Genomic DNA, 288,358 nt, shown 5'->3' with positions numbered 1-288,358 from the left:
AAGTGCAGTACTTATGACATGCTCCAATACCACCTTGTTTTTCTTCTTCACACACTTTCTTTTGATCTTTCTTTTGACATGTATCCTTGTGAATTAATATGACTTCATCTTCCTCAACACATGCATAATATGATGGATCTTTTTCAAAACTTGGATCACAATACATCTCATCAAGAATGTGCACATCTTCAAGAAAATAATTATCTCCCTCCTCATTTTGTTCAATCTCTTGCAATGCTTGAAGTAGAGAAGGATGCACTTTGTCATGATCATTTTTCTTGTTTCCATAGAAGCTTTTCAAAAACTTGATATGTGAATCATTGAGAATCTAATTTTGTTGAGAAATAGGTGTAGGAGATAAATTTCTATTGTTGTCTATCATTGATTTTGAATCTTTTTCACCTTCAAATATGTGACTTTTTTTTATAAAGATTTTTTATCATGAGCAAGAAACTAGTTCACTCTTCCATCTTTTTCCTCAATCTTTTGCAGAGTCTGGAGTAGAGAAGGATTAATTTGATGAGGATGAAGTTTCTTTCCAGTGTAGAAACTCTTCAAGAAGTTGACTTGTTCAGGTTTATCAAGACTTTGATTCTATTGAGCAACTGGTACAGGAAAAAGATCACTTTTATCTTCATCACAAGCAAGAAAACCGATCTCTTTTCCATTCTTTTCTTCAATATATTGCAACACTTGACATAAAGAGGGATGAATCTTATCAGGAGTAAATTGCATGCCACCATAAAATCTCTTCAAGAAATCAACTTGTATGGGCTCATCAGGAACTTGCTTCTTCTGATATAAATAGTCTTCATCATCACTTTCATTGTCACTTTCCAACTTTCCTTTATACCAAACCATTGTTTTGAATTTGATCTTTTAGATAGAGTCGCCAACCTTCATTCTGAATAAGGTACCTTACAATTTCTGAGGAACAAAACACACTGGTATTTAGCTCCCCAGCAGAGTCACCAAAAATCTGTTGGTAAACAGATTTGTCACTGTGGTCGTTTATTTGAAACTGACCCTGTTTGCCCGATGAGCAGTGACAAATGTTCCAACAGTTGGAGAGATTGAAGTAAAACCACAATCTTCCTCTGTGTTTGAGAGGGGAAGCTCCCTCGTACGATAAGGGTATTTAGGATTATTGTGTACTTTTAACTTGGAAGTACATAAAGGAGAAAACACAAAACTAGAAAAATATGAATAACATGAACCCCAATGATAGACATACAAAAACCAACTGAGATTCCACAACTGATAATGATTACAAAGGGGGTTTGAGCATAAAATAAGTGTAGATATGCAATGATGAAGAAATAAAGATAACAAATCTTGACATATGGAAAGAGAAGTTATCTTGACACATCTAACTCAAGATACCAGGAAGTGATTGTGTTTCATTACATTAATTGCATATATTGTTGATAATTCACGTGAGCATAAAAAGGAATTACTAATTTAACATACAAAAAATTAGTAATGACAACTTAGAAGAAAATAAAAAACATACAAACTTGAAAGTATTCTTTATTGTCTTTGTGAGATTATACAATCTCATAAACCTCTTTGTACATAGTGTAAAATAAAAATTCATTACAATATTCTTTAACAATTTCTGCAAAGTTTCCCCTCTGTCCCAAAAGTTCCCCTTACAATGCAAAAGCCTTGTATTTATAGGCTTGAGAGAATAACTTCTTGTAACCACCTATTCAAATCCATTATGCATATGCCGCAATCATTACATGCAATAGGATGACATCGTTTTGACATATTCTATTGAACAATTCACTTGCCTTGTCTAAGCTTCCACAATCTGCATTTTTCAAATGTTCCATGATATTGTCTATGCAGTTGTGACATCCTGTCAAACAATTCATGGCATTGCCTATGCTTCTAAGGTTTGTATTCATGTCTCCAAAGTAGTTGCAACGACAACATCTGGCGAAATCAATCTATCTTTTATGCTTTGATGAATGTTGATAACCTGTTTATGAGCTCTCATTTAAAGGTTGTGAAATTCGGCCTTACATCTGCCAATTGCACTTTCTTGATAATTTATATAGTGTTTAAAATCATTGCATTGCGAGATGACATTTATCCAATGCATTATGTCAGACAATTATCATGCATGCATTATATCAAACAACTCATGTGCATTGTTTGTGCTTCCATATTCTATCTTCCATGTCCATAGTGCATTGTGTGCATATCAACTTCACAAAGCAATTTATAGCTTTACCATGCATTTACAGTTTGTAATCATGTCTACTTGAGTATCTCTAACCTTTGCCATGCTTCATGATTTGCAATCATGCGGAATTTGGCTTTACACTCGCCAATTGCAACATGCATATCCTATAATCTTTTCACTTCATTCCTCGAGATTACATCTCTTTGAAGCACTATCGTAAATGCTTCATGTGCAATATCTATGCTTGGATAACTACAATTGTGGTATTCTATCAAACCTCGCATGGCGAGCTATGCCCTCATGACTTGCGATTCACGTCTACCAGAGCAGTTGCAGCTACAATATCCGATGAAATTCCTCTATCCCTTTTAATCTTTAATGAATGCCAATAACCTGTTTATGAGCTCTCATTTTTTTATGGATGGGAAGGATGGTAGAACAAATTTTAGGATCAAATTTGCATCATTAACTATATTGTCTTCACTTCCTCATTTTTCATACTATGTAATGCCATGAGATTGCATTTCATTTGAGCAATTTTGTTTTATATATCTCTTATGAAAAGGTTAAGAATGCTCCAAAACGGAGCATTTCTAACCTTTTTATGCAAAGAGGGTCCACACAAGGTTAGGAAATAAGGTTAGAGATGCTCTATTTTGGATAATTCTTAACCTTTTCTTTTTGAGGTTATAAATGTGGGTTAAGAATGCTTGAAAACGGAGCATTCTTGACTATTTTCTTCCAAAGACTATGATTTTGACCTCCAAAAACCATTGACTACGAAGGGGAACAAAGGGTAAATAAAAATAAAGATATTTTTGGATAACTTTCTCCCTCAAATGATCATAATATTAAATTATTTTTTAAAAATAATTTAAATATTTTCAATTTAATGCCCAAACTTAGGAAAGACGACCATATCTTTCAAACAGTGAGGAGTTAGGCTCTGAAATTTGAAACACATATTTATGGTAGGGAAGTTAGAAAACATCATCATTTATTCCTCATGATGATACCTAGGATGAGAGATTTTAATTATTTGCAAGCAAGGGACATCAAAATTTGAAAGTTTGAAATATGGCAAATTGTGAACTGGGTTCAGAAAAAAATTGGTCATATGGTACAAAATGATTCTTAGAACATATTCACAAAATTATTTCCCTCAATACTTTTTAATTTTAAAAAATCATCCATTTTTTATATTTTGACTGGAAACAACCTTGGATCGCGTGCTCACTCATTACGCATAGACACATATTTGAGCCTTCATTCAACATTGGGACCAATTTGAAGTTCAAATTTTGGGTATATCAAATATAGGGAAACAATGTCAAAGGGGGAGAGAGCTCTATGCGAAAAACCTATGTTGAGTTGTGTGCATGTTCTAAGGGGGATCTAATTATTTTATTTCTTTGCATTGATTATTTTTCACATCATATGTTGCCATCAATGCCAAAAGGGGAGATTGCTGGATATTGTTGATAAGTTTGTTGGAATGTGTTGTTGTCATTGATATCAACATATTCCTTTGTGTTCCAGTGTTGCAATTAGATTAAGTGAGTTGGTTTGGCCAATGTGTTGCAGATGAGTTTTTATGAAATATAGGGTTTTGAGATATGTACACTAGTACAAAAATAACAATATATGACTAAAAAAACTACTAAAAATTTCATATAAATGACTAATCTTAGTCACGTGACCATTAGTAGTTTATTCCCAGTCATTTATAATGCAATCAAATTTATGAATAAACTATTTTAGCCATTTATTGGTTGTTTTGATTGATCAATTTGGTCATTGATTTAGTCATTGATTTAGTCGTTAATTTAGTCATTGATTGTTATTATCTGGTCATTTATTTAGTCATAGTAGTGATTTATTTAGTCATATATTTAATCATTGATTTAGTCATTGATTGTTGTTATCTGGTCATATATTTAGTCATTGTATTAATTTATTTAGTCATTACTTTAGTCATATATTTAATCATTAATTTAGTCATTTATTTTTATTAAGTGGTCATTTATTTAGTCATTGTAATCACTAATTATCATCAATTGGTAGTATATTTAGTGATTTTAATTCATTGATTTCTGTCCATTGGTAGTATATTTAGTCATATTTATTTACCGGTTTCCATTAACTAATAGTAAATATAGTCATGATATGAATAATTTATTAAATACCATAAATTTTATTATAGAAAAATAACATAATATTAAACTTGAACTAAAACATAAAAGCAAATAAAAATATTACATAACGAACAAGCTACAACATGCTAGAATTAAAAAAATTGATTCAACATCAAATAAATGTAATCTACAATAAAAAATATAATGCAATATATATAAATATAATCAAAAAAGTCAAAGTTGTCTAAGAGTTTCTAGCTCTTTCAAATGCACCATGATAATTAAGACCCCTGAACAATACATTCAAAATACTGTATAAAGTAGTGAGTCAAGATGTCTAACAACTAGTACATGATCAACTATTTCATTTTTGCAAATATTTTAGTGGCCACAATGTGAAGGTTCCCTCTTTCTCTTTCAAATGAACAAATTCATCTATCTTGTCTTCATAAGCAAGGGGTATGTTACTCGTGACCTTCAAAATGTTTACATTTGCATCTCCTGTTCCTTTCAAGTTGACTCCATATACAATAGATGGGAGTGAATCTACCCATTTCCCACAACAACACCATCAATCCGATCCAACACCCTAACTTTATCCCCTTCTTTGAGTTTATCAATACATTTCTGCAAAATAAAAATAAAAATGTTATATTACATAGGTAATGATTATCCTTTTTGTATAATAAAACAACCATTTCTTACTTAAATTGTACTTGCATGTGTGTGTTAAAATAATTACATAAGGAAAATTTTAAAAATAATTGCAATGATTCTATAGCTGAAACAAAAGACATTGCAACAACTCCATAAGTTCTATAGAAATATGTTGAAGCCTTTGTAGCATCATCAAGAGGTCATTACAGGGCAGTTTTAGAGAAATGCAAGATTCATGCGTGAGAAGGGTTGTCTAGGCTTCATCAATGACCTATGTTTAATATTGAATAGGTCAAGAGGTCATATATAAGAAAAATGAGAATAGGTCAATCCATGGCTGCCAAATATGGGGATGCTAACTAGCTTGAACAAAAACCAGCAATAACTATAATCTTAAATGAGGGTTTTGAAGGTAAGGAATTCCCATTTATAAGGTGGCTAATTCAAACATTCAGGCCAGGGCTAATTTCAATGAAAGTAATCACATCAAAGGTTTGGATAATCCTCCTTCAACTTTCTAGTTTCTACTTAATACAACAATATTGTCTCATTGTCAACCCCATTAGAGTGTCTTCCACCATTAATCTCTTCTTCAAACTATGCATAGCCTCCCTCTTTCCTCACCTAAAATTTCATCTCCCTTCACTAGCCATCCAAATGTTGACCTCAAATTCACCATTTATCACCTAATCCCTCTCAAAATAATATTTTCTAGGATATGTTATGCTATAATTACAAGTATCTTGTCACCTTTCAGTTCACTACATAAGAGAATGAAGGAATCCAAATATTTATTAGATACTTCTATCTATTCCATAACATATTATCTTGGACATATATAGTAAGAGATATTACTAAGATTTGGTCAATAGAGGTAGACAATGTGCTTTATTTTAAACTACAACAATCAATTATATCTATCTTGGTATGCTGGTTGGTGCTGCACAAAATGAAGCATTTAACACTTTTCACTAATTATATGTCTAGGATCATTACCTTTACAATCCCTTATTGCATTGAATTGTATGAATTTTCTTATATTCATAGTTATGTAAATTTATTTGATCGCTAAATATTTTGTCACACTTTGTGTAGAACAATATAAAATTCTTCGACAATGTGCTTTTACAAATTTGTAGGGCTTGGTAACTTTTTTACTTCTTAAATAGTGTAATATTAGTAGATTAAACTCAATCTGTTATAATGTGATATCCCTCAATCTGTGTTCTTTTCTGGCTAGCATTGATAAATACTTGGAAAGTACTATTAAATGTAAAGATGGTATATGCATAGAGAAGGAAAAAGAGAATATGAACAACTAAGTGCTTGAGAGAATCTCACTAGAGAAGGTTGAATCTTCTACAGTTAGACAAGCTTTACTCTTGGTTGATCCTTATGATCAACCTAACAATTTTGAGCAACGATCATCTACTATATGGGATAATCCCGAGTTATCTTGTTCCATGCATCCTAACTTGTTCATTTATTTCAACAAAGAACATTATTTGAATCATATTTCTGAAGAAAAACTAAAATTTTCTCCTACATACAAGAGAATACAATATGAAACAGAGATTTCAGCTGCACACCCTACAAGCTTTGGAGAAAAAAAATTTACCATCAAAGGAGAGTTTGCTACTGAAACACAAATACATATATTTGTGGTGTTAGAACTATTTGGTGGCAAACATTTACAAACCTTTGAATGTTTCAAAGATTTAATGGATGAATTGTTGGACACAATGGATCATTGAGAGGGGGGTGAATCAGTTATTTAAACACTATTTCTTCAATAGATAGATACTGGTAATATATAAAACAACCTGAGTGCTAACTAGTAGCTCAAACATGCAAACTAGGTGTGTGAAAGGATTTGCTAAAATATTAACATAGCACATGCACAAGAATGCATCACACAACACTAGATATACGAGGAAAACCCAATGTGGGAAAAACCTCGGTGAGAATAGCTGTTGGAGATCTTCTGCTCCAATCCAGCCTCACAATGTAAAAGATATGATTACAATTTTAGGGCACCAACCCAAGGAGCATCAACCCTTGATTTATGAGCACCAACTCAAAGCAGCACCAACCCCTACACAATTTATAGACTACAACCTAAAGGAGCTATAACCCCTGCACTAAGCTCCAACTTAGTGAAAAACAATATAAAGATTTTTCAACAAAATGAGATCTTTGTTGCAAAAGAAGTTTTGCAACATTACAATATTTTGTTATGCCGATTTCAACCTTACTGATCTATGTTCTCTCCACCCACTCTACAAATTTTCTTTGTTGATAGCTTTGCTAAGTCCCCTCTCACAATGTCTTCACTCTTCAACTCACACTTGATCACTCTTTATCAAGTACAACTTTTGCTGGTTTGTCACCTCTCTATTCTATGCTCACTCCATCAGTTTATTTCTTACACCAATTTACCCTGCTTCTCCTTACCGATATAGTCTTCACTCATAAACACTTCAAGTGTTTATCTCTTCGGCTCTCAGTTAACAATTTCATACTTGCCTTCACTCGTCAACAACCACAATCGCATTCTCAAGTCATTATATTTAATCTTGAGTTTTCCTGCCAAGAATTAATTCAAACTAAGGGCGGTTTAGGGTTTCCTTCAATGATCAAATCTTCCTCAGATCCGATCAGATCCATCTTGGATCAAGCACCTGCATCTGTACGCATTTTCCAATATCCAATGCATATTTGCTAAAGATAGCAATCCCGACCATGATTTTTGGCCTTGGAATCTATCGACTCATTTATGACCTAGGCACCAACAACTCCCTGATCTTTCTCTATCATTCATTCTTCCTCGAGCCACATTAATCTCTGTATCATCCCAAGATTTGTGGTTGTTTCATTTATATCAACTAACTGTTCCAACAACCATGTCGATGGAAAATTCACCGACCTCTACATGCTTGCCACCTCAGCTCCACATGGCATCACATCAGTCATATAATCGGCTTCACCAACACAAGGTTAGTTTACACTTGAACATTCAACAAACTCATACCGGCACACACACTTACCGGTGAGACCATCTCCTTCTACTAACTGGTAGTGCACACTACACCGGCAGCACATCTTCACCTTCGGTGGTTTGTGACCATTTTAACATTCTGCCTCTTCATCATAAGCAGGCAGCCAACCTTCAAACCGGTTTATTCTCTACCAGTTATCACTCAACATGCTAACTCACACATGCATCTCACCTCATACCAGTGAGGTCACTGATAGTCTCAATACTTACTTGTCTTTCACCATACTAGTTGACAAGCCTTCATGTTAATCTTCTCAATACCTTATTTGTCTTCCACCATGCTAGTTCACTCTACTTTATACCAGATGACATACCTCTATCGGTATCCTTCCTGCAATACCGGTTGACATTAATGACAAGTCAATGCCAACAATCTCCCCCTTTGGCATTGATGTCAACATTATCATTTCCAACTTCTCTCCCCCTTTGACAACTATGGAAAAGGGAATCTTATTCTGACACCAATAATCTCTCCCTTGACTACATCCAGTTTAAAACACACTCTCCCCTTGTGTCCATGCTTCATGATTTAAGAGTAATAGGATAGTAACAATGGTTGACTCCCCTGAATCATGCATTGTCTTATGCATTTAAGTGTTTCTAGATGGTGGGATAGCTCCCATCTTTTGTCTCAAGTACTCAAATAGGCCCAAAGGAAGTGGCTTGGTAAATATGTCAGCAATCTGCTCACTAGTTGGAACATATTCTACTATGACCTCCTTGTCTTCTACCTTCTCCCTCAAGAAGTGATATTTGATTGCAATGTGCTTTGTTCTTGAGTGCATTACTATATTCTTAGAGATGTTGATTGCACTCGAGTTATCACAATGGATTGGAATAGGATCTAGGATCTCCACTTGTATGTCTTTCAATGTCTACTTCATCCATAGTACCTATGAGCAACATGTAGCAGTTGTTATATACTTTGCCTCAGCAATAGATAATGACATTGAATCTTGCTTCTTGTTGTGCCATGATACTAACCGGTCTCCTAAGTAGAAAGAACCTCCACTTGTACTTTTTCGGTCATCAATACTTCCTGCCCAATCTGCATCAGTATAAGCCTGGAAAGAGAAGTCTCCTTTCTTTGGATACCACATACCATAGCTGATAGTTCCTTGCAGATACCTAAAGATTATTCTTACTACATTTAGGTGAGACTGTTTAGGAGCATCTTGGAATCTTGCTACCATGCAAACAACTTGTACAATATCAGGTCTAGATGTTGTTAGATACAACAAACTACCAATCATAGACCTATACAATGTTTTCTTAACTTCCGGTGACTCATCTAGTTTTCTCAATTTACAACCGGTAACCATGGGAGTACTTACCGGTTTGTTGTCCTCCATTTGAAATTTCTTCAGCATGTCTTTCGCATACTTGGTTTGGGAGATGAAAATTTCTTTCTCGTGTTGTGAGATCTGCAAACCAAGAAAATAGGACAACTCACCTAGCATGGACATCTCAAATTTTGTCTTCATTTGATCTGCAAATTCTTTGCACATGATGTCCTTGTCTCCTCCAAAGATAATACCATCCACATATACAACAACTATAATCATGTGATCTCCATTTACCTTTACATGCAAGTTTTTGTCTGCATTCCCTTTTAGGAATCCTTGCTCCTTCAAGTATTTGTCTAATTAGGAATACCATGCTCTGGGAGCCTTCTTTAAGCCATATAAGACTTTCTTCAACCGACATACAAAACTCTCATCTTCATGTAACAAGTACCCATTTGGTTTTTCCATGTACACCTCTTCTTCAAGATTATCATTGATAAAACAAGATTTTACATCCATCTGATACACTTTATATCCCTTATCAACTGAGAAGGCTAAAAACATTCTTATTGCCTCTAACCTAGCAACCGGTGCAAAGGTTTCTTCAAAATCAATACCTTCCACTTGAAAATACCCTTTTCAAACTAACCTTGCTTTATGTCAGACTATCTTACCTTCTTCATTCATCTTGTTCTGGTAGACCCTTTTGGTACCTATGACATTCTTGTCTATTGGTCTAGGAACAAGCTCCCAGGTCTTATTTTTCTCATTTTGTCTTAATTCTTCATCCATGGAATCTACCCACTTCTCACTTTTACTAGCATCATCAAAAAATTTGGGCTCTACTTCAGTCATGAGGCAGAAATTTACCTGCTCACTTTCCCAGACTAATCTCCTTCTAGTCTGCACACCTTCATTCCTATCTCCTATGATTTGTTTTTCAAGATGATTCTTCTGCAGATACTAGTTGGGGATCTTATTTGGTGTGTCTTCTATCGGTCCATTGTCAGATTGTTCTTCATATTTAACATATGATTCATCAATGTAAGGTGTCGGTGTAGATTTTCCTCTATGTGAATCTTCATCTATTCTCACATGTACACTCTCAACCACCCTTCTCAATCTCTTGTTGTAGCATTTGTAGGCTTTACTGTTGGTTGAATATCCCAAGAAGATTCCTTCATCACTCTGGGAATCAATACTTCCTAATCTATCAACATCTCTCTTGATGAAACACTTACTTCCAAACACTCTAAAGAGCTTGAGTGATGGTTTCTTTTCATACCATAACTCATAAGGAGTCATTCTATTATTCACTCTTAACTGTACCTAGTTTAATGTGTAGACTACAGTATGAATTGCTTCCTTCCAGTATATATTCGGTATGTTGGCCTCATTCAACATTGTCCTAGCCATCTCCTTCACTGTCCTATTTTCCTCTCTACCAACCCATTTTGTTGAGGTGTCCTTGTAGCTGAATACTGTCTTCGGATTTCATGTCTCTCATAGTAGTCAGTAAATTCATTGGAAGAAAATTCTCCACCCTGGTCTGATCTTAAGAATTTTACTCGGTATCCACTTTCATTTTCTACCATCTTCCTAAAAATCTTGAATCTCTCAAATGCTTGTGACTTATCATGCAGGAAGGTTACCCAAGTAATTCTTGAGTATTCATCTATAAATAGCATGAAATACCTTTCACTAGCCAATTCTCTTGTCCTTGTTGGCCCACATAAGTCTGTATGTATCAACTCCAAAGGTCTTGAGGTTCTATATTCCTTTGTTTTAAAGCTGACCTTTTCTTTCTTACCTCTGACACATTCATCACAGAATGTGCTTTCCAATTTTATGATCTGAGGTATGTTTCTCACACACCATCTTGCTTATCTTAACCAAATTATCAAAGATCACATGGCCTAATCTCTGGTGCCACAACCAGCCTTCATCAACTTGTCCCATCATGCATTGGGACTTATAGCATTCCTTCAGATTGTAGACGTTTCCATCTATCATCTTTCCTTCAACCACAACCTGACCGATACTCTTCTTTCTTATCTGACATCCGGTAGAGTCAAATGTAAACTTGTACCCTTTGTCACACATTTGAATTACACTCAACATGTTATGCTTCAGTCCTTCCACATAGTACACATCATGAGCCTTGAGCTTTCCATCAATATTTAGTGTAACTCAGCCTTTGATCTTGATGGAGGAGTTGTCACCAAACCAGACTGAACCACCATTCCAATCATCAAGCTTGATGAAATTTTTCTTATCTCTGGTCATGTGATTTGGGAAACCACTATCAACTACCCATAGATTCCTCCTTTCAGCATCTAGAGCAGTCTGCACAATCAGGCTAGACTCTGTCTTGTTTTTCTCCTTCTCTACCCAAACCAGTTTTTCTTCCTTCTTTTCCTCTTTTGTCACTTTGTGTTCCGGTTTTATTTCTAACTTCTCATCTGGTACTATTTTCTTTTTCTTGTCAATTCTCAGCTTACAATACTTTTCTATGTGACCAAAATTTTGACACTTATAATATTTCACATTAGCACTATAAGATGTACTCAAGGCATTCTTGTAGGACATCAGCATATTATTCCTACATTCATAATTCTTGTGACCAAACTCATTGAAATTATAACATATGACATTTGTACTTTGTAATGCAACAAATGAGTTTCTACTCTCAAAACTAGGGTTTAAATTTGTCTTCCTACAATCTACCATTATATGACCAAACTTATTACACCAATGACAATAACCATGAAAATTTGGAACATACCAGTTAGGTTGTCTTGAACCTGCAAACGGCTGCCTCATTGGGGGTCTTCCTTTCATGTTGTTAACTCTTGTAAATCCTTTATGATCAACACTTGCATTTTACCTTGGATCTGCATATCAATACATTGAGTATGGTCTCCGGTTCATTGATTGAGAAGACCGGTTTGTGTGGCGGTTTCTAGCAGCATCTGCATATGTCTTCTTGTCAGTATCATTTCTTACAGCGAATGTCTTCTTCTCTTCACCTTCATTTGAAGAGGTGGATATTATCTCCTCACTGGATGTGTCTTTTCTATTTGAAATTTATCCTTCTTGAAACCCTAAGCCACTGGTGTCTTTAGATTGCTTATGTTTGCTCAACATCTTGTCTAGGGCTTCTACGCTACCTTCATATTTTCTTTTTGATTTTATTTCTTCCTGACTTTTCTCTAATTCCTTCCCGAGTTTCACTATTTCAGCTTCCAGATTTTGATGTTATTTTTCCTTTTCACTCAAACTAGTATTAGCAACTTCAGAGATCCTTTTGGCTTCTTCTAGTTGGAGTGTTAGAGCTGCAATAGTTTTCTTGGATTCTTCAACAGATTTCTCCAACAACTCTTGTTCTTCAACTACAACCCTTTTTACCTTCTTCAAATCTCTTCTTGTTTTCTTTAGCTCATCCAAGGCACTAATGAGTTCAGCTTCTAGATCTACTTCTCCATCCTCTTCTCCTTCTTCTTCTTATACCGGGACATCTTGGGCCATGAAAATATTTGCTTTGATTTCATCCTCACTGCATCAATCATTAGAGGCACTATTATCATCTGAGGTATCAATTTCATGAGAGTAGAGACTTCTCTGTTTCCAGTTTCCTCTTTTACCATACCAGTGATGACTCTTCTTCTTGTCTTTACCAATAGATCTACTACCACTTGATTGATCATCTGCACCATAAGGACATTTGGCAGCAAAATGTCCAATCTTCCCACAATTGAAGCATTTCAAAGGTAGTTCCCCTTTGTACTTCCTGAAACCTCTTTTCATTCTTCTCACAAAGTTGGCCATAATTTCATCAGTATTCATCGGTTGCATCATGAGCAGACTCTTCTTTTCCTTTTCTTGATGCTTTGAATGTAGCTTCTTTATTTACAACCTCAATACCAACAATCCTCATCTCATAAGTAGTTAGGGAACCATACAACTCATCCATTGTAAAGACTTTCAGATCTTTTTCTTCTTCTATTGTTGAGACTTTTGTATAATACTTAGATGTAAGAGATCTAAGTACTTTCTTCACTACCACCTCATCTTTTATGTTTTCTTCAATCCCTCTAATGGTGTTTGTTGTTTCATCAATTCTTTGGAGATAATCAGAAATCTTCTCTTCATCTCTCATCTTCAAACCTTCAAGTTGTGCTCTCAATGTTTGCAACTTGGCTTCCTTGACTTTAGCATCACTTTCAAATATCTTCTGCAACTTAATCCAAGTTTCTTTGGTAGAGGAGCAATGCATGACTTTAACAAACTCATTATCAGACAAACCACTAAGAATGACATTTTTAGCTTTAGCATTGTTCTCATATTCCTTTTTAGCATCTGTATCAGTAGGAGGATTATTAGGGACTGTGTACCCATTCACAACCGACATCCATACATCACAACCTAGAGAGGACAAATAGGTTTCCATTCTTCTACTCCAAAAAGCACAATTGACACCATCAAGCATAGGGGGTTTTGAGGAGGTCGATTCATTTCTTGCCATTGTGAACACTTGACAGGATATACCCAATCTAGAGAATGCTTTGACAAAATAGGTTACCTATGCTTTGATACTAATTGTTGGACACAGTGGATCACTAAGAGGGGGGTGAATTAGTGATTTAAACACTCTTTTCTTCAACAGATAGATATCGGTAATATATAAAACAACCTGAGTGCTAATCAATAGCTCAAATAGTGCAAACTAGGTGTGTGAAAGGATTTGCTAAAATATTAACATAACACATGCACAAGAATGCAACACACAACACCAGATATACAAGGAAAACTCAATGTGGGAAAAACCTCGGTGAGAATAGCTATTGGAGATCTTCTGCTCCAATCCAGCCTCACAATGTAAAAGATATGATTACAATTTTAGGGTGCCAACCCAAGGAGCATCAACCCCTTATTTATGAGCACCAACCCCTGCACAATTTATAGGATACAACCTAAAGGAGATAAAACCCCTGCACTAATCTCCAACTTAGTGAAAAACAATATAAAAATTTTTAAATACAAAATGAGATCTTTGTTGCAAAAGAAGTTTTGCAACCTTACAATATTCTGTTATGTCGGTTTCAACCTTACTGGTATGTGTTCTCTCCACCCACTTTGCAACTTTTCTTTGTTGATAACTTTTTTAAGTACCCTCTCACAATGTCTTCACTCTTGAACTCACACTTGATCACTCTTTATGAGGTACAACTTTTGTTGTTTTGTCACCTTTGTGTTCTATGCTCACTCCATCGGTTTGTTCCTTACACCGGTTTACCCCACTTCTCCTTACCGGTATAGTCTTCACTCATAAACACTTCAAGTGTTTATCTCTATGGCTCTTAGATAGAAATTTCACACTTGCCTTCACTCTCCAACAACCACAATTGCATTCTCAAGTCATTATATTTAATCTTGAGTTTTCCCGCCAAGAATTAATTCAAACTAAGGGTGGTTTAGGGTTTCCTTCAACAATCAAATCTTACTCAGATCCAATCTAATCTATCTTGGATTGATTACCTGCATCTATATGCATTTTCCAATATCCAATGCATATTTGCTAAATATAGCAATCCCAACCATGATTTTCAGCCTTGAAATCTGTCGACTCATTTATGACCCAACTGTTTCCTTCTTGAGGTCCTATTGCAGTCAGATTTCTTTGGTTTGATCTAGGGGCCAATAACTCCCTAATATTTCTTTGTCATTCATTCTTCCTCAAGCTGCATTAATCCGTTATCATCCCATGATTTGTGGTTATTTCATTATGTCGACTAATTGTTCCAACAACCATGACGATGGAAACTTCACCGACCTCTACATGCTTGCCACCTCAGCTCCACATGGCATCACATCAGTCATACAATCAGCTTTACCGACACAAGTTCAGTTTACACTTAATCTTCTAATTCAATAGTATGTTCAAAACCTCTATCAGGTGGGACTCTTGGAGGAATATCACTAAAAACCAAATGATGTGAATCTAATACTATTAATAAATCATCTTGATAAGATTTAGATTCAAATTCTGATACGTTGTTGGAGATTAAACATTGTGCTAATCATGCCACATCTCCATGTCTGAAAATAGCCTCCATTCTTTTAGCACTGACGATCCTGGGGCCACTGTTAGACATACCACAAAGGACTACCTTCTTATCATCAACTCAACAAACTCATACCTTAACATGACCTTACCAGTGATACCTTCTCCTTCTGCTAACCAGTAGTGCACACTACACCGACATCACATCTTCACCTTCGGTGGTTTGTGACCATTTTAACATTCTACCTCTTCATCATAAGTAGGCAACCAACCTTCAAACTGGTTTATTCTCTATCGGTTATCACTCAACATGCTAACTCACACATGCATCTCACCTCATACCAGTGAGGTCACTGATAGTCTAAATACCTACTTGCCTTTCACCATACCGGCTGACAAGCCTTCATGTTAATATTATCAATACCTTATTTGTCTTCCACCATACTGGTTCACTCTACTTTATACCAGATGACATACCTCTACCGGTAGCCTGCCTGCAATACCAATTGACATCAATGACAACTCAATGCCAACATGCAATACATGTTACTTTTGAAGAATCAATTGATCCATATGTAAAATCAGAGAGTTCTTTTCATGAACTCATTGTTGTACCTAAGCTAAACTTAACTGACAACACATTTAAATCATTACCAACACTTTCTTTTGTTGATGATAAAGAAGTTTTGATATCCCTTTCAATTACTAAATTCTTTGTAATCAATACAATCCACATTGTGCAATTACAAGTGATTATCTATATTTGGACTGACATGAATCGAAGGGAGGTGCTTGCAATAATTGTAATTGTTCTTCTATTCAGAAAAAAGATAGAAGATGAAGGGAACTGTAATTTGACAAAATTTAGAATCCCTTATGTTACAATGAATACATGTGTGTTCAGTATGATAGAATATTTTGAGTAGAACCAAGATAATTATCTTCAAAATATTGTCACTGAGCTCCCTAAAAGTGTTTCTCTATCAGGGTCTGCAAAGGTCAAGGATGCAACTGTTACAAATGGAGAACAAGACATTTATGATCTTAGCATCGAGAGTAGTCAACAAAATACATTTCAGTCAAGTTCAAAGGATTAGTCTCTTTTCATTGATTTCTCATTTTTCCTTAATGCTAGAAGATGTTCTATAAGATATCGAGACCCTCTAGCCAAAAATATAGGTGACAACAAAAGTTCCTCATGTCTAAATAACTGTAAACCAAGATGTAAATCAGATTTTTTATCCAACGATGATGTTCAAAAGGATAGACTACAAATGCATCATGTTGAAATATCTTACTTGAAATTTTTAATAGCCTTCAAGCCAAATTTGAGTCAGCTCTTGCATTGTATCATGAATTAAAAATAGTAGATACATTTCATTATATGAATAAACTTTGAACTATAAATTCCTCCCAAGCATACTTAATGAGTTTTTTCAAGAATGGTGCCTTGAAAAGGATTCCTTGGACTTTGATTATGTACTAAGAGGACTAGTCACTATGCATGTATTACATAAGACAACTTTTTACATTTGTTTCTATGGAATTCGTGTAGCAGGCTTGTATCTAAAGAAGCTAGTCCAAAGAATATACTTTTTGGAAGACTATGTACAACCACTTTATATTTTTCTTAAATATGTGTTCCATAAATCTAAAAAAATGGGCAAATTGAAGAGCATCCTATGATATCTTCTCTTGAACAAATATTGAGTTTAGATTTCAATCCTCAATGTGATTACAATATTTTGCTAGTTGCATAAAGGAAATCTTTTTTGGCTTTGCAAAAAAAGGTAACTGTTGTTGGTTCCCAAAACCACAGATTGGAAAACTTAAGGATTTGCCAAATCCTCAAGTAGTCCAATCAGCCTTGGCCAACAAACAGGGATAGTCAAGGACTAGATCCCTCTGCACTTTAGGCTCCACTGAACCTAGGTGGGTGTGCCTCTTCCTCTCAAGCACAAAAGAGGTTATTTATAGTGGATTTAAACCTTTTAGAAAGTTTACACAACTGGCAAATTATTGTTCTACAACTATGATTTATTATGTGCTTTAACTAAATGCTTTGAAAAGAAATGATTGTGAATGTATATTGAAAATGAGATTGCTTTCAAGACTTAAATGAAATCTGCATAGATCAGTTCATATAGGATTTGGGAAGAACGTTTCTCTATCAAGGACCTTGAATGCATACAGGTCAAAACCTTAAAAGATCAATAACAGACCAGTGCCTCTATCTAGGGAAATATATGACACTTTATGAAATATTTTATCAACTCAAGAGACAATTTCTCATCAACTATGAAGGTTCAGTATGCGTTACACAAACAATAACAACCCAATCTTTCACTTAATGCAGCGGCATGTGATTCACATCATAGAAAGTCTATAAACATATTTATCAAGAGGACAAAGATAATCATCAACACAAAAGTGTACACAATATTTAGAAAAAGAAATAGCGAACCTTGTATATTAATCTTTAGGAAATAATTGCATACATAAGATGCACTTGTAGATACTCCATTACAAATTTCTTGCACAAAATGATACTTCTTCTTCCTGTAGACTTCTCTAATACAAAATGATATTCAATCCTTACAGCAGTATTTTTGTTCTTATCACTCTCACCTTTACATAAAAAATGACTCCCTATAAGTATGTAAATCAAAAGGCATATATGAAAGGACACACCCTTTCATACATAGAAGGGAGTTATAGACAGTTTCCCTCCAAAGGACACACCCTTTGGTTTAATAAATAATTACAAATGAGAACCCTAAAAATACTAAATGATACTTTAATAATGTGTCTTCTATTCTCCACCTCGATAAAACTCCTCAGCAAGTATTCATTATCTTCTCATTATTTTCTGCACACCAGATAAGCCAATCAAATTCCTTGATTTGAAAATTAAACATATTCCACCTTAGATTTTAGTTTGAAAATACTTGTTTAAAATAATTCATTAAAACCAAAGTATTTCCCTTTAAAAATATTTTGCAAACATAGCATCCATTCATATAAAATAATACCTTACCCTAAAATATATATTCAAGGCACTTTATTTAGGATAGATATACATAAATTTCATCTTTAACACACATTCAAATAATAGATAAGGCAGTGTGATAAAATAAGAAACACTTCCCTTTTATTATTCTTTCGGCCAAACTTCCTCCCTCAGTGAGTTGTTCTCATGTCCTATCGATTCTGTAGTTTCATCAGTACCTTTTATTTTTGATGGGACCACTTTTGATTTCTTCGATGAACCTCATGTCGATGAAACTGTTGCTTTCAGTGAGTCCTTTTAGTGATCCATTTCAGCCTAGACTTGTTCGATAAGTCATTTTTTGATGACATGCCTCTTGACTACCACTTCAGCTACTAACTCATCTTGACCGGACCCACTGCATGTCACCTCTAAATTGGCTTTGGGGTCTTTGCCCCGCCACCTTAGCATGACCTCACTTACCGCCAAAATTTGGTCTTTGAACTTCTTCCTTAGCAAGCCCCACCACTCGGTCGCCATGTTGTGGCCAATAAACATCGCCAATCTTTTGATCGCGGTATAGTGACAATCATCGGATTGACTTGGTTGACCATCTGATCTTCCTTATTTGCTCAACCTTTAACCTTTCTTGAGTGGCTCTCACTTCTCTATATCCATCCGTGTCCCATGTCACTCTTTGGTTCGCCCACGGATCCACCTACCCACCACTTGGACCTAGGTTCTTCTTCTATGCTCCACCACGTTGTACATCTTGATACGCTTGCAGATCCACCAGGATGACACCTCATCTGCCACCTTGTCAGTCACTATGTCACTAGGATAAACCAATGTGCATCTCTATCTTGCGGTATAGCGACGACCGTCAGATCCTCCTCCCAATCGTTAGATCTATCTAACTTGCTTGATCTTTAGCCTCCATCCACACCAGTCTGTCGTAAAACTTTGGTTGCCTTGAGATACGCATCTACATGCATGGGGTCCACTGGGTTTAGCCTTCTTCACGCCAAAATCCATTTGTCTTTCGATAGTTATCATGTGGGCCGCTTTGGATTTAAGTGTTAAAAAATCCTATCCCACAAACAATGTGGGATAAAGGCTTTCCCTCTTCTGACACAGCTCCATGTTCTTCAGTTATGCTCCTCAAGCTGACCTCCTTGCAATTCACCATTCACCGTAACAATCTTATCAAGATTTAGCATATCATAAAACTCGTCCTCCTGATGTCCCGATGAGTCTTCAATCTATATTACTTTGTCGGTATAACTCATACCGATATCCCTATAGGCACTTTTATCTTCATCGGGGGTCGGAATAGCCTTCTTCTATTCCTCCTGAACTCCTGGTGTTACTCCGATGCACTTTTATGCTTTATACCTCCAAGTCTCCTTTATTGGTATAGGAAACATCGATGGTTCCGCCTTCCGATTCTCCATGTCATCGAGGATTGGCCTAACTGTTTCTGAACTATCTCGATATGGTCTTTTTCTTCGATGGACCCGCCTTAAGTTCCCTTCAGTCATCAAGTATCGAGCTAGAGTTTTTTCATTATTTCCAATCTCCTAATGCTATAAGTCCATGATCTGCACTTCCTTTTCATCGTTACAAGTTACACCAATAGCCTCATCAGCTAATGGTATAACACTTTTTACACTTTCCCGATAAGCCGATGCATGCCAATAGAAAACACCCTCCTTCTGCCTCATCAGAACAAGCTATCCCGATGGTATGACTTTCCTAAGAGTGTGCATCATGTTGAATATAATTTAAGTGCTCCAATGAATCTGCCTTTTGATTTATCGGTAAATGTAATGCTGATAATCCTTCTTTTGCTTGCCAATGATGTTTCATCAGGACTACTTATGCTAATAATTGACATTTTTGAAAAATGAGCCAGCCACCATGAATAATAGTGATCCCAGCTATCCCACAGGGTCTTGACACTCCTGAAATAGTTGATCCTTAGAGAACTTTGCCCATGCTAATAAGGTTCTTGTACATGGAAACCAACAGTAAATGCTCCATAATAGCACATCAAATTTTGAAAAAATGTGTGCTAACAACTGCAATGAATTTGAAGCTAGTGAGCTTGTTTGGACAAATAAACTTAGCAATCAATGGCTTGATTATAGAGAAAAGTCCCAACTTAATTAGGAAGTCTTGGATGCTTTAGCACAGTTTGATTGCCTCATAGTATCACACAGGTAGGCTACATATAGCTAAAGTATGTTATCATGATCTAATGTACAGATGGCTATATGCATCACTCATTTTGGGAATTTTCTTTCATTCTCAACTTGGTTTAGATATGAATCTCTTTAAGATCATATGATTATTCTGTTACTTATTTTCAGCTCTATATCTCTTATTGTCTTGATTCCTACAACATGTAAAGAGAGAACAAGATTGATGCATCAGTGTGTACTGATTGCAGCCAGTCACTCTGAGAAGGTGCCAAGCATAAAAGGAATTCTATGCAACATTAGCAAAGAGATAGAGGACTCAAAGCAGTGAATAAAGAATAAAGGCAACCACAAATCAGAGGAAGGTTAGAACATGGAAAATCATATATTACACTGAATAAAAATGTAGCCATGTGGCATATAACTGTATAAGAAAGTCATAGAGAGGAAGAAAGTCATATCAAGTATGGAAGGACAAAGCCATTAATCAATAAAACAATGAGAATTGAATGGAACTTGCAAATAGTCATGTAAGGGACCTTATAGTAACTATGAATACTATAACCAAGGTGAATTCAGAGCAATGAAAAAGAGATTTGAAATCCCTCTAAAGAGCAGCGTGAGAAAATCAAAAGCCTCAACATAGAGCATTCAAGATCCAATGAAGATGCAACTTCAAGGAAATATACAACCAAACAATGAGAGATTAGAGCAGTAAAAAGGGCAAACTTGTCAAGCCTAAAATCAATGGATAGCTACATTAGAACATTTATAAGCCCTCCAATGGACAAGATCATAATAATGCAATGAGTCAATAAGGACAGTCAGTATGATCCAAAAAGACATTCAAATTTATTATAGCAAGTTTGTGTTCAAAGGCAACAAGAATCTTGCAATTGATAAACATGAACACATTGATACAGTCCCTGGGTATTGTTGATAGTCTGAAGATCACTTAAAAACAGTCCCAACAAACTATGGTTACCATGTATAATGCAGTATATAAAGTTTTCAGTAAGTTTACAACCCATGCAAGTGCACAGAGAGATCAAGCTTTTAAGTAATCTTTTAAAGGCATCATAGATTAAACATGGGCGAATGTTACTATCAATATTTAATAAGGTAATATTTCTAAAAATTAGCCCTAAAGGTGTTGGTATTGTGTTGTCATTGATGTCAACCGGTATGGGATGTCAATCAATATGCAGATTGTTGGCATGTTGATGTCAACTGGTAAGTATGTCAACCAGTTTGCAAGAAAAGAGACAAGGTTGAAGACTACCATTGGTAAATGATGAAGGTTGTATTTTGTGGTTTGGTAAGTGTGGTCCGGGATAGCATGTCATAATTGGCAGCACAGAAAAGTGCATGATATGAAGGTTAACCAGTTAGTGTATAATGATAGCATGTTCGGTTGCTCACTAAGTTTGAACCAACACAATCAAGTGAGATGGATGCTGACAAATATGTCACATGGACTCTAGGTGGTGAACATGCAGTGGTAGGTGAATGGTGCATCAGCGAGGTAGTTGCCGACTAGTCCATATTAAATGAAGACTACGAAAATCACAGATCATTTGTAGAGGATTGCGGCTCAAAGTAGATCAAAAGGTAGAGATTTTTCTCTTTGACATTATGATCAAAGAAGGACTTTTGATCATCTTGTTGATCTGGAGAAGGAAACAACTAGAACATTTATTATGATTGACAAAATCAAGCGATGCATAGGGTCTAATTTGCTAAATATAGTAAAAATTTATAAAAAGAATAAAAAAGGACAAATGTTTTTTGTTGAACTATTGTAGGTTGTCAATTCAAGAAGATGAGATCTGATTTGATATGGATCGTGGTCGGTGAAGAAAAACCTAGGTGCGTAAAGTTTGACTATTTGTTTTAGCTGGAAAGCATGTATATAAATATGTAAATCAAAGACTTAAGTTGTGTAAGAGTATGTCAGATGAGTGATGAGAAAGTGTGATTCTACCATGTGAGAGTTGATCAGTCTAAGTGTTGATAGAAAAAATATTGAATTGGCTGAGAGTTATAAGAAGAACTAGTAAGAAGGGTTTAACCTGCAAGGCTTAAGGTAACCGATGAACAGTTACAAAGTTTAACATTCTATTAAACTAGAAGAGACTATGTTATTATGAGGATCCGGTAACTACTGAGAGGGGGGTATGAATCAGTAGTAAAACAATTCTGCAATACTTGAAAAAATTGTACCGATAACTACTCAAACAATCCAATTAGCAGATTTAACAATCCATTCACTCAAGTGTTCATCATTATGCAAACTATGTAAAGATATCAAATGCACAAATAAACAATGCAACCACCATATGAACACGAATATTTTTCGCATGGAAACCCAATTGGGAAAAACCATGGTGGGAATTAGCACCCACAAAATATTTGCACTCTTTCAGAATGCACTTGATTAAAGACCTAGCCCAGTTAAGAGCTTACAATATGTCTGGTTAAGAGAAGATCATATTAGGAGTCACCCAGTTAAGGGATTTGCCTCAGCCCTATAAGGAGCTCTACCCTGTTAGGAGTAACCTTGTTAGAGGATTTTGAACTCAATTTAATGAGCCACCCGGTGAAGGGATTTACAATGTAATACCTATTAGGATCTGCCCAGTTAAGGGATTTCAAATTGTTGTAACAGTTAGGGAACAACAAGGCAAATTATTTGATCACAACACTTCCTTTCTTGCTAGTACAGATCCTTTTCAACACAACTCTGCTACACACATGCAAACACTTCAATCTGGTTCGGTAATACCTTCTCTCAAACTACCGACACACAATCTCTTCTCCAAATAGCCCTAAATACTCTTTTCAGTTAGGTCGGCTACATAACCATAACGACATTCAAAATACAATGACTTTACATTTAACTCGGTAAAACAATCCACCAAAATACATTACAGATCATTAGAACAATTTTCTAGACAATGTCCACCATTAAATGATCACCGCACATCGATTTGATAAGAAATCAAACCCTTGTCACATTCCACTAAACATTTTGTCATTTCCCAAGATGTTTGATCCTTGTACACGCTCAAATGAAATCTTATCATTACACATGAATTTTGACACGTCATCACTAAGTTGTGATCATGATAAGATCCACCGCCAAACCTTAAATCATTACCAGTTAAAGATCTGTTACCGGTATACATTCTTCTTCACAGATTTTATGACATTCAATCATAACTGACTCAATACACTGAATTTGCTGATGTAGTTTGGAACAGAGATGCATGTTCCTATCTTCAATACTCCTCTAAAACCACAACATCTAACTCTTCACCAATTGTTTGTACCAATCACTTGATCATTGCTCTGTTCCTGTTTACTTTGTTGTGAACCGGTTAGGCTATACTGATAGGTCTAGATGACTAAGAAAACATGGTTGCCATCAATGACAACACAAATAAAGTCATCAAACAACTTACAACTATATCATCATCATCTAGCCAACAATCTCCATCAACTTTACTGGTCATCTTCATCTCATCAACATCTCCATATGCCAACAATATCTCCATCATTATCTTCATCATTTATGCCAACAATCTCCCCCTTTGGCATTGATTGCAACACCAAAATAGAAATACCAAAAGATCACCAAAAGCTCATCATGCAAAACTGGAACACTAATTGTTATAACTGTTGTACTTTTTCTTTTCTTCCTTCACCAATTCTTCTCTTTCTTCTCTTCACTGTTCTTCTCCTCCTTTACTTTTCTTCTCCCCCTTTTATTTACTTCTCCCCCTTTGCTTTACTTCTCCCCCTTTGAAAAAAATGCCAAAGGTGCAAAACTGTCAAATTCATCTTCTACTGCTAGTGTTTTCTTCATCTCTACTACTATGGATATCTCCATCTCTGCTACTCGCCCTGAGGAGTAGCCCTTTTCGCATCAATCCATAGTGAAAGATCTTCAATTAGTCCACTGGATCGATGTTGCAATAGTATCTTAGTTGACCTTCGGTAGGGGTATAACCCCTAGCTTGCCTCTGAGATACTCAAAGGTCACTTTAGGCAATGGCTTAGTGAAGATATTAGACAACTGCTCCTTAATTGACACATGATCCATCCTGATTTTCTTTTCCTGCACTCTTTCTCTCAGAAAATGATGCTTCGGTTCAATATGATTTGTTCTAGCATGCAATACCGGGTTCTTTAAAATGCTTATTGCACTTTTATTATCATAATATATGACTACCAGTTCTATCATAGTCTTTGTGAGTCCTTCTAACACATGTCTCATCCATATTGCTTGAGTACAATTCATAGATGCAACCACATACTCTGCTTCTATTGTAGACTAAGAAATGCAACTTTGTTCTTTGTTTCTTAGTAGTACAGGATAGCAGTATTCCTTCTAGAAAGAATGCACCACCAGTTGTGCTCTTCCAGTCATCTATATTACCTACCCAATCAACATCTGTGAACACCTTCAAAGAGAAGTTTCCTTTGTATGGATATCATAATCCATAATCAACAATTCCTTTAAGATACCTGAAAAATTCTCTTCACTGCCACCATATGAGTCTCTTTAGGACTTTTCTGAAATCTAGCCACTATACCAACTGCATGAGCAATGTTCGGTCTGCTATGAACAAAATAGTGTAGTTTACCAATCATTGATCTATACTCAGTTTCTTTCACTGGATCTAAATCATCTTCCTTGGATAATCTACAACCAGTAACCATAGGGGTTCCAACTGGCTTATAGTCTTCCATTCCAAAGTTTTTCAATACCTCCTTCACATATTTGGGTTGGCTGATAAAGATTCCTCCTTTCATCTGTTGGACCTGCAAACCAATGAGAAATTTGATTTCTCCTATCAAAGACATTTCAAATTCTTTTTCCATTTCTTTTGCAAAAGTTAAACTCATGTCATCATCTCCTCCAAATATGATATCATCAACAAACACTTCTACAATCAATAACTTATCTCCTTATGTCTTCAAGTAAATTTTATTGTCCTCACTGGTTCTTTGAAATTCAATCTTTATCAGGTGTGAATGGATTCTCTCATACCATTCTCTTGGAGCTTTCTTTAACCCATATAAAGCTTTATGAAGTTTTCACACCATGTCCTTGTCTTCAATCAATGCAAACCCATCTGGTTGTTCATGTAAACCTCTTCTTCTACAATTCCATTAAAAAATACAGACTTAACATCCATTTGGTAAACCTTGAATTCTTTGGATGTTGCAAATGCAAGTAGCATTCTTACTCCTTCCAGTTTAGAAATCGGTGCAAAGGTTTCTCCATAATCCTCAGCTTCTACTTGTGCATATCCTTTGCAAACTAGTCTAGCCTTGTTCCTAACCAATTCACCATCTTCATTCAATTTATTTCTAAACAACCACTTAGTACCAATCACATTTTTATCAGTTGGTTTGGGGACAAGTGACCAAGTGTTGTTCTTCTCTATTTGATGAGGCTCCTCATTCATAGTCTTTATCCAATCATCATCCTTGAGAACTTCCCTCATTGTCTTAGGTTCAACTGTGGAAATCAGACAAGCACTTTCTCTAATCTTTCTTCTTGTTTGTACTCCATCATTCCTGACTCCAATTATCTGATTTGCAAAGTGATTCAACTTTACATATCTAGGTATAACCGGTTCTTGTATAGAAGTTTCTTCTTTTCTTCTTCTTCATCTTCATCTTTTGGTTGAGTAGTATCCTCCACATTGTTCTTCTCGATATCATTTTGAACTTTGGGTTCAATAGTCACTATCTTTTGTTCATCTACTACATCAAACTTGCTGGTATCACCAGATTCTTCGCAAATAGGGTTTCCAGACTGAATGCGATTCCACAATCTTTACAATCCACTATCAACTTCACCAAAGTAGCAGTCAAAAGCTCTTCCATGTTTTTGTCACTCTCCAAATGTTCTCTCAAAAATGCTAAGTAGAAATGAGAGTATAAAACAGCTTTTTATTTGCCTTTTTCTAAACTGGTTGAACATATCCTAATCACCATTCAACCCTAGAACTAGCTACCGGTTCACATATAACATCCAATTTACCAATTATATCTCAAAATCACTTTATAACATCATATTGCATCAAAATATGCAGATTTGACTTATCGCATACCATTTAGAGGGTCTGGAAATGGATATGACAATATGCTCCCCCCTAAGCTTCATACATAGCTTAGTTTTTCGGTGAGAGATTCTCCACACCAGGTGTAGAATTGGAGTCCTCTGATGGTTTCTCCTCACTTTTCTTCCTCCATATCGTATTCATCTCATATTTGGTTTCTTCCACATCTACCTTATTCCTTCCTTTTCGGTCAATAGACTGATTAACCGATTGGTTCATTCTAACTCTACAAAACCTTGCAATGTGTCCTAGTTTGTGACAGTGGAAACATACCATTTTAGATTCTCTCTAGGGTCCAGCATTTCCTCTACCCATTCTTCTCTGGAAATTTATAGCTACATGAACAAAGTTGTGACAGATTGAACGTGTCATATTCCATCTATTCTCCATATCATATGGACTAGACCGGTTCACATAAGTTCTCTACCAAGTAGGGTTCCTCTGGTCATTGTAAGATCTCTTCCGAGTAGGTGTCCTCTAGTAATTGTAAAATCTCTGCCATTCAGCATTAGAGCTCTAACCCATGTAAGATCTCTAATTGTTCACTCTTGACCCGCACTCAACAACTCTATGCCCATACTTGTTGTAATTGAAGTAATATCCATCAAAAGTACTAGGCTTATATCCTTCATATGCATTAGGTTTATATCCATCAAAAGTATTGGATCTACTTCTACAAACATTTGTAGTATGACCTACCTTATGACAATTAAAACATACTGGTTTGTAGGTTCTCTTACCGGTGTTCTTCTTAGTCTTTGATGCATATTTGGCTTCATGCATGGTGACCTTAGTATTGGATGGCTCTCCTTGTTCAAAGGTTGTGTATCCCAAGCCATGTGTATCTTCATTCTGCCCTTGTGTTTGAATCTTCTCATCAAGCATAGCAGTGCTCTTGTTGAATTTAGCTAGTAACTCATTTGCATCAGCCAACTCCTTGGTAAGTTCCTCATTCTTCTTTGTGAAACTTTCTTTGAGAGACATAGAAGTATCTAGATCAGCTTGTATTTCCACTTTTTCCTCTTTTTCCTCTTGAAGATGTACATGTAAGGTACCAATCTCTAAGTTCATCTTTAAGATCTCATCCTCCTTATCTCTTATTTTGTCTTCAGTTGTCCTTCTGGCTTCCAACTCTTAACTCATCCTGATGGTAAGGGCTTCTATCTCTCTCCTCAAATTTATCTTATCATCATTCATCTTTTCCACCTCATTAGCCAAGGCATCAATTTTTTCTTCCTCAGATGAACTATTTTCAGTAAGTTCCAACAACTTCTTAGTCAGCTCTCTTCTCTTAGCCAATGAAGCTTTGTACTTGACCTTTAGTTCACCAAGGGATTCTTGAAATTCTGCAAGCCTATGTGAAATCTCTTTGTAACTCATTGAACCTTCCCCCATGTTAGAGTTAGAGATCCTTCCCAAGTAGTTAATCCTTTAAGATAATTAGGCTCTGATACTAATTGTTATTATGAGGATCCGGCAACTACTGAGAGGGGGGGTGAATCAATAGTAAAACAATTCAGCAATACTTTGAAAAATTATGTTGGTAACTACTCAAATAATCTAGTTAGCATATTTAACAAACCATTAATCATTATGAAAACTATGTAAAGATATCAAATGCACAAATCAACAATGCAACCACCATATGAACACAGAGATATTTCACATGGAAAACCAACTGGGAAAAACCACGGTGGGAATTAGCACCCACAAAATATTTTCACTTTTGGAATGCGTTTGGTTAAAGGCCTAGCCTGGTTAAGAGATTACAATATGCTCAATTAAGAGAAGACCCTTTTAGGAGTCACCCGGTAAAGGGATTTGTCTCAGCCCTGTTAGGAGCTCTACCCTGTTAGGAGTAACCTTGTTAGAGGATTTTAAACTCAAGTTAATGAGCCACCCGGTGAAGGGATTTGCAATGTATGACCTGTTAGGATCTACCCAGTTAAGGGATTTCAAACTGTTGTAATTGTCAAGGAACAACATGGAAAATGATCTAATCACATCACTTCCTTGCTTGATAGTATAGATCATTTTTAGCACAACTCTGCTACATGCATGCAGACACTTCAATCCAGTTCGGCAATACCTTCTCTCAAACTATCGACACACAATGTCTTCTCCAAATAGCCCTAAATACACTTTTCAGTTAGGTCAACTACATAACCCTAACCACATTCAAAATACAATAAATTTACATTTAGCATGACAACTACATTATAGATCATTACAACAAATTTCTAGTCAATTTTCACTGTTGAATGATCATCGCACATCACCGCGCATCAATTTGATAAGCAATCAAACCCTTGTCACATTCTAATAAGCACTTTGTTGTTTCCCAAGAAGTTTGATCCTTGTACGCACTCAAATGCAATCTTATCATTACACATGGATTCTGACACATCATCACTAAGTTATAATAATGATAAGATCCACCACCAAACTTTAAATCATTACCGATTAAAGATCTGTTATCGGTATACATTCTTCTTCATAGAGTTCATGACAGTCAATCATAACTCACTCAATACACCAAATCTGCTGACGCGGTTTGGAACATAGATGCATGTTCTTGTCTTCAACACTCCTGTAAAATTTCAACATGTAACTCTTCACCAATCATTCATATTAGTCACGTGATCATCGCTTTGTTCCTATTTACTTTGTTGTCAACCGGTTCCACTACCGGTTAGGCTATACCGGTAGGTATAGATAACTTAGATGACTAAGAAAACATGGTTGCCATCAATGACAACACAAATAAAGTCATCAAAAAACTTACAACTATATCATCATCATCTAGCCAACAATCTCCATCAACTTTACCGATCATCTTCATCTCATCAACATCTCCATATGCCAACAATCTCCCCATCATTATCTTCATCAGTTATGCCAACACACTGAACCGGTAAGGTAGCAATAGAGAGTAAAAGAGAGAAGAGTGAGTTTCAGAGAAGGTCTGACAAGGCAAAAATTGAGTTGTAGAGGAGTTGGATAGAAAGAACAAAGGACTGGTAGAGAAGAAGCAGTGTGACAGAAAAGATTTCAAACGTCAAAGAGAATTGGTTCTAGTGGTTACAACACTCATTTGTAACAAGGTTTTTATCATGGTATTGATTTTATCTCATTGTATTTCATTGAGTGGGTGCTCAGTACAAGGGTTGGTGCTCCTTGAGTTGGTACTCAGAATAGATTAGGGCTTGGTGCTCCTTTGGTTAGGTGCCCATAAATTGGTAGGGGTTGGTGCTCTTTCGGTTGGTTCCCTAAACACTGTAAAATTGTTATTTTATTATGAGGTTGGATTGAAGCATTAGATCTCCAACAACATTTCTCACCGAGGTTTTTCCCATATTGGTTTTTCCTCATATATCTGGTGTTATGTGATGTGCTCTTGTGTGTGGTTTCTTGTTAGTGTTTTCATTATCCTACCAGTTGCACACATTGTTTGAAATTGTTTATAATCACGGATTCACCCCCCTCTTAGTGATATCTTGTGTTCTACAATTGCTATCAGAGCATTTGGTTCCCTATTTTTCAAAGATTTCTCTAGCTTGGGTAGATTCTGGTTTAAGAACACAATGGAAAGGAATGAATCATTCTCCTCCAAAGCTCCCATGTTTGATGGTACCAACTATGCCTTCTAGAGCAAAAGAATGGAAAATTATTTGTCCTCCCAGGGTTTTGATGTTTCGATGTCTCCAAAGAATGGGTATACTATCCCTAATGCTCCTCCTATAGATCTAGATGATAAGAATGAGTATGAAAACAATGCCAAGGCCAAGCATGCTATTCTCATTGGTTTGTTTGATAATGAGTTTGTTAAGGTTATGCACTTCTCATCTACCAACGAAACTTGGTATAAGTTGAAGAGATTGTTTGAAGGAGATGTAAAGGTCAAGGAGGCTAAACTGCAAATACTAAGAGGTCAACTTGAAGGATTGAAGATGAGAGATGGAGAAAAGATTTATGATTATCTTCAAAGAGTTGATGAAATGGTGAGCACTATTAGAGGACTTGGAGAAGATATATCTGATGAAGTTATTGTCAAAAATGTACTTATATCCCTCACATCTAAGTACGATACAAAGGTCTCTACAATAGAAGAAGCCAAGGATCTGAAAACCTTTTCAATGGATGAGTTATTTGGGTCCCTAACCGCTTATGAGATGAGAACAATCGATGAAGGAACTTCAAAGAAAGAGGATGCTTTCAACTCCATCAAAAAGGGTAAGGAATAAATTACTCATGGAGAATCTAGTGAAGACTCAGATACAGTTGTAGAAAAATTTGTAAGGAATCTTAAAAGAGGATCTGGTGAGTACAAAGGAAAATTACCTCTCAAATGTTTTAATTGTGGTGTTTTAATTGTGGTAAAATAGGATACTTTGCTTCAAAATGTCCCTATGGTAATAATAATGGAGAGAAGCTACAAAGCACCAGCAGACCTTCAGGTATGGATAAAAAGAAGAAAGTATACCAACAAGAAAGAAGAAGCTATCAGAAGCAGATGAGTCTATATACTTTTGAAGATGATGCTATAGATGATGAAGAAAGTGCCTCAGAAGAGGGTTGTTGTGAGGATGAAAGAGAAATTAATCTCTTTATGGCACTAGATGAACTAGTTGATGAAGCTAATGAAGATGAAGACATTGAAGCTGAAGTGGACTTGGAAGGTGAGATCATAAGTTCTCTTCAGGAGTTGAGTAAAACAAGAAGAGAATTGAATAAGGTTAAGTATGATGTTGTAGAAGAACAAGTTTGTTTAGAGCAATCTTTGGAGGAGCCCAAGAAAATAATTTTTTATCTAAAACTCCAGTTGGAAGCAACTAAAAGGATATGTGAAGTTACATCCTCTGATTTGATAAAGAAGGAGAAGGAATATCAAAATTTGGAAGAAGAAATTGTAAGGCTCAAAAAGGAGCTTGAAAAGAGAGAATGAATTAAATATGAGGAGCAAATATGAAAGCAGCACTGAAGCCTTGGACAAGATGTTAAGTAACCAGAAGCACTCAAAAGAGACCAGAGGTATAAGATTTGAAGAGGGGCAGAGTTCAAACACCAAAGACACATTAGACAAAGAGATACAGTTTACTTCTTCAAGTGAAAGTAAAGAAAAACAAACCTTTACAGTCAAAAAAGCTACTGAGAAGAAGACCTATGTTGAAGTTACTAAAAATCAGCCTGTGAGCCAGAAGGCTCACTCATTGTACCAGAATGTAGATCCTCAAGGCAAGCCCAAGGTTGATAATGAAGGGTTCACTAAAGTCAATAATGTGAGTAGAAGACACCAAGTGAGACAAAGGTTTGTTGGTCCCAAGAGACAAGATTGGTATGTACCCAAATTTCATGGTTACTGTTACCATGTAATAAGTTTGGACATAGAATTGCTAATTGTACTTTGATGCATAAGCCCCCTACTAGTTTTGAAAGTAGAAATTTGTTTGTTGTACTCTGGGAAATGAATGTTATTTGCTATTAGTGTAATGGGTTTGGTCATAGATGTTATGAATGTAGGAGAAGTTTGTCGGTGTCCCACAATAATTTTTCAAATTAATCTTTCAATGTCAATGTGAAATGCTAACATTGTCAAAAATTTTGCCATATTGCAAAGCATTGTAAACTCAGGACATCTAAGCAAAATAAGTCAGTACCAGAATAGAGACCGGTACCAAAACTGGAGTAGAAAACTACAGCTGACAAGAAAGAAGGAATCCAACTAGGTTTGGGTTGAGAAGGATAAGAATAAAGCAGAATCACATCTAATTGTATAGACCACCCTACATGCAAAAAGAAGAAATTTATGGGTTGTAGACAGTGGTTGTTCCAATCACATGACTGAAGACAAAAAGAAGTTCATCAAGTTTGATGATTGGAATGGAGGTTCAATGAGGTTCGGAGATAACTCTTCCATCAAGATAAAAGGAAAAGGTACTCCAAACATAGATGATAAATTAAAATCACATGATGTATACTATGTGGAAGGCCTAAAACATAATTTGTTGTGTAAGTTAGATGTGTGACAAATGATAGAAGTTCACTTTTGACTCTACCGGTTGTTAGATAAGAAAGGAAGGTATCAGACATATTTTTACAGAAGGAAAAAGGACATATGGAAATGTGTACAATCTGAAGGAATGCTTTAAGTCCCAATGCTTGATGGGACAAGTAGATGAGAGTTGGATATGGCACAAAAGACTAGGACATATAAACGTTGATAATTTGGTTAAGGTGAGCAAGAAAGGCTATGTGAGACATATACCACCAATCATCAAACCGGCAAGCACCTTTTGTGATGAATGTCTAAGAGGTAAGAAGACTAAGGTAACCTTTAAGACCAAAGAACACCATACCTCAAGGTCCTTAGAAATTATGCACACAGATCTGGGTGGTCCAACCAGAATAAGAGCTTTAGCCAGTGAAATATACTTCATGCTATTCATTGATGATTTTTCAAGAATGACATGGGTCACCTTTCTACATGACAAATCACAAGCATATGAGAGGTTTAAAATATTTAAAAATATGGTTAATAAGGAAAGTGGATGCAAGCTAAAGTGTCTAAGATTAGACTGGGGTGGTGAGTTCAGTGGTGAGTTCACATCAAATGAGTTTGTAGACTACTGTGAGAGACATGGAATCAGAAGACAGTATTCAGCCCCAAGAACACCACAACAAAATGGTGTTGTAGAAAGAAAAAAATGGACTATCAAGGAGATGACGAGAACTATGTTGAATGAAGTAAACATGCCGAATACGTACTGGAAGGAAGCAGTTATTACTATTGTATATACATTGAACTAGGTTCAGCTAAGAGTAAATAGCTGAATGACTCATTATGAATTGTGGTATGACCGGAAGCCATCAGTCAAATACTTCAAAGTGTTTGGAAGTAAATTCTTCATCAAGAGAAATGAATTTTGTTTTAAGTGGTTTTGATTCTAGGAGTGATGAAGGTATTTTCTTGGGTTACTCAACTCACAACAAGGCCTAAAAATGCTACAATAAAAGACTGAGAAGAGTCATTGAGAGTGTGCATGTAAGAAATGATGAATATTTGCATAAAGGCAGACAAACACAAGTAAACCGGTATGACGATTCATGTGATGAAGATGAAGTGCAGTTAGAAAGTGAACTAGAAGAAATGCCCAGCAAGACCCCTAACAGATATGTGCAAAAAATCACCTGAAATAGCAGATTATAGGTAATAAAAATGATGGTGTACAGACCAGAAGAAGACTTGCCCGAAACAATGAACAAGTGAATTTCTGCCTCATGACTGAAATGGAACCCAAAACCTTTAATGAGGCCAACAAAAGTGAGAAATGGATGGATGCAATGAAAGAAGACTTAGGAGTTAGTTCCTATACCAGCAGATAAAAATGTCATTGGTACTAAATGGGTCTACCATAACAATATGAATGAAGAAGGTAAGATTTTTAGGCATAAACCAAGGTTAGTGTGCAAAGGGTTTTCTCAAGTAGAAGGAAATGATTTTGAAGAAACATTTGCACCAGTTGCAAGACTTGAGGCTATTAGAATGTTCTTAGCATTCTCTTCCTTTAAAGGATACAAGATATATCAAATGGACGTTAAGTTTGCCTTCTTCAATGGTAATTTGGAAGAAGAAGTCTGCATAGAACAACCGAAAGGTTTTCTGTTGCATGATGATGAAACTTTTGTGTGTCTATTGACAAAAGCATTGTATGGTTTAAAGGAGGCTCCAAGAGCATGGTATTCAAGATTGGATAAATATCTTAAGGAGCAAGGTTTCAGAAAGGGAAGTGCAAATAGTAACCTATACATCAAGGCAGATGAAAATCACTTGATTATTGTTGTTGTATATGTGGATGATATAATATCTGGAGACAACAAGGATACCTTGTGTAAAGAGTTTGTTGATAAAATGCAATCAGAGTTTGAGATGTCAATGCTTGGAGAGCTGTCATATTTTCTTCATTTCTAGATTTCACAACAAGATAAAGGAATATTTATCTCTCAAATCAAACATGTTAGAGACATATTCAAGAAGTTTCAGATGGAAGACAACAAATCAGTAAGTACCCCCATGGTGACTAGATGAAAGTTGAGTAAGGTTGATGAGTCATGGGAAGTGGATCAGACCCTATATAGATCCATGATTGGTAGTTTGTTATACCTTACTGCCTCAAGACCGGATATAGTGTAGGTAGTATGTATGGTTGCAAGATTTCAAGCTACACCTAAATAGTCACTTGTGAATGCAGTTAGAAGAATCTTCAGGTGCCTACAAGAAACACTTAATTATGGCTTATGGTATCCAAAGCAAGGATATTTCACTCTAGATGCCTACAGTGATGCAAATTGGGCAGGCTGCATTGATGACCAAAAAAGCATAAGTGGTGGAGCATTCTTCTTAGGTAACTGGTTAGTTTTATGGCATAGAAAGAAGCAAGATTTAATCTCCCTATTGCTACCATGTGTTTCTTAGGTGTTATGGATGAAGTAGACCCTCAAGGACATTCAGGTAGAAATATTTGACCCTATTCCTATCCAGTGTGATAACTCAAGTGCAATCGGCATTTCAAATAATCTGGTTATACACTCAAGGACAAAGTACATTTCCATTAAATACCATTTTCTCAAGGAGAAGGTTGCAAAGAAAGAGGTAAAGGTAGAATATTTCCCTACAAGTGAATAAGTTGTTGATATCTTCACAAAACCTCTACCGACAAAAGCATTTGAGTATCTATGACACAAGTTAGGAGTACTCCCACCAACTTTCTGCACTTAAATGTGTATGGAGGTCTATGGTTCAGGGGGAGTTCATGGCCATACATTTTTTACTCGTGGACCGTATGCTGAACATAGGGGAGATCAAGTGTTTGTGTTGCAGTTCCAACAGGTTCGAGACTTTGGGAAGTTGTCTATTCAATTTGTCTATCTACAAAAGTTAAAATTGGACTATCGAGAGAAAGAGTACAGTGGTCTGACCTACTAATGTCTGAGCTCTTTGTCATTATTTTAAAAGGGGGAGAAAGAGCCCAGATTGTGAAGAAAAGAGCCTGGTATGTGAAGAAAATGTGTGTTGACATCAATGCCAAAGGGGGAGATTATTGGCATTGTGTTTTCATTGATGTCAATTGGTATGGAATGTCAACCAGTATGCAAGTTGACATTACCAGTATGAAGATTATTGGCATGTTGATGTCAACTGGTAAGAAAGCATAGAGACAAGGTTGAATATTGCCACTGGTAAATGATGAAGACTGTGGTTTGTGGTTTGGCAAGTGTAGTCCGAAATAGCATGTCCTAACCAGGAGCACAGAAAAGTGCATGATATGAAGGTTAACCGGTTAGTGTATATAGGTAGCATGTTCGGTTGCTGACTAAGTTTGAACCAACACAATCAAGTGAGATGGATGCTGGCAAAGATGTCACATGGACTCCAGGTGGTGAACATGAAGTGGTAGGTGAATGGTGCGTTGGTGAGGTAGTTTCCAACTAGGTCCGTGTTAAATGAAGATTACAGAAATCGCATATCATTTGAAGAGGATTACGGCTCAAAGCAGATCGAAAGGCAAAAATTTTATTCTTTGATAGTATGATCAAAGTAGGATGTCTAATCATCTTTTTGATCTGGAGAAGGAAACAGCTAGATCATTTATTGTGATCAACAAAATCAAGACCGATGCACAGGGTCCAGTTTGCTAAATACAGTAAACATTTATAGGAAGAATAGAAAAGGGCAGAGATTTTTTGTTGAATTGTTGCAGGTTGTCAATTCAAGAAGATGAGATCCGATTTTATATGGATTGTGGTTAGTGAAGAAAAACCTAGGCGCATAAAGTTTGAGTTTTTATTTTGGCAGGAAAGCATGTATATAAATATGCAGCTCAAAGACTTAAGCTGTGTGAGAGTATGTCAGATGAGTGATGAGAAAGTGTGATTTTTTCATGTGAGAGTTGATCAGTCTGAGTGTTGATAGCAAAAATACCGAATATACTGAGTGTTAGAAGAAGAACCGGTAAGAAGGGTTTAACTAGCAAGGCTTAAGGTAACCAGTGAACAGTTACAGAGTTTAACAGTCTATTAAACTGGAAGAGAATGAATCGGTAAGGTAGCAATAGAGAGTGAAGGAGAGAAGAGTGAGTTTCAGAGAAGGTCCAACAAGGCAAAAACTGAGTTGTAGAGGATTCAGATAGAAAGAACAGAGGACCGGTAGAGAAGAAGCAGTGTGATAGAAAAGAGTTCAACTGGCAGAGAGAATTGGTTGCAGCGGTTACAAAAATTATTTGTAACAAGGTGTTTATCATTGTATTAATTTTATCTCATTGTATTTCACTAAGTGGGTGCTCAGTGCAGGGGTTGGTGCTCCTTTGGGTAGGTGCAGTAGATCTCCAGCAGCATTTATTATCGAGGCTTTTCCCACATTAGGTTTTCCTCGTATATCCGGTGTTATGTGATGTGCTCTTGTGTGTGGTTGTTTGTTAGTGTTTTCATTATCCTACCGGTTGCACACATTGTTTGAAATTGTTATAATCACCAATTCAACCCCCTCTCAGTGATATCTTATGTTCTACAAAAGGATGAAGGTCAGCACCATTTTCAATCAAGGCTCAAATTAGACAGTTTACACCATGCAAAAAATAGTCACAGCCATCCATTAGACCTTGATTGTATATTCCCATGATACTGCATGCTTTTCATGGAGATTTTTGTGACAGTGATATGTTAGTACTGATTTTGTGCATATTTCACTGATATTCATGACTGATACTTTTTGGAATTGGTTTCTTAGAATGTGTTCACTATTTGAAGAATTTGAATTAAAACATGGATTGTCAATTCCTTACCATTGTCTCTTCATTGATGATCTACCATTAACTATTATGACTGATAACTCAAACTTTGTGTATACATTAGAGATTATCTTTTGTGCATTGTTAGGGCTTCTTCAATATGGTTGCACTACATTCTTTAAAATTCACTGATGACTACTGAATTTTATGACAATAGTTTGGTTGTAAGGCAGTGAATGTTATAAATCTTTTAGTTTCATTGGTCAATACTTTGTAAGTTCCTCTTTGGCTCTTTGGAAGAATCTAACCTCTATCACATTTTTCCTAAGTACTAATCATACCAATTGAAAAGTATTTTCTCTCAATGAATGTAATTTTTCAAAACAAATAAGTCCCTTAAATCTTCCTTAACTATGATCTTTTGGATGCTCATTCATTGCTATTCTCAATAGGTCACTATCAATCTTTAATCACTGCATACTTTGGCTCCTTTAGTCACTATTTTTATGTTCATAGGCCTACAAACTCGGATTTTTGTACTGCTTTTGGCTCCCTGTAGCATGGTGTTATGACTATATTTTATCTCTGTGATGCCTCCTTCATGTTCACTGTTGTGAGCTTTATTCTTACAACCTTCATGCATGTTGACTGCATTCCATGGATCATTGTGGAAGATTGTATTTTTGTACACTAGTCTGTATTTGGTTATGTGATGCATAATGGTATAGCTACTCTATCCTTATAATAGTGATATGGCTTTATACTATACTTTTGACAGTTGCATCCAACAATAGACTGACCCAATGTGATAGCATCCTATGTTTATTGATTATTAAAGTTGCTCATAAATAATGCATCATTAGGTCTTCTCTAAGGATTATTATAAATCCTTTCTTTGCTGATGAGGGACTTTATTTTCATATTACAATGTGATAAAAAAAATTATACATTCCCCTCTCTTGTGATGTATAAGCTTTTGATGTTTTTCTTTCTTAAAGGAGCCTCTCCATCTCTAAGGCATGCCATTGGAGATCTTCTTTTCTTTAAGCTCACTGTATCCTTTTGGTGGTTGATTGCTCATAATTGGTGCACTGTGTATTTGTAGAAGTTTCTCTAAGTCTTTATGAGGGTTTGGATTGTGCTTTGTGTTCCTTTTTTTTTCTCTTTGGCAAGTGTTATTGGCACTATTTTATGACTACATTTGAGAGTGATTAAATGGTATCTAGTAGATTGTCATTAAGATTCTTGAAATCTCTCTGTATCATTTTTAAGGGTGACCCATGATGAATACTACTTTGTATTCAAGGTAATTTTCCCTTTGAAATATGAACATGAATTCTCTCAACCCCATGACTATTTTCCATGGTGAATCTTTCATCCATTTTTTAATTCTAACTGTGCTTGGAGTATTATGATTTGGTTTGGTTCTTTCACTACTTCTTTTGGCTACTACGACTGTTAAATACCACCATGACTATCTTCTAATTTAGCAAATCACTGTTAATTTTGCTTACAACCTCTAAAAGGTTATTTGCACTACCTTTTGAAGCCTTCAGTGTGTTATGACTATGTGAATACTTGTCCATTATTGCCATGAGTGCCATAAATGCAGACTTTTCCATATGTGTCCTATACACTGATATGAGGTATGTGATACTCTTCATAGTTCTATTCATTTGGAGGCTACTATGACTTGCTTTGGGACCCTTTTGACTGTCAGGACAATCATTTCTTTGTTTTTTCCTATAGCTTTTGTCCTCTCATCTTTGATGGACTTAGCCTTTATGTCTTGAAGTCTCAAATCCCTTTTTTGGGGTGTTATAACTATATTAATATCTAAAAGTTTATTCTCTTCTACTATCCCTTTGTAGCCCTTAATGGTGTCTAGTGTAGAAACTTTAAACTATGTTGCTATTGAGATACTCTACTTTGTAGCCCTGAGACTATTCTCTATGCTTTGATATTAAATGGCACCTTTATATTTGAATCCGCTCATTGTGACTATACTCATCATAGAATGACTACCTAACTGTGACCTATATTTGTTGTTGATGAATACTTACTATCCATATTCTGATTCAGGAACCTATAGCTTTAGCTTGACTATTCTTAAGCTTTGTTAAGGCTTGATCTGCTTTATGTTTTGTCTATACACTCTTAATCATGGCTGCTACAGTGAGGAATTTTTGGCTATCATCATGCTCTTTGATAAATATTATTATCTTTATGGTTTAATACATAGTATGCCTACTTTTTATAACCAATCTTTTAATATTCATTGATATTTGTGATTCCTTGATGTTTTTTGCCTTGAACTAAGATCTATGTTCTGAGACAAGAGATCATTCCTTAAAATTTCCTACCTTAGATAGTCCAATGACTGTTGAAACCAAAACCTTTACTTAGGGAAGTCTACATAAATCCATGTATGAAGTCATATGTCTTATGCCTATCACTGTTACTGCCTTTTAACAAAAAACTCATGACTCTATTTCTAAAGATTTTCTTTAAACATGAAACCCATCTATGGTTCATGACTGTGTCTTGCCTCTAGATCCTCTTGTAGAGGTTTGTACTGCTCACTGTCTTTCAAAATATTCCTAAGCTCATGCTTGCCAATATTTTCTTGGACTAAATTGTCTTGATGCATGCATCCATTTACCATATTTGATCATGCCATTTTTTGACAGTAAAGTCCATAGTCTTTTACTATTTCTTCAACTACTGTAGCATAATCCTACAACATATAATACTTCTCATGAGGCTCTATCAAAATCTTATATTCGCTATCTGAGGATCATCTTGAACTATTTTTTCTATGTTTAGTGTGACAGTGCCTGTGTTTGTTGATGAGATCTCTTCATCCCTATATTGCTCTTTTGGCTAATAGTTGCTCATGCCTAGCTCTTTCCTTGTCAAAGCTCTATGATATCATTTATCATTGATTGTCCTTTTAGCAGTGAACTAAATCGTTGTGCTTCCTCTGTAACTTTATCCCTGTTCTTATCTCTGCTTTGTACTATTCCTTTCACTCTTTTTTTTTTATCATGGAGTTAGACTGCTCTGAGTTGTTACTAGTTTAAAATCATGTCTCATTAAAATTTGATGGTCTTGATTTCTTTGATACCATGATCTCTTCTTGAATATATGTCCTCTCACGAGTTTATCCTTGAAGAGCTAAGATGAATATTAGTGGTGCATGCAATATGGGCAGTGGAAAAATATTCATCAACAAATGGATGAAAACTAATACTAAGAATCTCCTTTATGCATTCTTTTTGAAAACTAAACCTTAAATCTTCTAATACCATCAACTCAAATTTATTTTTATGAAAGATAAAAACATTTCTTACTAACTCAGAACCTAAAAAAATTCTTGATGTGCATGCATCTTTAACCTTGTCCACTTGAAATCAAATAAGGCATAAATATAGAAAGGAAAACCTGCTTGGGAGTGAGCTTATTATTTGCATGAGATCTATTCGAGGATTTAAAGAATACAATGACGTTCATAAATCATGAAATGAAGAGGAAGATAGAGGGGTAACTAATAAATTAATAAGAAAGGGTCTTTTTTTTTTCCCTCAAGCCATATGGTATCGAGCTAAAAAACTTCATGCAACGCTTCCCTTACACTTGTAGCTATTCAACTTGCCTTTTACTTGTAGTTTGGCCACCATTAGAGTCTGGATCTGGAGTTTTCTTCACACGATAACCATTTGAAATGCTTACTTAATTCCTTGAACTCTGCATGACTCTTATATCGAGTCTTCATTCTAAGATGGAAATGGCTTTTACTGCCATGCATTTTATGTAAGCTACTGCTCTGAAAGGTGGAACTAAAGCTCACAAACCCTAATCTATCCTTGCATTACATGGAAAGAGATCCTTGTTGACAAAACTCACTTTGTGGAAGTGAATTTGCAACTTTATTAATAAAGTTGAATATATTATTTAAAGCTCTTTTGCTTTCCCTCCAGAGTATACTTGTGAATAGAAAGCCATACTTAAGAGTCCCATTTATGAATTGGATTTACTTATTTATTTTGGCCATATAAAACAAATATATTATTAATAATGTTGAATATGCAGCTTTATTATTAAACATATATTATTCATAATGTTGAATTTGCAGCTTTATTAATAATGTTAAATATATTATTTCTTTTAAAGCTCTTTTGCTTTCCCTCCAAAGTATATTTAAGAGTTCCCTTTTGTTTTATCTTTTGAGAAATTTTGACTTGTAAAGGAGTAATTAATAATTGGAACATATCTTTAATAAATTAAAGACCTTTAATTTAATATCCATCCTTATCAACCATTAACCATAAGTTATCTTCACAAGATTTTACCATGAAGGTCTAGAGGCTATACAAGGCCATTTTTACCTAAAAGTGAAAAATAGGCAACAAACTATTTCCCATCAAATTCGGGCATACCAAAGACACTATCAAATAGTTTTATATTGTTCTACACAAAGTGTGACAAAATATTTAAACGTCAAGAAACTTTGAACACTGTGCTCTTCTCTATAATCTACTATTATTACACTGTTTAAGAAGTAAAAATGTTACCAAGCCCTACATGTCTGTAGCGGGGGAATGGATAAAGATGATATGTTTTGATTTTGGCATAATATTCATTTAGCCAGATTTAATCATTTATATTTGTGTGATTTATTATTTAGTTTTTTTTCTTACTCGATGACCAAATTAGTTGTTTATAGTTGTGTTGCAAAAAAATACTATCTAATTTGGTCATTTTTACTTGTCATGACTAAAAATTTTAGTCACCTGGTCATTTATTTGCCATATTTCTACTAGTGGTATCTCTAGTTGATTTGGTTCAAGTTTGAGTGGTTCGCATGGAGATTTGATCAAGTTATGAGATCCGGTATTGTGGTTGGTTTTTTATTTATTCGATATTGTTCAGTGTTCTGGATTTTTCTCTGCATTGCAATATATTGGTTTGCAGATTTGGCTAAGTGTTTGGGATGTTCTAGTGTGTCCTCAATTCAAATGGTTCATGATTTGGAGTTTTGTAAGTGTATCATTTAGTTTGACAGTCAGTTCAGTTAGTGTTCTTAAAGTTCTATATATTGATGATGAAGATTATAGTAAGAGGTGATGTTGCAGTTGTTGTTGTTGTAATTCAAGATTCTTGTGGATGTTTCTAGATTGTATCATACTTGTGTTGGTGGTCTGTGTTGATTGTTGTGCATGTTATTGAAGATTTTCCTTGATTTGGTGGTGTTCTTCATGTTTTTGGCCGACATGATGATTGTAGCGTGTTGTGGATGTTTGAGGCGTAATTCTTGGAGGTGTTTCATGTTTGAGGTGGTGATTTAGGTCCATACTATGTCTTAGACGACATTTTTTTTGTCTGCATGTAATATTGTAGCTTGAATGGTTATATTTTGTAATTTGTGTTGTGGGTTGAGTTGACCTTGAAAGATAGGTTGATGGGATGTATAAATTGATATAATATCATGTTGCGGATGTATTTGCAGTATTTGTGAATGTGTGTGATGTGAAATTAATGCTTTGATCTTTTGATAGTAGAGAAGAAGTGCAAAGAAGTGTGAAGAAGTTTGAAAGAGTAGTATATGAGCTTAATCAAAACTATAACCAGGCACGAGGAGATTTTATTATATCAGTTCATGATCTTCTGGATGTAATCCAAATCTTTTTGTAAGACTTGAAGTCTTTCCCAAGGTTGTAGCCTTTGTTGTTATTGTGTTTTGAGTAGTGAGCTCTAGGTAGTGTGCTTGAATGCATGTGCATTCACCATAGTAATATTTCATATACTTCTAACAGGGTATCATCATATTGTGGGTAGGTTCCCATCGTAATTTTTTCCTTAATCGGGTTTTCCACGTCAAAAATCTTGGTGTTATGTGTATTATTTATATGGTGTTGATTTATACTTTTACTATTATTTATCAAATCTGAAATTGTAATTGAGTTAAGTAATTTTTTTGAGAAAACTGATTCATCCCCGCCCCCTCTCAATTTTTTGCATTGTTGCCAACAAGATATACAATGAGAAGATTCCAATATTTATTAGATAAAGGGCAAAGATTTGTAGCCTAAGAACAATACTCCAAAAGATCATTCAAGTAGTTTTGACAAAGTAAGACCAACAGTCATGATAAGGATATAAAGAAAGCAAATTAATATGGTTGTAGCCTAAGCAGGCATTCACAGTCCTAAGCAATCCCATCAAGATGGCTGAGTGGTAGTGATAGGGTATGCACAAAACATCAAACCATGCAAATAAGACAGTCATCAGAGCCATGGAGACAATACATAAAGAGTATTGTAGCATTAGTGATCTCCATAGGTTAAAAGTCAGTTCTTTATAAAGGAAAGATAATGGGCTACACAAAGGCATTCATGTATAACACAATTAATGAAGAAGGCGTTGAGACTTACAAGCCATAGATCAACATGTAGAGAACAATCCTAGCCTATGTCAAAAGATAAAATATGTCTACAAAGAAAGCCTAAAAATATTAAAGGACACAAGAACAACCATGGAAAAGCAATGAGAAATGCAAAGATATCGCATTCACTGAAAAAATAAAAAGACATGATGACCAACAAAAGATATTAAAGATAGTTAGTCCTTTGTATGATTCAAGGATAGAGGCTTTAATGGACACTTATGGTAGTTTCGAAAGAGAAGAGTTGTTTAGGATAGAGCTTCGTAGATCAATGTCAAGAGAAATCAATCATGACATAGGATAGTGAAAGGATTTGTAACCTTTAAGTTTTAGTATCAAGAGAAGACAAAGGACGAAGAACAAAGAGGAATAGGCTTTGATGATAGCCCTATCAAGTGAAAAAAATAACACCATAATCCTTTAAAAAATAACCTATAGATTTCAAAGGACACAAAATGCATTGCAAAGAAAGATCTCACAAGGCTCTTAAAAGACCAAGAGATGGTGATAATGGAGTCCTTACAAGAAATTATGCTAAGAGAGATAGTAATCAAGATGAATTTTGTAGCCTCTATTACAAGGCATATAGCACTATCAATTACTTCTACCAGTAGTCACAAAGTGGAGGAGGAAAAAGATCATGGATATTCCTAAAGTTATAAGAAGAGCATAGTCATGGCAGTGAGCAAAAGAAAGGAGGAATAAAACCTGTGATAATTAACAAAACCCTATTAGCAATAAGGAGCTAGTCAATCACAACCCTAATATAGTCCTAGCATTCATAACATGATAGCACAACAGATTCAAAATTGGATAAGATTAATGGGGTTAAATCCTTCGCACACAAAAAATAGACCCTGATTTTTTCTGAAAAACATAACATAGTGTCTGACGTCCGCATCAAAAAAGTCATAGTTAGATTTAGTATTTTGACAAATCCTTTGGCAAAAAGATAGTTAAGAGTGAGCACTAGAAGGTTTGTATTTTTTTGTAATTTTTTGTTGAGTATTTTTTTTTATGATTTTTCCAATTGAGCACATCTTGAAAATTAGGTACATGTTCATGTGCAAAGCATAAGTTGGACTAAACAAATCAAAAATACAATTTTATTTTTTTTAAATTGTAAAGAATCAAGTGCACTACAATAATATATTTTTTTTAAAAATTTGGAAGTATGTCAAAAGTTACTAAAAAAATGGTGCACCTATGTTTGTGAGAACTATGGAGACATTGGTAAAAGAAATTCAATAATAATATTTTATTGTTGTTCAAATTGAAAAAAAAAATATATGGTTAGAAAGCTCAGAAGATGGGTGAAAATATGGTGGCAATTTTAGAAATACCCACTTGATGAAGTGTAAACCTGATGATGACAAAGTTGATAAAATAAAACACGTCAAAAATGAGAGAAATGGAGGGAAATCAAACTTCCAAACCGTAGCTTTGTCATCTAGGCCTATTTCCAAGCCTAAACAGTCAAAAGAGCGTACGGGGTACTTATGGTTTAAAAAGAGCGTATGGGGTACTTATGGTGTAAGAAGCACGTACGCGCTCTTTTTACTATAAACAACACATATGCGCTATTGTATAATATGATATTGTATATATAATATGTGTATAATATGACATTGTATATATAATATGTGTATATACATATAATATATATATATATAATTATATATAATATATTAAGTATATATATACACATATAAGTGTATTGTCTCCCCCTCTCAAATGCATACAAGGTCTCTCTCTCTCTCTCCCCTTCTCCCTTCCTCCATACCCCATCCCTCCCTCTCTCCCCTTATCCCTTCCTCCATACCCCATCCCTCTCTCTCTCCCACTCTCTCCCCTTCTCCCTTCCTCCATACCCCATCCCTCTTTCTCTTCTTCTCTCCCTCCCTCCCTCCATACCCCACTGCAACTGTGTCTGCACTTCTATATAAGTAAGTGAATTTATTTCTTGTCTGCAACTTCCTCTTTGATTTTTATCATGTATGCTCTCATAAAAAAAATTACTGATGGATTTGTGTGTGCATATTGATTAGGAGGAATAGGGTTTGAAATTGAACCATGGGTGCATTACTGTGACAAACAAGGAAACTTGCAGCAATATTCTTCTCGAATGTGTTTTTAATGAGTAGAGCAGATATGGAAAATAGTGTCAACAAAGCAACATGATGAGTCAGAGTACCTGCAATGTGTTTTTCAGAAGGAAACAACCAGTAGGAAGAAAAAGAGGGAAAGTAACACGGATGATGTCTTGGAGAATGATAGTGGTGGGTATGCGAGAGTTCCCATGTTGTTACACAACACCTATCACCTAAAGAAATTAAAGTTTGTTGTATGCATGGTAGTGGTAGTATATGATGATCATCACTTGTCAAATGGCTTGGAACGGTACATGCCCATGAAAGAAATCAAGTGTGTAATTCCTATAGTCACAATCGAGATCAGTCCTATAACCTTGAAAATTTAATAGCATCATATGTTTTAGAACTTAGGTAGTACTCTTAGGGTTAGGTCAAGCTCTTACACTTGCTTTTTAGCAAAGCCTCATTGTTTGTTCACTTGGAGTCTCTCTTATGCTGCCAATGGTCTAACTTAGTTATATCAAAACTAAACTACTAATGTTCTATTGTATGATGTTCTATTCATAACTTTAAATTTAATATATCATTTTTTTAGCCCACCATATGACCCCTTAGGTGTCATTAGAGGTCGTATTGTTTCCTAAGAGGTCATATGGTGTCATGTGACCCCTTAGGACACCATATGACCCCTTAAGACACCATACAACCCATAACAACATCATATGGTGTCCTAAGGAGTCATAGGATGCCATATGACCCCTCAGGACACCAATGACCCATAACAACACCATATGGTGTTCTAAAGGGTCATATGGTGTTCTATGACCCCTTAGGACACTATTTGGTGTTATTATAGGTCCTATGGTGTGCTAAGGGATAATATAGTTTCATATGACCCCTTAGGACACCCTATGACCCCTTATATGTTGTTAGGGGTCATATTGTGTTCTAAGGGTCATATTGTGTCCTGGATTCGATCTCTCTTCCTCTCCCTCCCCCCTCCTTCTTCTTTCCCTCTCTCCCTCTCCCTCTCTCTCTCTCTCCCCTTCTCCCTTCCTCCATACCTCATCCCTATCTCTCTCACTCTCTCCCATTTTCCCTTCCTCCATAACTCATCCCTCTTTCTCTTCTTCTCTCCCTCCCTCTTTCTCTTCTTTTGTAATTCCTATAGTCACAACCGAGATCAGTCCTATAACCTTGCAAATTTAATAGCATCATATGTTTTAGAACTTAGGCAGTACTCTTGGGGTTAGGTCAAGCTCTTACACTTTCTTTTTAGCGAAGCCTCATTGTTTGTTCACTTGGAGTCTCTCTTATGCTGACAATGGTCTAACTTAGCTATATCAAAACTAAACTACTGATGTTCTATTGTATGATGTTCTATTCATAACTTTAAATTTAATATATCATTTTATTAGCCCACCATATGACCCCTTAGGTGTTATTAAAGGTCGTATTGTTTCCTAAGAGGTCATATGGTGTTTCGTGACCCCTTAGGACACCATATGACCCCTTAAGACACCATACGACACATAACAACACCATATTGTGTCCTAAGGGGTCATAGGATGCCATATGACCCCTCGGGACACCAATGACCCATAACAACACCATATGGTGTTCTAAAGGGTCATATGGTGTTCTATGACCCCTTAGGACACTATTTGGTATCGTTATAGGTCCTATGGTGTGCTAAGGGATAATATAGTGTCATATGACCCCTTAGGATACCCTATGACCCCTTAGATGTTGTTAGGGGTCATATTGTGTCCTGGATTTGATCTCTCTTCCTCTCCCTCCCCCCTCCTTCTTCTCTCTCTCTCTCTCTCTCTCTCTCTCTCTCTCTCTCTCTCTCTCTCTCTCTCTCTCTCTCTCTCTCTCTCTCTCCATACCCATCCCTCTCTCTCTCGATCTCTCCCCTTCTCCCTTCGCCCATACCCCATCCCTCTTTCTCTTCTTCTCTCCGTCCCTTTGTCTCTTCTTCTGTAATTTCTATAGTCACAATCGAGATCAGTCCTATAACCTTGTAAATTTAATAGCATCATATGTTTTAGAACTTAGGAAGTACTCATAGGGTTAGGTCAAGCTCTTACACTTGCTTTTTAGCGAAGCTTCATTGTTTGTTCACTTGGAGTCTCTCTTATGCTGACAATGGTCTAAATTAGCTATATCAAAACTAAACTACTGATGTTCTATTGTTTGATGTTCTATTCATAACTTTAAATTTAATATATCATTTTATTAGCCTACCATATGACCCCTTAGGTGTCATTAGAGATCGTTTTGTTTCCTAAGAGGTCATATGGTGTCATGTGACCCCTTAGGACACCATATGACCTCTTGGGACACCAATGACCCATAACAACACCATATGACCCCTTAGGCTATTTGGTGTCGTTATAGGTCCCTCCCTTCTTCTCTCCCTCCCCCCCTCCTCTTCTCTCCCTCTCTCCCTCCCTCTACCTCTCTCTCTCTCTCTCTCTCTCTCTCTCTCTCTCTCTCTCTCTCTCTCTCTCTCTCTCTCTCTCTCTCTCTCTCTCTCTCTCTCTCTCTCTCCCCCCCTCTCTCTCCCTCTCCCCCTTTCCCTTCCTCCATATCCCTTCTCTCTCTCTCTCTCTCTCTCTCTCTCTCTCTCTCTCTCTCTCTCTCTCTCTCTATCTCTCTCTCTCTCTCTCTCTCTCTCTCTCTCTCTCTCTCTCTCTCTCTCTCTCTCTCTCTCTCTCTACTTCTCCCTCCCTCCCCCTCTCTCTCTCCCTCCTTCCCTCCTCTCTCCCTCCCCCTACTCCCCCTCTCCCTTCCTCCATACCTCTTCTCTCCCTCTGTCCCTCCCTCTACCTCTCTCCCTCTCTCTACCTTCCTTCCTCTCTCTCTCTCTCTCTCTCTCTCTCTCTCTCTCTCTCTCTCTCCCTCTCCCTCCTTCCCTCTCTCTCTCTCTCTCTTCCTCTCCCTCCTCCCCTCCTTTCTCTCTCCCTCTCCCTCCTTCCCTCTCTCTCTCTTCCCCTCCCTCCCCCTTCCTCCCCCCTCTCCTCTCCCTCCCCCCTCCTTCTTCTCTCCCTCTCTCCCTCCTTCCCTTCCTCCCCCTCCTCTCTCCCTCCCCCCTACTCTCCCCCCTCTCCCTCTCTCTCTCTCTCTCTCTCCCTCCCTCCCTTTTCATTCACATTTTTTCTACTACCAATAGTGCGTACGGGGTGCTGAACCTATTATTTCACTACCCTATCATAACTTTTTTAAGGCGTAGGAGCGCATTCATGGTACTTATTACTTGTAAGTGTGTACGGGGTACTAAGCCCATTATTCGCTACCCTGTGATAACATTTTTTAGGCTTAGGAGCACGTACGAGTTACTTATTAGTATAGAATGGGAAAAAAAATATCATTGGGCTTGCCAACATTTTATGGACTAACAGCGCATACGCAGTTATTAATGTAGCGCATACGTGGTACATAGACATAGTTTTAGTTTCCCAAGAGCCTCAACGGCCTCAAAAAAAAATTTTGAGGTCATTGAAGGCCCCACTGGAACTATGTCTGCACTTCTATCACTATTTTATACATAGAAGTAAGTGATTTTTTTGTTTTTGCATGATTTCAAATAATTAAATTGTTGTTCTTATTAGTTTTGTCAACAGTATTGTGATTGTTTCACAGTTTGATTCCAAAAATAGTGATAAGATGCATATTTATGGTTATTTGTTTGTTTATGAACTTTTGTTTACATATAGATGTAATATGATTCTATTTAGGACAACCGATATCAACCATGGGAAAGAACAAGCGAGGAACAATGGAACAACGAGAGGTTGAAAAGGAAAGACAAAGGCAGCATTTGAAGAAATTACGTGACATAAGAACAATGGGAGAAGAAGGTATGTCATCCTCAACATCTCAATTCGATTTACCAAATGAATATAATGCACCTATTGCAATTGAAGAAGAGACATTTGATTTACCGTATGAACCTAATGCAATTGAAGAAGATACCACATTGAATAATCAATTAAATGATGAACATACACCTTCTCTATTTGATGAATTGAATGTACATAATGCACCGATGTTAACACCTCCTAGAATCATTCGTAGGAAACCAAAGTATCTAATTGACATTGATGAGAATATATTGAAGCCAATGCCCAATAAAATGAATGAATGAACTTGTAGGAGAATGGTTAAAATAATATGGCAAAACTATTTTGAAAACTTAAATCAAACCGCAAGATGTCAATTAATTGTTCAAATGATTAAAAATTTGAATTTTAGAGAGAATGAAAATTCTAGGCCTAAGATCACCTAAAAGTAATAGTGAAAGAGCTATTGTGAGAAATCTATTTGATGCATATCAAGCTATTGGTTCAAAATCACGTACTAAAGATTCTAATGCTACTCGATGTGTCATTACATCAACCATAATGAGCAAGAAAATAAAAAAAGGTCGTTTGATAAGCAAAACAAGTAAGTCATTAAACGTTAGTAGAACAACATTAAGTAAAGAATTAAAGAGGCGGGAAAAAATAGAGGAACCTAACAATAATTCTCTTTGGGCATTCTTGGGTAGACTACCACACAAAGACAAGGTTGTTGTTGATGTACTAAGAACATTAATTGAAAAATTTTGGCATGACAACACAAGAGTTTTTCCCAACCAAAGAGATGTCGTTAGAAGGCGAAGTGGGTCTAAAAATCGTGAGCCACATGCCAAACACTATTTGGATATGACTCAAACTAAATTTTATGAAAGATTCCTTCAAAAGTTTCCTCAAATAAGAATTTCTCAAAGATTTTTTGAAATGACAAAACCTTTTTATATTAAGATTAATCATGTATGCACCACGTGTTGTTGTAGGATGCATATTGAATTTTCCATGCACTATGATCTTTTTTCATCATATTTGTTCTACTTTGCATGCTAACAATGTTTTGCAGGAATGCAATATACAATCACCTCTTAAGTCGGTAAGAGAATTTATTTCAAGTGTGCTATGCAATAGACATGATGGTTGCATTTATTATAAGATGCCTTGTTTGGAAGGTTCTTGTGCTATATGTGGTGGTTTGCAACATTTACCAAGGTGCATACATTTGGAGAGCACACATGAAATTGGTATGAAACTATTTTCTTTCAGAAAATACAAGACGGTCACATATGGAGTTAAAGATGGAAAAGATTTGAAGAGAAGTGAGCTAGTGAAAAATGATATATTTGTAGCTGAATTTATGAAAATGTTTCAAGAGAAACTATTTTATGAGTACATAATGCATACACATAAAGCTCGATGGTTAGATGAGAAATTCAAGTTATGTAAGGACACATTTCTTCTTGGCACCATTATCTCTATCGTTGATTTCGCTGAAAATTATACACTACAACCTCAAAATGAAGTGCAATCTATGTATTATCATTCTACACAAGTTTCTATTTTTGTACACATAACATTCATGCATGCAGATGATAGCACATAGGAGGATAGAAAGGTTGTAAGGGAGTATCACTTCTACATAAGTGATGATCATACTCATTCATCAAAGTTTGTACAAGGATGCTTTAAAGTTTTCTATGATAGTTTAAGGGAAAGGAACATACGATACAACCGACACTTAATATGGTCAGATAATTGCACTGCACAATTCAAGAATGCAAGGATGTTTTATTGGTTGACAAGGATGCATATGACAAGCGGTGTACAAAATTTTTGGAATTTCACTGAGGCTGGACATGGTAAGGGAGAGAATGATGGTGCAGAAACATGTGTGAAAAGAGCCCTAGCTAGAGAAGAATTGAAGTATGAAGGTGGTGTTGAGTTGATAGATGCAGAAACAATTGTGTGATGGTGTAAGTCTACGATGGGTCCAGGTAATCCAGGTACGTCAATGGCTCATAAATATTTTTGGTTGATCACTAAATTTAACATTGAAAACTATCTAGATTGTTGTACATTTGCAGGATCGAGTGACATGCACTCATTTATGAGTTCAAATTCAAGTTCACTAGTAATTTATATGAGACAGATGGTATGTTTTTTCTCTTCATGCATGTATTGTTTGTGGGAAGAATGTGAATCACAAGAGTGGGTTGACAAATGGTCTTGTAGATTGTTGGTTCCCATCGATTCATATCAAATTCCCAAAGCACTACAATTAAGCCAAATGGAGACATCAGTGGATTTTGACCATGTATCTGACCTAGTGGATTCAGGTGATTTTTTGAGTTAATTATTTTGCAAGTATTCTTTTTGGTTCATTTTATTGTACATCATACTTTATTTTTGGTATTAATTAACACTTTATAAAATGCAGGTCATGCGTATGCAGTTGTTGCAGAAGAGAACAATGAAGAAGGAATAGATTACTATTTGTGTCGTTGTGTTGAGCCAAAAAGAAAATTGACAACCGCAATCATTGACGGAGAGGGTATTGAGTACCCAATAGGGTCTGTTGTCATGACAGGAACATGGCTTTGAAGATACCCTATCAATAATTCTGATGTTTGGTTGTTTGAGGACTTTGAAACACATAGACATATTCTTCATTTCTCTAACCTTGTTGTTGCAACAAATATTCAGTTGATGAAGTATCGTGGTAGACCTCATAACAAGATTTTATGAAAATTTCATGAATCTGACCACGAGGCAATACTTGACACAATATGGGTTAGATCCAATCCTGAAGGCTCACTTGATTGATTCTATGGTTCAAAGTAGAATGATTTTGAGAATTTTGTATAAATCATCGACGAATTGTTCTATATTCATTTTTTGTATATATAAATGCCCATGAGCTGATTTTTACATGTTTAGGGGCATTATTTTGTATATTTAAATGGCAATGAGCTGATTTGTACATATGTACATGCCAAATTTTGTATATTAAAATGACGATGAGTTGAATCGCACATATTGTAATGCCAAATTTTGTATAAAAGCCCATGAGATGATTTGTATATTAAAATGGCGATGAGCTGAATCGCATATATTGTAATGCCAAATTTTGTATAAAATCCCATGAGATGATTTGCAAGACATTTTTTGTATAATCAAATAGCCAAGAGCTTATTTGACCATATTTAGAGGCAAATTTTTTAATAATATGTGACAATGTTTTGTGACTATTTTGTGTGTCAATGTTTTGTGACTATGTTTTGAGTATATGTGATGTGTCCCTGGTCAATCATGGGAATTCTTGATTCTTGTATAATCATGGAGAATTATTTGAGTCATTATCAGGTCATAGGGGTCATAGATTGAGACTAGATACAATTTGAGCAAAAATTGTCAAAAAAGTTTTCAAGCAGCTTCTACATTGCATCGGTAGGGTATGACTCTCGATGTTTTGATGCTTTGGGATGCATGATAGGGGTATGCCTAGTGTAAAACAACCCACTCGAATGCGCTCATGACATCGGTTTGTGCACATGACGAACCAAATCAATTCTAGCCAATCCTGGAACTTTGCATTGCATGCAACTGACAGGTTTTGCAGCAGGCGAAAAAATACTACCAATTGAAAATGGCTCTGAGTCATTAAAAACCAAGATAGGACATTGTAGAGGAGCCTCACGTGACCCCACAGGTTCAAATGGATTGACCATAAGTGTCCTGGATTTGAAGAAACAGTCTGTCAAATTTTGATAATTTTTTGGACTCGGGGCACTTGAGAGATCGCACCGGTATGGTATGACTCTCGATGTTTTGGCGCTTTGGGATGCACGATAGGGGCATGCCTAGCATAAAAATTCCCACCCAGACATGCTCGCAATATCGGTTTGTGCACACAACGAACCAAATCAATTGTAGCCAATCCTGCAAATTTGCATTGCATGCAATTGATGATTTTTGTAGTAGGCAAAAAATGCTACCAATTGAAAATGGCTCCGAGTTGTCAAAACCTGAGATAGGCCATTGTAGAGGAACCTCACATGACTCCACAGGTTCAAACGGATCGACCATATGTATCCTAGATTTGAAGAAATAGTCTATCAAATTTTGATAATTTTTTGGACTCATGGCACTTGAGAGATCGTCCGGTACGATATGACTCTCGATGTTTCGATGCTTTGGGATGCATGAGAGGGGCATGCCTAGCGTAAACCTACCCACCCAGATGTGCTCGTAATGTCGCTTTGTGCACACGACGAACCGAATCAATTCTAGCCAATCTTGCAACTTTGCATTGCATGCAACTGACTATTTTTGTAGCAGGCAAAAAAATGCTACCAATTGAAAATGGCTTCGAGTCATCAAAAACTGAGATAGGGCATTGTAGAGGAGCCTCACGCAACCCCACGAGTTCAAACGGATTGACCATATGTGTCCTGGATTTGAAGAAATAGTCTGTCAAATTTTGACAATTTTTTGGACTCATGGCACTTGAGAGATCGCCCCAGTACGGTATGACTCTCAACTTTCTGACGCTTTGGGATGCATGAGAGGGGAATGCCTAGCATAAACCTACCCAATCGGACGTGCTCATGACATCGGTTTGTGCACACAACAAACCGAATCAATTCTAGCCAATCTTGCAACTTTGCATTGCATGTAACTGACGGTTTTTGCAGCAGAAAAAAAAATGCTACCAATTGAAAATGGCTCTGAGTCATCAAAAACTGAGATAGGCCATTGTAGAGGAGCCTCACGCGACCCCACAGGTTCAAACAGATTGACCATGTGTATCCTGGATTTAAAGAAATAGTCCGTCAAATTTTGACAATTTTTTGGACTCAGGGCACTTGAGAGATCGCACCGGTATGGTATGACTCTCAACATTCTGACGCTTTGGGATGTATGACAGGGGCATGCCTAGTGTAAACCTGCCCACCTAGATGCGCTCGCGATGTCAGTTTGTGCACACGATGAACCGAATCAATTCTAGCCAATCTTGCAACTTTGCATTGCATGCAACTGACGTTTTTTGCAGCAGACGAAAAAATGATACCAATTGAAAATGGCTCTGACTCATCAAAAATTGAGATAGGCCATTATAGAGGAGCCTCACACAACCCTAGGGTTCAAACAGATCGACCATATGTGTCTTGGATTTGAAGAAACAGTTCATCAAATTTTGACAATTTTTTGGACTCAGGGCACTTGAGAGATTGCACCGGTATGGTATGACTCTCGACGTTCCGACGCTTTGGGATGCATGACAGGAGCATGCCTAGCATAAACCTGGCCACCCAGATGCACTCGCGACATTGGTTTGTGCACACGATGAACAAAATTTGACCATTGCGAGTGTGAGGGTGCTCTCACACCAAACACATATTGTTGTTTATATTCATATTATCAATTTTTGTTGTTTATATTCATATTGTTGATTACATATGCAAATATTCATTTTAATTTATAAAAGGGAAGCCACAAAATACAGTGAATACATAATAATGAACTGAATACAAGGAGTTTTGTAGGGTTAATTCAACATTTTAGAAATTTTATCAAATCATATTCCACAATTGCAATGTTTTATATCATATATTTTTGTTGTTTATATTCATATTGTTAATTACATAGGCAAATGATCAATTAAATTTATAAAAGGACAACCACAAAATACAGCAAATACAAAATAATGAACTCAGTACACATTTATTGGATCGAATATTGACATTTATATATATAAAAAAAGGCATGTCTGCCAAGTCAATACAAGTATTACAAAAATGTGGCATATGCCATGTCCAAATCGATATACAATAAAAATGTAGAATATATCTACATGTATTAGTCATTCTATGACCAAAACTAACACTATATGATCCTAAACTTGTGGTGGATCATCAAAATCAAGCCTCTTCGATGGAGTACGTGGCTCTGTAGATGGCTTTAAAACCACAATTCAAAAGTCAAGTTAGAATTCTTTTGTAGAAAATAGTTCACAATTAACAACATAACTTTGCATTTAACTATAATTCATTTGCAATTGAAATGTAGATTACCTCATCAGCTGATCTAGGAGCTAATGTCTTCGCTCTCCTCTCCTTGTCACTCTTAGGATTTTTCTTGAAGACATACTTAAATGGATCCACGTTATGGTCGTACCGCAAAGGGGTCTATTGTAGATTAAATGTATAATTAATAAAATGTACTAACATAAATATATCAAAAGCACTCAAAAAATATAATATAGAGAACAATGACGTACCTGTGCCTGAGATGCTTCTCTAATGGACTGAGGATGGCTCACCATCGATGGAGAAACTGCCTCTATTACCTATACAAAAAAAATTCAAAGATTAAATACAATTAATATAATGATAAGTATTGTAGGTTAAAAAAAATTAATTTTACATATCAAACAAAAGTGTATCGGATCCTGAGATGCTTCTCCAGTGCACGGAGGAGGGTTCGCCATTGATGAAATAGGTATGGATATTTCCTGTATGAAAAAATTATAAGATTATAATATATCACAAGTTCAAATGTACGCATGCATATAATCATGAAATAAAGAAAATAAAGTAGAGATACATACCTCCACCCTCTCTTGATCCACAGGCGAATCAGGTGCATTCAACAAATCCACATAGCTCAATGGTCGTTGTACATGTAAAATATACAAAATACACTAATCAATATACAAACCCCAACTAATACTTGATTTCAACATTTTCAAACAATTGTACAACTAAAAATGTGTTCAATTACCTCCTTCCCATGTTTTGGCATCTTCGAGGAATTCTTTTTCTTAGGATGAGCCCTAGACGTGGAGGGGGTGCCCTAAATAAGCAAAATTAACATGAGATATTAGTACAGATAATAAATTAAACATAATTTTAAAAATCTAAAATGAAATGACTTGCATAATCCATCAAAACAATACATAAAAAGGGTTGTAAAAATATGATATCGTATAGCCTTGTAGGCCAAAATTGATCACTAAGAGCATGATGTCATCAATCTAGGACATTTGGTCCCCTGTCAACACCTGCAAACCAAAAATTGGACCAAGAATTAAAGTAGTTAGTATATCTTGTATTTTTTTGAATTCAAAGTATACTATTCTATTTTAACATGTTACAAAATTTATACCTCAGGCATCGAAGTTGCAGCTATAGTAATTGGGGGAGGAGTATGCGATACCGCTACTATATCCTGAAATGCATATTATTTGTCTTAATTTAAATTGATGTATAAATGAAAATTCATTAATGTAATTACAAATTTAAAGTGACTGATAAATAAAATGCTATGAATTCAAATCAACACACTTGTGTTTGTCGCTCATGGGCAAACACCATGTCCATCAACTCATCTCTCAGCGCAAAATCCTCAGTCGTGCGAACTTGACATCTACTCCCACAAATCGTGCACAGATGAGATGAGGATCCATCTGCACTGGCTGCATCATCTATCCCCGAGCATGTCCCCGAGCAACTAACACACATATGTTGGATGGGCTCTCTGTTGCCACCTGGAGAAACTAATGGCTCATCATCCAATACAATAGGGTGTGCTAACGATGTCCCATGTTGGATGATGGCACCAGTCAACGTTGTGGCCGCTTGAAGAGTCTGTAGCTTCATCGACTCTTTCAGCTCTACTGGGACAACCTGATGCACCTTGGGTTTGGGTGCTAGGGGGTGGTGACTCTCCACGAGTAATCGCCTATGGGCTCCAGGTCTATCTTGGGCAGAGCCACCAACTCTACCATGGAACTCTCTCATGTCAAAATAGTTTGGGCGCACATTGAGCACAAACTCACAATATACTTTTCTCAAAAAATATAATGGCACCTCATAAATATTACAAGGTGGATCATTTTGCCAAAAAAGATTCTTCATCTGCACATTAGTACACCAATGTATGGGAAACCTCTTTGCATTAAGAGGTAATGACTGACCAATTTTGGGATCAACGAAAAGGGCACATATTTGTTGTTTACTAATATTTTTGTTTTTTACTCCCTCGTATGATAGCCCATCGGCATAGAATTGACGACACCTATCCCTAAAGCTTCCCCATTTGGTAATTTGTGTGGAAACAGCTATAGTAGGCTAGTGGTGAAGGATTGATGATGCTCAAGTTCGGATGTTTTCAATTTAACAATCAATCTATTGATTTTAGGCGTATTTTGTCCTAACTAATTAATTAATTGCTCCTGTGTTTCGGGTGTGCGGTCAAAAGGAGGAATTGGGGGTGTATCTTGTGGGTTTTTTAGGAGGTGCATTTGGTTGTTCTTATTGTGGATTAGAAGAATCTGGTTTTTGAAACAAAAAATTAAAAAACCTAATCAAAATTAATGAAATTAAATTCAAAATGTAAAAAAATTGAACAAACGGGAAAGAAAGACAAAAATAAACAAAAACTAACCTTGATCCATAGTCTTGAGGAGAAATATAGTACCCCATTCGCGGTTTAGGAGACAAAATGAAGAAAAAACAAAGTAAAAACGTGCTATCCACAAGAAAATAAGACCCAGTTTTTTTTATAAAAAAAAATTGTCAGGCACTGCGTACACGGTTCTCTTGGGATTATTAGCGGGTATGCACTCATTTTCCTATAAGTAGTGCATACACTATCATTTTCCTATAGGTAGCATGTACACGCTACTTTCCCTAAAAGTAGTGCATACGTGCCACCTTCTCTAGGCTCGGGAACAACAAACCTAAGTGCGTACGTAGTGAATTCAAATTTTAAACCGCATACGCGATGCTTGTTTTTGCATGTTTTTTTTGGGTGGTGTCCACTTTTCTGACCACCATCTTTGTGCACATACCCTCATGTTAAGATATGCTCCATCTAGAAGAGACAGTTCATAGCAATGAAGGAGATAGTTTTGATGCATGAAAGAGTACTAGAGAAAGAATGAGATATTATTGCAGCAATCGTGGCATTTCCAAAGGTCAAAGAATGTCTACACACAATTTCCCATTATCAAAGGTTTGGTGAAAGTTTCCTCTAAATGCATTACACTCATTAGTAACTAGAAAACCATAACTATCTCACAATTTTGTAACCAATACTATAGCACCTTCTTTAAGGATATGGCAGTCTTTGATCAACTTCACCCATTATTATTATTCCTTGTCTTATCATCATAGAGACTAACCTTATTACACAACAAGACTTTACCTCATTTCACGAGCACCTAGGAAAGCACTTCAACTTGACATTTCCGTAATAGATTCAATATAAAGGTTGTTATACTTGTGGGGTTAGTCCATATCTAGTAGTCATCAAGATCTTTTTTCCCCATTACCCAAATACCATTCTAGAATTATATAGCATTTCATATTATTCCATTGAGTAGGGTGGATTAAATGACATTGAAGGAATTTATTATGCCTATTGCTAGTACAATATAATTTCCTAGTAGCCACATTTTCACATACACCTTCGTACCTTCTCAATATTTATAAGTATCTAAACCTCATAGTTTATTGAATTTTAATCCACATTGGTACCAAGCCTAGGGAAGATGAGTATAGTTATTGGGCATTATTATTATTTCTAGAATAATGACATTAGAACTCCTAAATAACATTTCAGTTGATGTCAAGCTAGCTAGGAACTCTTCACAACAACTCTTTGTAACTCATAATAATAAATCCTCCCTATTGGTTCAAAACCTGCCATGGATAATCAATGCAACAGAATAGTACTATCATAAGTTAATTTTCAAAAGTCCTTCTTACATAGGAGATGGTTATTTGTAAAACCTCTAAGTAGGAAGCAAGTTCTATCATTTCCTATAGAAATGTGTGTTCCCATTTTGATTATATATATATAGTAGCCCCTTGATACCGTCTGTAACTTGAACCATGAAGATTCAATTTATGATTCATTCAATTATACTTCAAGTGGTTCAATTATGTTAACATTGAACCTATGTCTTAAGGTCACTAACTTAAAAAGTTCTACTTATGAATACCCCACTTGTTAAAGTAGTTAATTCATTTTCACCTTGTAAGGTATAAACTCACAAGTCTCCCCCTACAACATGTAATAATAGGTTTCTTGCACATTTAGTTAATATTTCAGATTTATGACTCCTCACTTAATGTATAAACATAATTGAATTGCAAGACTCAATAGATCCTATCAAGCCTCAATGTTCACACTACCAAGCTTAGAGGTACCAAACTTGATTACTACTCTCTTAATAGTGATAGTCTATTTATTAATATTTGATGAACAATTATGATATACAATATCTTACCCTTCATCATTAAAATACCGTTAGCTTTTAGAAGTGGCGACTAAGGACAAAATTGTGCCTTTTAGCATTGATGAGATAATAATATTTTGATTTGTCTCCATCTAGACGAAGACTACTTTTCCCATAAGGTAAAACTTAGTCACATATCTCATAAGTAATACCTATGGTGGGATTATAGAAATACAACAAGGTATCATTGCACTATTGACACCCACAATATGCAAAAAAATTCTCATATAATTTCATAATAAAATCAAATAAAATCAAGAGATTGTTGTTAACCACATTCTGTGGTAGGAAATGATGGAGCAATATCTGTATTGACTTCAAAGTTGTAACCATCCTCACCAAATTTCTCATAATATGCACTTTATTTACAGGTATAGCTCACTCGATTAACCTTATTTATCACACCAAATGCTTCTAGAGTAATCATGTCAATGAGGAGATTGTTGTTGGGTAAGGAAAATACTCCCAACTATGCCCAATTTATTCTCATTACCCACATACAACAAACAAATGGAAACCTCCAGTTGCCCGGCTATGCAAAACTCACATGCCAATGGTGATAATCTCAAACTGATGACCAAAAGAATGGGAGATTTTCGCAGCAGAAAATTCTTCTTATGCTCATGCTTGTAAACCCTTGCTTATCATATAAACTTTTTCCCAAGATCTCTAAACCCCTGCAAAACTAAAGTTAGAGAATTTTCTTGGCATGAAGGGTGGAGATGGAAATTGTAGCTACACCGATGCCATCCACTGGAAATACCCTACCCATGCTAATCCTTCTCGCCGTTGATAACTACATGCCAAATATGATGTTACTATCATCATGGGATTAAAGAAGACAGATGAGTTGAGGGAGAAGAAAAGAGAGGGAAAAAAATCTTATTTTACAAAAAGTGTTTTTTGTTTGTCTTAATTTGAGACAATTAACTATTAAAAAATATATGTTAAACATAAAAATATGTGTTTAAGACAAAATTATTGTTTTGTCTTAAATTAACATCTTAAACACTTCTATTGTGTAGCAGTTGGAAATAAAAAGTGAGTAACCTGAGGTAGGATTGACAATATAATAACATTATCAAGAAAGCCTCAAATGCCCATAATTCTAAAATTTATACGATATGAGTCATAGACTATGGGAAATAACTCTTAACATAGTTGAAAAACACCACACCAACAATAACTAGGACAAAGTGATATTTATCCTCCACCATTGCATGAGATTATGTCCAAGGATAACAAATCAAAAATTGAACACATCAAAACATATCAAATAGGACAAAAATTCAACAGAGGGATACATGTTGGTTGACTGGCTCTAGAGGAGCCCTCAATGGGATAATCACACCGCCTTACAAAATAATTAGGGGACAAACAATTAACAAAGACATGCCAAAAATTCGCTTCCCTCTAAAAGTTCACTTCCTGCCATTATTGAAATTATTAAAATAATTAATTATGATATATATACATATATGTGTGTGTGTGTGTGTGTATATGTATATGTATGTGTATATGTATATGTATATGTATATGTATATGTATATGTATATGTATATGTATATGTATATGTACATATATATATCATATATATATGTACATATACATATACATATACATATATATACATATATATACATATATATATATATATACATGTATGCATATATGTATATATGTATGTATGTATGTATGTATGTATATATGTATGTATATATATACATGTATATATATGTATATATATACATATATCTATATACATGTATATATATGTATATATACATGTATGTATGTATGTATGTATGTATGTATGTCCAAGCAGGAATCTTGTCCATTATGTCAATTAATCATCCATCCAAACCCCAATTTCCACCTTTGTAGTCATTATCCTACTCTTATCATAGTCACCACTCATGTCATCATAATCCAAACTTGCATCATCATAATCATGATACTAGTTCGTTGTCATTGTCCTCAAAGTCACGTTGTCATCACCTTCCTCATAGGTCAAGGTTCAATCAATTCAAACATCAATCAATCCAAACATCAAACATCCAAATTTGAACATCAACTTCAATCCAATTAGTCATACCTCAAATCCAAACGTCAAACCAATCATCTAATCTAATCAAAAAATCAAACCAAAAAAACAAAAAATAAATGAATCCTTCATTCACTCTTGGTCTCATATCACAAATTTGTTACATAGCCTACATCTTAGCAACTATCATCACTTACTCTCTAAATACATCATGTCTAGAGTTAGTTTTCACAATATTATAGCCTTATTACCTTGAGCCAGAGGTTCGGCTTGCATCAATCTACCTTGTTGCTTGAGTGCATCCTCTTGAGGAACCATTTCATCACATCATCAATTAGGCTTCTCAATCTCACAATTCAAGTACTAGGTTACCCAATCAGTCCTTTTTTATCAACTCAGTCCTTTCATCACATCAACCTTTCATCAAATCAATCAAATCCAATATCAATTTGATCCTAATTGGCATTAGCCTTGATTTCCATTATCATACATCTTCACTTCACAGTTCATGTCCATCATAACTCGATCAAAGTCTAGACATGCAATAGAACAACCACCTCCACAAGTTCAAACATTATTTCTTGACCCTCTACAAAATCTCGACTCGAGTGTTGCACCCAATATGTCAAGAAATATTCCCTTAAATTTTGACCCACTCAATCAAGTCCCTCTTGACAAGAACATGGTAAACCAGCCATACAATGGATTTACAAGTTGATCTTATAAACGACTTCCTCAAAGACCCAAACAATGCTCAAATAGTAGAGGATATTATTGAAATCCACAAGGATATTATCATTGAAAACATGGTTGCTCAAGGCATGACTATAGCACCTTTAGTTGAGCTTATGACTACTAGTGCTAATCCACATGAACCACCTCAACAAATAACACCTCAACACACATCATCGCAAACACCTCTTCCAACATCATAATTTCCATTTGAACAACAAGCCCAGTTATTGGTGTTACCATTGTAACAAGTCAACCAATTTTCATTAGTGACACTACCACCTTTTTGCACTTTGGGACGACACTACCAACCATTTTATGCAAATTCCTTAGGATTCCCACCACCTCCACCATCAAGGGGACTTGTCCACAATATGAAAATAGCTGCCCCATCCACACAACTTGTCACCTAAGTGTCCATGATGACTCAGACACAGATGATTACTAATGTGGTTCACACCATACCATTTTGTAATCCATTCATGCAACTTATGGGCTTGTGTTCTACGAAACTACAAGATATGACCACTAGAATTCTTGGCTATCCACCACCACCTATCACACAAACCATGATTGGGGACACGAGTGTTGTCGCACCGACATCATCCGTCCCACCACCTACGTAGTCTATGCCACAATCTATTATTTGATGCAGTCAGGCAACAACTAGGTGAAAACCTTCTCTCACCCACAACTACTATGTCAAAAACAAGTTCTTTTTTTTTGTTCAATGTGTGAACAACACACCTACCAAATACTCAACTCACACAACAATTTGTGTGACCGGATCCATACCGGTTTAGTATCCTCTGGGACCGGTATGATGAAAACACACTACCCTTGTGTGAACTAGTTTAGTATCTTCCGCTACTGGTGGGATAGAAACCTATTGGATTTTGTCTATTGGTGGTCCAACCAACACAAAACACCTTTAAGGTCTACCTATCAGATGTGTTAGGGAATACTTGTCTCACAACTGTCCAATTGTCTAGTATCCCTACTAGTTGAGTTTTCCAAACACAACTTAACATAATTCCAAAGGAAAAGACAAACTAAAGGTAGATTTAGATACCCTTTATCTAGTTACACAATTCCCCAAAGGCTTAGACTCTAACCACAAGTTGAAATTTTTGTACCCTTACTGTCCTTCCAAGCCTAATTAAGCCAATTAGACCTAATTTACAAAGCAAGTACCCCTTGTATTAGTCCCCTGAATAAACCAAAACTTATGAAAGGTGGGGTAAGATGTCAAACCACCAAATCCAAGGTTTTGAGACTTGATCCCATCTCCTTTATCTTCTGCAAGTGATTTCCACTTCTACAGTTCAGGCAGTCACATAAAGATGTCGGTCTAGGGTCAATTCAATCTCTTTGAGCTTGGAGCCTCCCTGAAAACCAACACCAAAATCTTATGATACAGTTGCCCTTCTAAAACTTTCCCACAGATTGTTTGGTCCTTCGGTGAAAATGTTAGATTAAGGGCATCTTTACAGTGAAACCCTAGGTGTTGGTAGGGTTTGTGACCACTCTGGTTAGATTTGGATGGATCCCTGCAACCCGGTTGTTAAAAAACCTCAAACTTGATTCAAATTAAATTTAAGAGACTTCCCTAACTCATCCAATTGGTTTTAGACATCCACCAATCTATACTGATAAGAAATGAATAGTAAAAATACAGAATTTCATAAAACTCCAAGTATATTGTATTGCTCCAAACTCCAAAACATCATCAATTTTCATCAACTTAAACAACTACGCCAACAACAACCTAGAATCGATCCAAGTGGGCATAATATAGCCTCCCTAATGGTTTACAACCACTTTTCAAACTTTGGAACCGTTGGAGGATTAATTATCCCTTTTTACAACATTTTGCAATGACAACAAAAGTTGTCAACTTGCACTTTTCAAATTTGGCGACTCCGAGGTGTATTTGACCTATTCCAAGGATTGGTCTAATGTTTCTATGATCAATATTTATTTGCCTGACTCATGCCTAGACTCCTACTGACCCACATGGTCATTTATCCATGGTGGCTTATAAAATGCAACTATGACAATACCTTACATCAATTGGGTCTTATTGACTCACAAAACTATCAACCTATTATAGATGATCATTTTCACCTCATGGGTGATATTAAGCTCTTTTAGACTTCATTTGTGTCTTTGGGTGCTCCTATACCACTGTTGCACCACAATATTAACCACAAGTGATTGTGCAGCCCACCGTATTTCAACATGTCAGTTACTTGCAAGTGTCACTTCTTCCTACATTGCAAGAAACACTTATCAACAACCAAGTCATGTTAACCATGTTAGACAATTCAGATAACCAGAAGACAACTGAGAGGGGGGGTGAATAAGTTGTCATAGATTACAGGAACATTCAACAATTAAAACTTTAATACCGGAACCCATAACAATAATACCGAAATAGCAGTTAATCAATTAAGCATAAACAATAATCATTGAATAAAAGCCATCCACACAACACCAAGATTTGTATGTAGAAAACCCGGTAAAGGGAAAAACCATGGTGGGAAGCCTACCCACGGTCAGATAATACTTTTGCAGTAAGTATGTGAATTACAATGATGGGACTTGCACTTGCAGGAAGGCCAACAGCCTAGAGCACACTACTCATCACAAAAGGAGTCTCATTGACTACATATGAATCTAGACTACAATCCGAAGAAGTGTTGAACTGCAAAAGATAGCATCTCCTATGCCTGAGTACAGTTTTAGTTAAGCTCAATACTTGAGGACTAAATCCTCTTACATAAACCCAATTCGATCTCCAATGATCAACCAACTCTTCTACCTGAATGATATTACATTTATTCACACATTACAATCCTTGACCATGACCTCTTGCATTAACCATGATGATCTACAATGAGATCTTATATCTAAATATATAAGCCCTCGACCATAAACAATCAGGTCGATCACCAGATAATAAACTGATTACATAATTACAAACAATGTCGGCTTTAGACAAAACAAGTAATATCAAAACATGAGACATCCTAGAAATACATCAATAGGTCCTATCCACATGTTACATTAAAGTCGGTCCATAATCTAGATCAACCAGGACCAAGTATAGGTCCACACGCTTTAGCAATGATCTCCATCTGCCAAGTCTCGAACATGATCACCAATAGCATCCTGAAACTACATCAAAGGCTGCACCAACACCACTTATGCAATTCATCAAAGATCTCCACTAAAAGATCTGCTGGTGAAACCCTCGCTAGAACCAGAAACCAATCTTCTAAGAAAGCATGATACTATCCAATCTCCAGACCAAAACCAGCTGACAAAATATGAGGGTAAGTATCATGAGCAAACCAATTCCATTACCAGATTATACTTAAGTTTGTCGAATCATGTCGGATCCAAGTTAACCAAAAACCACTTCACCTATCGGGACCAGAAGGGTGCTAGTAAAGCATCCAAACAACTAGTGTTGACATCAATGACAAAACATTAATGCAACACATAATCAATTCCACCAAATGGCCAACAAACCCAAGTCACCCATCTTACAATCAGAAAAGAAACACTTATCATCTTACACATGTCGGGGGTAGTTATCTTCATAGTCATACTCATAAAACAAATTCACCTCTAAATCCAAAATATCAGTAATAATATATCACTCAATAATAGAATGTTTCCAGATACTTGCAGCTCCCACAATACCAACAAGGTTCATCTATCTACCAATAACCTCTGGTCATCCAACAACACACACCCATTCATCAACAACCTCCCATCTATCAAAACATAGTAGGTTACCAACATCCACAACAACAACCCAACTACATCCATTTCCATCAAGATTTTTACCTAACACCCCCACATTATCAATCTGCCATGCCATCACTAGATCCTACCATATCAAGGATGCAAACACCTCCATTTCCAATCACTATCGAATGCGAAGATATGAAGGCGGCTCTCGAGAATCTACATGAAAATAACTGTGATTGGGTTTTTGAATTTGAAGATATTTTCCCTTATCCTTTTGATAAGTCAATAATTGCAATGACAATCTCTAAACATTTTGAAACTCCAAAATTTGATAAATATAAGAGAAAAGGTGACCCATGACATCATATTAAAGAAATTTGCATGGCTTTCCAGGAAGTAGCATATTGTGACAGCTACTTATTGCAATCATTTCCTAAGAGTCTCAACGGACCTACTCTAGAATGATTTTTAAAATTACCATTTGGTTTAGTCACTACATTTGTAGACTTCTTAGAGAAGTTTATTACACATTATCTTTACAATGTCGAAAATGATATCTCCATTCTTTCTTAGAGAAGTTTATTACACATTATCTTTACAATGTTGAAAATGATATCTCCATTCTTGATCTTTGTCAAGATAAACAAAAGGGACAAGAAAATCTTCTTGACTATATCCAGAGATGGAGAGCCCTTGTTGGTCATCTCCCATCCAAAGTTCTTGATTCTCAATTAGTTCGCATTTTAATTAATAATCTTCATCCAAATCTTGCATAGCATGTCTAATTAAATTGTACAAGTATTTTCCATGACACCATTTCCAAGGGACCATCGGTTGAAAAAGCCTCAATTGATGATGGGGTTATCAAACTTTACAAAGACAGGTTAGACAAACCAAAAAATGACAAGAAATAGTATTGGAACAAAAATAGAAATATTGTGAGAGATGGAGTAACTGACTTTAAAATTGTCCAAATGATTATGACTTCCAAGCCACCACCTCTGCAAATGTACATCAATCCCCCACAACAAGTGTATACCAATCCTTCAACACAAGTGCATGTTAATCCACCAACACAAATATATCAAAACCCTCAACAAAAACACAATATGCTCAAACAAATTAGACCAATGCTATCACAGTTTCTCAAGCTCCACCAAGAAAAATGGGTCAAACAACCCAAGACATCAATTTACACCCTTGGGAGAACCAGTAGATGCTATCTTTATATGAATAGAGAAACACAACATGGTCATATATCCACAAACACAACCATTTGAGGAATCTAAACCCAAGCCCAACTAATACAAGGAAATTGAGTATTGTGCCTATCATTGTATTAAAGGTCATAATACAAACAAGGGCATGAAACTTAAACATTTGGTTCAAGACCTTATCGATTACGGCAATATTGATGCTGACTCCACCACCAAAAAATCACCAAACACACATCTGGGAATGTATAAGAATTCTCTTCCTAAACATCAAGGAGAAGCTAGTACGTCCAATTCTAGTCAATCATAAAACTAATAACATCAATTACAATGTGGTCTCGTTTGATTATGGTAGCATGATTGGTTGCATTACCTATTTCAAATATCATGTTAACATGATTCATGTTAGAGTGGTAAATTAATCAATGTGCAGTAACTGTTATCACAAAAATTTGCACCCTTATTGAACACTAATACCCAACAACCTTGTGAAACATGGAAACAACCTTCAAGTGTGGGACTTGACAAGTGAGGTTGAGTCTTTGAAGAAGGCTAACTTCCTTTCTAGTCAAGGTGCAGTGTTGAACCAACCCAACACCTATTAAACTTACTCCTTAACTTTTTTTCTAACCACCTATAAAGGAAAATGGAGAAAGAATGATAAGAAATGAAAGAGGTGATGCACCAATATTAGAATTGGTCTTCCCCTATCTATGACTGCACAGAGCATCAATAGAAACTACTCAAAGCATACACAAATCTCTAACTTGACCAGTCTCCTAAAGATTCATAGGAAGGTTACAATTCATAAGGTGTTAAAAGGAAAGAGAATTCACAATGTAACAACACCTTTGAGTTAAATTAACAAAATCAAACAATCTAGAAACAAGGAAAAGCATTCAAATACAGAGGCAGAGAAATCTTACATAGGATATTTTAAAGAGGTAAGGTAAAGTAAGTAGCCTTATTAATGAAAGGCAAGGAAAAATTACAGATATAGAAAAACATGAATTCTATATGAGAATTGAATGGAGAAGAACCCTAAAAATATGTTACAAATTTGCTTTTATAGCTCAGACATAACTCTGATTGAGCATTGGACTTAGAAACCCTAACTGACTAGGGTTAGGTTACAACATGAATAGAAGATATAGATCAAATGGAAGACTTGATGTTGTGTGTTGGAGTAGATCATTAGGATAGGAAAAAATCATTGTTGCAGTTGAGGAGGGCATGAAACCCGTAAATCCCCAACGTTTTGCACTTAGATGGCATCAGAATAGGCTCTAACAGACTAGCACATCAATTGTGAGCAATAAATGGGCATGGGCAGCATCAAGAAGCGTTTCCAAAGTTGTGACAGAGTAATGGATATTGCCCTGCATAGGTTGGAAGTGGTTGGAACAGAATCAGATCATATTTGGTCTATCGATGATGTCAGAGAAGAATTTTGACCATCAAGTCGACAACTACCCTGGGCACCTATTTGAAATCAAGCTTTTAGATGAACTTTAAATGTGAACCCTTATATCATGCTATCACATGAAAAATGGACAATTGAGATGTATCAGACAAATCTTCATAACAGGCAAGTAAAACAATATCGTTGATCTACATCTGCATGCAAAATGTATGTCTGAGATCAGATAAGGGGACCATCGTTTTCCCTAAGTTGCTTTCACAACTCCATAGGTAAAAGAAACCCCCTGCCAATTATCCTCTCAGAAACTTATTGAGACAAGAAAAAGCCTCTCGATGAGTTCCAGGTAACTCCTCTCTCTTGTTGATCAGTCTTCCTAGACACTCGTTGAGACAAGAAAAATCCTCTTGATGAGTTCTAAGTAACTCTTCTAACTGCCTTGTTGATCGTCCTTCTCAGACACTCACCAAGGAAAATAAAATACTTGAGTGAGCCGCAAGTGCACCAAACTCTCTGCCTTTCAAAAGAACTCAAGACTCGGCAAGAGAAAAGAAATAGTTCACCGATTACTCGAGTAACAAACTATTGATACTTCACATGAAGGAAAACACAACTCAGAGCTCAGTGAAATGATTTGAAAGGTTTCAAAGAGTCCCAAGTTGTCCCCTTCATCAAGGTGCAACCCCAAATGGAATCTCAAAAGCTTGGGAACTCGCTAAGACTAAAAAGGAGACTCCAGCGAGTTTCAAGAAATAATAAAGCATAAGTCAACCTTAAAATCACCCTTGAGAACATGCACATAAATTATGTCCCTAGGACATCGTGGGGATGCGACTGGACATAAGGCACAAAAAAATAAAACAAAAAGAGGAGCAGACAACCTTGCTAGTAGCGAGTGAAACAAACCCAGTTCCAGGATGTTTGAGAGGGCTCCAGCTAATGGCATTTAAGTGAAATGACTGATTGAGAAGGTCAATAGAAGAAAAGAACGTCAGGCCAGAATGACTAAGGCAATATGCCTCAAGAGTTTAGGGTTTAAGACCTAGGCAAAAATACAGGAGGGTTTTTGCCATTAAAGATATCCTAGGTCGGTTATTTGCATGGCTAAGATTGACACAAAAATGTCAACAGTAACTACTAGAAGAGCTCGTATGGAAATTCTTGGTTCTGCAACTCCTACCCCTCCTCAAGCTCAAGTATCCATGCAATATAACATCTTAAAGCATTTAGGGAAGACTCCCACACAAATTTCCATCTTGGATTTTCTCAATTCATCACTTGTCCATCATGATATCCTCACCCGCACTTTGTAAGAAGCTCGTGTCCCAAGCAATATTGATCCTATCCAATTCCAAGCCTTGGTAGCACATTTTTACTCCACGTATCATCTCAGTTTTATCCAATCATATGCTATGATTCCTAATTCTAATCATGTCCACCCACTTAACAATGAAGTCATTATAAAGAAGTGCAAAGTAAAGCAAGTTCTAATTGATGATGGTTCTGCCTTAAATATTTGTACTTTAAAATTTGTCACTCAAGTGGGGTATATTGTTGCAAATATGCATAGTCAAAATATTACAACCAAGGCATATGACAATTTTTAAAGGAGTTCAGTTGGCCTGATAAATCTTCCTATCCAAGTGGGCCCTATAATGCAAAACACATTATGCTATGTCATTGATCTCGACCTTCCATTAAACATCCTCCTTGGTTGCCCATAGATTCATGCCATGCAATTTTCCCCTTCCACTTTCCATCAATGCCTAAAATTCTCATATAAAGGTTGTGAAATCACTATACATGGTGACTCGCAACCATTTGAAAACTATCATTCTCTTGAGGCCTCATCACCTTACTCATATCATTGTCCTAGGATTAATAACGAAAAACCTCACACAACTCCATCATCCTAATATTTTGACCCCAATCATATACTCACTGCCACCAAAGATAAAACCTTCATCTCATCGCCCTTCTCCCAACTCAAGATCAATGATGTTGGTTGTGGAGAGTATTCTCTACAAGGAACCTTTATAGTGGGCATGTTGTCGTTAGATCCTCATGCCTATGGAAAACCCACCAAAGAGTATAAAAAGAAGGAACCTACTGTTAGAGATTTTGGCCCTACCACATTCAAATCCCATGAAGAGTTTAATCACGAGGTTATTGAAGGAGATATTAATTAGTGGATCTATAAAGATCATCCGAAAGATAAGGATGCACACCTTATTGCTTCAAAAGGAAATATCCAACATCCCATAAATTGGCTACCAAACAATGGGATTACCAAGGTGGGGGAATAGGACACGAAGAAAAAAGAATTAGAAGACCTTTGGATCCAATTCCTGATGTTAATCATCAAGGGCTTGACTTTAGATGTCCCTCAAATGAAGCCTCAACTTTGGTAGGCAATTCTTGAAATGATGAGAGAAGTTTCTTTGACATCAAATATATACTTGAGGAGGTTGTTAAAAAAGTTTACAACAATATAGATAACTCCTCCACATTCAACGCTTTCAGCCCTTTCAGCACATCCATTCTTCTAATTGACCTCCCACTTTTCCATCCTGACCTCATCAATTGAGATAAAACTATTGCACACCTTGACACATTCCAAAGTGATGCAATGCTCTTCAAATTCTTGGGTGTGACTAAATGTGTGCCATACTATGACCCAATCCCAAATATAGTGTTAAAATTGAAACGAAATTAAAAAATCAAGAGTCTAATGGTGAAAGGGTGTATCTTCTAGTGAAAATCTTTCTAAGGTGCTAGAAAAAGAGAATTCCCCTCTTCCCTTCATAGACATGTAGCATCGTGTAAGATATCCCATTCTTATAGATGAAAAATAAGAAGTCAACCTAGGCACCATAGAACATCCATGCATAACTCATGTGGATGCCTCCCTATCTGAGGATCATATCCAAGTCTTCACTCAAATTATTTAAACATGACCTATCAATTTCTTATGGTCTTGTGTTGATATGCATGGTCTCAATCTAGATCTTGTGGTAGATTGTCTTGTTGTCAAACAAGATGCCAAACTGGTGCAAGAGCACCTAGCTTTTAACCAGTTTGTTGATACATTTTGCAAATTTTGGAGTGATTGTCCATATTTTGGATCAATGTTTGAATAATAGACTGTTTAGAGGTCCACATGTGTTTTTGGTAGTCATTTCAAGGGTGATTATCACCAAGCTTTGTTTTTTTCCCAGATTTGAACAATGAGCCCTTGTAAGCCTAAAATGGAATTATTTTGCATTATGTTGTAAAACATCTTGTAAAGCCTCATTAGGAATTTTGGTCATGTCATTTTTATATTAGGGAATCACCCTAGGAGGTTTAGTATGAGGAGAAATGCATAAAAGGCAAAAATGCACATTTGAGCAAAAGTTGTCAATGTTGCTTGACAACGTTTTGCAACTTTTTGAGCAACTTTGCATTTTTGAGCAAATCGGTGGTTAGGAAACTGATGAAGAATTGGTTATAACCAAGATGGAATATAAAATGCTTTTAAAATGATTGTGCATGGGCTGAAAAATCCAAGAGCAAGTTTGAATCAAATTTGAAGACAAATTCCAGATTTTGCCTTATATTTTCTCATTTTTGTAGCAACAGTCCGTACCAAATGGATTGAACTTGTTACTGTTATTTCATAAATGTTTAGTGTATGATATTGTATTGCTCAGGGGGTGTTTGTATCTTTCCTTAGTGCAGGTTTGGTGTGCATTTGCAAATAGTTTCTTACTGCATTGCACTCGGTTTGAACAAGGGTTCAAGAAGCCCAGTCATGGTTCCAACTTGAAATCCATTGAGTTTGTCTCAATGACCCTTGGTATTCAAGTCATGGAACCCTTGTACAGTGTATATACTTTTTGGAATGGCCTGGAAGTTGTTGGGAAGCAACTTCCTATCATTTCCTAGGTGAGCTCTATCATAGCCCGACTAGGAATATGATTGATAATTTTGTCTTTGCTTATAGGGATGAGCAGTTGTGAATGTACCAAGTGTTTGGCATGGAAGTGTGATGCAGGAAAGAGTCTTAGTGAAGAGGTGGAGGTGTGACAGGGTGTAGAAGCCATTAAAACCTTTTGGTGAAGATTGCTAACTCATAAACCCTCAAAAGTGCCATTTTTGGGATCCATGCCAGTACGGATAGACCAGACAACCTACCCTAGTGGATCCAAAAGTTTTCCCAAAAGGGTATTCGGATCACCAAAGGTGTTGGGGGGTCCTTTGAGTGTTTTCTGAGTAATTGCCCAAAAACCGGCAAGGTAGGGCTAAGTAGGGGCTCTAGGGCTACTAGGCCTAGAAAATAGGAAGAAGAGGGAGCGATGGGGCAATGGTGAAAACACAATTGAAGAACCAGTTAAATGGAGTTGAAAAACCTTTAAGACACCCCCAAAAACCCCTGCAAGTATATGTTGGAGGTTGGATGATCTAATGGTTGGATTTACTCTAGCGAATCCTAGCCATGCTTGAGAACAACTATAGCAAACAACTTGATAGGGAGCACTACATGAGAGTTTGATTGTTTGAATTGTTAATGGACAAGTGAAGAGTGATGGAAGCCCACTAAAACATACTTTACCCACCCATTGAGCAAGGTGTAACTCTCTTGTGAGAACCTCTCCCCATCAAAGTGGTATCAGAGCAAGCCAAGATTTGGGAAGAAGCTAGTTCATGTCAGAGACTGAGTCAGTAGAAGAAAATAGCCTCAAGATGGTGACCAATGCAGAGTTAGGCAAAAAGGTAGAAGATCAAGAGGAAGAGAATAGACTCCTTAGGGTAAGATTGCAATAGTTGGAGAGAAAACTAGACGTAGTTGAAGACAAGACTGAGAAGGTAACAATCAAAACTAATGAAGAGAAGGGTAAAGAAGTAGTAGAAGAGGATGGCACACCTGAACCAGATCTTATACTACCTAAAGAACCTTTCCTTAGAGCCATTAAAGCCTTAAGAGGGAAGTCTCTAGAAGGAGTGCCACTTTTTTTTGGAAAAATGGAACCAGAAGTGGTCATGGAATGGATTGAAGGATTGGAGAATCACTTTGAATGTAATGGGATTAGTGAACCACGAAAGGTGAAGGTAGCCAAATCTAGATTGAGAGGAGAAACCTTGACTTGGTGGAAGTTCATCCAAGAGGAGAGGCAAAAGGAGGGTAAGAATCCAATTGCCACTTGGAAAGGAATGTTAGCCAAGGTGAAAGAAGCATATATCCTTGAAGACTATGAAATTAAATTACACAAGAGGAGACAAAACTTGAGACAAAGAGAACTGGATGTGAGTAGCCAAACTGAGGAATTTATAGAAATTGTGTCTAAGATCTAAGGTGGTGGAAGATGAAAGAATCAAGGTAGCCAAGTACTTAAATGGATTGAGATGGAATATACAAGAAGAGTTGAGTTTGTTGTGTCCTAGTACTATTCATAAGTGCTATCAATTGGCACTCAAGGTGGAAGAGAAGAGTAAAAAGAAACAAGAGAAAATCAACAGAGGTAGAGGTAGGGGAAGAGATGGCAGAGGTCATAGAGGTAGCTATGGTGGAAGAAGTGTAGACCAAAGATCCCAAGGGGAATCCAAGCTGGTAGAGAAAAGTGGGGATTCCAATAGCAAGAGAAACTATAGAGGAAGGGGATCTAGCAACTCTAGTAGAGGAAGGTCTAGTGGATCAGGAAGAGGATCCTATTTCTCCACAATGAAGTGCTACAATTACCATCAACTTAGACACTCGGCCTATAGATGTCCTGAGAAGTCTTCTTCATCCCAATGAGGTGAGAGGAGAGTAAGTTATATTCAAGAAGATGCAGCAAATGTGAAGGCATAAAAAGTGAGTTTGGATTCTGAGGTTGGAGAGAATTTCATGATGAGAAGAGTCTTGATCAAAGAACCGGTTAAGGAGGAACCTAACCAAAGAAGATCCTTGTTTAGAATAAAATGCAATATTATGGGTAAAGTGTATAGAGTGGTGGTGGATTAAGTTTCCATTGATAACATAGTGTTAGAAGAAGCAGTAAGTAAGCTCAACCTACAAACAATCCCACATAGTGATCCTTATAGGGTTACTTGGATCAACAAGGGGCAGCATGTTCTAGTGAATGAACAAACTTGAGTGGAGTTCACTATAGGAGGCTATAAGGAAAAAATATTGTGTGACATCTTGCCAATGGATGCTTGCCACCTACTCCTAGGTAGGCCTTGGCAATTTGACAAGAAAGCAATACACCATGGGGAAAATAATGCCTATACTTTTCAAAAAGATGGGATTACCTATAAAATTCAGTCCATAGGGGATCAAGAAGAGTGCAAATCTAAAGGTCCCAAAGTGTTGCTAGTTGGTGAGAAGGAGTTCATTAACACTCTCAAGGAAGGAGAAGGAGTCGAGTTTGCACTTGTAGTAAAACCAAAAGAAGAAAGAAAGGATAAGAAAGTATGCATTCCCAATGAAGTGCAGTAGATTCTAAATCCGTTTAAGGACATTATTAGTGATGGAACACCTGCAACCTTGCCTCCTCAGCGTTCCATAAGTCACCAAATGGACTTCATACCCGAAGCCTCATTGCCTAATAAGGCAGCTTATAAAATGACACCGGAGCAGAATAAAGAGGTAGCTAAGAAAATACAAGAACTCTTGGATAATGGTCTGATAAGGAAGAGCATCACCCCATGTGCAGTTCCCACCATTTTGGCCCCAAAGAAGGGAGGTACTTGGAGACTTTGCACTAATTCTAGAGCTATCAACCAAATTACAATCAAGTATAGGTTTCCCATTCCAAGAATTGAAGATTTGATGGATTGTTTAGGAGGTGCTGAATACTTCACCAAGATAGACCTCAAGAGTGCTTACCACCAAATCAGAATCAAGGCAGGAGATGAATGGAAGATAGCATTCAAGACCACAGAAGGACTTTATGAATGGCTTGTTATGCCATTTGGACTCACAAATGCCCCTAACACATTCATGAGACTCATGAATGAAGTACTCAAGGATTATATTGGTAAATTTGTTGTTGTTTATTTAGATAACATCTTGATTTTTAGCAAGTTTAAAGATAAACATCTTAAGCATATAGAGATTGTATTGAAGAAATTATGTGATGAGCAGCTAACTATTAATTTGGAGAAATGTGAGTTCATGTAATAGGAGTTGATATATCTTGGGTTTGTAATCTCAAGTAGTGATTTGAAGATGGATACCTCTAAGGTGGAAGCCATAATCAGTTGGCCTACACCTAAGATAGCAAGTGAAGTGAGGAGTTTTCACGGCTTGGCACAATTTTATAGGAAGTTCATCAGAGGATTCAGTGAGACATGTGCACCTATGGTTGACACAATCAAGGGAGGTGCGAAGACTAAGTTTCAATGGACAATAGAAGCACAAAGAGGATTTTATCTCTTAAAGACAAAGGTGGCTACTCAACCGGTACTAGTTCTTCCAAGCTTTGACAAGCTCTTCACCATTGAATGTGATGCAAGCAATATAGCAGTTGGAGCAGTCTTAAGTCAAGACAATAGACCGGTTTCATTTTTCAGTGAGAAGCTCAATGATGCCAGGAAAAGGTACTCTTCTTATGATTTGGAGTTATATGCACTTGTTCAATCACTTAGGAAATGGAGGCATTATTTGCTACCTAAAGAATTTGTGGTTTATACTGATAACCAAGCTCTTAGTTTCCTCAATTCACAAGAAAATTTGAATCATAGGCATATCAAATGGGTAGAGTATTTGCAGTCATACACTTTCAACATTAAACATAAGAAAGGTCAATGCAATAGAGTTGTTGATGCATTAAGTAGAAGGTTGCTAATAGTTCAAGAAGTGCAGCTCAAGAGCATTGGAGTGGATAGTTTCAAGGGGTTATACCAAGATGATGAAGGCTTTTCTGCCATCTACAAGGTTTGTCAAGAGTTTAAAAATCATTTTCATGGAAAATATGCAGATTTTACCTTACAAGATGGTATTTTGTTTAAAGGAGGACCACTTTGTGTACCTAGAGGGTCCATGAGAGAAAATTTGATGCAAGAGAAGCACAATGGTTGCTTAAGTGAACATTTTGGATTGAATAAGACTTTGGAACTTGTCCAAAGATTCTACTATTGGTCTAAGATGCAAAGGGATATTAGAAAATATGTGGAGTAATGTGTGGTTTGTCAAAAATCCAAGGGTACTTCTTCTAATGTTGGTCTCTATTAGCCTTTACCTATCTCTAACCAGTCATGGGAGTGTGTAAGTATGGATTTTGTTGTTGGTTTGCCCAAGACCAAATCAGGATTTGATAGCATCTATGTTGTGGTAGATAGATTTAGGAAAATAGCCCATTTTATTCCATGTAAGGTGACTCATGATGCTAGTCATATTGCTCATTTGTTTTTCAATGAAGTCATTAGGATTCATGGCTTACCTATCAATATAGTATCAGATAGAGATGCAAAGTTTATTGGTCATTTTAGGAAGACTTTATGGAAAATATTGGGTACTAACTTGTCTTTCAGTTCAACCTACCATCCCCAAACGGATGGCCAAATAGAGGTGTTCAATGGAACACTTGGAAACCTTCTTATGTGTTTGAAAAAGGAGTATGGATTCAGATCATCCATCAAGCTGAGTTTACTTACAATGACAGTGTGAATAGAACAACCAGTAAGAGCCCTTTTGAGGTAGTTTATGGCCTTCATCCCAAAGGTGTGTTGGAGCTCAGAGATATTAGAAAGATGGGATAGAAGACTGGACATGCTATGGACATGGCTCAATCCATGCAAGAGATTCATGAGCGGGTTAGGAAATCCCTACTAGATACCTCTCAAAAGATCAAAGATAAAGTAGATGAAAAGAGAAAGGATATACAATTTGTTGTTGGGGATTTGGTCATGGTTCATTTGAACAAAGCAAGGCTTCAGAAAGGTGTCCCTAGTAAACTTTAGATGAAGAGGATTGGACCTTGTAAGGTCTTGGCTAAGTATGGAAACAATGCCTACAAACTTTACCTACCCAGAGACATGGCTTTATCACCTGTATTTAATGTTGAAGACTTGGTGCAATATAAGGGAACACTTCCAGAGGAATGTAGCAGAGTCTCAGAGATCTCTCAAGCACTTTCACACCTGCCCTTACCACCTGCAACCATGCCACAAGTTGAGAAAGTATTGGATTCTAGAATTCTCAAGAAGACAAGGCACACCGCCTATATGGAGCATTTGGTCAAATGGCAGAAACTTCCAGCATCTGAGGCTACTTGGGTACCTGAAGCAGACTTTTCTAAGCTTGGCATTCCCCTTTCTTTGTTGCCTCAAGGAGTCACTTGACTTCTTTCTCATTGGGGGAGTATGGTGCAGGAGCACCTAGCTTTTAACCAGTTTGTTGATACATTTTGCAAATTTTGGAGTGATTCTCCATATTTTGGATCAATGTTTGAATAATGGATTGTTTAGAGGTCCAAATGTGTGTTTGGTAGTCATTTCAAGGGTGATTATCACCAAGGTTTTTTTGTTTTCCTAGATTTGGCAATGGGCCCTTGTAAGCCTAAAATGGCATTATTTTGCATTATGATGTAAAACTTCTTGTAAAACCTCATTAGGCATTTTGGTCATGTCATTTTGATGTTAGGGAATCACCCTAGGAGGTTTTGTATGAGTAGAAATGCATAAAAGGCAAAAATGCACATTTGAGCAAAAGTTGTCAATGTTGCTTGACAACTTTTTGCAACTTTATGAGCAACTTTGCATTTTTGAGAAAATCGGTGGTAAGGCAATCGATAAAGAGTTTGTTATAACCAGGATGGCATATAAAATTCTTTTAGAATGATTGTACGTGGGTTGGAAAATCCAAGAGCAAGTTTGAATCAAATTTGAAGACAATTTCCAGATTTTGCCTTATATTTTCTCATTTTTGTAGCACCAGTCCGTACCAAATGGATTGAACTTGTTACTATTATTTCATGAAGGTTTAGTGTATGATATTGTATTGCTCAGGAGGTGTTTGTATCTTTCCTTAGTGCAGGTTTGGTGGGTGTTTTCAAATTGTTTCTTACTGCACTGCTCTCGGTCTGAGCAAGGGTTCAAGAAGTTCAGTCATGGTTCCAACTTGAAATCCCTTGAGTTTTTCTCAATGACCCTTAGGATTCAAGTCATGCAACTCTTGTACAGTTTATATAATTTTTGGAATGGCTTGGAATTTTTTGGGAAGCAACTTGCTATCATTTCCTAGGTGAGCTCTATCATATCCTGGCTAGGAATATGATTGATATTTTTGTCTTTGCTTGCAAGGATGAGCAGTTGTGAATGTGTGTGAATGTGCCAAGTGTTTGGAATGGAAGTGTGATGTTGGGAAGAGTCTCATTGAAGAGGTGGAGGTGTGGCAGGGTGTAGAAGCCATTAAAACCTTTTGGTGAAGACTGCACTCCTAAACTCTCAAAAGTGCCATTTTGAGGATCCGTACCAGTACACACAGACCAGACAACCTACCCTAGTGGATCCAAAAGTGTTCACAAAAGGGTATTCAGATCACCAAAGGTGTTGGGGGGTCCTTTGAGTTTTTTATGAGTAATTGCCCAAAAACTGGCAAGGTAGGGCTAATTGGGGGCTCTAGGGCTACTAGGCCTAGAAAATAGGAAGAAGAGGGAGCGATGGGAAAATGGTGAAAATCCAATTGAAGAACCACTTGAATGGATTTGAAACACCTTTAATATACCTCCTAAAACCCCTGCAATTATATGTTGGAGGTTGGATGATCTAATGGTTGGATTTACTCTAGTGAATCCTAGCCATGCTTGAGAACAACTATAGAAAACAACTTGATAGGGAACACTCCATGAGAGTTTGATTGTTTGACTTTTTAATGGACAAGTGAAGAGTGATTGAAGCCCACTAAAACATACTTTACCTACCTATTGAGCAAGGTGTAACTCTCTTGTGAGAACCTCTCCCCATCACAAACCTGTCAAACAGAAAATAAAAAAGATGCATCTGTAAATAGCATTATTGGTCAAGGTAGAACTAGAAAATTTATTGGAGGCCAATTTCATCCATCCAATTGATTATTCTATGTGGATCTCTAATATGGTATCTATTTCAAATCCCAATGTGGGCATCCAAATCTGCATAGTCTTTCGAGATCTTAACATGGCTTGCTTGAAGGACAATTTTATATTTCATAATATTGACATTCTTATCATTTTGTTAGTCGGACATGAAATTCTTTCCTTTATGGATGTTTTTTAGATTACCATAATTCCTTGATGAGTATGTTTAGACTATCACAGCACAATCCCCATGGAAGATCTATTTTGACGGTTCTCACACCCAGAAAGGATCAAGGGTAGGCTTTCTTTTTGTCACCCCCCAAGGGGACTTCATTCCAAAGTCATTCAAGTTGACCTTTCCATGTACAAACAATATAATTAAATATGGAGGTCTCATGATAGGTCTTAAAACAACCACCTAGTGGAACATCAAGGAACTACAAGTTTATGGAGATTGTCATATGGTTATCAACCAATGACTAACAAACCAAGGATGACAAGTTGTTACCCTATAAAAGGATGATCTTAAGAAAAAATTCATGTATATCATGTTTGATCAAATTATAAGTGTATAGAACAAATCAACTGATGCAATGCCCACCATAGGCTCTCTTCTTAATATCGAGTCAAACAACCCAAGATATGAATTCTTGGTTGAGCAGCTTATCTAGCCCATATTCAAAACATCTCACATGGAGATGGTGTGCAAGATAATTAATCACCAATCGCCCTGGTATGAAGACATTTGCACATACCTTAAATGCAGTACCCTTCCTGAAAGCCCATCCCAAACAAAAGCCAAAATCTCATCCGTTATTTTTCTCGATTCAACATTATATGAGACAATCTATATTGTCAAGGCTATCATGTCATCCTCACTATATGTTTAGATGCAAATGAGCCTAATCTTTCAATGAAAGAAGTGCATGTTGGATCCTGTGATGCCCATGTGAATGGATATGTCCTAGATAAACAACTACTGAGGGATATTATTGGCACACTATGGAGCCCAATTGTTGTGAATTTGTCAAAAAGTGTGTACCCTGTCAATGGCATGGAGAAGCAATTCATGTTCTAGCCGATTATTTGCATCCTATTGTTACACCTTGGTCTTTCTCTACATGGGGCCTTGACCTCATTTTTAAAATCCATCCTCCATCATCTGACAACCACAAATTCATTATCACCACCATTGAGTATTTCATCAAATAGGTTGAAGCCATTCCACTTACCCTTACCACTGGTCTCCAAGTCTCCAATTTCATCCTATACCACATCATTTGTCTCTATGGAGTCCCTTTCACTATCATCATTGATAATGGTACTCCCTTTAAAAACCAACATATGCATGATCTTTGCACCATATTCCACATCCAACATTACTAGTTCATACCATACTACCCACAAGGTAACAACCAATCTAAGGCACCCGATAAAACATTTTTATTTATCCTTAATAAGGATGTTAATGAAATTGGTCGTGATTAACACCTCCATCTCAATTCCACCCTTTTGGCTTATCGTACCAGTGTCCATACCCCAACTGACACCACCCCATACTCTCTTATTTATGTTGTCGAAGTCATCATACCAATCGAGATCAAGTTTCCATCTCTATGGATATCCCTGAAAGATTTCATCTCAGATGAAGATTATCATGTGGTAAGGCTCACTCAGGTAGATATTATTGATGAGTAGTGTCAAAATGTCTATGATCATCTCAATATCTATCAAAATAGGCTTAAGAAACAATATCTAAATAAGGTTCACCCTCATGAGTTTGAAGTGGGTGACTAGGTATTAAGAGAGAACTTGAGAAATCAACAAGATTGAGAAAAGGAAAGTTTGAGCCTAACCAGATTGGCCCATATGTGGTCACAACTAAATATGGTTCAGGGGCCTATCAGTTATGTACTCCAAAAGGGGAACCTCTTAATTATCCCCTCAAAATTATGCATATCAAAAATGTTTATGCCTAATCTCTGGTAGTGTACCCCACTATTTAAAAGTCAAAAAATACAAAAAAAACAAAAAAACAAAAAAAAAAGTCAAAAATGATAAAAAGTCAAAAAAATAGTAAAGAGAAATAAACTGCCCTATGGTGAAAACCACTACATGTGGTGCCTTGGACAAGTACATGTAGCGAAAACCTAGAAATAGATGCCATGTGTAAAAGGTAGTTCCATTATCCCGTAGATCATTGTTCAACTTTCTTGCATGATATCAATAGCTATTTGGCTTAGATCCATCCTCCAGTTGCATCTATATCATTGTCTTGCACTCTATATTTCCTTCCCATCATTTCCCTTGTGCCTACCATGATTGAACATTCAATCATCATAATCATTATGCATACATCCATAATCATTATCTCATATCCATGATCACACATTGGTCAATACATCTCTTATAGGCATAGTCATATCATCATATCCATGTATATAGTCATCTCATACAATCATATAGATATCCCATCTTACATCACAAACATGTTATTCCATCATATCATATGCATCCATACATACATCATAATCCATACATGCATCATAAAAACACATAACAGTATACATACACATGGTGCACCACTGAAACTCCATCATATATATATCATAAAATGTCTCCGAAAAATAGGTACAATCCATCAAATGTCCATAGTACATAATATGGTATATCAATAAATAAAAGAATCAACTCAATCAAAGAATCACGTACATCTATAATAATATATCAAAGAATAGGGTACAAAGAATTCATCAATCAATTAATAATAGTATATCATGTGTATGGTACACCAAAAATATGAATATCATCATATAGTACATAGGAAAATGCTTCGAGGGTTGCTCAGTTGGGATCTATCCTATCCCTTCTCTTGTGTTTCCTTGTCCTCCACTTGTCTCCCCTATCTATTTGGTCCCCATGCTAGCCCCATGATTGATCATGTCGAGTGCCCACTCTGATGAGAATGTGTTCTCCTATTGGAGCTATTTGTTCTACTAAATCCCTTTTGTGTGGCCCTCTGACATGCTACACATGTCTCTCTCTACTTCATTAGTACTATTACCTCATGTTGGGTTCTATACCATCTAGCCTTGTGTGTCATCTCCCTGATCTCATTAGATTGTCACCCTATCATTGCAACCAATGCCCCCTCTCCTCCTCCATTGACTCTCCTCCTCACCTCATCCCTCTCCCTCTGATGTTTTGAGGCTCTCTCTTTAATCCTATCTTCCCTTCTCTAAGTCATCCCTAGTGGCTATGACTGCATTTATCTCTTGCTGCAATTTGTCCCTCCCCCTATAGGTGATCCCATTCTGCCACCAATCCATCCCTCTCCTACCTCAACCTATCTCTCTCCTACCGCAATTGATCCATCTCTACCACCACATCTCAATACCTCTACTCATCCCATGCTAAATACTTTTTAAGAGACTATATTTGTATTGTTGGGTCTGTTGACTCTGTTGAACCCTCTCCCTACAACTCCCTCTTACCCTGTCTCCTTTGCCAACTACCTATCCTAGATGGTTGTTTTGTTGTCCCTGGATCCTATGTTGGTGCCTATGCACCCTCATCTATATCCATGGAAAATGTCTCATCCTACCCCTATCCCTTTCCTTCATCGCCTCCTCTAAGCCTCTCCCCAATAGCTTTCTCTACACCTCTCACCCTCCTCCTAGGTGCCCTCGACTCTCTCCTCTGCGGTGCCACTAGCACCCCCTTTCCCTCAAAAAAATTATGGCTGGTCTCTTGATCCTCTAAGTGTGTGGATATAGCCCCACTATACTTCCTCTAGCCTACGCCTCCCTCAGTACCCTAAGTGGTGGCAATACTGCTCTCCCCACTAGCCTTGACACACTTTGTCCCCACCATGCAGTATATGCATATGTGACTCCTGGGTTGGCTTGTCATTCTCGTGAATCCCATGTTATTGAGGTCATCTTGGTCCATGCCATAATCAATCGAACCCTTAGTAGGGTCGTTCCAAACTTTGCTACCCTCTCCTGGGTCATCCACTGAAATTTGTGCTTTGGCTCAAGCACATCCTGAATGAACCCAAAATTTCACTTGATCTTGTCTAGCCATTATCTCTCTATTACATCCTCCCAATGTCCAATGATGTAAATGGGCATGATCATGTAAGGAACATGTGTAGGATCCTCACCCAGCCTGCCATCCCCATGTGATGCCCCCTGTGTACACCCTATCCAAAGCCTCTCTCCAATGGTCCATGTCATTGAATCCCTCATATATTAGCCCCTCTCTCTATTAGTACACCACTGTCTCCTCCACCCTCCTCTTTGATCCCCTAGTCGGTCGTGTGATGGCAACATGCTCCCAAGCCCATACATGTAACAATGTCACATATCAGAAATTCTAGCCTATATATGATAGAAAATATCATGAAGCTCCTTGTATAACCCCACTAACACTAATGTGCCCCATGCCATCAATTGCTTTGCATCTGTTGCCTCAATGATTGCCCAATTCATCCCTAATATCACTAACTTCCCTCCTCTATCAAGTAAAATGAACCTACTGATCAATGCACAGACGAAGAAGAACATATGCATGTCTACAAGTGCCTATGTCAGCTCTCTCCAGGGATAGTTGGCCATGATGAAGTGGCACATTTTCTCCCACCAACCTTTGCACCACCTCCTACTATGTTGTCCTCTCAATGATCACTCATGATCCACCAATTGGTAGCTTGAGGATCATATAAACATCCTCTTCGGTCCCTTTGATCTCATTCATTGGAAGGTGAAAATTTGTTGTATCACTCCTCCATGGATCTACCGAGGTTGTGATCATGGCCATGTGTGCATGGATGTGGTGAATTTCACCAAGTACCCTAGGTCGATGGCATCTATCCGTGCCCATTCAGCTGCTCAACCCGTAGCATTGTAAACCTCTGCTCTCAACTCACCAGGATATCTACACTCCACTACATCAAACCCACAAGACGTGTCATTCATCCTCCTAACTTAAATTTCTTCTAATTACCCCCTTATCTTCTAAGTGGGATTCTCGCCATTTTTTGTGATTTCTCACCATTTCAACCCTTTATGGAATTCTCACGATTCCTTGTTGTAATCCCAGAGTCGTTTAGTCGACTATATGGGCATCGTGGGCATCGTATCCCTCCCTTGCCCGAACTTGCGAGATTTCATTCCCTCTAATTGTTCTAATATACTCGTCTACTCTCGTGGGAATTCCCTCCCACAACTTCTTGATCTGTAGCAACACATTCCATATTTTCCCTTGTGCATCCCTGCTTTTGCAAGAATGTACTTCTGAACCACCCCAAAACCCATAGTTTTTTTTACCCAAACCCATGCAATTGCACAAGAGGTGGGTCTCACAGAAAACGATCAAGCATGAATGTTATTTTTAGCCCTAAAAATAGCTAATAAATGATCAAAATAAATACAAGGCTCGAATTTTTTGGTACTCACCTATCTGTTGGGTCGTCGAGATTGTCAAACGCTCGCCACAACGTCCACTTGGTTCCTCTGGGTGTTCCTCACTACCATCTTGTCCATGCACAAATAAGCTGATTTCTCTCTTTTTCTCTCTCTAGCATGGTAAAGGTGAATAGTAAATTTTTTATTTTGCTAATATAAGGCCTTCTGAAGTTCTAATGTTTACCTTCTCAGTCCCTTCATGACCTTTTTCGCACCATTTGTTCCTACAAACTCGTTTTAGAGTGTTGTTTTCACCCGTAAGCTTCGTTTTGCATTGCCTTTCATCCTGTTTGTTGGGGCATGTTTCTTTTGAGACGTTGCATGGTCCTATGTTTCCCATGCACCCTCTTGAGAGGGCATTAATAACTTCATCCGTTGACTCTGCTTGATCGACATTTTTTTTCTTTTGCCTTGCACATTTTGTCGCTCCTTTTCCTTTGAGTCGTGCGCGTTTGTTTTCCTTTACATTGACCTTATGCTAGCGACAATGCAAAGAGAGGTAAAATGTAGACATCTATATTTGATTAATTACATTAATTGAAATTAGGCGTGTCGGTCACATTTGTCAATTGAATAATTATGTATTATTTAATTAATTAATGTTATCCTCTAGCTAAATTAATTTTAATTAATTAAGTTGTGCCCTATTAATTAATTAATGAGTCCCCTTGCTCGTTTTATTAATTAATTTCCCCTTCTATTAAATAAAATAAAATAATTTATTTATTTTATTTAATTCATTTCTTTGTCCTTTTCCTCTTGGTTTTGTAATTTGAATTAAACAATTCAAATAAATCCTATTTTGAGCACATGGCTCCTAACCTTAACCACCTGATAACCTTCCTCTAACCCCAACCCACTAAATAAACCTTGGTTCCTAACCAACCTTATCCCCCTAACCAATCTTATCCTAATATGTGCACATTCCCATTTTTTATAAACTGGAAAAAGAACCTAAAATTTGGGTTTCTTACTCCCAAATTGACACATGGCCTCTCTTCCACTTGACACCATTTTCATTGACACGTGGCCTCAAAGAGGACACTTGTCACCATTTGCATTGCCACTTGGCCTCAAGGAGGACAAGTGTTGCATTTTCACACACCTTCATCTCTTCCTTCATTTCTATAAAATGCCTCGATTTTTCTTCACAAGCCATCACTCTCATATCATAAGCAACGTTATCATGCCAGTTTGCATCCATCATCTGAATACATTTTGCATCCACAATTAGCATAAATCTTGCATTTGCATAATCATGGAGTTATTTCAATCACCCTTGGTATCAAAGTGAGCACACATCAAATCAGGGACAAATCTACATCAAAGGATGCTTGAGTTTGCATTTCTTTGCCTATCTCTTGTTTTCATAGCTTCATTTTTTAGCATCCTTATTGTGAGTGTTTGTTTGATAATTGTGTAGTTTAGGTTGTTTCATTTCATTTCAATCTGTTTAACTTGCTCACATTTATTTGCACACAAAAATTATATTATGCCTTAATATTAGATTGATCTACATTAATTTTAAGGAGAAATTAGAGTATTTTTAATAGCATTTCAATTTGGTTGTGTCATGAATGTGAGTAGTCACTACAATTGTGTGGGTAGTATTTTTTATGCATTATCAATAGCATATCAATCTATTTTTTGTGATAGCAATGCTCTAATCAACATATATTCATTTTTTTTCACCATTGTGAGCTTATATTCCCTTGTTATATATGCTTTTATGAGCCAATTCACTATGTTTCAATGGTTTTTATTTATGATCAAACTTGATATTACAATTGATAACAACCATTTATTATCTTTGTCAAATTGTAATCCACTTCCTGACTACTTGTAAACTTTAAATGGTAGTATTTGTTGGCATGTGTAGTTTGTTGGCATTTTGCATATAGATTGCATTAATGATATGTTGTCATTGATGTCAATTGAACCGGTAGTGGTATTCATGTTATTGTTGATATTGTTGTTTTTTATATTGGCTAGTAATCAATTGGAAGAACTTTGTGGAAGATGTTGTAAACCGGTATGTTAAGTTTGTGAGTTGAACCGGTAAACCGGTGTAAAAGGTTAACCTTTCTATGCATTGTAACTGGTAAACCCTATCAGTTGTTAAACCCTAACTGATCAAGTTTGTTGGTTTATTATATGATGAGCGGTAATGATGGAGACACATGTGATCATTGTATGAGGATAAGTTCAGATTGTATTGGCCCGTTTGTTTATTGTCTAGGGAAGGAGCAAAGTGGATTGCATCTAATGCATAGCGCGTGATGAGTCACAAAGTCCGATGAAGCGGTGATCATGGAGTGGTTGGAATTTTCTTGAAGAATGTGAAGAGATTGTTATGACTTCTAACGGTCAAGATTGTACCAACTTGTTTGTAATCTTGATGGTGAGAATTAGGTTTTTGTTGTGTTACCGACCTAATTGATTTGTATTTAAGGTCGATGAAGTTGTTTGTAAAATTTGTTGGCAAGATTGCCAGAAACTTATTGAGTGTGTAGTTGCCTAACCGGTGAATGGATCTGTACTTTGAGTAAAGGCGGATTGAAGCTTAAAAGGATCTGATCAAGCAAATGTAGTGTTATTCGGACAAATCAAGAAAACCTATTGTTTTCTAACAATTACAATAGAAGTGAAATCCCTTAACCGGGTAAGCTCTAACAAGCTTGGTTACTTATTAAATCCTCTAACAAGGTGGTCCATTAGCTTGGATTCTTAAATCCTCCAGCGAGGTTACTCCTAACAGGGTATTGTGCTTTTCATCAAGGCATATTTGTAAATCCCTTAACCACGTGATTCCTAACCAGAATTAGTTCTTAACAGGACTTATTGTAAAGCTTTAACAAGCTTGGCTCCTAATAGGGCGAACTTCAGAAGAGTTCAGATAGCTATCCTTGTGAGTCTCATCTCACCGTGGTTTTTACCTATTTGGGTTTTCCATGTATAAACATTTGTGTCAAGTGGTGAATGTTTTTGTGGTTATGATCTTATTTGTTGATTTGATTAACTTTTGATAAGGCATGATAACTGGAAGCATTGAGAGATGAATATGTTGAGATATGATTAAGCATTGTTGATGTTTACAAGATTGAAGTTGCTTGATGTTAAGTTGTCATAACAGTCAAACCAGTTGATGTCAAGTATTCTTATGAATATTGATCTTGACTGTGATATGTTTACTTTGTGTGATTGAATTTGAGTTGAGGAACTTTGTATCAGTTTTTCAGTATACTGATTCACCCCCCCCCCCCCCCCTCTCAGTTTTCTACCAGATACTTATTCTTTCATCATACCATCAGCATCACCAAAGGTTATCATTTGCATGTATTTTATATTATAAGGTTCATTGATATACTACCAATTATTATGGAGTTACCATATACAACCCATTTTCACATTAAAAAAAGTTAACATTATCGTCTATTTTGGTTCAAGCTTATACATTTTTCTTGTGGCTTGCATTGCATTCACATAGTTTGTCAAAGACATGTTGGGCTCAACTGGCTTCATATTCTAGTCAACTTGTTGCCATTCATCATCTCCTTACACCATAGACATCATTTGGTTGAAGTGCTCCACGCTCTCACCTTGACAACTCAAAGATTAGGTGTTTATAAATTGTGGATACATTTCATATGCATTTCCATATTACAAAAATAAGGATGCATTGTTACATCTTAGCTCTTAATTATTTTGTATTATCATTATTATATTCATATTTAGTTAATTATGTTAGCTTAAGGATTATATGTTGACAAAATTGACCTAGGTGTTATCCTAGGTATAAGTATGGTAGGGTGTATAAGTTAGTTATTATAATGTTGAGTATTGAGTTCTTATTGAAGACTATTGAAGGTACACCTCTTGAAGTGGATTAGGAGGTTTCTCCTTCAAAGTGATGTATTATTATCAATTATTTGTAGTATATTTTTGACATATTCTATTGTGCAAGATATTTTAGTATAAGTGGTATCAAAGCATGATCTTGGCATTGTAAAGGCAAGCTGGTTTTTTTTTCAAATTTTGGACATCATTTTGTGTAGCATATATCTCTCAAATTGGTATTTTTTTTATTTTTTTGAAGGGTTTGAATCAATGACATATTAAATCATCTATAGTCTAAATTTCAAAGAAAAAAACAAAACTTAGCAATTTATTACAAAATTAAAATTTCCTCTGTTTATTTGGGAAGCACATGTCTCTCACATTTTGAGAATTTTTATTTTTACTTTTTAAAGGTTGTTCAAGAGCTTAGTGAAGCGTCTAGAATCCAATTTTGTAACAAAAAATAGAGTAGAATTAAGCAACTTATTATAGAACTAACATTTTTTGTAAATTTATTTGGGAAGAACATATCTCTCTCAAATCTTGGAAAAAATTCTTATTTTTTGGAGGATTTTTTAGAACATATTTTGGTGTGTACACTCCAATTTTTTAATAAGTTCAAGAAAAATAATGTTATTTATTGATAAATTAAATTTTCTACCAAATTTTTTTGGAAAGTACATCTCTTATATCATGGTAAACTTTTTCTTAATTTTTGGAGGGTTGTTCAAGAACACGTTGAAGTTGATACAATAAAAATTTCAAAGAAATTAGAGAAAAATTATACAATTTAGTATTGAATTAGGGCTTCCAAAAAATCCATTCCCAAGATTGCAAATAAAATAATTTTTTGGAGACTTTTCTTGGAGAGTGAGATCTAGGCCTTAGAAAACTACAATCAAAATTTCACATCATTTTAATTTTATTTGTGTGATTTATTGCAAAATTATATGTCTAAAACTTGTTCACAACAAGAAGTAACAAAACAAGAAGAAAAAGAAGAACAAAAACAAGAACATGACCAAGAGAAAGAGCAAGAACAAGAAGAAGAAGAAGCAACAAAATAAGTAGAAGCATAAAAAGGAGATGAAGAAGAAGATAAAGAAAAAGATTATGAAGATGAATATTTTTCTAGAAGCATCCGTGATTAATTAGTATTGAAGGCATTGTTTTTGCAAAGGAGGGAGTGCTATGCACCTAACCCTATAGTGTGTATAGGGTTATGAGTAGTCGGCTTGTAACTACCTTAATCTTAATTAAGTCATATCACTATTATTATATTTTTAGTTTATCAATTCAACCTTAGATTAAGTGTTGTATATATAGGAGGTATAGGTTGAGTATTGTGTTCTTATTGAAGACTATTAGAGGTATCCCCCTTAAAGTGGCATATTATTATCAAATATTTACATCATATTTTTCATCATATTCTATTGTGCAAGTTATTTCATTACAATAAAGGGTTGTTGTCATGGGTCTAAGACACATATGTGATCGTAGATCTTATGTTTTGCCAACATAAATGGTCTTGTTGACCATGCATTCCTACTTGTTATTTGAATTTGTTAGTCTTCACATGTCTATAAGGACTAGAAATAATTATTGATACCTTTAGAGAGTCATTGTATTTTTAGGAGACAAATTCTTTTGGGTCAACCCAAACGAAAGACCAACTTTACAATCATGCTAATGATTAAAAAAAAGTTTCAGGTCATGCATTTGCTTTTAGAATGATAATGTAGAATTGGTTTCATTATAGTTTTTTAATAGAAGTGTTCCTAGCATGCTTCTTTCTTACACACATTCTCCCTCGCTCCATACTGGGTGACCCCTCCCTCGTGAAAGGGGTAGAGCGGGCTTTGTTTATGGAGTTATCTCCCGTGACTAGTTGTAGTTATCCCTAAGGGGCATTGCTGATGATATTCACTTGATATTTAATGACAATCAATTAACGTAATTAAATGCCTTTTAGGTAAAATGCACAAGCTACTACATACAAATTTAACCCCCAACCACTCCTCTTTAGAATAGTAGGGCTCGGTGCTAGAGGACCAGATCTTTTGCACCAACAACTACTACCAACACATCCCCTTAGAATAGTAGGGGGCCACTACTAATCTACTTCCCCCAGGTACTATTTTAAAGGCTAGTATACTAATTAATTAAGGGGGCCATGATCTGTATATATGAAATTGACTTCCATATAGAGTTTATCGGGGGAAACACCCCTTAGAATAGTAGGGGCCTCCCACCCACCCTTGCCTGTGTGACCAGAAAAATGCACTATAGATAGTCTTAAGGGTCTATTGGGTCATAAGCAATTTAGCTAGCGTCAAACCTCTTTTCGATTTCATTTAGATGTCATTTATGGGCTAGGGTTGGGTGGGGCCCTACTATTCTAAGGTAGGCCCCATAGTTAATTGTGCAAACAAATGTTTAGTTGGCTACAAGAAAGAAAGAAATAAACAAAAAATTTGAAATTTCAAGTATCAAATATGTGGGTGCAAGATTGATCTTACTCATGCAAAAATGCCTTGAGATGTGTGAATTGTAAAATCAAGGTGGATGATAAACAAATGGTGATGGGTGCATGAATAGACATAATACACATATAATCTTGGTGCATACATAAAAATGTGTGTGCATATGAACTAGGTGGAGGATTAATGTTGTCACAACTCTTTTATTCAAAATTATGGAATTAATTAAATAATCAATTTAAGTTATTAAAATATCTTTATATTAAAATATGACCATTAATTATTTAAAATAAATAATATAAATAGTTAAATATTAATGATGTTGAAAAATAAAAACTAAGACAACTTATACTTAATTATTTACATAAAAGGTGTTGTAAGTGATTAAATAAAACATCACTAGACCATAGTGCAAAAAGGTGAAATATGATTCATCTTTTCACAATTTTAAAGAGATAATAATAAAAAACAAGTGTCATATAGTGGCGAGTACTTGCCTTCATAATATTGTAATAAAAATATTAGTTGTTCTTAATTATTATAATTTTGAATTATTGTTTTTTTTAAATTATATTATTTTAATTATATTTATCTAATATTAATTATAAGTCTCACTTCAATAAATAATATTAACTATGATATGACATAAAGCTATAGCAAAAATATACATCTTTCTTAAAAACATATCCTAATTTAATTAAATTTTTTGTATAATTATAATTATAATAATAAAATTACCCACAAAAGGAAACATGATTAAAAATAATGGTGACCACACTTTAGCGAGATGGCTTGTACTCCTAAAAGGACACTTGAAGTTAAATTTTGATGGTGCCTCCATGGGGAATCCTGGGTCGTCGGGTGTTGTCTTCATCATTTATAATGAATTTGACTAGCTTGTATGGGGTGATTCCATCCAATTACCTAATGGAACCAATAATGATGCAAAATATGCTACCCTTTTGGCAAGATTAAACTTATGTGGAAAAAAAAATCTAAGATCCTTGGATATAGAAGGAGATTCACTTAATGTTGTAAGAGTTGTCATTACTAATTAGGCTTTCAATTGGAAATCAATCATATGGGTGGATGGTATTAGAGTCTCAAGGATATTGGGGATTACAAAACTAGCAATTGCACCTTCGTGTGCAATGGGGACACCGAAGGGTTGTGGAAGGTGGATCAAGAAAAAATTTGGTATATTTTTTTGCATATATTTGTATAATACATAAGGTCAATTGCTAGGCCATTAATAAATGATATTGCTTGTGCAACAAAGGTCTCAATGGAGACGTGATAGGTTTAAATTAGTTATGCATCCCCTTTAAGATTCAAAATGTGACTGAAACAAAACCTCTTAATTAAAATCAATTACCAACAAGCTAATGTTATGTTTGCAATCTAGAGAGAGAGAGGAGGGGGGTTTGACATCAGGGGAGGGCTATGGAAAGAGTGAGGGAAACAGCTAAATGTTTAGAGATAGAGGGTTAGAGAGGAAAATAGAATGAGAGAGGAAGAGGGAGACAAATGGATACAAAGAGTTACAACCTTACGGGGATATATAAAGATAGAGACATAGGGAAAGATAGGGAGCTATATAGGAATAGGGAGAGTGAGAGCGAGAGATAAAGATATAGATGGTGAGATAGTGATGGAGAGGTAGAGATATAAGAAAATATAGAGAGACTAGGGAAGAAACAGGAGAAGATAGAAAGGGAGAGAGAAGGAGGGATGGATAATAATATTATATATTATATCAATCATTTTTTGTATTTTAAAAGCATATATATTATTAATATATAAATGACTAATATATTGAAAATTTTGACACAATACTATAGATTAATAATATAATTATTTTAATAAATGATTTTAAAATATATACTATTATATTACATAATTTTATTATATAAATGATGAACATATTTAAATTTATATATTATAAAGAAAGTGACGACCGCACGAGGAGGGATTGTTAACTTTCAAGCAAATGCGATTGTCATGTGCAAAGCCAAAGTCCTCTATGTTTGCCAGCGTCCAGCCTGCCTCTGCTGCCATGGGAGATTTGGAATTTCCATCCAGGATTGCAAAACATGCTTATCTACTGCAAGACAACGTTTAGAGGATAGATTTTCTACCAAGCAAGGAGCTCAAGCTACGTTATCCACATGCTTCGTCCGATATGAGATACACCCTTTTTACAATTGTAGTGTAGAACCGCCCACCCCTGTGAGATATCCTTCAGCATAAGAATTTGTGAGATGTTTCATTGCACACATCTTTGGTAGACATGTATGCAAAATGTGGAAGCATAGACCAGGAATACGAACCATCTAAAAAGAAATGCGGTCTCACAAAATGCCATGATTGCAGGATATGCACCAATGGATTTGTTGAAAAGGCTTTTGATACTTTCAAGCAAATGCAATGCTCGATTCAGCTGCTCTTTACAACATCTCTCCTACATGCGAAGACAGTTGATTAGGGTTTAAACGGAGGCTTGTGTGATTAGACTATTGAGTGTTTGTAGAATTTCGCTGAGACAGAGAATATAATCCCTTTGTTTCTGCCAATATAATTGGATCTCATCGGAATATTATCCTTTTGTTTTTGGCAATATAATTGGATCTCATCGGTGCAGAGGCGGTGGATCAAGGCTTATTTCTATGTTCGAGCATGTCAAATCACCTGCACCTCAATCTCACCTCTAAATGTAAAAAGACAATGGTTAAAAAGGAGGCAATCTTCCATCCGACGTGCTGTTTGTGAAAAATCTATTACAGTGATTATTATCCTCCTATCTTTGATAGATTATTTGAGCAACAAATATTGGAAAATAACACAACTGTAATTTTACAAACTCATAAAAAATGTGCAACACAATGAACACAATATTTTCAGACAATTGTCCCTAGAAAAACCCCTAAGGGAAAACCAGTACTACGGATGAGAATTATATTAAAACTTCAGCAAATTAAGAGATACAAATACTGCTTGCTTGTTACTGGCAAAGCTTCGACGACCTCTCAATTTCTCTTGCTGAGATTCCACCCCGCTACTATCCCAATGCTATCACTGCGCCCTTGCTAACACTGCAAGACTACTTGCTAACACTGCAAGTTCTTCACACAATTCATTCATTCATGTTTTCCAAATGCCCCCTGACCCCCTTATATACTACTCTCATTGGAAAACCAATAGCCGAGATTAATTCTCAATCAATGGCTGAGATTAAAACAACTAAACAACCCTAACCAAATTGGTTGCTAGAAGTTTCTAAAAAGAGTCAAATAATTAATAAGAATTGTTTGAACTCTAACTACATTTGTTAGAAAACAATTATTTACTAATTATTTAGCAAATGGACAAACAGTTGTCCAAGCTAACAAACTAACACTCCCTCTTAGCGAGGAAGTTGTTTTGCATGACACCCAACTTCTCTCTAAAGAAGATGAATTTCGCCTTCCCCAATGCCTTTGTCAGAATATCTGCTACCTGCTAATCTGTAGGTATAAATTGTAGCTGAACAACTCCACGCTGTACACAATCTCTGATGAAGTGATACCTAATGTCTATATGTTTCGACCTATCATGAAACACCGAATTCTCAGTCAACTTAATGCAACTCTGATTGTCGCAATGTATCACTGTAGTCTCCGTCTTCTGACCAAACAAGGCTACTAGCAACTTCCGAAGCCATATAGCTTCACATGTCGCCATGCTAGTTACTATGTATTCCGACTCTGCAGAACTCAGAGCCATAGACTTCTACTTCCTACTGAACCAAGAGACAACTCCTGATCCTAGACTGAAACAACACCCTGAAGTGCTCCTCTTGTCTGTTGTACTGCCTGCCCAATCTGCATCAATATAGCCCATCAACCTGATTCCTTCACCTCGAGCATATCTAATCCCATACTCGATTGTACCTCGCAAATAACGTAGCACATGCTTTGTCGTTGTCCAATGCACTCCCTTTGGTTCAACCATGAACTGACTAAGAGAGTTAACTGCAAAAGCTATATCTGGCTTGGTGTTGACCAAATACATGAGAGAACCAATCAATTGCCTAAATAATGTGGGATCTACATCCTTCTCCCTGGATGTATCTACCTTCCTCCAATTCGTGATCATAGGTGTAGACATGGCTTTGCAATCTTCCATCCTGAACCTTTTCAAGATTTCAATGCAATATTTCCCTTGTCCAAGGAAAATCTCTCCATCTGTCTGCCATACCTCCATGCCTAGAAAGTAGTGCATAAGTCCCAAATCCTTCATCTTGAACTCTGCTGCAAGGTCCCTCTTGCACTCTTCTATGAGCCCTAGTGAACCTGTTAGAAACAAGTCATCCACATATAGAACAAGAATGAGAATCTCACCCCCAACCACCAAGTAGTAGAGATTAGCATCCACCTCACTCTTCACAAAGCCCATTTCCCGCAAGTAACTATCAATGCTTTCATACCACGCTCTAGGAGCCTGCTTGAGTCTGTACAAAGCTCTCTTTAATCTACACACGTGGGTCTCTTTGTTGTGTGCTACAAAGCTTTCTGGTTGTTCTATGTATACCTCCTCTTTCAACTCACCATTGAGAAACGTTGTCTTGACATCCATTTAATGGATCTGCCATCCCATTTGTGCTGAAATTGAGATTACAGCTCTTATAGAAGTATACCTAGCAACTGGAGCAAATGTCTCCTCATAGTTTATTCCCTCCTTCTGAGAGAACCCTTTTGCCACAAACCTTGCCTTGTATTTCTCGATGCTACCATCTGCACCGTGCTTGATCTTATAGATCCAATGTGATCCAACCACAAACCTATCTATTGGTCTAGGAACTACATCCCACACATCGTTCTGCATTATTGAGGTATACTCCTCAACCATTGCATCTTGCCACACCTGATGTTGTGTAGCTTCCTGATAGCTAGAAGGCTCACTATCTACCAACTGACTAACTAATGCTACGTAGTCATCATACCTAGCTGGTTGTTTCCATTGTCTACTACTCCTCCTAGGAGTACCCACTAACTCCTGAGTATTCTTTTGTGTCGGCTGAACCTCATGATTCCTATTGCCAACTGTAGAGGATGAAACATCAACCTCCATGTCTTCTTGATGCATCTCCTGCTGCACCAGTTGCTCCATACTCTGCGAACTCTCACTACCTGAGCCTATGCTTGTACTAGTAACTGTACTTGAGCTTTGCTGCCCTTGACTCGATTGAGCTATCCTTGGAGCTTCTGTCGGTTGCTCACTCTGATCATCTGTTGGCAAATCTCTGGACCTTCTAAATGCCTTGTCCTCCATGAACTTGACATCACGTCGAACAATAATCCGCCTGGACCCTGGAATGAATATCCGATATGCCTTTGAGGTTTCACTGTACCCCACAAAGTACCCTCTTTCTGCAGTCTGATCTAACTTGGTACGTGTATCCTTTGGAATGTGACAATATGTCAAACTTCCAAAGATCCTGAAGTGACTAACATCTGGCTTCTTCCCATTGAATGCTTCCTCTGGTGTCATCTTCCCTAGCACCTTATGTGGAACCCTATTTTGTATGTATACTGTCATACTACATGCTTCTGCCCATAAGCAACGGGGCAGGTCCTAATCATGTAGCATAGCCCTTGCTGCCTCCGATATGGACCGATTCTTCCTCTCAACAACCCCATTTTGTTGCGGGTTGTAAGGAACAGTCCACTCTCTCTTGATTCCTTCCCTAGTACAAAACTCTTGGAATTCATTCCCTTTGTACCCGCCTCCATTGTCTGACCGAAGAACCTTTATCTTCCTTCTCGTCGAGTTCTCCACAAGAGCCTTGAACTCTTGGAAGTGACTGAAAACCTCATCCTTGGTCTTCAAGAAGTATATCCAGGTCTTCCTGGAGAAATCATCAATAAAAGTAACAAAGTACTCATATCCTCTGAGAGATTTCGTCGACATTGGTCCACATACATCTGAATGTACTAGATCAAGAACACCCTTGGATCTAGTGTCACTCCTTGGAAAAGTTGCTTTCACAAACTTCCCCAACACACATCCCTTACATACATCATCATGCTTTGTGCTCACCTCTGGAACACCTATCACAGTCTCATGAAGCAATTTAAGTGCTCCATGATGTATATGGCCCATCCTCCTATGCCATAGCTCTCCAAGATCTCTAGGATTACTGTTGCTCATGAGTACCTTAGGAGTATCAAACTGCAACCTATAAAGTCGACCACTCCTAACTCCAATAGCTATGGGTGATTTCCAATCCTTATGCTTAATCAATACATGTGCCCCTCTAAATAGTACATTGTACCCTTTGTCCTGAAGGACAGATACAGAAATCAAATTCATCCCTAAGCCTGGAACATGCAACACATCATGAAGAGGAATCATCTTACCATTCTCCCTCTAAAACTGAACAGTCCCTTTCCTAACTGAGTTGAGTTTGGACATGTTTCCCATAGAGATCTGGATTCTAGTGCTCTCCTCCTTATAACTGGAGAAGTATTCTCTAACTCCTGTCATATGAAGTGATGCCCCACTATCTATGTACCAAACACTCTATGAGGTTGAGCTAACCATACACACTATGAGTGCAAACTCATCTTCCATTCTATTCGAGAGCTCATTTGCACTTGTTGAAGCTGCAACTTGCTTCTTGCCTTTCTTGTCATTCTTCTTCCTTTCTGGGCAATCGCTGACATAGTGGCCAAACTCGTGACAGCCGTAGCACTTGATCTTCAACAAGTCTTTCTTCTTCTTCTCACCTTGTGGATTTGATCCTTTGCTGGACCCCTTCTTTGCTTTTCCTTTACCCACTAGGGCAACGTTCTCCTCTTTTGCCTCACTTTTCCGACTCTTATTGTTGGCTCCATTGACAAGGCTTAGTCTAAGCTCCTCCTGAGTGATGTCACTCCAAAGTCGATCCCAACTTGGTAAGGTGTCTCGTCCATTCACAACTTGAACAAAGACATCCCACTGCTTAGAAAACCCATTTAGGGCTATCCGTACCAACTCATCATCACTTGGTTTATCTCCAACAGCCGCTAACTCATCCTTGACAAGTCTGAGTCTAGTGAGGTAACTCGTCACGTCTTCTCCCTTATTCATTCGGGTATTCCTCAGCTTTTCTCTGAGAATTAGCTTCCGATTAGTGGTAGCATTCTGGTACAGATTCAGAATGGCATCCCACATCTTCTTTGCAGTATCTAACTCTGCAATATGTGGAACTATATGGTCCTTGACACCATCAAGGATTAGCCTCCTCGCCTTGGAATCCTCCTTCTTGTATGCTGCAAGCTGTGTTGCATCTGAAGGTACAGTCACAACAGTGGTAACATATTCCTTGATACCATTCTCTTCTAGCAATAAAGAAATTATGGCTTTCCAGAGACCAAAATTAGAGGCTCCATCCAATCAGTCCTAATCTCTTAAACCAACTGAGGCCATCTCAAAGGTTAAAGCAAATAAAAATTGTAAAGAGGTTAAACTAGGTTTTATAAACCCTCAGTTTCCTTCGCCTAGGGTAAATCTCTTCTACCCTTAACTTAGCTCTGATACCATGTGAAAAATCTATTACAGTTACTGATTATTATCCTTCTATCTTTGATAGATTATTTGAGCAACAAATATTGGAAAATAACACAATTGCAATTTCACAAACTCATAAAAAATGTGCAACACAATGAACACAATATTTTCAAACAATTGTCCCTGGAAAAACCCCTGAGGGAAAACCAGTACTACGGATGAGAACTATATTAAAACTTCAACAAATTAAGAGATACAAATACTGCTTGCCTGTTACTGGCAGAGCTTCGACGACCTCCCAATTTCTCCTGCTGAGATTCCACCCCGCTACTATCCCAACGCTATCACTGTGCCCTTGCTAACACTGCAAGTTCTTCACACAATTCATTCATTCATGTTTTCCAAATGCCCCTTGACCCCCTTATATACTACTCTCATTGGAAAAACAACAGCCGAGATTAATTCTCAATCAACGGCTAAGATTAAAACAACTAAACAACCCTAACCAAATTGGTTGCTAGAAGTTTCTAAAAAGAGTCAAATAATTAATAAGAATTGTTTGAACTCTAACTACATTTGTTAGCAAACAATTATTTACTAATTATTTAGCAAATGGACAAACAGCTGTCCAAGCTAACAAACTAACACTGTCTAAAACGGAGCCCCTGATGATATGGTCAAAAGCCTATAACAGTGATGTCACACTAGATTTAATAGCTCAGATTTGTTGAACCTTCTTGCAACCCTCTCCATAATTATTAACCATTGGTTGTTCATTTCATATAAAGAACAACTTCGGTGTAATAAAGCACATACTCTATGAAGAAAACATCGATGCAGACTTTCTATCTAACCACATCATTGACCAAGGCAACCAATCCATCATTTTAGACGATGCATCCTCGTAGATCAAACTCCAAAGAATTGCTGACAGTTGAATTGGAATACTAGTTGGAAGAAAGCTTGGGGGAAGTACCTAAGTAGTTATAACTGCTTCGTCTTCTCGGTCAGAAGATAAGACTTATTTCAACAGTTTGAACATTGTTCCTGACCCATGAATTACCTTGCAACTTATAAATAATGGCAGAGGGCAGAAGGAAATGCTGAGTGATTCTGAAGGATCCATAGTGCGAGTAGAGGTGTATGTAAGGATCCTTGAGATTGAGTGTGATTATTAAAGGAATGTTGAGGATCAATTCAAGGAAATCTTTTAGCTCAAGGAAGGTCTAGAGGAAGATTTAGTAAGATGCATAGTAGTAGAATTGAACCTCAATCGAGCTCATACTCACACTGAAAAAATTCTACAGCAGTTTGTATACAATACAGAAAGGAAAATCGGTAACATAAATCTAACCAATAAAGCCATAAATTGGCTGGTGAAAGGGGAACATCGTGCACCAGCAATTAGGTCAGTGCAATATGTGGACATGAAACTAAGTGCGGGGATGATTACAAATGCTACATGCATTGAGGCAGTGACTGTAACCTAGTGAATCTAATGGTTCTTCTTCATGATGGCATTTGCGGAAACAATATGGAAACATATGCTTTGTCACCAACACAGATTGAGCATTTGCAAGAGGTCATTGAGGCCATCTTTCTTTTCATTCTCTTGGCTAAATCTTTGTAATGTTTTTTCTAATATAAATAAATGGGAGCTACCTCTGAAGGCTACAGGTAAACAATTTGTTTTAAAAGAAAGGTTATAATAATAAAATTAATCTTAAATTTAAATTTAATATTAATTATTAGTTTAAGATTATAAATTTTTAATTATTTATGTAAATTATAGCTGGTTTTAATAAAATAACTATTACTAATTATAAATTTGTATAATATAAACATTAGAGTTCAAATATGCATTTTTTAATGACTAAATGAAAAATATTTAAATTTATGATTAAAAATTATTAAATTATTTTGTATATATTAAAATGATAATAAAGAGAGGTCGTCATCAAAATTGGTCATCAAAATGGGAGGTGGTGCAGGTTTTTTGTGTGTAGACTAGGGCTCAAATGCCCTAGCCAACTCTTTGTCTAATCCTTTGCTACTATGTTGGGTAAGCGTGTGGGGATGTTTTGATTTTTACTAATGTTTGGCATGTGGGGATGAACTTCTTTGTTTTGGCTGCGTCGTGTGGAGTTTTCTTGTCTTTTGCGTTTGTGTTTTTTGTTGGAGTGAAGCTCGAGGGGTGTTGTTGTTCTTAAGTGGTTGGGAGGTGTGTGTTTTTTGCTCTATGGCTGGAGAATTTAGTGATTTAGTGCAAGATGTGTCTTATTGGGGGGATTTTTTCTGATTTGTGGTTTTTCATTCCCAAGGTTACTTTTTCCTGTGTGATCTCCACATGGCTTTGCATGCTAGGTCTTTATTGAGGCATGATATACCTTTCACAGAAGTGGTGTTAGGAGGGTCATCCTCTTCTAACATACATGAAAATTGTAGAACCAAAGTGGGTAATATATAGCCTTTGGAGAAAATGCTTCTCAAAATGGAGGGTTTTGACCTTTGAAAGTGAATGGATGCCTTGCACAAACTGAACATAGGCTTGTGCTTGTGATTCAATTGGCTACTGTAGAGGAGGATATCAATTAGTTGACAAATCATGTTTGGATCTGCAAATTTTTGTTCGAGTATTCCTACCCTTTTTAGAATCATGTGCTCGTCACACATGGAACGTAGAGGGCAAAATGGAGGTGATGCTAGTTGTGAATAGTTATTTCTTGGTTGTTTTTTCAAACATGTCAAACTGTAATAAGGTTTTTGAAGGTGGGCCTTATTTTTATAATCATGTCAGGTTTTTTATTAAGCCATTGCACATTGGTTTTAACCCTATTGGCAAGGGTTCTAGTTTGGGTGTGGCTCTTATCGTTCTTGCTAGAATTCCAAAGACACAATATTTTTTATTCAGTTGGTTTGTTGCTTAGTAAGCCTGTGGGTCTACCAACACAAACTGTGGACAAAAAGGTAATCACCTATGCTCGTGTTTGTATTGAAATTGATTTAAGAAATCCTTTATCAAATTTGTCAGAGTGTTGTCATCTATAGAGGATGTGTCTCAAATCTAGTCCTGCAAGGAACTCTAGTCAAGGGTCAATTCACCCACCACCTAAGCAAGACAAAGAGAAAGTACCTATTGTGGAAGATAAAGAGGGATTAATCTCGGTTAAGCCTAAGAATAATGGTAGAGTATATAAGAGAACTAAGGAACATGCATATTGATGAGTTGTGTAACAAATTTGATGTATTGGATGATCTAGATCAATTTGATGAGGCCCTTGCCAAGATGCCTACAGGTCAAGAACTTATTATTGTAGTTCAATCTAGCTATGAGAAGGACAGTAATCTTTTTGTTATTCCTTCAGCTAGAAGCCTTGATGTGCAAATGGACACCGATATTGCCCTTCCTTCTACTAGTGAGGTGGAAACAAGTGGGGGCAAGGAGGAGAAAGAGCCTCCAAATCTAGTTGATTCAGTGGCTACTCTTGAGACGAGTCCACAAGAAAATAGTAAAAGTAAGGGAGCCCAACTTGCTTTGGGGTTACAACAAAAAACTCTTAAAAGGGAGGCTCCTGAGAAGTTTCCTAGAGGTAGGAAGAAAGAGCAGGAAGAAGTGAGTCTTATTGGAAAAATGTTGGTTGAGTTTGGCTCTGTTAAAACCATTGATTCCCACTTGTCCCCAACTCAAAAATGATAGTCCTATCATGGAATGTAAGGGGTATGAATAGCATCTCTAGACAAAAGGCTATTCAAGAACTAACTTGTGTTCATTTTCCAAATATTGTTTTCATCTAGGAGACTAAGATGTTTGTGGAAGGTATGTTAGGTTTGAATTCTAGAATTTGAGCTAGAGGATAGTACCAGTGCATTGGTGCCCAAGGCAATTCTGGTGGGGTAGTTTGTCTCTGGGACCCTCGCAAGGTTGTTCCTATGTAGTGGATCTCCAGTAGATCCTCAATGTCTATGGCCACTTCAAGTTTGGAATAAGGAGAAGTTAGTCTTCTTCCCAATGTGTATATTCTAACTAATTTTGCAAAAAAATCTTTGCTTTGGTCACATATCAGGATGGTTAAATCCCTTGTCCCATAGCTTCTTTGGATCCTTGTAGGAGATTTTAACATAGTTTTATATAGATAATTTGAATTTGGTGGACATAAAGCCATCTAATGATATATTCACTTGTAATAATAGGAGGTGGGGTACTGATGCTATTTCCAAGAGGCTTGATAGGTTCCTCATGTCCACTTATTGGGTTATAGATAGTTGGACTAAAAGCTTAGATATTCTTGATTGGAAACTCTTCAATCACTTGTCAATCAAATTCTCGACAACCTTCTTTAGATCCTCCAAGAATCTTTTCTTTAAATTTCAATTAATCTGGCTTTGTGACTCTTCTCTACAAGAGTTGATTACAAACTGGAGGTCTATGGAGAAGTCGGTGTATGAGACAACAATGTATTCATTTTCCAAGTAGCTTCAATTTGTAAAGAATATGTTAAAAATATGGAATAGATAGTTCTTTGGCAATGTTTTCACGACTAAGGTTATATCCCAATCCCACCTGAATGATATCACTCATCAAATTTGAGATCATGGCCTCACAAAAGTTTATTATTAGCTTGAAGCAAAATATATGAAGGAACAGTTAAAGATAAAATGCAAGGGAATCTTATTTCTTCTCTCAATTCCACAAAAGGTAATCAACTCTCTTCTTTCAAGATGATTTCAAGAGAGATCACTCTTTACCATTCTAACTTTATTTATTAAGATACCTTGTTGGCTGAAGAGGAGGAGAATTTTATTCTAGATGGTATTCCTTCATTGGTTTCTTTCAAGATTAATGAGTCTCTACTCAAACCTGTCACCTTGGAGGAGCTTGAAAGGTTTGTGCTTTAGATGAAGAAAGGAAAGGCCCTTGGACATAATGGCTTCCCAATTGAGTTCTATTAGAAGTTCTAGGATACTCTTAAGATGGATCTTCAAGAAGTGGCTATGGAATCTCAAAGAAATAGCTAGATGATAAAGGCTATGAATGCTACTTTTCTGGGTCTCATTCCAAAAAGAGGAGCAAATTCTTTGGATCTCTTTAGGCCTATATCCTCAAGCAATGTTGTTTATAAAATTATTACTAAGTTGATTGTTGAAAGACTTAAGTCGTGGCTTAGCCTTCTTATTTCAGAGGAGCAAGGAAGCTTTGTCTGGTAGAAAAATTCTTGATGGGGTTGTTATTTCAACTGGGGTTATTCATTCCATGACTACCTCCAAGGAGAAAGTTATGTTCATTAAGCTTGACAAGGCCACAACTTATCGAGTTACTTGGACCTTCTTGACGAAGGTTTTAAAAGCTTTTGGGTTTGACAAAGATTGGATCAAATGGGTCATGAGTTGTGTTTCCTGCAACTCCTTTTCAATTCTCATCAATACTGAGCCATATGAACTCTTTGGTGCTTCTCGAGGTATTTGTTAGGGTGACCCTCTCTCCCCTTATCTTTTTATTTTGATGGTTGAAGGGTTGGAGAGATTTATAAAATCTTGCATGAGGCAAGGTCTAATTCAAGGATGGAATTAGGGGGACAGATTTGCCTTCCCATTCACACTTACAGTTTGTGGATGACACTGCCTTGATGGGCATAGCTAGATTTGAAGAGGTACTTAATTTTCAAAAGTCTTTGGCTATTATTTGGCTACCTCTAGGAAAAGGATTAATGAAGACAAGTCCTCAATCTTATTTTTCAATACTCATGAACCTTTAGATTCCAAATTGGTGCTCTCCCTTTTGTGTATCTTGGTATCCCCATTGTTACAAGTTATGTTCCTAATAAGTTTTGGTAGGACATTTTGGATATTTTTTGTCAATGAGTTACTCATTGGACTTGCAGTTGGCTCTCTTCCATGGGAAGGGTAACTCTTCTTAAATATATGATTTAGTCTCTTCCTTTATATCGATGTTTTGTGCAAGTTGCTCCTACTTTATTCATGAGTTTGATGCTCCCTCTCGTCAATTTTTATGGGCTGATAGTTTACTCTTGACGAAATCGAGTTTGGTTAAGTGGGAATCGATGTGTAGACCAAAGGAGGAAGGAAGCCTTGGCCTACATCAAACAAGCTTCGATGGCTAGGCATTGGTAGCTAAACTTAATTAGAGGTGTTGTTGTCATCAAGACCAAGATCCTTATCATGAAGTATCTGAGTGAAGTAGAGAGTAATGATGTTCCTCGATATAGCCTAGAGAGAAAAGAATCTATGATATGGAGCACTCTCAAAAGAGGTGGTAAATTGATTAAACAGCGACTATTTTGAATGAGTCTTTATTTTTGTTAGAGTCATGGGATGGATTTGCTCCTATCATATTTCTATTTTCACATCGAAGATCCTTGTGCAACACTTCTCTGGAGGCTGGTTGGACTAAAGAGGCAAACTATAAAACCTCCCAACTACTTAGTCAAGTGAAAGTGTTTAAATGGAAAGAGCCCCATGAGTGGCATTTAGAGGGTTTTGTTGAGGATCGACACGAGCTTAGAAATATTTTGTCTAGAAGAACTTGTATCTCTTTGGAGAGAGATGCTCTTGCTTGGGGCCTCGGTTCAAAAGGTAAATTTTTAGTTGCTTTAGGTCATCGAGAGCTGGATAGTTAGAGTCATGGGAGAAATGGAGTCCCTTAGTGGATACAAGTATCTTATGATTTTTTTTGGCCCAAGTGTAGCTTATTCATGTGGTTAGTAGCCCTAAATAGGTGTCTCACGTGGGATAATTTGATAAAGAGAGGGTTTCAAGATCCTTTTATGTGTTTTCTATGCAATCATTATTAGGAGAGTACCTCTCATATTTTCTTCCAATGTCTCTTCAATAGGGAAATTTGGCACTACTGGTGGGGGGTTTGAAGGAAGGCTTGTCTACATGCTTCCTCGATGAAATTTTGGGGCCTATTAGGGAGCTCTCCTACTAAGATTCCTTTTCTTCATTTGACTTGGATCATAGGTCCTTCCTTTAATCTTTGGCAAATTTGGTTGGAAAGGAATCAAAGGATTTTTTTAGGATAAATGAATGCTAAGTCATCAATTATGGATGCACATGATTAGTGGCTTCCAAGAAATATTTTTAGGTAAATGTGATTTGTCTACTCATGTGGATCCAAGTGATTTGATTGTTGTTTAGAGGTTAGGCTTGGAGGGGTGTAGGAGGAAGTCCCCCTCTTCTAGAGGTGGTTGCAATGTCAAAAGAAAGGTTCAACGTGATGGTTGTTGGCCTCCTCCAACCCATGAAGTGTTGAAGATAAATATTGATGACTCGTCTATAAGTAACCCTAGCCATGCTGGTATTGGTGGAGTGGATAGAAATAGTTCTAGATTGGTTCGATTCCTTTTCTCTGTATAAAACTTTACGGAAGTCTTATCTATCATTTATGCTTTGGAGAGATGTTGTGCCCTTGAGTGGAGAAAAATCGTTTGTGAGTTTGATTCACAAACTGTGGTGGATATGTTGAATAAACGACAACTGGAGGATGTGAGTTGGCAATTAGCCTCAATGGTCAATCAAATTGTGAGTGTAGTTCTTTGGACTTTGTCACCTTTTGTCACATTCCTCGGGAATGGAACAAAGTGTCATATTACTTAGCGAAATGGGCTTCTGAGAGGATGGGAATGTGGAGTGTTGGGGAATAGGACCACTTGTCAAAAGGTACTTGGATTCTTAAGGAGTTAGTCATGGAAGACATGAGAGGGTACTTGGGAGTGGTTGAAGAACTTTGATTGGATGGTTTTTTTATGGTTGGCATGTTGTGTGCATTCTTGGTTGCTCTGCAATGCTCTTTGTTTATTAATAATTTTTTACCCCCTTAAAAAAATGAATAAAGCAAAATTATGATTTTCAAAAATTATTAACAAATAGAATGGTCGCTAACAATTTCATCCCAAAAATGGCCAATAAATAATGGTCGCTAACAATTTCATCACAATAATGATACTAAATAATGGTTGCTAACAATTTCATCTCAAAAGAGGCCCTTACAAGATCTCCCACTCAAGAATTTTTTAAATCCTCTGTCACTATTGCCGCTTCCAACCATGTTGCATCTGATGTTGGGTCTGCCCTTCTAGCCTCCATCATGGATTATTTGCCCCCTCCCCAACCCTCTTGTGGGTGTTGGTGCCACTGTGATTGCTAACTCAGGGGGTCTTTCTACTATCAGTGGTGTTGATGTCGAGGGTGTGGATGCTTTTGGTGTTGTTGGTACCATGGTCCTCCCCAAAACTCCTTTAACTAGTGGGCAAAGTTTTGCTTGCATGGCCAAATTTGTTGATCATCCTCCTAAGGGGATTCATCCTTTTCTTTGTGCCAAATCCTCCTCTGTGGTGGTTTGTGGGTAGGATGTTGTGGATAATATTGGTTTCTATCAATGTTGTGCGTTGGTTTGCAGATTTGTTGGGTTTTGGCCTTCTCCATCGGACCTCCATCGTTGGGTGACTTACTCCTAGAAACCTTTGGTTGCTCATAGCATCAAGCTTTTTCCTTGTGCTAAATATTTTTTCATTGCTTTGTTTGCTTCTTCCTCGGATAGAGATTTGGGGTTGGGTAAGTTGTGGGCTTGGGGAGATCACTGTTTATCTATCAATCCCTAAACTTCTTTTAACCCCCTCACTAAACCACTTAATAGGCATCTAGTTTGGGTTTGCCTTCCTTATATTCCCCTCCATTTCTGGGAGCATTCTTGTTACGAGGCCATTCGTAACTCTACTGGCCATTTCTTGAAGGTAAATGATACTACATCTACTATGGGGCACTCTACCTTAGCCCACATTTTAATTGACATTGACATCTCTTCACCTCTCCCAAGGGATGTGGTTCTTATGGTTGGGGATAGGCCATGGACTCAACCGTTGGATCATGAGAGCCTCCCCTTTCACTACCAAAAATGCTTCTCAATAGGTCATCTTGCTTCGAATTGTTCTCTTCCATGTCACAAGGGTGTTGCTACTTGGTGGAAGGATGCTATTGCAAATCATTTGATTGTCAATGCCTTGAACTCTAATTTTGTTGGCTCCTCTCATGAGGATGATGTCTCCTCTCAAGATGGGGTTGTGCCTCTCACTATTGTTGAAGCTTCTATCGTTGTAGTCTTCTATGCTCCTAAGGCTCCCACACCTATTACTCTTATTTTGCAGCGCCAATCTACTCTTGCCAAACTTTCTCTTGATATTCTTTTATCACAGGAACCTATTATTGTTTTGTTGCAACAGCCTACTACTATTGCTGATAGAAACTCTGCAAGGTCCTCCCCGCTCGATTCTTCCTTTGAAGGTCCCATTGATTTGGACCATGGTTTATCGAAGGCGAAAGTAGAAGTCTTCCCCCATCCCCCAAACCCCTCTTTGTCAAGGTCTGGGTGCTTCTCCCCATCCTTGAGCTAGATTTTGTGTTGTTGCAAGTTGGACAAGTTTTCTGTTGATCTATTTAACCTTGGTTTGTTCGGTTTTTGCACCCCTGGTTTGTATTCTCTCTTTGTTGCCTACGGGTTGTGTATTAAAGGTCAACACCCTTGTTTTTTGTAATAAAAAAACAAATAAAATGATTTCAAAAAAAAAGTACAAAATTATAAATATAAAAAATACATAAATAATTCAATTTATTTTTTTAATAGAAACATTTATTGTGTAATGTTGTAATGAAATAGTTTAATTTTTTAATTTATTTTATTTAAATAGTTTGAATCAAATCCTTACAAAATAGATATTTACATTATTATTAAAAATATATATATTTAAAATAAACATTTCTTTTTAAAATATAAAGAAATAGAAAAAAACTTAAAAAATCTATTATTCCTAAAAATTTGCTCCTATAGCACCAATTTACAATTTTTATAATATATTAAATTTAAAAAATATAAATCTCAAGATTATAAAAATCTTGTTTATTTTGAAAACAAAAATAATAATCACTTTTGAATGGTGAAAACACATTGATTAATTGAACTTCACTAAATGCAAATTGAGCTTCATTGAATGCAATAAGCAAGGCAAGTACTAATAATATTATTATTTTATTTCTTCAAAATAAATTATAAATATGAGTAGTATTTTCAAAAAGACTACATTTTTTTTTCAGAAAATAAACATATGTTTTTCACAACAAAAACCCTTTGAATTTTTTAAACTTTGAAGATGAAAACTCTCATAATTTTATCTGCTTTTCCACACAAGGATTCAATTATGCTTCAATAAAAAAACTATTTTCTAATGTCCAATTATTGCTTTCAATTTGTTAGTTGTAAGATTTTGGTGAAAAAAATTAGGTTTGCAATTAATTAATTTGTTGCGATGTCTCCTGAGAATAATGAAGAATATTATATATTAAAGTTTTGATTTGAATTCAATTTGCTTTGGGTAAAATTTTTACCTTGTAGATCATAGTCTCCTGAAAAGATATTATTATTATTATTATTGTTATATAGACGTCAAATCATAATGATTGGCAGGGTTCTTTTAAAATAAAAGGGTTCGAAATAATGAATCACTACACTGATGAGGTTAGAATTGGCTGTAATTTTTAAGAAGGCAGCTGAGTTTCTTTACAAATCCATGTACGTCAGTTGGAAGGTTACATGGTTTAAGGATTAAACTTATTTAATATTTTATCCTGCCGCGATTCCCTTGTTCTGGGCATCAAGAACAAACTCACTTGTCATACTTGATGAAAATCATTGACTGGTTGTATGCAATAAATGGGAGCGTCTGAGAGGTTAATACAGTTGTTTGCTAAACAAACGTAGCCTCACTTGCTACGAATCTGAGCACGGTTTATGATTTGTTCTTTCTGACAATCAATCAACCCTTTTTGAGGCCATATTAATGAGAGACTGATCTCTTTTTTTTACAGCTTCTAGATGAAAGTACTTTTTACTGTCGGTCATTTTGGATTTGCATAATCTCTGTTAATCGGTAATTTTATAATTTTAGCAGAACACAATGACATTCTACGTTTGGGCCGCTCCTCGCACCGGGCTTCATGTTACATGTTCTGTGATTTTCAATCTATACTAGAATAATTGGAAGGTTGTACTCCCTTTCTTCAGTGGTTTATCAGACCAGCCAACATGCATTTGCTGAGTTGTTTCTATTCTGATTTTTGGTGACAAATTTCTCCAAGTTTATAATGTTCTCACCAGTTTTATCTTGGATTAATCATATCAAGCAAGGGACCCTTTATTTTCAATTTTCAGGTTTCCTATTTCAGATTCAATTTAAACTAAAAAAGATAAATCATGTTTTAAATTTGTTGCAGGAGATTTGAGTTGTTAGCCATTTTTGCATTGATCGGATTTGCATGCAATCAACCGTTTTAATTTGATTGGATTCCACTTGTAATCAATTGGCGGCTCTTACACTTATACATTGACTGTAAATTGGGTGACCAACCACCGATATGTTTCTTGTAATATTTTTCTGTCCTCGTTCTACCTCTGTATTCTCTAACTTTGCCTAACTCGAGATCTTGATGATCAAAAAAGAATTAAAATTTGAGTGATCTAACAAAATTCGTAAATTTCAGCTAAAAACCTACAAGATTTTACAAATGCAGGGGAATGTGTGTAAATAGGTGAATCCCCGGGGCACGGAGGAAGGAGCCCTACTTCACAAATCAGTGCATCATTTGTCAATAAACTTAATAAGTAAATGTATTAAGTCATTCTTTTAAAAAAGCACAAAAATAAATGTAAAATGGCATTGGCACGCGAATTTCATCATTATAATAACATACAATACATATCAAGTAATTCTAATGAAGAACAATGATTGCTTTGTTCTAAGGTAGTGCGTTCTACTATTACATGAAAAATAGAGAGGACTAGTATCATAGTAGTGGGGGATGCAACCCCTTGCGACATGTCTCCCGAGACATCTCGGAATTCAGGAATTTAACAACATATGTGCTTCTGTTTTGTGATACTAATATTTTCAGTTTTACTGTTAAAAAATTAATTAATTAATAATTTATATTAAAAAAGAAGCATCTCCAAGTACCCGTCTCTTATTTTTCAAAAATAGACGTATGTATAGCAGTACTAGTCTCTCATACTAGTACCAGTACCAATCTCCTGGCAACCTTGCTATCTATAAATTTAGATTCCATACCCAACAATTGCCATTAAAAAACAATGATTAGCAACTATTTACAACTAATTCCTAATAGCTACCGACACATTGACAAAAAATTAACACCATCGGTTACAAACATAGTAACAATAAACAAACCATAGCAATTGCAAATTAAGAGATTAGGGATTTCCCAAACATCTTCGCTCTATACAGCAAAAAAATAGGCCCTTGAATAATTTAAAATGATTGGGATGATGGTTTATTTTTACTTGAAAAATAATATACAAGTGTTATTAAAGTAAAGAACTTAGCAATTGCTTTTTAGTTTACCAATGACATTTATAAATTTTTCAAATTTGAAAATTTAATAAATGGACAGAAGATACCCGACTAAGCCTTTCTGATTTAAATCACATTCCTTGTGAGTGCATTATATCGTAGTATTTGACTACTGATGTAACAGCAGTATCAAAAACCTCGTTCCATTTCAAAACTAACCTGCAAATCAGCAAAATTATTTCCTGACATTACATTCTTTTTCAGGACATTTAACTAATTACAAAAAAGAACCAAATTGATGGTGGACAAGAACTAACTTAAATCAGTGTCTATGCACTATTCGATATTGATGAAACAAAATAACACCCATGCCACGTCAAATTGAATACACAACAAAGTTGACAGAGTTTACCAAGTCTTAATACAATTCTTGCAAAATTAATTGTGGAGACTGATTAAAGGCTATAAAGAAAATTTAATTACTCCCCCAAAATGGCAAGTGGCATTGAATAGCCTTCACCTGCAGTTGTCTATGCTGAACCATCAGATTAGTTGCAATATTCAGCGTGCCTCCCAAATTTACTAAAGCATAACCAATTACATTCGCACAGATATAAATGCATGCAGTACACCTTATATGCATTTAGCTTCTGGAAGTCCAGCATGGAAATTAAACATCATACTAAATGCTAGGTCCTGTCATTCATACACTACCGGTTAAGAAGCCACGAATTTATGGGGCTTCCTGGTTCCCAAACTCTCTCTGAATATCCTCAAATGAAACATTTGCAGAACCTCTCTTTTTGGCCTTCTGTTGTGAGGGGTGCGGTGCCCAGCCAGTCATATAAATGACCTGATTAATGTAGCAAAATTTGTGGTTACCAGCATGCTCATATTAGTGAACAAAAAGGATGTTAACAAATGTTATTGCCATTATCTGACCTGAAATGTAGCTGGGATAGTTCCATCCTCAGCTCCAAACATGGACTGATAAATAGCAGCAGTTGCTAAAGCAGTATCCCTTTTTAATATCTGGCTAAGTACAAACAATATAATTTTTGTTATCCATTAAGCCAAGCATTCAAAATTAAATGGATCTGGTTGCAGAAGGGAACCTTTAAATCAGAATAAATAGTACTAGAAGGCTAGGCTCACGTGATTTCTCTGCAGAAGGGCATTGGTTTCACCAATCGAACGAAGATGCTCAATAAGTTCCAGAGCTGTTCCCCAAGTCAAGGTAAGAACACATGTACACATAAACTTGTCAGTTCCCAGTAGAAAATCAGAAACATGTCAGCAGTTGAATATGATACTCAAAAAGTTTCTCAATAAAACAAAAAAACAAAGTATCAGTTAAAACTTCTATATGGATACCAACACCAAAGGAGTACAAATCACAACCATGTCAAGTTATAACACATCATCCTTTGCGATATCTCTCGGAGATATTTAAGATGTAAGAATAATTACCTTCCCTGATTTTGGCACATACGACAAGAAACATTATAATTTATATACATCATGCAAGTATCCAGATGAATTTTGACCAAAGTCAATATTTTAGCCAAATTGTGATCATCTTTCCTTTCCAGGTCTTCAGGTTGTTCTATATTAGTCCTTTTGTCCAGTAACGGTGTTTGCAGGATCTTTATAGGCAAATATAGCCAATGAGGAAATCAATCATAGGAGCTCCAGCACAAAAAGTGCAACAAAATTACAAAAGCTTTTGGAGTTCCTCTAGGAGAGTGGCAATGGAAGCAAGATCTGAAAGTGGTTAAAAAAGGAATAAAAAGGAATAAATGAGGTTAAGAGAAAGACTGTGGAACACAATTTGGCAGATGCTAGACAAATCTCCTTCAGAATGCATTCCTTTGGCTTTGCCACAGATTTTCTCCACTTCAACTTGAAACCAAAGACAACTTTAGACACTAAAAATCCTAAAAGGTCATTGTAACAAACACCCTAATTTTTTTTTTGAATTCTTTTTGCCAAATGAAACCACAACAAGGACCAAGCAATGAATATGCAAAATAGAGAATTTTCCGCTTTCACTGATTCTGATATAAGTTGCAATATGTTTGTTTTTTGCTGTTACAAGCCTGCTACAATTTGCAACATATCTCTTTTTTGCTGTTACAAGTTTGTTGTGTATATGCATACAAAGAAAGAGTCAACACTTCACCAAATAAACATTCAACTGAAATACATTTACAAATACCTGGAAAACTTGATAAGAAATTGGTTGCAGGTCTATTATTGCTGATTGTAGGGCATGACAGCATCATCAGTCTTCAAGAAATTCATCATTCCATCACATGAGTTGATTCCTTGCTATAGCAACCAGCTAGATGAACACCATGCTACATTCAGTGCTCAAAATGGTTGTCAAACTGTTAATATTAAGACCTGGAAATTAAACGAGAGACCTGTGTAACACTTGGCATCTCTTGCACTCAAAGGCAGCCCTGAAACAACAAACTCTATTCCCCAAAATATGCATTAAAACACCCTTCAGCTGTAGAGAAAGATGTTATATGTTTCCTGCTCCTCCAAAACAGAGTCAATGTCAATGCACAAGCAGCTACAGGACCATATATTAATTTCAGTCAATCCAGTTTATATCTGGACATTGGACATAGGCAACTTGACTAGAAAGAAATTGCTAATTCCTCATCAAACTCTGTTATCTCAATTCCCAAAGTTTGAGTAGCTTGAGCTTTGCCTAGACACCACCCCTATAGGCTCAGAAACCACCAAAAACACAAGGCGCTTACCCCTGCAACTGTCACGCCACATTCAAAGCAAACAATGCTTATGGTACAGCATTCAAGGATGCAACATGATCAAACCTCAAGTTAAAAACCAGCAATAAAGTCAAATTGCCCAAAGAGTCACTTGCACTAAGTTCCACGCCTTCACCCTCGATCCACTTCAAGCTAACCAGGTTGTACAGCCCAGCTAGGGCATCACTAGAAGAAAACACAAGTTGTACGGACTGAAATGAAAACTCAGAAAAAACCACCTTCGATCACAACAAGACTCATAATAAACACCCAAACCAAACCTCAAAGTCTCCACAGAAAACAACAAACTCCATTGAAGCTCCAATGTAATTTCTGAAGTGAAACCACCATAAACCAGCTAGGAAGGATCTGTCACCACCAAAACCAGCAAACTCAAGAAGGTTTCGTCCACAAAGGTTTTTGAGAAGAACACATATTCTCTCCAAGATGCTGAAGCAAAATCAAATTCATCAGCAACCAAACAATGAGCCCTCAACGTCCTTCTATAGCTTTTTGAAGCAATAAAATATTACTTTTTTCCTTAAATGCTCCAAAACTCCTTTTATAAAATAAATAATGAATTTCATGGGAGCGCTTTTCACCTTTTTGTGTAATAATAATGTTTTCTCATGAATAAAGTCTCTTTTCTAAAGCATCCATTAGAAATACCTTTTCAACACCTTTAAAATGAGCTGTTACACTTAGTTGTCCCTTCTAATAAATTCCAACATTAGACAACATAAGTGCAATAATAATTTAAAATTTCAATAATATAACCAAGCTGCACAAAGCACCCAAAAGATATAATTTTGAAATTTTGATCAATACCAAAGTGAAATTCAAGACTAGGGACGATGATTGGAGGCAACTAAGTGAATTTCTAAAAATAGTCTGCTACTCCAAGAAGTTTGGAGAGCACCCAAAAGGTCAAAAACCGATTTCAAAAGCATCAAAGGGCTCCATCTAACCAATTGAACTCAAACCCAAGAACAATTGCTTTGCAAAACTGATCAAATGAAATATCCCCTATGGATATTTGCTCCATTTTTTACCAAATGCTCCACAATAATTTAGACAAACGGTTTGCATGAACTGATTTCTATTCATCCAATATCTTTGCAAACGGAATATAATGTAAAATAATAAAATCACTGGCTAGAATAGAGATCAGAAATAAAATATGTATATTGTCATCAAAAAAGATATATCTTTACAACCTTCAGCAAAATAACAGAATTAACTTTCCAATCATAAACACAGAACTTACAGAAAGATTGGATGTACCGAAAACTTCCCAATCACAAATACAAGATGTAAAGAAGGATTGGAAATCCACATACCAACAGCAGATATGTCTGATATCTTCAATAAACACCAGCAAGAGTAGATCTTTCACCACCGTAGCTAGTCTTCTTCAAGAGGGATTTCGTCCTCAGGAAGGCTGATATGGACCAAGTTACAACCAAGAAATGAATAAACCCAACACGCTCAAACAATCCTCTCGATGCTCTTTTATAATTTCTTGAATGTCCCTTGGCCTTCCATTTCCTCTTGCCTTTCCATTTTCTTTTCTTTTATTTCACTTTTGAATTAAAGGTGACTTGATTTGATATTAAGTCACTTAAGTAATTATAAAATATTATCCTTATGATGTACTTTTTTTAAAGGAATAATATTAAATAATTACACTAATGGCTTATTAAATAATTAAACATGCTTTTAATTATTTAATTATATCTTAAGCCAAAAGGGGGCATTACAAGTCCTCCCGCCCAAAATTTGCTTATCCTCAAGCTATTAGCACCAAGATCCCATACCAATCTTTGAGGCTGCCATGATCTTATGCTAAACTCATTGCCTGGTACTATCATCTCTTGATTCCTTCAGAAAATCATTTGAATGATTGTTTGAAAGAATTCAGCAAAAACATTCACAACCACTATTGAATTCCCTATGATTTTAGAATTCCAAGTCAATCTCAGGGAGAAGCCACCATGTTGACGGTACACCACTCTGATTATAACAAGCTGACTTGTGTCCTCAATTTGTATCCTCAACTCTTGGAACACCGAGAAGTGCCCAACATCATAACCCAAACTGGAATATCTGGAGAAACTAAACTTGATATTAGGAAACAAACAATGAGCCAACATCTCAATGGAATCTGTCATCATCAACCAATGTAGGAATGGTATTTGGTATAATTCTCTCCACCATCAACATTAAAACCTATGAGAACTCACCATTAATCTGCCCACAATCAACCCAAACCAAACTTGATTGCTGATCAAAGGGAAATCTATTCATTCGCAAATCATAGATTGTTATTCTACGAAGAACTATGGGAACAACAACATTACTAGTATAAAGCTCACAACTCCCATTCTGTCTCAACACTATACTGTTGTGCTCGGCTTCGTCTACATCACTAGAATTGGATGGAACTCCATCATCCATCTCAAAAAAAGGATTGTTATGAATCAAATCATCATCAAAATCAAACAAAGGATTATCAAACCATTGTTCTTGCTGATCCAAATTTCTCATTTCTGATTTTGGGCAAAGTTGGTCTGAACAAAAAGTTTCAAGTATGCTATCAAGCTCTTCAATCGTCTCTTGGATCTCCTCGACCACTCCCTTATTCTTTTGCTCCCAAAATTGTTTAGTCACAATAAACTAATTTTCTGTTTGTTGTAGGGTCCTTTGAGCAATCTTCAACTTCTTTTGAGCTTCCTTGTATAAATCTACGGCCTCTTCTGCAAGCTTAGTGGCTATATCTCTATCATGAATTACATGCAAGAAAGTCGCTTTGATTTCTTCCATATTATTCTTAATTGATTGTAAATCAGCAAGGGAGATGTTAACTTTATTTTGATCTCTTGGTATATCATGAATTAAATTTTCCACATACTTGTGCGTGCCATCCACTGTCGATAAAATCTGAAATTCTTTTTCAGCCCATACCAAAAGATGTCTTTCCCAATCTTGATCACCCACGGATGATGAACCATTGTCATGCTACATGATGAAATCAGAATTCTCCTTAACCGTAGAGCTGTCCCCAATCGAATGTACCTCATCCTTTATCTTTGGAGCAAGAAGCTGAGAATCTGAAACATTAGGGACACTAGGATTTTGCTCTAAATCAGATGCAAGCAAGGGAAAATCAGATTTGCACTCAATAGAATCAACACTTTCAATATCAGTCCTACTACATGAATCATGAGGGAGAGAAATTTCATTTTGCATAGCTAAAGACTTGTTTTGGAAATCAAACAGGAAACCTCCAGTGTCTTTGAAATGAAAGCATGAATCACCAACATCTTCATTTCTAACCTTAGGTAGTGCATTTACTATTTCTGAATTTGTATCAACCTCTTGGGCAATCAAAGCTTCTGGTTTGATCACTTCATTGCTTTCATTTTCAATTTGTATCGATGCATGAACATCAAAAGAAATATTTTGAAGAATTGATACACTTCCATCTTTAGGCAAGATATTATCTTTGTTCTCTGAATTGAATCTCTCATCTTTTATTTTCTGCTCTTCTTTTTTCAAAATAGACTTCAATTTTCCCTCACAAGAACTGAACACACCTTGGACTAGTTCACATGCAGTGGAAGAGACGACCCACTCATTGTTTTGAACAGCCATTGGATAACAGGGGCTGAGATATAACTTCACTCTCATTTATACACAAGATCATAATGGTCTTCATAGCTGCAATGGCTTCTTTGTCATGTCTCCCATTGGCTATGACCAAGAAATGATGAAACATATCATAGATCAAATCATGCATTTCCAAATCTATTAAAAGATTGCTAATTCTGATTCCTGCAAATATTTTTAGAATAGCAATTCTTCTTCAATAGTGAACATTTCTGAAATCATCAAGATCTTGAAAACTATCTACAATCAAGTGCAAAATCTCTTTCATTGTCTCATCATCATATGGAACTTGAGGTGCCAAAATCCTCATGATTTCACTCAAACAACTTGCAACCATAATTCTTATATCATCATTTGAATTGCTCAACCATTTGGGCTGACTTAGTAAAGTCACTGTTGGAGCGAAAGATTTTTCCAATTGATTTGAAGGTGACTGTCCCACTATGCCTAAATATCCTTCCAATTGATTCAAAGTAATGAAAACATCTCCTGATTTAGTTTGTGAACTGAGATTGATACCAGTATCTGTTAAAGCCTTTGCTACCATTGAAGCCATACTTTAATCTAGAAAACTCTAAATTTTCAAGTTGGCAAGACTCTATCGAATCTTGCCCAATTTGTTTTACCTTTTCAATCAACTGAACAATTTGCTTACCCTTGCCTCAACAGCTGAGTGGTTTTGGTGTTTGGTTTGTTTACTAAACTCAAATTTCTATAAAAAGATAATCATTGTAAGAAGACCCCCTGTTCTAGGGCCAATTTTTCACAAACCTTTAACACACTCAATAGAGGTAATTTGTCAAACAGTTTGCTTGTAGAGGTTTGTCAATGGTTTGATGTGCAGTTTCAGTTTTGCCAATGTTCAAAAATGCAAATTTAAATATTCTAACAGAATTTCCCATCTAATTGCCAAACAATATATTTTTCTATTAATATTGCTTTGAAAAAACATGAGTAAAGGATTCTTGTACCATTATTTAGGATCCCGCCTTCTTATTACATCTGACTGCACTAGCATCACAAGCTAGAGCATTAAGAGATTTCAAGGAGCTATTGGCTTAATGACTTTGCTCATAATTTGGTCCTAAATGATTATATTGCAGACTGAGAAGCATAAGAGCTCATACAAATTGGAAGGGGCACACTCAACTCCAAATATCTCTTTTCTATTAAATTTGCACTTGTATTACTTCCCCTGAGACACAACTCTAATATTCACAATGGCAAAAATGAATGAAGCGTCCAGGAAAAATAGACCATGCTGCAACTTCCCTTAGGCTGCCAACACGGGAGGATATTTCATCACGTCTCCAACAAGATCTCCCACTTGATCCTTCTAACGGCATACCACTGTCTTAAATCTTCATGGCAACTCTTTCTTCAAGATTCATGACTTCCATAGTGATTAACTCCTCCCCTTTGGTGCTGCATTGAAGGTCTTGGGTTCGTCTAATACTCTTCAATGTTCAGCTTGCGCAAAGTTCTTTCTACAACATATGAAGCTCACACATTATACTAAAGGAAAATACAAACTCGATGATGCCACGCCAAGGGATAAAATCCATGTCTTAGACACACGACTCATAGGCCCAACTAAGGCTCACAATCCATCAATATTTTTTATCGCTATGCTTTCAAACAACGACAATATCTTTATTCTTAAATTAATTCCTCAAACTCTTCTAAAGTCTCCAATGTTTGAAAACCATAACATTGCCTTACGCCTTATTTCCTCAAAGTTTCCGATAAAAATCTCTATGGCAAATAAACTTCATGCACCAAACTTAATCAAAGGTAAGCCTGATGAAATATTATAACGAATACAAAGATGCTAGTAAATTCAGGTGCAGACCATCATACTCCCGTGAATGCAAAATATTAGTCCCGCCGTAAGTGCATGGGCTAGACTTTGTTCATATGAAAAGGAAGCAATACCACAAATTAGAGTTGCTACAAGAGGAACCATGTCCAAGTGTTAATTCCTCTACAAACTTCAGAGATGTCGATACTTAATGCTCAGACCAAGGTCGAAGATTGCACTAGGATTCCCCAATCTCTTACTTCACGATGGGATATTATTCAAACTTCACATAAAACAAAGTAGACCTTTCCCTTCTGTTCAATTATTTATTGACACATTTGATTGATGTCAGAAGAAGCAGCAATAGAGAAAGAAACCAAAAAGTCTTCTTGCAATCCATGCTTTACACAAGAAAGAGTGTTAAAGTATATTAAATTTATTTCAGACTACTGCAATTCTTACAATATGCAGATTATAATGTACTGATTTCTTCTTTTGATTTCAGGGTATATATTCAGAATTTAATCCTTAACAAATATGAATGTTAAAAATAATAATGTATTGATGAGATGCTGATGTACTTCTTTTCTTCAAGTCTGAGATTGCCGATCAAAGGGCGAGAGCATTTTTGTTTCTATATGTTTCTCTTTATGATATCGGCATGTATAAATATATATGTGGAGGGACATGTCATGAGGGGACATGTCTCCACAATGTGGAGCCATGTCTTCTCATGACATGGCCCTCTCTCAAACAAAAACAACACTTGCCAAAGGGTGCTTTCAAGAGGCCCAATCCTCGATCGGTTTAGTTAACATAAAAACCAAAAACAATATTATGAAAGCCGCCAATCTGCTGTGCATTACATTTGATCATTACTCGATCCAGGTATGTTTGATATAATAAATACGATCATTTCTTGATCTGTTATATATTGAACAATGTTGCCGTCAATGATCATTGCTCGAAACATGGCAAGAGAAGATGAAATAGAATCTGATTACACAGATTAATATACTTGTATCTGTATAGTATTTCGATCAAATACAAGGATGATGGTTTTACAAAGCATTTGAAATAATTATTCTTATAGGCACAAGAAATGTGTATGTGTGTATGTATGTCATACATACATACATACTTATATATATATATAATCAATATAAATGATAATCCTTATATCTGACAGAAGCTACTATGCATCAACACTCCCTCTTAGCTAGGCAAGATAATCAAGTATATATCAATGGAGATATCACCTAACTCGTGATATCAAAGGATGTTTCTAGAACATCAAGTCACATGACATTCTTCACATATACATCCAAGTTATGGTATGTGCACTGACATCACGTCTCATGATGTCTACCATAACAAGTCATGGCATTTCCATGGATATTATGTCACATAATATCCACCATGATTATCTCATAAGGAGCATAATGATATTCAACTGATATCAAGTCTCATGATATCTATCAATAAGTCCAAGAGATACTAACTATCATGACATGTCCATAAATAACAAGTCCCGTGATATTCATCATGGATTCATGATAGTGAACTAATCATTGTAAAGTTGTCACCTTACAATGTTAGATACGAGTGTTCATTATTTGAAAGATCGTCACCTTTCAATAAAATACACAAGGTAGGCTCACAAGTCATAGAGTCATACATATGACAAAAGAGTTTACACATTAAACATCTTTATTTATATTAATACAAATAAACAATTTTGGGATTCAATCTCAATAACTTACATTTCAACCATAACAAGTTTCTTCCTGAAGTGTTCAAATTTCACTCTGGGGAGAGGCTTGGTGAGAATGTATGTTGTTTGATCGCTTGTATTAATATACTCCAACTCGATCACATTCCTTTCTATCATGTCTCTCACATAGTGGTAAGGAATCTCTTTACAGACGTTTGATGCAGCTTTGATTGTCACAGTGGATGATAGTAGGTTTTCGAGGATCACCAAATAATCCCACAAGCAATTTTTAGAGCCATATTGCTTCTCTTGCTCCCAAAGATGCTGCAATATATTCGGCTTTTGTTGAGCTTTGAGCTATTGAAGACTGTTTTCTGCATATCCAAGAAATCATAGCTGATCCCAAACTGAAGCAACATCCTGATGTGCTTTTCCGATCAGTCACACTTCCAACCCAATCAAAATCAGGGTATCCATGTAGATTTAGGTCAACATTTTTATATTTGAGATCATATCCAATAGTACCTTGAAGGTACCTCAATATATGCTTCACAGCAACAAGATGTATCTCTCGAGGTTCACACATAAACTGACTCAAAGCTCATTGCATAGAAAATGTCCAGTCGAGTGTTAACCAAGTACATCAGTGATCCAATTATCTATCTGTAAAGAGTAGCATCTGCAAGTTTGGATTTTGTTGCTGCTTCTTTTAGTTTATGTAAGTTGGTTTCAATGGGTGTCGACATTGGCCTGCAATTCCACATCCCAAATCTCTTCAGAATATCAATAGTGTATTTCCCTTGATTTAGAAAAATACTATTTGATTTCTACCAGACTTCCAATCCAAGGAAGATTCTGATGCTAGGTCCTTCTTACATTGAACAACAAGGTGAGCTTCTCTTGTAATTAGCAAACCATCAACATATGGGATTAGTATCAACATATCACCATTAATTACTTTAAAGTAAAGATTTGGATCTGCATCATTCTTGTTGAATCCTAGACCTAATAGATAGTTGTCGATCCTCTCATACCAAACTCGAGGAGCCTGTTTAAGTCCATATAAGGCTTTCTTCAGTTTGCACACATGTGAAGCTGCATCATGAATCACAAAACCTTGGTTGTTCTAGACAAACTTCTTCTTCAATAGTCCCATTCAAGAATGCAATTTTCACATCCATATGATGGATCTTCCAGCCTTTAGCTGCTGCAATAGCTATGACTGCTCTAATGGAGGTATACCGGGCAACATATGCAAATGCCTCTTCATAATCAATACCTTCCTTCTGTGAGAATCCTTTGGCAACAAAACGTGCTTTTTGTTCTCTATACTGCCATTTGCAGCATGTTTAATTTTGAAGGGTCACTTGGACGAGACAACAGATTTCTCTTTTGGTCTAGGAACTATGTCCCAAACATCATTTTTCAGAATGGATTGATACTCTTCTGTCATAGCATCCTTCCAAACTTGACGCTTGAGAGCTTTTGTAACACCAGTAGGTTCAGAATTAATGATTTCACTCATTAATGCATCATATGTTAACTTACGAGGTCTTTTGTTCTCTCTGAATGTCCCTTCAGGTGCTGCATGCATTTTTGCTTCCTGTGTCATCTTTCTAGCCCAAAGTGGTCTCTTGTGATTATTGTTTGGTTCCTCTCCTTGAATCTCTGGAGGAATCTGACTTTCATTTGTGGTTTCATCTGGATACTCCTTCTGAAACTCGGGAGCAAGATCCTCTTCAATACCTTTATGTGAATCTAGTATTTCTATCTCATTTGATCTCTTAGCCTTCTTAAAGGCAATGTCTTCTGTAAAAATGACATCTTTACTTAGTTCAATTTGTCTATGTCCAGGTATGCATATTCTATAAGCTTTTGAAGTTTCACTATAGCCTACAAAAATTTATTTTGGCACATGGATGTAAACTGGGCAACCAAATATCCTAAGTGACTGATATTAGGTTTTACACCAGTAAAGGCTTCTTGAGAAGTTTTGTTATCCAAGTGCGAGTGAGGACATCTATTTTGAATGTATATAGCTGTATTAGATGCTTCAACCCAAAATGAAATTTCTAAGTTTTGATCATAAACTAGGTTACCGGGTTCGCCCCTGGGACGCCCTGGTACGGGTCCGGTTCGACATGGGTTCGACCAAGGTTCGAAAAACCCAGGGGGTCGAACCCAGTTGAACTCGGGGTCCAACCCAGTCGAACCCGGGCGGCTGGGTGGCCCATAAAGTCAAAAAACAAAGCAAATTTTTATTTTTTTTTCAATTCCGCCTTGTAAAAAGTGAAAGTTATAACCTAAAATACACTTCTAAAACATTTTATTGACTCATTTCACCTCATTTGTGTTGCAAACAAAATTTTTATGAGAGCAGGTTGAAGAAAGGGTGAACAAAATTTGGCTTCCAAGATCAAAGAGGAGGAGTTGAAGACTGATTTTAGAAGCTTCAACAAGTGTTGCAGCATCATTTCCATACATTTTCAAGCTTCCATTGGCTGCAAGAGGTAGGTTTTTAAACATTTTTTTCCAACTATTTTTGTTTCACAAATTGTCAAACATGAAACTTGAATTTTTTTTCATTATTTAGTTTTTGTTTTTGAATATGTTTATTTTATTTCTTGCCATAGGAACTAGAATGGTATCTACATCTTCCTCCATTGGCAATGAACAAATAATTGCAAAACAAAGAAATGATCCAAATTCTCCCTTATGGAAATATGTGGACATTATAAAACAACTTCCGGGAGGTGGGGGATTCTGTTGGAAATGCCATGGATGTGATATTGAACGTAATAGTTCATATTATCGGGTGGTAGGCCATTTGTGTGGAATAAAAGGAAGAGGCATCAAAAAATGCCTTGGAAAAAATGGTAAACCTATACCAGATGAGACAGTGATGAAATATATTAGGGAGCATGAGGAGGCAGAAGAGAGGGAAGCCCGTAGATTGAACCAAACCGCATCAAAGAAAACAAAGGGAATGCAAGGCCCTTCTAATCCCAGTATTGTAGTAGAAGACCACCCCTTCTTTGCCACAAATGAACCTCAAAGTGAACCACCCTTGACACGTAAAAGAACAAAGGGGCCTTTAGAAACCGCATTCCAAAATGAGAGTAGAGACAATGCTGATCAAGATATAGTAAGGTGCATTTATGCAAATGGGTTGTCATTCAATGTTGTTCGCTCCCCATATTGGAAGCAAATGATAAAAAGTGTTAATGAGGCACCAAGAGGGTATAAGGGCCCCGGTTATGAGAAGGTACGTGGAACATTATTGGAGAAAGAGGTGAAGAGGGTTGAAGATGCATTGAAACCCATAAGAGATTCATGGGTTGAGACAAGCGTAACAATTGTTTCAAATGGGTGGAAAGATGCTAAAAACCGTCCCTTGATCAATGTCATAGCGGTGTCCCCTAAAGGGGCAATGTTTTTGAGAGCTGTGGATTGTGAGGGCCAAATAAAAGATGGCCAATTTATTGCAGAAATTCTCATCTCTGCCATTGAGTCTGTGGGACCCCGCAATGTTGTCCAAGTCATAACGGACAATGCAAAAAATTGTAGAGCTGCTGGTTTGTTGGTTGAGCAACGCTATGATCACATCTTTTGGACACCTTGTGCGGTACATTCACTCAATCTTATGCTACAAAGGACTGGGCAAAAAATAAAATGGATCAGAGATGTGTATGCAGAAGCTGAGGACATCCAGATGTTCATCACAAACCACCACATGTCTCAAAGGATTTTTAGAACCTATTCGAATTTGGAGCTATTGAAGGTAAGTGAAATAGTAATGTAATTTTACATTTTCTGATTTTTTTGAATTTTCAATGTTAATAATATCATTGTGTAAGCTATATTGTGTATTCTTCTTTAAAGTTTGGCTTTATTTTTTAGTCATTTGGCATTAATTTGTGTTATAGGTTGTTGAGACCCGTTTTGCATCAAACACAATCGTCTTAAGACGACTTGTGAAAGTTAGAGTGGCACTATGCAATATGGTGATCAGCACCAATTGGACTGTATGGAAGCAAAGTAGCACTGAGAGGGCAGAAAAAATTAGGGATAGAATATTGAATGAGAAATGGTGGGATCTTGTTACATATCTCCGAAGTATCACTGAGCCCATCATGAGCATGATTCGCTATACAGACATGGATAGGCCTTGCATAGGTGAGATTTATGATGGCATTGATTCAATGCTTGAAAAAATAAAGGTCAGTATAAATGAAAAAGAGAATGATCCTCAGGAGAAATTCTTCAAAGAACTGGAAGTAATTATTGTAGAGAGGTGGAATAAGATGACCACTCCTTTGCACCTTCTTGCCTATGCCTTGACACCTAAGTACTATAGCAATCAGTTTCTTGATAAACCAGGAAGGATTCCACCATGGAGAGATCTAGAAGTATCTGATGGGTACAAGGCAGCATTTCTTAGACTATATCCCAATGATGATTTGCGAGATGTTGTTACAAATGAGTCCATAGAATTCGCAAATGGGAATGGTCTAAGTGTTGATGCACTTCGTAATAGATCCAAGAAAGATGCTCATAGCTGGTGGTACTTCCATGGCACATGCTTCCAACACCTACAACCCCTCGCTATAAAAGTTTTATCACAAGTAAGTTTAATTAATTAAAATTTTAAATTTACAAGTTTTAGTTTATTTATAGTTTACTTTGTCTTCATAGGTTGCTAGTAATTTTATTTTTATTAATGTATAACTTTAATTGTTTACTTTGTCTTCATAAGTTGCTAGTTCATCTACTTCAAAAAGAAATTGGAGCACATACACTTTCATCCACTCAGTAAAGCGCAATAGGCTGCTATCAAAAAGAGCGGAGAATTTAGTATATGTGCATTCCAACCTATGTCTTCTTTCACACAAACAACATGACTACACACAAGGGGAAACAAAGATGTGGGATATAGAGCCAGAGCATACTGATTTGGATGCTCCTGCTTCTCAGTTCCTTGCATTGACACATGATGACTCGGAAATTGAGCCAACTTATAGTGCAAGTGCAAGTGGCATTGGCTCATGTAATGTCAATGTCAATGAGGAGGAGGAGGAGGAGGAGGATGAAGAATTAGATGATCCATTTGATGATTAAACTTTAAGTTTATATTGTTGAAAGTTGAAACAATGATACTTGAATATTTTGTCATTTTGATATTAAACTTGATGTATATGATGCTATTATCAATTATGGTATGATCATGATGCTATGATTACAAGTTTATGTTTGTTTTGTTGTTTATATGATGCTATGTGACATTCATATTTTAATTCATGCTTATAGGCTTCACAAATATCAAAATATATATATATATAAAAAAAAAAAAAAAATTTACATGTTTTTGTACTAACGAACCCAAACCCCTTTTCAAAATTTTGCCGTACCGGCGTACCAGGTTCTTCGAACCTGAACCGGAACCCGAACCCGAACCGGCAACCTAGATCATAAAGCAGTGCCCTAGCTGCTTCTACAATAGTTATGTTTTTCCTCTCAGCAACTCCATTTTGTTGGGGATTATAGGGTACAGTGAACTCCCTCTTAATCCCTGCATTTACACAAAATTCTTTAAAGATTTCAGAAATATACTCTTTCCCATTGTCTGTTCTATGTATTTTAATTTTCTTCCGGGAAGGGTTTTCTGTAAGAGCTTTGAATTCCTTAAACCTTTTAAGGATCTCTTCTGATTCCTTGCACTTGAGGAAGTATATCCGGGTCTTCTTGGAGAAGTCATCAACAAAAATTGCATAATACAAAAATCCTCCTATGGAAGGTACAGACATGGGTCCACATAAATCAGAGTAAACTAATTCTAATGCTGCTTTAGTTCTACTCAAACTATTAAGAAAAGTACCCTTAGTATTTTTTTCCCCAAGGCACACCCTTTACATGACCCATTATGAGTTTGATTTAGTTTAGGTAGTCCAATTACAAATTTATCCATAGAAGTTAGGGCATGAAAGTGAATATGGCCTAATCTTCGATGCCAGATCTCATTTGAGTCAAAAGTCTCATGAATAAGGGCTTGATTTGACTCAGTGCAAAGTTTGTATAGGTGTCCTTGTATTATGCCTATAGTTTGGGCCTTCTTTATGGTTGAGTTCTTCGGCCATGCAATGACTTTACCCTCCATAAATGTAACCATGTATCCGTTATCTTCAAAAGCATATATAGATATTAAATTTCTCTTAATACTTGGCACATATAGTACTCCAATGAGTTGAATAGAGATCTCGGATTTCAACTTGATGGTGCAAGTTGCAACTCCTTTAACAGGATGTGCAAAATCATCCCCAATTGTAAACTCTTCATCAGATTCTCCACCATAGTTTCTAAGTGATCTGGGTATCCTATAATGTGCCTTGATGATCCACTGTCAATTACCCATGTGTTGAGTTTGTTCGAAACTTGACTGGACAATGCTGAGTAGAAAGCAAATTTCTCAGAATCATGTTCTATATTTGTCTTTCCGACTTTAGCAAATGAGACTTGTTTTTTTGTTCTGTCAGGGCACTTGACTGCATAGTGTCCATATTGATCGCACCTAAAACATTGAATTTGAGATAGGTCTTTTCTTTGCTTGGATGAACCTTTTCCATGAGAATTTCTCTTCCTTTTGAACTTCTTCTTCTTACCTTTCTTATGAGAATTTGTGTTAAGAACATGAATATCCTCATCTATAGGTTTTTGCTTTCCTTTTGTTATTTGCCTTGACTCTTCTTGTAGACAGTCAGATCTTAATCGATCAAATTTAGGAAGCTTGGATTTTGCGCTTATCCCTTGAATAAATGATTCCCATGAATTTGGTAGACCGCCTAAGGTTATTAGTGTCAACTCCTTGCTATCAATTTCATATCCAACTGTTGATAGTCGATCCCTTAGTTCAGTAATTCTCATGAAGTATGCATTGATAGATTCTCCCTTATTCGTACTTATATTATTCATTTGTCTCTTTATAGCAAGGGTTTTACCTGTATTATTTACTTCAAATGCACTCTCAAGAGATCTGAACATAAGGTATGCAGTTTCATGTTTTGCCAATATAGGTACAATGTGATCCCTGACTGCATCAGCTATGAGTTTCATGGCTCTCTCATCGCTCTCGGTCCATTGAATTTTCTCAAGGTCATTTTTAGGTTCAGCTTTATTTTCTTTTACAAAGGAGTCTAATTTATTCTCCTTTAGTAGCATCATGATTCTGAGCTTCCAAGATGTAAAGTTGTTTGCTCCTTCGAGTCGACCTTCAAATCTAATCATATTTGACATTGTGAAGAATGAAATGTGACTGCAATATCAATAAATGATAGTCTGATATCTCAAATTTAATTTGGATCTTCTTTACCAATGCCCTAATACCATGTTAAAGTATATTAAATTTATTTCAGACCAATGATTCTTACAATATGCAGATTATAATGTACTGATTTCTTCTTTTGATTTCAGTGTAATGTCCCCATTTTGCGAGCATCAGAGTTTGTAAGAATTAGCCTATCATTTGACCCTGGTAGGCTAATAATTATTGATAGAGGGCCTCGTGTGGCAGTTACTTGGTGATTAGAGACATTACTCTTCAGTTGGATTCAGGTTTTGGCCTTTGCACAGGTTTTTTGACTCAGATTGGCACACTTACTATTTATAGTAAGTTACTATTTTGGGAGAGTCAGGGTTCCTATTAATAGAAAGACACCTGAGCAGAGCTTATTGGCAGTGTCGACCTTGATTGGGCCTTTGCAGCTATTTCTAGACTCAGTTCCACATACTTACTATTTATAGTAAGTCACCATTCAGGGTTTCTATTTTTAGACAGGCATCCAATCACATGGAGAACAGGGAGAGTCGACTCCTGGCTCAGACGGTTTAGCAATCAGACAAGTACATCAAGAGATATTAAAGTTTAAGTGACTTAAGTGATTTATTTAATATTTTAATATTATTATAAAGTTCTAAAGTAACTTTATAATAATAAAGTCACTTTAATATAATAAAGTGCGTTAAGTGAATAATTTAATGTGGGAATAAATCTTTTTATCCCACATTGGCCAGGAAGGTGTTTGAGCTCTCTTAAGGAAAGAATAAAAGGAAAGGCAAGAGTTCATTCTCGGCATCCAGTTGATGAATAGTATTTTGATTGCATTTTATTGTGGAGCCTAGGGCTTTCGCAATTTTCTTCTTTGATCATAGGAAACGAAAACTTCCTATTGATAGCAATTTTGAAGGTGTGAAATAACATCTAAATTATTGCAGTTGTGGGAAAGAATACTTCAGTTCTTTCATTTGTGCAAATTGGTGAAGTTTTCTACAAGGGTTTGAAGTTTATTGTTGAAGAACATTTATAGTTGGTTGTGAATCATCCTTCTTTGGCACATGGAGTTATATCATTCTTGTTGGGAGAGATTATCAACAAGTTATTCAAGGTTTTAAGAGCAGATTGCAAGTTTTTTTTATCCACTGCTACAGTGTCGTGAACAGTGCGCATGAACAGTGCCGTGAACAGTGCGCTACAGTGCCATGAACAGTGCACATGAACAGTGCCATGAACAGTGCCGTGAACAGTGCGCTACAGTAGTTTGAGTTCTATAGAAGGGGATTTAGAAAGGTTGAACAGCTATATATATTTGACAAGGGATTTGCATATGAGGAGAATCAAACCAATATATAAAGGCAGCCATTGAAAGACCAGGTTTTCTATCTATGGTCATTGTATTAGAAAATCATTACTTCATTGCATCATTTTCTATTATGATTATATCATGAAACATTTGGAGGTTGCATATGTTTAATGGAGATATAATTTGCATATTCCACATTCATGGTAACATTCAACATTGATCAGCCATTTAGCTTTCATGCCAATTGTTTGCTTAAATGCCTAATAGCTGTAGGTGTACTTTGGGATGCATGACAAGTGTTTGTCTTAATGTCAACTAGCTGTACTAGTTAATTTCAGTCATTACATATGTGTGGAAAGGTCTAAAACAGCTAGCATATCATTTCTATAACAACTTTGCATTGTTAGAAGCTTTCCATAACTTCATTTGCAGCCTACAAACCCAAAGAAGACAAATAAAGAATTCACTATAGCGGCTTCAAACATTGTATGCCAAATGTTTGACAATATTCCTTGGTGTTCATATAAGCAAAACAGGGTCAGATTAGCCAAGGGATATTACATTCAGGGTATATATTCAAAATTTAATCCTTAACAAATATGAATGTTAATAATGATAATGTATTGATGAGATGCTGATGTACTTCTTTTCTTCAAGTCTGAGATTGTTGATCAAAGGGAGAGAGAGCATTTTTGTTTCTATATGTTTCTCTTTATGATATCAGCATGTATAAATATATATGTGGAGGGACATGTCATGAGAGGATTGTTAGGCCCAATATGGAAAGCTAATGTACTGAGAGGGGAGGGGTGAATCAGTACTACAAATCCTTTCTTCAACAATATCTTCACTGTTATGCATAAACCACAAACTGTTGTAACATAACATAAAGCTAAAACAAATAAATAACAATCATACATGATTCACTCCATAACACATATATTTTGGTTACGCAAAAACTCTTGGTTAGAGAGAAAAACTGAGGTGGAGATGGCACCCACAACTTCACTACTGCAATAATAAAGGTTGCTCGGTTAGAGCTACATGTTCAGCTATTTCTGATAACTTACCCTATTAGGAGTATCAAGATCATTAGATCTACCTTGCTAAAGGATTTTACAACACTTATTCTAAATGCTGCACCTGGTTAAAGGCTTTACAATTTATAGACTTTGTTAGAGTCTTTTACCCTGTTAAAGGTTTCTCTTACAACTTCAAAATATTACAATAAAATCTTTACAAATATCTGCAACTTTACATCTGGAATGTTATAGCAGATTCTATGTGCTCAAAATGAGATTACCTTGCTTATAGCATACCTCGGTAACCTATAAAGTAACTCGGTAAACCCTTCTGTTTACTCTGTTCTTTGACTGTTCTCTGAAATCCTTCTCGGTGACCTCTGTGTCTCTGTAACAGTCATAACACTCAATGCTTTCTTATGTATCACACATGTCTTGCTTCATACACCTCTATATATCTCTATCTGATCTCAATCCATGCTGTATCAATAGATCTCTTATGTCGGTGATCTGGTTCATTGCTTTGATCTTACAAACACGATTTATCGAATGAATAACCATACAAAATATTTCATTGGTTAGATAACCTCGAAATCATACACAATCTTTACGTGCAATTTCCAATGTGATAACGGTTCTATGTTCCTCGATCTTGTAACACGTTTCCAGATGTGTGTCTAGGTTCAATGAATCTAGTAAAACGTTTCACTCGGTGTATATCAACTCGGTGTATCATCATTCTTGCTCGGTAGACATGGAATGTTACTCAGTAGACAGCTCGGTGAATACTGGGCTCTGTGACTACTTTCTTCTATACCCGACTGTTCTGTGCATACCGACTGAATGTTTCGGTAGTAGTAACCGACTAGAGTATATAGAATGACTTTGGATATAAAACTAATGGCAACTATAATAAGTAGTAACAAGGACATGTCTCCACAATGTGGAGCCATGTCCGCTCATGACATGGCCCTCTCTCAAACAATACAACACATGCCAAAGGGTGCTTTCAAGAGGCCCGATCCTCAAACGGTTTAGTTAACATAAAAACCAAAAACAATATTATGAAAGCCGCCGATGTGCTATGCATTACATTTGATCATTACTCGATCCAGGTATGTTTGATATAATAAATACGATCATTTCTTGATCTGTTATATATAAAACAATGTTGCCATCAATGATCATTGCTCGAAACATGGCAAGAGAAGATGAAATAGAATCTGATTACACAGATTAATATACTTGTATCTGTATAGTATTTCGATCAAATACAAGGATGATGGTTTTACAAAGCATTTGAAATAATTATTCTTATAGGCACAAGAAATGTGTATGTGTGTATATATGTCAGTTCACATAGTGAAATAACATACATACATACATACTTATATATTATAATCAATATAAACGATTATCCTTATATCTGACCGAAGCTACTATGCATCAACAGAGTGCCACGTACCAATTGAAATACTACATAGCTTTTGAATTTCATGAACTTCCTCGGAGTAGCCAAGAATAATTTTCAACAACTTGCAAGATTTCTTACGGATCTATTCTGTAGAGGTGCCTCAATAAGAATTGTATCCCGTGAGCAATATAACATTCACAAGAGGTAGGAGTAATTAGGCCAAGCAGGTTATATCAACTAAATATTCTGCCTTCAAGGAGGGAGGCTGTGATAAAGGAATGGAAACCCGTGGTTCTAAAATGCAAGCTCCACTCAATAATTTCACTTCAGAAATTGGCATCGCTTAGAAATCTCCTTTCCACGATCTTAGGTTTGATGCTCCTACGCCCCACAGAAGGACTTCTATGACACTAGAAGCACTTCCAATTCCTGTTGCTGCAGTAGGAGGAAAGAGACTCACACCATTCTATAGTTGTGCCAAAGATACACCCTACGATTATTAATATATATCGCCTATTTCTTAAAAGTTCATATTCCCCGACATGCAAATGGCTTCAATAATATGTAGTGCCAAACATTAGGTATATAAGAGTCACCCACATGATATATTAGAGCCACGGCTTCACTAACATTCTCAAACCCAAAAACAAGTTACGGCCATTTTATGAGAATATTTGTCATTTGAATATCTCAACATTAGACTACAGCCAGATAATTAAACTTACAACTTACACTAATAATCGAAATTAAGATGCCACGAATCCACAATATCAAATCTCCACTATTGACCCAGCAATAGCATAAAAAGTTCTCATTTATCAAATCTCAAAATATAAAATCTCCATGCAGATACAACATTGAATCTATTAATAAAACTTATCTGCAAATGTATCATCTATCACTCATGAAACCGCACAAGCTAGCAGGAAAACCAGCTTTGATACCATTGAAATATCCCCTATGGATATTTGCTCCTGTTTTTACCAAATGCTCCACAATAATTTAGACAAACAATTTGCATGAACTGATTTCTATTCATCCAATATCTTTGCAAACAGAATATAATGTTAAATCATACAATCACTGGGTAGAGATCAGAAATAAAATATGTATATTGTCATCAAAAAAGATAAATCTTTACAACCTTCAGCAGAATAACAGAATTAACTTTCCAATCGTAGCCACGAAACTTACAAAAAGATTGGATGTACCGAAAACTTCCCAATCACAAATACAAGATGTACAGAAGGATTGGATATCCACATACCAACAGTAGATGTGTCTGATATCTTCAACAAACACCAACCAAAGTAGATCTTTCACCATCGTAGCTAGTCTTCTTCAAGAGGGATTTTGTCCTCACGAAGGTTCATATGGACCAAGTCCAAATCTCCAAAACCTCACGAGGTTACAACCAAGAAATGAATAAACCCAACATGCTCAAACAATCCTCTCAATGCTCTTTTATAACTTCCTGAATGTCCACTGGCCTTCCATTTCCTCTTGCCTTTTCAATTTCTTTTGTTTTATTTCACTTTTGAATTAAAGGTGACTTGATTTGATATTAAGTCACTTAAGTAATTATAAAATATTATCCTTAAGATATAATTTCTTGAAAGGAGTAATATTAAATAATTATACTAATGGCTTATTAAACAATTAAACATGCTTTTAATTATTTAATTATATCTTACGCCAAAAGGGGACATCACATCAAATGGTTCTCCAAGAATGTTGTTCTCCCCAGCACACCCAAAGGCTTATGGAAAAACTTGGAAACTGGCCAAATACTTACAAAGCAACATTGCATAAAAATGGGGACATTACAGTCATCTTTCTAGCAAGAAATCACCATGCGGAAAATCCAATGAAACTAACCTCTAACTCCTATATATATATATCATATTTATGCCTTGGATGCCACCTAGGTCGAGTTAACTACCTATATAAGATTATATTAATGATTATTTAATTCAATTAAGAGTTAGGTGGCCACAAACCAACTCCTCATAACCCTATGCACCTATGGGATTAAGGGCGTTGAATTTTTTATTTTAGATATTTAAGCATACTAAATTAAGGAGCTTCCCTTAAAAATTTGAAGAGAAGTTATTCTCATTTGTTGTTCCATTTCGTGTTATCACAAAGTGACAAGTTAGACGCCAACATATTACACATGTACTATTGAGAGCCCAACCTATTCCATTGTTTATGCATCTTTGTGTTTTTCTATCTTTGAAAGGAGTTTAAAACATATTCTCTAAAAAGTTTGATTGCAAGGGCACTTAATAAAATACTCATTTATTTAATAATACTAGACCATATGTGGTACAAAATGATTGATTTATCAAGACTTAATTGCATTACAATGATCAAGCATTGCTCCCATGGGTGGTTGGCACAAATTATATATGAGGTTTTTCATCCTCGAATACATTTTTTGCCAAAAGGTTTTCATTCTAGGGAAAAAAAGATGAACAGTGTTCAATGTCAAGAAAGTAGGGTTTGATAATAAGCTAGAATAGCTTATTCTATCCTCCATTCCTTTAATAGACACTTTTGAAGAAATAAACTATTTTCTTTTTCCTTTGTCCCACCAAAATTCATTTTAAAAAGTGTCCAAAAGAACATTTTAAAATAACATTATTTTTTGACTCTATTCGTAGCAACACTTTTTATCCCTCTTTTAAAATCAACATTTTTAACAATAAAACATAAGTTGTCTTCTACCAATATAACATAAAGTTACTTCGTGGACAACTTAAATTATTAAATTATTTATTTTGTAACGCCCTAAAAACCTACAAAAATTCAAAATAGTAGGCTAAAATGTTTGTAAAATATTTTGCCTTCAAAAGAGGACATGACAATCTACCCTTTTTGAAATTGCTTGTCCTCAAGCAATTCTGATACAACTCCTCAACTCCTCTTGACCAAATCCTCTCTGCAAATACCAAGATCCGGAATCATACTTGGGGATGTTTTGAATCCCTCTAGTGATGTGCTGCATTTCTTTGACTATATCTATCACTAAGCTTTGTTTATGAAGTTTCTTTGCAGCCTTGCCTTTCTTGCTTTAAACTTGCTTTGCTTGTTGATCCACAGTCCCTTGCAAAGATTTCTTAGTTATGCCCAGCTCTATTAATTGCTTTATACTTGGAACTTCTAGCTTTCGCAAGGTTTGTCCTTTGTGAAGAACGATCTCACCATTCAGTTTCCATAGTGCTAATCTAATTTGAACCGAAATCTCAAATAGGGCATCATACTAATTTTATTGGATAAACACTACCACTTATTTGTCTGCAAATTCCTCAGCTTTGTGTACTTTTTTGCCTAATGCAAAAGAGTTACTTGTCTCTAAAGCTCCTCTTGCAAACTTGCTTTCATTTAATAATTTGATCGCATTAATAGCTAATCCTTCTAAGGCAAGACAACTGGATTCAACCATGTAAATTTGTCTTGACCCAAGTAGAGCCCAACCACATCAATAAGAGGATGCCATAGCTGAAATGATGAATAAATACCAAATGTAGATGAATAGTAAAATAAAAGTTGCCTTTTTATAAAACTAAAGTTACTTTTCAAACAACTTAAATTAAATTATTGTTTTATTTTCTTAGTTCAAACAAGAAGACATGACAATCATAGTGTGGTAGTGGCAATGTATACAAGGTGATTATCCACAAGGAAACATCATACTTGATGATATGTGTGATATGCTAATCTCATGTTATGATTGAATTATAATTGTATGCCCTTGATATTCCTCGAGTTGGTTAAATAGTTAGAGAGTATTCCCATGTGAACATCTATATGTATCAGTTCATGTGAATGCATCAAGGTTGGAAGGTTAGACAATTGTATAACTGTAGACTAAGTTGGATTGAACATTGGTGTGAAACATTAAAGTAATTGCAGAAGTATACTGTAGATTGAGACTTTGTGAAAGGCCTTCTTGTATTGAATCTTTTGGTGGTGGGTTTTCTCTCATTAATATTTCCCATGTAAATCTTTGAATCTTGTATACAATCATGTGGATGCATACTATTCCATTTAATTTATTTTTTTGTTCGATTTTGTAAGTGTTGTTGACTATTTTATGAATACATCATCTAAACTATTGGTCGTCTACAAGGGTGCAAATCCCCAACATTACTCTCCTTATTAACTCATCCTTTCACACAATGTGGAGTTGTCCTTCAATAAAAGTATACAATAGAGAACACTACAACAATCAATTTCCTTCAATTGAACTCCCTTTTGGAATTCTCTAATTGATAGTAGCTTTGTAACATCTTTCACCTCTAATGGTACCACATTTACTCAAAATAGATGGGTCCCAGGTAATTCATCATCTATAAGCTGAAACAAGCCACCCTAATTATTTTTTTTTTGGCAACATAAAGATGAATATGCAATGTCTTCGACACCTGAAGTTGGCTGAGAGAAAATAGTGAGAGTAAATGCAAGTACAAATGATATGGCGGCAAGCCAACCAAAATAAGCAGATGGCAAAGCCAACTTAATTAACACCTCTTCAGCGGACTACGTAAAATGACATGTAGGTGGCAAAGCCAGCCTTATCAACACCTCTTCGGCAAACTGTGTGCATGTAATGCAAACCACTAGCAGAATGTATAAGCTTGACTCGGGCCAAATTGATCAATTATACTATTTTGTTCAATGGAAAAATGGGCTGAATGAAATGCTATGGTGATTAGCAGTAAACCATCCAATCTTACAATATGATGTGCATACAAAGAAAGCCTTTGATGGTACTACCATCTGGGGTTTACAAGATTAACTTGAAATGCGTTACAAAGTAACAATTGATGAAGTAAATTGTTGTTATTTAAATGATATAAAGTTCTGATTATAAAATTAGACTACTGCAATATCCAGAATAAGGCCAATTAGCATTGATAAACAATATAATCATGTACCCAACTAAAAAATAACTTATAAGTATGGTGTAAGAGGCTGATGCAGGTCTGGTAACACTCTGATACTGCTCTCACACTATCAAATCAGGTCTGATACAAACTGAAACATGCTGTAAACACTACTATATGCTGATACAATTACCTCAAAAATAAAGGAAACACACCCCAAACTGAAACAAAATTGATGTTGGTTACATTAAATCATCCTAAACTTTAATAGAACACTGTAAACTCCCTTTGTTACTGATAAACACTGAATATTGGGTCTAGCCAGCATTGGTAACACTTTGAAATCTTTGCAAAGAGTAATCCCAACACACTACTCAACATGCATAAACTGAAAACTACTCCAAAGCACATCAAAACTGAACCCTAAAGCACCATAAACACAATTGGCATCAAACAGAATGAGAAATCAGTCACCTTGCAGGTCTAAAACTGAACTTATTGCTGCTGGTACGACAGGTACAGCAAAAGCCAAAATCCACATAAATCACTACAAACATCAAACCCCAACTCCCCAACAAATATGAGCATCTATACTGCTCAAAAACAATCACAAACTAACCCCAAACACATGAAGACCAATGGATATCAAACTGGGATAGTACTCAAATTAATTGTAGGTCTGAAATACAATATTAGTGTTGTCAGTACAGCAGGTACAGCTATGAATAATGCAATGTTCCCTCTCTAAGCCTAGTCAGTTTGGTGTCCGTTAGCCTATTCATCAGGTTCCCGTAGGCTAATGTGGATGGTTAGGGAACTCCACAGTTCTTGGAGCCATCCCTGGACTGTTCTTTCAGCATTTCCATTTATGGCATTGAGCCCTGTTGTTAGTGACGTTCCTGGTGATGCTTTCAAAAGTTCTTTTGGCCACTCAGTTTGTGCTCCACACTTCTTGGAGCCCATGGCTATTTACAGTAAGTCACTGTTTCAGCTTCAGTCTTGATTCCTTGTCATCAGCTGCACCTTGGCACATTCAGTTTCGATATCCGATACTCCATTGGTGTTTCTGTAAATCAAGTGGATGATTTTAATTAAATGTTTAAGTTATAATATTTTATTATAGAGTTTCACTTAATTGTTTATATAATTATTGAAGTGACTTTGGAGTTGGTGCCCAAAGGGAAGTTAAATCATAATTTTTTGAATAGAGTAATATTATGCTTTTTGGGGTGTTAAATTTTTTGGAGACAAGGAAATTAACAAAATTAATATTTTTATTACTCCAAAGGGGGCATTGGGATTGGGGTCATATGTAAAAGCTTTTGAGCTCATTTCATTTTTATGTTGAAGATTGATGTTAACGGGATGCTGTTGGATTTTCTCCAAGAAAATTCCTAAGGATGGAAACCCTCTTGAAGGATCTTCCACAGTGGTGAGAGATCCTCTGGTTGATTCGTTGTTAGATTCATTCTGGATCTAAGTTGGAGCTTCATTGGTGGCGCTTTGTTTGAAGTTTTTGGTTCCGGATTTATAGATAAATGAGGATATTTGAAGTATTCTAACCTACACATTTTAAGAGTTGGTTTGCTGATGAATTGCAGGGATTTAATACGTTTGTAGAGCCTTTTTTGAAGCTAGTTGTCCATCTTTTTCATGCTAGTCAACCCTTATAATTTGGAGTTAGGAGTAGGGCTTCATTCAAAACTTTTTTGGCATTGTTTAAATCAATTGCCTTGATCTAGGCACCCACATTGCAACAAGTTTCAGAATTTTTGGATGGATTTTGGATTTTATGGAGCAAATCCATGGAGGTTCAGCTTGAACTTTAGCTCTGTTTGGAATGATTATGGTGTTTGCTATTCCTCTTGAGGACAGCGTCTAGGTCTGCAGCTGTCGATGGGTGTGTTTTGGACAGATTTGAGGCCAGGAGGAGTAGAAAAGAGGGTCTGGAGTGAATCATCCCTGTTTTTCCTACCTCAATTAGCTACAGCAGTAAGTTTAGTTTATTGTTTTGCCTTGAAGGTGCTTATTCAAGGGTGTTCAAGTTTGATATAGCTGTTTTGAGCAACTTGAAGGGCCTTTCCCTTGTTTGGAGATGTTTCTTGGTTCTATCACTGCTTTTAGATGTCTTATTTCTATCAAAGGAAGCCATATATTATTGCTGCTGTTGACTATCCACAGTGAAGCTTTGCAGCAGGTCTGCAACATTCATTGAGGCTGCACTTTGAGGTATTTCAATGCTCTTTTGATTGATACTTTATGGTAAGATAATTTTATGTTGATGGCCCAAGTTGGGCTATGACAATATTCCAAGTACATTGTAAAAAGAATTTTGAATGAATGTGAAAACTCTAATCAAACCTTTATCAGCAATTAAACTTTATTTGTTTTGTCAAGAATATCCTCTGTTTGGGCAAAAATCTTCAAAAAGAAAAAATTCAGGGGTCTACATTACATAAAACTTTTAGAAATCACCAAAGTTGGCCTAATTTTTTCTTGGTTTCAAGAAGAGACCTCCTTCAATCACTTCACAAGCCCCCACTTCTTAAATCTGCATCATAAGTCCTTGCATGCCAAAGAAAATGTCAAAACATATCAAAATTCTCCCACAACAGGAAAAATAACTCAACCTTGCAACACAAACTGAAATATCTTCACTTTCAACACCAAGGCACTCTCTGTATTAAATTCCTCCAATGGATATTGAGGGTTTTCATCCCCAAAACCCAATCTACTTCTGGATAAAATCACCCTTTCCAGCTAGGAGGGTTTTTGTCCCTAAAACTGGTATTCCATGAGAACTCATGTTCTCACTTACAGAAGAACTCGTGGTTTCCATCCTCAACAAATATGAGAAGAACTAATATTCTCACTTAAAGAAAATAGCAAATGCAATATTCAATCTAACCTTTCTTCTCCTAGAACTCCTTAAATAGACACTTACAGGCTTTAGGGCTACCAAATAATTTAAAAAATCACTTTTCCCCTCAATAATAAAGTGATTATTTTGAGAACTCTTGCTTAAATATTACTTTTTAATCCTCCATTTCAATGTCACTTCCAAATAATAACCTTTATAACTCACTTGAACCCCAAGCCTAATGCTAACACTTTTTGGCCCTCTTTTAAAAACACTTTATGGCGTAGGCCACCTTTCTTTAAAATAAATAAATAAGCATAATTTGCCTTTATGATAAAAAGTCACCTTTAGACAACTTAAATTATTTATTTAATTACTTTTATCTACACATCCCAAGGTCTTAAAAAGTTGGCACTCTCCAAGGATGTTGGAAGTCTTCAAAAAGCATGGAATACTCCTTGAACTTAGAAAAAATCTTGTATTCATCTTGACTCCTAGAACTGATTCAATAAAATCAACGAATCTTGGAACTTTCCAAGAATGTTGGTATGGACCAAAAAAGGGACATTACATAGGCCCTTGATCTTCCCCCATGTGCATAACCACTTACAATATAGATAAACTTGGTGAAGCGCTATGTACCAATTGCATGTTGGCCATAAGAACTAATGATAACTTGCAAGAATTGTACAAAAGCAGGTTTTCTACCTCTTTAATGTGAGTTGTATTATAGTTGTAACTTGTATCTTTAGTGTGTGGACAGGATCAGAGTCTTGTGCTTTATTTGTGATTGTTATGCCTCCCCTCTTTCATTGGATACCTAAGATGTAGTCATTCAAACCGTGCTGATGAATGGGGTTGATGGGGCCACCATGGATGGGCTTATCCCACTCACTCCTACCCAAAACCCAATATTCCAGTTGGAGCTGCATGAAGAATCTTTTATTTATGATTTGTATAAGGACATCTTGTTTGTTTTGTAATTGCTTCCAAGGATGAAATGAAGATAACATGTGAGAGAAGCTTGGCAATAGTTAATTATGAAGTACCTTCATTGTAATCACAGGATGATAGTTGAATCTGTAATTGTAATTGAATTTTGGTTGATGAATGTAAGCAACAACATTAAACGGGTATGACCATTGTTGATAAGTTCTATAATTGGAATGTGATAAAAGTTGAATACCAATCTTATGTACATGATTCATTGTTGTAGTTAAGTTCTGAGATGAATGGATATTCATAAGATTGTGACTTGAGAAAGATAAGGGGAATTAATATGTGAAATGTACCTCAATATCTTAAGACCGAATTCTGATTGTCCTTATTATGATGTGGCTACACAAAAAGGAAATGAATCTTATGTAATGATCTTATTTCTAGGCAATCTATCCTGTCTACTCCTTGCATATATTTCAGTACCATGAACTTTTGAAGGTCTAGATTAATCTACAACAAACATACTTAGGATGTAATCCTATAAGATTAAATTGCAATGTAAATAGATCATGAGTTGGTAAACAATTTAAAGCTCCTTCCCTTTTCCAGCATTAGCATCTACAATTCAAAATTAAAAGAATTTTGGAATTAGGAGGGCTTTAAAAAATATATTGCACCATAAATGAATAAAGCATCTATTTCAAGGAAAATTAATTCATGCATACTTCAAGAAGCTAGTGTATCTCATATGGGACATAGTTTCACAGTGTTTCAAAGATGTTGTATAAATAGGATAAAAGTCATTTGTTCAATCATAATCATACCACTTGCATATCTAATAGTGAACTCATCAACATCAACTGTCGGAAGTGCAAACCCTGCCCTTGTCAACAAATTTCCTGCATCCCGTACCTAGAAGCCCATTAAAAAGGAAACTTAGCACATTCTCAGCTGGAAACAAAATTCTAACAAATAACAAAAACTTAAATTTAGCACTTCCACAGCAGAACTAATTCCAATAATGTGTATGAAAAAGTAAGAAAGCTTTCCAAAGTTATAGTTGACCTGGATTTGGTTTCCAAGATCCAAGAGCCTCGGTTATAAGATTTAGAATTCTTGTAACCATCACAACCACAAGAGAATCATTATCAATCATTGTAGATAGTGAATTTTTAACAGTAGATTTGTATATAACAAAGTTTCATTTAATATCATAACATTAAAATAATATTGTCAAATTAAAATCCAAACAAAAGTACCTTACATGCATGCATGGTTTAGTGAGAGGAAAAAAATGGGATCAAACATGCATCAACAGTGAAATTAAATACGTGTATCTTATATATGATCATACTGAATCAGCAATCTATAATATTTCGCAAAACGGCAAATTTTAGATTACCAAATACATTCATGTTGCCCACTGTTGCATTAAATGTTGAATGTCAAACCACCAAATATCATTGGTGTTCTTCAAGCATTCCAATGCCTTTACAGGTTCAAATACTAAGAAAAGCAATCTTATCTCAATGATTTTATGATAAACATGTTCCTTTGGGTTATAGGTGTCAATTTAATATTGGGAGATAGAACATACATCGCTTCCAATAAAAGCCCACTTGGCACACATCATGATGGAGAAATCCACCCTCAACACATTAAATGAAAAACCAACTTTCTGGACCCCAGGGTAGCTTAAGTTGTCAAGAATAAACAAGTAGGCTAATATCATTTACAGAGTCCAGAGGTAGCAAGGAAGTGAGAACCCTAGTTCATTTAACACATTCAAAACTATGAGGAAACACATAATCTCAGTGGCCTTTGACCATCTGTCTATCAATAATAAATATTGTAAATGATTCTTGCATACATGTGCCTAAGTTTTAAAAATTATGACAGAATTTAAAGTCTACATTGAGCTACATCGATATAAAAAATATTCACATGCATTTCCCCACATTTAGAGAAACAGTTGCATTGTCCTCAAAACTATTTAAATGAACGCAAGGAGGAACAAATTCACCTCATTTGTGTAGTGTGAGAAAATAATTGTCCTTTCCACTATGTCAAGGATGTTATTTGATTTTATAACCATTCTAAAGTATATAAAATTTTGCCAACATTTTTTCTTGTTTCCATTGGAGAGAAGGGATACAGATAAAATTCTAAAAGAACTAGAGTTAAAAGAAAACCACTAAAAATACCATGCCTTAGTGTAGCCCATCACCTCCTATTTTTGTCCTCCATTAAATGTTCTAGTATCCCAATAATTATTTTTTCTCTATTGTTTTCAATGGCTTGTCCTATTGTACAAGAAATGATATAAGACACACAAGATTCATCCTCAAACTTGTATCTACAATTTACCCACAACAAGAATGACCAAGCAAGCATAAATCATTGTGAATGAGGGATTTCCTCAAATACGCCATAGAACTTTGTACACTTGTTATAACTAATCTTATTTCATGTGGACTTCAGAATCCAAAATTGGGATCAGATATCTTGGACCACTAGGGACAAATCATAGGAATTGATAAGCACACAATTATACTTAGGGGGGCAGGGGGGTGAATCAGTATAATGCAACTTTTACCGGTTTAGAAAATTATCAATCACAAGAACATCTTAACTCAACATCAATAATCATGCACATGAAAAGAACACAATAACACAAGAAATTACATTAAAACCCTTGGAAGAAAACCACGGCAAAATATTGTTTTTTACTTATCTTCTTTTAAAAAAAATTGTAGGCACCAACCCCTCGTTCAATTTGTGAGCACCAACCCACTGGAAGCACCAACTCCCACTTCTGAATTTGTAGGCACCAACCTACCGATCTCTTGAATAGAAGGATCCAATCTTCAAAGTACAATATGTAAATGTATGCAAACTTCCTCTTCAAATTTTCTCCATGAATCTGCTCATACCTTTGTTGAAGTCTTCACAATACTCTTTCACAAATCATGCATAAGTTCATTCCAGTGTCTTCACAAAATAAATCAAAAGAAACTCATAAATCTACTCATGTATTTGACACACACACACACAAATATACATATGCCCTAACCTCTTCTTAATCCTTCCCTTCATGCACACAAATAATCCTTCATATGGTGCTCATAAGTCTACTTTCAATGCTGTTCAATCAGCACTTGCAATTGATATTCTAACTTTCAATGATGCTACAAATGCAACCATTCATGATGGTCAATTTGGTGGGTCAATTCTGGGAGGCAATAGTGTTGTTAATAAAGATAAAAGTAAGGAGGTTGACAGAGAGCAACTTTGCTATGCATTTGATATTCTTCCTTATTGTGTAGATTCCAATGACAATGAGGCTCGCACCTTCCTTGTAGCAAGTGAGAAAGATGAGTGTGAAAGTGTGATGACTTAACTCAAACTGCTTTAACTATGAAGATCTTGACATGGACAATTTTTAAAAATTGGTTTGAAACAGCTATCTTTTGCTGATAAGGAATGCATTGTGGACATATTTCTTAGCTCATTGGTTGAGCATGTTAATGCTGATGCTGTGTGTTCTAATATGGATCACGTTGCTAGTCTTTGGGAGGAAGAAGGAGAACAAATTATCCATCATTTTCTTAACAGCAAGTTTTATAAAGCAGACAATATTGAATGACAAAAAACAGAGGGGCAATTTGAACAATGTGAGTCTTCACATGAAGTTCCTCAAATTTCTGAATTATATGTTGAAGATGTGGAGTTGGATTTGAATCAATTTTATGATTCAATCATGGAGAAATACATCAGCATTCGTGGTGCAGCTGGGTTGCAAACTTTGGATGAATTAGAGCACTCACACGGCCCAGCTAGAGGTTGCAACTAAATGTGAAACACTTCTGCTTGGTGTTTAGCATGATAGTTTTCTTCATGTTGATATGTATGCAGGTATGGATGTGCATCATACTACCAAGGAGCATGCAGGTATTTTTTATCATATGGAGGAGCATGAGAATGGCTCCTATTACTTGTGTTACCATGTTCAAATAACATTCATTTTCCATTTCCAGCACGATGACCAGAACACTGGCAATTTGTATGTGAAGAGCACACACAAAATACTGGGGGGGAGCGGGGATGAACCAGTATTTTAAACATTTAAAAACAAAAAACCTCATAAAACATAGATATAGAATTGAGAGCAAACATAAAGACAAAAACACCAATTTTTTCTCGTGGAAAACCCTTTTGGGTAAAAAACCACGGGGCACAACAGCTTTCACTAACAAATGGGCACCAACCCAAATTACAAAACTGAGCACCAACTCTCCTCTCCTCAAAGCACCAACTTCAGTTTTCAATTTACTCAGACCTGAGGTAGGGTTTTGAGACCCAAATGTAGGAGAATGATTATGTTCTTGTTTTGAAAAGAAAAGAATGTTGTTTTCAGTATTTTTTCTGTTATTTGAATTTATTTTGTTTGTTGGGCAAATATGGGAGAAGAGGGCTTTGAATGCATTTCAATTTCCTTGAGTTTTAGGGGTTGATTTTTTTTAAATCTTTGTATTGTTTTCAGTGATATTCAAATATAGTAGTATGGATTTCTTGTTGTGTAGGGTTTTGTTGATATGCTTCAGAATTATCCTGCTCTTATTATGGTTGTAATCTTATTTATATGCTATTATTTCCATTTGTTACTCAAACAAAATCAATTTGTGGTGTTTTGGGTGAATCAGGTAGTGTAGTTTTATCAATGTTTTGTGGGTTTAGTAGAGATTTTGGAAAGAAAATATATATCATTTGCTACCCTGTTAGATCATTTAAGACCTTATATTTTGCTGTTAAATATCAGAAAATACATTTCCATGGTGTCCTATTAGATTACATTCAATTTGGTGATCCTTTGTGCAAGTCTAGTTGATCAGCTTTGTTGTTTTTCGATTGATTTGGCAAGATAAATTGTGAATGTATTTTTCAGATCTGAAGTGAATCATTGAATTATTGCAATGTTCCATGGCCGTTGGGGATGGGGAGACGGGGGGATGCAAGGATGGGCTTCAGGGATGCGGGGACAAAGGGCCAAAGTTTCGGGGACGGGGGCACGTGGGCCTTGGGGGGGGAACGCATCCCCATGGAACACTGAATTGTTGTTGAGGGAATAATAGGATCTGAAATAAATCCTTAATACTTTTGGGGACATTTCAGTTTGAGTCTCGTACTTGTTTGACTTTGTTCATCGGTTCGGTTGTCCAAATGGATTTGAGAGGATTGTCATGAGATTGTTCTCTGTTGTATCAATGTATGGGTGTCAGTAAGACCTAATTTGATATTGATTCATGCTTGCTTATGTTTTCCTATGCTTGGATGTAAGAATATCCTATGGTTATGGCATTTGGAAATGAACTCATTGACGTATCTTATTGGTAAGGCCTAAAGAGGCCCTATGTATGATCTATGATTTTGATTCTTGATTATGAATTCATGTATGACTGATTTGATATATCTATGCTATTGATGTTTATCATACCTTGAGATGGAACCCTAGGTTAGAGGTGTCTAGGTTCAAGTTAGGGACAGTGGCCCTCAAGTACATGTCGAGGCCCTAAAGTGGCTACCAGGATCTCTCATTGAGAGTTAGATTAATCAAGTGATAACATTAAATTAAATAAGGGGTGGGTAGTTGTAGAACACACATTAATAAGATAATTGCCGGTGCCCCACTCATAGCTTGGAGTGCTCATTTAGACTCAAGGTGAGATTGGGAAGGCCTGTAAGGCAGATCGAACTTCCTTGCCTCCATGGAAGGTTTATTCGGCACCACATGTGCAGTCAAATGGGTGTCGGGGGCTGGAGTTTGGAGAGGGTCAAAAAGCCAGGATCACTCATGTTGAAGCCATGTGATGACACTCTTCCCTAGTACCCTATCCTATGTGGTGGTGTGAAGCCTTTGGTGAAACCTAGCAACAAGTCGTGTTTGCTCATATGTATCCTTGTGTCCTAGTTTGCTTGTGGGGCCTCATGTTTATTTCCTAACCACAATGGGGTGGACCTAAGGGTTCCACATGGTCGGGAGGTTGTTGCCTACCTCCATCAATGATCGATGGACATGTTTGTGCGTTGGATGGATCCTATGTCTTCTTTCCAATTTTCTCTCAGTATTTGGTGCAGATGATTCAGTGATGTGTTAGGAGATGCTGGGTATTTAATTATCATTATTATTGTATCATTGTAATGGTTTCATTATCATTTTAATTTGGACACTCCCTTAGGGAGATTGATGTAATGTAAAGTAGTTTGGTGGAATCAAAAGAATGTAATTCTAGATTAGTGTTAAGTGGTTTGGTGTTGGTACCGACTACTCTTGTGTGATTGGATGTATCATTATATCTTTGCAAAGGTTATCATAGGAATACTTAAATTTGTGATTAAAATGAATCTAATGTTAGATATGTTTACTCGTGTAAATGCTATGTCATGATGATTATTACAGTTGAGTTATGTATGTTGTTTAGAGTATTGCTTAGGTAGTGATGTTAGGAAACCTAAATGAGGACGTAATTAGGAGAATTATTATCTTCCGCTTGTGCAAATATTATATTTAATTTCATGTTGAGTTTGTAATGTTATGTAATTTGTTAAAAAAATATATTGCTATGTTTAATTGTTTAGTTAGTTGTTGTCCTTTGGGGTTCCTTGGCAAGGCATTACAACTTGTATCAGAGCCTAAGTTTCTACACTGGGATCACTAGTTAACGGTATTGCCCTTAGTTTTGTGTGATGTGTTGTTGTGGCAAGTTACATATAGTGCTTCTTGTTTATGTGTTTGTCCTCCTAGATGCATGCTAGGGAAAAGGTCATGAAGACCCTAGAGGATGTTTGATTGTGTTTGCTGGTGCTATCTCTTCTTAGATTATAGTTGTTTACTAACAATATCGGTATATGTCTCTTGTGCATGCTCTTAATATAAGTAATTGCTGATTTGATTCTTTGTGGCCTTGTGTTGCCCTGTGATTTCTAGTGTCTTCTTGAGTGTAAAGATACTATTAGACATATGGATGATCATGTTTATAGACCTGAATGAAAGTGTGTATACCCCTCCTTATTCCTCCTTATTGATGATGGTATGTATATATTTAAGATTAAATTTTTATTGACTTTATTATATCGGAATGATGAATCGTTTCCCTTAGATTAATGAAATGAAGTGCCTCCATGCTTAATATGTATGAATGCTATTTGTTATGTATCATGATGAATATAAGATGAACTTGATTTGTTATAAATAATGTTTGGTTGGTAACTCTCTCTCTCTCTCTCTCTCTCTCTCTCTCTCTCTCTCTCTCTCTCTCTATATATATATATATATATTTAGGTATATAATTAGTAAGGATGCCACTTGGTGTTGTAGTTTGTATCGATTAGAATCCTTGAGTGCTTACTTATGATAATCTAGTGTGTATAAAAGGAATGTGTGAATTAAACAAGCTCGCTCTCTCTCTCTCTCTCTCTCTCTCTCTCTCTCTCTCTCTCTCTCTCTCTCTCTCTCTCTATTTAGGTATATAATTAGTAAGGATGCCACTTGGTGTTGTAGTTTGTATTGATTAGAATCTTTGAGTGCTTACTTATGAATATAATCTAGTGTGTATAAAAGGAATGTGTGAATTAAGCAAGTTTTCAGTTGAGGGCCTAAGTTCCTTATTGCATTCAGGACCCTATAAAAATGAGCGCTTAGAGGAATGGCTTTTTGCGTGATAATGTTAGAAAATCTTTTGAGAGGTTTGATTAGTAAGTCGTGTATAGAGTAAATTTTGTTTATAAAGTAAGGAAGATGCATTGCAAGTTAAAAGTTGTGCTTATTAAGAGGAGATCACCCTTGCATGTTCTTGGTTGTTTTGGAAAGACGAATTATTTTAACCTTGCAGGAGATCTACATGCTTTTTAAGAGATATGAATGTTGTGCTTGACCAGGTGAAAATGTTTAACAATGATGTTATAACCTTCTTGAAATTGGAGGACCTTGTGGAGAAAATTGGGAACGAATCTGACCTTCAGTACTGCCTATGACCCACAAACAGACGGGCAGACTGAAGTGGTCAATAGATCATTGGGAAACTTGCTTAGGTGTCTTACAAAGGAGCATGGGCAGAAATGGAACCTTGTTCTCCCGCAGGCAGAGTACGATTATAATGATTCCCTCAACAGGAGCATAGGGAAAACCCCATTTGAAGTGGTGTATGGTCTGAAACCAAGAGGTATTTTTGAACTCAGAGATCTGAGTGGGTTGGAGAAGAGAAGTGCAGAAGGAGAGGAGTTTGCCATAGCCATGAAAGACATACATGAGCAGGTCAAGGAAAACATCAAGAAGAGTGGGGAAAAGTACAAAAAGCATGCCGATTTGAAGAGGAGGAATGTTCAATTCCAAGTTGGAGATTTGGTACTTGCATGCCTGAAGAAAGAGAGGCTACCTAAGGGCAAATACACAAAGCTACTGATGAAAAAGACTGGGCCATGCAAGGTGGTCCATAAGTTTGGTGAAAATGCCTATGAGATAGAACTCCCTCCTAGAGTTGCTATCTCCCCTATTTTTAATGTTGCTGACCTCTACCTTTTCAAAGGATTTGTGGATGCAGGTGCAGGTGTTGATGCTGATGTTGTTGATGATGATTGGGTTAGAGATCTACCCCCTACCGAACCATTGAAGCTTGAAGCCAATTTGGACACTAAGGAGGTCATAAGAACAAGGCATAAAATTTACAATGAATATCTTGTCAAGTGGCATGGTTTACCTCCTAAAGATGCAACATGAATGTCTGAAGAAGATGTTAAAAGGCATTGGACTTCAGTACAGGAGCTGATCTCAGGTGGAACCTGAGAATTTTTCCTCTCCGGGTGTATGGTGTAGGGGCACCCTAGCAATTTTGCTCATATGTTGTCATTAGGTGTCTAGGTTGGAGTTTTGTGTGTTTTGTCATTTGTTGATGTAATAAGGTGGAATGAAGACCATTTGCAATGAATGTGAGTCATGTAGGGTCCTTTAGTAATGTTTTGTCAAGTTGCTTTGCAACTTTGTCAATTCTTGGTTTGAAAGGAATATGAACGGTCATTTATTTGAATGGAAGTTGTAGACCGTCGGGATTCAGTACAAACATGTTTATAAGGCCTCAAATACTTGGAGGCAAGGTTGTTGAAGCATTCGAAGGGAAAACAATAAGCAATAACTGTTTTTTCTGCAAATTTTCAGTGTTTTCTGCAATTTCTTGGTTCTGTGCGGCCCCGAACAGTTGAGTTATGATCTGAAACTCATGTAATTTGTGCAAGCTATGAATCACCTGTAATTTGGTCGAAGTGTGGTTGAATTTCATTGAGAAATAAGTGAGTTTGAAGGTTTTCTTTGAAAACTGCCTAAAAACCCTAGGTTCAAGAGTTTGAAGACAAGAAATGTAAATAACAGCCCATTCCATCGTTGAATCTTGGCCAAACTCAGTGGAATTGAGGCCTTTGGTTGGTTTTTAATGTTTTTGTCATCTTTTGGAGCAGGGGATGGAGTTTGGAGGGTTTTTGTCCAAATCCTAGCCTAACATCTTCATGTGTCAGGCTTAGATAGATTGGTGAACTGATATGACAGCAATTTGGTGGTGAAGTTTGATGTAACTAATTGTGTTTTGCGACCCTATGTGACAGGTTAAGACTGCTGGAGAGGAGTTTAGGTGACTGGTGATTGAATTTAGGGTACTTGCTTTGGGAAAGTTGCCTATTTTGGCCTGGTAGCAGCGTAGCAGACCTAGTTTGAGGAATTTGTTCCAAACAACCTATGTCCCAAGGGAGATATGTTACTAAGAAGCCAATGGGTATCTGAGATGGTCATTTGTTTGCCTCTGTACGGCCTTCCCTAAAAGATATGCCTGAAAAATTAGTTTTGGAGACGAAACAAGGAAATCTATGAATTCCACCAATATCAGAGTTTGAAACTTGAAGAACATGTTAAATAGTGTTGATTGAACCTACACAACCCTGTTCTGCATCACGTAGCCAATCTTCTTCAGGAGGGTTTTCATCCTCCAAAAGGCCAAGATGGACTGCGTTCAATCTCCAAACCCCAAGGGTTTCACCAAAGAGAAATAACATAATTTATATGATGCCAAAAGAGCCCCTCAACTGCCTTGAATACTTTTTTCCCACCAAACTTCTAGAAAGCACCATGTAAAATTCACTTTTAATTTTAAACTCCATTTGGCTCTGAAAAAGACCTTTTCATTAAAATAATGATAATTTAACATGCAAGGTTCCTGTTTTATGCATCCATGATTTAAAACTTTTTGTCCTGATTCCGACAAGCTATAACACTAAAGTGCATTTCAAATATTTTAAATAATACCAAGCAACCTTAGAAAAACCATTAAAATAGTCATTGATGTACGCAATTTGTGGAAACTACCAGAAGTTCAGAACACATCAAAATCAAAAACTCCAATGCAGTAATATGATGAATAATGATAAACGAAGCCAACAAAGTGACTTACTATAAATAAATGTTCTCTCCAAGATTCTTGGAAATCACACCAAAAGCTGAAAATCACCCGATAAGTGGCATATGAGTCCTTGAGACTAACTGAACTCACTGATGACATCAAAGTCCTTTGTTAATGCAAATAGAAACCCAGAAGGTCAATGCGAACTACAATGTAAGAGACCCTGAAAATGGAGACATTATGATGCATGCTATCATGTCAATGGGCCACAGAGGGTTGCTGGTTCAATGAGAAGTGTTATGCAAGAAGCTCCAAGGGAGCATATTTTCTTGTTTGGTTTCTTCTCATAAATCTACTTCTTGGTTATCATTATTTCCATGTCGGTAATTTTGGTGATTCTATTTGACTCTAAATGTTCTTACTTATCTTGATTTGATTTACTAGAAGACCTAGTGCCACATTTAACAAGGTTAGTAGGCACCTTAGTTTTCTTGTTGGAAGAAATTTCCGCCATGTTGCCTTCAAGAGAAAAAACAACAAATTCTTTTGTAAAGAGACCAATTGATGTTACCTTTAGCAGCACTGACATACAAATTCCATTGTGGGAATTGGGATGTAATCCTTAGGAATCTTCGAAGGTTTCGGATCACACTCTGTGATCCATCATCAGGATGAAAGAGAGAAACATAAGAATGAAAAATCAGTGATGCAAAAAAACATACACAATCACACGCAGAAAGAACAGCTAACTACATTATGGATTGTGGAAAATTGATATCTCTAATCTTCAAAGGATTAAGTCTATCTAAAAAATATTTGAAGTTACAAGAAAGCAAAGTGAAAAATAATTGATCTATAGGAAAAATTTAAAGAAAAATGGAATGCAAGAATGACCCAACCAAAGAAAGGCTAAGATTCACATTAGGTTCACCAATACATATGCACTAAGATATGGTGTCTAAAATTGACATCTAAATAGCAAAAAGTTCAAGGACTCTCTTAGTTAAGACTTATAGTACACTATAGGACAATAAGTAAGCCAAGATATAAGTACGGAAATATGGAAGGTAATAAAGTAAGGCAACAATGTCTAAACAATATCCAAAGCAATAAGCAGCACCAATGTAATAAACATGCAATATTATCAGACAAAAGATAATTATCTAGGGTTGATTCATTGCTGCATTGATATCTAGCTTTGCTTGAAATTTTGTATAGAGATGGTTGTAGGTGGAATCAAAAAGAATAGAAGACCATATTAGGGTAGTCCTAAGGCTTGGTATAAATTGCTAGTGAATCCTCTATTCGTAAATGTAATTTCCCCTACTAGGTTTAGGCCTGTTTTAACCATAATTAATCTATTTCAATATACTTATGACTAAACTAATTAGGAGACAAATCTATCTTAACATGAATCAAATCTGTGATATTCCATAGTTCAATTAATTTATCAATTATTAATAAGAAAATTGTTCATCTACCATACTAGATAATTAATTATATCATATTAAATAATTAATTTTATCATCCAGAATTCTTAATGCAAATGTCAACCTTTGTTACTACTTCAGTTCTAAGGAAGAAGAGGACGTCTATGTTACCAAAGCACTTAGAGACCAAAATACAATAGGCTCCCTCACAGTTTACGGATCTAAGCCCTTACCCTATCTTGGGACCATGCCCTCAAAGTTTACAGGACGCTGATCCTTACCCTATCTTGGGAATCATCCTATTGATTGGATTTAGACTGCCCCTTTTTGGAAACAACTCAATCCCCAACTTCTTAAATACTGACAGTAGTAACAAGCCTTATAAATAAACATATTCTTCTGACTGTTATCAACTTAAGAGCTCTTTCTGATTTAGATTCTAATATTGTTATTTGTCTGATCAAACATTATATATATATATATATATATATATAATGTAGTATGACTGCCATACATATTGCAGTCTATATTAATATTACTATTAAATTCTGCACAAGTACATTATCAGGCTTCATATATTAAGCATACACATTAAACACATTCCCATGCATACCACCAAGATGTTACTGCCTGTAAGTTAATAACAGTTCTGATCTGATCTGATCGATGGTGATATACTGAAGAGGACTGATGATGTGTTTTCCGATTGAATGCTGATTCCTTGATGATTCAATCTGCCTTTGTTACTATATTTATTACTGAGTGATGCAAATATCTGCATAGGTGTTCTTATATTTATTCTTGATGATCCCCCCCCCCTCCATCATCTCATCCTCCCTTCTTATATTGCTGAAAGGAGGTTTTGTTTGAAGTGGAACTTCCTCATGAAAGGTGGTGTCTCCTCCTTAAAACTTAATCCCTGCTTTCCCAACTACTTGTTGCCTTAACAAATCATACTTTATGCCCTTCCCTAACCCATAATCGTCTATCTTCAAATTGTAAACATTATTAGTCTAATCTTGTTACCCTGCCTCTTTACTCATGACTATCCAATGCTGATGTTCGCTGCTTTTGCTAAAGGATAATTGTGTCTTTATTATTACCCTAATTGCAGCACCATTAAATCATTGACTAAGTCAATGTTTATCACTGCCTGGTAAACACTGGTTCTGAATTCTTTCATTTGCCCAAATCTCATTTCTTCCAGGTTATTTTGGGGACATGAGATTAAATCTCAAAGGCATCTACATACAACTTTCCTTCCTTCAAAGAGACTTCTTTACCTTAAAACCTATAGAATCCTCTATGGAGAATTTGTTTATTGTGACTACAAAGCAGGGCAAATCACTGATTGTAGTTTATATAATTACAATGGGGAAGCCTCTGAAAATGGATGTGATCCCTAAAAAACCATCATTTCTATTTAGCAAATGTCACAACCCGTTGTTGACGAGGTCAATGGGAGCTTATGTGATAGCAGACAAAAATGTACATAATTAATCATAGATGGTGACATTAGCCATCTGAAGCTCATTTACAAATAAGTGCCCAATGATACTAACTACACATTATCGGGACAATATAAGGGCATTATGGGGATGATAAGAGGACAAAAAGTAAACAAACGGAGCACTGAATGGGGATCTTATGAGGGCATGATGATAAAGTAAAGTATGGAAGCAAGGACCTACAATACACCTCTTGATAAGAAAACTCAAGTCAATACACCCCAATCCCAACCATGGGCAAGTACTTGACAGCTTAATGAATTTTGAGGTATATAAATTGTCTACTTGTTATTGTGAATAAACTTTCCTAATCTAATGCTAACAAATATTTGTTTTCATTATGCATGGTGACTGTCCAATAGGTCATACCTACTTGAGCCAATGGAGAAATACGAGGGCTGATACCCCCTTCACGCTCCATTTGTGCCACTGTACATGCAATCCTCAATTCCCTAAGCACCACACAACGTTATTCAATCATATGAGCATAATGATATCATGGGATACCTTGGGACCATATGATGTATTAGTGAATTGTGATTCTACAAGCAACAAATAAAACAAGAATCAAGTAGTACCTTAACGTTTCACCACCAAGAATAGCTACTAGAAACATTCCATCTGGCTTCAATGCACTTTTGCACTGCCAAAAGAAAGAAATAATAATCAGTTTCCATAAAAAGTATAAAATTGTCAATATAAGTCATGTCTTGCATCAAATGATTTCCTGAAGCCTTAAGGATCCTTAAAGAGTAATATTACTTGTATCATAGCACCAGGAAGATCATTCACCCAATGGAGACCCAAACAACTGATGATGAGATCCAAAGAACTGCAAACAACAAGAGTTAGAGTTTTGTAGTCGAAAGGATAAGTTCTATACACAGGCATGGAACTTAAGGCATCATTAAATATTAATGCAAACATTCTATAATGGGTAGCTACCACAATAAATGAAGAAAGTAGAAACTAACTAGCATTCATGTTATCCCTAAGTTCCAAATGAAGGACACAGTAACCTCCATAGGATTAATTAAGTAGACCCTATATACCTTTGTTTAATAGGCAAAAATTCTTCATCTCCAACCACATACAAGGTTTCAATCTTTGGATCAGAAATTTTTTCCTCTATTCTGCATTTCTTAATCATATCCGGCGACATATCCATCATAATGAGTCTTTCAATCCCCCCTATATTATAAAAGAACATAAATTAATTTATGTCTTATTCGTAGACTTCTCCATATTTTAAAAAAGGTGAGAGTTCACTTTCAAAAGAATTTAATTTGAAAGCAAGTGAAATGTTCATAAACAAAACATAAATTAAAGTTGAACAAAATGATGCTATGAAGTTTGACCAAAAAATCCTTGGTAAATTCAGCAAAGTGACCAGCATGATATTCAGCAGATATTTTTCAAGTTGAATACCTGAAGCATAAACTAATTAATGCTAATACAAATAGGCATTCATTCTTTCCAAATTAAAGCTACAGTTTTTAGTTGTCCTCTATTATATTTATTTATTCTAAGGTACAAATGAAATAAGAAGTCCACGTAATGAAACCAATGAATTGCAGTACCTAGAGGCTAGTATGATGTCATGTCCCCTTTCTAGAATGGACATCAGAGACGGAGGAGTTGGCCTATCATTGGAGTCTCGTAGGCTAGCAGAGGTTGATTGGGACTCATTCAGTGCATATAGTGATTGGATTTTGGCTTTACAGGCAGTTTGGAGCCAGTTTGGAGTAGTTCCTAGATTTTAGGGGGTATCCCTAAATTTTAGGAGGTCGTGACAGTTGCCAGTCATGAGGTTATTCATGACCTTTTAGATGGTTTCAGTTTCAGGAGATTTGGGCGTGTTTCCTAGTTTCTAGGAGCATCCCTAGATTTTTGGGATGAGACTGCCAGTTGATCCATGATTTCCGACTTCAGTCATAGACAGGTGGCAGGTTCCGTTTCAGGCTTTTGGAGTCATTTGAGCCTTCTACAGCTATTTGGGATATATTTTTAATATATTTAAATATTTCCTAAGTTAGCGTTTAATTATTTAAATAAGGCTATGTTTATAGCCATTTTGGAGTAATAAGGGGTTTTTGGCCTCATCTGGATTCGTATCCCTTGGTGTAATAGCTCGTTGGAAAGCTCTTGGACTTTTCTAAATATTTCTCTTTTGACTCGGATCCTTTCGGTGAACGGATTTCTTTATATTTGAAAAAAGGTCATTTTCTATGCACTTGACAACTTAAAATGAGAAATATAACATTTTAACCCTAAACGCCCCATTGAGTCACTTTTAGGGTTCGAGCTAAGTGGGAAGGTGTTATAAGGAAGTTGAGACCTAATTCTTATTATCTTTTACACATTTTACATCTTGGATTTGAGATTTGGCTCTGGAAGAGCTTTTCAGCATCTGGGACGCCAACCCCAATGCCTTGCCTGTTTGGGACGTAGCCCCCAATACAGTGGTTTGGATTTGTTTGCAGCTATTAGCATCTTGGAGATTGTACGGCATTCTTCTGGAGGTTCAGCGATTCTAACAGAGTTCGTCGCGAGGTTTGGGGTTTCTAACCAATTGGGTGTACTTGGCAGTCGTACGGCTGTACCTGGCAGCCACTTTCCTTCCCACGTGCAGCACTTGGAGGGCTGGAATCTTGCCACAGCTTCATTCCTGGTTATGTTACTCTTTCAGCATCCAGGTTGGAATTATTCCTAATTGTAATCTTCCTGAAATTATTGGAAATCTTCATCTGGTCAAATATTTGATTTTATATTCAGAAATCGGCCTTGAATCGAATTTGTTTTGGCTGTATATGAACTTCATTTTTCAGTACTTTGTTCATGTACTTGTACTTCATTATTTACTTGTTGAAAAATCATCAAAATACAAAAAGAATTCAACCCTTCTGCAACTTTTGTCTATTTCTGAAAGAAAATATTAATAAGCAGGAAAAATCAATTTAAATAAAAAAAAATTACAGCAGATTGGTAAAAGAGATCCATCAAGGATCTTTCATATGATGTATCCTATATTGCTATTCTAAGATCACTATTGGCATGCATATCTTTCTTGTCATTGATTTTGAGCAGCATCTTGTCATTTTCTATCAGCATGCATATTATTCTTGTCATTCATTTTGAGAGGCATTGTAATGTCCCTACTAGTTAGGGATCACTGTCCTGCAAAAAAGATTGTTAGAATACAACAAATATATATATATATATATATATATAACTAATCCAACTTGCAATTTAACTTTAAAATACTTAATTAACACTAATCACAATTCTTATCTAATAAAAAAGGATACGAATGCCATACGGAGGTATGTCCTTAGGCGGCCGTGAAGCTCGCCTTCTTGGAACCCATCTTGGTTCCAACCCATCCAGGATATCGAAGGTGAATTCAATTCCTGTCTTGGATGTAATTTCTTACACCCAAGCCATCCAGGAAATCAAAGATTAATTCGATTCCTGTCTTGGATGTAACTTCTTACACCCAAGCCATCCACGAAATCGAAGGTTAATTCGATTCCTGTCTTGGATGTAACTTTTTACACCCAAGCCATCCAGGAAATCGAAGGTTAATTTGATTCTTGTCTTGGGTGTAATTTCTTACACCCAAGCCATCCAAGGAAGACCATATGTCAATTCCTTGCCTTCTGATGATGCATCTCATCATCCAAGTCCATCAGAGGGGACCGGCCAGATCCGTCTCTTCTTGGATGAACTTAGTCAACCAAGCCATATATATGCATATAGATATTCAGTATATACAGCCTACCAGGATTATCATAATCCCTCCATTAGGCTAAGGGAGTTTCCACCCTATAACCTCCATCATTTAATCCCATTTACATTTATAATTTATTACTACTTCCTATTCCATAATCCACAATTACATATTCCTAACTTAACATATATTCCATAACATATGTTCAGACGGTGTCCATTATAAAACATTCACATTTATTAACATATATTCCTATCTATTCATTGATATGTATTCATTAACGCATGTTTGTACATATTCATTAACATATGGTTTGCACTTATTCCTTAATATCTAAAAACCATTCATTAATGTCTACATTAAGAAATTCATTATCATATATATTAAATATACATTAATTACATTCATTAACATATGTATTAAATATTCATTATTAACATTCATTAATATATGTATTAAAATATTCATTATTAATGTTCCTTAATATATATATTAAAATATTCATTATTAATATTCATTGATATATATATTAAAATATTTATTAACTATAATCATTTACATAAACATTGTGACATCCTTACCTGTCTGCACCCGCAGTAGTAGATTCCGGTCTGCAGTTCCTTGTTGCTGTTTCACAGTGTTCCTTACACCTCGCGCTGCCTGTCCTCCCCTCAAACTGTGTGCTGCTGTCTTTGTTATACCCCGTGAAGGGTTGTACCCCTCCACGGGTCCCCTTCCGCATGAAGGGGTGCGGTGGGCTGCGATTACCGTCGCACCACTTCGTGCGGGGGTAATCGGGGGGAGGGGGGGCTCGTTTTAATTATATTATGCTTTGAATAGGGTGTTTTAAATACATTAAGTATTACATTGCCCTATTTCCATTTAATATATTAAATGTTAAATAACACTTTTCTTTATTATTATATATATTTTAAATATATTAAATATTAAATAACACTTTTCTTTATTACTATATATTAAATATTTTTCCTTTATTTTTAATATATTACTTATATTATCATTTTAATCATTTATTTACACTAACCTTATTTAATTAATCCATACATTAACATTATTAAATATTTTTACATCCGATGATACCATAGGGTTATCACAGGCATCTTGCCATCTCTTTTAAAAAGAATTACAGTGTTTTAGGAATTTTATTATCGATAGCAACTTCACTCTTGTCATTAAACGACTGTTGCTTTCCTTCTAGATTTTGATAGCTTGCATGCATATTGTTCTTGTTATTGATTCTGAGAGGCATTTTGTAATCCCTTTTTAAAAGAAACAAGTAGATCCCATCTACAGTGTTATAGGCATTTCTATATTAGTAACTTCACAATTGTGATTAAAATAAGATCACCATTTCCTCCTAGAATTTGACAGCTTGCATGCAGATTGTCATCATTGATTTTGAAATGCACCCTGACATCCCTTTTAAACAGAATTAAATACCATATTTGCAGTGTTTTAGGCATTTTTATTATCAATGTCAGCTTCACTCTTGCCATTAAAAAGGGTCTTCTCCTTTTATATACTCAGTTTTAGTCCAAACTTGAAGAGCCCTTATTGCACATTTTTTGTTTCATAAACTGTTTGATGTTGTTATCATTCTACAATAAATGCATGCTCCTATCAAACATCAAAATACATGTGTTTCATCCTGCTTGACTTTCTTTTTCAACAATTCTGAAGATCCATTGTATGTGGGTTCAGTTATAAATTCAACTAATGTTCAAAACATTTGATGCAGAAATACAACTTTCTCAGTTCTGTGAGGGCCGGAATATATTGTTGAGGGCCGGAATCTGTCTAAAAGTAAGTTCCCCTCTCATTGAGAGTTAAGTTTGCTGATGAGATCTGTCTTGTGGCACTTTTAAACAAAGTAGTAAAAGTTGACAACCTGGCAAAAACACCACATGATCCAAACATGTATTATTTACAGCATAATGCTAAACTTACTGAGACACACTACTTGCAAAAACAGAGTCATATTCCATGAATGCAAACATAGATAATAGAGAGAATGACATGTTCACTCAAAAAGGTAGTATGCAATGAATGCTTGGATATAGGGAGGATCTGTCACATTAGTGCCCTCATCCTGACTTCTGATTGCTATGTAATAAGTGGTTTACTAACTAGTTATCAATCAAGGCACAACTGAAAATAACCAAAAAGCGATTAAAACACTACCCAAGCTGACAATAAATGATTATAATAGAATCATGACAACAACAAAACATTAGTTTTATCCATAACATTGATTGCCATTCTCGAATAACATAGCTAAATGTATTATCTGACAAGTCAAGCTCTCCTCCAACACTACCTAGACAAAATAATTATGAAGAATGAGAGAAGGGACTTGAGGAGGAAATCCTTTAAGGGGTTGCTGCTGAAGAAGGTCCAATCTTGTGTCATTTCATCATCTGAACACCTCCTACATCATTCCTTTTAGCTGATCCCTTTCAAAATATACTGTATAAAATAATACCACTCAACCCCTTCGTTGGGCCATTTCTTTCTCATACTCAGTGGCCTCAGTGGCTTGATGTTGATTAAGTTGAGTCTGTCAGCAAATATGTTTCTGAAATCTTTCATGCAACTTCTCAATCAAAGGGAAGTCTCTCACCAAACAATGGAGGCCCTACTATAGATAGAACTTCAGCCCCAGCTATGTATAGGAAAGGGTCCAATGAATCCAGGGATGACACTCATCCACCAAAGGAAGGGCATCACAAGTTATCTTGTTCTTATGCCACTTTTCAATATACTTTCTATAGTAAGCCTAGTTCCCACTAGGCAGACTGCAGCATGAAAAACTGACCCTAGCAGGTGTGTTCAATGGAATGAAATGCTTCAAACATGCCTATGATGAGTGGAAAAATAGTTGGATGAGACATGGTGGGGACTTACTGCTGACTCATCTCTGGAGTAATCCACTCTGGCCATCCTTTACTCAAAAAAATGTTACAAACTCGGAGTTATGGTCCTCTTCTGTAGATCTCCTTATTCAAGATGTCTCACTCAAAATCAACAGAGCTTACTTATGGTTGTCAAATACAAATCCTTGACCTTCGTGACAATGCTAAGCATGATTTACACAATGAGCCTATCCTCTTCTAAGCTCTCTACAATGAAGCCTTGGATTTATCAAAGGATGTATCAGGGAAGAAGGTTGACTACAATGATATTCATCTCTACAAGGAACGGGAGATTCAGGTCACTTGACAGGAAAGGCTCTCTTCATCTATACCCTGATTCTGCTGGGCCATGCAGGGTATCCCTAAGGTTCAACACTAGACAAATTTGCTATAATCTTCAAGGATCTGCAAGAAAATTGGACCAGCTAACCTTAGCACCAACTTGCCCTTGAGATGTAGATCCGAACCTTATTTTAGCATAAGGAAGAAATCATATGCTGCTTTTGTCATGTCTACTTCTCAAGGTTGACAGCCTTGATCACTTTTTGTGGCCCAATTATTGCTAAATGTAGGCGACTTAGTGACACTTTATTAAGCCGTCCTTCTGAGACCATTTTGGCTTTTGTGTTAATTATTTAAAAGATTTTTCTATTTACTTTTTTTTTTGGAGGGAAAAGTTAAATTAAGGGTCCAAATTGTAATACCTATAAAGGCAAATGCCAGCCCCCTTCTTTGACATTCATTATGTTATTATTTTTTAACAAAGTTTCAAATTCAAACTCTCAAGGACAACCCCTTGGCGGCATGATCTAGAGGACAAAAACCCTCTGAGTTTTTTAGTATATACAGGATGAAACCCTTCAGTTTCTCCTTTGTGTTGGATGAACATTTGAGCCAAAAATTTGACTTCATCAGCTGGGTGAATTGTTCATTAAAATTCAGCGCCACATCTGCAAAATACTTGCATATTACTGCGCCCTCCATTGATGTTTGATAACAGGTTGACTAGACTGGCTGATGTATGTGATAAACTCCAGGGCCAGTTACAGAAACTAGGATTAGCTCTTGTCTTCTTTTCCAGTTACATACAACAGAAAATACAAAAAATCTCAGATTACTTTCAGTCTATCTTTCATTGATTCATCTGGATCAGTTTTTCAATCGTGTTAGTTTTACATTTTTTATTTTTTTTGATCGATAAGAGGCCGAAGCCAAGAATTTTATTAATCATTTTGAAAATTTACATTACTCCACTTGTGCGGGCGCCGGTAGGAAAGAGTGGAGGCGAGAAAACCTCCGGCCTTGCCCGGGACCGTAGTCCAGATAATCTTACATCAATATACAATAGTTTCAGATCTTAATAACACATCATCACCCCGGGCTAGGGTAAGCAAGTGGGAGGGTGTTTCTATTTTTTTCCCCTCCCTTACAAGCCCTTGATTACAAATTTCAGTTATCATTTATCCCCTGACTTCTTGAGGCATGGCTCTAAAATTGATCTCTGATTGCATATAGTATCTGTTAATTGCCAAGAGATATCCCTGTTTGTCCTGCATGGTTAGTTTCTCAAACACTTGACAAAATTGTTAGTGCATTTTAGTCTATTATTTCAAATGAAATTTTATCTATCGAGCTAGAAAATTACCACAACCAAATATCCTGTAAGGTCTATCCTCTCAGATCTTATACAAAGAGATAAACAGAACCTTAAACGTAGTTGGATATTCCTCATTATCCCAATTTGTAGACGGTGTTTCAAACATAAGACAAGTTTTGAAGAAAATGAGCCTCTCTTGATCGAATTTTGACCCTTCCTTAAAATGAATCTCCATTTTACCATCTCTTGTTTGTGCTCCTGGATGCTATCCCTAGTAATGGATAAAATCCAGGCTACAAAAACAAGAGTAGGTAAATGAGATTCTGTCATGCCAGGAATCGGCATACCCTCCCTCCCCTGTAAATTAATATTAGAGAGGGTAACGGGGCATATGATTATTCAAGGTTGGATATAACCTCTATCCATACCCCAAATATTTTGCATGTATGCCACATATAAGCCACAGTCAAAGATTTGTCAAAAGGTCACCCCAAAATAGAGAATTCTTCAACATATGGCACTTGAGCGTTGCAGCTAGTGTTTATTGTTCAAAATAGGCCAAACACATGAAAAAATTGAAGCCATTATTTCCCACCCTGATAGGACTTCCACCAATGTGAATAAATACCAATAAATGAATGCATCCAGATGCTTATAAATATCTATAGTATATATTCATATTACTGAGTGTCCAAAACAGAATGCTAATATAATGGTCCTATTTTCCATCTGCGTGTCTATATAAACAATCATTCCATCATGCCTATTTAATCTTAGTATCTTTAAAATTAACAGTTAAAGCAAACTATTTTAATGTCTTGTAGGTCGCTTAAGTTTGTTTTTAGGATTCGACAGTGTTAATATCTTCTCCAAGGTCTCTGTTAGTTACAAAATTAACACTATTTTACTGGGAATAGTAATATGCTTAATCGCCAGTATAGGCCAAACGTTTAGTATCAAAATTATCCCATACAAAATTAAAAATTGTCCCATGCACTCACCAAGGGCCAAAGCCTACTTACTCCGACCCAGAAGACGTGGTTGTAGCTTCCTCATCGTCCAAAACCAAGCCCTCTGCCTTGAGGAAGTCCTCAAACCAAGTAGGTTTTGGAGGGTGTTTCACATGAAATAAATACAGCAAAAAGTTGACATTCCCGTTAATTGCATCACTCCTCTCGCTGGTGAAGGTCGCACCATCCATAGAGATAATAGGAAGTCTAGGAACCGGCCTATTGTTCCGAATGAGGATGTCATAGTCTCTCGGCCTTGGGATTGTCCATTCGTTGTCAATGTTGACTAAAACCCGCTCCAGATCACCTAAGATTGAGGCAATGAAGACCTCCTCACACAGAGCACCTATGTCCTCTCGATTTTTGGAGGTAACCGTCACAGCAAGAAACATGGCGGCCACATCCGAGTTAGCTCTGGTTCTATCTGAATATGTGAGAAAGTCCGGACCAAGGATAGTCTCAACCGCATCAATAACTAAGGTATGGGGAAGGCGTATGATGCGCTTGAGGCGGTCCCTGGTAATAGCACCCTCAAACGCCATTTGCCTCTTAGAACTGGATAATTTGATCGGGGTATCCATCACCTGCTATTCTTCAATCCAAGGTCTTGTTGGATTAAAGAGCTTCTGAATTTTAACCTGAAGGCTTGGTTTAATAGCCATGTAGGGTAATTATGTGAAAGTCTAAGTTTTCTCAGCAATTCTAAAATCATGCGAGCCTTAAGCCCACTTTGGATGTTTCTTATTGGTTTAGTAATAATGCCATGTCCTTAAATGATGAGCCGCTTGAGGGAAAATCGTTTTGAGAAGCCAAATTTAATTTTGGCGGATGATCAAACGAGTTGCTGATACAAAAAGCCAACAAGTACGCCTTACCCCGCAGCCCTGACCTGTCATAATGGCTAGGATTTCTTGGGGATCATACTTGCTATGATGATCAGGCACTCTTAATTGGGGGTTTATTATTATATAATTTGTATTTAGATATGAGTGCCCCCGCCTACTAAGCTAATAACTGCTTCGAAAGATGAAAAGTTTAAACCTTTGGGCAAGTGTTTATGAATGATACCTAATGTATAATCATAAAATCTTGATAAATTTGTATATTAATAAATCCAAGTTGAAGATTTATCTGTATGAAATGTTCTAAAGGTATATTTTCATTTTGTATGTGTAGATATAAATATGATAATATATATTAATTGTTATGTTCGTTATATAAATATAAAATTATTGGTTTCGGATTATTTATATATATATGTGTGTGTGTGTGTGTGTGTGTGTGTATACAAATGTATATATATATCTAAAGTATATATATATATATGTGTGTGTGTGTGTGTATATATTTATATGTGTGTATATTTATCTAATTATGATATCTATATATTAATTCTGATATGTTCATTATATAAATATTTTAATTATTAGTTTCGGATTATAAATATAAATAAATTTCTGTATGTGTGGGTATATATTTATATACGTGCACACACACACACACACACACATATATATTTGTGTATATATATATATATATATATATATACACAAATATATATGTGTGTGTGTGTGTGTGTGTGCATGTATATAAATACACACACACACACACACACACACACACATATATATATATTGGAGGATTTATATATATGTGTGTGTGTGTGTGTGTGTGTGTGTGTGTGTGTATTTGTCTGATTATGGTTTATATATTTGTCTATTTCTGTGTATAAGAAAGTTTGAAAAAATTGTTGAGTATGTTAGTAAATTAATATGGGGCCTCAAATGATATCATTCAGAGGATTTGGAGGAAAGGTTTTCTCTTTTTCTCCTATAGGTCTGGGTTCCGACTGATTTTATGTATATGATAGGGTACAGGTTATGAGCAATTTATGTGACTGCTATCATATGGTATGAATAATGTTATAGTTATTTGTTGTGAAATGTTGTTTTAAGGATAAATGTTAGGAGCTACGTGGATTATTGTCTTACCATCAGCCCCCATGTTAGCAAGGGAATCAGCTCTTTTGTTGCCTTCCCTGTAGATATGATTAAAGATGACCCCGTCAAATGTTTTGATGTTTATCATTATCTTAGCCAGGGAGGCATTTAGCTTCCAATCAGGCATTGCCCCTTTCCTAAGGGCATTGATGATAATGGCCGAATCCCCTTCAATGACGATCCTCTTAATATTGAGTATAATGCATAGGTTTATTCCTACAGCAAGTGCTTGCATTTCTGCTACATTGTTTGTGCATTTACCAGAGGGGAGGGCCATATAGGCCACCTCATCCCCATTTGAATTATGAAGGTTGCACCCAAGACCAACACCCCCCGGGTTGCCCCTAGAAGCGCCATCAAAGTTAAGTTTAAACCATCCAACAATAGGGGGAAGCCACTTGCATTCCTTACGTAATATAAAGTTGGATGGTGGGCCTTTACCAATGAAGGGGGGTATCTTTAGACCTTTCCATCTTAGTTTCATTTTTTCATCCCAATAGGACATATTGACATCTCTCTAGTAATTGGAGGTCTGGTTATTTATTATTTCAACTATGGTGGCTTCAATTTTATTGGTCAATTGATACCATTGCATTTTACTATCTTTAAAAATCCTCCTATTTCTTTCCTTCCAAATTTCCCAAATCATAATGGAGGGGGCAATGATCCATAAATTTTCAAACATGCAGCCAATGTTCCGGATTGGCCAAGCTTGGAATAGATCAAAGATATTATTAGGAATAGGGGTATACCAAATCAGCTGATTTTTTAACCATCCCCAACAATTATGAGCATAATCACAAGTTACCAGGAGATGGTTAGAATTTTCTTCTTCCTTTTCACATAATGGACATCTGCGAGGACCTTCATATCTTAGTTTCCTAAAGGTTTCATTAGTGAGGAGTCAATTCTGAATAGCCATCCATGCAAACAGGCCTGCTTTCGGAAGGCACCTTTTATCCCAACAAAGAGTTAGGGGTAGGTTGGAACAAGGGATATTATCTTTATTCAGCAGTTGTTTATAACCATCCTTAGTTTCGTATTTCCCCTTATTGGATCCAGCCCATATCAGTTTATTTGTTTCAGAGTTTAAAGCAGCACTTCTTGAGGCTAGGATCCGAGATAAGAGGGATCTTTCCTGGGCTAGAATGTTTAGATAATCCATTGATTTCCATCTCCATGTTTTAAGGCGCCCAATGCTGAATTCTTCCGCATAATCTTTTACATGCACACCCCAGAGTTCTTCAAGGGTGGGTATGATCTTATTGAAGTTATGAAGAGTATTTAAGGGAGGATGAGCCCCCCAGGAGTCTCTCCAAAAAAGGGCATCCTGCCCATTACCAATGTTCCATGTTAGCTTGTCTGTTATGATATCTCTGCACTCCAGCATAAAGTTCCAAATTCTAGAACCTTTGTGAGGGTGGGCTGTCCTGAAGATGCTTATAGGATCTTGGTTATGCAGGTATTTATTATAAAGGATACATGCCCATTTGACTTTGGGGTTAGTATACATTCGCCAAACTAGCTTAGCACCCAAAGCTTTGCTTTGGATTTTTAGATCTTTGATGCCCAAACCCCCCATCTCCTTAGGCAAGCATATCTTATCCCAAGCGATCAATGGAAGTTTATATTTGTCTTCAGAGCCTTGCCAAAAAAAGGTCCTTATGTGTTTTGTGATCTCCCTTCTCTTAGATGCGGGAAGGTCCATGCATGAGAGTTGGTAAATTGGCATAGCTGAGAGAGCCACCTTGATCATAGTGGCCTTACCGGCAGAGGATAACTATTTTCCTTTCCATGAGGATATCCTATTTGTGATTTTGGAGACAACCTGATCCCATAGTTTGAATGATCTAATACCCTTGTCTAAGGGGAGTCCCAGGTATTTACACGGTAATTATCCTATTTTGTATTTAAGGATATTAAGGATTTTCCTTTGGAGTTCTTTATTTGTGTTAAAAAAGGTTATGTTGGACTTCAAAGTGTTAATTTCTTGTCGAGAGATGGTGGTGTAGTTTTTTAGGATTTTTTTAATTACTTTTGCTTCTATAGAATTGCTTAAACCAAACAACATGGTATCATCAACAAATTGTTGATGGGTAATAGGTTCCATGTCAGAGGTAATCTTAATACCGGTTAGTTGTTCTGTTTCTCTAGCCCAATTGAGCATTCTTCCCAGTGATTCTGCCATGATGATAATAAGAAAGGGGGAGAGGGGATCCCCCTATCTGAGACCTCTAGAGATTTCAAAAAAGCCTTTTGAGGCCCCATTGACTAGGATTGAAACCCTAGGTGTAGCAATGCATTCAAAGACCAGATTAATCCACTTCTTATTAAACCCGAAAGATTCAAGACATTTGCAGAGAAAGTGCCAGTCTACTTTATCATATGCTTTTTTAATATCCAGTTTGATCATCATGCTTGGTACCTTATTGTTTTGTACTGAATGGATAGCTTCCTGAGCAATGATTATACCATCATAAATGGATCTATTAGATACAAAACCTGTTTGTTCCTCACTGATAATTATGGGGAGAAGGTTGTGTAGTCTATTTGCCATTGTTTTTGTGAGTAATTTATAAAGGGTATTACATAATGCTATTGGACAGAAATCCTCAAAACTATCCACTATCTCCTTTTTTGGGATTAAAGCTATGAATGTATTGTTTAGTTCTCTAAGAATTTTCCCTGAGTTTCTCATCCCTTCTAAGGCCTCTGTGATTTACTTACCCATGAAGCTCCAACATTTTTGAAAAAAGTGTGCTGGGAACCCATCAGGGCCAGGGGGCCTTATCCGGACCCATTTGAAATAAAGCTAATTCTACTTCTTCCAAAGTTAGTTTTTTATTAAGCATCAAGTTGTGTTCTTTAGATATTAATTTCAGGATGTGTTTTAAGAATTCACTCTCCTTAGTCCATTTGGAGCCTTCACTGTTGTTAAGGATAGTCTCAAAATACTCAACTGCTGCCTTGGCTACTAGCTCAAGATTATCACTGAAGTCACCTGATACCAGTTTAATCTTGTTGATTCTGTTGATAGCTTTGTGCTATTATGAAAGAAGCTTGTGTTTCTATCCCTAGCCTCTAGCCAATGATCCCTAGATTTCTGTTTCCAATATATTTCTTCTCGGGCTAAGATTTCTTCATACCGAGCCAGATTGATTTTTTCCTTTTGATATAGAGTATTATTCATCCCATACCTGATTACTTCCTCATTAGTTTTCTCCATTTCTTTCTCAATCTCTATTTTTTGTGTGAAGATATTACTAAAGTGTTCTTTATTCCAGATTGTTAATTGCTGCTTTATCTTTTTAAGTTTGGTTACTACTTTGAAAGTCTTAGAGCCTATGACTTCAATTTCATTCCACCACTTTTCAATTAGTTGTAATAGATTTTCATCCCTGAGCCACATTTTTTCAAAGCAAAAGGGGGTTTTGGTTGGCTTTAGTTCTTCTGATATAATTAATTGGATCGGGAAATGGTCCGATCCTGAGAACGGGAGGACAGAGGATTCAAAAGACTGTGTCAGATTTCCACAAAGGAAGAATCTATCAAGTTTTTCTGCAATGTTGCAGAAACCTTGTCTTCTATTATTCCAAGTGAAAGCTTCATTTCTGGTTTTTAATTCCAACAAATTACATTTATGGGTCCAGTCCTTGAAATCCAGACATGATTGAGTCATTTTATTATTACCGCCCCATTTTTCCTTGGGGTCCAAAATTGCATTGAAATCCCCACCAATTAAGTATGTTTGTTCAATGTCACTTAGAAGGAAATTCTCAATTTCATCCCAGACTTGTCTTTTTGCTTGTGTTTGGATAGGGCCATAGACATTAATTATAATAAAGTTTAAGTTACTTTTGAAGCTTATAACCCTGCCACACATCCAATTTGGGTTTTTGCATATAAGTTTGAAGGATATTTGCCTAGGGTCCCATATGATGGCCAATCCACCAGATGCTCCACAGGCAGTTTGTCCTTCAAGTTCTCTAATACCTAATTTTCTGTTTAGGTTTGTTAGTTCGTTGTTATTTAGTTTGGTTTCCTGTATTAAGAATAATTCTGGATTGTATTTAGCAATGCACCGCTTAAAGATACATTGCTTGTTAGGGGCATTCATACCCCTAACATTCCAAGTAAGGAGTTTCATAACCCTGTGGGAAGGTTCTTCCTCTTCCCTACCTCAAAAAGGTTTGTGATTTTAGTCTGACCCACAGCGGTTCCAACTTTGGTAAGTAATTCCGAAATTGATTTTCTCCCACGCTTTTTTAGGTCAGAGGCATAATCCGGGGGTGAACAGTTCTCAACGGTTTAGCTATCCCTAGGCTGTCCAATTTCTCTAATGTGACCTAATCAATGGGGTTTTGTGCCATATCCACGGTTATGTCAAGTTTGCATAACTCTCGAGCTAGTAGTGTTTTTTGTAATGATAGTTCGTCCTCATCAGCTATTTCATCAATAAATAGTTCAAAGAGGTCATTTGTAACTGAGTTGCCCACATACTCAAGTATGCATTTATCTTCAATTTCCCTCCTTGCATCCTCATTCATATCCATATTGGTGTTATTTATGTTATGGTTTTTTTTCTTTTTGTTTTTTCTTTTTTTATTTTTTCCTTTTCCTTTTTTGTTCTTATTCTTTTTCTTTTTTTTTAAACCTTTAACCATATCTTCTTCATTCGGAACGAGGTTGTTTAGTGCTTCAACCTTCTCCTCCGAATTTTCGTTGTAATCTGATGAAGCCTCCTAGTTAGCAGGGTTGGCCTCTGACCTTAGGGGGCTATTAACTAGACCTTCATCGCTCATTTCCATGGATACCATGTCTGCTAATGGTGTAGCGTTTTGCAAATCACTTACTTTATTCACTATATCTATCCGTCGTTGTTCCCTCACTGGTTCCTTAAGTGTGTTTTCACTTTTAATTTTTTCTTCGCCTACTACCTTTTTATGAATGTTTTCTGACTTCTTAGCCCAGGGATTTTGTTTGTTAAACACAAAACCACCCATAGGGTTGAATTTTATGTTTAAATCCATAGCAGTCTTAGCCTTCGAGCATTCTTTCTTTGTATTCTGAAAAGGGGGGATTACAGTCCTGGATGTGAAGCCATCCTTGAGGATCTCCGATTGAATTTCATATATTGAGTAGTTTGTGATAATTTTGATGGGTTCGAATGTTAATTTTCCTATCTCAACGTTGGCTAGAATTCTGATATCAGAGGATTCCATGTAATTATCCTCCAAACCCTCAAACCCTCCTAAAAAATCCCCTAATTTTTTAAGGACTTGGCTATGGATTAATTCTACCGGCAGATGGGGAAATCAAAACCATTTTGCTACCCTAAGTTTTTCAAAGTCTGTGGGGGAGAAATTGGGTTTCCCATTAAAAATTTTGAAACAATAACCTTTAAAGAATCTATGATTGTTTCTAAGTAAATTATTTTTGAGATCACCAGAATTGCATTTGATAAACAAAAAATCATTATCTAAGCGAGTGATACTTATCTAATTTCCCGTGGTGGACTTCAACCACTGAAGGACCTCAGAGGTAGATGCTCCAAAACCAAACCATTTGCCAAAGAGCCCTCGATCATTGTAACATTCCCACAATTCATCTATATGTTTGCTGCTTATTATCATAATGTTATCTGTGTTGAAGCATGACGGCTTTTGGATGTTTGTAGGGCATTGCTTAGGGAAGAAACCCTCCCTTCTTCGGGTGGGAGAATTTGAACCAATTGAGTAGGGTTTTCTTACCCCAAGTTTTGTTCTATTTGCCCCAGAGGCCACAGCACTATGTTCTCGAGAAAAAGTCTCTGCTTGGGAGAGAGGAAACCTAGAAGACCATCCTCTGTTAGGGAGCCAATTTTTTGGTAAAACCTGTGAATAATTGTGGAAAACCCCCTTCTTTTGAGAAGAAGAATTTGCTTGATTTTTACAGGGTATCCTCGCAAACCACTGAGTCTGTTTCCAAACCAGCTCTACCGTAGAAGAGGAGGGACCTTTTGTTTTCCCTAGGTCAAGAAGTAGGCCCTTTGGAGCCCCCACAGCCAATTTGCTCATCTCATTGAGCTTTAAAATCGTTGAATTTGCCCCTGTAGCATATGAACAAGACGGATTCAAGGCATCGAATCTGTTTGAGGTGCTTATGGCATTTTTATGGACCCCCTGAAGAGAAAAACCAGTCTGCCATATCCCGTGAAACCTCCCCTGCCTTCGGGGGTGTTTCGAAGGGTTTGCAGAAAAGCTTATGCCGTTCGCATTCATTCGCATTTTTTTTATTTCCAAAACTCTAATTTATTAGATATTTATTATCTATAGGTAAATTTAAGGTTTGAACCAAGGATGTAAGCACTACAGGCAAGAAGCCCCACTATTTCTCCAAGGTTCTCCCCAAGGTAAGGTTACTCCATTTTTAACACGGTAGAGACGAACCCGTGGGGGTTTGAACCTAGGTTGTAGGCACTACAGGCAAGAAGCCCCACCATTTCACCAAAAGGTCATCCCCCGTTAGTTTTACATATTTTACTTTAATAGTAGCCTGAGATTTAATTCTGCATTATTTTCAATACTTTCTTTGGTTGTGTTATCGTAATCAAAAACAAAAAATTACCAAATTTAGAAAACCCCCAAAAGGGGACATTACGGCTTTTGTCATAATAAGAACCCTATGGTGTTAAAGAATTAAATTCTTAAATATAAATTCCCTAAAGCAGATGCAGATATGGTTGAGGATTAATGATAAACCCAAATCCTTATAACGTGAGAAGGAAACAATTTATATAAGAGATGATCAATTTCATGTTAACTGGATCAGTGCCTAACACCATCAGCAAAATAAATTGGTGGGGGCATAAGGTAAATCAATAATTTGGAAAATTAAAACACAGTGTTGAATTGGCATCACACTCAAATCAAGTCTCTATGAAATTAGCATAAAATACTACTGGCAGACTAACAGGGATTCATTGCACAAGCTTCAAACGAAAAAGAGAATTTTCTAGACCAAATCTGATCCAAATAAGTCGTAATATTAAATGTGAAAAGATTTTACAAAGCAACCTATAGGATACATGACTAATCACAAATCAATTTACATACAACACTCACTATATTTGACAGCTCTACTCCAACTGAGAGGCTTCAGCTGACCTATACAAATCTGTAATTTTACTGCAAACTCTGCTTCTTGTGACCTCATAACTGGACATAAAATTTCTTGGCAACCAGAACATAAGATAGGAAAAAGAGACTTTTTCAATAGTAAGGGAAGGCCAACCTATTTATAGGAAACAAGAGAGTGTTCACCCGATTAATGATTGACAGTTATTCCCTTGGCTATCTCTATAATGCATAGTCCTTCCCCTTACATAAAAAGCAAAAGGATACCAAAGCACACGGTGAGACACATGTACACCTTTTTCAGTCCTAACCATGGGAGTGCATCGACATGCACAAAAAAAATTTATACTATATATTTATAAATGAAAGTCACCACATTTTTAAGGTGACTATTCAAATCTAACAACATGACACAAAGATAAAAGAATAAAATAAGGAAAGCCATCGATAAAGTCGGTATGCTCAAGAGAAATCAGCAACCACCTTCTCCCAGTCTATATCATCGGAGAAATCCATAGCCCTGACCTCCAACAATTATTTAATCGATGTCATGCCCTTAAAGAATATTTCAGATCATGTCCTTATTGAAAATATATTTTTCAAGGGCATTGTTGATTCCTATGGAAGTGGGAAGATCACAGTCATTAATATGTTTTCTGAAAACCTTCATCAAGGATTGGACCTCATGCACCCATTCAGACATGTTCTTCAGGTCATCATCACTATTTGAAGGGGTGGAAAAACAAAAAATTATCAGGCCCTCCAGGTAAGCATCCATACCTTGGAGCCAACAATTTCCTGATCCTCACACTATTGCCCATGTTACTGATTTGTATCTCCGATTTATTCATTATTCTGGATGTTTTGTCAAAGGCTTGCAATGTGCTCCTCAATTGTTGGGCAAAAGAGCATCCTTTTCCTTGACTGCTTTCATCTGTTTCCAATTCAACATTGCCAACTTTTTCTTTATTTCATTTTCAGCTAATTGCGCAGAGACAGTCCTTTATTGATTGGGCACTTTCCTTGCCTTTCTTTTCGAGTCCCACAAAAGTTAAGCAAGATTTCTAACTTCCTCTACCCTTGGGACCAACAATTCCATCATTATATTCTTCAATTGCTCCTTGAGAGATGCAACGCTAGAAAGTATGTCTCCCATCAAATACTAAAATGCCGCTATAAAAAGGACGAACCCACGATATTGAATGAAAAGTAGGCTCTAAGCATACTCACGGCAATATTGTAAATAAAAGATTGTATGTGCCAAACTTTAGAAGAATCAACCCAAATAAGGATAGGGTCCCACACAAATGATACGCCGAACTTCACACAAAAGAATAATATTATATATCAAATATTTAGCCGTCCATTCATAAAATATAATCATTTGATAAAATGATCTATTTCTTTATTTCTGAATCAAACCTCAAACTTCTGCAAATTTGTCTCCAATGGAAACTTCAAAAATTTGGCCCATTCGTGAACTCCATTGGAATCCAATCTTAGGAAGAGTCAGGGTTTCGTCCAACCCTTGTTGATCTATTGAAGTTTTCCATCCTTAGCTTCTCATAAATCATCACATGAATCCACCATCATATCAAATCCATAAAGAATGCCTTATTATAGCCCAGCTAGCCTCATTATAAAGAAATCCAACCCCAATCTAGAAGATTAGGCCACATTTAATATTTGTCACAACTGGAGAACTTTATTTAATAAAGTGACTATTTTATTATGTCCACTTTATTTTTTTATTAAACTAATCAATTAAAGTCATCCCATTTGAAATAATACTAAATTTTGGACAACTTAATCAGTTAGTTTAATTAAGTCAATATAAAAATTTGGGTGCATTAAAAAAGTGCAAGTTCAAAATCTATATTATAGTGTATGTGTGTAAAGCAGAAGTGTATGCCTATCAAAGGGATTCAAAATGTCAATGTGGATTTTTAAGATTTTTTTTCATTATTTTATTGTTTTACCAGGTCCTTCACTGTAACCCATAGATCCCGGACCGGTTCAAACTGGGTCCAGGTTTGAGGCCGATATACCACCAGTTTGGTCATTCCGTCAATCCCCTTTGAGTTTGCAAGGTCGCATTTGACTGTGCAATCATTTCATAAAAATCATGGCTAATAAAACTAATTATTAATATTAATATAATGTTAGTATATATTATATTTATATAATTATATTAATTATTTTTATATTTAATATATTTTTATTATATTTATATTAGTAATTTTCATATTTCATATTTATATATACATATGTTTTTGTATGGACGAATCCAAAGTGAACCCAACCCCAAAGAAAATTTTGCCCGAACCCATGAAGTGAACCCTCAATCCCAAACCTATGCCCAAACCGGAACCGGCAACCTTGTTATTTTAAGGATTAGCCATGATCAGAGGAAAATTTGTAAAATCATCCAAAGCCACCTATCCAAAATTTTCTTTTTGGCCTACACCAAAAATTGTCATCACCATTTTCGAAGAGAAGATCATATTTTGAGATTTGTTATTTTTAGCCAGCACTATTTATAGCTAGTGCCATTTTTAGCTTGTGCTATTTTAAGCGATCTCTATTTTTAGCTCATGTTATTTATAGCCCATGCTATTTTTAGCCCAAAGTTAACTATTTCTAGACCATTTAAAACCTTAGATCTCTTGCCATGCAAAATATGTGTGTTCTCAGTGGGAGTTTGCAATAATTTGTACCAGCAATTTAGCTGGTTTTTTCCAAAGTTTAGTATTTACTTTTAGAGGATAGTTGTAATAAAGATTACATTGCATGCAATCAACTTAATAGCTAAAGTGCAATTAGTTCTATATTATTTTCTTATGCAATAGCTTTGTAAAACTTATATTTAAGTGCCATTTACACTTACCTTCCTAATGGTGATTCTCGCATCTACTTGTTGAAATTTTCACTCACTCGATATTCAAGAATTAATTATCATTCAATAGTATTTAGTATGCCTACTTTGCTTAAATTTTACTATTGAAGTGTTCCATGTTATGTGTTCCCGTTTCCTTGAAATTGTCGAATGATCTTATAGCTCATTCATCAAGCTGAGCATTACTGAACTCTTTAGAAACATCATCCAGGCTTGTATTTTTCTGGGTTTAAACTTAAAAATTACTGCAAGCTTTGTATTTCAATTCGTGTTAGTCCGGTCTCTTAAAACTTGAATCCAACTATTATGTTTAACTTACAATGTTTGGTGTATGTGTTTGACCTACCCAATCATTTCTGTGTACTTGCCTTATTCAGACTCTTTTTAGTTGGACAGCACAAGAATATAGTAATAGGTTTTATTTTCAATCAAGAAGCATAAAACTCATTACCTTGAGTTAAAGAACATCTCAGTCTTTTGCTCTAGGTGAATCCAATAAGTTGGACTTCAAATTTTATTCAGGGAGAACGTGAACCCCCCTAGAAAATCAGTACATTTTGTTTATAGTTAGTGTTTGTTATACAGGACACCTCCGCTTCTATTTCAAAGAGCAGTTTTACATGATAAATGTTCCATTTTTTGTGGCACTGAAGGATGCGAAAAAATGCTAATAATTTTTGGTGACACAACTGTGGAATAAGATGAGACTGCTGTTTTATCCATTTTCAATCATGACATTCAAGTTTGGAAGAAAGGTTCTAGAGTTCATAGACATATCGTCAGCTTTAGGGGAAGAACCACTACAAATCAAGAGGATAACCACATCAACAACAATCCTCCACTTCCATTATTGTCATATTGAAATAAGATTGGTCCGTTGGCATTGACAGAAAATCATGAGCTCCCTCATGGATCAAGGAGGAATTATCCAAAGTTCTATGGTGACAGCAAAAAGCAACTAGAGGAGTATATTTCAGCCTTCGCCACTACATATAATATTTGAATTTAGCACATGATGATGTTGTAGTTCACTTGTTAGTTGAGAGTTGAAACATTACAAGGCACTGTAGTTGATTTGTTTCGTCATCTTGCAATTGGTTCTATAACTAGTTGAAAGTCAATGGGTGAGAATTTTCTCGCATGCTTCAAAACAACACAAGATAAAAATATCTTGTTTGCACAACTTCAAATGCCAAGGAAGACAAAAGAAAACCTACGAGGGAGTTTGTTGCATGATTGAATAATTTAGTTAGTAGGATTGCAACCACTCAAAATCCTTCTTTTAGAATTCTTTTGTGATATATTATAATGATTTCTCTTCAAAAATTGTTTTTTCTCAAGACAAGTAATACTACTTAATTGAAGCACTCTTACAAACATGCCATCACACTAGAAAATCATATGATCACTTCAAGAAAGATACAAAAGCATTCAATGAGGCTGCTAGCATGTCTGAATGTCACACCACTGCAGCAAGATCCACCTCCACTTAGTAGAAATGATTTGCTCATCAATTATATCAGCAATTGATGCCATTTGTGTACTTCTCCAACAAAGAAAGTAGCACAAGTTACTTTTCCTACACACAAATACTAAATGATTTATGCAACAAATCAACATTAAGGAAGAAACTGCATAGAAACGCAGAATTCAATGGCGGCTCTGTGATTTGAACCTAATAAATTAACGAATAATCTACAGAGTTATATATTGAATAGCATCAAGCATTCACATCACAAGGAACTATAATTAGATAAAGAGCATCTACAAGAAGCAAAACTTGGCTTACTTTACTCAAGTTATTTGAAGCAAAAGAAACATTGTTGATAGAAAAGAAGTGTAGTGTTACACAAGTACCATATGTTATTTGAGGATGAAATCACACAAACATTTCAGGAGCAAAGTTGTAAACAAGGTTAGTTGTACCAAAGAGGATGATGAAGCTAATTTATTTTCTTCATTTGAAGGGTTGTTAAAAGAACCTATGCCAAACATGATAAAGAAATGCCAATATTTTTCTATTTCAAGAGTTTTCAGCTTCAAGTCTAACAATTTCCATTAACACTAATGATGAAAAATCTTAGTTGATAACTGCTAAGAATCAACAACTTTAATAACTAGGTTAGTATTTTTGTTCATCATGTCAATTAAAGACCGCAGCTAGATAAATAATAGATTCTCATTCTCCAGGATTGTTTAGCTATAAGACTATATTATGTTAGAGACATGTATGGTGGATTCACTGCCATATCTTGATTGTTTTATGCAAAACCTTGAGAGTGGGTCTTCATTGGAAGGTACAATAAATTTTCCTTTTGATTAATCTTCATCTTAAAACATCCCATACACATCAACACAAAAGCAGAAGCTAAACATCCAGCAGCGATTTATGCACATATGCCAAAACAAGGATAGTCAACAAAGAAAAAGAAATGTTCTTAGAGATTCATATTCGCACTCCTACCAGTTGACGAGTGCTTTATGACCACACCAACATAGAATAAAGTTTCCAACGGTCACAATCTATCATCTCTTGAGCAAAGACTCCTCATATGCTAAGATTGTGAAGATAATAGAGGCAACTCCAAGGTTCCTACTGCAAGCTTCCAACTTCATGATGGAAATGAGCTCGTTTGGCTTGATATTTTGCTCATAATCCAAGGGGGACTTATGTGTAGTGAAGAGAATTTGAACAAATTTGTTTTTTTTTCAAGGAAATTTGGCGAATGATTTGGCAATGATAAGTGTTTTTTGGAACTTTTCTCAATGAAATATGCGGAAAGTAAATAGGAAAGGGTTTAGAGAGGTTCTATTCTAAATCTAAAGAACTCAAGAGACAACAAAGGCTAGGGTGAAATCGACCACACTTTGTTTCGCCAATATCAGGCAACTACGCAAAGGGAGGTGCAATCTTCAAAGGTCGTGCAAAAGATTTCATATTACCAATGAACACCATCAAAGAACAATGCTCACTCGATAATCGAAGTTAAACATACACATTTAAGAGGCCCAGTCCAACCTTACACTGCAAATAGAAATCATCTACTTCCAAGGTATGAGCGAATGATTTCACTATGAAACAATGCTATGTATCTCATTCATCTACTTTCTTGAAAACAAATCGAATCTATTTGAGGAAGAGAAACCATGCAACTTCAAAATAACTCAAGTAGTCACCAAAATCAATGAATCACTCTTATTATCTTGATAGCTTATAGCAACAGTTTCTTACAAAATCTCCCTCTTTTTACAAATGAAGGGGTGAACCCCATTTATAGGCTCCAAAATGAAAATGGACAGCCTAAATTACAATGAGATCAACGGCCAAGATCTACCCATGCAAAACCCTAATTAGGGTTTGACCAAAAATGACCATATGTGGCACCAAGCAGTGGGTATGACAATTAATGAGGAATCACGCCTTTTGCATTTTATAACCCATCACTCCCCAATTTAGGCATCCACTTTACATTAAATGACCCACTAATCCATCAAAGCGCCCATTATGCATTAAATTACCCATAACTCCATCATGCATTTAATAGATTCTTGTCCAAAATAGGACGACCACTATCTCTCTCTCTGACGACGAATGTGATAAATCTGGTCATGACAGCCTCAAGCTCTCCTACGGAAACACTTGGCACAGTCTCCAACTTGTATTCCAACATAGCGGTATCATTTTCACACTTGGAGAAAAACTTTTCCCATCTTGGCACAATCTCTTGGGCCTTGTGCACAATGCTTGAGAACAAGGAAACATTCTCCAGATGTTCCTTCAAGAAGGATTCTACGAAGAAGAATTCATGCAATTTGTCCTTCAAGTTGTCCACTGTTAGCTCCTCATCAATTAGCCTTTCTGCAAAGAATGCTTCGACAATATTGAGGATTTCCTCCTGAATTTTCTTGACTGTTGTCCTCAATAGAGCTCCATATTAGATCTTTCGAAGAATTCCTTCCCAATGGTTACTACATAAAACCACCAAGGGAAGTCATATGCTTCATTTTCTTTGATGACTTCTCCATCTACCAACGCCTGCCTGGGAATCTCCATTAGTGCCTCCAGACGTGGAATGGTCAAGTCTTGATAGATGTGTGTATCCTCACGTGAATTCCATGCTTTCCAATTGTTTGCCCTCTCGGGTGAATACTTAAAGCATAAAGTACGTAATGCAGAACAATGCCATAGATATCAAACAAGTATCAGATATGTTATTCCATTCATAATTTGTGTGTTGCAAGTTACATTCTGAAGTATATAAAGATACCGAGGGGGTGCGAGTGCCAACCATTGCACCGCAACTACCACCCCTCGGCTGCCAACTAACAAACTCAATTACGACTTAATTAACTAGTCTTATTCCCGTATACAATAATGCGGCTAACATCATCCCCCCCAAAAAGAAAAGTCGTCTCCAGCGACTTACAACAAAATGGAGAATACATGGAGCTCACAAAAATCCAGAAGAAAAAAAAACTAAGGAAGTGCAGAAGGCGTCCCTGATGAAGAAGGCGTCGGTGGTGGTGTAGCAGTGGACGCCAAGCGCCCATGGAGCTCATACACCTGCTCCATCCTCCTCTTGAGATCCCGTTCCACGACCATCTGCCGCTCCATAGCAGTCTTTACCATATAGGCTGCCTCGAGCACCTCCTTATCCTTCTTGTCCATACTTTCCAGGGCACTGACCAACCGAGTCTCCAACAGCTCCCTCGAGGCCCTCTCCTCTTCCAACTGTATCAGCAAGGCAGACTTCTCTGCTACTAAAGTGTCCATCGCTGTCTGGTTCTGTGCCATGGTAGCCTCTAGCTCTCGAAGCCTGGTAGCCAGCTCCTCCCGAGCTGTTACTGCTGCCACCCTCAAAGCCTCAACTGTGGTTGTCGTCTGTTGTGACCTCCGAAGCTCCAGATAACCTTCACAGAAGGCCTGCTCTACCTCTCTCACCAACGACTGCATCCGAGTCTCGCCAACCCCCTCAATGAGGCGCCAAGCCTCTAGCATTGCCAGGCTCTCTGTGGCCGGCCACCCGACACACTCAAAACACCTCTCAAACTCAGCTCAGCATCCGGTGCGGGCAAAGGTCAACAACCCCTCCATCCGCTCAACTTCATGCACGCTTGAATAGATGTCAAGTGATTGCACTTATTCTAAGCTTTGTCTCTTCTGATGTGATTCCTGCCTTGGAACCTCTTGCCTTGTCTGTGAATTCCTGGGAAGACTTTTCTCCTTTCTACGTTTTGTCCTTTCCTAAGGAATTGCCTCTTCTCCGGCTTGAACTCTTGATGATCCCTTAGTGGCCTCATCTTGGAATTCCACCCATCAAATTATAAGTCAAGAGGGTGTCCTTTGCCTTCAACTTAGCAATGTGATATTCAACCCCGTGCCTCGTGAATTTCATAGCTAACCGGCTTAAGATATCCAAATCATCAATTTATGGTTCTAACCAATTAGGTGCTTGGATTGGCTTATCTTTTTCCTTTACATAATCTGGGTGAACGATATTCACATACTCTTCTACCTACTCTGGCATTTGGATGATTTCACATATTCTTATCAACTTAAGAGGCAATCTCAAAAACATCATTTTCCTGATCTCATAGTCATCCTTGGCATTAGCGCAATAATCCTCTAGTCGCATCCTATTCCTGTGCGTCATGCCAGCCACCATTCTTATCTAATCATATGGATCAAAATCTGATCTTGCGGTGTGAAGTGCGAGGTGGTAGAACAATAGTTCATTTGCTGACCTCTTCGCTGCTGCCAATGATGGCCACAATTCATCATAATCTCCCATGCCAATTGGAAATTCGAGCCCACCCTTCTTCTTCTTCTTTTGAATCTTGTCATAGGCAATCAACTATCTTGTTACTTCCAACAGCACCATTTATCTGTCGGATATCTTGGGAGTCTATAAGGCTGGGAAGAGAATCCCTAGACCAAGATATAAGCAAATTTTAGAAACTGAACGTACCAGGCCTCATACTTCTTTACCAACTTCCTCGCTTCTTGTGACAACCTTGTGTGAACACCTCCTTGTAAGGATTTGGCAATGTGCATGGTGAAGGTGTCACTTGCCTTCTTGAAAGTAGTGTGGTACAAGTGCAACTGTGGATAGCACTCCTAGACTTTCAGTTGTCCTGGACCGCATCCCATGGGTCCCTTGCCTGATAATCCGCTGAACTTGCCCATTCTAGCCAACATGTAGACAATATGAGCTCACGTAGAAGGACTGGGACTACTTTAAATTCCTCAGTTGTTCGTCCAGGTTGTTGCTAATTATTCTTGCCCAATCCACCATCTTTATGGCATCCATCACTTCTTCAATGAAGTAAAACATCCAAGATTCGAAGATGTATGCCTGTGGACACCCCATGATTCGGCTCGTCATCAGCACAAGATCAACATACTCTTGTTTGAAGTCCATGCTAGTGAGCTACTTCGGCATCTTTGAATGGTGAGGTTTTGGCTTCTACATCCACTTTTTGTTGACGATTCCAACACATCTCTCAATGTCAGAATCATAAATCAAAGTCACTCTTTCCTTGGTCTTAAACATCATAGATTGGAATGCGGGGATTCCAAAAGCTTCACCAATTGCTTCAGCAATCAGATTTGCCAAGAGTCTACCATCAAGCGCCATAATTGCTCCTCTCAGCGTCATAGTGTTTTGCACATTCAATGCTCAACTTCGGACACTGTACGGCAAGAGGGAAACCGGCAGCTGCTACAATTCCGCTTCTAACTATCTTCTTGGCGGTAGCTGATGGAGGATGTTCGTCCTGACCAAATATTCTCCTTTTGAATTCCTCCAACTTCAACGTTCCCAAGTTGGTATCATTGACTACTCTCCACTTTGAAATAATCTTTGTTTCGGGGAGGAATCCTTTTTGTTCGTTTTGTTTTCGTGTCTGTCTAGAAGTGTTAGCCACCTTGCTTGACTCTATCATTCCTGCAAAACAAAAATAATTATCATCAAATTCATAACAAAGAAATTTTGGAAATTTACCATGGGAAGAATTCCACATTCCCAATTCCAAACTTGGAATAAATAAAAACCTCAAAAAATAAGAACTTTTTGATAAAAATCACACCCTAGCTATTCTTCATGCCTTGCTCTTGCTTCAATTCTCAAAACGTGTTATGAAGAATGAAATCTTATGCCTTGTTTAAATAGGAATTCATCCACCAAGTTGCTAAGTTGGCATCGGGATAAATTTAGCAACTGCATTAATCACACTTCATGTTTCCTTACCGAGAGGGAAACGAGTTGTCATTCCAATGGACCCCGCTTGTCATATTTGACTTCAAAAAAAGGAACTTTCATAATGTATTGAGTTATGCTTCATTAATGAGAAATATTCCATTTTCATAGCATCAACTTGTATTTCACACATTTTCTTTCTATCCTAGGTGCACATGAGATATCTTAAAGAATTTTGACCCTGGAGGAAGAAAATTCCTTTCTTCGTGAAATTCTGCCATTTCATGCCCTGTGAGTGCTTGGGCGTATATGAGACTTGAAGGAAGAATTCCTTGTTACTCAAACATTTCTTCACTTTCCAAGAATTTTGTCCTGCTTGGGGTCCAGAGGAGAAAAATTTCCAACACAGCCATTTTTCACGATTTACAAGACTGTTTGCATACATGGGCACATTCTAGGCTTGATAGAGGAATTTTGCATTTTCGGAATAATCCTCCATTGCTAAGGATTTGCGCCCCAGGAGCCTACCTAGTTGCATTTGGGGGATCAAGGAGGAATTTTGAGATTTTGAAGAATCCTCCTCTCCTTAGGAAATGCACCCAAGATGGATTTTTCATGCCTTGTCCATTTCGAGAAGGATTTCCAAACAGACAAAATTTGATCACCTGCCTACTTATTTGCTTTTCCGAATTTAGAACTGGATATTCAGGAAAAATCTACAATCAGTGCTTTGCCAATTGCCAGAGATAGACTTTCTAAAAATAGACTTACTAAAAATAGTAAGTTCTTCCAAACACCAAATTAAGGCAAACCGGGACATAGTGACACTAAAAATAGACTTAATAAAAATAGACACTGCTAAACATAGTAAGTTTGTTTAAACGCAAAATTAGGCCAATCCAGGCCGCAGTGAAACTTACCAAAAATAGTAAGTCCTCATAATTCGCTCAAATTTCACTAGTAGCTTCCTTGAAGGATTCTCTTTTCAATGCTTCGCTCGGATTTCACTATGCCCTAGTTTACTGACTCCATTTCTAAGTCTGAAGGATAAAACCCTAAAATAGACAATGCATGCTTCCAAACTTAGCCAAATTTCACCAAAACACTTGGGGACATGAGGAGATCAAAGAAACCGCTGCCAAACTGCCTAAAAGACCACAACCAAAAGACCAAGTGGACAAAAATGTAGGGGGTCCCCATGGGGTGATGTGTGATTAGGTCACAACACTACCATGGTGATGGAAAACAATAATTAAATGATTAAGAATGAGGATTCTGATTTCTTCTTTGGAACATATTCTTTGAAGCCAATTGCTCTAATGAAGCTGAAGTGACTCAGCTTGCCCAAGGACTGCCACTATGGGATGATGGATGGCAAATCCCACTACCAAAACATGATGTTTTTCTTCAAAAATGTGTACTTTGATAGTGACCTCATGCTCGAAGACACGGACTTAAATAGCTTGCTAAATGAAGATTCAATTGATGAAAATGATGATGAAGTATTCCTAGCAAAAGGTGCATAGCTAGTACCCATTCTAGATCCAGAAAGTCAAGAGCAAGTGACAAAAATTTCCTTTTAAAACCTTCAACCTTCCTAGAAGATGATACTTGGGTTGAGTTTAGGCTTGCATATGACTTAGAGATGAGTGAAGAAGATCAACTCAAATTAGTGGTGATTACCGTTCAAGCAATTGTACTGCAGCCCCAAAATCTGGTTAGATATCTTCATAAGAAAGCACAATATCTCCACCTACTAGAGAGGTTTTTCCCTATGAAAAAAAACCAACCAAAACCAATGCATATAAATCAGTGCATGCTAATTTTTTCGCTGCATGATTGTCCTACCCACCTGAAGCATGGTCTTTGAGATAATTTTGCAAACATTTTCAAGCTATGTACCATCATGATTGGGTTCTCAACTCATGAAGAGAGGTTGTAATTTTTCTAAACTTGTAAATGGTTTCATGAAGACCATTTGGTTTCCCGTCATTTTTGCTCATAAAAGAGCACTTTTGTTTCCCATATTGTCTTGTATCATGTTTCATAATAAGTGACATTTTTTTTCAAATAGTACCCATCAATGATGTAATATGTGGCGTTTTGTCATGAAATAGGTGATTGGGAATGTTTGGTTTTAGGTGATTTAGTAATAATCTTACTCTATTGCCCAACAAATAATGCACCAATCTTAATGTAGATTGGAGATTTTGTTGTTCTCCTGAACTGCAAGTACACATCATGGTCCCTAGACAAAGCCAATTGTTGTACCCATATGAACTTTTCATATCAAACCAAGTTTTAAGTTACATCTACCAATTTCCTAATTGCAAAATATGTCTCAAATTTCATTTAGTTCATTGGTTATGTCATCGATTATTTTTTTATGTTTGTAGGATCATGAAAAATAGCCTTTCAATCTATTCATCATGGTCAACAGAAAAAAGTTGGTTGTTGGATAAGTTTCCAAGCATGACCTCACTTGCAAATCTGATGGAAGAAATGAGTTTTCAAGAGAAATTTGACTTCAGAATCAAAAAAAAATTAGTATCCAAGGGCACACATAGAAAAAAGAAACACACCTAAGTGTTAAAGATTAGATTCAATTACAAAGTGAATATGCAAGTGTCCGTGAGAGGTCTAAGTGTGTCATAAATGGACAAAAATGCAATAAGACACTGAAAAAAAAGAGAGATTCTATAAAAAGGTGCATGCCCAAGGGGTAGAGAGGCACCTATACAAACAAGAAAACTTAAAGATCAATACACATGCATTTCCAACTGAGCAGTGCATACTTGCAAAAGGAATTCAAATTTCAGTTCAAAAGCTTCAAAGCATATGTAAAGATGCATGTCTGGAATGCAAGTATGTCCTTGAATGAAGTAAACAAAAGTGTGAAGTCAATGTTCAAATGTAGTTCATAGGTGCACACCTAGGGTGTTGGTACGCACCACATGTTGGAAATAAGCCACACCCAGAGAGATGATGGGCTGGCCAAAGAGAGGCCAGTAGCTCTATCTGCAGAGCACTCCAACAGCAAATAGAATGTCTTAGGTTCAAGTCCTAGCTGTTCCATATGAGTTGCAGCTCAACATGTGGTATTAGAGCCCCAAGCAATTGTAGTGTGGCTTAAGCAGGGATGTTGGAAATAAGCCACACCTGGATTAACAATGGGTTGGCCAAAGAGGGCTAGTAGCTCGGTTGGTAGAGAACTTCAGCAGCAAATGGAAGGTCCCAAGTTCAAGTCCTAGATGGTCCATATGAGTGAGCTATAGCTCAACATGTGGTATCAAATACTTGTGCAATTTTTTTGGTTTGTGTTTGAAGGCATCACTGGCATGAAATTCATTGGGCAGATCAATGAGCTTGGCATGAATTTGGCAATTCATTTGGCATTTATACTTTGAACAGTTCAAAATCAGCTTGTATTTGGTCCTCACAAAGGAAAAAGGCACAAATTAATTCAATGAATTGTAAAATTTGTATTAGGATTGAAATGTCCAATTTGCATCAGGATTGAAATGTCCAATTTGGCATTGATCTACAAGTGGCAGGCATATGGCCATTTTTGGCATCTATTTCAGCATTGAGTTTGGAATCTATTTTAGCAACCTGTTTGGGCAGCAAAGCATAGGTTCAAAATCAAAGAATTGGCTTTAGTATTTTACAACCCACGAGATGATATTTGGCACCTTGACGTTAGAATTGGAATCTCAACTTGTTGTTTGGGCACTCCTTTGTGAAACTTTGATGCTGGTTTTTAGCATTCGATCTGCTTTTCTTATGGCATATTAGAATAATATCTTTCTCTGTGTGTTATTAATGGTCAATTAAGTTGTTTCTAATTTCACCTCTAGTTAACGATTGTTTCTTTTAGAAACATCGTCTTTGTAACTCTATTTAAAGGAGCTTTGTCTCCTTGATTAATTGAACGACATCGATTCTTTGAAATCCATATGCTTTTGCATCTGTATTATGGTATCAGAGCAAAGAATTAAAAAAAAAATTGAAATTTCTTTGTAATTCAAAAAAATTTCGAAAGGAATTTTTTAGAAAACATTTCAAAAGTTTTTCGAAGTGGTTTGCTTCCAATTCGTAAATTTTTTTGCTGCAAATCGCATTGCGTGTCTTTGCCCTCGATCCGCGTCTATTCTCCACATGTTTTTGCTCAATCTGGTTCATTCATGGCCCCCTAGGGTTTCCGCAATTGTCGACTAGGGTTTTGACCCTTCAGTTCAAATCGAAATCTTATTTTGGTTGTAGATTCTTGGTGGGTTTTTCGAGCCCTGAACTGGGTCATCGTCATATTTTTCTAGGTGCATCATTTTCCATGCCTCAATTTTTGAGCCATCAGATCTACATTCTGATTTCAGACTCTTGGTGGGTTTTTCAAGAGCTTTTTGGGGTTGGTCTCAGATTTTTCTGGGTGCCTCGAATTTTGTGCCAGCGAATTTGCCTTGAAATTTGTGCCTATAATTGTCTCAGTGCATTGTGTTTTCCCCTATGGGTGTGAGTGTGTGTTTAGTGCATTGCAGATAACCAGAATATGACAATATACACAGATGCAGACATATAGATGAACTCAATAATGCATTCTTATTGATAACATGTGCCAGTACATCAGATAACATCAAGCCTGTACTATCCCGCCACAAACTGGAAACAAGGACGACTATATAGGTGTCGACACGATTACCCCGTGCTAACTGCCCGCAACCGTCAGTTAACCGCCGACCTTTAACACAAATTAACACATACGTAATTACCCGACAACACCATCCCCCCAAAAAAGAAGGGTCGTCTCCGGACGACATACAACCAAAATGGGAATGATGTAACATATACAACAAAAGAAACTCAAGACAGAGGGGGTACAGAGGGCGTCCCTGATGAAGAAGGGCCTGCTGGTGTGGTTGCCATCTGCTCCCGCAACTAGTACACCTGCTCAGTCCTCCTCCTCAGATCTCGTTCTGCCACCATCTGCCTCTCCATTGTAGTCTTAACCATATAGGCTACCTCCAACACCTCCTTCTCCTTCGTGTCGATGCTCTCCAATGCACTAGCCAATCGAGTCTCTAACAGAGCTCTAGATGCTCTCTCCTCCTCCAACTGCGTCTCCATCCTCGCCCCGGTTGCCCTTTCCTCCTCCAACTGCGTAACCAAGGTAGACTTATCTGCTACCAAAACGTTCATCGCTGCATAAGCCAGTGCCAATGCAGCCTCAACCTCCTCAAACCTAGTGGCCATCTCCTCCCGAGCCGTCATTGCTGCTACGCACAAGGCCTCAGCGGTGGATGCCATATGTTGAGTTCTCCTGAGCTCATAGTAGCCTTCTCGAAAGACCTGCTCCACCTGTCTCAATAAGGACTGCATCCGGGTCTCTCCAACTCTCTCAATGAGGCACCAAGCCTCCAGCATCCCCAGGTTCTCTGTCTCAGGCCACCCGCCAGACTCAAAACACCTCACAAACTCTTCTCTGCATCTAGTGCTGACAAAAGTCAACAATCTCTCCATCCGTTCTACCACCGCGGCATTCCTCCTAGAGTCTCGCAGAGGTCACAAGCCTCTGAGCTCCTACAGTCATATCAGCAATGAACCGCTCAAACTCTCCCAATTCCTGCTGCACTCCAACTATCACCCCCTCATCACATACATCCGTGGGGGGCGAATCAGCCCTCTGAAGCTCCCTACTACTTAAAGAACTCCCTCCCTCAAGATCAATAACATCCAGAGAATGCATCTCCCTGCGTGGAGATAGAGCAACCTCGCCTATAGGTGCCATGGGTGTGAGCTGATAGTGGCTCAACCAGGCACTGCGGTCATCCTGGAATGCACGTGTCTCCACCATTTCCTCCTCTATATGACTCGGCACATCCTGCTGAATGGAGGCCCCCGCACCCTCCAAGATACTCGGCTGCTCTACGAAGTCCACCACAGGGACTGCAATAGTAATAGAATCGGTCCCTGGTGTGATCTCGGCCCTCGGTGGTGTCATAGCAATCGTCACCCGAGATTGCCCAAAACCAGGTACTAGCACGATGGTGACTGTATTGACTGTCCCCAATGAACGTGGTACCACCAATTGGCAAGTCACTAGTAGGCGTGCTGGTACAAACTCGACCATAGCCAGACTCGATGCTGGAGCAGTGCTTACTGGTGAGGATCCTTCGACACCAGCGGATTCCATTACCTCCTCATCCGGCAACTGGTCACCCCCTCTACCTGCCAACCGGAAACTCTCTCCGCTCACCTGGGAGGTGTTGGCGGATTCCTCTTCGCCACTATCAGCATCCTCCTCATCTGCGTCAGACTCCTCCGTCTCCGACTCTGTTTCTGACACGGCGGGCTTCTTCCGTTTCTTGCCCAAACATGCTTCAACGTCGTGTGTCAAGACATCCAAATGCGACCAGTAAAATATAGGCGGTTGGTCAGGTGCAACACGACCCTATGGCTCCAATGGCTGGGAGCCTGGGGTAATCTGTGTGCAAACTGCATCAAGAAATAGCCCGATGGCATGATGTGGCATGTAGAATTTCTTATACTGTAGGGTCATGAATTCGTCCATCCTATCCGCTAGCAATGATGCCCAATCGTACACCACTCCATTGCGCAGCCCATTCATTAAGATAATTTGTGCAATAGCTATATCAGACGCACGGCTGGCTCCTATAAGGCGACTCTTCACCACGGACAACAAGCATCTCCATACTCCCTTCGCCAAAAATGATTTCTTGACCCCCCTTCCCTTACCAGCACTTTTGAGGCTATCCTTTTCTGCTTGTGTGAGGTTATCTCGCAACATCAACTGTAGCAAGGTGGCACAGACATCTGGAGTGATTTTCTGCGAAGTATCAATTTTTTTTCCCTTCACTCTAGGATCCCAAAAACCCTTGTGAACTCGCTTGCCGTGAAGGAAACAGTTATCCGCTGATGCTGGTATTCAAAGACGGATTGGCAGCGGTGTCTATCATAGGTGCCAATCATGGCACGCAAAACTATCTCAAAATCTTTTATACAAAAAACTGGCATTTGTATAGCCCAATGTACCTGTGCCTGGCGGAGATGTTTCTTCATTGGGTCATCATGAGATGTCTTCGTCCACCAATTCCTGCAATCTAGTCCATTAAGACCCTCAAACACGATGTTGTCCATTGTTACCTCTTCCTTCTCCTTTGCCGACTAGGTTTTCGTACGATGTTTCTTGCCTTTCTGAGTGCTGCTACCTGCAACACGCACACCTGATGGCAAAACTCTCTTTTATGTGTCCTTACTTGATTCAACTATTCTTCTCCCTGCCTGTAACTTTTCTTCTAATGATTGCAACCGTTTTCTCCAATCCACCTTATTCCTGTTTGTGTCCATTGAACCGAGATTAATCACTTTAATCTGATTTTATTGCTCTTTAATCTCCTTGCACGTGCCTCTAGTACGGTCAGGTCTTTTCCAACTCCTCACCGTACTATCCCCACACACCGTACGAACCTGTGCTTGTTGGTCGTACATTTATGTTTTGGCAATATAGATTTCCTGCTCCAATTGTACGGTCTCTTTTGGCCTTTTCAGTATGGTCGTTTTTTGTTTTTTTTAAATAAATAAATAAAAAAATTTGTCCGTACGGCCTTACTATTCTTTTTCATACGGCCGTGCTTTTTTTTTTTTTTTAAACTCACGCGGTGGGGTCCTTCGACTACCTCTCGTGATCAATTTTAGTTTGGACCCGTTTACGGCGTCTGGCACCTCCTTCCCGTCGAGCATCCACAATTTAATTGTTGCATTGGCATTGACCTCGCACACCTTGAAGGGACCTAGCCATCGTACTTTAAATTTTTCGGGTTTGATTTCGTTACGCCCATTGAATTTCAACACTACTTGCCCCGAAGCAAATCTCATTCGCCTAAGATGCTTGTCGTGCCAAACCTTTCATCTTTGTTGGGCTGCCTTTGTGGCCCATTGTGCCATCATTCGCCGTTCGTCCAACTTGTTCAAGGCATACAGCCTCTCCCTTAGGCTTTCCATGTCACCCAGCCGATTCTAATGGCAATCCAAAGACTCGGTACCATGAACTCCACCGGCACCATGGCTTCTTGTCCGTACATCAACTGAAAAGGGGTCTGGTCGGTGTTCACTTTATACGTTGTCCGGTAGGCCCAGAGTACCGATGGTAGTCGTTCCTCCCAATCATCTTTTTCGACCCCACACGACTTATAAATGACAAACAATATTATTTTATTGGTTGCCTCGGCTTGCCTGTTCGCTCGAGGGTAATAGGGGCTTGACAGGGAGTGGAAAATTTTTAACTCTGTGGTTAGTAGTCGAATGATGTGGTTTACGAAGTGGCCCCCCCGATCACTCGTCAGCTGGATAGGAATTCCATATCAGGTGATGATTTGTTCATAGATAAACTATCGTGATGATTGTTGAGTTGTCTGGGAGAGCTCGTGCCTCAACCCACTTTGTTAAGTACTCTGTCGCCGCCACGATGTATTTGCATCGGCGTGCTCTACTTGGCTTCAGGAATCCGATGAAATCTAGCCCCCATCGTTCAGATAGCTCCTACACGTGCGATGGGTCGAGGCATGAAATCCCTCTTAAGTGGCCTTTCGGCCCGTTGGCACATATCACAACTAATCACCCATTCCCAGGCATCGTTATAAAGTGTCGGCCACCAAAGTCCTACCAACAACACTTTCCTAGCAGTAGTATCCGGCCCCATATGTCCACCTGCCAGCCCTTCGTGTGCTTCCCTCAAGACGCCCCGAACCTCTTCTTCTACAACACGTCGTAGGACTTGGTCAGGACCCATTTTATACAAGAGGCCATTGATTAATTAAAACGTCCTGCTGAGGAGCACCAGCTTCCTTCTTTCTCCCGGCGGCATCTCCCAAGGAAACTGTAACGTTGAAAGGTACTCCCCCACGCTGGTGTACCAAGCAAGCAAGACAGCAATTCGAAATAGATGAGCATCCGGAAAGTTTTCGTTGACTCCCTCGGTCGGCTCGCCAGACCTGATCCTTGACAATTGATCAACGATCACATGGCTTTTCCCGGGTTGGACAATGATATTGAATGTAAACTCTTGTAGGAGGAGTAAACACCAGCTGATCCGTCCTTGGATGATCAGCTTGTTGACCAAGTACATCAACGCCTGGTGGTCCACATAAAATGTAAATGGCGTTGCCAAAAGATAGTGCCGGAATTTTTGGACCGAATACACCATTCCCAGAGCTTCTCTTTCCGTGGTGTTGTAGTTCTTTTCGGCCTTTGATAGCAACCGACTCGCAAAGTAAACCGGGTGGTCCAGTCTGTGGTCCCCAACTTGTGCCAGTGTGGCTCCGATTGCAAAGTTGGACGCGTCCACGTGGACATGGAACTCCTTATCCTAGTTCAGGTACGTAAGAATTGGCGCACCCACCAGCCGTGTCTTCAGTTCTTGAAATGCTTCTTCCTGCGTCGTTCCCCACGTGTACAGTTCTTCTCTCTGTGTCAGTTTGTCCAGTGGGTACGACACTCGAGCAAAGTTCTCGATGAATCTCCTATAGTACCTGATGTGTCCGAGAAAGGACTTCACTCTAGTGACGTCCGCTGGTGCCTCCATTTCCACGATAACCCGAACCTTGTTCGAGTCGATTTTCAGTCCAACCTTGCATACAATGTGTCCCAGTAACTTCCCTTGGGGGACCATGAATCTGCACTTTTGGGGATTTAGTGCCAGTCGCGCCCTTCTGCATCTTTCCATGCATTCCCTGAGAGCCGCTAAATGTGCATCCTGTGCTGTAAATTGACCAATCGTCTAAGAAAGCCTTGAAGTTGCCCACCGACATTTTGTCAAATATGTGGAGGATTATTCTTTGAAAGGTTGTTGGCGCATTGCATAGGCCCAAGAGCATTTTGTTATATGCATAGACGCCATCTTCCACCACGAAGGTTGTCTTCAACTTATCCTCCTCTGAGATGGAAATCTGGTTATAACCAAAAAATCCGTCCATAAACGAGTATATTCTGTGCCCGGCCACTTCCTCCAGAATGGTGTCGGTGAATGGTATAGGGAACGGGTCCTTGATAGTGACTGCATTGAGGCACCTGAAGTCGACACAGATTTTGATCTGATTGGCCTCTTTCTTCGGGGATATCACTATCAGGGATACCCACTCATTGGTTTGCACCTTAAAAATGATCCCCGCTTCGAGCATACGCTCAATCTCGTCATTTACCCTTGCCGCATAATTCTTGTTCATCCTGTACAGCCTTTTCCGTACAGGTATGGCTCCCGGTACCAAATGAATCCGGTGTACACATAGTTCTAGTGGTACGCGCTTCAAGTCTTTATAGCTCCATGCACACACGTCCTTACATTCCATGAAAATTTTAAATGCGGCAGCTTTTAATACAGGGTTCCAATCATCACCTGCCAGAATATTCTTAGGTGTAGCTTCTTCACCGAGGTTCGTGGCATTTACAAAAGGCTCCTCGTACCGAATGGGTTTCGCCATGTCAAACTCGTGTGTCGGTGCTTCATTTACGGGTGCATCCCCTTCCGTGTACTCTCCGTACGCCGGCGGTAACCTGTTCTCCTCTGGCTCCTCTATCTGGAGCATGTTACACTGGAACATCTCATAATCCTCCATCTGCCAATGGAAGAGTCCATTCAATGAGCATATGTCGTCCTCTGAGCAACCATCCAGTTCAAACACTCCTTCGTTATTTGGTTCCACGTTGTCTCTGCCTTCATAGGAATCCCACTCCCATTTGTTTGAATCTTCTGAATCAAAGTCCGATGTGAGCTCCTCGGTGACAGCCTGGTTCATGAGGTCAATGACGTACTTTCGTCCATCTTTCTCCATGGATAGGGTGTTCTTCCAATTGTGATTCACCTTTGCTTTGACCAACCACCCTCTCCCTAAGATGGCATCGTAGCCCTTCTTCTTAAGTGGGATCACCACAAAATCCAGGACAAATGGTTGTGTTCCGATCGTCAATTGTTGTGCCATAAGCGTTCCCAGGGGTTTTATCCCATGTTGGTCCGCGCCAAGCAAGTTAAAAGTTGGCAGCCATAGTGTCGGTTTGCCAAGCTTCTTCCAGATTTCCTCAGGAAGGACATTTACCCCAAACCCGCCATCTACAATGGTGTCTGTTAGGATGGTCCCTAGTATGCCCATTTCCACGACTATTGGATGTCGACCATTGTTTAATGTTAGGATCAAGGGGTCCGTTGCCGACCCGCCAAAGGCATTCGTACCCTGGGTTATCCGACTCTGCGCGGTTATTTGTATTGAACGCAAGAGTATCGTACGTAGTTGAGGCATTGTTTCCAGAAGGTCCTTCACTTTTACGGGTACTTGTATCTGCAACATTTGCTTCAGAATATTTTCCTCTGCCTCCGAGCGGGAGGTACTTGCCGCCTCGTAGGTGTCCCTCTGTTGTGCCATCATCTCTTTCTCCACTTGGGCTTTCGCCTCCAGTGTTCATTGTTTCTCCGTACATGGGTCAGGGTAGGTGGCTTTCTTCGTCTTCGACCTTGTGAGAGCCAACACTGGCTCCTCCATCCCTGTTCCCTCGATGTTTAGTAGGTTGACGCCAGATTTTGGACAGTTTCCGTCGTCATGATCTCCTGGTCCACACCACTTACACAACTTTTGCAGGGTTTCTTCCGTTGTGCAGTCTCTGGCAAAGTGCCCCCACTGGTTGCAGGCCCTACACTGGATCATTGGTCGCCCTTTTGCATCGTACTGGATCCGGCTCCGGTTGTTATTATTATTGTTATTGCTTTTTCCTCCCCGTCGATTGTTCCAATACCCGCTAGATGATGCATTGTTATTGGTGGGTTGGGACGTGTCCGCTACTACGGACGTTGACGGCTACTCTTGTGTAAAGAGGATCTGTTGATTCCTTGTCTTCATATTATAAGGGCATTCCGTCATCGAATATCCCATTATTTGTCACAGCAAGCCTTCTTCGGGCAAGAACCTTTCGTGTGCCCGTCAGTTCTACATTCAGTACACCATAAATCGCCTTCCTCGGTTTTGCTCGTGCTCCCCTTCATTGTTTTAAACTCTTTCATCATTCGCTCCATGTCTTTCTGGAGCACCTAGACCTTCTTGCTGGATTCCCCGCCGCTACTGCTTTCTTCCGAGGAGTCGTCTTCGTCGGACAAGGATTTGTCCTTCTTCTTTTTAGATGTTTTATGTTCACTCTCCAGGTCCATCGCCCTGTTGTACGCATCGTCATACGATGTGGGCGGTACAATCTTCATTTTTTTCCAAAGGGAAGGCCTCAATCCTTCCACAAACCATCTCTTCTTCAGCCCGTCTGCTGGCTGGCTATCCATCTTCCCCAACAACTCTTTCAGCCTCCGGCCATACACACGGACCGTCTCCTTTTTGCCTTGTTTTGTACTGTAGATTTCAACCACAATTTCATTATCGTCTCGTAGTAGCCGAAACTCTACTTGAAATTCTTTTTGTAAGTTAGCCCATGTAGTCACCTTTTGTTTATCTATGTCGGAGTACCAATCAATGGCTACTCCCCTCAATGTGGCCGGAAATTGCAGCACCCACTCACCCTGGTCCACCACCCCATTGGCGGACCAGATGGTCTCACATGTACGGCAATGCCATATGGGGTCTTCCTTTCCGTCCCTCGGGAACTTTGGCAATTTCTATCTGTTTGCCATCACCCTTCTTCATTGCGCGATGCCTACGCCTCTCGAAACCTACTCTTCAGAGGTTGGTCCTCCAGAAACTGGTGCGTTGGTTCCTACTACGTGACTTTGAATTTTAGGATTGGATGCCGCAGAGCCAAATAGATTGCTTCTCGTACCGTGCCCCTATGTTTCTTTGACACCTTCGACCGCACCGGTATCCCCGACCTCTCTGTTCTCGGTTTCGGTCCCCTTCTCCCTTCTCGTCTCGTTTCCCCTAAATGGTGTGTACGGGTCAACCGCACTCCCGTCACCGATCTCCTCCAACGTGAGGGACAAATCTCCCAACCGTTTCCTGGTGGTTTCAATTAACACCGAATCTTGGTCCTCGCCAGAGCCATTGCTGTCATTTCCGTCGCTTCCTTCTTCGGCAATCCTCTTGAATCTTCTTCTTCGTTCTGCTTGTTGCTCGAGAATTAATGCTCGTTGGGTGGCTTCACAGTCCCCTACGTATTCCTTTTTGTTTTTGTCTCATTACAATGGGGGTGTTCTTGTTTATTCTCCTTCGCCCGTACACAGTTCAAGGATTATTTACCCCTCGCTCGGTTTCATCGCACTTCTCTTCCTGGAGCTCGGAAAACAACCGTAGGATTTGTTGTCGTCAGTTCTCCCCATAGGTGTCTTCCCTGCGGTTTTGAAGAGCCAAAAATGCCTATGCCAGAAGGTTGGGCAAGTTGCTCATCAAACGATTTACCGTCGGGCATATACCAAGCGCACTCCACACAGCATCCTCTAGAACATCCTCGGTGGTGGTTTCTCTTCGTATGTATGTTTCGATCGCCGCCTGGAGGGTGCAGGAGAAATCTTTTGTAAGTGCTAGTTCTCCCTCGAACAGTTCTTCAGGCTTTTCGTCAGGGTTACTGCTCCTCCCTTCGGGCAATGGTTGTCCCATTTATCCACGTGCCATGTAGTATATTCCCGTGCTCTAGATTAATTTCGGCAACGGCGCCAAATGTTTTCCCCTACGGGTCTGAGTGTGTGTTTAGTGCATTACTGATAACCAGAATATGACAATATACACAGATGCAGACAAATAGATGAACTCAATACTGCATTCTTATTGATAACATGTGCCAGTACATCAGATAACATCAAGCCTGTACTATCCCCCCACAAACTGGAAACAAGGACGACTATATAAGGTGTCGGCACAATTACCCGGTGCCAACTGTCGGCAACCATCAGTTAACCGTTGACCTTTAACACAAATTAACACATGTAATTACCCGACAACACATTGAACTTCGTACCTCAGGTTTTGTGCATTCAGCATCTTCTCAATACCTCATTTTTTGTGCCTTGAAAAGCGTGAATATGGCTTCTGGGGATCGATGTTTGTTTCGGTTTTTTATATTTTTTACCTGAAAAAAAATTGTGTGGGTTTTAATATTTTTTTCCCTTAAAAAAATCTTGTGGGTTTTAATAATTTTGTCCTCGAAAATTATCTGTGGGTTTTTAAATATTTTTTGTCCCTGAAAAAAAATCATGGGAGGGTTTATGATTTTTTCCTCAAAAATTGTACTTTGTTGCAGTCTGTTTTTAGTCGCACCTGGAGTTGTGCGAACATCTACACTAGTCTCTTGTTTGCAGTCTATTTTCAGGCATCTTGCTCATCTGCAATAGTTTGGAGGGTTTGCCGATTGTTTCCTCAAAATCGTGACAGTTGTTCTTGGTGTGTCTCTAGTTACAGGGAGGAACAGTTCTCCAACATCAGGTTGGATGGTTGGTGTTGTTTTGGGTATCTCCAGAAGTTTTGTAGTTTGTGGGAGGGTTGGTGGCAGACTCGTCTCAAGTGGCAGAGTTAGTGGCAGGCTCTTGTCTTCTGTTGCAGCGTGTTCTAAGAAGAAGGGGGACCTTCTCTGTTATTTCTCTTGGTAGTTAGAACAATGACCATTAAGGGAGGGTATTAGACTAATTTATTTCTCTCTGTCATTAATGGTCAATTTAAGTTGTTTCTAATTTCGCCTCTAGTTAACGATTGTTTCTTTTAGAAACATAGTCTTTGTAACTCTATTTAAAGGAGCTTTGTCTCCTTGATTAACTGAACAACATCGATTCTTCGAAATCCATATGCTTTTGCATCTGTATTATGGCAAACTACAATATTTTGGCGGTATTTATGGCCTTTGCACATTGGGTTAGTTGCTGCGGTTGGTATCTGTTGTGACCATTTCACACATCGCCCCATCCCAAATGGGGACCCCCTCTTTTTGCTTGTTTTTCGCTCGTTTTCGCTTTCGTTTTTAGGGTTTTGTTAGTTAGTTGGTAGTCTGGATTTAGGGCCAAGCCTTAGGGTTTTAAATTTTGCCTTTTCAAGCTAAAATCCAGTCATTTTTGAGAGCTTTTGAGCTTCTTTTCTAGAATGCAAATTTTGAATGCAATGAATTCGCCAAATTGGTCTAATTTTCAATTGGAATGTTCATGCAGAGCTTAAATTTGTCTAAGTGTTGACCGTCAATATGAATTTTTGTTTGATTGAATATTTTGACCAAATTTTGACTTTTTTGAAGTTTGATCCTGGGCATTGGAATTGATTTGTTTTCACCTCGTGAAGTGTTAAAATGTGAAAAATCTTGTTATTTTGGCCTGTAGGAGCAAAATCGCTCCTGTCCCTCAGTGAAGGACGGGAGCTCAATTTCAAATATCTCATCATCCTTGCAGAGTCCAGACAAATTTTACGTTTGAAGTAATGGAGAACGACAAGATCTTTCCATTGAATATAAATTGAAGATTTTCATGAGCACAGAAATGCCTCCAGGAAGAAAATCGCTCCTGTCCCTCAGTGAAGGACCGGAGCTACGATTCAAATTTCGTTTTGTCCTTGCAAGATTTTAGTGACTTAACAATTTGAAAGGGTCCGAAGGAAGATGCTTTGCCAAATGAATATAATTTGAGATGCAAAAACGAAGGAAAATGACCTATATTGACTAAATCGCTCCTGTCCCTCTCCAAGGGACCAGGGCGAAGTACCTTGTAGCTCTCGTCCCTCTCCTAGGGACCAGAGCGATTTCCTCCATTTTGCAAAATCCAGACAAGGGTCAAGGTAAGTTTACGTTCAAAAACGAAGGAGAACATGAGATGAATGCATTGAATATAAATTGAAGATTTTTGGGACGTCCATACCAGTGCTAAATGCCTAGTTCGCTCCTGTCCCTCAGGAAGGGACCAGAGCGATTTTTGATATAATTGCTTTTCTTGCAAAGTTACAAACGATGTCAAGGCATGAACGAATGGAGGGAAGAAGGACGAGTCCGTTGAATATAAACTTGGAACCAGGCAAAGTAAGATAGTGGCCACAAGGGAAGGATCGCTCCTGTCCCTCTCCAAGGGACCAGGGCGATACAATGGTGATGATACGTCCCTCCAAAGTTCAAGGTCGTTCCTCCAAGGTTCAAGGCCGATCCAAGTCAAGACGAAGGGTGGCGAAGACATTTCAAGGCATTTCCATCAAGCGCAAGGTTGTAAAGGTCATCACATGGAAGGATTTGCGCTCTAAAGACCCAGATCGCTCCTGTCCCTTGGGAAGGGACCAGAGCGATATCTACATAATGGCGTAGATTTCAAAAGGCAAACAAGTTTCGAGCAACCAAGAAGGTCGAAAAGACGTCATTTCACGCAATGAAGTTGATTGCAAGTTGGTACAAACAAGAACAAGCACATAATGATGAACTTCGCTCCTGTCCCTCAGGGAGGGACCAGAGCGATATTAGATGTATTGATCATTTCATACAAAATTCACGTAAGGACAATATATTGCAATGTTCTGGAGGGTCCATGGTATGACAACAAGATGATAAACAGGAGTTTTGAACGTCCAAACATCGCCAAATGGTGTAAAGGCCTCACATCGCTCCTGTCCTTTGGACAAGGACCAGGGCGATCCTATCAAAAGCGCTCATATTCCTCCAAAATCGAAGCAAGGCGAGGTTAAGCAAGACAAGGGACGGCGTTTGGAAAACATCACAATGAAGGATCGAAGGTCAAAAATGCATATTGAACGTGAAAAAATCAAGATCGCTCCTGTCCTTTGGACAAGGACCAAGGCGATCCTATCAAAACACTCGCGTTCCTTCAAAGATCAAGGAGAAATGTGGATCGCTCCTGTCCCTCTCCAAGGGACAAGGGCGATGATCCTTATAACATCGAAGGTACCTTGCAAAAGCAAGTGGGACGTGCGCAAAGGACACAAGCATTGATATTTCGAAGATCAAAGATACAAGATGAACATGAAGACATGGAGATCGCTCCTGTCCCTCTTCAAGGGACAAAGGCGATGTTAGATAAAACACATGACATTCTTTGAAAGTCACGTTAAGACAAGGACGCACAAGGTTCTAAATGACGTTTGGAAGATGATACAAGGAAAGGATCATACCAAAATGGAAAATTTCAAGCAAAAAACTTAGGATCGCTCCTGTCCCTCTCCAAGGGACCAGGGCGATAATGATCATGAGATGCATTTGCTCGCACAAGAGAGGCATTCAAATTCGAAGGACCACCAGATGATCGATTTGGGACGTGGAAGTAAAGGAGTTGAACGTGGAAAACGCAAGAATCAAGACCAAAATCATGGATCGCTCCTGTCCCTCTCCAAGGGACCAGAGCGATGAGGTACGTCCTTTTATTTTCATATTTTGGCGCCAAATTAAACAATTTGAATTTCTTTAAATGCTAAATCAATTTAAAAAATCGAAAATCCATTTTTTATTGGCATTTAATATGGCGTTAACATTTATTAATTATTTTTGCCTTATTTAAAAATCGAAATTTGCAATAAAAAACGCAAGGCATTAAATAATTATTTAATTAATAAAAAATCGATTTGAGCGCTCATTTAAGGGGGTCGGCCTTGTCATGTTATTGCAAATCATTTAAAAAATCGTTTGAAATGGTTTTATTTTTATTAAGTTGGCCTTAGTAAATGAAGGATGAATGCGCTATATAAGGGGGGTAGAATTATCATTTTCTACATCATTATTTTACCTTCCTTCATGCGAATTGAGAAGAGGCGAATGTAGTGCGAGTTTCATTCATCCAAAGGTGGTGCGATTTCAAACCAAAGGTGGCGCTAGTATCATCTTGCGTGGAGTGCGAAGTGTGTTTGAAGAGGTGTGAATTCCATCCAAGGTGGCGTAAGCAATTAAAGGGTGGTGCGAATTTGAAGACCACACCAAGTGCGAGCTTGAGGATACACTAAGGCAAATTTGCTAAGGACTTGGAGATTTGTTAGTGCGAATTTGAAGATCCATTTGAGACCACGTCCAAGGCGATAAGTGAAGATCACATTCTATCCAGAGGTGGCGAAGTCAATTTTGAGGGGATCATATTGAAGATTATCTTTATACCTCAATTTTGCCTAGGCAAATTTTGTTTTTGCATTCTAGAGTTAGCTCTCTGTCGAGGTATGGCGATTTAATTGTTATTGCTTTATTCATTTATCGTCATATTTCAAATTTTGAAATTTTGAATCTTGAATTTCTCTTGGCTCAATCGTTGTATTTTAGGAAATGATAACTCTAGAGACTTATCATGAGATTTCCTAAAATTTATCTCTCTTATCTACGTTATTTATTGCAAAAATCTATTTCTTATAATGAAATGTTGTGTAGGTATGGCGACCCCAAAGGCGGGAGCATCCACCAGTCGCTCGGCTCTCATGAAAGAAGATCAGAAGACCGAAGAAATAGAGACCAAGATCGTGTCCAAGTGGAGCAACATTGGAGATACCAACTTGGGGAACTTTAGCACAAAGAAGTTCCGAGAGGTTCCTTACATCGGCAAGCCATCACCTGTCGCCCGGAGAATAATAGAGAGTGGCATCATTAAGGCGGCCGGTTTTCCTCCAGCCATTCAGTGCCACGAGTTGATGATCGAGTGTGCCCGTCATTACAATCCACAGTCCAGGACAATTGTGTCCAACGAAGGAAACACTTTGGCGTACCTTTCAGAGGAAGCCATAAGTGAAGCCTTCCATCTTCCAGAGCACAGGGACATGATATACAAGAGCATTGAAGGAGCCAGATCAGTGTACGATGATGATCCAGATGCTTGCCTAAGCATAATCAACAAGAACTGGCTACTTAAGAGTCGTCCCCGTCTGAGCAAAGTACCGAACACACCACACAGGATTGATTTCCAAGAGGAGTACAGAGATTTGATCACCATGCTCAACAGAGTTACAGGAGCACCTCATGCCTTCTATTTTGAGAAATGGATGTTTTACTTCATCCAGGTGATTGTTCAAGGAAAGGGTACAATACATTGGGCTAGGATAATTAGCCATTGCTTAGACTTACAGTTGAGAAGACTCAGGGCTACTAAGTCCTTCCACATGAGTTCATACGTCACCTATGCCTTAATCAGGAGCGTTGAGTACGCAGGACTACCTCACAGAGGAGTGATTGGAAGAGGACCCGGCGAGGTCAGAGTTTGTGAATCCTATACCTACTTGCATCATCCACCAGGGAAGAACTACAAGTTAATCAATGATACTTTCACGATGAACATCACAAGGACGTTGCAAGGAGGGATCCACAACAGATTATCTCAGGATGCCCAGGAATTCATCAAGAGGTACGGTGCTTGGTTCATTCAGTTTCCCAAGTTCACTTACATTAGAGTGTATGGATGTCCTTTACCTCCATACATGTTGCCGAGGTACCCTACAGATAGAATTGTGTTACTTGAAGTAACAAGGCAGTTGGCAGCATATGTGAAGGCATTCAGACACAGACATCAGAATGGAGTTCAGGTACCTATTATTTTGGGTAATTCAGTTGAGGTATGTCCTAATGTCTTAGCCATGGATGACGCAGAGAAGGAGTTAGCCTTGTATCCTTTTTCATCTTTTGCTTGGAGGAATAGTTTTGATCCACATGGACATTTAGAGGAGACGGTCGGTAGAAGATTTAGACATGAGTACCAAATTGAAGATTTTATGATGAATCTCCTAGATGATCTCGAAGTGAAACGAAAGATACATTCTAGATTGCCTTTGGATTTCATCAGGAAATGTAAGATTTACAGAGTGGCCGACCAAGCTCAGGACAACGGCAGGCACATCCAATCTTCATATGATAGAGAAAGCAAAACAATAAGTTTGAATTGGAATGAGCCCGAGGCCGTAGATTTAGATGAATTGATGGCACTAGTCTTGTCTTGTACTCGCAGATGGGTAGACGTTCAGCATCAGAAGTTGAGAGAACAAGGCATAGCCATGTCTTTTACTTTGGAAGAAAAGCCAGCCGAAGGTGGAGCCAGTGTTAGTGAAGGCAATCCTAATCCTAGGAATTCAGGTGAAGGTAACCTTCGATGTGCCAGTGAGGGCAATCTCCATTCGAGAGGTTCAAAGAGAAAGGAAAGATCAGAAAAGAAAGAGCCTTCCAAGAAAAAGCAAGGTGCCAACAAAGATCAAACACCAGGTATTTCTTCCAGGCCAGAGGATAGAACAGTTCGAGTGGAAGAATCCATGGAATCGATGGTACAGAATGACAGACAGGAAGAAGAACAGGCACAGCATGTTTCATCCGATGGATCTCTCCAAGACTATGATTTAGATAATGATAATGAAGTAACATCTCCTCCCAGACAAGAAGAAGTAGTACACAAAGAAATTCAAGTTCAAGAGACAAGATCAAATATCCCAGATTGGTTGAAGGAAAGATTGACTAAGGTGATCGTAATAGAGGACGAGGACAGTGCAATTGATTTAGAGAGCCTCGTGGGACGTTCACATATGACAACAGAGAAGAAGAAGGCTACAAAGATGTCCAAGATGATTCGAGATGAGACTGGATCTAGAAAACTGCAGATAGCTACACCGGCAGCAGACAAATATGAGGGTGAGATCCTAGCAGAGGACTATCATATACAGACTATTGAGTTAGGACCATCCACAGCAGAGCAGACTTTAGATGATGCCACCGACACATTTGAGGCATTGAAGGACAAGTTTAGAGAAGAAGTAGAAAAGAATAGAAAGCTTGAGAAAGAGGTCGGTGCATGGAGGACATATTTCAGTCACATCAATGAACCTTTGGGACGTCAGGATCCAGTTAGATCACCATTGCAGGCATTGCCCCTTCAATCAATCAATGAAGCAGAAAGATTCAAGAATATGGTCCAGCGTACATGTAGTTGGATGGATAGATCTCACACGGTGGCCATTGAGTTTGTTACAAGGATGTCGAAGATCACCCATCAGGCTATCCAAGTCCTTGAGATTATTCACAGATTGATGGCAACAGTAGCTGCATTTGCCCATACCAAGGACGTTGTCATCCCTGTCTTGAAAGTTATAAGACATACATCCAGAAGAATTTTAGCACAAGAGAGGATCTTAGAAGGTGATTCTCACAGTTTGTTTCAGTGGTCAACCTTACTCCATATAAAGAGTGTTCTCTTTGAGGACATCAGTGTTAGATGTGGTCAAGTTGAGGAGGTGATCAATCCGATCCAGGACAGAGTATTTGAGGTACTTCGTACCATTCTTGGCAGAAGGATCGAGGTCGAGACAGATGTGGATTTACAAGAATTTGAAGATAGAATCAAGATCATCTTTCGCAAGGACGCAGATGTTACAGATGAGCAGTATGATCAGATGTATGCTACCATGCTCCTGATTGATAGAACGAAGGAACTTGAACCTACTTGGGACACAGCTCTTCTAGATGCATTTGATCAGGTTATCCACTTAGAAGAGAGTATCAAGAATCTTCTCGAGATTCCAAGCACAGAAATCGAAGGAATCGTGACAAAATTCATTGCATATGCTAAGAAAGAGAATTGGAAAGGGAATAAGATTCTAGATGAAAGGTTGTTACAGATGACATGACATCTTATTTCTCATTGGTTGATACCTCCTAGATTTTTGTGCCAAATTTAATATTTGACTATGTATTTAATATTGTTCAGTAAAAAGGAGGTCATTTGTAACAAACCCTAATTAGGGTTTAGGTGTCATGATCTTGTTCGTTGATTTACTTTCAATCTGGACCTTTCATTATAACTGGGGATGCTATTTATACCCCCTTTTTCATTTCATTTGATATAAAAAAGATAGTATGTTAAGAGTTAGGAGTGAAATAGAGAGATTAGAGTTGTAAGCAATTTTTATTTTGTAGCAAGATTGAGTCTTGAAGAGAGAAATTCAAGCAATTGTTGTATATGATGACTTGGAAATCAATAAAATATTGAAGTTATGGTGTTTTGTTGCAAATTTCATAAGTTATCTTCATGGTTGTTGGATGTACTTGAATCACGCTCAATCGAAGTAGTTTGTTAATTTGAAAGACTAAGTGTGAGATTTGATATTTGGTAGGATTCGCAATCCAAACCACTAGCTTCTTGTTGATTGTAGGAACGCCTTGCGTGGTCGACTGGAAAACATTTTGAGTCATTAACCTTCAAGCATTTTCGCATCTAGGATATGTACCTTCGTAGTAGTGTCCTCGGTCTTTGATGCATTGAATACCATTATTACCTTAGAAGATCGCACTAATTTCAATAGAGTTGTTATCTTATGGCAAAGTTGAAGTTAGTTGAGTCTTGCCAAATCTCATTCATGCTAAGTCGTTCATAGGGTTAGGCTAGATTAGACTTCCTTAAACCCTGTCCTTTTTCCATTTTTTTGAAAGTTCCTTTTAGTTTAGTAAAATCTTCGAACTTTTGAATCCGTAAGACGCCTTGGAGGAAACAGCAAATCACATCATACCACTAAAAAAGCTTGTCCACACGTGGAGACCCCACTAAAAGAACCTTGGAGTCCATCTAACTGATCCTTTTCGCAGATCTTCAGCAGTTAGAGACTATTTTCTCAAGAGAGGATAAGATGCCTGTCGGTATTTTATTCTGTGTATGATTGTGTACAAAATACACGTCAACAGTATCCTACGTGGCACTGATTTGGCATCCATTGAATGTGTGGAACATGAGAATTTTCTTTACAATATAGGTGGCTGTTTTATGGGCAGGAAATCCAAATTTTAAAAATTTGAAATTCGCCCCACATTTCGTCATTTGCCTTCAACTTGGTGATGAGTGTCATGTTTTAAGTTTTAACACATTAGATTGAAGCCTTATTCACTTGATATTTTCTCCTCAATCTTCCCCTCTCAAAATTTGCAAAAACATTTAATTATAGATTGTAAAAGGCATTTTTTTTTGTATTATTAAATGCAAAACAGAAAACCTTGAAACTGCCATAATTTTCATTAGGCAACTCAAAATTGAGTCATTTTTTTTTAATGATTAATTTTTTAAGCCCAATCCAATGGAGTTGATTCTGCACTATGTTTAAAAAGTGTCATTTTTCGTTCCATTTTGTACTTGCCTTCACTCTACATTTGTAAAGTGTTGATCGTGAGGGGGTCTCTAATACTGAATCAAGGGGCGATGTAATTTGTGTTGTGTCTTGTATGCTTCCACACTTCTTCCTGCATTTTTTCAGTCTGAGACTAATTGAGATATTATGAGGATTATACATGTAATCATGAACTAAGATGAAGTTCCAATTTTGGGGGGTCCATCATGTCAGAAACCACGATTTCATCCTTTTGTTGTAAGGCTAACTTCAGAGAACTATTTGTCTTGGAAACAAGGGATCAAGAATCATTGTCGTGAGCATGATCTACTACCCTATCTCCTTGGACTCAATCCGAAGCCACATGATGAATATTAGAAGAATGAATGGTTTAACAAAAAAGACAAGGTCTACAGGCTAATAGGTATTACAGTTTATGAAGGATATTTTCATCACATAGAGCACAATGGGTGCCCTTTCATCGCCTGGACCATCATCCAATAGTTGCATGGATACTTTAAGTCTTCATTAAATCGTGATGTTTCTTGGGCTACTACTAAGACACCTATTGCCCCATCTTATGCAAACACATCCTCAGGCAGTGATCAATTGGCATACATTGATCCTCCACATACTATTGCATCTACAATTGGTGACATTTCATCTCCTCTACATATTGTTGCATCTATACTTTAAGGCACTCCATCTCTTGTGGCTTCATCCTTGGATTCCAATGATTCAATGCAATAGTTTCTTATCAATCTTCCAAAGATAGCTCATCCGGACACATTTCTACCAGGAATTGCATCTTTGTTTGTACAGTCTCACATTGCAGACTTGGAGAACACCATTGAGGACATTCATCTCCTCTTTCATGATAGCTTCTATAGAGTTGATACTTATTCTTTAGATGATTCAAGGGCACATTCAAACCCTCTTGTTCTTTCTTTTTCTACATTTGCTTCTATTGTGACAATACCAGATTCTTATTGGTCCAATTGTCTCCCCAATGGCAAACATCATATATCCATGGTTACTATGCCTGAATCTCATATGGCACTTGATTCATTATATCAAATTTCATCACATTTTGGCATTGGCTTAGAGATTCCATTTGGAGCATACATCTACAAAGAAGGCATCATACATCTTGAGTTTCCTTTCCTCGTATTCCTTTCAAGAATGGGAAGATAACTTGCATACTTTTGTGGTTCTACTTCGTCCTAACAGGAGGAGTGTTGTTCAACGAGCTTGGATCACCTTCAGCAATGATTGTCAAGCATCTAACACCACTGCAGGAGATTCTACATTGAGGAGGTGCTATATTGTCTCACTTCTTCTTCTCTCTTAGGGGAGAGATTTTTTCCTCACATGGGTTTTTTTACTTCTCATCTTGCAGAGAGCATATCTTACCCTCATTTAGGGGAGATCTTTTTCACACAGGGTTTTCTCCTCTTCTTTATGACTGCATTGTACTTGGGTGTGTCAATACCTACTCTTTTTCCTCAGCAAAGCTATGCTTAAGGGGGGTTGTTGCTGTATTAATCATACTTAAGTGGCTTGCTTATGTGGAAAGTTAGTTATGGAGGTAGGTAGGATATTCCACCTATATATGTAACTCCTTCCTCTATGTATTTCATCCATCTTACTCAATACATCCTTCATTTTCTCTTGCAATTTTCTTTCTTTGTTGTTTCCATTATGCCTAGTAATTCTAGGTAATTTATAAATGACACAAAAAAAAAAGTCAAATTTTAATTATAAAAATTCAAAACCAATGTACAGGTGCATGTCTGGGATTTGGGAGCCCACCTCAATAAAGAAGATTTTTAGCTCAAATTAAATACAAATGGTACAACATAATAATGCAAGAATATCTTTGGTAGAAAAGTTATCTTGCATAATGCTGGATGCTTGCTCACAACATTATCAACAACATGAAAATGAAATCCAATGTAATTCAGCCAATGCAAATAAATATCTTGCATACAACTAATATCATGGACTAGATTCTACTATTCCAGGACTTACTTCACAATGCACAAGTAAAACAAACTCAACCAATACACTAGTAAAACAAATTCCATAATGCAATAGGCCACACAAACAAATAGAACTTCATATTGGGCCAACAACAACTTGGATATGATAACACACATATTCAACTCAATCCCCCTCAAACATTAAAGGAGATAATCATCAGTCCTTAAATAAATCAAATTATATGACTAACAAACATATCAATATTTTTCGGGTGCATAATAATGTTTGAATTCTCTAATTTAAGATGCAATAAAAATGATTGTCAACAATTCATAGCATTTGGACACTATATATCACTATCCACCCTATTCTTTGCATGAAAACACGAGATATGAAATGACTTGGATTCGGATCATCTCACAAACTCAAGAACTGAAATATAGCTAAGCTGAAGTCAGTTTGACCAGTGGCATTTCAAAAATATACACTACCCCTTGAGGGTAACATCATTGTAATGTTTCATATGTGCAGATGTCAATATGGTGGAGACAAGAAAAGGAGTACTTACAAATAAGTACTAGGAATGCCCTATACAATGACTACAATTGACACACAGAGTGTTGAGCTTAATAACAAGGGAAAGCAGCAATCCTAGTTGATATGTTATCAAGAAAATGCTATCAACAAGAAATGCCTGCATCTCATAAATATGCAATCCTTTTATTTCTGAACGAAGATAAATTTAATGAAGCTATATATTATGCATAATATTCCTACCACGTCCCCGCAACAATCGTCTTATTGGCTCTATTGAACCTCCTAGGCATAGTGCGGTTGAAAAATCCTTCTTACAATCCTACAAGAACAAAAGGAAATGGGGATGTCAGTGGTAAGCTATAGCATGGTTTCACGCACGTTACTCATCCTTGTGTTATAGCAAAGCTGCAAAACACAACGATGCTTGAAAAGTGATTGTGGCTCAGCATATTTCTAGGTAAAATATAACTTAGATTTAAGAATCAAATAGGATTAAGTTTCTTTTGATTGTGTCAAACAAAAACTTGCCTACCTTTTTTTTTTGAATCCAGAATTAAAATCACAGATTTACAACATTAGGAAAATATTAAGAATAAAAAAATTATTTTCAAATCATCATCCAAAACCAATATTTGCTTGAGTTAAGAATCTACCAACATACCTTCATATTGCTTATAAGTAATACAATATTGACTTCACCGATGAAAAATAAAAAATATCCAAATCAACTCTGATATAAAATAAATCTAAGTTCCACAAATACGTGTCCTGTAAAATCCCAAGCTAAATTGTATACAAAATTTTCACCTTGATTTCCAATTCAGTAAAAAGTCATTATTCCAAATAGGTTACTGTTTATGTCTTTGCATCAATTTGCAGATTTAACAATGTTGTTGCATGTTTCGAATTTAATGAACAATATAGCAATGGGACATCTCAAATATTGATAAGAAGAGTGTTCCTGAATTCAGAATATCTCTGTGAATTCAGATCAGAACTGAATGTTATATAGTGTTCCTTCATGCCCCTCAAAGCTCCCCATACTTTATCATGCATCAGCAAATGACTATGTAACTTCCACGTCCAAGGGAGAATACTACTATCAGCTATGTCCAGGTCTGTTATGACAGCCACGTTCCCTTATCCTGTAATTTTAGTCTCTCAAACAGGTCAACTTGCTGTAATGAAAGTCTATGCCCAGCCAAACTCCCCAAAACTCGAGCTCAACCTCATCTGTAGGTCCCACACACCCTCCAACAAAGGTCAAACTGCCCAAATGCCCTCCGATCTCTATTCCCAACTGAACCACTCTCCAGGGGGGATCAAAATGGCCCATAAAGCTGCCATGACCAGCATGAAATACCACACGACACCAATAGAAGGTCGACACTAAGCAATGGAAGGATATGTTGCCTTAAAACTTAAAAAACTCCTCTAACTGGGATCCCACAATTTGCAGATTGCTATGCCAGATTGGACTTGCAATTATGATTACATGAAACTGCCCATAGACAGCATCACTTCTAGTGCCAATCCAGTTCCACAACCAAGCTTAGAAGATAAATCGACCCAACAAAAGTTTGAATACACCAAAAATCAAGCACTCAAGTTGCTTAATATCATTGCCCAGATTTGTCCTCCTTATTCATTCCAAAACTCAATCATTGAAACCCTACGAGAATCTAAATGATCCATCCTGCAACCAGCTAGGGTAGAATCTTGCACTACCGAAACTAGTATCGCTTAGGGTTTTCGTCCTAGGGTTTATGCTCCACAAGAAGCTCTCCAAAATCCACAACGAGAAAAATAATCCAAGCATGCCCAAAATGAGCTCCAAAACATTCTTTTACAAAAACCCAAGGAACCTTCTCAAATGACTTTTTCAACTTCCTGATTTTTTAACTTTTTCATTGAACTAATCAATCAAAGTGACTTTTAAATATTTCCTTTTGTTTTTACTTTAGTCACTTTAATAAATTAATTAAAATAAGTTAACCGTAAAATATAAATTTATTGGACAACTTAAAATAATTCCCTTACTGCTTAAGTTTAGAGTATGGGGATAAAATAGGCCAAGTGGTCACCTCCAACTACTCCTCGAAAGGGGACATGTAAGTTAAGGATTACTAGGGTATGTCTAGACATCCTACTTTCTCATTGTTGTGTTTCTTGATCCTCAACAAAAAGGGACTCCGAGGAACATAGAAATAAATACATATACAGTTTCCCCAATTGATACCAAGTGTATTCAAAACAAGATGAATGAGTACAAACCAAGACATTAGAATAATTTCAAACTACGCATTCATATAACTATCTCTTTTATCAACAAAGCTATTAAGATCAGATAGGAATCTTAAAAGTGTTGGAGAGATTAGGAACCCATCATGAAGTTCGCCAAACTTCAAGGGATAGAACCAAGAAACTATCCAACCACACACAAGAATGTTGCAACTTGAGTAATGACGAACAATGAGATCAAAGAAGCAAAGCTTGAGATGAACCTGCAATAAATGACACCCAAAACTAATATGATGACACCTAAGATAACTAACATGAACAATTTTAAATGATTGTGTCATGTGACAACTAAGCTATCCTAAGTAAACTTAACATGTGTGAATAGGTGCTAACCAAGAACTAGCTAGTAAATATCCTTATTCACACCAACAAAAAGATGAAGGAAATTAATTCTTCTACATCAACACCAACTTATGTTACATAAAACTAGATATGTAAACATTGAAAAAAACCTAAATTGGTTTAAACTTGCACATACCATGTGAAGCCCATAACATTGAAAAGTGCATTTGCAAAAAATATTAAACAGAAAAGAAAGAGCAAGCAACCAATGTACTTCATTTAAGCCTTATCATGAACAAAAACTGAAGGAATTTCCCCCAAACACCTACAAGGAAAATACAATAGGGCAATGAACCTTTAATGTGGAGACATGCCAAGCACATAGCCACTAATACCTGACAAGGCCAATTGAAGAGTTATCAATATATAGGAAGTACTAAAAAATAAATAAGAAGGTTTAAAGTTATTGTAGCATCCATTATAAATTGTAACCAGTACAATTCACACCTCATGTTTGTGCTCCTATCTTAGCATGTCCTATCTACATTCCCCCTAGGCCCGTTTTGGCCCATTTTACTCCGAACCTAATGTCACTTGCATACATGGCTGAGTGTACCCCATCCCAAGGCTATGTCGCCTATGTTTAATGGCTTCTTGTCCAACTTTTGGAGGACAAGGGCGCTATGGCACCCCTATCTGGACCATGGTGCCATGGTGCCCTGGTTTTAAATATGGGCAGGCTCTCCTCCTCCATGATGGATTTTGGTCCCCGTGCCTCAATGTAATCGTTGGAGGTTGGCCTAATCGGTAATTTACCTAGGGAACCCTATATAAAGACATCCTATCAATTCATTTTGACATCCACACTCCATCCATAGCATTCATGCATCCGTTAACAAGCATTCTCAAGCATTCAAGGCAGCATTTCATACCACCATATCCTTCAAGCATCAAGGAGCAAAGTTACATCAATCATGCAAGCATGTGTGTTTGATTAGGTCTTTAATGTTCATGTATTTGTCATGTTATTACATTCAACATTTGTGATCAATCTAAAGAGCATTGCATCACAAATCTTCCTATCAACCATTGCAAATCTAAGGTATATCTCCTAGAAATTTACTTCAGTATTTACATTATTCCATCCAAGGTTAGTTCCTAAACCCAGGTTTGACCTAAGGCAAACCCCTATCCACAACCCCTTTTCCTCTCTTTCTATGTGCAGGGAATTGACTTAAGAGTTGTGACTGAAGATTCCAACAGATTTGATGATGATGAACAGGTTCAAATTTCCACAAAGCGAAAAGTGGACTAGGGCAACCTAGCATCCTAGGCCCAACAATCCAGCCCGAACTTTCATGACTAGGTTCTAATCTTATTTTTTTCCTCAGATCTCTGATTGTGGCTCTATATGATATCTGTAGTAGTCTGTTATTACTGCTTCACCTCAATTATCCATTGTTTTACTCTAACTTCACAATCTACATCCAATTTCAACTCAAAAAGGGGAGACTAACATCAAAGTGAATCTAATCAGCATTTTTTTCTAATTGAATTGTGGATACATCTATTGCATTCATGTAATGTCCCCATCCAACCTTAACAAACCAATCTAAGATTAATTCCATATGAGCATTGCTCATTGAAGTTGTCCAAATTCAGAAAGTCTCCTATGGAGACAAAGTTGAAAGTAAGACTCAAATCGATATCAACAGTATTGAAGAAGTGTATGAAAGTTATGTCACACATAATCAGTGAAGAACGGTATAAGGAATCATAATGAATCATCAGTAGCATAGGCCTGATTCTATCATCACAGCATTCAAGTGTTTCTATATGAAGTGGCTAAGGAAGGATCACAATTATCTTTGCAAAGGAATCAAAGGTAATGACTGATAAAGACGATTAGGATAGAAAACTAAATCACCATTAAGGTGCGATAATATACGACTCTATAATTGCCAACAATGATTAGAGTGGCAGTGACTAGAGGATATCCATCAAAGGAATATCGGTTAAGGCAAGCGCGGCTTAACTATCTATAGATTATTCCCATTATAAATAGACAATCGATCACAATTGAAGAACCTATTATGTTTTCAAAGAAACACTTCCAATATTGATTGAGGCAGCTACCATCACGAAGTTCATTTTCTATATTCACGGTCGTATGGAAGAATAAGGAAGAAAATCGAATAAGTCAAGAGTCATAATCATGACATAAGAAAGACGATTAGTTATTGGTGGTTACAAACCATAAGTAAATAACATCATTACGTGTGGAAAAAGTTGGTTAAGAATGATAGTTATTAATGCACACCAAGGATTATGAGGGAATGCGATTTGAATTCTAATCCCTCAATTGAGTTGCCAATAACTAATTAATTTCTACAAAGTGATGGGGTTTATAGTGTTGAGGAGTCACGAACAAGGAGGTGTGTCTCATCGATAAGAAGAGATGCAACCCATTCATTGGCAAGATATAAGATAGCGATCACGCTCACTTGGGCATCATTGAATTGGTATTTTATTCTTCTTTGTATCCAGATCGGATAAGCTATCGAGCATTTTTTCCTTTGGCATATTCAAGTTGCATAGTTCGAAGGTGATATTCAAAAACGGCACCAAACACATTGAATATTTTCCAGGTCTAAATCAGAAACAGCAATCATCCTACATCATTATAGGTGTTAGGAGAAGATTTCCAGTAAAATATTCATGCCATATCAGACACAGCATTATAGTAAGATTTTTGTCATTAGAAGAGTTCCATTGCACATATCTCATTGATACATAAGGAAAAGCATAGATCACTATAACTGGCAGATTGGAACATCTCAATCATTACATAAATCCTCACGTATAAATCAGAAACAGCATAAGAGATTGATAACCTTAACTAATCAGAAACTGCACACATTGAGATCACCACAGGCGACTTCGTCTCTTTATCTATTGCAAGAGAAAAATTTCATAATTGGAACAGCAGTTCATCAATCTGATCAGTGATTGGAACATATATTATTGAGCGTATGTCATATTGAATATCAGAGACAGCCACTGTTCAATTGCCATAACCATATCAAGGAGGCCAGTGTCATTATTATTATTGTCATAAGATCAACTTTACATACTTGAACAATAATCTTACCATTGTGCATTAAGCAGTGGTATCTAGAACAAGTCATCTTGTATACATTTAATTGGTTGAATCAGAGACAGCAGTGATATCGGGTCATATATTACATCCCTTGTAGAACATAAACATTATAAGTGGTATCATAGAGTAACATCCTTCGTGTTATTTGAGATTTTGAGGAAAGAAGTCCCTTGCAATTGATTGATTTAGTTAATTGTTCCCTAATTCATAAAGAATACCAAAAGGGGCATTACAAATGGTACCAAAGCATTGCATTTTGAGGTTATATTGCATTGTTCCTAAAAAGGGACATTACAGTTCACCCCCCTTTTTAATGTAATGGTCCCTTAGGTAAGATTAGTGGTTTTATTATCTTAATTGGTGAAACCCTAAATTTACCACCAATACATTTTGGCAAAGCCGACTTCTTTCATGCTTATTTCTGATTCATTGTCTCAAATCTAATTTGTATGCACTTAAACATTAAATTTTGCACTAATATATGCAATTGACTTAAATAAATTTAGAGGTTAAATACATAAAAAACCCTAATTTATTCTTCTAAAATTGACATGTGGGCTGCATAATTTTTCAATTGCCTTAAAATCTGATTTGGGGGTTTTCCATAATGGAATTTACTAAATCTGATTGGTTTGCTATTTCACGTGTGATCACAGTGCTTCTTGGTTACATTTATTAAAATCATATGTCGGAAAATGGTTTCTTTCACATTACATTACCTCTTTTCATTCATGCTACTCTTGCATATGGCACAAATAGAATTTCAAAAATATTTCCTACTTGCAAATCATCACTCAAATCTTTTATCCATGTTGTATGTTGTCTAATGATGATAATCTTAACAAAATGCATTGCATATGTAGATCACATAAAAGTTTTCGTAGACAATGATAATCCTAGAGATGACATTGAAAAGGCTAACACTTGTACCTCTCGTAGGGTATCTCATGAGAATGAAGAAAGAGTCAATACTCCTATCAATGATCTTTCCAATGAAGAGCAAGCATTGAAGAGCAACATAACACCACCTTCTTCTCATACACATACTCTAGTGCAAGGGGGGCAAGATCAAAATGTTAGTGTATCAATCCCTCTAGATCCTCCTTATTCTCCTAAAGCTTATCTCAATCATCAACATATTTGTAGGAAAGATGATGTTATGCATTTTATTCATGATCTATCTCCTCACATAACATTAAGCAAAGATGAAGTCTTAAATGATAAGGACCCTTTTTCCCACCTACCAAAGAGGACATGAATAATGATGATAGAAAGGAGAACCTCCCTCACAATATATATCAACCGTTCACAATGAATAAGGCTTCCTTCCAAAGAGCTTACTACCCTGGACTTGCAGACTAAGGCGCGCAACCTTAGGCAAGATACAAAAATAAGGACTTGCACAAGTGAAGATCACTTCTTCAAGGCAAGATACAAAACAACTATCCAAATACAACAATAATAGACTGAACTGTATACAAAATAGCATCTGCCAAAATGCAGTTAACAGTTCACAGTTTTCTACTCATTTGTCTGCTCTGCACAACTTTCGAACCACTGCTACACATCATATTCGCACTGCAATCATCATACCAATACTCACTTTCTCTCTCTCATATATATAAACATAGCTACTATGTTTATTATATACCAATTGGATCCACAATAATCTTTACTAGGTCAGCCAAAAGAAAAGTGTAACGTGTACATAGCATTGACACAAAATATATCATCTCGAAGGTAGAGAAGACGTGTGAGGGTTCACACCAAATCGGCACACCTTCCAATCATCATCAAAAAGCTTTTACACACAACCACTCCAACCAATATACATAAGTTGGTACAAATCGATCTGCTACATCCAAAATGTCTTCACCCGGACCCAAGAACACAATAAGCGGTCCACCACAAAAGAAGTACAACACCTTAAGAATAGTAACATTTGACCTACATGATCATCTGAAGCATATTCAATCCAAAAATATACTAAGAATCATAACATAGTTCACTAGAGCAGACAACAATGATAATAGCATAATTTCCGAACTAAGTAGGAAACATTAAAACTTCTGAGAACAACTTAAATGAATATCCCATATCATCTAATCAGCACAACATATATCCGGATCAAGAGCATATTGAACCACACACTTCCACTGTACATTTTCAGTGTACATCTCTTCTAATACATACTCAATACTAACAACAATGCATTCCAACATCACGATTCATATCCCGATCAACATCATCACCAACATCCAATTCACATAACACAGGTTTGACATCAATGACAACAAAGACACTCGTAAGTGCAACAATCTCCCCCTTTGTCATTGATGGCAAAAATATTAAACTTCTCAAAAAACATTTCTCCTATTTAACAATATTTATCCCTAGCAATATTTCTCCCCCTTTGACATCAACGATGAAGGTTGGCATTATGAGTCAAAAATATGTCGATCAAAATTGCAACTCCCCCTAACGGAAATCTCCAAAATGAAAATAGAAATACATGTCAAACATTTCCAGGCCAAATATCCTTGAATTGTTTCCTCAAAATCATAAGGGAAGAATTCCATGAATGAAAAGTAAAAGTTAGAATTCTGCTCTAACACTCACGATCAATGCACAAGTTCACCGCAAAATCAAAGACATCCACATTAACCACATTCTATTCAACTTTTTCAGCTTCACCCAAAAATCTGAAAAAAGTAGACAAACGCAATTCCATGGCATCCTTGAGTCCATAAAACAACTTCACATATTCATCTCCCTGCTTTTGTCGCAATGACAACTGAGAATGGAGATCCCAAACCTTAGATCTCATTGCACCATTAGCATCCTTGTAAATATTAAAAGACTGAGCTAACTCAGAAAGCTGAGACTCAATGAAATCCATCTCATCTTTAAATTTATTTGTAGCCATTGGCCACCTTAAGCAATACTTATACAATCTAGCAACATTATCCATCATCTTTCTAAAACCAATCAAATTAAGCTTGAGATCCTAATGTGCCCTCAGGCACTTCTCTATCATTTTCTTTGTCAGGTTTCCTTCTATTTAGTGTTCACTAGAATCATTGTCATCATTACCAACTTCAGTCATATGCTAAATTAACAATTCTATCAGCACTTTTGGAAGACCATTAGCAACATCAATGGGAATCAAGATTATTCCAAAGCAAACATGTTACACATGCATGTTCAATGGTATCTTGATCATAAGATGGAACAGTAAGGTACAACTCACCAACACTTTTTAGGCCATTCGGTATTCCAACACATCAAGCACTTTGTCTTTATCAAAAGAACTTGCCTCTGAAGAAACAGGGGAAGCAACCACCTTCTTTCTTGCTGCAACACTACTCTGCACACCGACCTTCTCTAATTCTTCATCACTTTCTACAATTACTGCTTCTGCACACTCTTCTCTCACTTGTTTAAATTTCAGTACCTTGGATGCAAATGAAGAAGCTTTTGCAAATGATTTCCTTGCTTTCTTTCCTTTTGGCACATTCTCACTTTTGCTAGATTTCTTTCCAGCACAAATTCTCATAATATCATCATATGTTCCAAATCTCTCTTTGTTTAAATCCTTTGGCATTTTAAGAATTATCTCTACAATACTCATACATTCATCTTCTGACACTTCATAAGGAAGCTTAGCCACCCATGAAGTCCTCGAAATAACAACTTCAATGAAACAATTGTCTTTGTCAACTAAGAAAGTAATATCATCCTTGTACCATTCAACAACTTTCAAAGGAATTCGATTCCTCACAACTAACTCTTTTCGAATATTCATAAAGAATTTGTGACAAGCAACATCACAATCAACCAAACTTTCCAAATATTCCTTAATCTGAGAACCAACAGAAAGATCTCTTCTCCATACAACATTATTTATTCCAAGCAATGCATTGAGAAAATAAAACAAGAAGCACACAATAAGAGATCCATATCGGAAGGGGTACATCTGAGTCTTTGTCAACCTAAGATTATCCAACAATTGCTGCCTCAACAACTCACACAGATCATAATCAGCATATTTTTCCACCATTTTATAGGCCACATATACCGTTGTTGAAGAAAACAAACCTTCCCGATCCTGTAACACACCTTGTATGAAATTCCCCTAGTCATGTATCTTACTACCAAGTCAACAATACTATCAATCCGAAGGGCTCTCTTACCAGACACAATTACAGTCAATCTATTCACTTCATCATTCTTCACAGACTTCAAGGCAGGTATGGTTCCAATCAAGCATAAACCAGTCATATCCCTTAGGGCTTCCCTTGAAATAAAATATGGTTGATCCAACCATGAACAATCTTCATGAATTCTACTTAGCACAATCTTAATTATCTATTCATCATCAAAAACGGGAAAATTACTCCAAGCATCCAAACCCTTATGCCCTAGACCAACACAATCTACCTTAAATCTTTGTGCACCATCTACTAGATGAATTCTCCTGAAATCATTAAGCTTGTTGTGATTATAGCTGAAAATATCTTCTTTATAACCACCTTGTCAAGAACAACAGAAAATGCACCAACCAGGTCAATCACCATCAAAACAAATGGTTGAATATCAGCATTAGGTCTCTCTTCACTATGAACATTGATAGTCTTAGAATTTGCCATTAGAAAATATCACAAACAAGAGAAATACCTTTGATTGATCTCCTTCACACCTCTTCGCACTCTGCAGCTCTTCGATTGCATTTGCCCAGATGAATTCTGAAAAACAATATATAATCCTCATCTAGGGTTTCCTCAAAAAGCTGATATATTGTTTACCCGAAGTCATCAAAATAGTTTTGGATCATCAATTTCACTTAGAATCCACCGGAAATGTCTTCTAAACATCTGCCATGTTGAGAACTCAGCACCACACCATGAGGGGACAAAAGATAAGTGTTAAGCTCTCCCCCTCAGGCACAGCTGTCTAAGCTAGTTATTGAAAGAAGAGTCTACACCCGACGAGGTGTGGATTCATCCTCAATCTTCTCTTTAGTCTTATCATCTGATTTCTTTACCCATTTCATCTTCATCTTCTCCTTCTCTATATTGATATCGATTTCCTTTTCTAAATCATTAGGCTTCAGTTCTACTTTTGCAATGTTTCACAATGTGTCCCATTCTGTTGCAACTGTAGCATATCGGACCTCTCTAAGGTTCACTACCATTCATTTTATCATTTTTGAATCTGCAATTAACAGCTTTGTGCCCATAGGCTTTGCACCTATAACAGTATCCACCAAAATATTGAACACTTCTGCTAGTATTTGAATTTCCATTTCTCTTTCAATTCATCCTAATTCTACACTCACTTCCTTTGTGACCAAACTTATTACAATAATGACAATTTCCACTAAAAGATTGATTTTTGATATGATTTCTGCATTCACCGGCTCTATGTCCAAATCTATTGAATGTAAAACAGTTACCATTAAAAGATGAATACCTGGTAGGAAGAAGAGGTCTCCAAACATTCTTCAGATTTCTACACCTTCGGTCTAGAACGAATTTTTTCTGATCTTTGCTAGAGTTCTTCGAATTATTATCAATCTTGTCTTTTCCTTTATCTCTTTTTGAACATTCACCTTCTTCAAAGCCGAGTCCACTTTTGTCCTTACTTTGTTTCTAAGAATTAAGAACAGCATCTAAAACTTCACTAGCACCTTTGATTTTCAATCCATTGTCAATTTGTTCTTTTGATATTTTCAGTTCTTTAAGTTCGCCAATTTCTTCTTCAAGCCTTGACCATTCTCTAGTCTTCTCATCAAGCTTTGTTTCAAATTCATCAATGACCTTCTTTCCTTTATCAAGCAAACTTCTCAAAAAAGAAATCTTTTACAAATTCATATATATCATTGTAAAATCTTGTGTATTAAAAGTATGTTGTATTATTTAATCATTGTAATAAGGCCCAATGTGGTCTCAAAATCAAGCTATTTAAGATATGTTAAGGGCCTATGAGGCCTACTGTCAAAAATGCGACAGGAAGTCACCAAGAGAATGTAACTAACAAAAAGTTAAGGAAAACTACTAACCACTAGCCTACTAACATGTGCCCTTCTTGTGCATGATTGTGGATTGTGTGCTTTCATGCTTAGTTTTCCTTCATTTCATGAATGCTTGGTTAAATTGATGCATACTTTAAGTTTTTTCTAAGTTTACTATAACCATACACATGAACCATTACGTATGTGTTCTCTTTGATGAGTTCCTCTATGAATGCTTAACGCTCGGGTTGGATGGCTACATTGATGCTAATTTAAGTGATTCATGGTTTTCATGTGCATTAACTTTTGGTTACCTTTAATTTATCTTATTCATGTACATGCCAACTAATGGTTGTAATAATCTATTTGACATCATATTTCAATTTCTCTCATACTTGTTAACTTATAAAACTTACTTATGTTGAATGTTAAATTTTGAATAGACTTTAATAAATGAATGTTAGAAATCAATTATGTTGATTATTTTTCAGTTTCGACAAGCGGGTCCTTACATTTTGGTATCAGAGACATAGGTTTGAACTCTAGGGCCTTGTGTCTTCTACGCCAAGACTCGGTTTTCTTAACTTCTAGGGTACTCAATAGGACAACATGGTGCAAACAAGGAGCAAAGGTGGACCTAGCAATAATCCTAGTGAGAGGTTATATCAGATATTTGAGCTCCTTAACCATCAAAAAATCCGAATGAACAATATGGAACAAGAAACGCAAATGGTTCTTAATGGGAATTTTGGGAATGAGCAAGTTGCCAATGCACAACATACCAATGAAGGACCTAGGATACAAGTAAGGCAACCTAGGGTGGAAGAGGAATCCAGCAAAGGGAAAATGTCAAAAGAACTAGGAAGGGACCTCAAGAAAGTTACTCCCACCAAAATTTGACGAAAAGACCTTAGGTGATGGAGCAGAAGCACGGATTGAGATGGAGAAATACTTTGACCTTAAGAATCTATCTAATGAAACTAGAGCTATATGAGCTGCCTACCAACTTTCAGGAGAAGCAGTTGTTGGCATTGAAGTTGTCATTGATGTCAACATGTGTGTGCATGACAGAGTTAATGGAGTAGTAGAGAGACATACAGGACACCATCTGGATGAACATGCAACAGGCATGCAGGCATGCAGAGTGAAGCTGAAATGGTTACAGTGATGCAGGATGATGAGGTTTCAAAGGAAGATCAGACATGCTGCAGATTAAGTAGAAGAGATCACAGTGATTATGTCGATGGATAAGGTTGATGGATCAGAATGATGAATTGTTACAGACTCCCACAATGCCATATGATGTGTCTATGAAGTTCTTGTTGGATGCCCTGAAGCTGGAGTTGTGAAAACAACAAATCTTGTATATCGGCAAAACCTCACTATGTTATACCGATCAAGTGTTGTGCTACTCAAGTGTTCATATCAGAATAGCTAAGTCGATCAAATGTTGTGCAGGTGAAGTGATCAGATCGGGATAGCTATACCGATCAAATGTTGTGCAGGTAATGTATGCTCTGGTGGTCGTATCGGAAAAGCTCGACCGATACCAAGTCATGTGGAGGAAAGTGCTATCGACATAAGTCATACCGATGTCGGGTCGTGTGCAGTTTATGTCATATCGGGATAGCTAAGCTGACCAAGGGACTGAGGATGTGCATCGGGTTAGCTGACAAAGGCGGCATAACGATTTTGTGTTATACCAATAGCGTTAACTACTCCAACAATCACTATGTCGGAATAGCTATGCCGACCAGAAGACCAAGGATGTGTATCGGAGTAGCCATTGAGGACAGAATGAAAAATTTATGCTATGCCGATAGTGTAAGCTATTCCGACAGAAGAAAAAAGTTGAGAATACCCCTTGGTGAGTAAATCGGAATAACAAATGCTGATATGGAGGAGGTCTTTGGAGTTCGATTTCGGAATAGCTACGCCGATGTTGGTTCATGTTGGGTCAATGGAATAGGTTGTATTGACAAGTTAGAGTTCAAGTGTTAATCCGATAGTGTTAACTATTTCGATGGGTATGTGCTTCGGGATACCTTGTGCCGATGAAGTTTGTAACCACGAAGTTGAGCTTTCGGGATAGCTATGCCGATAAAGGGAGGCTGACAGTATGTCATTGGAATGACTTATTCTATCGATCTAACATGTTTTTGTTATGCTGATAGTTATAACTATTCCGATGAGTGATCGTTCGGCTTGAAGTTTTTCAGTTCGAGATAAGTTACGCCGATGGAGAGTGTCAACATGGAGAATGTGGTTCAGTATAGCCTATGGCAATAAGGGAAATCAAAGGTGAGTTTCTCGTTGAAATAACTCACGCCGACGAAAGGAACAAAAGACATCGCAAGGTGATCGGGATAGGTTATGAAGGCGGAGTAAGTGGTAGAAGTCTGCCCGACAGTGTTTGTTATGTTGATAAAGAGACAAAGTGTTACATCAGGATAACTATCACGATGAACATAAGGAAAGAGAAATCAAAAGGACAAAATGGATCAGCATAAGTGTTTATTGCTGAGATATCGGTTCTTGGAGAAAAAGGTTGGGTCTGGGTCCTGGTTCTTGCCCGGTCCTATTCCGACCCTGGTTCTCCCTGGGTTCCACCCGAGTCCTGCCCAGGTGGTCGGGTTCTCTGTGGTCCGGCCACCTGGGCAGGACTTGGGTGGAACCTAGGGAAAACCCAGGCAGAATCGGGAGAACCAAGGCTTGTGGATTCCCAAAAACAGGGCCCACGGGTCATAAAAGTCAAAAAAAACAATTAAAAAACATCTATGTATCATTTATGTATCATTGTATGGGAAAGTTACATTGTATGTTTCATATTTGTATGTTTGAACATTTATAATTTTGATGTTTGAACATATATATAATATATGACATATGTATATATATATATAATATATATATAATTAAAATATATATATATGTACGGAGGTACCCGTACCCGTACCCAAGAAAAGAAAAATTGTCGAATACGTACACAAACCTGTATCCCTATCTGTACCCGAATCGGTAACTTAGGTTTATTGTCAATCTGATGTGCTTGCAGAGCATGCCTCCAGGCAACTCGATAGTCCACATAAGCCTTGATCAAGTCTGACCAGACGACGTGACCTATACGGACCGAAACAGAAAACACTTGTCGAAAAGATGAATGGTTACTTTGCCGACATATTTAAAAATTGTAACCGACTTTGCAGCCATGTTTGTGAGTCAATAGACTCAGCGGTCGAGAAGGATGCCAACTAAGATTGACAGAGTGACCTGGACGTCGAATGTGATGACATGTGTGCTCCAAGTGGTCAAACAGAAATACAGAGTCGTTGAACAAGGTGTTGAAGGTCTAATGAAGTTGTTGATTGATTCAAACGAGGCAAGTAGTCGGTGAATTCATTAATGGAGGATCTGTAGCAGACAGGTGCGCGGCTCAATATGATCAACATGCAGGAGATCAGATCTTACGGACAGGCAATGAGATTGGATAGGTAGGTGAAGCACCTGAATCCAATATGTCGGACAGATTGAATTCATCAAATATTGTAAATCAAGTACTGCGAACATCCAAGAAACTAGAGAAGAGTCATTTAATGCAGGTGGTTGCTACTGGCCAGATCTTAGATAGACATAAGAAATTAATTTTAAATTGCAAATTTGGAGTGAAAAGTCTGATATGTAAAGAGTTGATTGATTTTTGCAGAAGGCGTTGAGATTTGATATCGGTAGGTGAAGCAACAAATCTTGCAGATAAAGAGATGACCGTGTTGAGAATGGATAGTTGTGAAGCTGCTGAGTTGGCAGGACCATGTGGGTAGATAATAGAGCAGATAGAGAGTGGTCTAACGATGTTTTGCTGAGGTGTTCAAGGTAGAGGCACGTGGAACCACCACGGTGACAAAGTTGTAGAAGCATATAGGAAGCATATAGATAGAAACAGAAATTAGAGACCAATGTGGAGAGGTGTAGAAACTTGTATGTGAGCCAAGGCAGACAGTTAGAGGAGGAGAAATGAACTAAGCAGAATACAGAGAGTTATCTGCAGAGACAGAGAGATGACGGCAGAAAGCTGAGATTGGTAGCAAGCTGAAATAGAGGGTTGAGAGAATAGATAATGGAAGCGTGAATACATAAGAGGGTGCAGCAACTAAGCCACAAAGGGAACAGACCTGAGCCTGAATTGGAGTGCGATGGAGACTTGAGACGTAAAGTGCAGAGCTAAGAGCAAACTAGATAGCAAGACAGAAGGCCGAGATAGCGAAGAGAACAGACAAAGAGCAGACAAAAGAGAACAAAGCAGAAGAGAAGAAGAATTGAGATAGAGACAGACAGAGAGTAGAGAGCAAAGATTGAAGCCTAAGATCAAAGAGAAGAAACGAGTCGGTTCAATCTCAAGAGAAGAATACTTGTGAGTTGCAAAACCTCATTTGCAACAAGATACTTGAACTGTATTCAATATATACTCATTGTAATCTTTGAGTGGGTGCTCAGAACTAGGGGTTGGTGCTCCTTGAGTTGGTGCCCTAAACATCAGGGGTTGGTGCTCCTTTGGGTTGGCGCACATAAAAGTTGTAACCAGTGTTTTCATTGTGAGGCTAGATTGGAGCAGTAGACTCCAGCAACATTTCTCACCGAGGTTTTTCCCCACCGTAGGTTTTCCTCGTATACACTTGTGTTATGTGATGTGCTCTTGTGTGTGTGATCATGTGTTTGATACCTCTGCTGATTGCTTTATGATTATTGCTATTAAAGCTTAGATCTTTTAGAAAGAAAAAAAATTTATTGATCACCACTGATGCAACCCCCTCTCAGTGGTCCATTGTGTTCCAACAATTGGTATCAAAGTCCTAGGTTCCCGGTTAGAAAAGCTTCCTCTAGCTTGGGTAGATTCTGGTGTGTGAGCACAATGGTCAAGTTTGAGTCAATCCTACACCTATGTTTAATGATTCAAACTATTCAATTTAATCTTCTAGAATGGAAGTCTATTTGTCTGCCTTAGGTTATGATGTTTGGATGTCTGTACTAAATGGTTACTCTGCTCCTACTAGTCCTCTTGCTGATCCTGAAGCAAAAAGAATATATGACTGCAATGTTGAAGCCATGAAGGCTATACTCAGTGGGCTTTCTGATGATGTATCTTCAAAGGTGGATAGATGCAAATCAGCAAAGAGCATATGGGACAGACTGAAGAAACTCTATGGAGATGAACCTTGCACTACAGTGTTAGATAGAGAAAGCAAGAAGAAGAGAAAATTTTGTAAAAATACAAATGTGAAAAGAAGATCAGACTGTTGCAGCAGTGAGGATGAAAAGAAGCTGGCTACTCATGGCACAAGAAACTTCTAGCGTGGGGAAAACATCTAGCTGTGATAGTGCTTCTCAATTCAGCAGGCAAGATCCTTTTGGCAATGATGAAGAAGATGAAGATGAAGTAGAAGCTGAAGTTGATCTTGAAGGAGAGTTAATTAGTGCCCTTGAAGAGTTGAAGTCTTTTAGAAAAGAATATAAAAATTATAAGAAGACAGTTCTAGAGGACTGTGAACAGCTGAGCAAACGTTTTGAAGAGTCCAACCAGAATGCCACAATGTTATCAACTCAACTAGAAGACGCCAAAGGCATGTGTGAAGGATTAAAGTCAGTTTTGGATGCCAAAGAGGAGTGTCAAAACTTGGAACAAGAAGTGGTGACTCTAAGAAAAGAGCTTGAGAGTTGCAATGATGAACTCAAACTAAGGAAGAAGTATGATGGTGGCATCAAAGCACTGGATAAAATGTTGAGTAACCAAAAGCATTCAAAGGATACTGAAGGTTTTGGATATGATGTTGGTAAATGCTCTACCAGTAAAGACTCAGCAAGTAAGGAGATACACTTTGTCTCTTTGAATGATAATGATAGTAGACAAACTTTCACAATCAGAAATGCTCCAAGAAAGAAGATAGATCTGACAACAACTACTGAAAATATGAAGATGAAGACTGTTGCTACAAGGATAAATGGTGCTGATTCAAAAGGAAAGAGTAAGTTGAATGATGATGGTTTCATTAGAAATGAAAACACAAGAAAGTCTAGAAGACCTTCTGCAGGAAGAAGACCAGGATATGATGTTGCTCACAAGAACAAACAAGTTTGGAGACAAAAAGGATCAGAAGAAATGACAGCAGCAAACAAACAATCCAAGATTAATCACCGTGATAGGAAAAGAGATGGAGCTAACATGACTGCAAGATCTTCACACACATGGCAAAACAAATTTGTAAGTTATAAGTTGTCCTTTTCTGCCTGTTGTTTTTCTTGCAAAGGTTATGGTCATAGAGAAAGTGAATGTAGGAATAGGCTTATGAGAAATCAAGATGCATATGAGCATAAAATGTCAAATGGTAGATTTATGCATAGATCAGCTCCAAAGTATGGGAGCAAGAATGTTACTGCTGTCCTAAGTACTAGGAATGCTGTATGTCATAATTGTAATAAACTTGGTCATAAGAGTTATGAATGTAGAAGGAAATTGTCTCAGTCATATGGTAGCCCCAATATCTCCCCTTTCAACAAAAATGCAATGTATAACAACTATGGTCAGCATGAAAGAATGGGTAGAACCTATGCTGGATAGGGACACGCATGGAACAAAAATAGAAGGATGTTTGGTTTGTCAAGAAATTCTATTGTTCCATCTGCTGGTCACAAAATTGTGGATTTGAAAAGGAGAACAAGTCAGTTCAACAGAATTCCTTCTACTCCTTTGTTTAGCAAGAACATACTATGCTACTACTATCACAACTTTGGCCACACTGCAAGGTACTGCAAGGCAAGAATTGCCAAATCAAGAAAGATGATTGATGCTGCTCGAGAAGTTGTAATGAAGAAGAGGAATGAAATGAAGCAAGTTTGGAGAATGAGACAGAACACAACATGTGAGAATGACAAGAATGTATTCATGGGCCAGCATAGTGCATTTCATGCACAAGTGATATCTCCCAAAGCTTAAGGAGATGCAGAACTTTAGGGGGAGCTTCATATTGATCATATATTTTTCCCCCAAATATTAATGACAAGTGTAGGGACAGGTTGCTGCAGATATGATGAAAACTAGCTTTAAGAAGAATACATGGAGGAAGAAGGTGAAATGGCAGATTTTATAGTTGATGCCTTGGCAGTACATCAAGGTTCAACATTGTTGGCATGAAGGTCATTGTAAAATTTGCCTTTGGTTGTAGCTGCATATCTGCATAGATAAGGTTGTGTACAGCTGCAAATGATGGAAACTATGTGTTGGCAGTCCACATTGTAAAGATGGTTGAGTGGTTGAAAGGATGGAGACTGCATGAGGATTAATTGATGTTGCAAGCATCAAGGACAGAGATTTAGTGTTGAAAGGGCATGCATTATAAAAGTGTGAAATGTGTAGTCTAGAAGAGAGACCAGCAAGAAGACAGATGGAATAAAGCAGGGAAGATGAAGTTACTGGTTGCAGTTCCCAGGGGAGACAAAATGCGTTTGATGGCAGTAAATCACAGGGGGAGCTAAGCAGACCTGATCAGAGTTTATTTTTATGATGTTGGATCATCTCCAACATATATTGTAATAATGGTTCAAAGGGGGAGAGTGAAGCTTGGAGTGTGGAGCTTGGTGACAATTTGAAGTAGCATGACAGGTCAACAAGGATGAAGATTAAAGATATCAGGAAAGAAATGTTGCAGGATGTTTCAACATAGCAGTTGGGGAGACAAGTGATTTTTATAAGCAGTATTGGCACTGCTCTTATATTGTAATAATGGTTCATCTAGCATGCAATCAGTAGAGGTGCACACAGTCATGATGGTTATACTCAGGCACATCAAATGAATCAAAGGGACAAAAGTTTTTTTTTTTCCGAAAGAACATATGGCCTAAGGGGGAGCATGTAGATATCCATGGTTGGCAGTCACATGTCAATTCAAATGAAAGTCTATTGGCTATCAGGGCCCCTTGTCCATTGTTGTCAAAGGGGGAGAATAAGAAGTCTATGTGTGTTGACATCAATGCCAAAGGGGGAGATTGTTGGCATTGAAGTTGTCATTGATGTCAACATGTGTGTGTGCATCAGTGAGTTAATGGAGTAGCGGAGAGACATACAGGACACCATCTAGATGAAGATGCAGCACGCATGCAGAGTGAAGCTGAAATGGTTACAGTGATGCAGGATGATGAGGTTTCAAAGGAAGATCAGACAAACTGCGGATTAAGTAGAAGAGATCACAATGATTAGGTTGATGGATCAAGCTGATGGATCAGAATGATGAATTGTTACACACTCCCACAATGCCATATGATGTGTCTATGAAGTTCTTGTTGGATGTCCTGAAGTTGGAATTGTGAAAACAAAAAATCTTGTATATCGGCAAAACCTCACTATGTTATACCGATCAAGTATTGTGTTGCTCAAGTGATCATATCGGAATAGCTAAGCCGATCAAATGTTGTGCAGGTGAAGTGATCAGATCGGGATAGCTATACCAATCAAATGTTGTGCAAGTAATGTCTTCTCTGGTGGTCGTATCGGAATAGCTCAGTCGATACCAAGTCATGTGGAGGAAAGTTCTATCGGCATAAGTCATGCCGATGTCGGGTCGTGTGCAGTTTATGTCATATCAGGAAAGCTAAGTTGACCAAGGGATTGAGGATGTGCATCGGGTTAAAAGACAAAGGCGGCATAACGATTGTGTTATACCGATAGCATTAACTACTCCGACAATCACTATGTCGAAATAGCTATGCGGACCAGAAGACCAAGGATGTGTATCGGAGTAACCATTGAGGGCGGAATGACAAATTTCTGCTATGCCGATAGTGTAAGCTATTCCAACAGAAGAAAAAAGTTGACAATACCCCTTGGTGAGTAAATCGAAATAACCAATGCCAATATGGAGAAGGTCTTTGGAGTTCGCTTTCGGAATAGCTACGCCGATGTTGGTTCATGTTGGGTCATCAGAATAGGTTGTATTGACGGGTTAGAGTTCAAGTGTTAATCCGATAGTGTTAACTATTCCAATGGGTATGCGCTTTGGGATACCTTATGCCGATGAAGTTTGTCACCACGAAGTTGACCTTCCGAGATAGCTATGCCAATAAAGGGAGGCTGACAGTATGTCATCGAAATGACTTATTTTGTCGATCTAACATGTTTATTATGCCGATAGTTATAACTATTTCGATGAGTGATCGTTCGGCTTGAAGTTTTTCAGTTCGGGATAACTTATGCCGATGGAGAGTGACAACATGGAGAATGTGATTCAGTATAGCCTATGGCGATAAGGGAAATCAAAGGTGAGTTTCTCGTCGGAATAACTCACGCCGACGAAAGGAACAAAAGACATCGCAAGGTGATCGGGATAGGTTATGAACGCAGAGTAAGTGGTAGAAATCTGCCCGACAGTGTTTGTTATGCCGATGAAGGGAGGAGGTGTTACATCGGGATAACTATGGCGATGAACATAAGGAAAGAGAAATCAAAAGGATAGAATGGATCAGCATAAGTGCTTATTGTTAATCCGATGTGCTTGCAGAGTATGCCTCCAGGCAACTCAATAGTCCATATAAGCCTTCCTCAAGTCTGACCAGACGACATGGCCTGTATGGAGCAAATCAAAAAACACCTGTCGAAAAGATGAATGGTTACTTTGCAGACATATTTGAAGATTGTAACCGACTTTGTAGCCATGTTTGTGAGTCGATAGTGTGATGTCCTCGATAAAATTAAATAATAAATTTAAATACTTTATTGTAAGGCCCCAAATGTAATAACAAATCTTTCAGGCCCTTTATTTTATTAGATTAGTCAAGTCTTAGTTGGTCGTGTTGGCCCGTTTGTAACCCTTCAGGAAAGTTCACGGAGCCCATATTTATGGCCGAGTTTGTCATTTGTGTTGGTATGCGAATTTGGTATTTTCTCTTGTTTGTGCGAATTCCAATTGGAGTTTTGTTATCCGCCATTTTGGAGGTGAAAGACCCTCCCTATTTGGTTCTCGCAGTTTCGGTGGGAGTAACTCCTCACCCTACTCTGCCCTGCTCTCAGTCTCAGATTGTTGTAATTTGAAGTGCATTAATCTAACTTTTCTATGGCTCGTGCAATAACATATAAATCTTCTTGTTCATCATTTATCTGGCATCATACCTTATTGCAAGCTTCATCGATTCCATATACCACACTTTGGACGAATACACCCCACGCTGAACGGCCTGGCTCGGGCGACAAGTCTTCACTACCGTACGGTTTTCACACTATACGGTCTCACACCGTACTGCCACCCCTCCTCACACCACCGTACAGCCTTTCACCGCACGGCCTATTCACCGTATGATCATTCCCTTGCTAGTTCAAACCGTCCATACGCCCTTGCCAGTTACACCGTACGGTCAGGGAACATTACAATGGTATCAGAGTTGATGATCTTGCCACCCTGTCGTGTAGTGGATGCAAGTGTACACTAGAAGGAGGTACCGTTTGGCCGACCGAATGGGGGAACCACAGGATCCTTCAAGAGAAGTCATGGCACTTTTAAGGGAGCTAACCAGAAGCCAAGCTCAGCGCAACGACACTGTTATCACAAAAGCTTGCACCCTTGCTGAGCTATCAACTCAGCAATCTTGTGAAACATGGAAGCAACCCCGAAGTGTGGGACCCTGCGCAAGGGGGTTGAATCTCCGGAGAAGGCCGGCTTCCTTCTCAATCCAAGGTGCAGGTGTTGAACCAACTCAACACTTTAAAACTAACTCCTAAGCCTACCCTAACAACTTGCAGAGGTAAAGGGAAGAGAGAAATGCTTGAAATAAAGGGAGGTGATGTGCCAAGAAGAGATTGTTTCTCTCCCCACCGAAGTGACACAAGAAAATCAACTCAAAACACCCAGGAGATGCACAACTTCAATTGTACGAGTGACCCCAATGCATGTATGAAGGTTAGAATTCACTGAATGCCAAGAGGGGAGAAGGATTCCCACAAGTCACACTCAAAAAAACAGTTAACCCAGCATATATGGAGAGAGAAAAGCCACAAGACATACACTTATGATGGAAGTAAGAAAGCATACACAACATACATAAGTTGAAAGTAGGCAAGAATGGTGATTTCAATTAATCATAAGGCCAATGGCCAAACTTACAGTTGCATAAATACAAGAGAAGTGGGAGAGCATGGAATAGCTCAAGCCAGCAGGGAGAGAACCCTTTACAATGAGGCTTAAAAGCCATTATATAGAAAATGGTCACAAGGGTGATCATGACCCTTGCATGTCAGTCTGGAAGTGCAGGGAAGTGCATGCACTTGGCTTGTACATACAAGCAACCTAGCCATACCCCCAAAGGCAATTCTGAGGAAAGTGGATTGATTGACCTTCCAAAGTCAGACATGACAGTCATGACACAAGTCACCAAGCCCTTGATGGAAATCCTGCCAAAAACATTAAATGCACCCATGTGGCTCCACAAAAAAGTGCATAAGTCACCAAAATTGTCGGAGCATTTAAAGCCTTGAGTGTCGATCACACCATCCGGAAGTGTTACCAACCGAAAGTAAGTTGGAAAACTTCGGAGACCTGGGTCACCGTAGTTGGGGAAACTTCAGAGACCTGGGTCACCGTAGTTGGGGAACTTCAGTGTTCCGGAGTTTCGGGGTTAAAAAACAAGGAACTTGGGAACCTGGGGGTTCCGGAGTTCCAGGGTAGAAGACTAAGGAACTTGGGAACCTGGGGGTTCCGGAGTTCCGAGGTAGAAGACTAAGGAACTTGGGAACCTGGGGGTTCCGGAGCTCCGGGGTTGAAGACTAGGAACTTGGCAACCTGGGGGTTCTGGAGTACCGGGGTTGAGGAACAAGGAACCTGGGAACCTGGTGGTTCCGGAGTTCCGGGGTAGAAAACTAGGAACTTGGGAACCTAGGGGTTCCGGAGTTCCGAGGTTGAAGAACAAGGAACTTGGGAACCTGGGGGTTCCGGAGTTCCGGAGTAGAAGAACAAGGAACTTCGGAACCTAGGGGTTCTGGAGTTCCGGGGTTGAAGAACAAGGAACTTGGGAGCCTGGGGGTTCCGGAGTTCCAGGGTAGAAGACTAGGAACTTGGGAACCTGGGGGTTCCGGAGTTCTGGGGTAGGAGAACAGAAGAAAAGCTAAGGGAAGGAAGGGAACTTCGGAATCTTGGAGTTCCGGAGCAGGAAAGAAAGAGGCTAAGGCAAAGAAACTCGGAACCTCGGGGTTCCGAAGTTCCGAAGAAGAGAAAGAGAGGGCCAAGGAACTTCCGACAAGGCAACACTTCAAACTATGATTTCACTACTTTTCTCCTTGATCAACTGGGCAGCGCTGGTCCATGGAACATATCTATGATCGGTTCTCACTGATGGACCAAGGGTGTCATTAAAACGACAACAAATCATGGAGGAAACCTTACGACAATGGCCTTGGGAAAAACGGATGGAGAACAGAATGGGCAGTGTGATGATTCGGTCACTGGAAGGTCAAACGTCCAACGCTCACATTCACGGCCGCTGATGCTGACTTTTCCTCAGAAATCAAAAGCGCCACGCGGGGAGCAAGAACCCACCTTTCAGGAGATGCAAGCACAATTGAACCAAGATTGGAGGGATGCAAATCTCGAGGGGGACATATCCTTTGATGGGACCAGAGCAACCTCGGCACGAGCATGGGTTCAAAAAGCAGATACCTACTTCCAACTCAACCCGATGCCTAAAGATGAAGCTATCAAGTTTGCAGCACTTCAAGTCGCGCACGAATGGTGGCATCATGGAATGTTCACTCTCGGCCATGACCAGATATCTTCCTATGCCGACTTCACGGAGAAGCTCATAGATCGGTTTGACGGAAAGGATCCAGAACTCAATTTCAAGGAGTTGGTGCAACTAAAACAGTCGAAACTTGTGGACAGTTACATCACAGAGTTCCAGAGACTATCTGTGTTGGTAACAGACATCTCAGAGTGGAGATTGGTGGTCTTGTTCATGGACGGATTGATGGAACCTCTGAAAGGTTGGGTGAAAGGGTTCAACCCCAACATGCTCACGGAAGCAATCAACAAGGCCTATAACATGGCAACATCTTCCTCTTCCAGAAATTTTGCACATAACAAACCACCTTTCGTTCCAAAGAAGAAGGATAATAAACCCTTTTCGAAGAGGTCATTGCTTGATGAAGCCACAAAACAGGAACTCAGAAGGAAGAAGCTTTGTTTCACCTGCAAGGAGCCATGGGACCAAGACACCGATGTTTGGGCAAAGGAAACATTCACTATATTGAAGTGATGTCTGATGGAGAAGAGGAGCTTGAGGAAAGTGAACCACCAAGGGAAGAATCTGCCCAAGAAACCAACCTAGCGGAGAGAATCTCCACATTGGTACGGAGGGGAGGCGCCATTGCCACACTGGCGGGTACCCCAAGGTGTAGTGTATTTAGGGTACGTGGTACACTCCAAGGGCAACGAGTCCTAGTTATGCTCGACAGTGGGGCCTCGCTCAACTTCATAAACTCGTCACTCGTCACCCGAAGGGGTTTGTGTATAAAGGAGCATGAAGGGTTCGATGTCAAGGTGGCAGGAGGCGATCTCCTATCATGCACTCACCTAGTTCCGCAACTAAGCATCACCATGGGAAATTACACAGTGACCGACGATTTCTTTGTAGTAGATCTGGATGACACGGATGTCATATTGGGCATTCAATGGATGGAGACCCTCGACCAGTACACATAGAGCTTCAAAAGGATGGAGTTCTCATTCAAGGTGGATGGCAGGAAGGTGGTTCTCAGAAGAATGTCGAATGGCGGCCCGAGGGAGATTTCCGCCAAACAGATGGAAGCCATCTTCAGACATGATGAAGTAGTCTGGGCAGCACATTGCTTGATCTCGACAAAACCTGTGAAAGACATCCGACTTACTACCAGGATGAGGAACTTCAGTCGGTTTTGGATAAGCATAGTTTGGTCTTCGTTGATATTCCACCTGGTATACCCCCACACCGAGGGTTTGAGCACACCATCGAGTTGGAGGAAGGAGCAAAACCCGTTATCACCACACCCTACTGCCACCCGAAGAAGTTCAAAAAAGAGATAGAGAAAACGATCCTAGAACTCCTCGATAAAGGATGGATCCGGCCCAACTCTAGCCCCTTTGCGTCCTCGGTGGTACTGGTGAAGAAGCAGGACGGAATTCTCAGAATGTGTGTTGACTACCGTGCACTGAACAAGAAGACTATCAAGAATAGATACCCCATTCCCAGGATCGATGAGCTGCTGGATGAACTACATGGCACAATCTATTTCTCCAAAATTGATTTCCGCTCCGACTACCATCAAATCCGTATGAGGGAGCAAGATGTGGAAAAGATAGCCTTTCATTGCCATTAGGGACACTATGAGTTCTTGATCATGCCGTTTGGATTAACCAATGCTCCGACCACTTTTCAGTCCTGCATGAACCACATCTTCAACAAGCAACTGCATAAGTTCCTACTGGTATTCTTCGATGACATACTCATCTACAACAAGACCTAGGAGGAACATCTGGGACATCTGGATGAAGTATTGGGGATTATGAAATCGCAATCATTGTACGCCAAAAAGTCCAAATGTGAATTTGGAATGATCGAGGTCCTGTACTTGGGTCACGTCATCAGCACCCAGGGGGTACAAGTTCACCAGGAGAAGATTCGGGCAATTTTGGATTTGCCTCCACCTAAGACTCTCTCGGAGCTGCGTGGATTTTTTGGATTGTGCAGTTATTATAGGAGGTTTGTGAAAGGATTTTCACAACTTGGTGCACCATTGACAGATCTGACAAAGAAAGGATCCTTCCATTGGAATGCGCAGGCACAACAGACCTTAGACAAATTAAAAGAAGTTATGAGTACGTGTTCGGTTCTGGCACTACCAGACTTCACTCGCCCTTTCATCCTGGAGTGCGATGCCTCGGGAGAAGGCATTGGAGCGGTGTTGATGCAAGACCATCACCCCATTGTGTTCGAGAGTCAGAAGCTCTCGGGAGTTGAGCGGTTGTACTCTATCTATGACAAGGAGATGCTCGCCATCATGCACCCACTGACAAAGTTTCGGCAGTACCTCGCCGAGGCAAAGTTTGTTGTGCAGACAGACCACAACAACTTGCGATATTTCTTGGAGCAGAGGGATCTAAATGAACAACAAAAGTGGGTGAGCAAAGTCCAGGCATTCAATTTCGACATTGAGTATGTGAAGGGCAAGAATAACGTGATAGTCGATGCCCTGTCAAGAAGGCCTGCCATATGTTATTTATCCCAAATTTCGACAGATTGGAAGGAACACCTATTGGTTGAATACTCCAAGAATACTTTTGTCTGCGAACTGGTGGATGGTCAAGTGCAGGATGACCGATACAAGGTGGTTGACGACATCATTTACTACAAGGACAGAATTTATCTGGTACCCGAGTCCAAGATGAAGGAAAAGATTCTGAAGGAAATGCACGACTCTCCCTTGGCCGGACACCCGAGATACTCGAAAACCTACAGACAGATCCAAGAAAGGTTTTCCTGGAAGGGACTTAAAAACGACGTCCTGCAATATGTGCGGGAGTGTTCCACCTGTTAGCAGAACAAATCTGAGCACACCCTACCGATCGGACTACTGCAACCACTGCCAATCCCTAACCAGAAATGGGATAGCATCTCAATGGATTTCATTACTGGGCTCCCCAGAGTGCAAGGAAAGGATTGCATTTTCGTCGTATTTGACCGCTTGACCAAGTATGCACATTTTTTTGCCATCCCCATAGGATACCAAGCAATTCAAGTGGCCGAGTTGTTCTTCCATGAGGTATTCCGCTTACATGGTCTACCGCGAAACATAGTCAGTGACAGGAATAGCCGTTTTCTGAGTACCTTCTGAATGGAGTTATTTCGGTTGGCAAGAACCGAGTTGTCGCCCAGCACGAGCTACCATCCGCAGACAGACGGACAAACCAAGATTGTGAACAAATAGCTGGAGGTTTATCTCAGGAACTACGTCTCAGCTCAACAAAAGGCTTGGATTTGCTGGTTACATTTGGATGAACACTGTTACAACACCACCTATCACATGTCGATAGGCATGCCACCCTTCAAAGCACTGTACGGTTATGAACCTTCTTCATTTGTTGATCTAGCATTGGGAGATAGTCGTGCACCGAGGGCCACAGATTGGCTTCAGGAAAGTTTAGACATCCTGAAATCTCTCAAAGATAACCTGCAGAGGGCTCAGAACCAGCAAAAGATGTATGTCGACCGACACCGGGTTGAGCGAAATTTTGAGGTGAGCGATCTGGTATACCTCCGACTTCAACCGTACAGACAATCCTCCTTGAAGACAAGTGGTAAGGAGAAGTTGAAGCCGCATTTCTATGGACCCTACAGGGTGGTTCGAAGGGTGGGCGAAGTTGCCTATGAGTTGGAGCTTCCTGAGGGGAGTCGGATTCACAATTATTTTCACTTGTCATGTCTCAAGAAGGCAGTCGGGCAGCGCGTCACAGTGTCCAAGGATTTGCCACCCATCGATGAAGAAGAAAAACTAATTCGAGGGCCGGTGGAGATCATCGATGTCAGAGAAAAGAGGTTGAGATCACGCATGGTCAAGGAGTTCCTTGTGCGCTGGAAGGATCTACCCATCGAGGATGCCACCTAGGAAGGCGAGCAAATTTTGCAGCATCCAAGTTTGCAATTGCTTGAGGGCAAGCGATTTTTGGCCCGAGAGGATTGTGATGTCCCCGATATAATTAAATAATAAATTTAAATACTTTATTGTAAGGCCCCAAATGTAATAACAAATCTTTTGGCCCCTTTATTTAATTAGATTAGTCAAGTCTTAGTTTGGTCGCGTCGGCCCGTTTGTAACCTTTCGGGAAAGTTCCCGGAGCCCATATATATGGTCGAGTCTGTCATTTGTGTTGGTAGGCGAATTTGGTATTTTCTCTTGTTTGTGCGAAATTCCAGTTGGAGTTCTGTTATCCGCCATTTCGGAGGTGAAAGACCCTCCCTATTTGGTTCTCGCAGTTTCGGTGGGAGTAACTCCTCACCCTACTCTGCCCTGATCTCAGTCTCGGATTGTTGTAATTTGAAGTGCATTAATCTGACTTTTCTCTGGCTCGTGCAATAACATATAAATCTTCTTGTTCATTGTTTATCTGGCATTATACCTTATTGCAAGCTTCATTGATTCCATATACCACACTTCAGACGAATACACCCCACGCTGAACGGCCTGGCTTGGGCGACAAGTCTTCACTACCGTACTGTTTTCACACTGTACGGTCTGCACCCTCACCGAATAGTCTCACACCGTACTGCCACCCCTCCTCACACCACCGTACAGCCTTTGCACCATACGGCCCCCCCTTACTCATCTTTATTAACCTTGGGTGCTTTAGGATTGTACAACCTCGCATCCTCTCTTTTCCCTACTTTACCAGCAGCCTTCCTGTTATTTTCTATAACAATGGCATCTTTCATAACATCCCGGAGGTCTCTAGGATTTCTGGTTCTCAGTTCATAGTTTGTTTTACTATCATAAGCATTGATGTAATATAGAATGCTCACCTCAGGTACTGGTTTCATCCTATTGGGGATTTTGTTTAGAACCCTGTTAAATCTTTTGTTAAAATCTATCACTGACTCATTTTGCTCCTTTTTTATGCTAATGATTTCATGTAAAGCAAATTCAGGGCTGTTATGGTCTCCATACTGCTCAAGGAACAAGTCTTTGAATTCTGCAAGATTTCTAATGGATGCATCAGGCAACGTCCTAAACCAATCTCTTGCATCTTCTATTAATGACTGCATAAACAACCTGATCTTAACATCTTCATATGGTAAACCAAAATCCTCGATTACTGCATCAAAGGCTTTACAATGAGCCTCACCTGAAACTGCATTACTTCCTGTGAATCTTGGTATCGCGGTCCTGATTTCATTTGGGATAGGATATGGGTATACCATCATTCCTGAAAAATCAAACTGCCTCATTTGTTCCATATTTATTAGTCCATGCCCCCCATGAGGATTCCCAAAGTTTTGGTTCATATTACCATATAGGGGTATCTGATTTTGATAAGGAAGAGGGTATTGATTCTGGTGTTGATATTGAAACTGATTAGGGGGTGGATGTTGGTTATAAAATTGACCAGGAGGCGGGAACTGATTATGAGCAGTAAAGTTTGTATGTGAATTTGGCTGGACTGGTGGTGCACTTGATTGCACATGATCATCCTTTTTGTTACCAAACAAGGGGTTCTCATAAGCCTTAAAATCATTACCCTTCGTCTTACCCACTCCCTGAGCATATTTTTTCTTGTAGTTGTTTACATCTTTATTAAAGTCATCCTCACCAACATTTATGCCTAATTTAGCACACAGTTCCAAACATTCCTGAGTCCTTCCTGAGTCTCTCATCTCAGCAGCCGCCTCCATCATTTGTCTAGTTAAATCTGTAAATCTATCCGCAGGATCCGCCATACCTGATCCTGATGAAAGTGGTGTGTTTTGTCTGGATCGTGCTTCATGATTTTCGAAACCAGGGGGAATTTGACATCGCCCTTTCTGAGCTTTATATGCTGCAACCAAATCCTCATTCACTGGGCTTGAAGTAGTTGCTCTATCCTGTTCTCTTAAAGGTGAATGTTGGTTGCTTTCATATTTATACTGATTGTACCTTTCTCTCATGGATTCATTCATGGATTCTTTGTCTTTGTTCTTTCGTTGAGAGAAATCTAACTGGGATAAAGATTGTCCTTTCGTGACTGATCTCGTTCCGTGCATTGATATTCTTAATTCAGAGTCGCCACCTCTTTCCTAGAGGACATAAGTTATTTATTTCTTCTGAGTTCTCTCCCACAGCAGAGTCTTAATAATTCTTCCCCAGCAGAGTCGCCAATCTGTTGGGTCTCAAATCAACAGATTGGATAGTTTCTAAGGAAATGCCAACTCCTATGATCAAACCCTCCAATTGACTTGGCCAACTTATAGAGCAAACCTGTTAAGATGTTAACTCTCTCACTTCAGGCTCTGCAAGACCTAGGCGGGTATACCTATCCACCGGCTGTTTTTAATAACCAGTGCTTTTTATAGCAGATTTATTGTCTTAATCTAATATCTCCTAGTCTTCAGAATGGCATAGGTTCCTAGAATGGAGATATAGCAGATGAGTTCAAGATTGTTGTTGTAGAAGCTATTCGATCTATGTTTCCTAATTACTTCTGTTGCTTTAAAATAACATATGATGAATATAGTGATAAGTGTAATCTGAAATTAACCAGTGCCTTCTTTGTTGTTTGGGCTACAGAGTCATTATACTTTCTTTAGGACTTATCATGCGAGCCTGTGAGACAGTTTTTTAATCCACCCCTTTATGGACCTGTCGGTTATTATTTCTTTTGAGATCAATTGAATGCTTATATCATACGTTGATTGAATGAATTTAACCCTACCTTTAAGGGACCAATCAATGAAGTACTACGAGGAACAATTACAATTCGCAAGCAAAACTTTTGTTTCAACCTTATAACATGAAGCATAAATTTGATTTCAAGAATATGAATGACCTTATCACTTTAGATAATATCACAGACGATTGCCAGAACAAAGTGAAACAATCCACAACACATACGCAAAGAAAAAACAACAGTTCATAGCATGTATTCCATCGAAGTTTGTAAAACTTACAGGCTATCATACATCGCCATCTTCTTATTATCTATTTTTTCTCGTTCCCATATTACAAAAACCATTCTCATATATATATGAGAGCGAAAGTTATTCATGAAAAGACATGTCTTTTCAAAATGCTAATCGTTAGTTTGAATGTTCTTAACAAATTTAAGCAAAAAGAGATTAAGAATTCCTAAATGATGAATATAATCATCATCTTTGAAGGTTTTGATTTTAGCACTCTGTTTCTTCAATTCTTCTCCTTGTGACAGGTATTCGAATATCATCTAGTTGACGGTAGGGGCCATATCTTTGCTTCGATCCATTTTTGATAAAGCCCAATCCTTGACGCTGACAAGCTCATTCCGCAAATCCTCCAGAGATATTACATCTCCTTCTTTATAGACCGAGGGCATTCCAATAGGTCTCCCATCATCCAATTCCTTAAGATCTCTTCTCAGCGCATCTTCGAGTTTAACATGATTTTCCATGTACGCAGTCCCTTCAGCCTTCTCCTCTGGCGTCATCGTATCAACATTGTTTAGTACTCCGTGCAATCGTGCTTTTAATCTCTCATGCTCTCTTAATGCCTTTATAGTTCCAGTGTACACCTTCCAATATTGTTCAACATGTGAAAGCATGGTGTTGAATCGGTGTCCGATGATATCATTAACCATTTTATCCATCTTTTGCTGGATACTATTTGCCTGTTTGGTAGCCTTATCTGCTTGATACTTCCAGTACAGAGCATCAAAAACATCATCCAAGCTACGTCCTGTGGGATATGAGGTATATTCATTTATGGGAGTCCCCGTCTCAAGTTGCAATATTTTTGCTTGCAACTTTTGATTCTCCTCTTTAGATTTTTCATACAACCCCCTATAAGTGATGTTTTCCCTGACCAAAAATTCTGTCTGGTCCAAATTTAATCTGGCAACATCCAAGTTTAATTTAGCAGTGACCCTAGGGTCAGTCTTTCCAACCTGATGAACCATGAGGTGTCCAAAGGTTTCTTCGATATCCACAATAATAGGCCTTTTTCCCTTTGGATATAACGCCCATTGTAGGAGAGCCTTTTTATCAAGATCATATCCGAAGCCTAGGAATAATTTGTCTATCTCCTAAGGCAACACCTGTTGATTCAAGTCTTGCTTCTTCAAGAATCCGTCAAACAGAAGTGCTGAATTTATGTCCCAACCAGAAAAGATAATAATACCAGCCTCTTTTAATAATCTTCTCCCTTTCTCAGGGGTCATATCTTTCATGAGGGTATCAATTTCTTCCTCTAGTCTTTTCATCTGTTCCTCTTCTGGTCTTCCAACCATGCTTCGTTTCACATGTGCCCCTTTATACTGGTACAAGAATGAAAGGAATTCCTTCGAAGAGGCGAATCCGTCGTCAGCAACAAAATCTTCAAGCTCTGTCATCCTTATATCAACAACATCTTTAATGTTAATGTCACCAATGTCCATATTCACCTCTGTTTCAAAACCAGGAGGATAATCTTCTCTAGGAGAATCAACAGGGATACTACTAGCAGTTGATTTTGGTGACATGTGAGCCAATGGTTGACTATCCTTTTCAGTGTTGATAAAATGAAGGAATTGTGGGGGCACTCTATGCATGATTTCTACTTCATGTTGGAGTAGCCTTTTGGCTATTTCCAAAGGATCTTGGAGGTTTCCAAGTAAATCTCCATCCACCATCCCCCTTGCCCTTTTCCATTTGAAAGCCTCCCAAGTCATTTCACTCCTTTCTCTCAAAACCCTGGCTTCCTCTCTTTCAAGGTTCTTGATCAAGTCATCTGGCATTTTAGCCACATGTATTCCAGCCTTTAGTTTTTGTGACGCCCTGGCAGCTCTTATATATCCCTCAGGATCAAAGTTCTCTCTAGGTTCACCCAGAGTCATGCCATAGTAGTTTAATTTATTTTGAAGTAGATGGTAACTTTTTGAACTTTTAACAATAAAATCAGAAAAAACCAATAAACCTGGAACGATGGACTGTTTACTGAAATCCGTAAGATGTTTGGCACTGATAGTAGATAGTTGTCTCACAATCTCCAGGCTAGCCACCCTGTTTGGTACTGTAATTGGAAGCATGTGTGGCCTTCCTTCATACCCAAATACCCTGATTTCTGTATGATTATTGTGGCAATACCAATCACCCCAATTGTGATCAATCTGTGACTCCGGAGAGAAGTCTTTTGGCCTGAGAAATCTCTTAATTTCAGGGGACAGAGTATAATCTCTATGTTGCCCAAAGGCCGCACTAAGGGGTTTCACAAAATATTCCTGAAAGTGCCAGTACTAGTTGTTCATGAATCTCTGATCCCATGCGGAAACCCACAACTGAACTGGTTTTTTCAAACCATTCTTATCATAAGCTCTGATGCAGAAATCATCTGACCAGAAATTGATTTCTTGTCCACAATAAAGAATAATATGCATCAATAAAGAGTACAATGAAAAATGGATATTCACAAGGTCCCCTTTTAACTTCTCCAGCCCATGATTTAGGGCATCTGCAACATAAGTGGCATAATCAAATGACCTAGGGTCTTTTGATTGTAAATCAGCACATAGAACCATAACCCCAATATCCATGAGAGGATGAGCTTCTAAACCTAATACTTGAGCTGCAGCGTAATATGTATACTTAAAATATGGATGGAAATGGTTGACATCAAATGGCACCTTGTCATCTTTGCCGAACGGAACAAAGGACCCACCCACTTTCGGCCGGTGAATAGGTAATCTCCATGTCCTGTAGATGTTTTCCAAGCTAAAGAATTCCTGCGACGGTTTCTGCATATCGATTTTCTCCTCTACTTCCCAATTTAGATCAAACACCATATCAATAGTCTGTTTGTTAATCACCACCAAGGGATTTCCTCGGTAGTCGCATATGGTTTTGGTTCTCGGATTATAGCAATCTACCAGGGCTTTCATTAGTTCAACATCCACAAACACATTTGGGACTACCAATTTCCCTAAGTTTTTCTTCCATAGATTACTTATGGGCTCAGGAGCATCCCTTCTTTTGTAACTAAATAGGAACAATTCATGTCCCCTGATTTCGGTCCATATGTCTCCCAGATTTTCAAATCTATCCTCCAATCCTTCTTCTTCACTTTTGATCTTCTTAGACCTCAAGCTGGATGTCGGGCACTGGTCTAGCAAATCCTGAGTCAGAGCTCTACCTTCCTTTTTCTGTCTTTTGGGTTTCTCCTCAGGATTTAATTCTTTCCCTTTTCTACTCTTTTTAGAAGAAGAAGAAGATTCCATAGCTTCAGTAAATACGAGAAATCACACTTACTTGGAGAAATGTCTAGCTCTTCAGATTGTCGTTCACGAACCTCAGCAAATTCCTCGCAATTGTCAATCTTCTGGCATCAATCTGGTTCTTATGAAGATTTGATCAGTTCGGCTGTAATTGCATGGGCAACTTGTGCACAGTTAATGTCTCTGCGTCTGCAACGGCTATTCAAATGTTTAAACTTAATTGCAGATGTGACATTCTTCACTTGGGCCTTTAACTCTTTCGCGGGAAGTACAGTTCGACCAAAATGATCGTAAGTCAAGTTTTCGATGAAACCCTTGTCTTCGGCCGAATGTTTTGCTCTTTCATCGAAAGCTCACTTTCCTCGATATCACTTTTTCGGTGAATAGCCCATGTCGAAAAACCATTTTCAAGACTCATCGAAATCATCTTTTCCTCGATGAATTTTCTTTCGATAAGTTATTCACAAGTTTCATCGAAATCATATTTCGATGAGTTCTGTTCTTCGGTGAAAGTCCATGCAAGCTCCTCGAAAGTCTTTTTCCTTCGATATCCCTTTTATCGATAAAACACCTCTGTTCTTGTTCGATATAATGTTATCGATGAGACTTGCATTTCGATGAATGCTTTATGAATTTCTTCGACAGTTGTATTTCTTCGAAATCACTTTTTACTTTTTGCTTTTCATTTTTCGATGAAACTGGAGTATCGATGAGCGGCTTCCTTTATTTATCGACAGTGATATTCTGCCGAAAATACTTCTGCGTAGTGCTTTACACGTCATGCTCTATTTCGATGAAAGTATCCTTTCGGTGAAATTCCTTTTGAGATGCTCGATACAATATCTTGGCCGATAACCTTTTAGTTTTCAAGCCTATGGGAAGATTTTTTTTATTTCAAACATAGTGTTCAACAGTATGTTCCTAACAAAGGAGGGTTACGGGACTTAATCATGGAAGAAATGCATAACATTCCTTATTCTAGACACCCTGGTGTGAATAAGATGGTTGCGGATATGAAACCCTTATATTTCTGGTCAGGACTTAAGAAGGATGTAATAGCCTATGTGAGGCAATGTTTTGAATGCCAGCGAATCACGGCTGAGCATATGCATCCGGCAAGGTTGTTATTTTCGCGCCATGTGCCAAATTATAAATGGCAAGTGATCAATATGGATTTCATTCAAGGATTACCTATGTCCAAGCAAAAGCATGACATGATATTGGTTGTAGTAGACAAGTTGACTAAGGTTGCTCATTTTATATTCGGTAACCTTAAAGACGGATCGGTAGCTTTGGCACAGAAATTTGCTAAGGAAATTTTCCGGTTACATGGGGTACATGGGGTACCTGAGACAATAATTTCAGACAAGGATGTAAGGATGACTTCTCGATTTTGGACCACTTTGAATGCAACTTTTGGAACAAGGTTGAACTTTAGCACAACCTATCATCCACAAAATGACGGACAAACCGAGAGGATAAATCAGGTAGTAGAGGACTTATTAAGGGTGTATTGTATGGCTCAACAGTACAAGTGGGAGTATTTTCTTGCCTTAGTTGAGTTTGCATACAACAACTCCTATCACTCATCTATAGGCATGGCATTGTTTGAGGCTCTTTATGGGCGTAAATATAGAACACCTATCAGCTGGGACAGGGTAGAAGACAAAGTTTTAGTTGGTCTGGAACTACTTAAGGAAATGGAAGAACAGATGGTGTCAATAAAAGCTAGACTTAAGGAAGCGGTTGACAGAAGAAGAGTTATGGAGATAAGAACAGGACAATCTGACAGTTTTCAGAAGGGGATAAGGTTTTTTTGAGGGTGAGACCTCAAAAGAGTTCCATTTCTTTCGAGAAGTCCTCAAAATTGGCACATAGATATGTTGGACCTTTTGACATCCTGGAAGTGGTTAATCCAGTTGCCTACAAACTTGCCCTACCGCCTGCTCTTGCTCGGATTCACAATATTTTTCATGTTTCTTTGCTTAAGCCCTACCATCCCAATGTTTCTCATATTCTTGATTGGCGTTCACTACAAGTACAGGACCCCGAGGTGGAGCTAGTGGAGCCCACTCGGATTATTGATAGGCACACCATTCAGTTGCACAAGAGAGAGATCTTGCAGTATAAGGTCCAATGGGACCAATATTCAGAGGACAATGCTACATGGGAAAACACTGAGGATATTGAGCGTTATTTCCCGCATTTGCTTTGATGGACTTAGTTATTATTATTTTCATGCATGTTGTGTAATAAGACATCAGGACGATGTCTCTTCCTAGCAGGGAAGGATGTCACGACTTGTTTTAGATAAGAAGTTTTAGATTAAATTGATAAGATAGGCATTGATATTACTTGACAATATGGTGTTTGATGTTATTATTTTGACATTATGACGCTTGGCGACATTATTATGCCTAACGACATTTTGTTAATGTGATGATTAATTATTATGCTAGTTGATATTATCGATGACATTTGATGATAATTATGTGATGTTAATAAAAAAATTATATGATCTGACGACTTTGTTGAGTGTGAGGTGGATGCAGGGACGACCGTGGAAGGCGGACATATGATCGAGGAGGGGTCTCCTAGCTCGTCGGCAGTGACCCAAGGAATGTAACCTGTACACACATATAATAATTAAAAAAATTAATTAATTAATAAAATCGATTTGGGAAGTTGATAATAAATAACATTATGATACAATTGAAACATAAAATATTAAATATAATTATAAGTAAATGAATTTAAAATATTAATTTAATGACTTATTTATATTTAGGCGTGTTTTAAATTTAAAACTTGAGTTTCAAATTTTGATGGAGAGTTAAACTCTCAGTAACTTCCTGTCAACTCTCAATTTATTTTCCCTAACTGGCTAATCAATCCAGTCCAACTCTTGTTCAATTTTCTTAACTAGCTAATCTAAATTCTTTTCTTCACTTCTAACTCTCTAATCACCAAGATTTTTGTCAATCTAGATCCATGCAAGCTTATTATAAATTTGGAGCCAACTATCTTATCTGGACGTCCAAAAATATTCAAAGGAAATTGTTAACAAGAAATCCTACCCCCTCTCATTCTTCTTTGTGTTTCCATTAGTCTACAAATTAGTTTGGGGTAGGATCAAGCTGTTTTTCAGTGAGCTGGAAGGTCGATTTGTGGCAGGGAGAGCCCACGCCTCCCCCTCCAATGGCTGCGAGTTGAAGTCGATTTCAGCCGATCTGCATCTAAATTGCCCCCTTCCCTTCCACATTGGACGCAAGGTTGATTTGGATCTGTCAAATTGAACTCCAGTTCCAAGGAGTCTACGCCCCCCCCCCCCCCCTTCCTCCACTCTGTCAGCAAATTTCGCAACCTGCACAATAGGCGAATTTAGTTAGAGAAAGCAATCGAGCTGGACTGAGAAAGGTTGGCGCCACCTTGCATTCACCTCTCTTCTCACTTTTTTTCTAGCAGATTTGGGCTCTATTGATACATCGACTTGTATAGTTGATTGGAGAAGTCAGTTAGTCTGCAGGGAGAGCCACCCCTACACCCCTCCTCTCCACGATTTGCAAGGTGAAACACCTTAATTACTGTTACATTGCTTCTTTTATTTTTTATTTTCAATTATAAATCGGTTGACCATTTTGATTGCTGATGATGTTTTCTCATTCTTCAAATGAGCCAGTCGAACTCCTATCGACATAATATACATTGCAGATTTACTGACAATGATTGATATGACAGGCTAGCAGATATACCTTGGATGTATTGAACCCTTCATTTTTTCCTTTGTGGTTAGGTCGTTCTGTATTTGCTACTGTGTTATAGACGATATGAAATCAATTTCTTTATTTACTCCCTTCTGTGGTGTCTGTGGTTGGAAGTTGTTTGAATCTCTCCCAATCAAACTAGGTTAATTATTCTTTCTGCCAATCATAGTTTTGTCAGGCAGGGTAAGTCGAATCATTTATCTTCTTCTCTGGTATTAGAGGTTGAAATCCATATTGTTAGGTGTTTGGTAGTTTTTGTTTTTTTTTAAAACAATTGGTATAGTCTGTAATAGATGTATATATGTAATCATAAGAATGTGGTTATTCATTCCAGATAAATGGGCATTTATAACTAGGTAGAAATAATATATGAAATCCATAAATAAATCTAATACTGAATTTATCCGAGAGGGGCAATATCTTTTCACTGTCTATGAAGGATGTTTTATTCGAAAAGATGTGCTTGTTTATGGGATAAATCAGGGAAGGGTGTTTGCACCTACCCCAATAGGGTTAATTTGGCCAAAACTTAATAAATTTTCTCCCTGCCATAACACATGTAGCTAAATTCAACAGTTTGGTTGTTAGATACTACATGCACGCACAGGTTCCATTCCCGCAAGTTGATGTTGGTTTGCTAGGAAACTCTGTCGTGAGGGACAGGAGCTTGTCATGAGCACCAAGAAGCATAAGCTTCGATTGGTTGGGCGGATAAAACACCTGGGTTATATGTCCGTCTTCTAGATTGCAGATGCAGGTGAGTCAAATGGCAAGGAAGAAGCTACATCCAAAGAAAGAGATTCATCTATATCATTGTAAAATCTTGTGTATTAAAAGTATGTTGTATTATTTAATCATTGTAATAAGGCCCAATGTGGTCTCAAAATCAAGCTATGTAAGCTATGTAAGATATGTAAGGGGCCTACGAGGCCTACTATCAAAAATGCGACAAGAAGTCGCCAAGAGAATGTAACTAACAAAAAGTAATTAAAACTACAAACCACTAACCTACTAACATGTGCCCTTCTTGTGCATGATTGTGGATTGTGTGCTTTCATGCTTAGTTTTCCTTCATTTCATGAATGCTTGGTTAAGTTGATGCATACTTTAAGTTTTTTCTAAGTTTACTATAACCATACACATGAACCATTACGTATGTGTTCTCTTTGATGAGTTCCTCTATGAATGCTTAACGCTCGAGTTGGATGGCTACATTGATGCTAATTTAAGTGATTCATGGTTTTCATGCACATTAACTTTTGGTTACCTTTAATTTATCTTATTCATGTGCATGCCAACTAATGGTTGTAATAATCTATTTGGCATCATATTTCAATTTCTCTCATACTTGTTAACTTATAAATCTTACTTGTGTTGAATGTTAAATTTTGAGTAGACTTTAATAAATGAATGTTAGAAATCAATTCTGTTGATTATTTTTCGGTTAGGACAAGTGGGTCCTTACAATTGCAAGCGATCAAAGATACATGGCCGGAAACAAGCGTGTCCATAATTTTTTATGGATGGAAATATTGCAAAAATAGACAATTAATCAATGTTATCGCAGTATCCCCTAAAGGGGCAATGTTTTTGAAGGCAATGGATTGTGAAAGGCAAGTAAAAGATACAAGTTTCATTGTCAATATTCTCATAGAATCCATTGAGATGGTAGGGCTTGAAAATGTTGTCCAAATCATAATGGACAATGCTAAAAATTGTAGGGCAATTGGGTCTATAGTGGAGGCTACATATAGTCACATTTTTTGGACACCATGTGTAGTCCACTCACTCAATTTAATCTTGCAAAAGATTGGCACACAAATTGAATAGGTCAAAGAAATCTACAGACTGTGACTAATCATCATATGTCACAAGCCATATTCAGGACCTCCTCCAACTTGGAGTTGTTGAAGGCAATTTAAATTTTTTAGTTTTTTATTTTTTAATAGTTGATATATGACGTGTATTTTTTAATTGTCAAGGAGGGTGGCACCATATAGAGATGGGAAGGTTGCTACTGGCTATAAGGCTGCATTTAGAAAGATATATATAGATGAAGAAATTTGAAGTATTGTCTTGAGTGAGTTTGGCCAACTCATATCATCAAAATATCATGATATTTCTGATTTTCATGACAAATATAGGATGAGTGCTGATGAGTGGTGGTATGTACATGGTCAAGGCTTCCTTTTCTTGCAGCCTCTTGCAATTGAAATTCTCTCCCAAGTACGAATTTTTTTGCTTTTACAATTTTTCATTTGATACCATCATATTATATATTATCTTAACATTTTGTTTTTAATTTATATTTTAAATTCTGATTCTTGAATTATAAAATTAAACATTAAATGTTGTATGCAAACTCAAGTTGCAAGTTCTTCTTTAGCTGAGTGGAATTGGAGTACATACTCCTTCATACACTCGGTCAAGCGCAACCATTTGGCTGCAAAAAAAGCAGAAGATATGGTCTACATATACTCCAACTCTCATCTATTGTCACATAAGACACTTGAATACAATGAGGGTGTGACAAAGAATTGGGGTCTAGCCCCTGAGTGTGCTGATTTAGTTGCTACAGTTGCACGGCTTGCCCAAGTCTCTCTAGATGAGGCAGCTCTTGCACTTAACACAAACGTAGCTAGTGGGAGTGGCAATCTAATGGATTGTGGTTCAAATGAAGTTGAACCAATGTTGACCTTGATGCGTCTAATGAAGATGAATATGAATATTAAATATTGATTGTAATTTGAATTTTCATTGTGTAATGACATTCTAAAACTTGAATATTGTCAATTTTGCAAGTTATGAATAAGATATTATGAGGTATTTAAAAAATTTATTTATTTGCAATAACGGATTTATGAGTATCACTCTTCTTATAGTTATAATTTATAATTTTGGGGTTTGAACATATATATATGTTCAAACTTCAAATTTATAAATTATAGCTATAAGAAGATATATATATATATATATATAGGCATACCCGTACCCAACAGAAAAAAATTTGTCATACCGCCGTGCCTGCACCCATACCCGAATCAGCAACTTGGCGGTTTAACACAAGGGTTGTATTAACTTTTGTGGCTGTTGCATGGAGCAATTGAACTTGCAAGGAAATTAAGGGAGAAAACATGAGTTTTTATCATCCACAGCAGGTGAAATCTATTATTTAAAAATTGCATAAATCTTTATTTGAACACGATCTATTTCTTAGCTGGAATATTATTGATGACACCTTTGTGGTAATCTCAACTTTACGATACATCGGGTTCCAACAGCTTTGTTTATGCCAACCACAGCTTGAAAAGGAAGTCAACGATTTGGTGGTTTTTTGGCACTTGCTATTAGGACATTTCAATTGAAAATGGACTGCACATATCTTTGAAGTTATGAAGATTATTTGGTAGAAGTTGCTGCCCTTCTCTCATGAGTGGCATAGGCCAAACTTGTTATGAAACTTTTTATCCAAAGTGAAAATAAAGTTATGGAAGCATTGTTGTGACATTTCACACATTGCCCCATTGCAAATGGGGACCCCTACTTTTTGCTTTGCTTAGGGTTTTGATGTTGTGATCTTGTCTTAGTGTCAGTCTCTTAGTCATTAACCTTTGCTTGTGAAGAGGTTGGATCTCTCAGATTGGAAATTAAGGTCAGGTTATTTGGAGATGTCAAAATTGCAAATGTCACTAATGTTGTCAATGTCATCAAATGTTGTTAAGTTGCAGGACATTTCCTAAAGTCCTTGCTCACTTGGGTTGATTCGCTTAAGTGTTGGAGTCAAAGTTTGATGAGGCTTGCATTGTAATGTCTCCATTTTCATGAGGATCAGTCCGCAGAGGAGTTTGGCCTGTCATTTGACCCTCGTAGGTCAAGGGGATTGATTAGGGGGTTGACTTGGCAGATATTTGTGGCTTCACATTTTATGTCTACAAGATTTTATGGTGAGATAAGGAGATTACACGTATGATGTCACATGTGCACTTTAATTATAATGTAATAATATTTAAAAGTGCAATTAAATAATATGTGTAATAAAATAATAAAGTATAATAAAAGAATATGAGTTTGTTAGAGAAGAATCTTCTAGAAGGAACCAATCGATTGGAAGAGAAAAGAATAAATAGAGGGGGTTAGTTCATAGTTCATCATCGGTTGTTTGGATATCTTCTCTTGTGTAGACTTGTGGAGCCAAGGGTTTCTGCAGACTAATCATTTGGGAACGAAAGCTCCCTATGATTTGCATAACTGAGGTGGTGAAAGATCCTCCGAGGGGTTGCAGATGAGAGTGGGAGATAACTTCAGTCTTCCATATTGTGCCTTATTAAGATTTGTTGCATCTTCATGATAGTTGGCTTCGTGGTGTGTTCAACATATTATCTTGGGCCTCCTAAGTGCATCGAATTTTATTAGAGAAGGAAGGCGATTTATTTGGAGATCATTTAGAGGTGGAAATTGGGTCATGTTGCAGGTCTGAGACAAATCGGATTCCATCCTTCATACCCTTGATTTTGCTATTATTTCCTAGTTGAAGCATCAAGCATACTTTGGAGGACAGCGCTAGCCTTGGAAGCATAAGGCGATTCTATTAGAAGTATTTGAGAGGGGTAATAAGAAGAATTTAGTGTCCAAATCAGATCTGAAGACAAGTTGTATCAGACTGCTAATTCCCACGATTTTGCTCCTAGACACCCACACTTGCATCAAACTTGGCATTTGGCATTGGCGATTTGATTGGAGGGAGACAGCGATCATTTAGGAGTTGAGAAGAAGAGTGTAGCACTGGAAAATCAATGATAATCAGACCTTTATGACAGCAGCAGGGGCGATTTGGAGAGAAGGGTCGATTTAGCTTATTGAAGACTCCAAAATGGATGATATTGCTTGCTTCTTCAATTGCCGGGCAAACTTGGCATTTGAGAGGGGTAATAAGAAGAATTTAGTGTCCAAATCAGATCTGAAGACAAGTTGTATCAGACTGCTAATTCCCACGATTTTGCTCCTAGACACCCACACTTGCATCAAACTTGGCATTTGGCATTGGCGATTTGATTGGAGGGAGACAGCAATCATTTAGGAGTTGAGAAGAAGAGTGTAGCGCTGGAAAATCAATGATAATCAGACCTTTATGACAGCAGCAGGGGCGATTTGGAGAGAAGGGTCGATTTAGCTTATTGAAGACTCCACAATGGATGATATTGCTTGCTTCTTCAATTGCCAGGCTAGGCGATTCATAACAGGTTCTTTTGGCACCATTCTATGTACTTTTCAGATAGTTTGTTAATGTTCATGGCTGTCATATGTCCTCAAAAATTCTGAGTAATAAATGTCAAGAGTTTGGTCATAAGTGAGGGTAATGTAAGAGCTTATTTGATCATTGTCTATTGAATAAAAAGGAGTAATAAGGTTTTAAACTAGTTGTGTCTCAAAACAAGAAGTTGTTTGCTAGTCGCTCATTGATGAGAATTTGTGGTTGACATCTCCTAAACAAGTCTAAAAACTCTGAGACAGTCAAACAGCATAACACGCAAATTACATAAACTGCATAACACGCAGTTTGACAGCCAACTGTTTGCAAATATTCCTTGCATATTCAGTCTATCTACTACAGGGGATATTTCATGCATGATTAAATTGTTCTTGGTGATCAAGTCATCAAGGTCTCACTTGTATACATGAGGTAGACCCTAGGCTTTTGGGATGTCAAGGATAAGTTTGAGAATGGTGGTCAAAACCACCCCTAAGGATGAAGAATACCTGACTGATGAAGCGTGAAAGGGTTGAGCTTGCTAAAATCTTTAAGATGAAAAATTGACTAAGTAAGATTCTTGCTGAAGGCATGGTCCTAGGATTGGTTTGCTCATCAAGCGGCATTTGTGCGAATAGACCCTAGAATTGAAAAAATGCTAGAGGGGCAAAAATCATGAGATAATCTAGGGCAATGTTAGATAAGTGATCAAAATGAAGAAATTTGGATGAAAATTCAAATTTTGGCTAAGACAAAATTTTGCTCAACTCATGCTCTTGGTGGTGGCTTGCTTGCTAGCAAGACAAATTTGTGCAAGTGAGCACCTAAGGGTCGAAATTCTTGTGCAAAAGAACCCCAAAATGCCGACTTGCAAACTTGTACAAATGAAGCCTCAAATACCGCCAACTTTGTGCAAATTGCAAACCAACCCCAAAATGCCGACTTGCAAACTTGTGCAAATGAAGCACAAAACACCACTTTGCCTTGGTGCAATGAAGTGATCAATAGTTGATCAAACAAGCTTCCTTTTGCAAATGAGACCCTAAACCATGCCTAGCTTGTGCAAATGAAGCCCTTGATACCGAAACCATGATGCAAATGAAGCCCAAAATACCGAATTCATTCTGCAATTAAAGACCTAAAGTCCACTCAAGAACAGCTTGTGTAAAAGAGACTAAATTCACCACCATCATTGTGCAAACCAAGGGTTTAAGACTGAATTGATTATGCAAACAAAGAGATAAAGGCCGCCTAAAGTTGATTGTGCAAAGTGCAAACAAAGGGCTTGAAGCCAAAATCATAATACAAATGAACACCCAAATACTGCCCAAGCTCAACTTGTGCAAATGAAAGGCTAAATGCTGCCCAAGCTAAGGTTGTGCATATGAAAGGAAGAAAGCCGAAATGTTTATGCAAACCAAGCATGAAATGCTGCTACCATTGTGCAATTGAAGGTCAAAATGCTGCCAAAGGGAGAAGCTGATGTGTTTAAGGAGTCGGCCAAGTTAACATGAGGATAAAGCGCTCAGCATGAAGAAATAAAACACTTCATTGCAAAGCCAAGTCGGCTATCAGGTGAAGAGGCATACCCCACTCATTGGTGCCTATAAGAAGAAGTATTCCATTTCAATCAAACATCATTCAAAGCAATCTCTCCAAGCGAACTTGATAGAAACCCTTCATTGAGATCAGCAAACTTTCCAAACTATTTGATCATTTCATTTGATCAAATTCTCAATTGAAGTGGATGCAAAATCATTTACAGAAGTTTTAGGACAGTTCAAGTTAGCAATCATGGGAGAATCAGACTAATCAAAGATCATATCAGAATTAAGGATGTGTGATCAAACTTAAATCAGACTTTAGATATCATCTAATCAACAAAGAATCAAGCATATAGGGATGAACAATAGGCAAAGTAAGGGTGTTTTATGATGTTTGATTATCTCCTTGTTTGTTTTGCAGGTGAAAGTTAAGGGGCGGTTTGATTGTGACAAGATCAAATCAGCACTTCAAAGGAGGACTCCACCACCTTAGTGATACAATCACAACCAGGATTAATCAATAGGGGCAATAGCATGAAATATGGAGACTACATTGAAAAGGAGCTTTGCTGCTTGAGGTGGAGGTCAAATTATTCTAAGGAAGTGGATGGATGACTCACCAACAACAATTCAAAGGGAAAGAGTTCTACCTAGTCAAGGCATCATCACGACATGATGAAGATCATAAATTCAAGTTGATCAAGACAAGTTCAAAGACCTTCAAGAGGAAAATATGAGGATGAAAAGGGGAACTCAAGCAAGATCATCATCAAGGATCTTTATTTCATCAAGGCTCTCACCACATCAATGGCAACAAAGAGGGCATCCACGGCTAGTATTGCAACTTGAGAGGATCTATGCAAGACTCTCATTGCATCATGGCGACATGAAGAGGTCAAGACCCCAAAGTGTAAAGGAGAGATCACACAAATCAACATCAAGGCAAGATAGGCAAGCAAGGGTAAAAGGTTGACTTGATCGTGATGCTGCCATCATCATCACACCAAGCTTGGAGGCATTGAATATCAAGAGATGTTGCTCTAGATCACACTTACTTGTGATGAGGTATCAAGTCTACAATGCAAGCTAAGGTGGCATCCTTATCATCACTCACCCAATCGAGGAGTTCCACATCAATATGTCTAGATGCAATGCATCTGACTCATCCATGGAGGCACAAACTTCGAGATACCTAGCCTCATTTTCTATTGGTTCACATTCAATGTGGAACATATGTCAAATTAAAGGTGATTTTCTCACTGGTTGAAAGGGAGTTGTTGTTTTTGTCTTCAGACATGTAGTGTCGCGGTTAAAACACTTCGTTGGTGAAGGGGCCACCAAGATTCAAACCTGTTGGGCCATTGTGCTCACAAGCCTTGTGTCTTTGCTGGGTCGTTGTGCTCGCGGGTTAGAACAAGTGAAGTGTGGGGATGAGGTCCCCCGATTGTGGCCTCACCATTCATAGCTCCGGGTCAAAAGCGTTTCACGTGGAGCCAGAGGGCGTGTCATGCCAACGTCGCCGATCACGTTAAAAAGTTTACCAGGCATTTCTAAAATAAAAAAATAAAAAAAGAAAGAGAGTTGTAACAAACCGTAATTAGATTTTTCATCTTTGGCCATTGATTGTGAATCAATTTGAGCCATTCATTGTAATGAGACCTCTATGTAAGGCTCAGTTTTCTCATTTGTAAGGGTTAACATAGGAGAAATAAGACAAGAAGACAATAGGAGAAGAGCAGTGGTTAGATAGCAATTACCTAATAGTTAGAGTAGAGTAGGAGGAGGAAAACTTCAAGTTGTTGCAAAGGCTTGTTGGAGTAATACTTAATTTCATTGAAGTTATGGTGAATTTGGTGTTATTTCCACTTGTAGCATGGTTTCTTGTCTACTTCTCGTAGTTTAATTGAAGTTCATTGATTATAATGTATGCTTATGAAGATATTTTGATGAACTCCTTGGTTCATACTTTTTGTAGCTTGCTGATTGTATGCTACAGTGCAAAGTTAGCCTGAACCTTAAACTTGTGTTTAGTTCAATTGTGGATACTTATTCAAGTTGCCTCATGCATGGGTATTTGCATGAGTATTCATAATATGAAAACCTTTCTCATCCCTAGAAGATCACATCAATCTTGTGTAGTTGTTGTTATCATGAAGAAGCAAGACTTGATATGAAGGAATTTGTCTATCCAAGTAACATTCATTGTTATCTTTGATCTTAGGAGTAGCATAGTCTTCTTAAACCCTATCCTTTTGCCCTTTTTGAATCAAGTTAATTTTCACGTTCCAGCAACATCCAAAAGTTCAGCATTCAAGTATTCAACGTAAGTCCCCTTGGATTGCTAGCAAACACATCAAACCATTGAGCTATCCACACGTCATGACCTGTAAATAGAAACCTTGGAGTCATCTTGGTTGATCATATAATTCAGCATCCCAAAAGATTTTGATCAGCAGAGGATATAATACCTTTGGTATTTTATTTTGTGTTAGAGGTGTCTAAAAAACACATCAACAAGCATTAAAGGAGATAGAAAATTAAAGGATAATAAGGTCTTTCGGTAAAATGAAGATTAATGAAGAATATTAATGAAAACTCTTTTAAAAGGGGAGAATAAATGTATTTAATAAATAATTATTAAAGATAACCATTATGAAAGGGTGTGATGGTTTGGAAACAAACCCTTAAGAATTATATAAAGCATTTATGTGATACTTGGAAAGGGGCATGGAGATCACTCAAGGAAGGAGAAGGTGGTTTGGTGGGGCTATGGGCATCGGAGAAGGTGTGCCCGAATCGGGTTACAAAGTACACCGAAATTGTCTTGGCTACCATTTTGTGCGATCAGGCATAGACTATATTTTTACACAAGTCTTCCAAAGTGTTCCATAGCGAGAGCTAATATCACTTACATCTTCCTAGGGCGAGAGTGACCTTTCCAAGAGCTATGATTAAAATAAGTATTGAATTTCTTGCAATATATTTTTTAATTTAAATGAAATGGAGTTGATTTAAATAAATTTTTTAAATATGTTATTTATTCCATTTTTTATCATAATCATATTGTTGGATGTCAATTTATTTATTATTGAAGATGTTATTATTGAGCTTAAGTCTTAAACTAGTTAACATTGATTAATAAGCATTTTTGTGCATTTGTATCTAAATTATAGATATAATTTATAATCTTTAAACTTAACTATTAACACTAATAAATTCATTGCCATATAAAATTAACTCTGATATATTAAATTTACCCAATTTTATACTCAAGGAAAAGTAGTCTTACAAAACTCGTGCTTGATATTTAAAAATCATTGAACATCGTTGCCATACATCTTCAAGAAATATAATATTGTTAATCCAGTCTTCAATACTTATTAAATCTACCATACAGCAGAATCAGATAGAGGAGATTCGCACTATTAATTCAGGTAAACAAGGACAGTATCATCTCCATATTTGAAGACATGTCAGCTGCACACTTCTCGCAGATGGTACAGTTTGCAACATTGGTTCATCCTACAATTGTACTCTCAAATATCAATTCTCATTCTGAGCATTTTTCTTTTCATACTTAGTACACTTTGTTTTCCAAGTGTTTAACAAAATGTCTACTTTCAGTTTGTTGGATAGCTGTTTGTCATAAGTCCTAGATTGAATTTATTAGATTACTCATTGCTTTATCATTCAAAATTGTACCTATCTATGCAGTTCACCACCAAATCAGCTCAGATTTTAAGTCTCAATGGCTATGCCATCTAGACATGGTTAATTGTTTAAATTTTCCGCATTGCACACATTATAGAACTGTGTGGCTTGCTGCTAGCTAGTTAGTGTCCCAACCACTGCATGCTCTCACCTTGTCCAAATCATGTTCATAGTGATCAAAGAGTGTGCAGAATCGCATTACATTCTAACATTTGTAAAAATCCAAAAATATTAATTCTAGGACATTTCAACTCCTTCCAAGAGGTAAAGGAATAAAAAAATCTAGGTCTTGATTTTCACAGCAACCTTAGTTGGGAGACTTGTAAGACAAAAAGGATACAAAGGAAATGGAAAGATCTATACATGCTTCAAAATAGATACTAATCATCTGAGCTATGGGATTGGAAAACAAAGATGAAATTCTTTGGGCTGCTTGTTACATCAATTGTATTGTATGGATGTGAAGTTTGGGGCAGCAACACATCAACATCGAAATGGAAGCATGTAGAAAGGTTACAAAGTACACCGAAATTGTCTTGGCTACCATTTTGTGCGAGTAGGCATAGACTATATTTTTACACAAGTCTTCCAAAGTGTTCCATAGCGAGAGCTAATATCACTTACATCTTCCTAGGGCGAGAGTGACCTTTCCAAGAGCTATGATTAAAATAAGTATTGAATTTAATGCAACGTATTTTTTAATTTAAATGAAATGGAGTTAATTTAATTAAATTTTTTAAATATGTTATTTATTCCATTTTTTATCATAATCATATTGTTGGATGTCAATTTATTTATTATTGAAGATGTTATTATTGAGCTTAAGTCTTAAACTAGTTAACATTGAATAATAAGCATTTTTGTGCATTTGTATCTAAATTATAGATATAATTTATAATCTTTAAACTTAATTATTAACACTAATAAATTCATTGCCATATAAAATTAACTCTGATATATTAAATTTACCCAATTTTATACTCAGGGAAAAGTAGTGTTACAAAACTCGTGCTTGATATTTAAAAATCATTGAACATCGTTGCCATACATCTTCAAGAAATATAACATTGTTAATCCAGTCTTCAATACTTATTAAATCTACCATACAGCAGAATAAGATAGAGGAGATTCGCACTATTAATTCAGGTAAACAAGGACAGTATCATCTCCATATTTGAAGACATGTCAGCTGCACACTTCTCGCAGATGGTATAGTTTGCAACATTGGTTTATCCTACAATAGTACTCTCAAATATCAATTCTCATTCTGAGCATTTTTCCTTTCATACTTAGTACACTTCGTTTTCCAAGTGTTTAACAAAATGTCTACTTTCAGTTTGTTGGATAGCTGTTTGTCATAAGTCCTAGATTGAATTTATTAGATTACTCATTGCTTTATCATTCAAAATTGTACCTATCTATGCAGTTCACCACCAAATCAGCTCAGATTTTAAGTCTCAATGGCTATGCCATCTAGACATGATTAATTGTTTAAATTTTCCGCATTGCACACATTATAGAACTGTGTGGCTCGCTGCTAGTTAGTTAGTGTCCCAACCACTGCATGCTCTCACCTTGTCCAAATCATGTTCATAGTGATCAAAGAGTGTGCAGAATCGCATTACATTCTAACATTTGTAAAAATCCAAAAATATTAATTCTAGGACATTTCAACTCCTTCCAAGAGGTAAAGGAATAAAAAAATCTAGGTCTTGATTTTCACAGCAACCTTAGTTGGGAGACTTGTAAGACAAAAAGGATACAAAGGAAATGGAAAGATCTATACATGCTTCAAAATAGATGCTAATCATCTGAGCTATGGGATTGGAAAACAAAGATGAAATTCTTTGGGCTGCTTGTTACATCAATGGTATTGTATGGATGCGAAGTTTGGGGCAGCAACACATCAACATCGAAATGGAAGCATGTAGAAAGGTTACAAAGACATTTGGTTACAAACTACACCGAAATTGTCTTGGCTACCATTTTGTGCGAGTAGGCATAGACTATATTTTTACACAAGTCTTCCAAAGTGTTCCATAGCGAGAGCTAATATCACTTACATCTTCCTAGGGCGAGAGTGACCTTTCCAAGAGCTATGATTAAAATAAGTATTGAATTTATTGCAATATATTTTTTAATTTAAATGAAAGGGAGTTAATTTAATTAAATTTTTTAAATATGTTATTTATTCCATTTTTTATCATAATCATATTGTTGGATGTCAATTTATTTATTATTGAAGATGTTATTATTGAGCTTAAGTCTTAAACTAGTTAACATTGAATAATAAGCATTTTTGTGCATTTGTATCTAAATTATAGATATAATTTATAATCTTTAAACTTAATTATTAACACTAATAAATTCATTGCCATATAAAATTAACTCTGATATATTAAATTTACCCAATTTTATACTCAGGGAAAAGTAGTGTTACAAAAATCGTGCTTGATATTTAAAAATCATTGAACATCGTTGCCATACATCTTCAAGAAATATAATATTGTTAATCCAGTCTTCAGTACTTATTAAATCTACCATACAGCAGAATCAGATAGAGGAGATTCGCACTATTAATTCAGGTAAACAAGGACAGTATCATCTCCATATTTGAAGACATGTCAGCTGCACACTTCTCGCAGATGGTACAGTTTGCAACATTCGTTTATCCTACAATTGTACTCTCAAATATCAATTCTCATTCTGAGCATTTTTCTTTTCATACTTAGTACACTTTGTTTTCCAAGTGTTTAACAAAATGTCTACTTTCAGTTTGTTGGATAACTGTTTGTCATAAGTCCTAGATTGAATTTATTAGATTACTCGTTGCTTTATCATTCAAAATTGTACCTATCTATGCAGTTCACCACCAAATCAGCTCAGATTTTAAGTCTCAATGGCTATGCCATCTGGACATGATTAATTGTTTAAATTTTCCGCATTGCACACATTATAGAACTGTGTGGCTCGCTGCTAGTTAGTTAGTGTCCCAACCATTGCATGCTCTCACCTTGTCCAAATCATGTTCATAGTGATCAAAGAGTGTGCAGAATCGCATTACATTCTAACATTTGTAAAAATCCAAAAATATTAATTCTAGGACATTTCAACTCCTTCCAAGAGGTAAAGGAATAAAAAAATCTAGGTCTTGATTTTCACAGCAACCTTAGTTGGGAGACTTGTAAGACAAAAAGGATACAAAGGAAATGGAAAGATCTATACATGCTTCAAAATAGATGCTAATCATCTGAGCTATGGGATTGGAAAACAAAGATGAAATTCTTTGGGCTGCTTGTTACATCAATGGTATTGTATGGATGCGAAGTTTGGGGCAGCAACACATCAACATCAAAATGGAAGCATGAAGAAAGGTTACAAAGACATTTGATTACAAGCAGTATCAAAATCAAAGCCACAATCCCATACAAGATCCTCTTAGCTGAGGCTAGAGCCTTTCCAATTGCTACAGCAATGATGATTTGGCTGCTAGGATATTTCAAGAGAATAGAGAACATGGGAAGACACCATTGACCCAAAATAGTAGCGGAGTAAAAGTTAAAAAGAAAAAAGAACAGAAGCAAAATACCAAGTTGATGAGTAAATGATGAATTAACATGCAGAATGTCAAAATGCAGATGTGGAAAACAAAAGGTATATGAGAGAGAAATTCAAAGCAGCCATGTGGACAAAACAACTTGGGCAAAAAAGAGCATATTATGTCAAGCAATTCAATCCCACATATGACCACAAGCAAAAAACACTATATAGGAGTGAAAATAAAATAGAAAGCTAAAATGCCAATAGCCCAACTAAGAACTAGCTCACACTATCTTACATACGAAAAAACAAAGTGGAAAATATGCAAAGAGGAATGAGCTAACAGGGTTTGTCACCTTTGCACGTTGGGATCAGTAGAAACGAAATGACATTTCATCATGGGGCATATGGCATACAAGGGCATACGAATCAATTATGCTAATGCTCTAAAAGTAAAATCTTTAACAGCTTTGCCCTGTTCGAAGATATGCGATAGCCAAAAAAAAAAAAAGTAGATTACTAGATCAAAATTCATAACAGAAGATCCATAATCAGCAATGAAACAGGGGATAGTCATTAATGGGAGTTGTGGGTTGTTGGTTGGGACAATTGTTTCTTGCAGTGCAATTCAACTCTTGGATCCCATAGATTGCCGAGTCTCAGACTCTCAGGACATCATTTAAAATTTTAAAAATTTCATATTCATTTTGTTTTTTATATATTCAACTTTAAATTTTGAAGTGAGTGATGTGCATTCTCAGAATTCAAAGACTGATAATGAGACTTCTCAATTGACGAAATTCATCTTTAATCGCCCCCTTATCGTAGTCAAAAGTGTCACGGGGCGAGATGTTTGTTGGAGAGAAAACATATCCAAATCAATGTAATGCAATAGGGAAGCGCATGCTATAAAAACATACCATTTTGAAGTAAGTATATATTTTTCTTTTAGATATTGAAGAATCCTTGAACTTTCTGTCTTAAGGGCTTTTTCTCGGAAGCTTTTTACAATCACTAGTATAGCATGGACTGTGAAAACTTCGTGTTCATAAACGATAAGAAAAGTAAAACACCAATGGCAGCAAAAAGAAATGTAAAGCGCATACCTCCAAACGATCCAACAACCTTTCAGCGACCGTGTCGAGAAAATTGTCGGTGGGGCTCATTAGCCACGCAGCCCGGTCTCTCTGAGGGAACTGAAACGTTTCAGTATGCATACGAATGAAAAACAGAGCGCACCAATTTTAAATATGCAAAAAGGCGTACCTGCTTTCCCTTGAGGTACCTATCAAATATTTGAAAATTGGGCTTGTCTTGAGAAGATGAAGGATGTTGGAGCTGATATCTTGCACGTGGTCCATTCAATTGCAGCCTGCCCAGTTTCGACACCCTCCACATTGAAGGTCGAAGTTGACACAGGTTTCCAACGCTCTTAACTGCGTCTTCAACCTCCCTAGATTCTTAAACCCGTTTTTTTAACCCAGACGTATTGGTATGAAGTCGCCTCCTTTTTATACTTACTTTAAACTCAACTGCGTTGTCTGCACGAGTGAAGGGAGTGTCTCGTTAGGGGAAAGAGGGAAACAGAATAGAATAGACAGCTAAGAGATTAAGGTTTTTTTTGTTTTGTTTTTTTTTTTTTTTTTTTGTTATAGATGAATTTAGTAAAGAGTGGGAGAAAAGAAGTTATTATATTGAGGAGTTCAATTTTATTAGTATAAAGGTTTCTAATTTTTGGAGAGCCAAAATTCTTATTGTTCAATTGAGAACTAACTCTCATCAACTCCGATGTGAAACATTCACATGGTAGTGGAAATGGCCACAAGAAACTTGGGAAGAAAGGTATTGAGAAGAAAGGTGTGTATTTTTTGCACTTCGAAGGCAATTGAGTATGAAAGACACTTCATTTTGGAGTGATACTTATAGAGACACCAAGAGCAATTTTGATAATTTTTGACAACTAGTTCTTAGCATAGTCTTTTCAAAGAGGGGATTGTTGAGAAATTAGGGGAGCTCTTCATCTTCTTCTTCTTCTTCCATGTGTATTTTTTGTACTTCCAAGGCAATTGAGTATGAAAGACACTTCATTTTGGAGTGTGATACTTAAGAGACATCAGGAGCAATTTTGAGGTCAAAGATAGTTTATGAGATAGAAGAATCAACATTATGAAGTGCCTACTTTTTACAATTTAATTTAGTGATTTCTAATCTTCATTCAATAAATCTTGAAAAGAAGTCACTATTAAACTATTTATGTAACTGAAAATGATGTCATTGTATACTTTGCAGTCTTTTCCACCTCTATGTTTCACCCGAAGATAATGCAAGTTAGTCCACAACTACACAATGAGAATCTTTGATCTTCATGAGATATTGGCCTCTAAATAGGCTTTTTTGTGATGATCCATGTTGGGGTTAAATACTTCTTAATAATACTTTCTCTTTCTCCCAATTATCTTTTCTCTCATAGATTTGAGAAATTTCTTTACTATTATTAGGACAAACATTCAAGTAAATGTGTCACTTGCTCATCCACCTAAAATTTTGTCTCATCTATGTCTTCTTTTTTTCACCCAAGACATCTTTATAAACAACATTGGGCCAACGATTCATTTCCATTTGCTCAACTTTTTTCAAATATGTTAAAAGACACACCATAGTTATGGCTTCAAGAAGAACACATGTTTCAACTAGAAGAATCCCATAGGGAACCAATTTTTTTAGCTTGAATTTCCTTAAAATCTAGCACTTTTAAATTTTCTCTATCTACAACCACTTGGCATCAAAAGTACTACTAGCCCAAATTATGTGCTCATTAAGCGCCATGGGAATTACTAATAGACCAAATAGAATTTGAATATTTTTTCCAATCCTTTAGCTCTACCTCTCTCCATCTATTTTGAAGGGCAACATGTGCTCTCCATCCACCCAAGGTTCTTTTCCTTCAAAAATTTTAACATTTGAGCTTGTTGTTGAAGTCAATCTTCAAGTATGTATATTCTATTACCTCATCCAGGATACTTACTTTTTCTTTTTCTTTTTCCTTAAATTGAAGAAGATCGTGATCTTGGTCTTGCTCATATTGACTTGCATACCCACCTCTTTGCAAAAGTGCTCAAGAGTTGCAAAGTGTGCTTGAAACTCTTAGAAGATTTAGCAATCAAAATGAGGTTGTCAACATACAAGAGAAGCTCAACAACATACTCTCCCAAGGGAGAACCATCGTCACCTTTTATATTCAACAATTCCTCAAGTTTGCCAATATAGAGGCCAAAGAGAGTAAGGGATGGAATCCTTATTTAACCCCAATGTCACTCCTAAAACTCTCTAAAATACCTACCTGAGTTCTGACTTTTACTTGAACTTGCTCATAAAGCCTATGTATGGCTACTCTAAATTGCTTTGGAGTGCCAAGATCATTCTACACCGTAACTTGTAATAATAAAGCCTATGTATAGCTATTGTAAATTGCTTTGGAATGTCAAGATCCTTAGCCTTTCATATACCCAACCTCTTGATTCCTTCCTTAACCTCTTGTAATGTGAAAAGCTTCTTTGTTTTGTTTATCTGTTGAGGCACTTTAGTCCTTGATCATTTCTCATACAAATGTTTTGCATACTCAAACCATTGAATAGTTGCAATACCATTATTCGTTTATTCTTTTTCTAGTTGTAGTTCCCTCAAAAAAATGGGCTATTTTTCCCTAGGTGTATTAACTCTTCTCTCCTCTTAAACATGAATGTCATTTTTTAACTTTTACAACATGCTTGTAAAGCCTTGTTTTCTCCTTTTCTTTACTTGGTTGCAAGCTAGCTTTCCTTGCAGATTTACACTCTTCGTCAAACCAAGCATTTCTTAAGAACTGACTTGTTTTCTTCTCAAAAAATTTCCCTTTTGTAGTCCTCTATGACTTCTTGAATTATGTTTGTTAGGTTGTGACTTTTCATACCCTATGATTGATTCCTTTCATTCTACATTAGTTGCCTTGTTTCCTTGAAAATATTATAATTTTCTTTAGTTAAAAGAACTTTTCCTTTTGTAGAGAGCTAATGAGAGGACTATTCTTGAATCATAAATTGGTTTTTTTGTCCAGATAACGAAAGTTGAATTGGATTACATATAATCAGACTTCAAATAATTGAGGACTCCCTTAATCACAACCTTTGTCATTTTCTCAACCAAACTTTGGGAACCAATAACATAGTCAACAACACTTACCCCATTATAGATCTTGCAAGTGAAGTTCCCATATCTCTTCCATTTTCCCATACTATTGCAAATATGAACATACTATCCTCACTAAATTACTACATAAGGCAAGTAACTCTTCACTAAAATGATTGATATCCCTAGTATCCTCTAAGCATCTTTCCATTGTTGATTTTTCTCTTTGAAAGCCATAAAGGGTTTTCATCTTTCTTTTTGCTAAAGCTACTATTTTTCTCATTAGTTGTCCTTGCATTAAAGTTACTAAAAGAATTTCTCCCTTTTGAGAGAAAGCTATAATATCTTTGTTTAGTGTTGCATAGGGATCCTTACTATCTAACCCATTTCTTTGGTAATTTTTTGACCCTTGAGGGGAAAAGTAATGCATGTAGCAATTTTTATGTGCTTGTTATTCTCAAATATTTTAAACCATAAATATTTCTTATTTGGGTCTATTTTTTCCAACTAAATGCTTCTTCCAAATGTTTCTTATATTAAGACTATTATACCACCATCATAACTCTTGCTATTACTAGTTATGTCACTCCAAGTTATAAATTTCATATAACCTTCAAAAGTAGGTATTCTATACCCATCATTCTCATGAGTTCCCATGAGACATATTATATCTCTTCCATCAATGATAGGTCCTAACCTAGAACCCCTTCTCCAAGTGTATAATCTACAATTTCAACACACTAATTCAAAAAAAGAAAAAAAGATTTTCTTACACATTCTTGGTGCGTGGCATACGTTGGTGTTATTGCTATTTTTTATATCCCTCTAATATTCCCCTGTTCAGTTATGTTATCTCTTGATAATAAAAAAAATCAATTATTGTTTTTTTTTCATTTTGTAGCCACACCCTTTTACCTCCATCCATTGTTTCCCTTACTTTGGCCAGTTCCTCTCTTCTAGTTTCTTCTTGAAAAGAGGTTGGATCTTCGTCTATAAATGAGTAGGAGCATTCAACAAACTCTTTTGACTTGGAAGCTAGTATTTGTCTTCCATACTAGTCAATGTAACTTTTATGACCATCTTCACTTAATTTACCAACCCTTCTTGCTTGGAAGATTTCCCCCATCTGATGTATCTTGTCTCTTCGAAAGTCACTTGTAAGATTGTAGGTGTTCTCATTTATTCCATAATCTCCCCCTCTAACAATTATGTTTTTTTCTCTATCCTACCTTTCTCTAGTCTCTCTCGTGTGTGATTTGTTCTCATTGATCATAGCCCCCACTAATCCATTGGTTTGGTTTTTAACTACTTGAGGTGACAAATTTATATATTTTGACTGATTTTCCCTATTACTTTCTTTTTTCTCTGCAAATTGAGGACATGCATGTTGTAAGGACCAAACACCATCATTTTCTATTTTGGGGCCTACTAAATATACACTTGCTTTTCTTGTCTAGTTTATTGACTATCATTCTTCCTTCATGGCCTACAAATCAAGTTGCCTTACGTCTATAACCAATTGTAAAATTGTTACCTATTATTTTAACACCTTATTTTCTTCCATTAAAGCTTGGTTAGTTGTCATGTTCCTACTGATCTTGCAATCATTTCATATTTCTTTCTCCAACTCATCCACCCTCCTTTTAACATTTAACAATTATCACACATACAAATGTGAAAACCGGGTAAGAGGAGTTGAAATTAAACTATATATATCTTCTTCTTCTCCAAGGTCCTTATGATCTTTCCCAACCATTCTTTTAGTCAAATTCTTCAAAAATTGAGGTTTTATCTTTTTAGAGTGGATTGCACATTCCTCTTGTTTACATTATTTCTATTTGAAAGACCTAGATTCATCTAGCCAGCTCTTTGCTTTAGAATACCCCTTATATTTCTTTACATATACCCACATCCATTTTCTAGTTTTATTTGATAGAGCAATTTCCATTTACCCAAAATGGTTTGAATCTCCAAATCCCACGGTTTCATTTTTAGTATCTACACATGACTACTTAATGTCATCCATTTTAGAGACAAAATTAAAGGTGCATGGTTTGTGTCCCGAGCATTAATAGTTTTAATTTCTCTTTTGTTTATGTCATCCATTAAAAACAATAGAGTTTTTTTGTATAATAAAAAACTCTATTTGAATTTAAGGCAAAAAACTTTCAATCACTAACTTGTGATCCTTTGAGGTTCTACCCTTGATCCCACAAAATACGCATAGTTAAACCCACCTATTTTCTTAAGGTAAAACCACCTCTCCTATCTATGAAATGTCACTGCTACAGTTTGCACCTTCTAATTATAAACTCCTTTTATTTGTATGTTCACTCACTCAAGGCACATGTCATTTAACGTTCAATATTCTTAATAATATTGTATTAATAGTTGTGGCTTAAAAGTTATTAGTGTCGATCATGAGTACTCATAATTGAATGAAATATATTCTTTATATCTAAAAAGCAAAAAATTGTGTGATGTCATATCAATGCACCAAAAAAACATGACTTAGTTTACAACTACTAATCTAACTTATTTGGGGGGATATTTTTTGACACCTCAATAAAAGGCACATTGATGTGGCATCATATTTGATGGTGTGGCCTTAAAACCTTAGTTATAAAAACTAGACTTGCCAATAAAATTATTATAATAAATTGGGAGTGATTTGAAATTTTCACATAGGATTTTGTGAGGTGTGAATTTAGGGTGCTCAACTAGAGAGTCCTCTCCCATATCATGATCTAAACAAAATCATATTTTTTTCATTATTTTTTGGACCTTATGTAAAAATCGAGTATTTATATTACATATTTTTAATAAGAATTGACATTTAGTTTCTATTCCATAATTATTGAGTTTTTATTTACTATTTTTTATTTTCATTTAGCATTGGGGCTATAATTTCAAATATGGTTTAAAATTATATATGATTTTTTTAATTTTAAATCCACATTTAAATTAAAATATGGGTCTAAGTCAACTTAATTTTGATTATTCATTTTCATCAATTTGAGCACAAAATATTCAAATTATGTTGTTAGAGTGTTGTCTAAAAACATAATTCCTAATTCATTTTATAAATCTAAGATCCATGAAATGCATTCACATATCACTAGAGTATCATCTAAGGAGTGTTACATGAGCATCTGTAACTATAAGGTAGATAAAGGCAAGAGGGAGTATTTTTAGTGTAAGTTTCTTGCTCAAAAACCTTTTCACGTGGATTTATTATTGGCAAAAAATGGAATAGGAATCTATGATCATGTTAAGAAATGCCACACTTGTCAAAATATGATAATATTGTTCATGTTCTTATTGAAAAGCTTCAACCTCTCAATTCTTCTTAGCCCTTTTATATATAAGATGTTGACTTAATTGTTAAAACTTATCCCCATTCTTTAAAATGCCACACCTTGATTATCATATCTATTTATCATTTTACTAAATGGATTAAGGTCATCCTTCTTAAATTCATTTAGCCACTGATAGTTATGACTTTCTCATGGATAACATCGTCTCTTGCTTTGGTTTACTTTCTTGTTTTTAGTAAGCGAACTTTCTTTAAAAATTGAGAGGTTATAATGTTCCTATAAAGGTTCTATAGTTGACAACATTTTATTATATATATTATCCATGGTATAATGGCTAGATCGAAGCCACTAACAAAACCATTAAACAAATCCTTACAAAAATCCAAATAAGCATGGTACCAATTGGTACTCCTAACTTCCTCTTGCCTTGTGGGTATACCATACTAGCACATGTACTCCCACAAGTGCCTTATTCTCATGTATATGAAGTTGAAGTTGTTTAATGCCTTTAGAATTTGAAATTCTCTTTTGATGTGTCTTCTTCATAGCCCCATTGAGATACCATACATGGTGAATGCCATCTTCAAGATCTTGAGATACTTGATGAATATTGTGTTAATGCTCTCAAACATGTGAATTTTACCAAAAGAAAATTGAAGGTGCTTATAATAAATGCATTCTCTCACACTACTTAATTGGTGATCTCGTTCTTAAATTGAACTAATGAAAAATAAATTCCAAAGAAGGTCTCAAAGGCAAATTTTGTCTAAATTGTCTTGGACCTTATGTCATTATTAACCATTTAGCTTCTCGCACATGTTCACCAAATAACCCTCATTGTAAAAAAACCCAGTAACTTAAATTGTAGGCATACATACTCAAAGCCTCACCCAAAGCATATAGGTTTCATAATCTCTCTTTAAATTGAAGCATTATTCTAATTCATATCTAAACAACTTATCAATCTATTCATTCATAGAAAGTAATATGTAAACATATCATTCATATGCCTAAAAATAGAACTTAACTATCATGAAAGCATTATAGAAACATAATAAAACTATATTTATCATTCATATATTCATTATAGATTCATACAATTTAACTTTATGCAATTTGAACTTACTTCTTCTTAACAATTCATTAGGTTTTGCAAGCACTTAACCCTGACATTCACTAGCTTTTATTTGCATAACCTTGGCATAAATTATAGCACCATTTGAATAAATTTTGATTTTCATCTACAAATAATTATCAAGCAAAAATTGTTTTCAATTACAAATAGTTATTACTCTATAAAAAATTTGTATGTATTTTATGTTACTTTTAAGGCACACAATGCATGCTAATTAAAGTTACACAAAACATGGGAGTAGCATCTTGGTGTCAGGGTGAAAGCATAGTGTTGTGTCACACTTTTAGCTAAGTGTGAGCGAAAAAGAAATCCTACTCAACCGAGTAGGACTCAACCGAGTCTGCGTGGTGCCACATGGCGCCTACGTGGAGGACGGGTGGCGGGGGTATACTTGGTCAAGTAGGACTCAGTCGAGTAGGCTTGGCCCTACATATACTCGCCGATTGCACTTATCCCCCCATTTGCATAGTTCGAAATAGTTGGAGTGGGAGGGGGGCTAAGAAGTCTTTCGGCTGAGCAAGGTAGGGCTGAAAGGCTTTTTTTCTTTTTTAAATTTATTTTTTTGGTTTTTAATTGTTTTAATAATTTATATGTATAGATTTTTAATTTTTTAATTGTTTTAAAAATTATATATATATATATATATATATATATATATATATATATATATATATATATATATATATATATATATATATATATATATATATATATATATATATATATATATATATATATATATTGGGTAAGTGCTATCAAGTATGGGGATAGCACCCTATATTACTTTTAAATGGATTACATAATATGTTGATATAAAAAAGCATTTAAAAACTCTCACATGCCTAACTACTTCTAATTGCCATGCAAGGCTTGTAGAATAGTAGAAGTACATTCACCAACGTTGATAACATTGTTGGTTGATTAGTCAGACAACCACCAATCCTCGGATCGGGTAACTCTGCGGAAGGGCTCCATGTTGCCATTCTTAACAGCGCATCGGAAAACCTCCCATGCATTTTCACTAAAGATCCTCATTTTTTCACGCTCAGCCACCTTCGCCAGATATTTCTCCATAGCACGGTTGTGTCTGTCGTTGTCAGACTCCTCCCCATCCTCCTCAGATGAACCCTCATCCAAATATATATATATATATATATATATATATATATATATATATATATATATATATATATATATATATATATATATATATATATATATATATATAAGAGAATATAATTTACGAACAATCTCTCTAATTACATTCAGGCATCCATGGATACCTTCCAAGAGTTTAGGAGATCTTTTAGTTTCATGGAGTACCAAAGAATATCATATTTAATAACATACACATAATTGGGAAGTAAATTAGACAATAGATCAACCCATCACCTTAAGATTGATCAACAAAAAGAGAGTGAACCAAATCCTTGAGGGCTTGTGAACAAAAATATGGGAACTTACTTACCATTAATTGAGTTTGCATATGATAACGCTAACCATAAACACACCTCTCCTTTCTTCATTGGAGGTTCATAAGCTCAAGCATTGTATGCTTAACAAATAGGCTTGGACATGATAGTTGTGGATCCAAATGAACTAGAAAAGATGAAAGACCAAACTTAGATTGATTAGCAATTGGGAAATGAGGTGGATTTTTAGAAAATTTATAAATGACAAAAATATATACATCAAAATAGTCATGTATCGCAGAGAGTGTTTCTAATAAATTAGCCACTGACAAGCTTGATTAATTGTTGTCTTCCAAACTTGCATATCACTTTGTGGAACCTTTTGAGAACCTAAAACCCTTTAGTGCAATAAATACTATATAGTGAACTTCATCATTTCAACTTCTAATTATAACTTTAGTTATTTAAGTCTTGGCTCCATATATCCCCTACTTCTCTCAAGTTCTACCCCCAAATCATGATTCTAAATGTTGGTTCCCTCCCATTAATCATTATCTTGATTAGAATTCTTAAAACATTTTAATAGCTTCATTGACATTTCCTAAATGTTTTTGGTCCTTTGATCTTTGGTTAAATCCTTTTGTGTAAGTTTGATTTTGTTTGTCATATTACCATGGTTTTGGGAGTAGGCTATTGGGTTTATTGGATAACTATAAGGTAATGGGCTAGAAAATGGGATTTTTTTTTAACAAATATCCTAAAGGGGAGAATTTTCTATAATTGGGGTAAATATTTGAAGCACTTATAGATAGAATATTAACATGGTGTAAAAATGTGAAATGTAAAATTTTATATCTAGTTTTAAAATGTGTTTATTTGTTCTAATACTTAAATGATAATCTAAGGTATTTAGCTAAGAGAAATAAAAATGTGATATTTTTTAAAATTATATCAAAGGGAAACACATGCATGTGGTCGCCACATAAAAAAGTAGTAATTTATAAAAGTATTCTTCAAAATTATTGTGTAGATATGATGCAGGAGCATCTCAATGTAGCTTGTGTAGATATGATGCAGGAGCATCTCAATGTAGTTTATCATATTCACCACATAACATCACTTTGGATTTTGATAGTGAATAAAAGTTTAACAATAACTCATATGAATTATATCCAAAGATCAAGAGTTGTATATCAAATTGTGAAAAGTTAAACTAGATTAACTAGATTACATTTTACACTAATGAATTTGCTTATAAAAGCGAAATGAAAACCCTAGATAAAGTAAAAGGAACCTAATTAATGATTTATTAATAAATTAGGTGATTGTCTATTTTACTCCAACATTATATACCTCAAGCAATGTAATCTTTAAGTTTCAATGTCTATAGGTCATAGTTCATTTGATTCGTTTTGTTTAAAATATTTAACTCAAGCATATCTGCACAATGTTTCATCTTGTTTGTGGCATACATTGTATATGAACTTGTTTTTAATTCAATTTAATTATACATGCAGATTCACACACACACACACACACATTCATACATTTCACATCACATCTAGATATGGCTTCTAGTGGTTCACAATATTTTTGTTCTAAGCAGAGTGTGCATCCTGATCCTCAGTAGACCTCACATAGGTCTGAGACTCCTGAGAGTACTCTTGAGAACTCAAAGACTGCTCGTACTCAAACTATTTTTAAATAACACTCATGTGCTGGCCAATAGAAATAAATTAGAACATATTAGAGATGAGCTGATGTGTATGATTGAGCTTGCTCAATCATACAACCCATATGATGACCCTCACATTGATCATTTTTATAGGACTTTATCTCACACTGTCTATGGCACAGTTAAATGGAAAACAATAGATAGAGATGTTTCTGCAGTGAATGTGAAATCCATGTTCCCATTTTACATGGAAATGTTTGTGGTTAGAGGATATCGGGTCACTAGATGTGAGGATCCTATTGTTGCACCATTCATATATCCTAGATGGTTGGCGACACATCATAGGTGGCCGCATAAGGATGAGCTACCACAGTATTTCTGCAAACAATTGTAAGCCAAATTTCATCTAGGATATGATGTTGATTACATAGACTTTCCACAACATGTTGGGCAGAGTAGGGGCAAATTTGTTGACAGATTTAGACACCATGATACACAACCCCCTAGTAAGAGGGCAATGGTGAGTCAGAACCTTTTGGTTTTTCTGAAAGGTTTGGATTTGGTCACAGGTGGTGTTGGTGATATGGTAGCTGAGGAGGCACGCGTTGGCATGTATTCTAGCATTACCAACATTGCTACTTAGGTTGATGAGATGACTTCTGATCATGTGGGGAGATATATGTTGCGTTCTTATACTGCCCCTATTGTTGATGAGGCAGATCCATTTTATGACCCATATATTCATTATGAGCTATCGTTGCCTGCAAAGATCGCACGTTTACCGGAGGATCGTTTGCGCTGGATGAGCTCCTATTTAGTGAGTGATCTTGTGGATGCTTATTAGACTCTCTATATTACATGGGATCACTCCTCAGCAGTTGCCCGAGTTCATTGGACGAGTACTTCAGATATCCTCAACTAGTACCAGCCATGGTGGAGGAGATTCAGAGCCTAGTAGTTCTAGGCAAGAGGATATTTTGATACCTCCTACAGCTCCCAAAGACTACAGTGCATCCTACACCACAAAGTCCAGGAGTTCGGCGATGAGGTTTTTTATCTCTTCTTATGGATGACTTTATTGATCCAGATGTTGTGTCATTACACTCTTTGGAGATATCTAGCATTGGGTGTGCATTCAAGGAGAGGAATAAGGTAAGAATTTGGAAATTTTGATTTTAACTTAGTTATATATATAAAGTTTCTATATATTCACTACCACTGACATATTTTTTTAATTTTAAATATATATTAGAGGAGATTATGATGGACGCGAGTTATGGAGATTTGCAGGCACCTAGTGATCCTATTCATCAGGATACGCAGGTAAATTTATATTAAATTTAAATTGATGTGTCTTATTTTTTTCCTATTCATCAAGATCCACTATATATATAATTTTTATAACATGGAAATTGTGTGCACAATGTAGGCCCCTAGAGCAAGCGATGAATCAGATCGAGGATCGGGACAAGGCACGACATAGCTCATTATATTGTTATATACATGCTTGCTTCTTTTATTATGTATATCTGACATTTCTATTATACATGTTGTGGACATTTAGATAGTATACATGAACTATGGACATTGCATTTGTAGCCACATTATACCTAGACATTTCATACATGTTACATGCTTATCTAGACATTTCATGTGTTACATGTTTATATCTACATTTGATGTGTTGTACATGTTTATTTTATGTGTTACAATGAGCTCTCACTCTGAATTAGGTGCACACTCTCACTCTCCTAATTCATCAACACCTTTCCTTAATATTTAATATTTATTATTTAGTGCATAATTTAGTCGAAAAAGGATGTCTTAAGGGGATCATAATACATGCTAAATTAGTATTCAATTTCTTCGAACTCATTATTATTGAATTTGTCTACTTAGTTGTGTTACGTGTTTATAGAAATTTCATAATTTTGAGTTACATGTTTATTTTATGTGTTACATTTCAGTTAGATTGATATGCAAATCATTTCTACATTTAAGTTAGATTGATATGCAAATGATATATACTAGGTTTTATGGTTGGTATTGGTATTGGTTTAATGGATCATTTTAGTAGGTTGTGAAAATATTATTAACAATATTACATGTTGTGTTTGTTGTAACACTTAAACTTTAATATAAAAATCAATGAAAAATCAAAATGTATTTTCTAAATCAAGTAATATAAATAATCACTAATAAATATGAATAATGCAATTATGACTAGTACCTTGTTATTTATCAAGAAATATAAATAATTACTAATAATTACTAATAATTTATTAATCAAGCAATATAAATAATTACTAATAATCTAATTCAAGTAATATAAATAATCACTAATAATCTAATGTAACAAAGAAAGAAATTTACATGTGTGTGAACTCATGAAAAATTAAATAAAAATGTTAGCATACTTAGTTCATAAGGGGATCTAAAATTAGGACCTATTAGGATGTCTTAAGGGGATGTCCAAAGAGGATGTCTTAAGGGGATGGCCAAAGAGGATGTCTTAAGGGGATGTATAACATAAAAGAATACATTTAAAAGCATTTCAACCAAGCATGCATCTGTAACAATTTATATAATTTAGCATACTTCACATAAGGGGATCTAAAGTTAGGACCTATTAGGATGTCTTAAGGGGATGTCTTAAGGGGATGTCCAAAGACAATGTCTTAAGGGGATGTCCAAAGCACATGTCTGAAGGGGATGTATATCACATGTAAAATCACATGTATGTATGTAATTGAAGAATGCATAAAATCATAAATATAAAAGCATTTCAACCTTGAGCATGCATAACAATATATGAAAACCATTGTTCACCATGTCAAAAAAAAAACTAGATATGATCCAATATTAAAAAATCATCTCTAAGTTTTAATATGATCCAAAAATATATATATCCAGTCCTAGTTCAAATTAAACATGAGTTCTAACTCTAGTTCAAATATAAAAGTATGAGCTACAAAAACAAGTTAGATAGCCTAAGTTAGCTCTTGATACATATAGTCTGGATCCTCTCTATATTTTATTATCTCCAAAAACATTTCATGTTCTTCAAAAGGTAACCTCCACTTTTGGTTGCCACGTCCTTTTTTTGGGAATGTCTCAAATTGCAACTTTGTCGCTATAACCAAGTGACTATAATGTAGAATTGTTTTTCCAGGCATGTATTCAATAAATTGAACACCATTTTTGTCTATCTTAGTTTGCTGATAATAGGTGCCTTTTATAACAACTGAACCAGGTGGATACGACTGTCCATCACCGTCTATAATTACTTCTGGCAATTTGAATTTTGCTTTTGTGCATCTTAGTAGATAATAATCTACACCTTCCACATTGTCAGGATCCGCAACCACAACAAAAATATCACCTACAAGTATGTACATCGAGATGACACAATATAAATTTAAAACAAAAGTAAGATGTATCTATTAAATTTGAACATGTCACTACATGATCTAAATTAAAACTAAATAAAAGAACATGTATGCACACACGCACCTGAAATGACTAAATCAGAAACACGTTCATAATCAGTTGAATTTATAGGATCATGAATGTCTATGTCATTTTCATCATCTTCATAAGGAGGCATTCTAATTAACTCTTTCATATCCCATTACGAGACATATCCATTTGCAATATTCTTACATTGACTCATTGGATTGTCCTCAACATAGTTAGCACAAAAGCATGATTTTTCTCTTACTTGAATCAATGGAGGCTTGTGGTGTCATGTAGTCATCACTTGATGTAAACTTCTAATACCAACAATTGTTTGAAAATTGTAAGGATTAGATCGATCAACACCTGTTACAAATATGAAATGAAATTTGCACATTTTAAGATCAACTACTTTAGGATAAAAGTGAAATGCAGAGTTGATGAAATTTTTTAAGAATTCTTGAGAACAAAAATATTTTACCTTTCACTTCCCAAAAATAACGTTTGGTGTATGGCGTAACCCGACTAGCAAAATGACTCTGACACCATTCAACAATTTTTTTTGCATTCTCTATGCTATTACCTACATAAAAGAACTTAGAGATGTTGTTATGTGCACTTCTTTTTAAATGAAATTATATTAAGAAATAGATTTAAACAAATTGAAAACAAAATTAACAATATCTGGAATTTCATGTTGGTGAAGTGCATGCTTCACACATGCTCCTGCTCCATCGTGCTCTCCTTTTCCATGTCCACTTTCAAAGAATTTCCACATAAACTTAACATTGTGTCTAGCATGTTGCATGGATAGCCAATTAAAGGCTTTTGCATATTTAAATTGTCCTACTCCATAAAGTTGTATGTCATGTACATGTACAATTAAAATATCTCCCGACTTAGTTCGATATGTCTCATATTAAAATCTCTTCCACAAAACTGGCATTGAAACATCAATATTCTCAATTTGTAATGGAAATTTTTGCAAATCTCCATAATCAATGCATGTACTTTTTATACACTGTACATTGAAGTCATTGAAATCTTCTGATTTATCACATAAAATTGATTACACAAATTGTGTCGTACTTCCAAGGATGACCATATCTGGATTAAGTACTATTATAGATTTTTTATATGACTCTAAGTATAGATGAAACTCAACATGATTTCGACAACAAGTTGTTTTACGTACCTTATTTATGTGTACAAAGCAAGGGCACAACCTCTCAAACATTCTCTGACATATTTTCACATCTGAAAAATTCTTCCTTGAATGCTTCAAATAGTTCACTTTGTGTTGTATCTACAAAATGTTTAGGATGTGAAATCTTCATACCAGTCTCTTCATCTTTCATCTGTATAGTGTCCCTTCTATTGGAAGAAACATGGGAGTGGTTGGTCCAATATTCGATGACTAGTCTTCTTACATTTTCAGAAATCATGTCTTTTTGAGGAAGTCTATAAATATTTACCCAATTCATTTCAATGTTTTCATCTAACATATTTATCCTTCTAATATATCTTTGAACAATTTTTCTAGATATATGCAGTAATTCATAAATTGATGTAACTTGTCTTTTATGTGACAACCTCTTACTAGAAATCGTAGTCATCAACGCTCTACGTGCAACACTTGAATCAACTCCTCGACTTGTGGTATCAATAAGTTTCAATGCATCTTGCAAATTTTCAACTATTGTTTCTTTTACACAACCTCCTAAGCTTTTTATATTATCGACACCCAACAACTCCAAAACAGGAGTCATTTCTCTTTTCCTTAATAACTACACAAATAATTGTGCTCTCCAGACCATAGATTTTTTTTCAAAATATTCCTCCCACATATTTTTGCAATGCAATTTAATTGTGCTCTCAAGTACCATGTGTTCAGATGAAATTTGACTAAAAAGAGAATCCTCATTCATCTCCATCAAATTTCTCATGACAAAAGAAAAATTTGTACCTTGACTAGTACTAATTTTTTCCGCTACTTCAGTTGCACCATCTTCAACATCAATAGGTTGCTCTTGATTATGTTTTGTATGACCTTTATTTGAATCATCCCTTATACGATCATATTTTTTGGCTCTATTTCTTTTATTCCCTATTGCACAAAGTATTGAAATTTGCTTTCCTAGAATCGCAAGTGAATACTCCTTAAGAAAAAAATCGACTCCTTTGCAAAAACTCACCTCCTTCGAAAAAATCGCCTCCTTCCTTGAAAAAAATCAACTTCCTAGAAAAAAAATTGACGATTTTATGAATTGTTGTTTGTTTTTTGTTTTTAAAAAATAAAAAAGTCACCTCATTAATATATGAGGGAAAGGGTCGGGAAGCGACCACTCGCGGAGGGTTCCGCCACTTGGGGGACTCGGTCGAGCCCTACTCAGCTGAGTAGGACTCAGTCGAGTCCCACTTGGTCGAGGCTGCCTATGTGGCATCCCACATGACAACCTACTCAACAAAACCCCCCCAATTTGCATAACTTTCAAATTCTGCTAAGAATTTGACCATCAAATTTTATTGAAAAAAACAAACTAGAAATACCCTTTTCGAGAGCTCGGAGTGAGGAACGTTGACATATAATTTTTTATAAAATTTTAATTAGAATTAATATATTAAAATTACAAAGTACTATAGGTAGGTATATTAACATTCAAGAAGACTCTGATTTGGAAAAACAAAAAAAATAGTAAATCATATTAGAAAAATTTAAAAATTATATATAACACTAGAGGAGAGAGTCCTCTTCAAGAATATATAATTTTTTGGGGGGATTGCTATAGTTTTGATAGGGGAAATTTGGTGGGAGACGAAAACTGTCGATTTCAGGAAACTTCGACTTTGAATTGTTATAACGGTGAAAATATACATCAAAATCAGATTTATTTTTTTCTGCACTAGCTACGGATGCCATCTAAAACATATTTCAAAATCAAAAGAAAACAATATTATTTACATATAGTTTTGTGGTGGGAGGTGAAACCCCTGATTTGCAGTATTTTTCAATAATTGAAAAAATGACTTTAAATATTAAAAAAACATATCAATTCTCTTACCAATTTTTTTTTTAAATAATAGGTGTAAAATTCATCCAATTTTACACATTTCATCAATTTATATCATCTTCAAATACCAAATATAAATATCACTTTTGTGCCATTGAAGTTGAACTGTTTTGTTGTTGTTATCCTTTTCCTTTATAAAAGTGAGACACAAGTTTGTACTTTTACCTGTCAATAGTCTCCTAATGCAAAAACATGTTCAATCCCCCAAACACTTAATAATATTTACAATTTAACTTCTACAAAAGAAGAAATTACTATGACACCCAATTTCTTGCACTCATTGAATGAATGCTTCTACTTGGCATCTAGAATTATTCCAAATTAATGCCTTGACTACCTTTTGATGTCATGTGCCTAGCTAGAAACATGACAATTATCCCAATGAATTTCATAGTAAGCTATGTGGAATGTGGCATGCTTGCACTCTTACAAATAAATGGCATTGTGCATACCAACAAATAACTTCTTATGGAATATATACTCTATTGTGTGCTACTTTACATGTCAATAAATGATTTGTTTTGACATTTTACCTGTTGAAAAATGGCTTATTGTGCATAATAAACTTTCTTGCATTCAAAATTGACAACATGAGCTTAGAACTTTGAATTTTTTTTTGCGCATATTCAACATTGTATATCAAGACTAGTTGTTGACTAGTATAATGTTATTTCATGCCATCCCTAGTCATATGGTAAGATAAAAACTCACCATCGACAAATGAGAATCATACCTTTTATGATAACATTTAAGAAAGTGAATAGTGATTCCACTTACTTTTGCATCATTTTTGAAGAGTTGGATCAAGCATGAAAATGTGAGATACTAGAGGACCATCCCAATTAAATATGTTTGAACACCCTAAATATAACACATTAAAAGTTCTTTTTCTCACTTTTTAAATAAAAGAATGTACAAACAATATAATGCATAATAGTGTGAAAGAATTATAATTCCACATGTGCATATATCCTAAATGCCTAATACTTGATACCTTAATATCAAGTAAAACATGAAACATTAGTGTTTTTGTGTGTAAACTGTAGTTCACAAATATAAAATAATATTGGTGAAAAACTCACAATGTTAAAAAAATGTTTAATAGTTACAAAACCATTTTTTAATATTAGAGAAGAAAGAAAACAAAAATTAATTTTAAAATTTGCACAACCTTTCAATATAGTGTCTTAACCTTACACCATTCACCTTCCCTTATAGGGTTGTACTTGTCACAACCCTCCTTTATCACTTTTGATTTGATATAATTTCTATTATATCTTTTTTGGTTGAGCTATTGAATATGGTTGAATAAATATTAAAAAAGGTTAGATAATGGACCCACATACACACTTGGAGAATATAATTTTAAAAAGGCATTATTTTGTTTTTCCATTCCCAATTATGGCACATGTTGTAGGAGAAATTAGGAGCTTCTAGAGGAATCTTCATTCTTTAATTCCCTTGCATGTAACTCCCCCACTAAGATATTAATCAATTTTGCACATGGATCCAATATTGGAAAAAGAATCTCATTTTCAATTAATTTCTCTAGATAGTGGAGTTAAGGGTTTTTTCCTATATATTGTATGCAATTTTCAAAAAGAGGGAGTTGATTTTTTTTTGAAGAAAAGTTTTCTCAAGTAGTTTTTTTTTTCTGGTAGTCACATTCTTCATTTGGAGAATTGTTAAGTTTGTCTTGAAGAAATTTTTCCAAGCTTACAAGGAAGGATCAAGGAAGGCTAGACTTGAAGATTTAGAGAGGATTCAACATCAAAAGACTTCTCCAGGTTCCCTCCCTTTTTGCATTTGCTAATTGCTTATGTAATTTTTTATATTTTCAAAAGGAAATATCTCCTCTTAGATTCTTTTATTTAAATATAATTTTCTGAAGGAAATTATTTCTTAATTGTTAGATAGATTAATTAGAAAGGAAAATATATTTTTGATTAAAGAATTGCATTGATAAAAGTACTTTTTAAACATGCAAATGCATATTTCTCTTTTATTTGTTAATCTGTTTAAAAGAAAGAAATCAGATTCTACTTTTTCTATTTTTTTTTAAATCTAGAGAAAATCTTGAATCTGGAAAAATCATGCTTTTCAACATCTCTACTTTTTTTTGAAAAACTCAAATTCTTTTATCTCTATAAATAGTTTCTTTCTCTATGTATATAATCATTTGTATTGAGAAATCTCGCTATGTGAAATAGTATTTCAAATATGAATTCTTCTCAATATTGTTGTATAAAATTCTTGTGGAAAATATTATCTTGTTATTTATTTATTTTCAAAAATCTCACTCTCTCTGTGAATATTAATTTCCTAAAAATCTCATCATAAAAATTTATGTTTATCTCAATATAAGGCAAATTTGTTGAATATGATCATTGTGAAAACAAAATTTATACATCTATCTATCTCTGAGGTAATTTAGCTCTTTGTTGTATTACTGCCTCAAATTCAAGCACAGTATTTTTTTTTTTGGGCTCCTATGAGATCATCTGAAATAAATTTCCTCTATTATCTTCCATGCCTGTGAGTAGATTCTTATTTTTTATATATATTAACATTTATATATATATATATATATATATATATATATATATATATATATATATATATATATTCCTCTTAAATTATTAAATAAACTGGAATAAGACCATATATATATATATATATATATATATATATTTTGCAATATTAAACTTATACAAAAATATATATATAAAATAATACAAAGTGGTTTCAAAAAATAATTTTTGCATAAAATAACGGGCCAACGCAAGGGGCGAAGTTATTAAACCCGTCGGGGAGTGGTACCCTCCACTACCCCTGCGGTTACTGTTACGACAGTAACCGCAGAGGGAGTGGAGGGGCCCACGGTCATCCCCTCATCACTGCAGGCCTGCACCTGCAGGTCCGCAGTGGTGACGAGACCCGTGGCCTCCACTCCCAATTGGCAATAAAAGCCACTACAAAAAAATTAATTTTTGCAAATTTGGAATTTGTTAAATTTTTTTCTTTACTTTAAATTTTAGTTTAATAAAATTGAACTTAGATAGATTTATAATTAATTTATCTTTAGTAAATTTATAATTGTAAATTAGATTATATCTAATTTTATAATTAGAATCTTTCAATCTATTTGAGATTTATTGGTATTTTAGATTCATTAAAAACAATTAATTCATATTATTATGATTTGATCCAAAATTTGTCTAATGTCTAAACTGGTTGCTATTTTTGAACTAGTGACTCTATAATTAATTATTCTCATGGTAGAAATAAAACATTGCTTCATCTTGCATGTAAATTACACTATTTTTGCATCATGCGAATTACTTATACATTATTTGCATTTATTGATGAGCAAGTTACATTTTCATCATCTTCATGCAAGTTACACGTTTTAATTATCAATATTCGAGTTTCATAATTGTCATTATTGTGCAAGCTATATTTCAAGTTTGAAATATTAAATAGTTTAGTTGTAGAAGGATGGTATTTTTATCAAGTGGTTCATGAATTCCATAGAAGTAGTTATTTCAATTATTTAAGCTTTGCAATGTCTAATTATGCACGTTCATTTCATAATTGTTTCAAGCATGATGTTAATTTAAAAGTTTTCATAGCCTCTTAGTTAGAAAACTAAACAAAGGGAGTTGGAAAACTAAAACCTAGCAACATTCGGTATTTACGGTGCCTCTGGGTCACACTTACGGGTAATGTCGTCGTGTTGAACTACTGCACTTAACGCCTAATAAAGTTGCATCAACGACATCTGTAGCATCGTCCCTATAAATCGTCGAGGAGTAATAAGGGACACTTGGAAGTTAAAATCCAAGGGGAGGGTAATCCCCCTTGGATCGATAATCTAATAAGATAATCCTTAAATGATTTTACATCCACTGAGTTAAACCATAGTAAACCCCTTTAGGGTTGATTGAGTGAAATTCTTTTGTTAAATTGATTTAATCTCGAAGAGTTGTTGACGATTGACAATTGGGTCAAGGGTGACGCTTATGATAGGTATTAGGATCTAGTTGTTTAGGCCACAAGCAATAGGCCATCTTGAGCCTTTTCTTAAGTGCTACCATCGTGGGTAGAAACCGCAGAGAAACTGTCTTGGACATTGACCCTAGAAAGGGTTGCGTACCCACCAAATGGTTTACATTAAACCATAGATTAGAAAATAGAACTACATACTTTACGCCTTGATCCCGTGCCGAAACGGGTATGTAGGCAGTCTAGGGACAAAGTTGTCCCTAGTACTCAGGCGTTCGTGGATGGGGTCTAGGTTTTGGTAAGAAGAAGGATTGCGAAGAATCCTAATTTGAAAGATAAGTGTAATAAAAAGAAAAAGTAATTCAATGCATACTCGGAAGGAATCCCGTATGGATTTGCTTGACTTCTCGGGGCTTTAAGCCAAATTCTGAGGTAGAATTCAAGCTTGCATTATGTTATTTTGATTTCTCCTAAGGATGGCGACCTCAGTGCACTCCTATTAGAGGAGTGTAGTACTTAGTGAGTGACTCAGGACCCGAATGGTCCTGATGAGTCTAAGCCTCTGGCCAGAGCACCTCCTATCCCAATTGGATAGATGCCTACCCCGTATGGGTAGATGCCTATCCCGTATTGGATAGATGAAACCTTCTGTTCCGTATGGACAGATGCCTAACCCGTATGGTTAGATGCTCATCCTGGATGGATGAATGCCTAATCCAAATGGATGGATGCCCAAAGTATGCGATTGAATCAAACACAAATGATTAAATTAAACAAAACAAAAAAAAGAGGTCAAATTTTTGTTGAGTTAAGTATAGTGGGTTATTACAGTACTGCCTACATTATTTAAACTTAAAATGCCATTATGTGTGATATTATCAATTATATAAGAATCCAACAAACCTACTTTAATTTTTTCAAGATGTTTATGAAAACAATTGTCATATAAAATAACCATGTCTGATTTTCAGTTAGAAACCATATTATTTGGTGTGGCAATTATGGCACACCCCTTTTATCTTTATTTTTCAACACATTGACTCCATAGTTCATGATATTTTCTTTCTTCCAACATCCCCAACTTCTCTATATGTACACTTAATTATACAAACTCATATATATTATCTCAATTCATATAATTTATAAGCTTGGTATTAGGAACTCAACTAGTACAATGTCTTCCTTGTTGTATAATAGTTGAATATCTTGTAATCAATAACTCTTTTTCAAGCTACACACTATGCCCATAGTGTCATTAGCACTTAATTTTCCTATTTCTACATCCATTATCATAACTTTTTACAAAAATTTTCCCAAGATATTATTGAACACATCCTCATCTTATTGGACTATCAATGGTATGGTGTGTGTTGTTATGGTGGTGTATCATTAAAGTGCACAACACTTGTATTGTCAATACAATTAAATTCACTTCTTGGTCACTTGTCAAACCAAGCAAGAACTTGAACAATAGTAATATACTAAAAAACAAAGCATTTTGTTTTACTTGTATAGTCTCTAATCTACACATTTTTTTACCATCTACTTAAATAATCAATTGTAGTAACAATATAACACACACCAAAAGTACATGTTGTGGGCTAAATTAACTTGACAAAATATATGTCTTATTTTTTAAAGGGCTCTTGGGGAAGAACAAAATTCAATAGTAGTTCATCTCTATGATGTTTTTTTAGTGTGCTAGTAGATGTCACAACTCATTGCATGGTCATGTGCATCTTTCCTCAAAACTTCTCAATTTTGGGTGTAATGCTTTTAATATTGACTTTTCATTGTAATTTTGGGTGTAACTTTTATAATTTTTACTTCAATTTTTCCTCTTATGCTTCTTGTATGGTATGTTCTCCTTTACATATTTAAAGTCTTAAGTTGCACAATGCATCATCTTCATATACCTCATTCTATGTTATTGAAGTAGTGGCATTATTTTTACTCCATCTAGATAAAAAAAATGGTCTTGGCTCTCAAGAACCACTTTTACATACTTAGGCTAGAATTGTTGAATAAAATTTTCCTAATAGTATCCAAGACCCAATTAATATTAGGTTTGTAATATAAAACCTGAGTATCCAAGACCTAATTAAGATTAGGTGTGTAATATAAAACCCGAGTATCCAAGACCTAATTAAGACTAGGTGTAGTATCCAAGACCTAATTAAGGATATGAGTGTAATATAAAACCTAAAAGTATGCACAAAATGATCTTTTAGTTGATACCAATTATGGGCTTTCTAATACTCCATGTTGTGCATATTGTTCGTTGAAAATTTGTACACCTGGGAAGGCGTGCAAAATTATGGTCTTATAACTATTAAACATCTTTTTAACATTGTGAGTTTGTGTTATCTTTATATATATTACAATGGTAACCCAAGCTAGAAAGATAACAAAAACTCGCAATGTTGAAAAAATGTTTAATAGTTACAAGACCATTTTTTAATATTAGAAAAGAAAGAAATCAAAAATTAATTTTAAAATTTGCACATCCTTTCAATATAGTGTCTTAACCTTACACCATTCACCTTCCCTTATAGGGTTGTACTGCCTAAATCACTTAAACTTAAAATGTCATTTTGTGTGATATTATCAATTATATAAGAATCCAATAAACCTACTTTAATTTTTCCCAGATGTTTATGAAAACAGTTGACATAGAGAAGAACCATTTCTTCTTTTCAGTTGGAAACTATATTATTTGGTATGGAAATTATGGAACACCCCTTTTGTCTTTAGTTTTCAACACATTGACTCCATAGTTCATGATATTTCTTTCTTCCAACATCCCCAACTTGTTTGTATGTACACTTAATTATACAAACTCATATATCTTATCTCAATTCATATAATTTATAAGCTTGGCATTAGGAACTCAACTAGTACAATGTCTTCCTTGATGCATAATAGTTAAATATCTTGTAATCAATAACTCTTTTTCAAGCAACACAATATGCCCATAGTGGCATTAGCAGTTAATTTTCCCAATTCTACATCCATTATCATAACTTTTTTACAAAGTTTTGCCCAAGATATTATTGAACACGTCCATATCTTATTGGACTATCAATGGTATGGTGTGTGTGTTGTTATGGTGGTGTATCATAAAAGTGCACAACACTTGTATTGTCAATACAATTAAATTCACTTCCTGGTCACTTGTTGAACCAAGCAATAACTTGAACCAATAGCAATATACTAAAAACAAAAGCATTTTGTTTTACTAGTATAGTCTCTAATTTACACAATTTTTTACCATCTACTTAAATAATCAATATTAGTAACAATATAATACAAACCAAAAGTACATGTTGTGGGCTAAATTAAATTGACAAAATATATGTCCTATTTTTTAAAGGACTCTTGGAGAAGAACAAAATTCAATAGTAGTTCATCTCTATGATGTTTTTTTAGTGTGCCAGTATATGTCACAAGTCTTTGCATGGTCATGTGCATCTTTCCTCAAAACTTCTCAATTTTGGGTGTAACGTTTTTAATATTGACTTTTCATTGTAATTTTGGGTGTAACTTTTATAATTTTTACTTCAATTTTTCCTCTTATGCTTCTTGTATGGTATGTTCTCCTTTACATATTGAAACACTTAAGTTGCACAATGCATCATCCTCGTATACCTCATTCTATGTTATTGAAGTAGTGGCATTATTTGTACTCCATTTAGATAAAAATTTGCTCTTGGTTCTCAAGAACCACTTTTAGATACTTAGGCTAGAATTGTTGAATAAAATTTTCCTAATAGTATCCAAGACCTAATTAAGATTAGGTGTGTAATATAAAACCTGAGTATCCAAGACCTAATTAAGACTAGGTGTAGTATCCAAGACCTAATTAAGGCTAGGAGTGTAATATAAAATCTAAAAGTATGCACAAAATGATCTTTTAGTTGATACCATCTACGAAATTTCTAATACTCCATGTTGTACATACTGTTCGTTCAAAATTTTGTACACTTGGGAAGGCATGCAAAATTATGGTTTCAGACACAATGTGTGATTTTAAAACTCTCCTAATTATAAGGGAGGGCTCCCCCTTTCCCAATTCTTCTCACTATTACAAATTAACTATAACTTATAAACACCATTCTAACTTGGATGGGACAACGTCCTTTTCTCTTTATTAAAAAAAGATGCTATTCTTCTCTTTTTAGAAAAAGAAACCATAAGAAATTCCAACAATTATAAAGATGCTTATATAAAAGGAAGCAAAGTTTCCATGAAAGTGCAAAGTCTTTCGTCACTTCCTCCGGACGGGAATGTAGAAGTTAAACTCAAAGTCTTCACTTTTCTACTATCTTATCTACCTTTCAAAATGATTAGTATGATAACAATACATAACATACAATAACTCAAAGTCTATTGATATGATGTACTCCAAAC

At 36.9% G+C, this 288,358-nt stretch overlaps 1 protein-coding gene across 4 annotated transcripts; it reads right to left on the bottom strand.

Annotated features, from left to right (window-relative positions):
* Window positions 1-112,042: 112,042 nt before the first annotated feature.
* Window positions 112,043-263,264, bottom strand: LOC131036811 (putative methyltransferase At1g22800, mitochondrial). 4 transcript variants are annotated; one of them, XM_059221485.1, is made up of 12 exons: window positions 262,980-263,262; window positions 262,820-262,900; window positions 209,424-209,502; window positions 156,239-156,377; window positions 155,949-156,018; window positions 155,765-155,829; window positions 155,560-155,638; window positions 142,637-142,724; window positions 113,244-113,308; window positions 113,031-113,120; window positions 112,803-112,941; window positions 112,043-112,307 (listed from the first exon to the last, which is right to left on the bottom strand). In XM_059221485.1, exons 1-11 carry the CDS (start codon window positions 263,109-263,111, stop codon window positions 112,822-112,824), a joined length of 1,008 nt encoding a protein of 335 aa, XP_059077468.1. In that variant the 5' UTR covers window positions 263,112-263,262; the 3' UTR covers window positions 112,043-112,307; window positions 112,803-112,821. The 4 variants fall into 4 exon arrangements, with proteins under 4 accessions (XP_059077468.1, XP_059077471.1, XP_059077469.1 ...); XM_059221488.1 differs by lacking the exon at window positions 112,043-112,307 and having other exon boundaries at window positions 112,411-112,941; window positions 113,031-113,124; window positions 262,980-263,264; XM_059221486.1 differs by lacking the exon at window positions 112,043-112,307 and having other exon boundaries at window positions 112,411-112,941; window positions 262,980-263,261.
* Window positions 263,265-288,358: the final 25,094 nt, after the last annotated feature.

The sequence above is a fragment of the Cryptomeria japonica genome, chromosome 5 (genome assembly GCF_030272615.1).
Source record: "Cryptomeria japonica chromosome 5, Sugi_1.0, whole genome shotgun sequence".
NCBI classification, from domain to species: Eukaryota; Viridiplantae; Streptophyta; class Pinopsida; order Cupressales; family Cupressaceae; genus Cryptomeria; species Cryptomeria japonica.
The sequence above is the reverse complement of the archived record's forward strand: the minus strand, read 5'-3'. Positions and strand labels throughout refer to the sequence as shown.

Coding starts and splice junctions, on each gene's coding strand:
- LOC131036811 (XM_059221485.1), bottom strand. CDS start 263,111: ATGTGGAGGGTGTCGAAACTGGGCAGGCTGCAATTGAATGGACCACGT. Junction 142,725..155,559: donor GTATTTCTCCATTGGCTCAA/GTAGGTATGACC, acceptor ATGGGCTTCTAG/GTACGGGATGCAGGAAATTT. Junction 113,121..113,243: donor CCCTTCTGCAGAGAAATCAC/GTGAGCCTAGCC, acceptor GTACTTAGCCAG/ATATTAAAAAGGGATACTGC.